General features: G+C 40.8%; 2 protein-coding genes across 21 annotated transcripts; both read left to right on the top strand.

Moving 5' to 3' along the window:
• The first annotated feature begins 41619 nt into the window (after nucleotides 1-41619).
• Nucleotides 41620-193089, top strand: PLEKHA5 (pleckstrin homology domain containing A5). 18 transcript variants are annotated; one of them, XM_088528415.1, is made up of 31 exons: nucleotides 41620-41768; nucleotides 41864-41940; nucleotides 44765-44822; nucleotides 129168-129251; nucleotides 130222-130342; nucleotides 135795-135899; nucleotides 137885-137957; nucleotides 142583-142683; nucleotides 143624-143739; nucleotides 149152-149619; nucleotides 153884-154152; nucleotides 154240-154349; nucleotides 155449-155532; nucleotides 158142-158261; nucleotides 158930-158983; nucleotides 165782-165862; nucleotides 172854-172916; nucleotides 174044-174124; nucleotides 174259-174408; nucleotides 175712-175813; nucleotides 176575-176686; nucleotides 176961-177007; nucleotides 177847-178035; nucleotides 178629-178746; nucleotides 182266-182381; nucleotides 183614-183823; nucleotides 186545-186691; nucleotides 187966-188093; nucleotides 188980-189125; nucleotides 190350-190434; nucleotides 192805-193089. In XM_088528415.1, the coding sequence occupies exons 1-31, from the start codon at nucleotides 41680-41682 to the stop codon at nucleotides 192821-192823; spliced, it is 3723 nt and encodes a 1240-aa protein (XP_088384541.1). In that variant the 5' UTR covers nucleotides 41620-41679; the 3' UTR covers nucleotides 192824-193089. The 18 variants fall into 18 exon arrangements, with proteins under 18 accessions (XP_088384541.1, XP_088384537.1, XP_088384538.1 ...); XM_088528411.1 differs by having other exon boundaries at nucleotides 153884-154349; XM_088528412.1 differs by having other exon boundaries at nucleotides 153884-154349; nucleotides 190350-190454.
• A 14671-nt stretch (nucleotides 193090-207760) lies between these two features.
• AEBP2 (AE binding protein 2) lies at nucleotides 207761-252789 on the top strand. Of its 3 annotated transcripts, XM_088528444.1 has the most exons (9): nucleotides 207761-208388; nucleotides 226234-226441; nucleotides 228352-228459; nucleotides 236183-236369; nucleotides 242752-242876; nucleotides 245221-245288; nucleotides 248938-249051; nucleotides 249314-249380; nucleotides 250692-252789. In XM_088528444.1, the coding sequence occupies exons 1-8, from the start codon at nucleotides 207775-207777 to the stop codon at nucleotides 249366-249368; spliced, it is 1479 nt and encodes a 492-aa protein (XP_088384570.1). In that variant the 5' UTR covers nucleotides 207761-207774; the 3' UTR covers nucleotides 249369-249380; nucleotides 250692-252789. The 3 variants fall into 3 exon arrangements, with proteins under 3 accessions (XP_088384570.1, XP_088384572.1, XP_088384571.1); XM_088528446.1 differs by lacking the exon at nucleotides 248938-249051; XM_088528445.1 differs by lacking the exon at nucleotides 249314-249380.
• Nucleotides 252790-285105: the final 32316 nt, after the last annotated feature.

Below are 285105 nucleotides of genomic sequence, written 5' to 3'. Positions count from 1 at the left end.
ACAACTTAAATTTAAATCTGTTTGTTCCACTGGTAGTGATTAGATCATACAAGAGATCATAGATTTGAACTATTTCCTATTTTTCATTTAATTTTTAATTTAAAAGTTAGGCTCTGACTTCTTAATTCATATCAAAATAGCTGAGTCAGGTATTTTAAAAATAATTTACAAACAATGTTTAAAAATAGGAAGACAAATCTCTAGCAGACCAAAACCCAATCTAATGCATTTGTTTTCTCAGTAGGGTCCTCCAAAATATCTACACTCATGAAAAGTTACAGTACTACTGCTCTGTGGAAAAAGCACTGCAGAATGTGAAATGTGATTATAAAGAGTAATCGTTTTCATGAATATCGAAGATGTTTGAACCTGAATTTCTGGCACATGTTAAGCAGCAACCTGTGTCAGGGAATGACTTTATGTTAAAAGGATAGCTATGTAATTAAATTAAATTAAGATCAGGTGACTGCTGCTTTTTCCTTTATCTTTCTGCTGAATTAGATGATATTTGCAAATATTCAAACTCAATAAAATACCTGGAGGAAAGGGTTCGTTACAAGCATGCTGCCTCTTGGATTAAAAAAAAGGAAAATCTCATTATGGCATGCCTGCACATTTTGTTTCTCTGACAGCCTTAGAAAATCTATTGCGAAATCCAGAAAGAGCAAGAACAAACTGCATTAATAATTGAAATGGAATTAACTGAATTTTCTAAGTGTCTTAGTAAAGTAGTTATTGCCACTGTCAACCTGAGCAGGAGACTGCCTTTATACACCGGTTCCGGTGGCTGAGTAGCAAAATGTGTTTTTCTTTCACACAAGTAAAGACTTGGTAGTTTTAAATTCTGTATTTCTTTGAGGCTAAGGACTCGAGTTACCGTCTAAGATAGTTTAGGAGTGTAAAGGGCAGCGTTTCACCAACAAGTTTAGCCTTCCTTGACCAGAAGCACAGGAACATCAATAAGCCACTGAGGTTGCCCGGTCTGGTTAAACTTGTTACCTTGACACAACCTGTCACTTACTTAGTGCAACAGGAAGCTCTCGAGGATCCATGACGGCTGGGGCAGTGCTCCAGCACCTACTGCCATCACCCTGATGTGGCCTTTGTTTTCTGGCGAGAAAAACTGGCAGTATGAGCTTTAACTTAAAATGAGAGAGCTTTGGGTTGCACTGTGAAGTAAGGAGCTGTACCACCTTTGGACACTTGTTTGAGATGGCAAAATAGCTGTCAGTACCTGTGTATGTCAGTGAAACAGTAATAACCCTCCAGTCACTGCCTCCATCTTGCACTTGAGCATTTGAAGGGAGAGGAAAGGCTTCGCTGTGACTTGCTACCAGGAATACTTCCTGTTATTAAAATTATTTTTTCAATAATTAATTGTCAGAATTCCTCCTAAATCTAATGTCATATTAGCTGAAGTGCCTCTGTGCTCCCATAGCCTAACTAGCTCCTGCAACACGATTAGGTAACAGACAGGGCCTTGAGTTGATCTTGTGTTATACCTGATGATTTCCATCTGCAAAATGAGGATGCAGTTAGATTTCAGTATGACTAAGGAACTTATCTATCTGATGCGTTGTTTCTAACTTCAGCAGATGTGCTAAAACTTTTTCTGACCTCACTAAGCAGTCTCACTGGCTCATTTTTATTTTGCTGGCTGCAACATTTAATGCATTTTTAACAGAGCTAGCTCTCCACTTTGTATAGCTTTGGCAAGTTGCAGCCACATGATATGGGCAACTGGTTGGTTCTAGAAAGAGAGGATGGAAAGAACAGGAGGAAAAATGTATTTAGACTTAATTAAGAGTCATTTGCACTTCAAAGTCAGGAATTTGAAAGTCAATTCACCTGTCATTTATCTGCAAAAACTGGGGGGTTTTCTGCACTGCTAGATTTTACTGACAGAATACATGGATGTCACAGGAAACCTGATGGAAACCTGACAGTAGGACACAATCCTGTTTGGCCATAGGTGGAAAAGGGACAGAAGTGAAAAGAAAAAAAGGACTAGAAAAGGAGAACAAACTCTTGCAAGAAGGTCTGAAAAAATGTTCAAGTCTTTATATGACACTGGGCTTTGTAAGCCATGAAGCTCATAGCAGACGCTGGGGTGGGCGAGTAGGCGCCAGGCAAGTGAAGACTGGAGGCAGTCATGTTTTTGGCTTGCTAGAAGTGAAAGCTTTTCAACTTTCATGCACCCAATTTCATGAAGAACAATTGGCACAATGTGTGTCTGCCCAAATAACTATGTTAGAGGGGGAATCACCTTTCAATACTCCAGGAGGTCCTTAAGACTTGTACAGAGGAAATGTGAAATCATTGATATTCACATTTACACCTGAAACTCCAACCCTAAAGATATTTCAGTGAGGACTGAAAAACTCTTGCAGATCTGCATAGCCTCTAAGAAGTGTTGGTAAGCATCCTAAAGCTCCAGTTCTAAAACCTGGAGAGCATCTCAGGTAACAGCTAGTAGGTAATTAGAAAGGTATCGAATCCTCAACACTAATCTAGGATTGCATTGGTATTTGTTGGGCTTGTTTTAGTTTTAGAAGTCTATCCTGGCATTAAGTCTTGCTCAACAACTGTTTGTTTGAAGAGGGTTATCCTAAGTGTTACATTTCCCTAGTGTTTTGAGGGCAAGGTGCAGCAGGGTGAAACAGGCAAACCCGTGTTATTCTACCTCCATGCAGGTAGCAAATCTAAATACTGAACACGTGCAAATTTTGAACGCGCCTGTGTTTTCAAAAATATCTCAGAAACAAGGTGGTAGTGCCTCTGCCAAGATGCTCGAGGCCAATGTGAGAGCTGGCATAGATAAACTTTAGGTGTTAGGGAGATTTCCTCTCTGGCAATCGTAAGCAGAGGAGTTATTTACTCCTCCTGCTTTGAACGAGCCCAAACAGAACTCTTGATCAGCAATGTAGAGTGCAGAAAGTGAAACCAAAATGTAGCCCTGTGCTTATTCAAGTGAAATTTTTATTATTTTCAATGTATTTCCTTATACAGACTTCACTGTAAGAAAACGGGCCAATGTGCAAGTACAGAACAACACTTGTGTCTTGGCTTCTAGTTCTGTGGCCTACATAAAGCAGAAATTTTTGGCAGCCGTCCAGGATATAAAACATAATGCAGTGCTCAGTATTCCATGTGCTGACCGGGGAAAACCTCTCGGAAACTCACACAACCACGTGCAGCAGTAAGAGCTTTTCAGAGCTGTTCTTTCAGGTTTGGCCAGCTTCATGCAAGTACTGAGCAGAACTACTGTGGAAATGCCTGGCCTTCCCGGAGGGCAGGAGTGCAGTATGTTTGCCCTAACCCTGATTAAAAGTCTGTCTGTAAGGTGCCGTGTGCCAGCGCCGAAGCCGGCGAGAGCCACACGTGGTTCTGCACAGCCAGCCTGTTCTGCTCTGTCTAGCACAAAACAGCCCCTTGAGCTGTGGACTGCCTGGGAAAGGGTCGTTTAAAGACAGTGTGGAAAAAAAATCAGGGTTTTTTTGTAGTTTAAGGGGCATCATTTTCTTTCTTGCCTTCATTACTCAATGTTATTTTACATTCCAGCATTAGGCATGTGCACAAGAAGCTGTCAAAGCAGCTCAGGAAATCATGAACTCACCTGCAAGGCAATTTTGTACATGCTTGCAGTAAATACTGGCGATGGATAATGAAAAAGAAGCAAATTAACAACAAAAGCATATCAGGGTGTGTGAAACGGGTATTGCAAGTATGAGTTTTAAGTGGACAATTAGGAGCATGGGGGAAAGACAACCCCCCCTGCAAAATGTGTATCCTGGGATTTATAGTTGCAGTGGCTGCCAACTGCAGGAATAAAAGTCCATTGTCTTATTTATTAGTATGAAGTCTTTCCTTGTTTTTGTGTTTGTTTTCCTATTCAGTGTGAAATAAGAGAGCTCAAATTATGACATTAAACAAAAGCCTTTGAAATGGCCTTGAAATCATAAGGATTCAACAGTGCACAGTGCATAATACATCTGCCAAGGTTTCTATTTTTACCTCTTCTAAGCTATTTTAATACCACTTCACTTGGTAAAGAAAACAGAGTGCCTTTTACTGTTAATGATACACTATTCTGCTCTTTTGATCTTTCTGTTTTGCTTTCTAATTACCTAAATGTCATGCAGGCCCGATAAATTGGATAAAGGGTATTGATTATGTCTCTGTTTTTGTAGTCAAACCATGGAGTCAATTAATCTGCATTGTATATTTAGGAAGATAATCGGTAAGAATTGAAAGGAAGGAGACAAAATTAAACTGGAGAGTGTTTCAGCAACTGAGTCCATATCTAGTAAATATTCATAAGCTTTTCATATGGTTTTCCTTCAAAATAGTGAGCACTGGAAATTATGAGAGACCTTGAGCAGCTGCTGATTTTGTGTTTCACCTGCCTTGCAGATCTGGCAGGTACTCAGTTTATCAAGCTTCCTGGCATTTTGTTGTTTATTAATAGAATAATAATAATAATAAACAATATTTGGCTCGTGGTTCTGTGACTTGGAGCCATCCATACGAATGTAGGTTATTCTTGAATGCAATTTGAGATAGAATGGGGTAGGGGGATGGTATAGGAAGAAATAGATACCCCTTCTTTACTCTCTGACCACCACGTGAGGGGGATAGGGTGTAACTAGGTCAGGCTGCTCGGGTAGCACCGCTGGTGCTTCACTGCTGCTCATGTACTGAGCCCACAGCCGAGTAGCAACAGTGCTCACGAGGACGTGCAAACACCCGGGTGTGGGGCAGCCCCACTCCTGGCCATGGGGAGACGTGCTGGCACGTGGGGAGGGCCATGGTGGAAACGTGTGGGTCAACCAGAGGTTTCCTCGCTGCCATTGCAGCCCCAGGGCTTGTCAAAGGGCACGTCAAAAAATGCACTTGGCTTCTGCCTTTTTCTTTGAAACCTTTGAAACCTACCTAACAGTAGCATTTGCTTCCTTTCCAAGAAACATGCCTATTAGTGTGTTAGTACATTTTTATTTCTCGGTTCACTCCCATGTTTTCTGATGCTCCCAAAATACTCTGAAGCAGTCCAAAATTCCTTAGTCCTGAAAGCAAAAATTTTGTATTTTCATGTATCGTCTCAAAAGGTGTATTGCCAGAGGCAAATGCCATTCTTTCTTAACTTTCAGCCTAAGACAGTTCTGAAGGAAATCTTCCTTCCGGTCTTAATTTCTTAAATACCGTGGTGTACTAGAAATGGTATTTGCTCCAAATAGATTCAAAAACCATAATATTTTTTCTTCGCTTAAGGGACTATATCTAGAATCCTTTTAAATATTAGCAAATTCTACATGTTGAAAGTATTGCATTTTCTAATTGAAAGCAAATGAAAAACAGCAGTAAAGGTCATTTTTTTCAGGTTTTGTTTAAGTAAATAGGTAAGAGGGAAAGGTCATTAGGAAATGGTGAAGTTTTGCTTGAAAATTACTTTCCTTTTCACAATTTGCAAAATGAAGCATAAACCTACAGCCCAATTCTGCTTTCATTCACATGAAGAACTGTGTAAGGGATTCCATGCCCCTCAGGAGGAACTAAATTGGATCCAAATTCAGAGTATAAAGAGCAGCACAAGTTTCACAGAATAGAATCATGGAAGAACTTCTGTAGGAAGCCAACAAAAAACTTTTGTTGGACCTCTGGAGATCTTCTACATCAACCTCTCTCTCAAAGCATGCCAGCTTTGAAGGTCTGGACCTTGGGGAGCTGAATTTTGAATATCTTCAAGGATGGATCTTCCACAGCCCCTCCTGGCCCCTGCACTTCACTCTTGTGCTGCCCTTATGGTCCCCACTCCCTAGAATAGGTAAGCTAAAATGATGATTACTTGGTTAGACTTCGTCAGCAACACAGTACTTACACATGCAAGACAGGGATAACAAACAGAACAAGCTGATAAACACTGGGTTGTAGAAGAGAATCATAGAATTATGGAATGCTTAAGGTGTGAAGAGACCCCTAGAGGGCGCCTAGTCCAACCCCCCTGCACACACAGGGTCACCTAGAGCACATGGCACAGGACTGCGTCCAAGCGGGTTTTGAAGATCTCCAGAGAAGGAGACTCCACAACCTCTCTGGGCAGCCTGTTCCAGGGCTCTGTCACCCTCACTGTTAAGAATTTTTCCCTAAGTTCCTGTGGAACTTTTGATGCTTCAGTTTCCAGCCATTTCCTCTAGTTCTGTCGGTGGCCACCACTGAAAAGAAGCCAGCACCATCCTCCTCACTGCCTCCCTTGAGGTACTTATAGACACTGTTCATGTCCCCTCTCAGCCTTCTCTTCTCCAAGATGAACAATAGAATCATAGAATGAATGAGAAAGAAGACCACTCTCTTTTGTCATATAGTGGCTTTTTTCTTCTATAAAATTTCCTTTTACCTTTGGACTATGTTAAATGTCATTAATTTCAAGAAAAAAAAAAGCCACATTCGTGCAAGAACTATTATTTGTTACTTCTTTCTGTGATTACAGCTTTCTAAATCATCCAAACAACTCAGTTTAAGTCACTATTGCAATCCCATTTTCAATGAGAGTAAGGATGGGAATGCTGAAGGGTGAGAGAGAGGCCTGAAGGGGCGAGCACTGGGTGCCAGAACACCTGTATTCTGTTTCTGCCTCCTTTGCCTTCTCTCTTGGGAGTTGCTTCATCTCTCTGTGCTTTTCACACCATTTCTTTCTGTCTAGGCCCTGGAACTGGCAGAAGATTGGAGATACTGCAAGATTGGAGATACGGCTGAACCCTGTCTTAACCACGTGTTCTCTCTAACACTGGTTCTACTCAATGCATTGGATGATGACAATGTCATGAGACCTCTCAAGGCTCTACTGTATGACCAATAATTAAAGGTAAAATTGAAAGATTTAATACTGATACTTCAAGAAAAGTCAGGTTCACTTCGTTCACGCACTCTGCATCCCTCCTACTTCAGTTAGGATTTTTGTCACATATGTTAAAGTTCATTAATCATCATATTTTGGGATCTTGGCAGGCAGGTTGAAAATAATCACAGAGGACATGGAGTTGTAGTTTCAAAAGATTAGTTCATTATACTTGGAGACTGCTATATAACTACCATACTTATTTTGTCTGACAACAGAAAAACAAGGAAAGCATTTAGAGCAGCTGTTTTTTTTCCCTCTTAATTCTTTCTGTTTAAACACAATTTCATTGTCACTCTGCTGTGGAGCAAGGCAGTCAAACACAAAAATATTGCCAATTGCAAAATCCAGATGTCATAAAAGCTTAACAAGCCATATTGGTTTCTTCAGTACATATACTTGCACATTAAAGTCAAGATACTGAAAGAAATTACTGTGTTGCCTCACTAATTGATGTTTATGGATGCTATAGATGTTTATAAAAAGAAAACATGTATTCTACACACATAAAATACAATAAAAAGTTAAAGAGAAAGAAAATATAGCAGAGAAAATGCAGCAAAGTAGAGGGGAAAAAAAAAAGTCCAAGATGAACTCTTCTCTCATGTGAGAACAAACAATTGCAGAACAATCCAGGCTTCTTCCTTAAAACAGACTGACACTCTTGATGTGGAGTTATGCAGAGGGTTACTTCTTCCACTACCGGTTTGGCTGGGTTCTGACTTACTAAATTCTGTCTCTAGGTTGTAGGGTATGTGAAATAAAAAGAATAATTAGTAAAGTAGGTCATAATGGTTGCAGCTATGAAGAGAAAGAGAGAAGCATAGGAAGAGTTTTAGGGCAAAAGCAAAGCTGAGCTTCAGGACTATTTTGTTTTGTTTATTTTTGGAGGGTGTAAAAACTGAATACAGATATTTTGTTCAAGTTCAGTATGCAGAGATGTCCACAAGGAGAGTTCTACCAGAATATCAAACACTCCTATGCAGTTGGTTCTACTTTTCCCCACCAGTCCCTGTGGACTATGATTCATCCTGATCACTGCTTAGTAACCAGTAAGTGATGCAATGTCATCAATGGACCCTCAAAAAAAGAGCCTTATCTAACCCACACAGCTCTAAAGGAAGTGCTGTGCAGAAAGGTGGGAAAATAGGATGGTTGCTCTGCCTTCCAGCAGATCTCCAGAGTTCCTAACAGGTTGGGAAGTGACAGCAGCATTTCAGAGCTGGACATTCAGCTTCAGCCTTGGCCTCTCTCTGCAGGAATTTGAAAGAGACTGTCCAGACTTTCCGTCCCATATTTTTTATCTAAAATCCATCCATTAAATCAAAATTTAAATCACACTTATTCCTCCCATCAGGGCTGTCCTGACTTCTAAGCTGCCTTTATTCCTTTTGCACAACAGTGTAATAAATGGAGATAATTGTGGCACGGGAACAGAGAGATGTTGGTATCTGTCAGATGTTGCGAGGATGTGAGAATCTTGTGTTCTTCTGGAAGTACGAACCCCTGTTTATCTCAAATTGTTGACAGACTTGTCTGTGGGAGAAAGGGCTGCCCCATTTAGCTACGTGAGGCTTTGGAATGCAAAATTTCATGGAAAAAAAAAGAAAAAAAAACTTTAACCCAGAATGAACTCAGCTATTGCAAACTTAGGAAAAGTCAGTTTTGAAGAGCATGATGTCATAGGGACATTTTTACCAGTCCACACCTTCATGTGGCACAGGCCTCAAATCAATGGAAGTATGCTGAGCATCTAGCTCACAATACTACATTCTGGTACATTACTCTTCCCAAAGAATTCCAAATTACTTTACAAACTATACACAGCTTGACTAACCGCTTAAAAGCAGACAAGCTCAACCAGAGTCAAAAGCTAGAAGAGGAAAAAGAGTTAGTGGCAAACTGAAGGTATGGCATCAGTGCCCAAAGATCAATTCACTTCTCTATGTAATGCTGGCAGGTTGTCTCTGCTTCCCATCTGAAGAAGGCCTGTAGTTGCACAACAATGTGATCCAAAAAACAGTGAGGAGGTGGCCACAGAAAGTGGTGATTAAAGTTTCTTTTCTATATACCTGAAAAAAAAGGAAATTTTTACTCAAATATTTTAAGGACAGAGGCCCTTAAAAAGTTCTTCTTGGTTTTCACAATTTCATATGAAAGGAAAATATATCAAGTAAACTGCATGAAGCTCAGTAGCTGCATCTCAGAATAATGAATGGCTCAGTGGATCTTGTGAGACTGGAAGCATCTGGGTGTTTTAAACATGATGACTACTAAACTCTCCCCTCTGGTAACTGAGTTAATGTTTCAATTGCAATTCAGTTAAAAAAAAAAAAAAAAGTCCTATTGGCATGACAAACTAGAGGAGTGTTGCCAGAATTGAAGAAAGGTCTTCCAAATATTTTTCAGGGACCAATAACGCACTACAGTGCTGTAATTTCATCTTTCAGTGTTACTGGACAGATCTCCCTTCCAAGGCTACTCGAGCAGCCACTCGAGACCAGAGGAGCCGCTCTGGCCTTTTCCCGCCTCTCGGTGCGTGACTAGGACGGCGGTTGTGTGAGGGCTGGAGCATCACTCTGTGTTCAGATGTGGGACTCCTGAAGCTGAGAAAACGGAAAGATAAAACAGCTGTCAACAAGAGCACTTCAGTAAACACACTATAGATTCTAGGTCTATGAAAGACTATGAAGGAGAAACGGCCTTGAGTAAAACCAGCTCCCGGTTTACTGAAAGGGAGGAAACAATTGAGAGCCTGAAATGTTGTTGTAACAGGGGGAACTTCTTTCACATCCATCTGTTGTGGCTTGGGGGGAAAAATCAGAATGCTGCCTGCACTCTCTGAGAGAAAATCAAGTTGTTTTCTAAGAGAGGAGAAAGGGCACTGTATTTCAAAGTTTTCATTTCCTACTGAACCAAATGTTGTATGGTCACAGTGCCTAGTGACTAGGCCCATGACTAGGCCTAACCCTGCTGGCCAAGTGGGCTTGTTTCCCCAGGTGGGCACTGAGGAACTGGATCCTGGTATTTGCAAAGCCTGCAGCGCTTACCATATTTTCTGAAAACACTAATTACAACCTTCTAGTTAAAATTAGAGATATGCTAATCCATTCTTTAGACATTAGCAGTTTCATGCAAATTAAGAACAGATTTCTGTGTCCTCAGTCGATCCTGGTTAGTTTCTGCACTTACTCTTCACACAGCCCATTTTCCCATCTCCTGCCAGCCACACCACAGCCTCTTAAAACCTAGGTCTGTCGTAGGCCACTCATCGCAGCTGGGTTCATCAGTAGCTCTGTGCACACCCCGACCACAGCAGGGAGCTCCACGGGTTGGCAGCTGTAATTTCTGGGGCACTTCTCATCCTTTGGATGTACCTCTTCATCATTTTATTATTGTTTCCTTTACTGGGGCGCCAATTTGTGATGATCTGAAATTCTGGGCTGGTGGCCAGTCCTCTAAGCTTCTCAACATTTGCTTGTCACCAGTGAAAACCTCAGGTTGCTGCTATGGGCAGGTGACAGGTTCTCCCTCCTTACCTAAGGTGGTAATCACGGCTCAGCAGCACAGCACATGCATGTAAATTGAGCTGATAGCTTGAAAATGTGCAGTGCTGTGGGGTCAGTGATACTGGCGTAACTCTTGCTTGAGTGACTTTATCCCTGACATTCTGTGAGCCACATGCTCTTTTATTATTTTTTTTTAAGTAAGTAACTGATTTTAAATGGCTTTACAAAGATCCTTGCTTAATGTCTATCTGCAAGGCTGCTTCATTATCATCTATAATATCCCACTTAATCATAATACTCGCATAAAAATGACAACAATTCTGCCTTCTTAGTATATCTGCTACAATGGAGAACATAAGTTTTGTGGAAATATAAATAATAGATTGTGGTAGGCACAGCTGTTCATAAATAAGAAGGTATATATATGGACCAATATGGTTTAGTCAGGCAAATTTGTCTTTCAGCCTGGCTTGCTGGATGATTCTGCAGGAATCGTTTTGTCACTTTTTGGCTCAGCTTTCAAATCTGAAATATAAACTGTTATGATCCTTAACTCTCTATGTAAATTAAATGCTTTGAGAAATAGGAATAAAAATCAGTGTAGAAAAGCTATAGAGAAGCTAATACATTTTCTTCTAGGCACCAATCTGCACTTGCAAGCAGCGGGTGAAGTTGTCTTTCTAAAAGTCTTTGGCCATCAGTGCAGTTTTGCAAGCCTGGGAACCTTGGGAACCTATGTGCGTTCCTGCTCACAGGAACAGCGTGTTTGTGCTGTGGCAAGACCTAAGCTGCTAAGCAATTCTGCTCATAGGGGTCCACAGAGTAAGAGACTCCATCTCACGGTTTTGGCTGTAGTGGTTCTGCAGGGCTAAGCAAAGCAGAAAACTTGACACAAAATATGAGAAGTTGGGATGATTCACAAAGTACAGGAGGAGTTTACAGGGTTCTCAGGATGAGAAGAGACCTGCTCTGCCTGAGGAAACCATTGGCTTCTACCAGCAGAGTATTTCTGCTAAACCTGTGTGTTAGAGAGCTGTTTCTTAAAATAGCAAAAGGCTTCAGTTAATTAAATGTTACCCAGTATCTGCATAATTTATATTTCATTTTGGCCAAATGTCATCTGAGAACCTCAAAATACCATGGCAGAGATGTGTGCTAAATTCTGCCTTCAATTTACACTTGGGCACATCCAAAGAAGTCTAACCGAGCACTGTGTGATGATTTGGCCTTGCTAAAGTCTTTTTACGTAGGAGATGAAATATTGCAAAGCCGAAGACCGTGTCCAAGGTCAGTGACACAATGTGAAGCAGAATTATCAAGAAACAGTGAGTTTTATTTGAGTGTACAAGACTCACTGAAAATGTAATTCTGCTCGAGTGACTCCTGTGTGGCCGCACAGGTGCAGCTTCCGTAGAGGTCGTAAAAGCCTTTCTAGGGACGCTGCTGAATCACGTCTTCTTGTCTGGGCCTCTTCTGTTTATACATCTGGGAAGGAGTGCCAGGTCTAGCCATAACCATCGCAGCTGTTCAAACCGAAACACGATGCTGTTACTGCTGCCATCAAGCACTGCAGGGTTTTTTTTTTCTATTATTCAGCGAACAGATATAATTCTCCTTTGAGGTTAACCACAAAAATGTTTTCTCTTAAGGAACAATACCTTCCAATGGGGATAGAAAAACAAAGTTAGAGGCAAATATTTACATATAATTCTATTAAAATAAATATTTTGCCTGTTTTAATATACTACTTAATTTCGAAGAGTATATAGCTTTTAAAATATCTTTAGAATCTGTATGACTCAGGAGAACAGCAACAGTGACTGCAGACGGGCTTTTTTTCTTTTTTATTTTCCTTGTATTCCAGTCCAGCCTTGGGTTATTCTCCTGCCAAGAGTTAGACAGCAAAGGACTTGGCACCAGATCTCACTAAGACTTTCACACATGCTTATGCACAATGAACAGTCCTATCAAAGTTAATAGGACTCCTTATATCGTATGAGGTTAAGCATATGTTAAGCCTTGAACAGATCAGGGACTGCATCAGCACTCATCAAAGGTGACTAAATACAGGAAAAATATTTAATTATGAATATTTAATAATAAGTTCACAAATAAAATCAACTTTCTTTTTCAGTGATGCAACCTCTTTTAAATCATCAATTGACTTATGTATAAATGAGTGAAATTAATTATTCAAAAATAAATGAATTCACAAGCATGCTAAGAAGGCATATTTGTAAGTAACTACCTGGTTTCTATCCACTCATTTACAAATCTCTAGGTATTTATCTTGGCGCTGAAATTAAACGTTCAAATTAGGAAGACCAGTTTTATGATTTTATTTTTTCAGAAAGAGGACAAATTTATTTGCACCTGGAAATCAAACATCCACCTGCAAAATGAACGACAGCAAAATATCCCAATAGGATCCTTTCGCTTAGCGGCCCTGGGGGACAGAGATTCCTCACTTTGCAACGCCTGATGCTTTTGGGTGCTGAACGTGTCGCCACAACCCATCCCTCTTTTCCGCAGTCTGCTCTTTGAGCTTAGTCACCAATTTCCTTTCCACACACCCTACTTTTCAGAAAGGGAGCAGAGCAGATGGCAGAGGCAATGCCGTCGGACTAAAACGTGTTGCAGGTGGAAGCTTCTGCAGGCCTCTTGTAGAAGCTATGCGTTTAATTACAAGTGAAAGCCCCGCACAGAGAATGTCTTGAGGAATCAAAGCAGATTTAAGTGACCTTTCTTCACTATACTATGTATTCTCTATAATGCCTATTCATTATGATCTCAGATGTCCCAGCTGCTTTGGTTAAACTTCTTCATAACGCATATGGGGACATAAACTTTTTCCTTCCTCATCAGCTTTGTCCCACAGGCCATCCAATCCCTCAGTATTGTCCAACTGGCTCTTGAATTTTGGAGCACTACAAGGAGGAAACCATGAGCACTGCTAGTGCCAGGGGCTGGAAAAGACCATGGTGATGATTTGGGTGCAGTCTCAAGCTGGGAACTCCTGTGTGTGGTGACCTGGCAGGGGCATGGCTGTGGTGCAGCTCAGGCAAGGACCAGGGCTTCATTTCTGGCATGAGAATGGGGAGTCCCCGGCTGGGCTTCCTCACAGCTCTTCCTCCCCCTGCTCTTCCTCCAGCGGCCTGCTCCAGGGTCACGGTTGCACTGTGTTGGCGCTGGCCTGGCAGGCGGCAGCCAAGCCCCTGGGCATGAGGGGAAGAGGTTGCCAAGCTTCTGCACCTCACCTAGGGCCCTCATGGCAAGCTCATTAAAAGACTTGGCAAGTCTCTTCTCTGAAATTCCAGTTTAATCTTTTCAGCTTTGCCTATTAAAGAGTCTTCTCCGAAAGGTCCGGAATACGGGGTGGCCAATGACTTGATGAGATTGTACCCGCTCTTCATTATCAGATGCTTTTGTACCTCTCACAACGAACCTGCAACTTCTGGGGAGCTCCTGCGGTACAGTGAGGAGGACAACGTCGCACCCTGAGTAAGTAAACTGCATGCGAGCCCTTTGTTTCACACCACTTCTTCAGCGTGTGAAGAAGGCCAACGGGAGCCCCCCGCGGTGGCACTTCACGAGAAGGGGCAGCCACCCTCCTGCCTAGCCAGGCCAAGGCTGCACGGCCAAGCTGGGAAGGAGGAAGTGCAGGGCTGCGGAGCAGCCGCCTCTCCCACGTGAATCCCGCCCCACTTGAGAGAAAAGCGGCATTTTCTGCAAACCTGACAGCAGCGTTGGTAAAGGTCATTCTTTGCAAAATAGCATAACGGCGGCTAAATAGCATACATGGAAGCAACAACAAAAGAATTACTGATACGGTGAGCATTGCAGCAAAAATAATTCTGAACCGGTACTTAAATGGTTGGTACTTGTTAGCATTTATTTAAATTTCTGTGGTTACTTAATATTTTGGAGAATAAGCTGTCATAAGGCTGTCCTCCCTTAACAGTGCATCAATTCAGAATAAAAACTGCTTATATATTCCAAAGCAATATCTTCATATCACTAATATGTTTCCAAATTTTAATCCTATCAAAAAAAGTGTTTTTTTTTTCTGTAATAACATTCTATTTTTATATGTTATGAATTAGAAAGGTCACATCCCAATTTAAAAAGAAAAAAAAAATCCATGCCTGAAGGGAAAAATGCTGGACTTTAGATGTAGTTTATTAGAAAACATTGTGCATTACTTGTCATAGGGAGTTAATCTTTAGCAAATTTGGGAGAGATGTGCCATCTCTTCTTACACTCTTTTTATTTGGCCACCAGATACTGCTGCCTCCATTTCTTATTGGAAAATTTAAAAAGTATTTTCTTGTCACTGCCGTTCTATTTTCTTCTCCTCCCCTGCTGAAAGGATCCATTTACTGAAGCTGAAGAAACAGAGCTTGCTCTTCTCAGCTACAAGTACAGGTACTAGCGCCAGCAGGAGAGAAGCAAGAGAAAAGCACTGCTGTTTAACGAGGGTGGGAAGGAAAGTTTGGAGGTAGCAAAGAACAGAAAGGAGGCTGTTTGACAAGCTTTTATCATCTAATAAATCTACGAGGAAGCTAAAAAATAGAGAGCAAAAAGGGGAAAAAAAAATATTTGTGGATGGACAAGGCCTTTCGGTGGACATAAGGATATGACTGGGACCAAGAAGAAAAAGAAACCGTAAACAAAGAGTGTGAGTGGCGACCTGAGGAGCACGAGGAGTACAGTGGTGATATTAGCAGCAGTGCATTAACGTCAGATCCTATAGAGTGCATTTAAGCTTAGTTCTTCTTTTTTTACAATTGTTTAACATTGATGTAACTCCACCGGCTTCACTCTGCCGCATCAGCTTGAGGAGCTGACTCTGATTAGAGTGGTGGGTTTTTTTTCCTTTTTTTTCCTTTTTTTTTCAGAAATAGGGTTTTCCTATTTCAAGTCATCGGATCTGCTAACATTTTGAGTTGGGTTTTAGCCAAGGAATTGAAGCCAGGAAGTGCAAAAGAGAATTTTACGAAAATTCTTGTATTTATAAAGTTGACATTTAGCGCTGGGACAGAGTGGGGCGAATCCCTACACTTACTGCCGTCCTGTTCATTTCATGCTAGTTTCTCAAGACTAATATAACAGAGACAGCAGAGTGTTATCTTTCTTATTCATATGTGTACAGAGACATTAACTCACCCCCACACATAACGACCAAATTATGCTCTCACTGACACTGGAGTAAAATTTTAATACTTCTGCTCGATCAAATGGAGGCAATCAGATTCCAGTAATTATAAAGGCAGTAGACTGTAGCCTATTGAATATATAAAAGTAGCAAATTAATGGCCTAACGAGTAACCAAGCAACAGAGGCAATATTGCCGTGAGAATCTTAGATTTAATATTCCCTGATCTTTTTCCCTGACTCTGTTTGCAGGCTTCAGGTGACATTACTGTAGGCCTTTGCCATGAAAGGTCCCGTGTCACTCTTGGCTTCTGCGATTTTCACGCTGGTCGGTGGTTTCTCACCAGGCCTCCTCCGGAAGCCCTTAGCCTTTATTTGTCTTAGCTGCCCAACAGAGCCGAGCTCCTTTCATGTCTTCACAGACACTGTGTTTGTGCTCCGTAGTGCAGTGTGAAGATACCCAAGGTAGCTTCTTCACAGAGCTAATTGCTCTGCGCAGAGCCCAGAGCCCTGGCCCCCTACCTAATCTGTCAGAAGCATCTCGAGGAGCTCAGCTTGCTTCAGCGCTGTGTGGCACGGACGTATTATCACTCTCCTAATGACCTTGGGCAAGCAGGGCGAAGGCCTTGGTTTGTGCTCCCAGAACCTTAGAGCTGTTTCGCTTCCTTACCAGAGCACAGCGGGGCGAAGCCGTGCGCCGCACCTCACCTCGGTGCGTGACTCGGTACCAGCGCCTGCCGCCCGCCCCCGGGCCTGCTGTGCCTCCCTGCAGCGCATCAGGTACGCGGGCGGGAGGAGGAAGGGGTTCTGCCTCCCTCATCCAGGCCAGCGGCCATTCACAGCTTTAGAAAGGCTGTGTACATTAAGAAGAGAGAGAAATTGGTAGGTTGTGAAAGGGCAAGAATGGAGAATAGCTTAATTAAATTAACCGAGGGAATATTTACCCTTCCCGTTTCTGAGATTTGCAATTCCATTGAATAGTCTCCCAGAGGAAGTCATGAAAAACTTATCACTGAGCCATTTTAAATGAGGTGGAATAGCTCTGCAGTGAACAACAGCGTGTGGGCTGTGCACTGGCTTGTGCTCCTTCCCTCGCTCTTTCCAATCAAGTGCTCTCCCTGTCTGTGTCTGTGGCATGAACTCTGGGATAATCCATATCAACACATTAATGCATTTGACTTTTAGAACCCATATAGATACCTATCCCAATTAAAACAATGAGATTACCAACAGGATTAATGTGCTATTGCCTGTCATTCTTCCATTTCCTGTGACCATACAATATAAATGTTGAAACTTTTGGGTCACACTTAAAAGCATTTCATGAGGTGGATTCCCTACACTCACACACTGATCTGTTGAAAGCTTTCCCCATGACCTTGCACATGACTAAATACTTCCTCTCTTGTCTAATCCCAGGGAACTTGAAGTAAAATAAGACTTCTATGGTTCCTATTATCTTACAGCACATCTTAGCACAGATATTCTTCAGCTCAAAAACAGGTATTTCAGAGGAGTTGGAAACATTGCACTGCCCCGGAGACAGGGGTCACCTGGGTATTCCCCAAATGGATCCTCCGTGGAAGGAATGAGAACAGCAACATCAATGGTAACCACTCCAGGTGCCTCGTTTGGCATTTCTGTGTCTTAACCAAACACAGGTTCTTGCATTCACTTCTAACCTTAGTTGTGCCCTGTTGTTTTGCTTCTAATACTTGGGACTGCGAGCATGGAGTAGCTTTTTCAAGTGTTTGTTCTCCCACCAGTGTGCTAGCTGAGATAAGTAACAAGGTCTAAACCCGTAGGTGTTGCATAGTACACAGAAATAGTCACCTCAGTCAAGCTGACGCTGTTCCAGCTCTGCAGCACGTTAGCTCACCATGGCAATTTGTTTACTTATTTCAAAATATCTTGATTCTTTAGCAGACAAACAATTAAAACTGAAATGACAAAGGAGGCTGTAAATGATACTTCTAGGTGGAAGGTGGTAGTTACTGGCCCTACTGAATTTTTTCCTACTATTTCAACTAGAGACAATATTATGCTTCACTTTCTATTGGAAAATTCTATGTAAAGTTTCCATGAAAAACATCTGCTGTATTCCACCCCAGCACTGGCAGAGGTTCAGAGATAGATTAAATCATTCATTCCGTAATGTATACATGCTAGGAAACTTGGTTTCCCTTCTGCCGAAGTTACTAATGACCTATTGAAACCCTCGTTTGATAAAAGTTGATCTCTAACTTTTTCCAGTGTGACTGCTGCTTACAAATACCCTACTTTTATCTTTCTCTACCTTTCGCACCTTCGGTGTAATCACTGCGTCTGAAAACCGGGCCATCAAAACTCCCCAACACAGCTCTAAACGTTTTTTTAATCTTGGCTTTTGATGATGATGAACTCTTCAGAACTCTTTGTTTTAGCACAGGGGCCTTATTATAATATAGACAAGGGTGATCCAGACCACAGCTGATGAGCTTCTACCATTTGCAGCTTGTAGCACCAGAGTGGCTCATTACAGCAAGGCTGCTATGCGGTGAAACCCTGGTGGTTCCCCGGGCAAGGAGGCCTGTTCACACCACTAACACTGCAGGTGTTTCACACATTTGAACTTGCAGGATAAAAGAGAACTTAAAATTAAAACATTGGTTTTGCAAGTGAGTATTGTTATTGCCTTTTTGCGGTGGTTAAACTGAGGTGTAAAGACCCCTCTCCAAGACAACATAGCTACCTGCCACCAGAAACAAAATCAAAACTCAAGACATCCTGTTCTCTGCTTATAACCGCTGGTAAAGAATTTTCAAGGGAACTTAAAGAACCTAAGCATCTAAGTCTTCATGACTATGTCCAGAGCATGGCACATTTTGTGCTCCTGGTCTGCCAATTGTCTCTTAAATTTTCCAGAGCACTGCAGTTGTCCCTGAGCCCATGTCTTGAACTGGAATCTTTTATATATTTCTGTATTTTCACTTAGACTCAGAAAGGAGTCTCCAAAACACGCAAGATTTTTGATACATTTCTCGTATTCATATCAATGTTCAGTTTTAAAGTTGGGCAACTAGGGTCCAACATTGAAAAACACATTAAGTTCTTAAACCAAAGATGAATTCATTCCATTATGTGTTTGTCTGAGTCTGGATTTCACATTATTAGAATGCTGATTTTCATGCCAAAGCATCTTGAGTTTCCAAGACATACAGAAGTATGTAAGTATTTGAAAATGTTTACATGCATACTTGAGCCTTGCACAATGGCTACCATTCTTGCACAAAGATCTCTCTTCTGTATACAAAAAATCAGTTACAGAAGACGACCATCATAAGTGGTAAATTATTAATATCTCTAGGCAAATTTTGTATCCGCTGTGTTTTGTTTGTTTGTGTTTCTTTTGCTGTAGAAATTGCCCCTTGCTTGGAGCTCACAGTGCTCCTAGTGGGTCTTATAGATTAGTGTGTTTGAGAAACTGAATAATTACTTCTTTCTTATGGTGATTCACATAGTTTTGTGGATGCTTCTACAGAATACACACACTAATATCTAGGGCTGCAGTTCTTCCATTGTATGGCATACAAGCAGATCATTGTGAAATAAAAGATCTATTTACAACCTTCATTACAGTAAAATCCTGTGTAAGATTCAAGAAATACACTTTATAAACCTATTATGGATAAAAAAAAATACACAGACTGTCAATGATGCCAGATAATGTTTCTCTAAACTACTAGTGATCTTCACAAGAGTCACCCACAAATGTGTCTTGAAAATGATGTCATGTACAAAGAAAAACAATGAAACCTGAATACCTTTATATAAGAAACCACAGAAGGACTAATTTGTACAATCTGACTGTTTTCAGGAATTTCTAAGTAACAGGGTTTATTAATCCACAAGATATGAGTAGTTAAGCTTTATCTGATATTTCACTGATAGTGACATTTACCTCTTAGTGTATCAATGTGAAAATTAGAGAAGGTTTCAGTTGAAAGAGAATTCTTTTAATCCTGCTTATATGTTTTTAATTAAAAACCTTAATGCAACACTGAAATGAAAATTATACCTTTCTAACCTGCTACAGATTAAATGAATACCAATCCAAATATAAAGGTATACATGATTATACCTCATTATATTTCCTATTTTAAAACATTCATACAAAATCCTTTTATATATACATACAAATTTACTAAATATTTCAAACAGTATCAGCTGTCTTATGCATACATCCCTGGTAACATATGCGGGACAAAAAAATGGGCACAGAATTCTTCTATTTTTTAAGGAGAGAGGAATAAGATTCATGCCCCAAACAGTAATGTGATTTCCCAGTAGAGGGATTTGCATCCAAACATCATGAATCCAGAAAACATCTGTAGAAACAAATGCTCTCTGTCTCTGATGACTCTGATATTTGGCACATGGACACGGTGCCGGTGATACAGATTACAATTTTAGTTCCAAGTGCTTCTTATGGCCAAAGCTGCCTCTGTCTACGTACCTAAGGCCACCTGCATCCCTAGAAATAAAAGACAGGAAAGAGAACACTATTATGGGGAAAAAGTCATTTTATGAAAGTCATGTGGCTATAGGATGATGTCTCACTGAGCATCATTCTTTGAAGGAACCAGATAATGGACCACATTGTATGGAAAAGTCATATCCATCTTTCCAGCAAGATGCGAGCTACTTGTGTTTTTAAAATTTCTCAGTTCAACAAGAAAATGGCATTTTGAGGAGAACTCCCACTTTGGAAACTGATCCATATTTCTCTGAAATCGGGGAGATATTCCACTGATTTAAACAGCCTTTGAATCAGGACCTCACTGAAGTAATTTGGAATATCTATCTATTAAACTTTAGATTTAGATCATGAATAGCTATATTAGAACAGCTCGAGCCTGCTGCAGAGTGGCTTAATGTCCTATTTTGCCTTATGTGTTCAATCAGTAGAAATTTATTTAAGAAAATTCTTTTTTTTCTTACAGCTATATATGTAAATGGAACCTGGCAGGAGAATATGATTCTTATGCCTGCCTTTTGCTTCCAGTGCGAACAGTAGCTGAGTAAAGTTGAAAAAGTCTGATTAGAATGAAGCCTCTGCAGCATGCAGCGTGAGGCTTTCAGTCACCAAAAATGAAAGTAATAAAAATCAGGACGTGAACACTCAGTGCGTCAGGCTTTGGGGAAATAATAGCTGTCTTTCAAATTACAAGGTTTCACAAAACCTGTTAGAGAGTGCACAGCAGCAGCCCACGTAACTCTGTTCTCATGGTAGAAAATCCAGAATACAATTGCACCAGCGGTGCTGCATGCAGGCTTCACAAATATTTGATTATATCTCCTCTAAGAGCCTGGCAAAATATAAATGAATATTTGGGAAGATGACTAATAGCTTAGCATAAATTATCCAAACAAGCCTTCCTAGATATTTGTGTAAATCCAGTCAAACGAACCCTCTCTATGTGTGTGCCTGCATATCTAAATCAGTGCATTTCCCTTCCTTTTATTTGCTTCATACAGGCCTAGAGACCCGTGTGCTGGACAAACATGAAGCAGGCCCTGCTTGAGCCGAACTATTACATAAGAATTATACAGAATACTACTTTATAATCTACAGTGTGTACAATTGCTGTACACGAAGCACTCCAGTGCAAGAGTTGTTTGCTCACCCTCAGACTTTTTTACCAGCTGGTCCCTTCAGCCAGCTTAACCCCCGTTACTTCACCACGTGCTTAACTGGGAGCCCATGTTTGCAGTGAAGCAGCGCACGGGGAGCGCGAGGCCTCCCAGCGCGCCGGTCTTGGCTGCAGCCCTCTCGCCGTGCTGGGAGACGAGGGGCAGCGGGAGGATCATAAAAGCAGCTCTGCTGGAAAAAAGCTGCAAAATGGCCTTACCTGGGGCCTCAAACCAGGAACCGTTGCTGTAATAATGCCAAGTGGAGGGAAAGTATCACCTCATCAACCTGATAGTATTTTACAGCCATTTGCATATGTGAAAGGCAATAATGAATTAAAGGTCCAAACCACAAAGTAGCAATAAGAGTAATAATAGACATTTATTTAGGATGCACTGGAGTGATAGAGAAAAAAATTACACTATATTTAGAGGGAGACTCTTTTTTTCCAGAAAACTTCTCACATTCACACTATCGTTACAGACACCCTCAAATTTTAACATGCATTCTGCTGAGCACGGGTAACTTCATAACACCCCAAGTTCGCCATCACTACCGGATGAATCCATTGTGGGTGGGCTAGGAGGGCACGAGTGCGAGGAGCGGGCGGACCCACGCGCGCCGAGTTGAACTCCAGCTCATCAGCCCGCCGGAGAGCCGCGGCCCTGGCGCGCATCCTGGCTCCGCGCGCAGGGACGGCAGCTCGTCGCCATGGTGGCTGCGGCGGCCTCGGCCCAGGCACCGCGGCGGCCTCGGCCCGGGCACCGTGGCGGCCTCGGCCCGGGCACCATGGCGGCGCTGTTCCGCGGGAGCAGCCCTGCGCGTGCGGCCTTCGCGAGGCCGCACCACGGGCAGCCGAGGTCTCCAGCTGAACCCGGGGCAGGCGTAATGTCGTACGGGCATGCGCTTACGGGTCGTTTGCATTCAGCAGTTACGGCAGTGCTCTGGAGAAGGGAAGATTCCAAATTAGCAGCCAGACTTGCAATATGCTTAAGCTCATCCAGTCTCTCCCTGCAATCCAGTCTCTACTTGCGTGGCTTTCGTCGCAAAGCACAGGGACGGTCCCAAGCTTGTCCTTCCTCGAGCTGCCTGCTGGCACTGGCCTGCATGTGGCTTCCACCCCTACGTTCCCCCTGCTATTTGCTCTGGCTCTTCATCCCCAAAACCCTCCGTGTACTCAGGTGAAAGGGCTCTCAGCTTCCACCTAGATGTGTAACTTCTGCTAACCAGACAGACCTCTTAGCGGGAAGTATTTACCCTGCTCCTAATGCAAACACGCCACAGTAGTGACAGCCTTTTCCAAGCTATTACCAGTCAACAAGCGTCACCCCCTCACTTGTCACACATGCCTAGTCTCAACGCAGAACCGCAGGTTTGCAGATTTTGCCATTCACTCAGTGAAGGGAAAGCAGCTGGTAGGGAGCCTGAGGGCTCCTCCAACCTGCACCAGCTGGCAGCGCTCCCGGAGGGAAGGGGCAGCAGCCAGGGACAAGCCTGGGGACGGTGCAGGGGAGGCGCTCGGGAGCTGTGACTGCAGACACCGGTTATGCACAAAACCAGTCCCAGATTCCTGCCAGAACCAGGCACTAGCAGAGGCCCTTGACTAACCTGAGAAGCACACAGTCTGGGAGAGGCCAGCGTATTGGGCAAGAAAGGTTTCACAATAGTACTTACTATTACTATTACTTACTACTGCTAGTAGGAACCTTGCCCTTGGTTCCAGGGCATTTACCTTTCTGTGGTCGTTGTTCCGCTACACTGCCAGTGCAAAGAGGGTCTGAATTTCTGATGTAATAAACATGGCAGAGAAAGAAACCCAAAAATGTTATTTCAGACCCTCTTTACATTTCATTAAGGAAGAAACTCGGGCGAGGAGAGCGCTGTTTATTTTCCTTTCTCGGCTGCCTTTGTAACGAGCAGGCCAGCAGAGCCAAGGCTGAGCTCTTGACTCACTCAGCACTGCTGGAAATTTCTGCTTACCTTGGTTTTCACCTAGGGCTAGTCTGATTAAAGCTTGGGTTAAAACCTGGCTGGAGACCTCAGGCTTGGCACAGTATGTTTTCTGGGAGCAAAGGGAATGAGTGAATGCACATTTACTGCTACAGGCAGTACTTGCATTCAATAATGATGCTGTGTCCTTACCCAGCATTATTCATTTGGGGCTCACAGAGCAGTAAATATTTGCAATAGTATATTTACTATGTTAAGTATGGTTATTAATTATTAGAATGTTTACAGATGCAAGCTGAGATAAAACACAGCTAAATGTCTTGTCAAAGCCATACAGCAAATGCTACATCTATGAATCCTTGAGAGAAGAGATGAGCTTAGCACTGACCTGTTTTTCACCTCTTCATGTTCTAGGCGCTTAGCCCTCTACATGGTATGACCCATACCATCTATCTGTGATTATTAACAGCAGCGGGAATTCAAACAAGCAAAGGAGGCTCAAAGGGCTCTTGCCCATGTACAAAACCAAAAATAGCAGAGCAGGCCACTGATGCAGGGGAATGCCAAAGGGAACCTGTCTTGCTCAACTGTGGTAATATTACAAAGCAATTTTCAGCTGGACTTTAAATACTGAACAGGTAATGCAGCGTTATCACAAAAATACCATGAATAAGTTTTGCTTTGTTTGTATTTTCTTTGCCTCTGTTTTTTCTAATCTGGCTACACATCTTAGGCCTTATGTACTTACACACAAAGTCCTTCTCGACACACAAAGAATTTATGCAATCTTCTTTGGCATAAGCAAACATGCATGAGAAAAGCTGCGGGTGTTATTCTGTACTACCCCACCTGTCTTCTGCACGTGAGTGGGAAATGGGAACAGTTAAGTTGTGGCAGCTAGGGATAGATGCTCCGTGTGAGGAAAAATTTGTATTTCTCCTGAAGCAAAGCACTTGTGCCTCCAGCAGAACAGTTTCTATGCTAGTCCAGCAATTGGCTCACATATGAAAAATCTGTTATGCATACTGTCAATGCAGTGATAGCTGATGGCATGAGAAGCAGGTAAAAAAAAAAGTTTAAATAGTTGTTAAATCAGTCAATAATGAAAAAAGTAGTGTAGGATGATAGGAGTGAGAACTACAAATTGTTGACGGTGTGCAGAAGGAAAAGGAAGGTGTATAGAAACGGGAAAAAAAGAAATATCAGTGCACTGGCCAAGAAAAAGAAATAAAAGGAGAATTTCCCCCCTCTTAAAGAACAGCTGGAGAGGACAGAGCTGCAGGCCATATTCCCCCTTTATTTTAACTTGTGCTTAACAGAGAGTCATTCACAAATAGGCAGCCCAGTTATATACGATCTTTAATAATCTTGCTCACATAAACATGTGCATTAAGCCAGAGGATTGATTGTAACTTGTTCCCAAGTATAACATGAGCCATTTGGCTCTGCATTCTGCAGTCAGACTTTGCAAGGGTGAAGACAGACTGGAATATTTTTCTTATTCTTAAATTATTACTGGCTAAAATGTCCTGAATACAGATTAGAACTACCTGATTATATTAACCTAGGGAAAAGAGTTGAATAAAAATCCATGAACGTATTTCAGGAAAATAGTCTTCATTAAAGAGTAAAATCACTCTCCCTTTCCCCCTCCCTTGAGTACTTATGTGCAGCACATATCTATGCTTTTCCTAACTGCACCTGGGTCTGACTGAATACTGTCTATTCTACTGGAAAGATTAGAAAGTCACCTAGGACTCATCTCCTAGGATAGCAATAAACCAGCCTTCCTGCCAGTCATAAACACATAACATGCCTGCATTTAATGTTTGCTCTTCTCCCTTTGAAATGCTAATTATCTCTATGTAATTTCTAATGTACTGAAACTCAGTTCATATTAACTTCAAGTAACCTGATTTAGATACAGTAGAGGACAGCCATTTATCTGCCTATTTTAAAGATCAAAGAAGCTTGTCCCTGAAATATGTCCCATAACATGCAAATGACCCTTAATGTCTCTAATTAGATTATAACTGGAGGGTGCTTTCTGATGCAGGAGAAAGGTGTTACTGTATCATAGGGTTAATAAACTCCAAGGATCCAATCTTCTCAGCACATGGACCGCAGTTCCCACTCCAGTCTTTGGCTTGTTGCAAAGACTAGAAATCTTGTTTTTTCAACATGTCCTCTTGAGCTCTTACTCTGACCTTGTGGAAGTGCTCGAGGAATGAAGGCTCTGTCATGTTTGGTGAATGAGTTACCATGGCCCTGTTGTGCCACATGTTCGAGAACCGCTCACAACAAGGTCTAGGGGCTCTATATACTTGCTGATGAGTAAGGAGTATAGCCACAAGCTTATTCTCCACTGCTGAAGCATTTTATACAGAGATAGAGGTAAACCATGGTGGTTACCTTATTTCAAAAGCCTAGTAGCATGAAACCTGTTTCCACTGTGAGCCAGCAAGGTGAGGTCAACAAAATGTCGTAAGCCTAAGAAAGACTCCATCTGGTATGTTTCACAGCCAAAATAAGACCTTTCTGTCTCCACTGCACTTTAAAGCAGGCAACAAAAATACAGACCAGTCATCGTGCACGAAAACACTTTAACTTGGAAAGCAAAAGCCTTAGTCACTTGATGCAAATATATGTATTTTAAAATAGAAAAGGTGTGGTTGCAGAGTGGACTAGCACTTACATTTCCAGAGGGCATATTGGAAACAGAGGGCATATAGGAGAAGCTGCTTGGTAAGCAGCAGGTGAGACTATAAGACTTCATGCAGAATATTTGCTAGAGAAGTAGCCTTTTCATTCCCATAAATCATTTGCTAACTGATCCTGATTTCTTCAAGTACATTTGTTATTGGTGTACTACAACATATATCTTTAAAGCAAGATTGCTAAGCAGCAAATATCATTATCAGTTATGTGCACTGGAAATGGGAGATGTGGCTGATCTTTCTCTGCTTATTTTATCAAAGTATTACAGTGTAAGGCTGCTGCTTTTTTTAACTTATGGTCTCATACTATTCCTCAGTACTCATTCTTATACATATTCAGTCCTTTCATTTGGGCACTTTGTGGTTAATAAATCTATACAAATATTTTTCAGTCATTCATGGGAACTAATCACTTAGATTTTCGGGAAAGAGCTAATGCTGAATATGCATGAGGTCACTTTTTGTTTTGCTGCACCATGATTGGATGGCACAAATATTTAAAAACAGCAGAGAAAGAATTTGCATCTAACAAACATTGAAAATTGCCTCTACTGAAAAAGAGTTGGGAAAAAATTAAAGAAACTTAAGATGTGACAGTTTTCAAGAATATTCAACTCCTGCTCACGAGTACTTAGATGATAAATAATGGGGCTGAACAAACAGTAAAATAACTCATGATTCTTATTCTTGAGGATGTTTAAAACTCACTTGCTTATTAAAATAAACTGCAATTTCAGAATGAGGTTGTACACTCAATGGGTTGTATTTTTCAAGCATGTTAGAACATTTGGTTTGCATGTTCAGCACAAATTTCTGAGACGAAAACATGCAGAACAGATTTGATAACTTCCACTGGCAGCCTATAGGTTTCATGCTGAAATCTTTGTTATGCAAATGCTAACAATCTTAGCTTGAGTGTTCAGATAGGCACCTGCATATTACTACAGTAGAGATGTTTGGTGCAAGATTTGACCATGGTTTATTTTTCTTTTGCTTTGATTTACTTTTTTTTTTTTTTTTTTTTTTGCTTCTAAGACTTTAATACCGTTTTTACAGCATTATCACTTGAATATTTGTAGGAACACGGTTCCAGTTCAGCAACCATCAGCTGAAATGTTTCAATTTACTGCAAGCCTGTAACAGGACAGTCGCTTCTGGTTCGGCGCAGCACAACTTCATTTCCTTCGACCTCTGCTTTGTAACATGGTACTTTTAAGGAAACATTCAAAAAATGGTCCAACAAAACGAGCCTGGGCACTAGGTGACAAGAAGGCGATTCCTCTGAGTGTGATGGAGGAGTCCCCACAGTCTGGGGGCTGGATAGGGGTTCTTTGACACAGCGCTGGTGTGTGGAGCCCGTGGGATACGCACAAGGATCTGGGTGCCGAGGTGCAGAGCGCTGTGCATGTTCTGAGCAGACTGATGATGGAGGGTGGCCACAGAGTCCCTAAACAAAGGAGAAATATCGAGTCCAGGAGTCGGAGCGAGAAGCCAAAGGTTTGTAGGTGAGAATTCCTGGAGAAGGAGTGAGAAGATGGCTGGGAATTAGAGAGTTGAAGTCTTTGAACACAGGTGTCCTAATCTTTGAGCTGCAATGGTCAGAGCGCAGCTCTCGCTAGACCTAAAACACACACACTGGACTGTCCTAAAAGGAAACTTTTTTCCATATGAGTCATGTTTTCACAAGGGTTGAGAACCCTTCTGAGTACAGTGTCACAAATGTGCAAGGAGCCTGAGGCAGATGGATGAAACCATGCCTGAACCCTGCATACAGATATGCAAAATGAAATAAAACCTTATAACTTTATGGAAATAAAGAAATGGATTTACGTGTAAAAATTCTAGGCCATTCTTCAACAACAGTAAATCTCTCACTGAAGGAACCTGGCACATTATTTCACCAATAAGTTAAACAGAAAATGTAGTCAAGTGGTGTCACATACTTTCAGTATTACAAGAACTGTTGGTCTAATCCCCCGTTCTAAAATGTGAATTTATAGCACTTAGCATGGGTGGTGTAAGTTACTGTAGGCCCAGTTTCACACTAAGCTGTTTGACTTTTTCCCATCCTAAAATCAATGCAATTTGTGTCACAATAAAAAAAAATACAGGGAAAGAGGAGGGCTAGGTTCCATATATATAAAAAACCAAAAAACAAAAACAGAATAAAATCTAGATAATTTTCGTTTTGCTCTTCTCTTAATGAGGTATGATTAATACTGTAAATTTTTCACCTAAATGACTTTCTAGGACTCCATTTGACTAGCATACATTATGCTATAAAAACCCTCACACTTGTGCTTCTAACAATACTTTAAAACTATTAGACCAAAGGTAGTTGAAAATAGCAAAGGCAGTACCTTTTTTCTCTAATATGTCAGAACTCTGGATTTATTATTTTGAGACTGGATTGCCCTTTGCTTTGAATTCAGAGAATATTGCTGAGATTATTTTCCTTCCAATAGCATCTACAGCCCCTAATGAGCCTGGGCCCTCTGTGACCTTACGTGCAGAGATAGTCCTCGTTATGGTTACTGCCTGGCTCCATTTATATAACTGGTCACGTGTGATGAAAATGAGACATTTGGGTTTTGTTGTCTGGACATTCACCCTGTCATTTCCCACTGGATTTCTTTGAACAAAATTGAGCAACTCCTTTTGCAGCAAGGAAGCCTGAATTTATTATCCTCTTTTTGTCACACTTATGTCCTGATGAAACATAAAGTGTTTGTAGTCTAAGGAGTTTGATGTCTTGTTTGTGAATAAACGACTTGTAAAGCCTTGATTTATTGGGAAAAAATGCCACATGCCCTAATGCTACCAAGTAGGGTCAGCGGCGTCTGTGTCAGGCAGCCCCACTGCATCGGCAGTCACGAGGAGCCGCGAGAGGCAACGTGGAGCTCTGAGAGGATCAGATGCTTCCTGAAGACAGACAGGGAATTTCATGGCTGCATCAAACAGGAAGCAGTTAAGTGTGCAGTATCAAAATGCTACACACTCTTCCCTAGAAACGTGATCTAGATCAGTTTAAGAACTCTTAAACTGCAGGTATTGGTTTAAAATTCATTAAATCAGTCTGTGTTAGAAGATGTTTGGATGCATAAGAGATCTGGCAGAGGTTCAGAAACCTGCCCTAGAGTGTCTAGTGGAAGTTCCCTGGCCGAGTCTCCGACCTGTTGAACCTGGTCACCAGTAGGTGGTTCTGGAGTTAGTAGCTGTCTGGGTGGGTCATGGAACCTGCAATTGAAGAGTGCAAAGAGGTAAAATCTGTTCTCATTGGCACTAAGAAGCTTGGTTCCCTCTGTAGTTTAGTGGGCTATGGTAAGTCCACTTTAGCTTTGATCTGCTGTGTTTCTACTCTTCATCCTGGTTCTTGGCAAGCCTGAGAATCAGGCAATTTATTTTGATAACTAAGTATGGACATACGAGTCTATCTGCAGATATCTATTTGCTTTGCTGATAAATCACTGCTAGGCATCTTCCTGCCAGCAACCCAAATACCATGAAAGGCTATGCTGAAAATTAAGAGCTTCTAGAAAAACTGGGCCTTTACAAATGCAAAATGTATTGCAATATTGATTCCCATTTCTTTATGGATGAGATTCTGCAAAAGTTGTTGCCCGTTCTGTATATTCAGAGATAACTGCAACATGTCCATTCTAGAAAAACAACTTTGTGGCCTAGTCTCTGCTGAAATCCATTAAGTGACTTGGCAGGGAGGGAAGTGAGGTTGTTTTCAGGATATTTATTTCACAGCTGTGAGGTAGAGGATGAGTCTGGGTGCTCAAGGCCATTTACCTGAATGCTGCATTTTTGTCCTGTATTTGTTTTGCTTGTGGACTCAGTAAGCACTGCTTTTCACTCCACAAGTGCTGTCCTTTCAGAAGTGCTTTGTCAGAGCCGGGGGGTCATTCCCAAGAGGAGAGCAGGGCTGGCAGCGGCTGGTTCCTGCCGTGCCACCCAGCACTGGGCAGCTTTCCGACAGCCTTTTGACTGCGCCTGTTTAACTGGCTAGAGGAAGGCAGCAGATGCTGAAACTGCTGTTGCTGTAAAGTCAGCAAAAGCCTTGGGTTTCTGTTTGTTTGGTTGTTTGTTTGTTTTCCTCATTCTAAGCTCTTTCTTGTTCTGCTATTGAGTAACTGGAGCACTGGACAAAACGCGTCCCTCACGCTGCTTTCCCTGGGATGTGTTCAGTTGGAAAAGAAATGTGCCAAGTTGCACTAACAGCATTTGTATTCTGGCTAAAAATGCATTTAATGATTTTGGATTCAGCAGTGACACGAAAGGCTTAAGAGGCATTTTTACAACAGAAACAGACCCTACCAAGTACTCAGTAAGCTTTCAAATGTCTGCGTCATTACTAGGACTTTCATTTCCACTGAGACATAATGTTGGGCTGGGTTTGTTTGTATGTTTGCAATGCTTGAAATATGTGACAGGCTTCTGGTTTTCCTCTTCATTTGTTCTTTCTTCTTGGACGCGGTTGTTAAACATTACAAAGATGCACCATTTTCTGGATTTGTTGATGCACATTGTGAAGGGGCCTTTTTTGGTTAGCTCCTTACATGCCTTGTATTACCTTCATTAAAGAGATTTCCTATAGATACTACTACCTATAACTGCACCTGGTAAAAACATATTTTAAAAAAATCTTGTAAATCTTAAGAGCCTATTTAGGAGTTACATATGTAAGAGTTTGAAACACTTCTGATTTCCTAGTTAGGATTCTCCAAAAGTTTTAGGTTTCTTTCCATACCAGGCATGGCTGTCTAGTTAGAGCTACATGTGGCTATATGCTGTGCTCTGTGTTCTCTGTAAACTTTACCAGTCAGATATTATGCTGGTAACCTGGTCTCCATCAAGCAGATTCTTTCCGAAGACTAGTCCAGGACTGAAGAAAAGCCTAAGGCATATGACTGTAAACACAGGATTATGCTGTAGTTAGCACAGATTCTCTTGCATGAAAGAATCTGCCAACAGCTTATTGTGTCACTTCTAAGAGCACTTTTCTGGAGTAGGATAACCTAGCAAATACCTGACCTGCTGAATGAGACAAGTACTGCTCCAGAAACATGTTTGTATTAAGTTTGGTGATACCTGTTCTCTGAGGCCTTTCCTGAAAAAAGTGCACAGCTGAGGCGCTCTGTCTTGGAAATAACCATAGTCAGTTGATGACCATAGTCATAGAATCATAGAATCGCAGAATGCTCAAGGTTGGAAGGGACCTCTAGAGATCATCCAGTCCAACCCCCCTGCACACGCAGGGTCACCTAGAGCACGTGGCACAGGACTGCGTCCAAGCGGGTTTGGAAGATCTCCAGAGAAGGAAACTCCACAACGTCTCTGGGCAGCCTGTTCCAGGGCTCTGTCACCCTCACTGTTAAGAAATTTTTCCTTAAGTTCCTGTGGAACTTTTGGTGCTTCAGTTTGTGGCCACTACCTCTAGTTCTGTCAGTGGCCACCACTGAAAAGAGACCAGCACCATCCTCTTCATTCCCTCCCTTGAGGTACTTATAGACACTGATCAGGTCCCCTCTCAGCCTTCTCTTCTCCAGGCTGAACAGGCCCAGCTCCCTCAGCCTCTCCTCATAGGGCAGATGTTCCAGGCCCCTAATCATCCTTGTGGCCCTGCGCTGGACTCTCTCCAAAAGCTCCACATCCCTCTTGTACTGTGGAGCCCAGAACTGGACACAATACTCCAGATGCGGCCTCACCAGGGCTGAGTAGATAGTCAGTTGATGCTGAAAAGCACTGAAGAATTACGACACCATAGGAAGTGGCAAATTATCTCAATCTTGTTTTGTTTGGTTTTGCTGATCCTGTGAAGACTTGGGAAATGCATTCATTTATAGATTACTGTCTGTGACCAGTGTAATAACCAAGCTCTCCTTCTACAGATAATTCTTTTATTCCTGGCAATCCCAGTAAAACTGTTTGATAATTTCTCAAATTATTCTTTGAAAATTTTCTTTCCTTCTTCTAGTTTCCTTCAAAACTTGCTATAAACACCTAATCCAGTATAATACAATATAGGAGTACTACCCACATGCAGAATCAGATCAGGTCTTTTCAGGTCTGTCACTCAGCTTTTTTATTTTTATTTTTTTTCCAGTGATATGTGCTCGAAAATTGGTTTTACCTTTCAGGCATTTACATCCGTTCTTGCATACTGTGGTTCTAGCCAGGAACCTAGGCACTGCCAATAAAGAGCTACCCATTCACTGAGTGAGGGCAGAATCTCATCCAGTCTTTTCAGATAAATGGCTGAAACTCTTGTCCTCTTTTGGCAATGACAACTCCTCTAGGATCAATTTCAATTCTTACCCATTTTGATCTATTCATGGTGTAATATGGTGTTGTCTCTCCCACTGCTGTTATCTCCTACCGGAACTGGAAGCCTCTTCTGATATCCGTTCTCTCTGGGTCATTTCTAACAGCTTCAAAACTGCTTCTGCAAAATGGTGCCTTTCTCCCATTTTGTCACCTTTGCTGGATGCAGTTTCTAACCTCTTTTATGGTATATTTTTATCTTTTATGGAGATGTTTTACTGTGAGAGCTTTACTTTCTAGGGTACTACTATTATTACTAGATTGGAATTGTGGCTTTTTCATTTCTCTCATATTTCTTTGGTTTGACTTTGTGAATTAGTTGCAATGTTGTCTCTTCTGCTGGTGGCATAAATAGTGTTGCTGCTTTTCACGATCTTTTCACTAGTGTCTAGTAGGACTAAAATGTAAGACACTGTTCCCTGAAATAGTTGAGCTGATAAAAGACCTCTTTTCTTGCCTCAATCTTGCACACAGCACTGAACAACTCCTGTTGAAAAAGCACCTTCTTTTTGCTAGCATCTGCCTTGCTTTCGTCTCAGTAGCCAAACCTTGTATACAGGGTGCTAGAAGTGCTAGAAAAAAAAATTAGGCTGTCAGGTGTCCCCTTTCCTCTGGAATCTTCCTCCTTTCCTGTGAAGAGACCCACAGACAGTAACAGCTGCGCCACCCCCGTTCCCTACCACAAATATTAGGACATTTACCTGATAATCTTGTGAATACAATTTAAAACGCCCACCGGGGCTTACGTAACCTTTCTCTCGCGTGGTGGCCACGTGACAGGGAGCTCCCCTGTTGCAGCTTGCTGCGAAACACCAGCAGCCTTCTGGGCCTTGGCAAACTGCTGCTGCCTGCTGTTTGCAATTGAGTCGCGTTGCCTCATGCTCCTCGGCTTTTGCAATCCTCTCCGCAGCTGCCTTTGTTATAGGAGCTATTCAAAAGCCTTTTCCCAAGTCCTTACTCAAGAATTCTGATTTTCTTGTGCTGTCACTTCCTATGGCTCTGGATTGCTGAATTTCTTTTGGAGTTCTCCACATTCTCGTAACATTCCTTCAGGTTTTTACCAACAGCTCCATCTCGATGAGATTTTCTTATGTTCGTACTGAGAACACAGATACTGAGAATAGTATCCAGCTTTTACTCACAGTGTTTTAAGAATAACAAAACACCGTTGCCAAGCCTTGAAAGGCTAATCTCTTCAGTTTTAGGCCTATCATATTCTTTCTGCCCCTTTCTAAAAGCTAAGATATAAAAAATAAAAAGTTAATGCTAGAGTTTCAAGTTCTTACTGGCTTGGTTGGTGGAAGGAAGGAGAGCACAAAGAAAGCAAAACAAATTGAATGCCTATTTGGAGAAATAAAGCTGCTGATCGGGACCTGCAGAAAAGCACAGGCTTCAGTATGGAAAATGAAAGATTTCAGCTCCAGAAAGAGCGAAGCAGAATGCCAGAAGTCAGCTGAAACAGAAGAGTTAGTTCCGAATAGAAAAAAGAATGGTGTCATATGGACATTAAAGATAGAAAACAAGTGAATTAAAAGTTTCAGGGAACCTGCTGCAGGAGACAAGAGTAATTGTTAAGTCAAACAAAATGAAGCTTTTTGTATTTAATACCAAATGACGGAGGAGGATTACAGTGAGTGAGTAATTAAATATTAAATATCATAAATAATAATAATATACTATAATAAATAAAATATTATCTGTATTGCAAATATACAGGAATCTGTTAAAATGGCTAGTAATTGCCAAGAAAGAAAGTTTAATTTCAGAAAACTGAAATTATAGGGATCAAAGGAAATCGCTGAACACCCTGGTTGAGTTAACCTTTGTGACAAGCTGGAAGAAGCAGAAATATCTTTGGGGAAAAAAACACAGGTGTCTTAACAGCAATACTTAGCCAGGGAGCCACAGACCTTGTGCGATCCGTGCGCTGCTTCCAGGGGTTCGTGCAGCTTAAAGCTGCTCTCAGTGAACGTGAGCCTGCTGCATGGGGCTGGGAAACGTTCTACACACCAGGGAAGGTCGGAAATCACTGCAATGACAACGTGGCTACGAATTACATGAGAAGAAGACACAACCTGTGGACCAGCAGCTGAGATTATGCAAGAAGTAAAGGGACAAATGACAGTGGAAAAACTGGTCCTTGCCTCTTCCATGGATCTGGCTGGAACTGAGGATCTGCTGACACCACAGTGTGCTCCAATACGGAAATTATTCCTAGTAATATTTAGTGGTAGCAGCTGATCCAGTAGAGCACAGATTTTAGTTTCTTCTTCACAAGTTCCTTCCTCTCTTGCATATTTATTTATTTTACATATATGTTACCATCTTGCTGTATTAGAGTCACTTTGTTATAATCTCTAACCCAGCATTTTCTTTAATTCAATGTAAAAGCCTTGCATGCTAGTACTAGCTAAAGTAAAAAATGAAGAAGGCACAGGGAAATTAAGAGCTACAAGTGTAATTGGCAAATATTATGGAGCAGAAGCTAAAAAAAAAAAACCTCATAGCTGATGGAATTCTCCTGGAATGCAGAAAATAGTTGGAGGATATTCAAGCAAAAAATAAAGAAAATAAAAAATAAAATTAAATACAAACTTCACTTTAGAATAGGAGATCAGACTACAGTAGAAGCCAAGAGAGCCAAAACTCAGAAACAAAGGCTAGTAGAAGAAGGTAATTTGTACTTAGAAAAGGCTATGAGGATTAACTTGGCTGCACACCAGAGCTAGATTTGATTAAAAGTTTTGAAAAGGAAGCCAGCTGATGCTGAAGATCCACACCACAAATGACAGAAACATGAAGAGGCAGAACAGATCTGAAGATTGAATGGAAAAGACTGAAAAATGTAATCAGAGAGAATTTGCAAGAAATAATGAAAGAGACTGATTGAAAGAAAACAGACTTAAGCTTTATTTCCCCTTTGTACAGTTATATTCATAAGCAGCAAAAACATTTCCCCATCCATCACTACAACTTTCTTTAAAAGAAATTAAGTGTGAATATTCTACAGGGGGGTTCTTTGTGGGAACTGTTCAAACAAAAATTACATTTTGGGTGGGATTTTTCCCACGAGAGCAGTTCACAGCACAGGGCTCCACGCTGTTGGCCATGGGCACCCGCTGTTGTCAGTGGAGGGCCAGTCCGTGGAGCATGCACAGGTCACGGCGTGACGCAGCTCGCTACGCGAAGGCATCCACACCAGAATGAGCTGAATACGTTACCAATAAGTTTTTGCACTTAAATTCCTGTGTAGCCCACCTAAGTAAAACACACCACGTGGAGAGTGAAACAGTCACTCTGTGGGTATAATGTAGCCCCCATGAAAAGGTACCAAGCATGAAAGGGGAGAACTCTGTCAGCAAAGGAGATGCCTAGCACACAAACCTCCCCCTGGAATCCATGGAGCTGAATCCATGGGGATAAACAGAAATGATGTGTGTAGCTGAAGCATTTAGCTGAACTACATGAAAATATAGAAAAGGAAGCATGGAATTCCTAGCAAATGGAACAGGTCAAAAAGACAGTGTTAAGATGATACAAGGTGAATGCTCTTAACAACATAATAAATGTCAGAACAGGTACCAGCTTGTATCTAAATATGCTTAAGGAAACTTCAGATCAATAAGTTAAGAGCTGGCCTAGATTCGTATGTAGATGTGGAAAAATTACAGGCTGAAAACAGACTGCTATTCTCATTATCATCCTATAGCATTATTAAAGAAAGACTGCTCCACTGGTAATCTTATGTCTAGTACATAGACTGGCATATGTATTATACCAACTGTGGTAATTACAGAAAATGATCCATGATTTGATTATGATGTCAAATGTCTTGCAAAAACAGTATCACTTAGAGCACAGCAAGCCCAGGCTATCCACCCTATAATGGTTTTGTGGAAGATGGCACTGAGACTAAAACAAAAGGGCCTACAAAAATCTCAAAGGTCTAACTTACTCTATCCTCAGAGGTCTAATTATTCTATCGTTTGGCATCACGTTGAAAAAAGACTGTCAACTACTGAAATGCTGCTTAATGGGGTGGATTAAAATACGATTTTTCATTATGTAGTTGCTAGTATTAAATGCAAAGATACTTCAAATTCTTAGCAACCCCATTAAAGTAAAACAAGTAGGAATGCACACTGTATGATGATAAAAATTGCCAAAGTGAATGTGCCTGCACAGCCCCATGGTTGAGCGTATCTTACGTATCTGCAAACCATGGGCAAACCTCCTGAGATATTCCACGGAAGCTTCTCCTTGCTCATTCAAGAGATTATTGAACAGTGGCCGCTCTTAGGAGCAACACAGGTCATCTGCTTCCTCCAAAAAACAGGGAGTTTCTGCATCTCCTAGAATCAAAACAGTAGAGGTGTCTGAGGAGGTGGAGGACAGAAGCAGTGAAAAGACCTGGGTGAAGAAAAGCAGATGCTAAAGTCTGATGAAAAGATGTGCAGAACAAAGGAGCCAGCAGAGAAGCACAGAATACATACATGTTGTGCTGTACATAATTTTCTTCTGGATGATTCATATTGTTCTTCGGAAAGTTCAATTGCAGATAATGGTCACCAGTAAGAGGACAAGTGGGATATTGAGGGCATTTCAGTTTTCTCACAAATTCTTTCCTTCTTTACATAAATCTACCTTTTTCAAGGAGCTGGGCAGCGAACACATGACAAAAGGAGTCGCTCAGTTCTACGCAAAGGTTACAGACAACTGTTGAGCTTGTCATGGTAAGCTGGGGTTCTTCCTAAACAAGAGGCTTGTGAAATTTGACAGAAAAGAATTAGAAAGCAAGGTTCCTGCAAATTGGCCCTTCATCTCAAGGCCTCAGGCTTTTTCTGAGATGTTTGGATATGATATGATCAGCAAATGACTGAGGCTCACTTGGGCCTTGAGGACTGAACCAGAAGCTTGTCATGCCGTATGTGACATGGGCAGCAAGGAAATTAAATCTTTGAAGCTCCAGAAGAACTATTCGTTGTTCACAATTGCATGAAATGGTCAATGATCATGCTCTGAAACGATGATGCTGGTTAGGAGGGTAACAAGCCCTTTTGCTTTTCTGATGTTGCCTACCGGGAGAGAAAAAAAAAATCATTCTCTGGCTTTGGGGTATGCTTGTACTAGTTTGATGGTATTTTTAAAAGAGATCTACCTCATGTATGGACTTACTGCCCCAAAGGAAACAAAACTTTGCACAACACAGCCTTACCTGGAAATCATTAATTGCAGCTAAAAAGAGTTTTAAAACTAGCAAAACTGCTTTTTATGGAAAGCACAGGCAGATTGCAAAACTGGAAAATAAATGGTTTATTTCTACTGCCTGAGTAAAAACAGGCTTTAGTTCTGGATCTCACAGACTGTGAAAATGCTCTGCTAGGAATTTCTCTTGCCGATGACAGGGAGGCTAATGACCCAGTGCTTGTTCAGTCAGGTTGAGGCTTTACATTAACGGAGACAGGAACTACTGTGCTGCTTGTACCAGTGACCCCTAGGAAAACTTGCAGTCTTCAGCGCTACCGGATGGGACCCCTGAACTCTTATCAAGCTCTTTATTTATAGCAAAGGAGAGGCAGAGAATTCTCCCAAAAGGAACAGTCAGCAGAGATAGGGTTTGGCAGCTTTTTCTTTTCCTTATTTCCTCTAACCTAGGCTAATTGATTCTTGCATCTCCACAAAGATACCCGAGCTCCAGAGAAGGTCAAGCGGCACATTTGTTTTCCTCCTGTCCCCGAGGAATGTGGGCTGAAAGGAGAGGCTGCGCTAGGTTCCCCGCCGCAAACTGCATCTCGCTATCAGGTGGCCTCAGGATGCGTTGGATGAGCTTACTGCTCTGAGGGAAATGAATGGAGATGTTTTGTGATTTATTTCCTACCAGATCAGCAAGCTTATCCTATTCCCCCGAGCTTTAATATCACCACGGTAGCAAACAACTCTCGCCGTTAGGGATGGGGCAAAAAGGAACCCACTCTTCAGAAGCAGCTGCCTCACCGCAATGTGCAACATAAAGCTGCCCTCGCAGTGCGGGTCTTTTCCTGCAGTGTTAAACTTTATACTGGCCTGCTCATTAATAGCAGAAAAAGCTTAAAGTCCCGGGCTCCCTGGAGTAACCTCTTCCCATTTGACTCACATGCAAGAGGACAGAGAGGCCTCCCTGGCGAAGATGGAGCTGCCGGCTGCGGATGCCCCCGGCTCTCCTGAACGCGGTGCTTGGCCCTGCGTTTGTCTCCTCGCGCGTTCCTTGTCACCTCACACCTGCTGGGAGAGGCGTGGGTGCCTTTCCGTGGGTCTGCTCCATGACCGCACTCCCAGTGGTGGCTTTTAATTAATCCTGGTTAAAGGGATTCATTACAATTTTTGTGGGCAGGGTTCATTTGCCTCTGGAATTTTGAATATTTTGACTTTGTATACATTATCCAGCTGACATGATTTTATTTTTTTTCAAGTTAACATCAATAACTTTGTGCTTTTATGTCTTCCCTGACCAGAAGGGAGTTGCTAGGAAATCTACTGTCCTGGAGAGGTGAAAAGAGAAGGAGAAAAAGTAGGTGGGAATCGAGAACCTTGGGGAAAAGCCCAGAGGAAGTGGGTTTTAATTTTATCCCAGGCTAATACTGGTGGGAGAGCTCTCCCCTTGTCCCCGCTGATACACAGAGCAACCACAACACGCTGCACCATCTCTTCTGAAAAAGTCCTCATCCCTTCTGAAAAAAACGAGGTGCTGGACAGATGGGAGCACCCAAATGGATTTCAGGAATCTTGTTCAACGATTAAATCAGATCAGATCAGAGCAGTTTCAAATGTGTTCTCTGCTGTTCATTTTTATAACAAAAGGAATGGTGTGAAAGGTAAAATATGTAATATTTTAAATAATATAAAGAGTTGCTATGGGTGCTTTTAAAAGAGAGTTTCATTTCTCTAAGGTGGAAGCGTAAGTGTGGCTTTTTAAAAATAATTTTCTCCAGCCCCCTCTTTAAAAAGCACTCAAGCGTTTATCTGCAGAAAAAATGTGCTTAGTGAATTTTGGGAAAACCTGATGAGTGATTTGTTTTTATCAAACTTTTGCACTAAGTTTGAAGCAAAAGTTTTAGCTATGAAGCCAGCAATAGTCTTCACAAGGAAGAAAACTGTTAATCCCAGTAGCACCAGCCTGCACAGATGATGTTTTCCCTCGTAATATTTGCAATTCATGAACTCCACTCCACAAAATGATAGAACTCAGGGCTCCCAGGAATCAATGTGAGTTCATGATGCAGGGCATCTTGCAGGATTAATTCTGGCAAACACAGTTGCAATGTGTCCACCATATGTTCCAAAACCACTAATGTCAGGTTTTATTCGATGACTGTTTAACATGAGATATGTAAGAGTCCTCGCACAATGGAGTGGAACCAAGAGTTTCCATCACTCCTGGGATGAGCTTTCTCTTCATGAGAGCAGCAAGTTGTGCACCTCCATGAAGCCTATTAATTCTGTTTGCAAAACACGACTTCAATGGGGAGAGGAGTCGCACCTACAGCCCTGTAGAATAGTCTCAGCTTTAGATCAGCTTATAGCCGGGAGCTAAAGCATTTTCCTGGAAGGAGTGACATAGATTTAAAAGCCCTTCATCCTTCAAGCTTAAGAGGTTTGCTTGGTTCCTGGTTATGGCAGAAACTAATTCCTTGTAATTCCTTGTTAGGTGTGGCCCGAATGCACCTAATTCACCAGGTCTCTGTGGGAGATCTCCATGGAGGAACATCTCGACTGAGAACTCCAGGAGGCTTTCATGTGTTTTGGGTATGACGCTCTTGGTTTTACCAAGATGGCAACAATTCTGAACACGCGCAAAACAAAGCGAGGCTGCGAGCAAACGTACTGGCAAAACGCAGCTGCCTAAGGAAGGAGTCTGGCCAAGCACGTGCCGGGATTAGGCAGGATTTGTGCGCCCGGATCGAGCTTCAAATGATCTTATGGCTCTGAGCCAACACGGGTCTCGCTGCGCTGTGTGTCCTTCCTTGCTACAGAAAATGGTTGCTGCGCGATGGGCGGTACGTGCTGCTCTCACGAGCTTCTGCTCCGGCTGCATCACGTGTGGAAGAAAGGCGCAGGGTGCAGCTACTCCGGGAGCCGAAGCACACGTGGTTTCTTTCCCCACAAGCTGCTGCAGGGCAGCTTTCCGCAGCCCTGCAGTGGAAGTTGTTACTCACTTCCACTCATCGTCTAAAGGCCCTCGCTCTTAGGAGGGAAGGGAACTGTTTATAGAGTAACTTGTGCTTTCTCCAGTGTGTCTTTTTCTGGTAGTCTATAAATCTCCGGTGCTGTCAGTGGTAAGTGAAGATGAAGAGCGCCGCTGGGCCGCGAGGAACTCTGCTCTTACCTCCAGTCACACGGAGACACTAAGATTTGCTCGTGTGCCCACGGCTTTCGTCTGGCCTTCACAACCGTGTTCCAAGGCTTTGCCCACCGGGCGCGCTGAGGACCAAGTCACACAGCAGCTTGTTCAGCTCTACTCCATATTTTTTTCGGAAGATGAGGACAAGAGGAGGGCAGTTGCTGTGCACAATCCTGACAGAATTGCAATTTTTTTTGTGTGTGGACATGAGGTTTGCTGACAGCCCTCCTGGCTTTACCCCTCACTTAGAAAGCGTATGTCCAGGGGCCGATTCCCTTAGGAAGATGGTGGCCACAACGGAATTTTAGTACTGTCTTTGTATAAATGCACACACAGATTATTCACGTGAATAAAACCCCACCATATCTTGCCATCTTTTCAAGCACAGGTACTCAGCTCAAGAAATGGGGTTGCTTATAGCAAGAAAAAAAGAAGAAGAAAAAAGAAACATGCCACCTCTTTCTTCTTGCTTCTGAGGACTACGTGTTCATACGAGAAACAAATTAAGAAAAAAAAGAATCCTGGAGCGGAGAGACCAGAAGAGTGCATACGCCCCCGGAGGAAATTCGACGAAAGTTTTAATTTCCTGTAGGAACGCGCGTCTTTAAAGACCCAACGGGAGTCTAACAGCCTCGGTGCCTCCCATTTGTACGTTTAAAACGCCGAGGTGTGCCCCGCATGGAGGCGCTTCCGCGGGGCAGGCAGGGCCCGCCGCCGCTCGGGAAGCGGATCCCGGGCTCCAGAAGTGCGGAGCTCGTTGCCCAGGAAGATTAAGTGTGTGATTAAGGGGTTGCGTTGTTTTTGCCTCTTTTTGTTGTTTTGGTGGCGCGACCGCTACGGCGCGACCCGGCGGCGCCCAGGGCCGCCCCCTCCCCGCGCGCCCCGCCCCAACGGCCGGCGCGCGCCCCCGCGGCGGGAGGGGCGGGAAGGGGGCGGGGCGGCCGCGCCCCCTCCCCCCGCCCCGAGGTGGTGGCGGCGTCGGGGACGCGCCCGCCGCGCGCGCGCCCGCGCCCCGCTCGCCCGCCGGCTGCGCGTGCCCGTCGCCTCCCGCTCGGCGCTCGCCGGCTGCGCGGGCGGCCATGGCGGAGCTGAGCGCGGAGCGGCTGCGGGCGCTGCCCGGCAGCTGGAGTTACGGCATCAGCCAGGGCGGCCGCGTCTTCTTCATCAAGTGAGTGCGGGGCCGCGGAGCGGGCCGGGCCGGGCGGGGTGGCGGCGGTGCCGGTGCCGTAGCCCGGCTGACTCGGTGCGTGTGTGTCCCCGCAGCGAGGAGGCGAAGAGCACGACGTGGCTGCACCCGCTCACCGGAGAGGCCGTGATCACCGGGCACCGCCGCAGCGCAGGTAAGAGCCGCGCCCGGGGGCAGCCCCGGCGGGAGCCCCTGGCCCGGCCCGGCTCGGCTCGGCTCGGCCCGGCCGCCGCCTCCTGCCCGCCCGGAGCCCCCTGGCGCCGGGGGGCAGCCCTGCGAGCCCGCCTGGCTCCTTCCCAGAATGATTTCCTGTCGTCCCCCCTTCCCCCTCTGTGCTGTGCAGCCTCCCCCCTTTATTTATTTATTTATTTGCTTATTTATTTATTCTTTGGCTCCCTTCTGGTTGCCTCGTGTCACCCCAGTAACGCGGCGCCGTTGCCACCCGAGAGCTCCCCGCTCTTCCCGCTGCGGGGTGTTGGTGCTCGCAGCATCCTTCCCCCGGACCGGCTCCGGACCGCGCACACGTCCCTGTTCCCTTCTCGGCGGGATGCGGATGGGAGCGCGGTAGGTGCGCTGGAAACGCACCGGCTGCCTCCGCTGCGCGCAGTCACCTAGAAACCCTCCCGCATCCCGGCGGAGAGCGTGGGTGGCTTCTCAAGTGACGGAGAGGGCTGGAAGAGGTAGGAGGAAAAGCGACCGAAACGTTAGGAATAACTTGGAGGAGGGTGAAATTGGGCTTCTTTGCTGCTGCCGTTGGTTCCCGCCTGGAGAAGTAGCAGCAGGAGGTGCTGGAGGAGGAGGAGGATTCAGAGCAGACGCTGGGGAGCCCCAGAGCTGGACTCGGGCTGCCGGAGCCGTGCGGCTGCGCGTGCCGCTGGGAGGTGGTGGAGCACAGTTAGAGCACAGTTGTTCCCGGCTGTGTAATCACGGGGAAACCTGCAAGTGACTACAGCCGGTTATTTGCTCTCTGCGTTCGGTTCATAATGTTTGCAAAGGAGTTGGAAAGTGTCTTCGGGAAAGCGGCGGCCACCCTCGCTCTGCGAGGGGAGGCTCGTTGGAGGAGTGTAGGTCTGTGGCCATCACAACTTTGCCGGCTTATCTGCAGTGAAGGGCCACAGCTTGTAAATCACTGAAGGCCAGGAAATACAACTACTGCTCGTTATCAGGCTCCTCTTTTCCCCAGGCTTTGTGCCCAGTCTTGTTGAGAAGCCGTCCTTCAGCGTCAGCGATAGGCACGAGGGCAGACGCGTGCAGGTGCTCTGCTTGCTGGGCACCGGCGTTAGCTGTGCGCTCGTTTTTCTTCGAAATCGCTATCAGTGGCTCTGCTGATGGATGGTTATTTCGCAGGAATTTCCTAAATGCCTTATTCGATCCTAGCACTAAGTGCCTTTGAGAGGAAATACAGTCGGTTGTGTCTGGAGGGTTTTTATATGGCACAGAAGGGTAGTTATCAGGTAAATTGAACTTAGCTCTGGACACTGAGTGAGGTATGACCTTATACATACTGATAATGACTCCCAGATATTGAAGCGTCTACAAAACAAACCTTTTTCTGTTTTTTTTTTTTTGTTTTGTTCTCTCATTCATGTGTACGTTAATGCACTTTCCTTTATACAGAGATATAATCAAACATATTAATTCTGGGGTTTATATCTTGTTTTGCTCTGACCAGTGTTTTGGAGCCTAGTCAAAATCTGTGTATATTAAGAGAATTTTGAATGAATGCTGCTTCTTTTGGATGTAGTACACTACCATAAGGCTCTTTATTTAATAAACTACTGTGAGTATTTACTGGCCTGTATAAAAAGCTTTGCCCTCCTTTGAGAATTGAAATTCTTTTTTTTTTTCCTTGAGATATTCAATCCTAGAAAGGTATTCTTTCTGCACACTTCACACAGTAGTCACAAATACCTCTGCTAGAGAGACTTCCTGTTTGCTGGACTTTGTACTGTGCCGTTATCAAAAAACACTTTTTTTTTTTTTTTCTTTTTTTTTTTCCCTCTCCTCCTTTTACGCAAGACAGGAGTGGAGTAAAAAAGACAGCCGAGCACAGAAGTAAACAAGAAAAATCACACAGTCCAGAGTTAGCTTTTTTTAAATTATTTTTACTTGGGAAATATATTTTTGTTTTCATGCTTAGGTGAGTAAGCCCTACATATGAACAACCGTTTTTATGAACTGGGACATGCTTTTAGAGGCAGTGATGTTTCCAGAGGTGCAAAGAGGTGTCCAACATCTTACATCTTCCTTTACTTCAGGAATTTGTTAATTGAAAAAAAAAAAAAAAAACCCAAGAAACACTGATTTCTTCCATAGAGTTTTTTTTTTTTTTTTTAATATGTGGACTCCTGACTTTTAAGACTGGTGGTACCCAGCAGAGAAGAGGAAAAGTGTATCCACTTCCTCCACAAGGTTTGCCTGGGGAATTATTTTCATACAAAACTGAAGAGAGCTGTAAACAGTTTGGGAACATTTCTAAGTCACATCAGTGGGGGAATTATGCTAATATGAAATAGCTTTGTGGTGTAGTTGGTATCATGCCTGTTAAGGTATCTGTGACTTGCATGTAATGCGAACTCAGTAAATTGCTTTTTGTTTAGATCTCTGTATCTATGGAGTAATTTAATGCTACTGAGGTTTGGAGCAGAAAGAACTGACGATGACTGTGATTTCTAATCACTGACCAGTGAAAGGAACATTATTAAATAGAGACACACTTAAAACCTTATTGTTATTATTATTATTTGAGAGGGATAAATTCAAGTCAAGTTTTCATCATGTTGTTTTTCTTAGATTACAGTGTTTAGGTTGAGAAAGTCTTGTGAGCCAGCTTGAAAATATTGATTAAAAGGGCTAGTTGTTTTCTATAGGTGTAAAAAGATGCACAGTATTTTAGCTGCCTTAGTATTAGAGAGTACACCAGGATGGATAGCATAATTTCAAAAGTTAATTGGAATGTTTTGTTGCTTGCTTTCCAGACTTACCCACAGGTTGGGAGGAAGCTTATACTTTTGAAGGAGCAAGATATTATGTAAAGTAAGTTAAGTTTTTTATCTGTTGCAATACTGTAATTTTAACTTTGTTGGAATGGTGCTGTAATCTTGAATATATTCCAAACTAAATGTGAATGTTGTACTATAAATCCAAAAGGAGTATGCAAGCTTTTTTAATAAATTCTGCACTGCTGAAACAATTTCTTAAGTTTTGATGTAAATACCTTAATTAAAAATACTTAAGGATTCAGAGTTCAGTCAAAGGAAACTTCTGCAGTGAGTGTAACCATCTATCGAAACTGCCTCTGCAAGTCAAGAAATATCTTGAGATTGTCTGTGTGTTTATATGACACTTGTTTATACAGTGCCATACTCTAAATGCTTTCAGAAAGGCAAGATCTTATTTTGTTACTAGGAAAAGAGTCCTAATTCAGCCGTATTCTCTAGTAATTATGTTTTATTTGATTAAAGCCAAAGAGAAGGTTTAATGTGGTTGTTAGTTTGCAGACTTCCTGTGTCAGTGTCTAGTATCGTTTTTTTGTGTGTGTGCGTGTATATATTTAATCTAGGTTTGTATTGTGTGTTGAGGAGTGCATCTGCTTTGGCAGGTTCTCTTTTTTTTTTTTTTTTTTTTTTGAATTAGATGCATATCAATAGAGCTCTTTTCTAGAAGGTGAGAGACCATGTTAGAGCTATACAAACTTCTTAAAAGTTGTTCATCTTGAAATGATCAGACCGCCCTTATCTGGAAAAAATTCAAGTGGTGCCTAGGTACTTGTTTAGTTGTTTATGCTTTTGCTTATTTAAGGACCTTTAACAAAATTACAGACCTTTTTTTGTTTTCCAAAGGCATTCAGCAACTTTTCCTTACTACACGGTGTGCTTGGTTTGCCATCTTTGAGTTAGTAGTGCCACCAGCGCGGGAGCTTCAGTGAGTGCAGGAGTAATAGAGCTTGTAGGCTGCTCGTAGGCATCCTTGTGTGTATGTCTTACCAACAGTCTTGGGCAAAAGGTGGCTAATCTGTTGAAGTTGTTGTGAGATGGGTATTATAGAAGTGTTTGCGTGGTGTGTTTTGCATAGCTTGGCAGATCTTCTCATACAGATATGATAGTGTTTGATCATAATTGTAAACAAACTTTAAGAAATAAGAACTAGAGGATAATGCTCTAAAAACGCAATCAGAACTGGTGCCTTGCTGTCTAGAAAGGGCGTTCTTGTTAAGAGACCCTGGTTTTGCAGATGCACACTGCCTTCTTTTAGCTTTGGTCATACAGTGCCGCTGTGACATGCCGTGAAAATTATACCGGTCTGTAGATGGGAACTACTAGGGATTTTGTCCCCACCTTTCTGTTCAGAAAGTTAAATACAGAAGAGGGAAAATTAAAAATATTTTTCTGTATATATAATACATGAGGGTGGGAGGAAAATCACTTGTATCATTGTGGATCAATCCAGTTATTGTAGAGTAAAACTACGAGTGATGTGTTGGCCGTAGTAACAGGAAAGCAGCAACTTCGATTTTCACTGAGGAATAAAAACCTATGTGTGGACAGCTCTTGTGGAGTGACAGAGGTGCTGAAAGCTTGTGCACGTTTTTGCCGAGTGGCAGCTCGTTTGTGTACTCTCATCCTCGTAAAATCTGGCATTCAAGATGCTGTCATAACTGTCAGGACATACATCTAGCCGATAGTTTTGCTGATAGTCAACACTAAGTAGCTCTGTTTATATTAAAAAGCGGTGCTGCATCTCTGAGAGCGTGTTGCACAAACAACGCTCCCCTGTGATTCGCCAGGCGTAGGAGGTCGGGAGGGAGGGTAATGTCAAGTCTACTGAAGGGTTCACGTGGTGTGACCCGTTTGGCATGCTTAGTTAAATACATGTTTGCTCCACAAATGCAGCCTCTCAGGCAGAGTTTGAACTTCTTCCCAATGAAGAAGCTTCTCCTTTTAAAGTGCCTACTAGTCAGCCCCAGCAGCACTAAGGGAGATGTGAGAGGGAGCGTAGACAGGGTGACAACACTGTAATTGGTATCTTCTGATGTTACGCAGTGTAACTCTAGGTGGTATTTTGGCTCTAATAATTGTAGTTGTCTGAGTCTAAACTAACTCTGTGTTCCCACATGGATGGGAAACAGCATGAGTTGTTGTGACTGGGTGACATGCAGATTTTTACCTGCAACCTGCCCACTTCAAGAATCTGACACTTTAAAATGAACTAAATACTAGTATTTGTTTTATTATCATGACTAGAGCACAGCAAAACTATGTTAAAACTAAAAGTGTTGAAAACTTGTTTGTGGTTTTGTCTCAAAGAAATAACTTATACCAGAGCATAAAGCAACTTATAAAAAACGAGGGAATGGATGTTAATGAAAGTCTATTGATGTGTTTAGCTATGCGAATACTTGGCCGTAGAATTTCCGTAATGTGCCCAGAAAGAGTTATACAAGAAGGATAGTCAGGTTTCCTGATCACATAAATAATTTCACCTAACTTCTGAGGCGCATCTTCAAATATGTGGGTTGAATAAAATTATTTAACACCCTTGCTTTATGGTAAGATCTTGTGCTAAAGTGTGTTTGAAAATAAAAAACCTTTTGAAAATGATTTTTATGGTTCTTTAATGATAGGGCTGTGCTGTTCCAAGTGGGTGCGTCGCCGAATCTATTACTGTGTTTTTTCTGGCTTTGATGTAGTAAACACTGTATAATCACATTGGGGTAATGTCGAGAAGATAATCGCCGTCTAAATCTAACATGCCTCCAATTGGCATTTCAAACAAATGAGTCGGGATACAGACTGCACTGAAATGTGATTATTTTTAAAGGACTCATATTTGCTGGGATGTGGATTTTTGCTTTCAGAATAAGTAAATAACAAATGGTGGTGATTTGTTTTACACATTTTTTTTCATGATAGTGAGTTTGTTCTGCCTTTAACAAGGAAATGTATTCTAAAGCAGCAGCAGGTGAAGAGTTATGATTCCATTGCATAACGAAGTTTTATTTTTGCATAAAGATGCATTAGTAAGTTGGTGGTGGTTAGGACTTTGGCCTTTCTCACATTTTTTTCCCTCTTTTTGATTTGTTAGATGAGTGATAGCACTTGGTAATGACTGCAAATCAAGAGGTTTCCCCCCCACCCCCAGAAACACAAAGGACAAAATGTGGGTCGTTGTTGCACTTCTGTTTTATTTTTCTTCTTAACCAACAGTTTCTCAACCATTGAATGTTAAGTATAGATTTATTTGAGTTACTAGCCAGTTATTTGTAAAAATAATATAACAGAATGCCTTAATATTTTGCATATGTTTTCATGAGAACTGGTCGCATATTTAAACTTCTTTGTCCCCATGAGAGGGAGAAAATCTGTTTACGTATCCTTAACATTAGAATTGGGCATAGATAGTTCTGCCCCATTCCTCAGTGGGAATGCTGTCATTAAATTTTCATATTCCTTTTATATTCATTTAACAACTAAACTTTTATCTTGAATACAGAATTTCTTCAATGTAGAGCAGTATGATTGTAGAATTAACAAGCTCAAATATGAGTTCTGATAATTATTTCATTGAGCTTCTTTGTCACTTGAATCTTGTGTTATATTGAGTAAAATAAGGTATGGGGAGAGTCATTTTGAAAATGATACCATTTCATGCTGAGAAATCAGAGATTTTCCTTTGAAGTGCCTAGAACATTTCTCATTGGGCTGCTTGTTCATGCGCAGCCTGTTGGGTACTTGTCGTCAGCTCTGAAAAGGGTTTTATACCAAGCAGATTTGATCAGAGTAGTAGTATGGGGGGGAAGTGTATAAGTTACTTGTAGGTGCCTAAGAAAATGGACCAAGAGACTGAGGGAGCTGGGCCAGTTCAGCCTGGAGGAGAGAAGGCTGAAAGGGGATCTAATCAATGTCTATAAGTACCTCAAGGGAGGGAGTGAGGAGGATGGTGCTGGCCTCTTTTCAGTAGTGGCCACTGACAGAACTAGAGGAAATGGCCACAAACTGAAGCACCAAAAGTTCCACAGGAACTTAAGGAAAAATTTCTTAACAGTGAGGGTGACAGAGCACTGGAACAGGCTGCCCAGAGAGGTTGTGGAGTCTCCTTCTCTGGAGATCTTCCAAACCCGCTTGGATGCAGTCCTGTGTCACGTGCTCTAGGTGACCCTGCGTGTGCAGGGGGGTTGGACTAGATGATCTCTAGAGGTCCCTTCCAACCCTAAGCATTCTATGATTCTGTGTGTTGCGATACTTATTAATAGAGAAGGTGTGAGTGTGGTGGTGAATTTTGGAGCTCTTGCCTATGAAGCTTAGATTTGATGCTTCTGGTTCCTTATGAAGTCTAATCATTAGCACTCAAAAAAAAACCCAGTATGTGTGATGTCTATAAAATTAACATAAATTTGTCGTTATGTGTATGTGCACATGTGCATGTGCATCTTTATATATGTTTAAAAAAGAAAAGCTTGCTGTTAGTTAGAGCTACCAGATTATCTAAACTCAGGTATTCGTTTGCCTTGCTCTGCCCTGCCTGATGTGCTGAATCTATTAGGATTTTTAGCATGTTTGTATTGATTTTTTTTTCTTAGACCAGGTTCATATTAACTAACTGATATGGTTTACTAAAGTTAAAAGTCAATGCAAGGATTCTAGTCTAGGAATTTTGCACCAGTATCAGTTGGCTTAATTTCTTAACTGTGTTGTAGTGCCGTCGTTTTTCAAATAGTACAAAAGCTGATTAAGTTTGCAAGGAAAATGCCCTGAAGAAATCATAAGAATTAAGAAGGTCAAAGCTGCACTTTAAGGTTTTGGGCTGAAGCTGAAATCCTGCAGCATCTATCTGAGCAATGTTTGCCCCTGGCTGACTGAAGAGGACGCTGGCAGACTCGAGACAGAGCTGAAGCGACTTCCCTGTTACCTTGACTCTCCAGTCAGTTCTGCATGCTTTCATGAAGGCTTTTTATCAAATACAGGTGTGCCTACTGTAGCTGGAACTTTGAAAGGAAAGAGAAATTTATTAGGCTGTTAAATGAGATAGTCTCATTCAGCCTTGAGTTTCTGTTGTTTATTAAAATAAACCTCTGCTGATAGGGATTCGGGTTTTGCTTGAACCTTTGTGCTTGTGTGCATTTTAAAGGTCCTCTCTCATTCATCTGAGAAGTTGTGTTAAAAGAAAGAAACCTGAAGATCTCCAGAAAAATTCAGCAAGGACTAGACATACTTGCAGAGAAGTCTTTCCTAGAAGGAAAAGGTTGGATTTGAAAAAATAAGAATAGCTCTGATTGATTGTCTTTCTCCAACAGAAGGAAGCAGTGGAGCTCCTACAAAACAAGTTGGTTTTGATTTCATATGGCATTTTATTTTATGAAAGTTAAGAAAGACTGAAGTTCATCGTTGGCCTTCATCAGGTTCTTTCTTTCCTGATGAGATGTCTCTAGATCAAATAGTGGCACGTGGGCAAATAGACAAAGTCTCACATAACTTTACAACAGACTAACCTGCTCCCTTTTGCTTTTAAAGTATGCACAGCTGTTTTGAAAAGAACTTCTTAGAAATACCACCAAATTTATTTTAACATTAACTTTTAATTCTGCTGAGTATTTGAAGAACCACAAATTCTTATGTGGCTTGAGCCTGTGCTGGGCAGTGCCTGCTCGCTTGGGGAGTGCTCTGCGCTGCATGGGGCTGCTCCCCTATGAAACACTCTCCTGTGCTGTAGTTGGACCTGCTGCTGCAGTTTTCTCAGCAGACAGGTTGGAATTGTGTTTCCTGAGAGAAGCACACATTCTCCACGGGAGAAAGGGGAATCCAAAGAGGTAGGAAGAAACCAAGAAGCTGCTGTTTGTTTGAGGATGGTGCTGGGGGGGGAGCTGTGCAAGGGACTGGCTATGCAAGAGGAGCCCAGCAGTGGCAGGGAAGGGAAGAAGGGTCATGATGCAGAAACTGGGGATGGACGTGCCCAGGTTATAGATACAGGGAGAAGTGGCTGATGGTCAGTGGAGGAGGAGAGGTGGTGCCTGTATCCAAGCAGCAGCTCGTGGCAGGATGAGATGGGATGAGATGGGATGGAGTGACTGGGTCTGCAAAACCCAGGGAGAAGTGTGTGAAGGTGGGATGTGCTGCAGAAAGAGCAGGAGTGGGGGGCAAACCATGGTGGCTGTGGAAAGTTAGGAGGAGGATTAGAGGGGGAGAATTAATTTCCTAGGAGCAATTTCTAGGACTTCCTAATTTCCTGGGAGGGAAATTTCTCCCAGAGGGAAGGGTGGCAAAGGTTCACCCTATAAAAACGTGTTTTCTGACTCGTGTGCAGGTCTGACAGGGCCTATTACCCCTGGCCTGTGCGCCTGTTTCAAAGTTAAGTTAGTCTGGCAGGTAGAATACCAAGGTGACGGTGAAAAATTACAGTGCTTATGAAGTTGCGTGGTAGCTGCTCCCAGTCGTCTCTTTCCTGAAGACTGTTTCTAAATTTGGGTAATGTCTTGAATGCTTCAGTCTCTAAACAAATTAGTAAGAACTGAGCAGTTCTAGATTCATAGTTTTGGAAGTGATAATACTCTTTTCATAACTTTGGCATTAATTGCAGAGAAAACTAGTATGTACTTAAAGATCCTAGTACTGTAAATTCTGTGGTCTTGCAGTTTTGGTGTCCACAATGTGTGAAGGGGGTGAAAAACAAAGAAAATGCTGATGGATCATAACTTGGCGTAGGTGGCTCTTGCAGTGCTGTACGAATATAGTGAGACCTTGTTCTCCTCCCACCTCCAGGAAAAATGTGTCTGAACTGATATGCTCCCCACATATCATTCTGGGGGCTTGTACCAGTGTTTCCTTCTCCTCTCCTGTCTGACTTTTTTAGATTCTTTTTCCCTTCCCCATCTTATTACCCACGTTCTTGCGCTACCTTGACTGAACTGGCAGGCAAAAGTCTCCTGAAATTTCCAACAGAAAAATATAGTTACGATTCAGTAAAACAGTTTATGTTGTATATTTTGCTTTTACTTAAAGGCACTGCGTGTGCGTTTTATTTTCCTGTGGTCTCTTAAGTGTTTGTATTGTGTTGGATCAAAACTGTGTTCTGTTGTGGTGCTGTGCAAAGCCTGTTTTTCCAGCATATGTTTATGTTATGCTGGCTCTTATGATAATGAATTACACTTTCATTAAACCTGAGATAGACTCTGGCTTGGCAGTTGAGAGCGGTCTTCAGTTTGCCTCGGTGTGAGCATCGGAGAGGGGAGAGCTCCTGGGGAGCTGCAGGCAAACACCAGAAGTGAAGCTGCCCAGCTCTGGCTGCTGGGATTTCTGCCAGCGGGTGTGCTTGCTGTGCTTCAGTAAGTAGATACCTAAATCTGAACACTTCGGCTGTCTCTCTTCTTCCTTTTCCTGCCCTTATCTTGAAGGTGGAAGATGGGTGTTCCTCACTGTTGGTTTTTCTTTTTCCAAGCCCTCGTGTCTGGTTGAGGGGAAAGTATCCTCTGACAGTGATGCTGGAAGGAGAAAGGTTTCAGCAGCAGCCACTTCGAAAAATGTAACAGTTTTCGAATAGGGAACTTGGTAGCATCGTTACCCTGGTAAAACTGTGAAAGATTCCCACTTCCCAGTGCTGGGTGGTTCAGGAAATTTTCACAGGTCTGCTCAAATTCTGATGTATGAAGTTGAGAACCAAACCAGTTTTGCCTTTACTGCAAGAGGAAGCGGATAAAAAAAGATTCATCTCTTCTTTTTAAACAGCTGATCTGAAGGAACTGCAGAATGGAGAAGTACTACCTACAGAGTAAAAAGTAGTCATTTGTTTAAAGATTGCAATTACTGTAAGTACCACCAAAAAAAAAAAGGTAAAAAGGTGTTTAGTGTTGCATTTCTTTTCTTTGCATCTGCATAGGTTAGGGATAGGTGTAGGGTAGGGATAGAGTAGGGTAATAAAATGCTTGCATATCCAGGGCACTTTTGAAGTTTCTCCATAGCTGTCTCCAGGGTGACTTAATAAGGGCAGTCATTTGTAGGGAAAAATATATTGCCAAGCAATCTATCCTTTAAAATTAGCTTCCTATTTCTTTGCTTCTAGAATCTATTACAAATCATGTTTAGCAGAAACAAATGCTTGAACTAATGTTGTGCTTTATTAACTGTAAACATTTTAATGTCAGACCAGATGAGAGGAATCATAGAAAACAAGGATGTTTGAAAGCAAAAATATGAAGTGAATATTTTGATTTAAAGTGCCATCTTCCACGTCTTTCAGGGAAGTCATTTTAATTCCAGTATCTTATGGAGTCTTCGCATGTTCTTTAAGGCTCAGTGAGTGGGGCCATGTAAGTTTATGCAAGTCCATGTGCCGTGGAATCAATGAGTTATACTACTAGTCAAATTATGTAATTTTATATTGTTTTCCTATTTTTTTATTTGTTTTAAACTCGGCAGACTAAGCAGCTGCTGACCAATATCCCATATTTTATCATTTTTGAGACTGTCTTTTGGCATGTATACAAACAGATGAGAACAACTTGACAGTTTTTCAATACCCCTCATTTACAGGAAGGGCAGAAAACCTGTTTTGAAATAAAATGTTGTAAGCAACAAAAATAAGCAAGTAGTGCTTTCAAATCCCTGGGGGAGAAAAAATAATTTTTGATTGGATGTTGAAAATGATGACCTAGGCAGCTTTTCTCTCTCTCCATCAAGAAAAGTAGCTACTGCTGTTAATTCTTTTTTTTTTTTCCTTTATCTATCTATCTATCTCTACACCCCTCCCCCCACACACGCAATGTCATTTTGTAAGACTACTTTCCTTTGTACCTTTCCATGTACAAAGAGAATTCTGTAGTTACATTTAAATCTTCTTGATCAAAACCTTTGCTAAAGATAGATATAGAAGGCCAAGAAAAAAGATTATACACAAAAATGCATGAGCCATCTCTGTCATAACATTAAATGCTTATTTAAAGAGTTAATTTTAATCAGAATAAAGATGCAAGTTAAACCTGGTTAGAAATCCCTATAATCTCTTCTAAGCTTCAATCTCTTTCATGGTAAAACCGTGAACTTTACCTCTTATGCTTGATGTGGGTGTTGGTTGTGATGTGGGTATCGGTTGTTGTGGGATCAAGTGCTCCTCATGTCTCTGAGGGGAGAGACGTAGAAACCTCCCTTTTACTGAGTGAGTGATCTGCTTTTGCAGAAAGAATGTATTGCTGCCTTTCCTTTTTTATTTTTACAGTTGGAAGAGCATTGACACTTGAACCAAGATATATGTGTATTTCTGGATTAACATCTAAAAATATCTGGGGTATGTGGATGTGTGTCTCACTATATTAAAGGTATTCTTGGATGTTCAGCAAACAGAAAAAATACTGGCTTGTGTGTCAAATGCTCATCCTTGGTCAGGTAGGCAGGAGGGATTCTTCTGCAATAATTTGGATTATTTGTGCCAAATGTGCTTGTTTGTGGAAGTCTTACCCGGTTTGTAGGGAAAGGTCTCCTGCTATCAACCTGAAGAGGAATATCTTGCTTATTAGATATGTATAATGGCTGCAACCAGGAGTGAAGCTTGTTCACCATAAGCTGCACAAGGCACACACTATAGTGTAAAGGGCTAGTACTTCTCTCAGGCTGTAAGACTGGCCTCTTTTCTTGCCAAGGATTTCTGTCACTGAGGAGTTTCTGTATTTTTTTTGTATTTTTTTGTGTTTTTTTCCTACCTAAGACTTGTTTGTTAAGGAGTGATGAGTGAGATCTGAGAGATTCTACCTGTTTTAATACAGATACCAGTCTTTTGTATTAGTAGCTTGTAGTCAGTTGAAAAAAATAGTTTCTTCTTTATGTGCAAGTAGCAACACAATAGTGCTGAGTCTTGAAAAATATATTCTGATACCTGCCATATGCTCTCTCTCCTTCTCCTGTCCCTCCTTTCCCTCAACTTCAAACAAAAATGCACTGACAGTGCTACAGTTGGCAAGTCTATTAAAGAAACTTTGCCTTGAAGTAAAGTAGAGATGAGACTAGAAGGGAGCAGAGCAGATCACTTTAACACTGTAGGGATAAGTGAACCAATTTCTATTACCAGTCCAGGCCTTGTATTCTCTCTTCTGCAGTTCATCTGTCTGACGATTCACTTTTTAAATGGAGACTGCATGTGGAAAATGCACTAAAACTCTCCCAGGTTAAGACTTCCGCTGGAGTGTTTGCCACACTGTTTTTTAAAAAAAATCTTTGGAAAAGCAGATAAACAGCAAAAACAAAAAAACCCTAAATCTGCTTAATAATCTAGCAGAGGACAATATGAAGTACATGGTAAAGAGCATAAAATATGAAGTCTTGGAATTATTTATTTGAGCGATACCCAGTAGTCTGGGTGAAATGACTTCTGTTTAAATATAAATGAAATGAAGAGATATCCTCTCGGCCCTCTCACTGCTAGTAGTGGTTTGAGTAGTTCACAGGAAGAACATGTTGTTTTTCATGCCTTTTTTACCTACTCTATATCCCGAATTTCTTGCGTTTCCACTTCATTTCTAAGGTATAGAAAGATTCCTAGACTTCAGGAAAAGACCAGACCTTTTCCTGAGGTGCTTTTCGTGCTTGCATTGGGAAGGCCTAGGAAGCTGAGATTTTGTAATTGGCCTCACTCTGCTGTGGCTTTTGTTAAGCGTCAGTGAGAGCACCAAACCTGTCTGACGAGAAATTCGGGATTTCTCTGCCTTCTGATTTTTTCACTTGGTGGCTTAAAACAACAAAAAGTCCTATCACATTCAACAGAGAGTTTACAAGTGCTTTAGCCTCTTTGTTATAATATTTTATTTAGGTGCCTGCTGCTTCCAAGCTTTTTTGAGCTCTAATATGTAAGTTAAGTGAAAATCTTTGTATTTTTGCAGGTGGGAAAGAACTATGTGAGGTGAGACAGAGATAGAAGATTTCTGTTGATGTAAGCAGTGATGTCCTGCTAGCTTGCAGGTGGGGTTTGTGTCTCAGAGCCCTGAAATGATTTGATCTTGGGCTACCTGAGAGATTGCACCTGGTTGAGGAGCTGGAATTACTGATGTTTTGCTTTTTAAGGGCGGTGGGGGGGAGGATCTTTTGCAATCCTGATTCATTAACCAGGGGTCCTCTCCCCACCCCCTTTGACTTTGAGATGGGATTTGCTAAACATTAAAGCAGGCAGAAGAGCACTCACTTTTTAATGAGGGTTTAAGATGTTTAAAGTTTAGGCATGTATTTTAATCAGCGTTAACTTTCACAAGAATAATTCATTTTCTGTGGTTTTTGTTACTTTATTTGTTCAAAAATTGCCTTGTGCAATTGTGAAATACGGTTATCAAAAGGTAAAGTAACTTCAGGCTTTTATCGAGCTTTTCAGTGAGGTAGAGAAAAGAATCTGGAGCGGAGTCAGCACTTGCATCTATACTACACAAGGCCAGGTGAAACTGCACAGGAGACTGTGTGGCTGGTAGTGTGCGCCTGTGAAGAACAAGCCTATCATTTTCACTTGATTGAAGTTGGGATAAGCACTTTAATAATAATAGGGAAATATTCGCTGTAATTTGCTGACTAGCTCTTGTATTCACATGTAATTTCTTTGCACAAGTAGGGACCTAAATGAGAGCTTAAAATGAATGGGGGGAGAGGGTTAATGCACTAGGAGTTGCCTTAATGGATGAATTTGACAGGTCTGTCTTATAACTGCAGTGGGAATGGGAGAGACCAGAGTTTATAGGTGTGCAGGCTTTTATTCTTGTTTTTCTCTTTTTACCCCTTCTCCTGTCCACATTTAATATAGCTAGGACCACTGCACCAGGAATTGGATGCAGGCAAAAGTGCAGTGTGCAGCTGTTAATTTCTTTAGAAAGGGTTAAATATTCCAAGCATCTGTTTTCCCTAATTTGAATTGAAATAATTTTGATCTGTAGTTCATAAGCCTCTGTATGCTACTAATCTGAAAAAAATAGGGACTTCTAGCAGGAGAATAAACGAACATGTCCAATTCTTGTCTTTTTTTTTTTTTTTTCTGCTGTTTGACCTTTTTCTATTCTTCCTTCTCCTTCTTTCATTTTTGTATATATGCCCTTCCCATTCCCCCTACTATTTTCACCATGGTTCTGCTTGCTTCTAGCACTGGTAGCTCCAGCAGTGCCAGACAGGATCTTCCCCAGTTGGACAGCATGCCAGATTTTCCTAAGGGGAATGTAAATACTGAGAGGTCAATTCAGTATCAAATGCCTGCAGCCTGAAATGAACCCCACAGGATCTTCTGCTGTTGAGTCAAAATTAGGGCTTGCTCATGATACAATATTAAATATTGAAAAGTCAAGACTTTCATGTGGCGTGCTTTCCAGAATCCCTTTTTTTTTTGTTGTTTAATTAAGCTCTTTTTTTTTTTTTCCCTAGACTGAAAGCTAAGGAGAATGAACACTTGGGACAGCTCACACTAATCACAGTAATTAGTAGAGGTGTTTAAAAACTCTCAGTATAGTGATGGATTATTTTACTTTTTTTGAAAAGGTTATAGCCCACAGAGGCTGCTGTATGTGCACACATTCTCACCTAAACCAGAGGTGATATTTAAGCAGTGAACAAATATGCTTTTGGTGCAGACAAAATCTTCAACCCATCTGCACACCTGGGTCCCCCCCACCGCTGGCCTTTTTCCCTCCCTTCCTTCCAAAGAAGGACTGTGGGGAGCAAGGTCTGTAATGAACTGGTTTAGTAGCCCCAAGGCAGATTGCTTGTTTGTGTCCTTGTCCTGTATTTTATGCAAACCTGCCCATTTCAGTCTCTTTGAAACCCTTTTGAAGGGGCTGTGTGCTACTTGTTTCCTCTAAGTCGGGAGTGCTGCATGACAGTGTGAATGGCTCATGTCTGCATGCTGTGGAGGACTCTGCTGCCCTTCTCCTGGTTGTGCAAGGAGAGAAAGTCTAGATTAGGACTGAATTTAAGATCTTTACCCTGTAGAGCTGTTGCTAGATTAACCTGGGTTAGGCGCCTATGTCTCTTGACCTGTTGCATCTCATGGCAGAACTTCTGCCATTAGTTCTGGCAGCAGAATCAATCTAAGGGATGAAACAAGTGCAGATACCCTGTCTGCTCTGCACAGCGTGAATGGGGAAGTAAGGGATGGGATCGTTCCGGATCCTTCCTGTTGGCTGGGCCGTGATGAGAGCGAGGCCTCTTTCACCGTTGCCACCCAGGCCTCCTCCGAGGTCCTGGTAATGGTGCTGGGAAAGCTCTCCATGAAACCATGACTTAGAGTTGAGGAATTTTTGCTCTCTTTATCGGGAAGCTGTTTTGTTTTTGGGAAAAGATAAATAGTGTTGTGGTCATACGATGCGTACAAACTGCTTTGCTAGGAACATTGCAAAAGGAACATTGTTGTGTTTTACCAATGCATCTGTGGTTTTGCGTGGGAGGCTTTCATGATACTCAGATGAAGAAATACTTGATTATTGAATGCCAAACTTTGATTATCTCAGTGGATTAGAGTGGATATGGAACATTTCTTGGAAACAGTTTTATTAAGACGTAGTTTTGGGCCGCTGAACTCTTTTTTTTTTTTTTTTTATGTATTTGAAGAATTTATTGGAGATCAATTTTAAGTGCTAGTCTCTCTAAAAATAAAGGCAGATGACTGTAAGGGCAACTCTTAAAGCAAGAGTTTAGAGCTTGGTGACTGTGAAATGGCAGCAGCATCTACCAGTTCTGTGCTCTCTCGTAACAAAATCAAGTTGTTTTCATTAGCTGAATCAGAAGAGCGCTGCTTCTTGTTGTTTTTGAAGTGGTCCAGTTCGAATTTCCATCTGATAGTGCTGGGAATTTCATCTGGGATCACAAAGCCAGGTGTGCGACCAGCTGCACAGAACTCGTGAGGTTAGCTTGCTTTAGTTTTTCTCTCAGTGCTTTGCAACACCGAGTGAATTTCTGGGACCTTAAAAGCAGAGAGTAAGGCCTGGATGCTGCAAATGCCAATACATGCGTAACTGCCCTGTATGGACCGACTCTGTTCTGGCTCCTGGAACTGCCTGAGTGAATGACATTATGTCTGTTCAACTCCTTGCACTGGCACTTTCTTTTTTTGTATTTGACTATTTCTGTATGCCAGTGTTTATTTTGGGAGTTATCCAGTGCCGTTGGCTAAGAAGTCTGCAGGAGAATGTAGATTTTTTTTTTTCTATGAGATAAAATATTGGGCTTTTTTTATTTATTTATTAGAAGATTCTTTTGACGTATGTAATGAATTGTCTTCATGAGGTGTGATGACTACACACAAATAGTTTCCCTTGCATTATTATGCTTCAAGCAATGCTGAGGCAATTAATATTTCATTTTAGGAGGAAATGATGCAGAACTGCTCTCACTTACAGTATAAGGAAGTTGCTTGGCTTTACTGTCTGTTGTGCAGCTCCATGCCTTTCCAAACAGTTTTTACTGCTGTGGAAGCAGAAAGGACACCTGGAGAGGTGCAACTGCAGTGCAGCCAGCTTCCCCCACATCCAACAAGGTGGCCACTAAATGTGACCTGGTGCTGGGAGTGCTATGGCCCTTGTAGTCTCTCCCCTCTGCAAATGACTGTCAGCCCTTAAATCTGTGTGCACGGGGTTCAGCTGGGCCTGTTTGGGATTTGAGTGTAATTATTTTAGTGTATTTTAAGTAGCAGATGCTCTGGTTTTTGAGTTCTGAGGAAGATCTGCTGCAATATTCAGAAATGGATGGGGGCAACTTGACACATGGGCTCCACGTGCGGGTACAACTTAGGCGTGTTTGGTTTTTGTCACTTTTAAGGACTTAATCCACAGTTAGAGGAGATGGTTAGTGTCCTTAGAAATAAATGGAGTTTATGGGAAAATTATTTTTCTTCATACACAATTTTTAAGCACAAATGAGTAATGATCTTTTTGTTTGTTTTTAAGTGGGGAGGAGGATTGTACTGAAAGCAGCTAATTGTTTCAAATCCTGATTGCAGCGTAGATAGTAAAACATTTTTCATCTGGGCAGCTACTGATGTATTGTCATGTAAAGGTTACAAGAATTTATATTGCTGTGAAAAAAAAAATCAGTGTTCTTTTCCCCACAAGCACTAGTTATGGTTCTAAAGTGAAATGTGAAGCTTTCTGCAAATGATCTTTGTAAGGAAAACATGATCAAGGGCCACTAAACTTTCTGGTCCTAGATTTTTTTTTAAGATAGGACAATTTATCTCATTGGTTTCAGCCCAAGTTAGGGACTGAAAGGGTAAAAGCAGAGGAAAAAAAAAAAAAAAAAAGACTTGGCTTAATTTTCTAGTATGACACATGCTTAGGACTCAAAAAGGAAAAAAAGAAAGGAGATGACCTCTCATCTCTTCTTTAGAAGGAAGTTGAGCTTTCATTCTTCTTAAGACCATGCTCTGTATTGTACAGAATATCATATGGAAATATTAGTTTTGGCCGCCTCTGCTGGTTTTGCTTTCTGAGCTATTTCTGGGTATGCTCAGTGTGCACGTGCTCTCTGTCCGCGCAGGCGCTCGCTCCCTCTTTCTCTTTATTTATTTATTCCATTCCCGGAGTTCTCTGGGCCACCAGAAGTGCTACTAAACCATTATTAGTCTGCAAGCTATACTTTAATATAAGTTGTAATATAGCAAAGTATTTAAATACCATCTGTGAATCTCTGAAGCTGCAATTTTGCTTTCAGTAATTGGCTGTGATCATCTCCCAGAGCTCCTGCTTTATGCTCTTGTGATGCACTTGTCGGTGCAGTAATGGCCAGATTAGTAATTGAGGGGGAAATAACTGGGAGAGCTGAGGAGGTGGAAGTCCTGGGAAGATTATGGTCTCTGCATATTAGCTGGTGCACATCAGCTGCGGTAAACAATCCAGTGAGTGATATTACTGTTGGTGAATGATGTCTCTAAATGAGCCAGGAGCTGAATGAGGAGCGAGTTTCCTTCTGAAAGGATGCATTTCTTCAGCATAAATACATTTCATGAAAAATAAAGTCTACAAGGAAGATTGCTTTGTACTTCTGCAAATACTCAGAAAAAGGATGGGCTTTTAGTCCCAGCAGCTGAGGAGAGAGTGGTTACTGCCCTATGTGAAGCCAGGGTAAGGATTTACATACAGTTACTGGTTTCTTAGGTTTAGAGGAAAAAGATGTCTTCAAGATCTGGCCTGTCTGGACAATAGATAGAACCAAATAATACGAGTTCTTCAAAAGTTTGTGTGTCTTTGTTACTGGTTTGGTGGGAGGTGATGTGGTTCCTGTTAAATACTTCACATTCTTCAGCTCTCCATTTGTATAAGCTTTTCTTATCAGTCTTGCAGTTAACCTGCTCGTCTACTTGTAGGAGATACTTGTACCACAAAAACAGATTGAGGATGAGTAGGTGAAGAGAAGCAAGATCAAGGCCCATTAAAATATTTTCTTACCTTGTGTAAATAGCTTAGCATTTAAAAAAAATATGATGAGGTTTGTATTGAGATTCTGTAGAGAATGCGTTTTAGTGAAGGGCTGTTTTCTTCTGTATCTGGTGTTTGTTTCCTCCCCCCCACCCCACCTTTTTTCCTTGGGAGGAAGGCCTTTCTCAAAGCAAAAATAAAAAATAAAAAAAACCAAACACATGCACATCAATATAGTGCTAATACTAATCCAAGGCTTTAGTTATTTTTTTCTTCAATTTTCAAATAGTGTTTTGAAAATTGGAGAGCTTTCTGTGCAAACTTTACCAGTGCTCACTACCCTTTTTTTTTTTTTTTTTTTTTTTTTAAGGTCAGGTTTGCTTCTTATTGCAGGTAGGAAAAAAAACTTGACTTCGTAGTAGCTAGCATCCCATGCTGAGTACTGAGCTCAGCAGTCACGCACAGTAAGGAGGGAGGTGTAGGTTCCATGTTGATTGAGGCTGACCTTCCAGGATTTCCATGCAGATCCTAATTGTTGTGAATAGTAGTACAGATTTTGTCAAGTGTCGCTCTTTCCCCAAAGCTGGTAAATGATAGCAGGTTTTTGGTTGTATCATGTGATTTGGATATGTGTGCAGGCAATCCGCAGCTGATAATTGCCATTTTATCACTTCAGTCTGAGGAGCCGGAGTCCTACGGTTGTAGTGATGCATTTCCACATGGTGGCTCGAGTTTTGGGGGTTTTTTTTCTTTTCCCCTTCTTTAAGCCAATATCTTAATTGAATCTTTCCCTTTTGTTAAAGAAAACTTAGGGCAAATGTCTGTTCATTAATTAATATTATAAAAGTTTCAGCAAGGGAGCTATGTATGTGTGTTTTAAAAAAGGAACTCGCTGTGCAATGATAGGGAAGAGTTCTCAGAGCAGTGATAGGGAAGCGCAGTGTTCCCAGTACAACGGTAGGGACGAGGAAGCAGAGTGTCTGTACGTAGGTACCCACCTTTTGGTTGCTCCCCAGTGTGTGGCCAGTGCTGTCCAAGCACATGCAATGATGATTTGTTTATTGTAGAGAATTCACGGTGGTTTTCACTCGCTACAGCTTGCCAGAGTCTCCTGTCAGCGCTAAAAGGCATCTAAGCCTTTCAGGAAAATGTGTGCTTAGAACATTTCAATGAGAATTTAAAAAGGAGGTGTTTCTTCTTGAGCCTTAGGGCTTTTTCTGTCACTATATCACTGCTTTTGATTGACCTTTTCAGACAAGGATTTCTGGCTCTATTTTTAACAAGTTTTCTCATTCGAAAGGCAACAGTACTTCTAAAACTTAATTGACATCTTTATGGTATTAAACTTATAAAGTGACAGAATTGCTTGCCCTCAGGATACAAGCAAATACAATCTCTTACTGATAAGACATACTGTGAATATCAATATCATTAAAGGAAAAAAAGAAGCTGTGGCCTTGATCCACAGTGTAGAGAGAGCAGACTTAAAACTAGACTGCGGTTGCAAAAGGCTGAATATCTGAAACACAGTCATTCCAGTTGAGCATGGCTTGCAATAAAAGCCTGCCTTAGTGACAAAATAGTACTGAAGCAATGGGAAAGGATAGAGCAGAACTCGAGAAGATGCTGGAAGTTTAACAAGGCTGATCAAAGATATGGAAACTCTCCTTTCAAGAATGCCTAAAATACTGCACTGAGCACTGAGCTGAAGAGTATGGAGGTCTGTAACATTATAAATGGCAGAAAGGAGGCGAGAAAGGAGCAGTTGTTTTCTCTACACCCCAGTACAAGTATGAGCAGTAGGAACTCCCAAACGCAGGAGCTGGCATGAGGTGCAAGGGGTAGTGCCTGTGAAAGCGTGTAGCAAGTGCACTGGGTGCGCTGTGGATCCTGTTTGCATTTGCCAGAGAAGTGTGCAGTCAGATCTTCTAACTGACCCAATTCATGCTCAAGAAAGACCTAATCATTAAATATTCTTTAATGATAGTTGATCAGAAGAATGTTGTTGTGTTACTTAGTGATACCAGTATGAGCGGTGGTGCAGATCCTTAGCAAGGGTCCACAGGGTGTGTATAACTGTTATCATGAAAGCTCTGTAGACCATGTGTGTGCACAAAACATTTCTGTGTGGAAAGACTCAATACTGTTCCTTGTAGTAATGCTTTGGTGTTAACTCGTTATGAAAGTAAATTCTGTAAACATGAAAATGCTACTGATCTATCTAAGTGTTACTGCACACAGAGATGTTACAGCATAACACGCAGAGTTTACAAGATCTATAGATACTGCCTGCTGGTTAACTGTTCACTTGAATTCGTGTAGCTGAGTTAATCACATTCTCTTAAAAGTGAGATGATACCTGGCAAGGAGACTCTAAATCTGAATTGATTGTTTTCTAGCTTATAGATGAAATGCAAGTGTTAAACTTCTACGTGCTTTCAGCACTCTTAAGTATTTTTAGAGCTGGTTAGAGATGAACTTTAGGTGATATAAACTAGGGGGATGTTTCAACAGTCTAATGGATGTACTGATTATTTCTTTGGAAAAATAAAAGTTAATATTCTCTTCCCTTCTCCTTTCCTTCCTAAAAGACATGACTGTTGTATCCAAGCATGTGCATGTTGAAGAATTATCCTCTTGAACTTAAAATCACAGTACTTGGATTAGGAAACAGGTGTCCTTTCATATTGTTACCTCAAGAAGCAAATTATTTGGGAATGTAACAAGTGGTATATGAATATAATAGAACTTTAATCATTGTTCTTACCACTTATTTCTCCCAAATTAATGATTTGATTTTAACTAGAGAAATTGTAGGAATTACATGGAGCAGGAAGCTGGAGTGAAGGTTTATTTGTTTTTGTTTTTCACCCAATCTCTAGCAATGTCAACTCTGAAAATAATTCTGTTTCCCTGCATACGGTTCATAGCAGATGTCAGAATTTTGCATTGCAAAATGCCTAGCTTTCATGAAGACCAAAAGGCAATGAGTGTCCTGACTACTGCTAATGCTGCGTCACTGTAATCCGTATACACAAGACTCTACATGGCCCTGGAGTACAAGAACTTGCTATTAGAAGAGCCTAAGTATGTAAGCTTTGTTTTTTTTGGAATCAATATTATCTTCTATTATTAAAGAAAAAAGCCTGTGTTCCTTTTCAGTTACTTTGAAGAATGGAAGTATGGATTTCCTGGATGACACAGGAACATTTTTTTGCTCTTTGACTAGCATTTGCTGGAACAGACACATGAACTGTCTCATTGGATAGGAATCTGTTCCCAATTTCAGATTCACTGAACATACCTCTGGAATATCTTAAAACAGCTCTCAATGCTATAGGGAGAACTGGGCTAGTAAAAACTCCGTTTGGATTCCCAGGCTAGAATTCATTTACATTTATTTATTTTGCATTTGTGTTGGGAGGAATAAATTTAGGAATCGGTCTAAAATATTACTGGAAACCCAAGTTCTTGTTTGTTCCAGTAAACTAGATATATAAGAGAACAGAGTAACAAAAATATTGAGAATTGCTAATTCATAAATTGGACATGTTCACTTTAGCTGTTCATCCCTGGGAATTCGGTTGTGTACTGCTCAGCTTGAATCCAATCAGGAATGCACCCAAGTTTTTAAAGGCATTTGACCACCTTTTGCATGATCTGCCTTTTTTTTTTTTTTTTTTTTTTGGAAGAGAAAAATAAGAAAATACAAATTTTGGGAATAACTGAGTAAAAGTCCAACCTTGTTGAAAAGGATTTGCCATGCTTTCCCAATTTTTTAGGCCCTTTTCATTTAGACTGTTTCATGACTACTTTTTTACCCCAGAAGATGTCAGTTGAAGTTTTGAAAAACAATAGAAAAATTGTTTGGCGGAGAAGTCGGCAGCTAGGATCTTGGCACAGCCTCCAGCTTTTGAAGCCAGGCTGCTGAGAGCAAAAACATAAGCCAGAAGTCTAAATGGAAAATGGTTTCACTTCAGAAGGACTACTACTTTCTGTGGAATTAGTACAGATTTCTTCTGCCTAAACGAAGAACACTTGAAGAATATTTATATATGAGAATAGACTCTGTTTTCTTTACAGGCTAATTAGCGGTTGTAATTACTTATGCCTGTGTTTTAAGCCATGTGATGGCACTTTCACGTTAAAAAATCATTAATTATTGGGATGTAGCTACATTTGTTTCACATTTTCACTCCCTACAAGAATGAGTTCGGCACATGCATAAAAAGCTAATGAAGTGGCACAGAGCAGCAAGCTGTCTTGTAGAGGGAAATGCAGAGGACTTTTCATATCTTTCTATAGTGTATTTAGTGTTTCTACTTTTGATACACTTTTGTAGTATATTTAGTGTTTCTGCATGTGTAAAGATTGACCTTTTCTTGAAGGATAAGAATTATTTCCGCCAGATATTAGTTTGTATGCAGTTTCATTGGAAGCTTTTAACAGTAATAAAAGCCCTCTTCATACTGGATTGGATTTGGAATTTAAAACTTAATGAGATGGTTAGAAGAACTCAAAAGTTGAAATTTCTAGTTTATTTGAATTTTGTACACTTTCTGTCTTTTTTTTCTTGCTTCTGTATTGGCATGGGTGTCCATGAAGCACTTGTTAATAAACCATTTGAAATGGAGCTGTGGAAGATTGAGTGCAACATCTTTTTTGGGATGTTAGGAAAAAACACATTGGTTTAGGCTTTGGCAGACAAGCTGAGAAGCTTTCTAAAGCAACTTTAGTTGAGTATCTGCTTTTAGTTATAAATCTACACTCCTTCCAACTTCTTACATGCTACGTAGTCTCTAAAATCTGAAGCCGTTCTATTATGTAAGTGCAAAAGGCCGAGCTAAGGCGTGATGGAGTGTGCCAGGTAGCGACGTACCCAGCTGGGTCGGAGAGCTTTCCGTGTGTGTGGGACTCGCTCCGCTAGAACAGAGACAGAGCAAGCGGCCTTAACCAGTGCTGACCAAGAGCAGCGCTCCGAGCACGTGCAGCCGGCGCGGGCGCAAGCTACGTCGTGTAGCTGCTGTTTGAGTTTGGTGCCTGCTGACACACAGTCATGAACTCTCAGGTCTGTAACCCTCAGCAACAGCTGTGTGCTGTGTATTGATTTGAGGAAGTGCACCTTTTTTTTTTTTTTTTTTTTTTTTTTTCCTCTTTTGCTCTTTAGATATATTTTCCTTAGACAATTGTATTGACTGTAAGAAAGTTGAAAAGCGATAGAGAAAAGAGAATCTCATTGAATTGAAGGTCCTGCTGTTACAACTTGTGCTAGTTGAATGTTTTGGTGGTCTGCAGTTGTTGCAGTGTTTGTTACAGTCAATGGTAGCTTAAGTTGTATTTCAAATACTGCTTAAAAATTAAATATAAGAGAGCCTCTTATGTTAGTTACTTAACATATGTGTTGATTTGGGAGAATTTTGTTTTTCCATTTTGCCCATCTCTTTATAACTGCTGCTTTGTTATGCCATTAGAGTAACTTCTTAATGTTAATTCTCATCTTTGTTTTTCTTGAAATAAACTAGTGGAGAAAGTCATAGATTGTGACTAACTCTTTTCCCACTGAGGTACTTGGACTTGCTTGTACGTTGATGACTTGTGTATAAGGAATATATGATATGATGTGGGATATGGTGTCTACTTGCTTGTTGACTTTGGAGGTGCGGGTTTTTTTTGAGTTGACGGGACCACAGACTTCTTTCAGTCTTTAGTTTGAGCAAGTGACACTTCCCAGTAGCCAATGCAGGTCACTTTGTACAAAAACAGAGCCTGGCCTGCGTGGGCCAAAGGGGCTTGTGTAGGTGCAGTTGCCATCCTGCAGCTCTTCCTTCTCTCTACCAGTTCCCCTCTTTGCATTGCATCCCCCACAGGGCACGGAAGGCCCTGTTTAACCTTGGAGCTGATGTCACCTGGGGAAGGTCAGCTGAGACATCTCCTTTGCACTGGAGGCTCTTGTGTTTATGTATAAGGAACTACTGACTTGTGTGGTACTGTCTTCGGTTTTGATCAGCAGCCAAAGGAAGGCCAGGCTAAAACGCTATCAATGGGAGGCAGACGGGAGAGGAACTTCTCTGCGTGTGACCATGTGCTTGTAATCCTCACCTAAGGAGGCTTCACACAAGTGAGACGGGTGATGGGTAAAAGGATCTGTATGAGAGATCTATTGCGGAAAGCCTCAGAAATTAACTCCTGTAGATATTAAAGAATCCCCTGGTCAGTCAAGTGTCCTTCTTGTGTGGATCCTCTGGAACCTGAATGGGATGTGTGGATGTTTTTTAAATCTCTAGCACACTTCTGCAGCCGTCCCAGCACAAGCTACAGCACTGCACAGCCCTGTCCTGTGTCCTGGTACATCCAGCCTGGTCACTGTCAGAGCTTGCAATTGAAAGCACCATAGGAGGAAGCTCCTCATCCTATGGAATAGGATACTGAGAAATGCTTAGCAGTTGAGTCTGAAACTTTTTAACTTAATCAAACCTGTTTTTTCTAGAAATATAATGAGATATAGTCATGATAGCAGTACCCTGCTGCTGTATGAAAGGCTTTGATCTTTTATCTAACTCTGCTGATGTCTTTGACAAGATTTCTTGATGTACAGTCAGTACACATGAGTAGTGGCAGTGAAATGTATTGCTGTCATCCTCCTGACTGCAGGAGTTTAGAGGGAGAAAGGAGCAGCAAATAAAATATGTGAAGGCTGCGAGGGATGAATGCATGGCAGGTGGTGAGACTTGGTGGGCCCAGCATGTAACTTGTGGGTGCTGAGCTTTTCCAAGGGATTACGGGCCTGCCAACACCGAAAGGTTAGTCTGGGTGCTTAATTTGTCTTCCAGAGTAACAACAAGTTTTTCATAAACAACTAACAAGTGTTATCCATCCTGTGTACAAAACTCTAGTACCTGTTTGATTTGACATCATGAAGTAGCAGCAAATGGTTTTGGAGCTTCTCCTATAGCTTCCATGGATTTCTTTTTGATGACTATATGATCAACGAGTAAAGCCTAGTCTCTGGGCATGTGGAAGACTGTGTGATACCTTCCCTTGCCCTCAGTCAAAAAGAACAACATTCCTGGGCAAAGGTACACATATTGTTTGAAGTTCGACAATATTGCAGCTATTCCAAATTAAAGCAGTGTTGACCATCAAAGTTAAAGTGAGTTTGATTTTTAAGATTATTAGTATGTTACACAACTCCTGTATGTGTGATCATAGCTTTTAGGTGGAGGTGCGGGTGATGTATTTATAGTTTACATCAATTTACAACAGCTAGTTTGGGACCTAGTCTTTGAAGTGGGATAGCTCTGTGTAGTCAAATAGGTAATGGTAGTAAAATGTTCCCTTTGCTGCCTGTGTCGCTCTGATTCAGTCACAGTGTCCCTTAAGGTTTTCACTGTTTTGCTTCACTTCTCCGTGAAACACATGAGTAATGCTGGGGTGGAGGACTCTTGGCAGTGAATTATCTTAATCTATAATGCGCAAGGGCTAGTGCGCCAGGAAAAAGTAAACATCCTTTTATATGCCACTACTTAGCAGGAGTGTGTTCTTCCTAGCTGAGCTATGAACTTTATGGGTGGTGTGGTCAACAGGAAAAACTTGTTTTAGGCCTCTGGGCAACTGTTGATGCAGTTGATGACTGCCGCAAAGCTGTTTTTTTAAAGAAAAAAAAATGAATTAGGCAAACTAATGATGGTGCTCCTCTTTGCTTCCCAAGGAAATAATGTGTTACTCTGATGTGAAAGGAGTGACTGCAAATGGGTCTGCTTTGTAAATAGACTTTGCATAAATGAGTTTTGCAGTTCTGCAGAGAAAAAAAACTTTAGCAAATTTGGTAGAGGAATATTATTATTATTTTGGAGTAAAGTACTAGGAAAAACTTTGTTGCGGGAAGTCGTTTTCTAACATGAAAAGGGGTACCCATTTTCCACAGTGGTACCCACCAGAAAAAAATGAAGTTAAATGGAATGTATAACATGAGGACAAAAAGTACAGAAGGAAAGCATGTGATTCAACATTGTGCTCATAAAATCATTCAGCTTAAAATACCTTGAGATTTGGGGGCTTTGTGGGGGTGTTTCAAGCAATAATATGATGTCTCTTGACATACGAATGTTTTTCTTCAAAAGAAACCAACTCACTCATGAGTTTGTGCTGATGTTATTGCCAGTACAAGTGATGTTCTGCCTTGGTGCCCAGCACATACCGCCAATAGCGACTTGTAGGCATCAGGCTGCTTCAGCCTCCTGAAGGTCTGGATGTGCCCGTGGCAATTAGAAGCTTCCCCTAGTACCCAAACAATCCTAAAGAACCACAGACTTTGTGGGGAGGGAGGATAAAGGAAAAGGTTTGGGAATGGCAGGTCTTCAAAATTGTACAGTGTATAACACGTCATATAGTATTATGCAACCGCGTGCGTGCATGCGGTGTGGTTTGCTACATATGAACCTGGTGCAACTTTGCAGCCTGCTTTAATGTTTGGGCTGGTATTGGGTGCTCTGCTCTATGTAGGGTTACCCTCTGTGTTTAATTGCCTTCTTAAACTGTTTTGCTTGGAGTCATTAGTAGAGAAGTGATCACTGACTGATCGTTACTGGTGAAATGATATTTGAACTTCTGAAATAATGAAGTTGCATGGCTGTCAAAAGTGCTAGGTAGCTCTGGACTACCTGAGTCAGTGTTCTGGGTAAGAAAATGCTTAAGGCGGAAGATACTTCCTTCAGAAAACCACATACAGGTTCAGAGGAACGGCGGGAGAGGGCTTTTCATAGCCTCAAGTAGCCAGATGTTTCCATTTCCCCCAAGTATCCCTAAAAAAGCGAAATGTGTTTTATGTCTGAGATCGCCTGACATCTTAACTAATTAGTTGCAGATCCTTATCAGCTTTTAATGGTAGTACCTTTTACATGTGAAGGTCCTGAAATGCCTGTAGTTTTTCCTTCTCGAAAACATCTTAAAGATACGATTTTTGGTTCTGCAGCAACCTCAAATGCTAAAAATATATTTTTAAATCCTTTTATTTTTAAGATGGCTTGATAGCCTGCTTTATACACGCTATATGTTATAAATGCAACTAACAGCTAATTTATCTTTCCATCTACTTTCAAAAGAATGTCTTAAAGCGTTCTGTCAGTCAAAAAGTAGTTTATAAATGAGACCAAAATATGAAGTTGGTGCCTGAATCAAAGTGTGCCTTGAGGGCAAGTGGAAGAGCTCACAGCCATGTGAAAAAAATCTTTCACGTGTTGTCCAGAGTCAGGATGGTCGCTGTTTGGCATTCCCAGCTGTGCCAAACAGCACTTGGTATCAAGGCTTCTTATGGAATACAAGAAAAGGAGAAACTGAGAGGTCACTTTCCTATAGATTTTTGGTGACTTTTACAACGACAAAATTTTCTTTTAAAAAATAGACTTTTTTGGTTTGTTACCTTGCCGTCCTGGTTACACCTTAAAAGGCCCTTTCCATACAGATGAGATTGTCAGATCATTGGCATCGAGCACTTAATTTGCATCCTTATTTTCCCTGCCCACTGGACGAGAAAACTTCCCCCTTTCATAGCCCTTTCCCTGGCCTGTAACCAGACCTGGTAAACAGGAAAAATATGGAACGAAAAGTGAATTGTGGCCGCTTTTGAGCTTTCATCAGTTTTACATAGGCTTCATTTGCAGGAAGAAAACACATCTTTGTGCAAAACTCTTGGAGCAAATTTGCTGCTGTAGATGGAAGCAGCCAAGAGAGGATGTAGACTAAAAGCAACTTTTTTTTTTTCCTTTTAATGTGTAATGATGATATTCAGCTAAAGTAACCACGATAAAGCAAAATATCCTGTCATTTGCTTGCCTTCAAGTCTTCTTGTAAGACAACATGATGTTTCCTAATTTATAAACAGCCTGGCTGCTGACATGTTTAAATTCAGCTTCCTGCAGAAGTGTGAATGGATTATTTTGTGTGTGGCTGGTTTATTTTTTTTTCCCACTTTTGTTTTGAGAACTGTAAAACTCCCATGCAGGTTTGGCCAGCTCCCTCTGTTGGAAACTTGGAGCATTTCTGTTCTGGGCTGGTACTGGAGGCCGAGGGTCCTTGGAATTGAAGCTCTATTTTCCTTGTGTGTCTCATGGATAGCTTGTTACCCCTAGGAAATTCAGCTCTGCAAGCCCCCTGCCATGCACCTATATGGGGCTCTGAGCCAAGCAGTTGGGAGCTGAAGTTTTCCGTCTCCTGCTGCTCTGTACTGGGTGTTCAGTTCATGAAATCTATCTGTAGCTGGCCTGAAGTATTTTAGAGCAAAACCAAAGCACATGGAAATATGTAGTGTGAATATGAGGTCATGGGCACTGTATCTTTTGCTCTGAAGATCTGCTCCTATTTGTCTCTTCTACTTGCTAGTAGTATAGAAGCCCGTTAAAAAGTGTTTTACAGTCTTTAAACTTTACACAGAGTTTTATAGTGTCCTTGTTCCTTGCTTAACGGTAAGAAATATATAGTGGTGCAGATAAAATAATAAAGTTCTGATGAGTTTCCTTGTGTAATTTCTTTCTTCTTTAAAAGTTTTCTTTGGATTGAGGTTGTTCGGGATTTAAAATATCTCATGAAGTTATGCACTATTAACTAATGAGTCTTTCTAATTTGTCTGTAATTCAGCTAACTTTTTCAGAAAATTCTTAGTTTTGAAACGGCAATGCCAGTCAAAACAACAGACTAGTGCTCCTTGATTTGTCAAACTTGTCGATGGGCAAAAAAAAAATGTTCTTTTTTTAATTCCCTGCCTGGTGGCTCATGGATGCCTGGTCAGCGAACCTGACATACATATTAAACACTTACTAACCAGAATCCGTAAATGCTACGTGGATTGTAACTGGATGTACTTGCTTTGTTTGAGTACTTAATGTAGAAATAGAAAAGTAATCCATTACCTTGAGTATACATAAGCGCATAAATATTGCATGCAAGTTTTAACTATAGCTTTTATAGCAAAAGCAGCAATTGTAGCACACTGAGCTGCAAAAAATATGAAATATGTAGGAAGTAGATTTTGTTTGTTGTGCCGATGTAAGTTGTTAAAATGTGTCATGTTTAAATATGAACTATTCTCACAAAAAATAACTTACATGAGAGATGCATTTAAGCAGAGATGCAAACACAGACTCTGGAACATCCCCAAGCCCCGTGGACTAATAGAAGGGAGAGCTGAATTATTGCAAGGCAGAAGTGGTCGATTCAGGGATGAAATGTGATCCTGGCACAAGTTACAGCCACCATAGTCACTGACACGAGTTTGTAGTGTCGTCTTAAGAGTTCTTTATGCCAAGGAGAATCGCACAGCTGAAGTGTGTTTGGGAGCACTGATGGGCTCCTTTGCCTTGCCCTATATGTGCCCTCGTGGCCAAGAAGGCCAATGGGATCCTGGGGTGCGTTAAGAAGAGCGTCTCCAGCAGGTCGAGGGAGGTGATCCTGTCCCTCTACTCAGCCCTAGTGAGGCCACATCTGGAGTATTGTGTCCAGTTCAGGGCTCCACAGTACAAGAGGGATGTGGAGCTGCTGGAGAGAGTCCAGCGCAGGGCCACAAGGATGATCAGGGGCCTGGAACATCTGCCCTAGGAGGAGAGGCTGAGGGAGCTGGGCCTGTTCAGCCTAGAGAAGAGAAGGCTGAGAGGGGACCTGATCAGTGTCTATAAGTACCTCAAGGGAGGAAGTGAAGATGATGGTGCTGGCCTCTTTTCAGTGGTGGCCACCAACAGAACTAGAGGTAATGGCCACAAACTGAAGCACCAAAAGTTCCACAGGAACTTAAATATTTTTTTTTTTTAACAGTGAGGGTTAACAGTGAGGATTTTTTAACAGTGAGGGTGACAGAGCACTGGAACAGGCTGCCCAGAGAGGTTGTGGAGTCTCCTTCTCTGGAGATCTTCAAAACCTGCTTGGCCGCAGTCCTGTGCCACGTGCTCCAGGTGACCCTGCGTGTGCAGTGGGTTGGACTAGATGATCTCTAGAGGTCCCTTCCAACCTTAAGCATTCTATGATTCTATGAAAACTTTTTTTTTTTTTTTTTAATGTCAAAGGGCTACCCAGCAAATACACGATGCCTCTTCTGAACAGTAGATAATTGAACCTATTTGTTCTTCTGCTTGAAACTTTCACTTTTGCTCGAGCAAGTAGCTCTGGTTGCAACTTGGACAGCACACAAGTGAAATACATCTAGAAGGAAACTACTACCATTGCATGATGGCCCAAATACTGCCTTTTCATCTTACCCTGTAGTACTGGGTGTTCTATACTTGAACTAAGTATTCTGTGCTGAAGTTGTCCCTTGACATTTTGGGTTTGGTAACTGCTTTAATGTGAGAACAGTACAATATTTCACATACAGCAGAAGTCCAAAAATAATAAAGTTCTAGCTTAAAAATAAGCTGTTTCACTAAATACTTGCTCAGTTACGTAATCACACGACCTGAGTCTAGGCTGCCCTGTTAAACCTGTGGATACTTGTCTGTGGTCATGTCTGCTCAGTAACAGGAAGAAACATTTTGGGTCCAGTGATACGAGCTTAAATGTGAAGAGTTCATTGGAGAGGGAGCTCTTACTTGTGCAGGCTGCTTAAATAACGTTTCCACACCAACATTTGCGGTGTTCCTGTAACCTGTTACGCCTGTGGGTATCCCTGCTAGGAGCTCCCCTGGGCTCGATGCCCTGCGGGATCCCAGCCCTGTGTCCCCTTCGTGTCCCAGCCTTGTGCGACAGCCCTGCCTGCTCCGGGGCCCCACGCGCAGCCCCGTGAAAGGCAGGGGCAGAAGGTCAGGTCAGTAGGGCTTTGTGACAGTAAGGGAGTAGTTTAGTAGGGGGAGGAAACCCCAGGATGTTAATTCTTTCTCCAATAAAACACAAATCCCAGCTTTTGTTAGCTTCTCTCGATTAGTGGAGTCGCGCACCTGAAAGTGTCCCGGCTGGCAGGACCGGCCTAGCTGTGCGTGTCTGCTGAGGGACCACCTCTGCTTTGTTATGGAGGTTCTGGACCGGCTATAAGCTTAAAATGTGTAGCAGCTTCGAGTTGCCGTGGTGCTTGAACTCTGAGTAATTTCCTTCGATATTAAAATGCTCCTTGGCTGCCGTCTTTGCTTTTAAGTAGTCACTATTAAGGAGATGGCTCCGGGGGGAAGTAATGAGAAACTATTCCCGAATGTCTAATGTGCCAGCCAGTGACACAGTGTCAGGAAAGGAATGCTCAGGATCCGTGGGTCTGTTTGGGCTCCGTTGGTTTTTGTTAATGCAGCGAAGGGCTTTGATGGCACCGCGTCCGTGCAGTGAGGCCCGGTGGGTCGCCGCCTCCTCAGCCCTGCGGAACGGATGGACTCTTCAAGAGACAAAGGTGGGATTAAGGAGGCTGCCAAAAACGCTGTTACACTGGATCAGTCGCACCCTTGGCCTTTCCCTGTGTGCAACTGGCCACTGCTTGGTCCAGTGTGCCTTCCTTTCTCCTTTGCAGGGCAGAATTACAGAAGTCCTTCTACCAACTATGTTGATAAATGTGTCACTTTAGTCCTGCGAGGGCCAGAAAATTCTGGGTCTGGCCAGATGTGCTCCTTTAGATGGACTTTAAGCTTCTTCCTGAAAGTTGCCATCTCGCCTGGATCATTTTCAGTGAGCGTGCGGATAACTCTTAGCCTTGGGTCCCCCGTGTGGAGCTGAGCTGAGCTGCACTGCGGCCCCTCGCGCTCCCGGCTCCAGCGCGCTGCCCGGCAGTGAGACAGCTTAGGCTGTGTTTGAGCAGAAGGAAACTGCTCTATTCCGAGTTCTAGCGCTTGCTAACCATTACGTGTTGTCCTCAGAAACAGGAGGGCTGGAAAAGCCTCTGGAGTGTTCCCTCTTAATGCTTAAATAGTAATAACTCAGAAGGGTAGTCTGGAAGTTGTCTGCAAATGAATTTGTACTGAATTTCCCTTAAATTTTTAATCCTCCTCATTTTTTTAACATCTCAACTGCACAGCATATAAATATTGCGACAAGAAGGAGGGGGAAAATGGCTCAATAAATGATCTTAGAAGGTCGCTGCCTTTATTTTTTGCCTTTCTGTATTTTCTGCTAAGAGGCCTTCTACTTTAAAGCAATTGCATTTAATTCCGAACAACCTGATGTAAAAATCTGACCCTCTCCTGTTGTCCCACTAGGATTGCAGCTAGCAGAGTCATGCGTGTGAGGAGCAGACTGACTAACGCTCCTTGCACAACCGTGGCTTGAGATCGCAGCGCCGGTGTCTCCCAAGAGCTTGCACCTTGTTTCTCAGAGTGATCAGTACAATGTAAACCAAATGTGACACTGACCTCCACATGGCCAAATCTAGACTTGATTTGTACCTCCATTTTTTTTTTTTTTACTGCCTGAAATGGACTGCTTGAGCTCAAGATATTTTTGCTGGGGAAAAAAATATATTCCTGCCTCTAAGAGAAGTCTTTGCCTCCATTTAGTTAGGGTTAATGCCCTTTCCAATTATTAGTGAACCGTCATTGCAGAAGTGAAACTGGTACAATTTGTATGAAATAAATATTCCCTCACAACTTTGGTTTTGAAAGTCATGATTATTCAGTCATATTCAGTGACATAGTCACTGAAAATGTAATGATTTGCTACTACCAGCTACATCATTTAGATGTTAAAAATGCTATTTGCTTGAACTTCAGACAGGACAATGATCTTGACGTTAAAAGGTGACCTTTTCATAGCGTGTCCCAGTGCTCAAAACCCGGTACCTGATGGGCAAAGTTGAAATAAAGTTGCATCTCTTTCCCTGGCCCTCTGTTCAGGAGGGCAATGGGTGCTTATTTACTCTTGCTAGAAAGCACATGCATTTCAGCAAGGTTTTACACAATCACCTTTCAAAAACTTGTGAGATTTTTTTTGAATAGCTGAAGTGCTGTAGATTATACATGACTGTCCAGGGGGAATTTTCTAATTAGTTGAGAACACACAATTTTATTGCCATATTTGCAACATTTAACACCTAATTGGTGGGTTTACTTAGTTGAAAATGATTTGGAAACATCATGAAAATAGCAGTAAGAACTGACAGCTGAAGAAAGCTTTTTAACCATGTCACGTTGCTGCACTCCGTGTAATTACAATCACTGTGTTTATGGTCTGCTTCTTGGTCCATTGCTCTACCAGTTCAGCAGCTTGAACCATGGACAAATTGCCTCACCTCAGACTGCAGGTACAAGTGTCTGCAGATTAGTCTTTGTCAGCAGTCAGTACAACCTAAGCAGCTTTTTGGTAATTAAGGCAGACATACCAAGCGCTGTGTCAAGCTTGGAAAGGTTGGCCTGCCAAAAAGTTCTGCTTGGACCTGCACATTGACAGCCCTCACACTAGTACTACAAGTGGGATACAGTCGTTTGAGTTAGGAATTCCTAAGGACTTAAGCCTGTAGCTTCAGTTACCTTGAAAGTTGTTTCAGAAACAATGTCTGGGCTGCCATTTTTAGTGTAACGATTCCTGGGTTGGCTTTAGCTGAGAGATTCCTGGTTGGCAAAGGCATTAGCTTACTTGCAGGAAGAAAGTCAGCCGCAGCAAAATAAGGCTTGACGTGTTTTCAGAGCTGCTCCCTTGATGCCTCAGTGCTTTGCTTGCACCTCAGAACTCCCTTTGCAATCTCCCTGGTGTTCCCTCTTCTCACTGCTTCACCTGTGTTATCTCAAGTACCATTCAAGCACAGCTCCCTCATTCCTTCATTACAGTCTGTAATTGGATTTTATTGCTTCCCGCACAATTTTAAATGGTTCTGTATTTTTTTAAGAAGATTGCTCTGTCTTTTGCAAAGCAGAACTGCAAATCAAATCAATTCATTCATGTAGTTTCTCTAGCTTGATACCAGATACTGCCAAAAAGTGCAGTTACTTGAGGAGCTTTTGATGTGAACTTCTCAGTTTATGTGCCTCCTCTTCCTGTTCATCAGCAAGCACCAAGGATGAGAGGTATAATCTAAAACCGTAGGACTTTTCAGCTGCTGCCAGAGTGAAACTACTTTAGGTGATAAACTTACTTCAAGAAATGTCAGCTAGTATGTTAAATCACATAAATTCACTACAGCAGCTGTCTAGAAACTGTAGATCTCAGTGTCTTAACACCTGTGACTGTAATATCCTTGTTAGATCAGGGATTCTTTACTAAAATGATTTTCAGCATTAAGTGCAGTATGAGATTGTGTTACTGCTTTAAAAAATGCCCTGAACCCTTCAGTTCGGGAGGTGATGGGTGTCTTCACGTGAGCGTCACAGTCACCATCGGCTTGGGGCTGCTCTGTGCTCTTTGCTCTTTAGATCCCTACAGCCTCTTGAGTAACTCTGTATTTAACAGAAGCAAAAGACAAAAATAAAACAAAAAACCTTTTCCCACGTTGCCTAAATGGGCTCAAATACACTTTTGAAATAAAAAATGATGCCTTGAAATAAAAAATGATGCCTATACAACTGTCTTCAAGTAGAATGAATCTAGTCATGGATTCATTCCAGGTAAAGAGGGGCTTTGTAGCTGACAAAGTCCACTAAAAAAGAAGTTTTGAAAGCTGCCCTAGTATCGGTAAATAGGGTGAGCCTGCAAAGGGAGCTAAAGGCTGACTATGGCTGGATTTAGAAATAGTTTTTAAACTAGTGGACAAGGAGTGGTATTCTTAACCTATGTGAATTGAGATGCCATTGGGATGTGCTCTAAGAAAGAAGCAACATTTAAAATGCAGTAGTATTTCATTCTATTTTTTTTATTTTATTTTGCTAGTATGAAGCTTGGAGATCATATGTATCTGCTTTTTAATTTCTAATATCTGGTTAGTTTTGAGAGGACTAAATATAAATGTAAAGGAAGCAAAGTAAGAGGAGACAAATTGATACATGAAGCAGAAGACTGGCATAGAAGGAGATATTTGGAGGAAAAAAGACAGTTGTAGATGCATGAAATGAGAAGGAACCTAAGAAGATAGTATTAAAAAAAAATTGGAACAAAATGGAAGAAAACAGATGACAGTTGACAGAGTAGGTGTTTTTTTTCTAAGGGAGGAGTAGGTATTTGGGGAGAGGAGAGACAGGCCTCTGTTTTAATTTCTTGTTCAGAAGTAGGCTAATAGATGCAGCAGATCTTTTCTCCCCTTGTTATTCTAGCTGATTAGTCTAGAAAAACAAAGCTCTTGGCCTGTTCTGTGGATACCAAGTAATTGGTGGGTTGGGTAAAAGTAGTTCCAAAGTGTTTTAATAGTTTACTTGAGACTGAGCTAATTGGTAGCTTGTCAGCTTCATTTTATTTAAGACCTCCTGTCTTTGTATCTTTGAGTTGGAGGCTCCACAGCAGTGATTTGGGAGGAAGGACGAAGACTGGCCACGCTTCCCGCGGCAGCCGCGTGGCGTCTCTCGGGGTGTCTCCAAATCATCTCCAGTTCATACCTTAATAAAGAGTGGGTTACATGTCCTAATATCTGCTGACTCACTTCTTTGGCCCCATGCTTCCTTGTTATGAATTTGGTCTCTCAACTTTTATTTATTAATTAATAGGAAATCTAGTAAGGAATTAATAGCAAATCCAAGCTTGCTACTGGTACAGTCTTGCACTCAGCTTATTCCTTTCCTTTTCCACTCATCACGCAATTCTTACATATTTTCTCACTCCTTCACTTCTCGGGCAAGAGAAGGACAGTGAAGTCTGCAGATGCAATGCATTGCTTAAAACATTTCAGTAGGACCATTTTATTGCTCTTTCTGGGTGACTTTTGAGCGTGCCTCCTTGCTGAAACCACCTTTCAGAACAACCTACATCTGAAATTGACCTTTCTGGTCGACCTCCGTTACCGGAGAGGTTCACATCTAGTGCAACTGGTGCTTAAGTCCCAGTAAAACCTTTGTCTTTTGAAGTGCTTTTGGCAGTGAAGGCTTCCTGGGTGCTTTGGGGTCTGTACTGTCGGATTTACGTGTCTTGTTTTGCTCACTCTTCATAAAGGAGCAAGCCTAAAAATGCAAGCATGTATAGGTAGCTACTTAAAGTACTGTTATAAGTAGCCAAGAAGTCTTCATTTAAGAAAATTACTGCAGCTGAGGGTGGAAGTTTCTGCTGTAAGGCAGTTGCTTGAAGCATGTGCTGGTGGTTTGTAGCTGATCCTGAGGACTGGGCCGCTTCTGTTTCTGTGTTTGGAATATACCTGTGTATTTATGCCTAGATATCAATCAACTGTGTAATATTTGAGGGCAGTGTCTGTTTAAATCTCGTGTGGTTTATAAAATTCTTTAAGATTTACTTTATAGGTACTTCTGTAAACTGGTTTTAAAATAAGACAGATGTAACATAACAAAAACACGGAACTTGTCCACAGAGCATCTGTATTAGTGGGGATTTTGGATTGTCCCCAGTGCAGTTTATTTGAGCAGGAGACTAAGTAACAGAATCAAAGTGAATTAGTTTCCTGCCATAGGGATGAGTGGATTTCAGAATATACACATTTCTGCTTTTTTCACTAGTCACCTCAAATATATTAAAAATGGCAAAAAGATGGAAAGTTTGTTTGCATACTTCTACATTTAAGGAAGAATAATCTGGTGGACAAAAACGGGATGGAGAAGGACTAAATTACAGTAGTACAAGAAGTCTGAATATATCGTAGATAACATGCGTATAAAATAAGTTTGTATGAAGGAGGATAGGTTGGAAAGCACATTGTGCTCTGCTCAGCAGGAGTTTGACTGCATCCAGTGAATGCAGCCTGACTTCTGTGTCTGATTTCCTCAGGCTGCAGAAACAGGTTGCGAGCCACTTGGAGAGTCTGCGAGGGAAGCCTGACCTGTGGGGAGAGATCACTTAGCCCACAGAGGAGAAGGCCAAAAGGAGCGTAACTCAAAATAGGCTAAAGGCTTCATTCAGCAAGGTGGAAGGGAATAATTGGTTTTCTGTGTCTGTGGTAGTTAAGAAACAGTGAACAGTTAAGAAGAAGGTTCCTAATAGTTTAATAAGCCTTGATGGGACTGACTAGAATGATGACCTGTATTTGTATTTGTTCATGATGTTAGCATACCTGCAAATTGTTGTTTTTATTCATTTATTTTCATGTAGTATGGTAGAATCATTAGAATATCTTGCTGTTGCCTGGTTTTGTTGGCTAAGAATACGTTGCATATGAACCTCATTGCACCCCCTTGTCAAATGAATGCTATTCTGAGCACCTGGTAAGCTTGCTAAACTATTGCTTCTGAGGGTATTTTATTATTATTATTATTATTATTATTATTATTATTATTATTATTATTATTTACTCTTTGCATTTTGAGTGATTTCTTTATAAATACATACTACTACTTGGATTTTTTTTTATCATGAAGTAAACTCCTATGTTACGTTGACCACTGTGATCTTGCTGTGAATACTGTCTGCTTTGTCTGTGTTCTATATTTCTTTATGTATCTGAACGCAAGTTGTTTGAAATAGAGAATTCTTCATTCTGTGCTTCTCTGTGAAATAACATACTCGTCCTCCTTGACTAATACACTTTATTTTTTATGTATGATGTGTAGTTTAAAATTCAAAATACTTGCTGTCCGGGACAAGAGAGAGGTCATGCAAGTAGAAGCTGCCCTGGTTTGGGAGCCTGCGTAGATCTGCCGGAGCAGCTGTGTTGCAGGGTGCGGGTTCAGCAGTTGTTAGGAGGGGAGCTGGTGTAATGCAACTTGCTGCATGACATGTTTAGGAGGCGGTTTAGCGCTGCGCGCTGAGGCAAGTGTTTTCAGCATCCTTTCGGGAGCTGAGTTTTGGATTTTCCTTTGTTCATCTGGTTACGTGGGTTTTATATGTTAATACTCCTTCTGCAGGGAAATTAATTTTTCGTCTTTTGGGTATTAAAGCTGTTTTTCCAATGAATACACGTGTAGCGCTAGCTGAGTACAAATGTAAGACGCTACCTGCGGAGCAACAGAGACTTCTTTTAGGCTCTTCGGTGCACGTTCCTACGCAAATTCTGTCTCTGTTGCTGCCAAGTTTGATAATGGGAAATGCAGTCAGTTCACCTGAATTATGCTGTATCCTTTCCATGATGTGATGTGGGGATATCAGCACCTAAGGAACCTCGATACCCACAAATCCATGGGCCCTGATGGGATGCACCCCAGAGTGCTGCGGGAGCTGGCAGATGCCATAGCTAAGCCGCTCTCCATCATCTTTGAAAGATCCTGGAGAACGGGGGAGGTGCCGGAAGACTGGAAGAAGGCCAATGTCACGCCAGTCTTCAAAAAAGGCAAGAAGGAGGACCCAGGCAACTACAGGCCAGTCAGCCTCACCTCCGTCCCCGGAAAAGCGATGAAACGGCTCATACTGCCGTTGTCTCCAGGCACATGGAGGACAAGAAGGTGCTCAAGAGTAGTCAGCATGAATTCACCAAGGGGAAATCTTGCCTGACTAACCTGATAGCCTTCTATGATGAAATGACCGGCTGGATAGACGAGGGGAGAGCGGTGGATGTCGTCTATCTCGACTTCACCAAGGCTTTTGACACCGTCCCTCACAACATCCTCCTGGACAAGCTCCAGAAGTGTGGGATAGATGAGTGCACAGTGAGGTGGATTAGGAACTGGCTGGATGGCAGGGCCCAGAGAGTGGTGATCAGCGGTGCAGAGTCTAGTTGGAGGCCTGTAGCTAGCGGGGTCCCCCAGGGGTCAGTCCTTGGTCCAGTCCTGTTCAATTTATTCATCAATGACCTGGATGAAGGCACGGAGTGCTCCCTCAGCAAGTTTGCTGATGACACGAAACTGGGAGGAGTAGCCGATACCCCAGAGGGCTGTGCTGCCATCCAGAGGGACCTGGACAGACTGGACAACTGGGCGGTGAAAAACCTCATGCAATTCAACAAGGCCAAGTGCAAGGTCCTGCACCTGGGGAGGAATAACCCCAGACACCAGTATAGGCTGGGGACTGACCTTCTGGAGAGCAGCTCTGCGGAGAAGGACCTGGGTGTCATGGTGGACACAAGTTGACCATGAGGCAGCAGTGTGCCCTCGTGGCCAAGAAGGCCAATGGGATCCTGGGCTGCATTAAGAAGAGCATCTCTAGCAGGTCGAGGGAGGTGATCCTGCCCCTCTACTCAGCCCTAGTGAGGCCGCATCTGGAGTATTGTGTCCAGTTCAGGGCTCCACAGTACAAGAGGGATGTGGAGTTGCTGGAGAGAGTCCAGCGCAGGGCCACAAGGATGATCAGGGGCCTGGAACATCTGCCCTATGAGGAGAGGCTGAGGGAGCTGGGCCTGTTCAGCCTGGAGAAGAGAAGGCTGAGAGGGGATCTAATCAGTGTATATAAGTACCTCAAGGGAGGGAGTGCAGAGGACAGTGATGGTCTCTTTTCAGTGGTGGCCACTGATAGGACTAGAGGAAATGGCCGGAAACTGAAACACCAAAAATTCCACAGGAACTTAAGGAAAAATTTCTTAACAGTGAGGGTGACAGAGCACTGGAACAGGCTGCCCAGAGAGGTTGTGGAGTCTCCTTCTCTGGAGATCTTCAAAACCCGCTTGGATGCAGTCCTGTGTCACGTGCTCTAGGTGTCCCTGCGTGTGCAGGAGGGTTGGACTAGATGATCTCTAGAGGTCCCTTCCAACCCTAAGCATTCTATGATTCTATGATTCTATGATATTATTCCATGCAATTTTAAAGCGCGTTTTGCACGTACACCACAGCTTTGCCTTCTTGGAAGGTCGCTTTGAAGCCTAAAGTGCTGCTAATATCTAATCCTCCCTGGAAAGGGCAGAAATACCCGATGTGGCAGTGATAGGGGCTTCCTGGCTGCTTGGCTAGCAACCCGCTGGCCTAGAGCGAGGTCCCTCTGCGCGGGGCAGGCCAAGGGTCTCCGTGCTGCAGAGAGCTCACCAGTGATGCCAGTGTCTCTGGCTCTCGGTTCTTCCCAACACCCTTTGTTTGCCCTTTGCTCTGCCACTCAGCTGATGCCTTTTGTGATCATGGGGCAGACCGTCAGATCTTTCCTGAGAGATAGCAGCTAATTTAGGCCAGATCTTTTTATCTGCCTCTTTCTTTTCCCTGTGAGAATGACTTGGCAGTTAATGTGCTCAGATCTGATTGCTATCTTATATTTCAGGCTCAGACCATTATAAATACTCTCTGCAACAATCTTCAGGCTGATTTTTGTCTGCCCTGTATAATTTGGTATCAGCTGCAAATAAGCTATTTGCATCCTTTATCAGATAGCTTATGAATATGCTGAGTACAATAGGTTCTTATATTTTACATCATTTGATGCCCATTAGTAACACATATAGATTCTGCTTTGTCTCATGGCAGTGTGGTTTCTATAAGAGATCTAAATGTAGGACCTTGTAAAAATCTGATTTTTGACTTTCTGGAGATAAGCCTATGGATCTGATTAGTGTGATTTGATTACAGTAGACTTGCGAGATGAGGCTTTCCTCTACGGAAATAGTCCCTTTGCAGTTTATCGTATATATTTATCGCACATATATATTCATGCATCTATCAATTGCATTCTTTATTAAAGCATCTGATAATTCACCCCATACAGAAGCCAAACTTGCAGCTCTGTACTTCTCAGAACACCTGTGGAGCATTTCCTAGCATCCAGGAGCACCATTTGTCATCTCCATTCTTCTGATCTGCTTAAGTGAGAGATCTAGATGACATATGTCATAGTGCCTTTTTTTCCCCTTTTCTCCTTAGAATTATTGAGTAAATGCCAATTTGATCTGGTGATTTTGTTGCAGTCAACTTATATCACCTCATTAAAATAAATCTTTTGTACTTTGCACTGGGCTTTGGGACAGCTGATGAGGTTCTTCTGCCTGTTGAGAAGAGCTCAGGCATTTTTATGGGCAAATTAGTTTCTCTGGTGTGTAAGCCTTGCCTAGCTCTTTTGCTCTAGTTTAATCTTTAAGTGCTGTCTTCTCATCTTGGTTTATCACCTCTTCAAATTCAGGAAGATTCTTGTTTGATTATTTGAGAAAAATTTACATTAGATGTAGTGCCACATTTTAAAGGAGAGTGTCCTGACGGGCCTAACATTTTTGTTTTCCTCCCAAGTTCACTTGTTTGGAAGATTTCTTTTCTTATGTGTTTTATTTATTGATTTTTGTGTCTTTTAGAATTACAACTGAACCTCAGCTAGGCTGCTCTGTTATACAGCAGCTCTTTTTCCGTGGCTTACTGTTAGCTGCAATGGAAAATTTTCTACTTTCTGATAGATGGCAGCATTTTCCTGTTCGGGAAAGCATTTTCCTCTTCTCATAGGAGTAGTACATAAAAGCAAAGGAGAAGACGGATGAGGCGTGTGCAGGCTTTCCTTTGAACTTGGGGTGAGGATTGCAAGGAAATGGTACCAAACACCGTGATGTGCCTTTCCCTTCTCTAAGTATCAGCACTGCTTATTATGAGTGCCTTGGATAATATGCAGCTCTGCTTTTCTGTGTTCTAGTTTTGTGGTGGTTACTTGGAGTAAGAGGGAAAACTAGCCTATTGCAGAATTCTGAATGTTACATATTTAAAAACAGATCAAGTTCAGTTCCGTTCAGACTAGGCTCAAAATGAAGGCTAGGTCCTAAATTTGAACATAATGTCTGAGATTTTTTTCTTCTAGCAAGAAATCCATCATTAACACTGCCTGGCTTAATTAATAGGAGAGATTATCCCGACTGTTTGAAGCAGATGGTGTTTGCAGTGTTTCTTCCCATTTTGGGGGGCTTTTTTTTCCTTTTCGTAAATCTTTTACGAGAATACGGTCAGTGTCCTGTCCAATTTTTCCTTTTCTATGCTTTGGTATAAGCTAAAAAGCAACCCATCCCCACTAGTGTGGGAGTAGGATTTGGAGGAATACTTAATGTGACACAAATGAGGGTGGCTTGTGGGCAGCAGACATGTCAAGTGTGGGAGAGAGCTGCACAGCTGCTTAACTTCTGCCTTGCTGTAAAGCAAGTGCACTTGGGGTCTCTGGGGAGCTGTGCTGGAGCCCACAGGGAAGGGGGAGTGACGGCACACGTTTAAGAATAGTTCCTTGCATTACCTAACTGCTGGTTTTTATCTCCAAATAAATGAAAAAAAACCTGTTAAAATATTTGCTTTTTACTCTCTTCCTGTTAACAAAAGCACTGTTTGCTGCCTGCCTTACCAAGAATCCCCGTACCTCTCCAGCGCATGTATGGGAAAACAAATGTCAAGTTGGCTTCTCAGATGGCCAGTTTGGTTAGCAGCGATCTGGCCTTTTACAAGTTGTGAGCCACATTTATTGGTAAGTCCATTCAGTCTGCTTGCTTATTGCCAGCAAGTCAGTGCTCTATCACTAGGTAGATCCGGTATGAGACTTGGAGGAGGAGAAGCACAGGGTGTTTTGGTGATGCCAATGTGCCTGGGGCTTGTCATCATTTTCGAATGTCCTCAGATCGGATCTCAGCAACACGTCGTGCCCAGGGTACGTCCCCTCACATCCCGTCTCTGGAGAACTGCCAAAAAGCAAGAATGCACAGGAGGGAAGAAGACTTGGAGCCGCTGTCGCCTGGCAGACCTGCATAGTTTATTACGTCTCTGCTGTCATTCCCTAGGCACAGAGCGAGACGCTTGGAAAGGGCTCCTAAGCTCCATGGTAAGGAGGGAAGGCAGACTGCTCTGTGCAGCAGGAAGCCCCAGCAGAACTCTTGTGAAGCAGAACTTGAGAATAAGAGATTTGTAAGTAAGTAACTGGGGGCAGAAACTTCTAAACGTTCTCATTTATGGCAGTGATGGAACTTGTCTTAAATGGGCTGCAGAAGCAGCAATGTTTTTTTAAATAAGCCTCTTAAATAACATGTGGAAAGCATTCCTAGCTTTTAATTCGTTTTCGGAGAAAGGAACTGATAGAACTATTAGTCTCCCATAAATATGGCATGCACGATTAGACACTGCTGTTAGCTTGTTAAATTAAACAAGTATCTTGTTGCCAAAAAGTGCCTTATTCCACCCCCTACCCTGTGTTTACTGAGCTTTTTAGAAAGCTGCTTTTATTTGTTAGAGCAATGTTTGATTATTTATAGTATCACATCCATCTGCTGTGATTTGAGAAACCCAGAGATAAAGGTTAAGACTAAATGCTTAAGTGACTGACTTTTCCTGGTAATAACGTCTGATTTTCTAATTTGGAAACTTGTTCTGAAACCTTAATGGATTCCTATTAATATCATACATTATTTTGTGAAATGTATGCAATTTCATTAGTATCTGCAGATACATTTGTAACTTTAAGCCCATGAAGATATGTGCTGCAGTCTTATATATCACGTAACATACATTTTTCATGTCACCATTTTACTTCTATAAAAAGTTAGGTGTAGAGAAGCTGTATTAATATCAAATGAAGGGGCAGGGCAGAGGACACAGCCGCTGTGGTAGCCAAGGCTTTGTGGATTCTCCCCAAACTCTCTTGAGGAATCAGTAGTTCACTGAATGGTAAAAGCATTAACCTTTGTAGAAGAGCTTTACAGTGCCTGGGCTGCAAATGTTACGTCATGTTGCTGTCCTAATGGCACTTTCGTACACCTAGCAAGTTCTTCAGGCCATAAATGGACCGTAAATCTCCATCCCAGCCTTGTGTAAAGGACCCTTAAATAGCTACGCACTAGCTCTCTGGCAACCTTGCTGCTCTTGCCACCCAATACAGGAAAAACATGTGAAGCTCAACTTAATATATGCAGATTATTTTATGTTTACAAGTTTTAATCTTATCAGAACCTAAGTATTTGGACAGGAGTTAGCCTTAAAAAAGTTATATTTGAGGATTAATACTTATTTTTGCATCAGTGCAATTGAAAACGTTGAAGGAAGTGGACATGTTGCAGACAAATGTGTCAGCATTAGTGTTTACTTTTGAGCATCTCTGACTGAGGCCTAAAAGAGCAGAAAGGCTAAGTCTTGTCTTTAAAATAAATATCTAGGTTTTAAAATTCCTATCCTGACAGAGTAAATGGGCTAATGATCCAACAATAACTTCCTCCTTGGGACCCAGCAGGGAACTGAAATGCCCATCAGTCAACTCACACCAGGCACTTTTCAAGCAGCTAAGAGCCCCAACCTGTTTGTCAAAACAGATTAAAAGGAAAAAAAAAATATTGTGTGCTGCAAAGTAGTGCTGAACAGTGAAAAGCAGGTGAGCAGAATGCATCCTTAGCTAAGAAAAACACCTTCGGCTTCCTATTCTTTAGTATGTAATGTTTGAAATGTGAAGTGATGATAATAACTTTCGAATGATGGTGAAATAATGGTGCTAAAAGATCTGTACTAAAATATCAGCGTGCATATAATTCAGATATTTGTGTTTCTACTAAGTTTTTTCAGTGTCTTTTCTGTGACTTTTCTAGATGACTCATTTAGATTCATTGGCAGTGCTAGATTATTGCCTAGGGAAATTTTGTTGATTTTTACCTCCTATTTTAAAACTACAAAAAATTGCAATTTTAAAGTGTGGGAAAAATATTCGCATTTAGAGTGAACTGTTTTAAAAAAATCCACTTAGAGAACTTTTTTTTGTTTAGTTCATGACAGAATTAATTTTTTTCATATTACTCCTGTAACTCGGATTAATTCAGTGCACGTATGATAAGAACCCGGGGAAGTATCCTGTCTCGGCTGATTTAGCGGCGCTTCCCGCAGCCCCCTGGCGTGAGTGCACCCCAAACGGCACGGTGGGCATGTTCACTGAAACGGCTCATGGAAAGCTTTTTTGTTGTCGTTTGTCTGTGTTATTTTGTCTGTGAAGTTTCCAATTCTAAGCAAGCAGCTGCTGTGGAAGCCAAGCTCCAGGTGCACGTGCTCAGTCCCGCGTAGGTGAGAAGAGTGCAAGGCTGGAGATGCTCAGATGTCCTCGTGTTTGGGGTGGATTTCCCGCCGCTGGTACCTGGCAGGTCGAAGGCATGCCGGGAGTAAGCACTGCTAATACACCTTTCTGTGACCAAATATTCCCGAGTCTTGCTTTTAGCTGGTGACTTAATGCTTCTGTGCTCTTTCAGGGCAGCTGGCATGCCTGGGCAATTGCGAGTGCAATAATGCTCTGATATAATAATTTCTAATATAAAATTGGAGCACTGTAGGCATAGCAAATTAGGGCTTGCTGTCACTAGACTATAAATATTAATTGTAATTAATATTGATTCATAATTACCACAGAAATACTAAATTTGTACTTAGAGCTTAAATAAGGTCATTGTCCCAAGGCTTTTCAAATATAATATACAGTTGGACTGTAGCACAGCATAGGATTTTATCTGAAAATGTATGGTGCTGCATAAAATATCTTTCTAATAGGCGTGAATTTGTGTCTTGCCTATTTATGCTCTTCACCTGGTGAGAGTGTGCCAGGTTTTGGCTAATGAAGATCCTGACATTTTTGACATTATTGACTTGCATTAATTCAATCTTTTACATGTATTTCTCTTGTTTTCTTTGAAATCTTGAGTCAGAAGTGACCAAAAGCTGCAAAACCTGGAAAAGCCTCAAACCCCTTTTTTAAAAAAGACACAAATATTTTTATCCTTGAAAATAAAGCATGATGTGGACTGTAATATCCACGGGAGAACTGTGCCGTGATTTGGTCTTTTACTCTGTGGAATAGAAAGCAGGGTCCGGGATCAGCTTGGTGTTCCAGGCCTCCTTGGGAAGGGCACATGCTGCTGTGGGCACCCCACATGTTCCCACTGGAATTCAGGGAGCCGCTGTGGGCAGGCGCAGGGCACTGTCCCCAGCTCTGCAACACCGGGTAGCTTCTGGAGGAGTTGCATCCTGGAGCATTAAGGCTTGAGTTTGGCTGTAATTCATATCCTGTGAAAGGCCTGCCTGGCTCTGTCTGTTCCAACGAGCCTGTGAGCGGAGATTTCTGTGGTGATCCGTGCAGGAAGATGTAGCAATTACTCTGCTGTCTGTCAGAGGCCGCTGGAAGCCGCTTCCAGGGAAGCCGGTTTCTGCCTGGCTGCTCTGCAGCGACAGGCACCAGCTGCCCTGCCCGTCACGTGGTCTCCTCTTCCCTTTCTGGACTAATTGAGTGGGAGGAAAATAATTTCCTGTGCTGCTTTTTATTTTTTTAAAGATAAAAGTAAGTCACTTGTAGGGAGTCCATCTCCAGTGTTTCCCTTCCCCTGTGGAATATACTATAAGCGTGTATAACCTTCATGCCAGTGTGAGGACATGTCATTTCTGAAGAGCAGTGTTTTAAGAAGACAGAAGTAACTTTGTAAGGTATTCTCAAAGTTTGCCGAATCGCCTCTAACCTCACTGTAGGATGTGGAATTGAAAAAAACCTTGCCTAGTCGCCCAAGTTTAATTATGGATTTTGTGTCAGTTTGATTTTTGGAGTCTTGCTTGTTTGGTAGCTCATCTTCTGTAGTTGTGTTTGAATGGTATCCCCTGTACAACTTGTGTGTGTGTGTGTGTGTGTATATATATAAATTTATTTTTGAAGGACTGGAAATACTGAAGCAGTAATAATACTTTCTCCCTGGGCTATTTAAAGGCACTTAACGTATTGCTCCCTCTGGTTTCTATTGAAGCACCCAGTCTTGTTTGTGTTGAGGAATATAAATCCCATTAGATGGACTTTAACAAAAGGCAGAGCCGTAACACGAAGGTTTTATCTGTGCCGGTTTTATTTTCGCTACTCTTTCGGTTAGATCCGCTTTGGGCAGATTTAAGTGCTCAGTGTCCGACAGCAGGAGTTCCTGGTGAGTTCCCGGTTCCCAGGATATGGTTGTCCAGGGATATTGAGTGGTAACCCAGCTCTAGGCACTCACATGCGGAACTCCCTAGCAAGGATTCCTCATCAAGCCTCTCATGGGAAACTATCACTACCCAGCAGTGCTGTTTGGGGAAGTTGATCTGTAGATCAGCTGCTGATCACTGTGATTTTAATTATCCTGTTTGCTGGATTAATCATCTTTCAGTGTCTGTGACTTCAGAATTACTTACCTGGCTCTTCTGGGTTCAAAATGCCGATTTTCAAGAAAACGGAGCAATTCAGGAATTCTGGCTTCTAAGCAAAGGTGTACTTGGAAAGAAGATGCTCTTATTTGGCAGGTGGTAGAAATCAGCCCCATACAAAAAGTTGGAGCATTCCCTATCCTGTTGAAAGGGGTTTTGAAGAAGCCAGTGGAATAGCAAAAGCTACCTGGAAAGAAACTAGCGAGTCTGAAGAAAAACTAGGTATGAAATTGCTGCTAATACCAATTCTACTGAACTGTTCTGTAGCTGCCAGAAAGCAACCGAATATGAGAGAGAAATGGTCTCTGCCAGTCTGACTCATCCTGTCTTCAAGGTTTCTGACAGTGTCTTGTTTTTCCCTTCTTCTCTTCTCTTCTTCCCCTTAAGAAAGGGTATATAAGGTCAGACCAAAGGCCTCAAGCTTTGTTCCTGTGCTCAGTGTCAGCAGCTCCATGTCAGGTAAATAAGTCAACCGGCTATTCAGGAACCGTCTTTTTCTGGATTAATTGTAAGTTTTGTAAATGTTTATATTTGATTATAAAAATGAAGTTACATCTCTGCAAAATGATTTTTTTTTACTTCTTTTTTCCATCAAAATAAAAAATAAACTTAATGGATACATGCATAATAATTTTTCCAAATAATTTTAAGAGCCTTACGAGCAGCTTCAGCTAGCTAGCCAGTAAGTTAGGTTGCAGGGAAAATTTAGGTCTTCTCCAAAAGGTGTCTCAGCAGTTTTAACTTCAGCTTTATTAGCTAATAAAAAGGACTCATGCTGTGTTGTGCTTATTAAATAAGGATTTGCAGAAAGACTGTTGGGCTCTCAGCACAAGAGCACTCTGAACTTTAATGGTTCTTACGTGGAAACTTGTGTTTGACTGCTTAATGTCACCTGTGTCTTCTAATGCATCTAAAACTGAAAGGTGATTAATGTGCTTTGATGCTAAATAAAATGAAGGATGCATTTCCAGCCAACCGAGTCTTCAGTGACGTCGGCCAAAACAACACCTCTCTTGGCACTGTACCATTTCTGCAGTATGGAAAACGTGCAGAAAATGTAATTGCTGTGGGCAGCAAGCATAGCGTTCGGGTTGTGCTCTGAGAAGTGAACTTATATTTGTATATGGAAACACTAGGTTTTTTTAATGGCTCTTCTAAAAATAAGTGTAAAATAAAGGAGATGGCACTAGTAAGGTGGACTATAGAGATTGTCAAGGATTTGCCTTAAAAGTAGAGCTCCTATCAAGAGTCTCTTCCTCCTACCTATCTTTTGGGCTTCTATAACTAATGACTATTTTCAAAATGAAAGCAATTTTTCTGAGAGACTAATGGAAGGGGAAACTCCGTCTGTTTTGAGCATAAGTTGTAGGCTCTTTATGGCTGTGCGTAGCTAGAACCTTTTGTCAGAGTAGGCAAATTCGTAACTTTGAGAAAGACCCGCTAATATAAATGTATACTAACGTGGAAAACAACATTAAGAATCTGAGCAGCACTGACATTTCTATATGTTCTGGCCCATTGTGTGGTATAATTTTCCAGATGAATAATCTCCAGTCATATATGACCAGCACACAGGCTGCTTTGTTTTAAGTTTTGGATTGAAAATGTAAGCGTGTTTACACTTGCTCAAGAGCGTGAGCACAAACTAACAGACTATTGTATCTGTAACATTTAGTATACTTATGTTTAGGAAGGAAATGGCAAGATAAACATACATGATAATGCCGAACTTACAGCACACCCCGTTTTACTGCATACCCAACTGACTGTGCAGTCCAATTGTGGGCACCTAAAGAGCTTGGGACAGTAAGAGTCAGGCCTACCCATAGAGATGGAATAGCTTAATAAGGAATAAAATACAGGTCTCTTCTGATGCAGGAAATATGTTTTGTGGATCTTTTTTTCCCCGTCATGTCATGTAACTGCCAAAAATTCTCCCATGTGAAGCCTTCAAGTGAAGAGACAACATCCAAGCAGGACATCCTTTGGAGAAGGTTCTTGGCTCAGATATTTTATTTTTCTCTCATCGGGTTGTACAGGCTCTCGGAGGTAGTTCCAGGTTTGTGTGTTGTGATTTTTAAGTTTTGCTGTACGTGTGTTGAGAATGCTAAGAGGGGTAAGAGGGTGGAGTAAGAGACTTGTTGCTTCACTGCATTTCTGGAGTTAACAGTTCTGATAAATTGTGAAAATCTACGTAGTTGAAAGAACAACAAACACCACAGAGACAACATTTTCCTATACTATTTTTGTGTCCTAATCCTGAGTTTGATGTTTGTTGTTTCCTAACATCTTTAGCCAGACAAAATGAGTATAAAAAGGTGCTCCTTTTTTCAAATATTTTTCTTCCTGGCTGTTTGAAGTTCCTTGAGTAATATTCAGCAGCTATTTAATATGCTTACAGTGTGGAAAGGAAGATATACCCGTTGGTATAGCACTTAAATATTAGGTGATTGGCACTCTGTAAATATGTAGCACAGACAAAGCTATGAATAGGTGCAAAGACGTAATGGTACTATGGAAATAAGAGAAAATGACTCATCTCTGAACTTTGCATATACAGAATTCTGCCCATGATAAATGTTTATTTCTTCCTGTGGTTCTCTAGAGCAAGGTATACACCCCTGTCATGGAACAAGTGGTGGTGGGGGTGAGTGACACAATGCACTTCACTTGTGGGAAAGAAATAGGAATAGGTTTTATTGGTAATGACAATGGTTTCATGAGATTCTATGGCAAGGTCACTTATTAGTTACTGCATGGAGGTTCAAGATACACACAGAATTACCAAGGACACCCTCCCGTTGGGTCACGAGGTTCAGATTGGACCCCCTTGCTTTCCAAACTCCTTCTGAGAGGAGTCTAGGTGCAGCTGGATCCAGTCCTAGTCCCAGACCTGGTCAGTGGTTTATCTCTAAGGGATTTGTGCACAGTTACAAAGTAAGGTTTACAAGTTCAGAAAGAGAAAGGCGCGCTATAGTCACTTACCACGAATCTGTAGTGGGAAGGATCTCTTAACCTCGAGGAGTATCCTTGAGAGGCGTCCCTGCTCAAGGGGACATCCCGGCGGGCAGCCCACTGCCCTGCAAGGAGAGCAAAATGGGCTCTTGGGCTGTCCCCATGTTTATAGGATAAGATGATTGACTGATAGTCATTCTTTCAATTCAGAAATGACTGTTGGCTGGTGTACTCACAGTTAGCCTTATCTCCCCATCAGGATAGGGCCATCAGGACTGTTATTGATGGTTAATGTCTGGGTGGGGGAAGAAATCAAGGAGGCAACTACCAGGATCAGATCATGTGGTAGTTACCAGCTGAACAGGGCTACGTGTGAGAAGTGAGGATGAGCTGGGGAAGGAGCATATCCGTCAGAACCCCGTCTTGGCTTTGCTTGAAAAACGTTCTTTCCATCTGAATAGGCCATCCGTCATAAAATAATCAGCTGAGAGTGAAGAGAAAATAATGAAGGAAAAGGATTTGGAATTGGTACGCATTTCTTCAAAACGTGCATGCAGGAAGAAGCTTTACGTTTCTGTGATCTCACGTTTTAGTGAGGCTTTTTGAGTTACTGCTTGGAGTAGGGCAAATTCAAGGAAGCTGCTTGTGTCATCATGCCAAAACTGAGAAGAGAGCGCTAAAAGAGACGCATATGAAATATGATTGTGGGATCATTTCTAGGTTGCCAGAAGCAAATTTAGATTCTGTCATGGAACTCAGCTGTATATAATTTACTGAAGAATTTATCATGTTTAGTAAAAACATGAGTTGTATAAGTCAAAGCTCTAATAAAATCCATATTAAGCCTAGTTATAAGCTTAAAACTGAATCATATTTCATTCTGAAATAGGGGGGAGTTTGCTGAGACTTAAAATTCAGTTAAACATAATACAGAGCACTGATCTTATTAAAATGAGCTGCTCTGCTGTCAGAACGGATGATCAAAATGTTTGCATGTGAACTGTTGCTAAGGAGCTTTTAGAAAGAAGCAAAGATGTTTTAAGTATTCACCACCTTATTTCTTGATTTAAAAAATAAATAAATAAACAAACAAAACAAAACTCCCATCTTGGGCTGTAATGTTTTCTAATTCTGTGCTGCAGAATGAATCTAATTCTCGTAATGTCTTTCTAGGGCTCATTGAACTTGGAATCTTTACATCAGCATATGGAGATCAGGCAGAGTATCGGTGTGCTGTGTGAGAGCAGGATTTTGTTTGGATATCAATATAGCAACTTTTGAGAAATGCTTCAGCTTCCACTTCTGTTTTTGCTGTTGTTGTTGTTGTTTTAATCTTATACCAGCTTTATCAGTTAACACGCAATTCGGAAGAATACTTCTGAAAATTTTTATGCAAGGTTTATTTTCCTAATTATGTATTCATCATTTTTCCTTGAAGAGGTGTTTAGTAATTTGCAAGTTGCAAAATTTCTTCTCACTTACTACAAAATATTTTATTTGCACTTGTGGATTTTGAAACTATTTTGGAGGAATACTTTCAAATGCAGTGAGAGGCTTTCCTTTCACAAATAGCATTTCGCATTGGTTAGTGAACCCAAAATACTTTGCCTTCATGTTTTCCATAGCATTTTTCAATTTCATCAATGTTCTTGTGTAGTTGCATTTTGTAGGTCATTAAGAGAATAAAATACAGATTCATCAAAAGGAGAGAATTTTCTTTCCCAAAGGATCTTCTGCCCTGAAACTTCCTGAACTCCTCTAGGAAGTTATCCAGATGTTGCCAGCATTTGAAAAACTGCAGGGAGGTTTTTTTTTTAACTTGAAAAATTGGGAGATATAATCTGCAAAAGCTAGGCTTCAGAGCAGACCATTTGAACTAGGAAACTGTTCTGCAGCTGTAAGGAAATTCATAATTTGTGCTCAGCATGATGAGATTTGGGGGAACAAAGAGTGTAACTGAACTGAAAGAATAGTGTTTGTTTCATTTTTTAATGGATTTTCATTTGGCTTCTGCTCTTTTACTTCTCTGTCTGGCAATTACAAACTAGTGATTAGCTACATTTAGATTTGTAGAATCGATCTGCCTCCAGTAGCAATTAGAGAAAAATTAGAAATCAAAGAGAATAGAGAGTGGAGTTGATTATGGGTCCTACGGGGATGAAAACTTTTCTTACTCAGAAGAAAATGAGTTGCCTTTTCTCATTTTGAGCAACTGAGAAAGCTCCGAGCGCGACAGCAGTTAGGCTAAAGGATGGAAGGTTAGAGGAGGAGGCTGAGGTAAGTCTAGGTGAACATATGAAATATAATAGTCATTTCCTCTGCCCTCAGAGAGATGAATGGCTGCTGGTCTCATTAGGTGGCAGGGAAATACTGAAACTCGGGTTGGAGAGCAGATTTTTCTTAGCCTAAGGGTAGGCTCGAGGATGTTGTCACCTGGTTTGACCTCCTAACAGGTTGTTCTGTTTTGTTTTAATGTGTATTGGTATAAGAAAGCTAAATACCAAGGCGGGATGTATAGAAAAGGAAATGGTAGTTAGGGTTATGTGGTTATAATTAATCTTTTTGCTGTGATGCAGTATTACCTCTGTGGCATCCAAAATGGGGCGCTTCAGGTGGCTCCTGCAGATGGAGTTTGGTCCTGGCGCAGCTCCATCGCGCATCCTCCTTCCTGGGTTTGTGCCTGGAAGGAATTTGTGAAGTCAAAGTACGAGCTATCGTTTTGTCTGCCTTTACAGGCAGAGGGCAAGGATGAATGTTAAACTAATTACCTTCGTAAATATTTTATGTTTTCCTGCCAGGAGGATTTTGCAACACGTGGCCCTGTAGCATGCAATAAATTCCTGACAGCTGTGATGAAAGGTGCAGATTCTCATACCCAATACTGCTGCTTTTTGAGACAGATAGCAAAGCCTCATTTTTCAAGTTGCAGATACCAATGAAACTCAAGCTTAATGTCTTGCTTGTCTCTCTACCATTGCACCAATCTCTCTCTGCTGGAGGATCTGCCGAGGATTTGGTCCATGCCTCCCAAGTGGCAGCGCTGATTCCAAAGTCATTTATATCCTCGTGGGCCCAGCTGTGGCAGCGCTCAGGAGCTGGGCTGCGTTGCCTTTCTACAGCCTCGCAGCCTGCCTGGCTGTGCTTCAAGCTTGAATGATAAGCAGGAAAGCACTTAAAAGAAAAAGTGCTTGCTGCCTGGGGCAGAGCTTTTGTCTGCCCAGGGGAGGGGAAGGATGTTGTGGAGCGTAAGAAATAAATGCAATGGCTGATAAACTGTCTTTTGCTTTATGAGGCTTTGTTTTGGTTTTAAAAGATGCATATACAATAAATATGGAAATAAGCCTGTGAGGCAGAAAAAACAAAACGTTGAAGACCTCTTCACTACATGTATCTGTCTCTGGGGGAATTAAAAGATGCTAATCTCTATAGGGAAGGGCTTAAATACCTGTTTTCCTTGACATACAATTTGTGCATATGAATGAAGCGCAGCTTTTGATATCAAAACAAGGAGTTTCAGTGGGAAAGGAAATTGTTTGATTATGTATAAAGAGATGTAAAGTGGAAGCAAAGTTCTTCTGAACATAATTCGATCTGCTTGTTGAGCAAGCTCTGGTCTCCCTTCATTTGCCCCTGCCTCCCCCTACCTACTTCTCTCCCCCACCCCCTAAAAAAAAGAAAAAGCTGATCTGAAATCACCAGAATAGGATAAATCTCAGAGTGGCTTGGAGAGCATTTACACAGCGTTGTTGTCTTTATCCAGTTTCTGGATTGTGCTGCTTAGTGTTCAAATCATACAGTGCCCCGCAAAGGTTTTCAGCCTGTTAGAGCGGCGCCAAGCGCCAGGTTACACTGGAGTGCACGACGGCCGTATTCAAGCCTTAGGATGCCTCGCAGGAGAACAGTGCAAATAACGATAGGTGCATCAATCCCGCTTTAATGACAGGAAAGAGCACAACCCATAGCCGGGTTGGGAATGAGGCCACGTCGTGCGGACAGGAAGCCCGAGCGAGGGGCCGCGCTGGCCCCGCGGCGCTCGCGGGCGGGCGCAGCCGGTGCCCGTCCCCGTCCCCGCTCCCGCGAGCGCCAGCGCTGGCGCCTCCCCAGCGCCCGTCTCTGCCTCCCGTCTCCAGCCTTCAGGCATCGCGGGCAAAACTCGGCTTCAGGCTCCTCTGCAAGTCACGGAGCCGCTTGGAAACATCCCTGCTGCTGCTCCCTTCCTGCTTGGCTTCCATACGGTAATTCTCATGTGCGTGCGGTAGATACTGCCCTTGCTGAGACAGGGTTGCTTTTCTTTAACAGGAATGCTAGGATGTTTAGTGCAAAAGCCTGTAAAAATGGGCATGTATATGTGTTGTTATTCTGATCAGAAGGTGATTAACTGTTCTGTATACAGCAACTGTCATGTAAAAGAACAGTGATTTCTGTCTCTGTGTTCTAAGTTGGTTTAAACTAGATTCTGTTTTGTGTATCTTGCATTTTAAAGGGAGCTGCTTTTGCAAAGGAGATTTTTATATAAGACAATGCTGAAAGATATTTACTGCACTTGGTCTCAATGCAAATTGCTAATAAGCGTAAGTTAATTATGATCATCGGTTCAATCTTGGTGATAGAAGTGCATGTATTAAGCAACTAAGAAATCAGAAATGACATCTCCTCGGTGCTCTGTTAAGACAGAATTTTTCGCAGAGCTCTTGGTAGCATGTAATAGGAATTTCTGAACAATTTTCTAGCACTGATACTAGCTAATAATGTGTACATGCTACTCAAAAATTACGTTTTAAGTAACTGTGTGAAGGCAGTGTTGAAAGTATTTGAAGTATTATCAAATCTTTTTTTTTTTTCTAAAGCTTACATTCCCCCAATAATACCTGCAGAATATGGCTTAAATTCTTCAAAGTATGTGCATTCAACCTGTAGAAAAAGTCTGTTAGTTATGCAAGTTGAAAATATGTGGTAGACTGCTCTTCCCTCCTGCTCTTCCCAAAATGCTGGTTCCCAATCAACCTTTCCTCTCATGAATAAAGATGATGCCAGATCAGCCTGGTATCTGGGCTTATGCGTAGTTTGAGGGTTTAGCTGTGACATGGAGCTACTGCCTAAAATACCGTTCATCACTGGACTGAGAGTGGAGGTGTTACACTTAGTATGTCATATATATATATATACATGTTTTTGTCAGTGTCTTGTGTTCTGCATAAAGCTGGAAGTGCAATGGGAAGAACTGCTTGTCATTAAACTCCATGGGCCTAAGGAGAGATCCTTGCTAAACATAACCCTGTTATGATTTGACAGACTTGGTCCCTAGTCAGAGAGAGCTCAATAAAACCCCAGGCTGTGTCTTTGCAGCCTTCCTGACGTTCCCTGTTGCAAGAGAGGCAGGGCTGAGACGAGCGGGTGCCAGTCCTGGGCTGGTGAAAAGCAGCTCTCGGCCTTCTGGTCCCGGGTCCTCGACAAAATTGCCACAAGTGACAGAAAGCTGGAGCATAATAAACTTAACTGAGGCTCTGCTGTGCAGAGGGTTCTTGGACCACATCAGGAAGCTTGTGCTTTGACAGCCAAAGTGAGACCAAAAATGCTGTTATCTGACAAATGATAAAAGCAAAAGACAACGAGGGTAACTTGTGTGGTCCAGTAGGTATTCCTGGGCTGATTCTTTAACTCCAAAGCACTTAATGTGTTTTAAACAATAGGTTTTTGATCTCTTAAATGTGTAGTTTTGTAAGAGTGGCACCTGAAGGTGTCATCCTCTCTGATTCTTAGAGACGTGCAAAGCATCAAGTCCAGCAGATTTCTTGTAGGAGAGCTTCCAGTTGAACAGCAAAGGCATCTTGTAGGAAGGCGCCAAGCAGATGAGACGGGCTCGGATCCATGGCTGAAGAGCAAGCACGAGGAATGGCCGTGGGAGAGGAAGCTGGGGAGAAGGGAAGGGTCCCACGGGCAGTGAGAGAGAGCAGCGCTCGGCCGGCCCGGCCGCCCTCGCGCGGCGCTGCGAGCGCCCCCGCTGCGCTGCCCTTCCGCACCGAGACTGCCCGAGCCCCGCGGAGACTCCGCTCACGTTTGGGCGCTTCGAAGTAACGTCTATGAAACGTCCTGCTCTGTAGATAGGCAGGAAACGCCGTTAGTTTCTCAGAAAGCAGAAATTTAAAGCATTAAACATAGTATTATAATAATAATATTTATCTTTTCCTTGCAATAAGGGCTGATTTTAGTTTTCCAAAAAGAGGAATTCCTGGGTCTGCTCAGCCTGAAGAGATGGCTGAGAGGAGACCTGATCGATGTCCATAAATACCTAAAGGAGGGTGTGAGGAGGATGGGGCCGGCTGCTTTTCAGTGGTGGCCACAGATAGGACTAGAGGAAGCGGCCGAGAACTGAAGCACCAAAAGTTCCACAGGAACTTAAGGAAAAATTTTTTAACAGTGAGGGTGACAGAGCCCTGGAACAGGCTGCCCAGAGACGTTGTTGGAGTCTCCTTCTCTGGAGATCTTCCAAACCCGCTTGGACGCAGTCCTGTGCCACGTGCTCTAGGTGTCCCTGCGTATGCAGGGGGGTTGGACTAGATGATCTCTAGAGGTCCCTTCCAACCTTAAGCATTCTATGATTCTATGATTCTAGTCATAAAGGGTAACTGAAGTTTTACAGGTATTCCTTCTCTTGTGTATCCCCATTTTCCTCACTGTAAGTCTGGTTTTGGTCTTGTGTAGGATGCAGAAAAAAAAATGTCCTCTATTAATGAACTCAGCTAATGGCCACTGTGCTTTAAGAGGTGAACTGGATGCCTCAGAAAACCTGACACCTGGGTTCCACCTTTTGCTTGGCTATAATTGTAGTCAGTGTTTTAATAAATTTCTTATGTGCCTATTGATGTGCATATATATGTGTGCATAAATATTCACATCAATATTATTGTATATTAGATGTTTATGATTATATTTAAGATGCAAGAGGAATAGCTGCTGGTCACTAAAGCTCCCTTTGAATGCACTTTAATTGCTCTGAATTGGAAAGTAAAATATAACACATTAGACATTTTTATTTGAAGAACATTGCCATTAAGTCATTTTGCTTGACGGTCATTAATAGAATCTGTTATAGATGAAATATTGTAATTTATAGTGAAATATATATATGCTCTTGCATTCTTATGGCTCCGCCTTATAGACCTACCCTTAAGATTTATTAAAAGACCTAAACTTTTGGAAGCATCCTCAGTGTGTGACAAGCAATTTAAAGTGTGTAATTCACCTTGTTTAGGATTTGTTGAAGAGGATGAAAAATCTACATCAATTTTCCAAGTGAATAAAAGCTTTCTGACTTCTGTGCTATTTTTTTTTTTCATTAAGGAATGGTATGCTCATGGGAATGTTGAACTGTTGGGGTGGTTTTAGTCATTTTGAGTGGTGTTCAGTTGCATAGCCACCAAATTTGTGGAAAGTGTTCCATTTGCACGAACATCTAGGGTATGCACCACTTCTGGAAAAGTGTCTGAATACACTTTTTGCTGCATAATAAAGATATTCTTACAGAATTAAAAAAAAAGAAGAAAAGAGGGGGAGGGAAGAGATGTGGAAGCTGGAGAAGCGAAGCCTTCCAGTGTGCATATCACTTAAATTGCCTCCCAGCTATTTTTTGAGCGATTAAAATATTCTGCACAGGGAAGGCTCAGTCTTTTTCCATTCAGGTTTAAATGAAAGGTTTTACTGTTGCTGACACTTGCGCACGCTCAGTTTGTGTGCCAGATGGAGAGCTGTGACAATTTTAGACTGAAGGTTATGTCTAAAAACCTTGTTGGCTTTCTGCAGCCAATTTTCTTGACCCATTTTAGATAGTGCGCTCCAATCTGATACTTCCGAGGGAAGGATGCCGCTTTTCAATAACTCATTTTATAGAGTGGAGGATGGAGTAGAGCTGGGTACCACAAGCATAAACTAAATTGGCCTTTTTTGTTTGCAAAGCAATACCCATTTAAACTAATTGGCTGTAATGAGTGCATTGGGCTTGAGATTTTATGTAATTCTTTCTGTATGTACGTAGTATGAGATGAGAAATGGTTTTATTAAAATGAAAACATAAAATGTTATAGGTTCCCTACAAGTTGCTTGTTCTTCTTATTTTATAGTAAATTGCCTTAACTTATTTTTATAAAAGCCTTCTCATTTCTAACTTTGTACCAGTAAGGAGGTGACTAAATCCCAGCTGAACAAGCTGAAAATTCTGTTTTTTTCAGTGAATTAAGGTTTAAAATGGGTATTTAGATAGTTCTGTAAATTCTGGCAGACTTTAGCTGAATGAATATGTATTGGGGAATGTAGCAATAAGCCCTTTGAAAATGATTTTATATAAAAAGAATATGGGGAATTTTACGTTTTCCCCAAAGAAGATGAAGAGTAAAACATTCCCTTTTGTAGGTCAGCAGTTCTTTGTGTAACAGCCAAAGAAGGGGATGGAGAAGGGAAAGGGGCAAGGGGGAAAGGTATGGGAATGTCTCTCATTTACCTGCATATTTTTAGGGATTTTTTTTTTTCCCACATGCTTTGGACATGTTGCAACGTGAGTAATGCAGACATCTATTACCTTATGCAATGTCTTCAGCTAAATGTAGATAGGAACTCCTCCCTGCCACAACCCCTGTATATTTTTTAAGAGGATCTGGGATATTATTTTCTGCCTGGAAGAATAATAACATTTGAAATATCATTAGGAAATTCAGTCTAATATATATTTCAGTTCTGTGATAGGAAGGCAGTGGCTTAATATTTAACATTTTAATGGCTTTGAGAAAACTAAAATTGTGTTGAGGGATCTTGAAACTAATTTGAATTTAATGGAAGCGTATATCACGCAGCAGTATGTCTGTTTTAAAGCTAATGGCAAGTTGGTGCTCTCCCAAAGCACTGCCATTGTGAAACGGGGAATGAAGAGTTAATTTTGGTGTATTTCAGCTCATATATATTCATGTATATCATATATTCATATATATCTTTTTTGTTAATCTGAAAGTCTTAAACCAAAAAGGGCTTCCTAGTAAAATGGAAGCGATGAATTCAGCTTCAGTATTAAAGGCTTCTCTGCACGTCTGTGTGCCTGTAGTTATGCTGAGAATGTTGCCTTTGTATTTTTTGTCTTTATAGATGGCTTTTGCACACTAATGTGTGCACATTTTTTCCAGGGAACTGCCTAAGCATCATAGTATAGCCGGCTAGTAGAGAATCCCCCATCTGCGTGAAAATTGAAGTATGGGCAATTAAATAAAAACTAGTAAATCAGTGAAAACATGGTTTTTGGTAGCAAAATAATAGTCTTAATGGAATGACCCTCGAGCTTAACTTTTAATTGTGCAAAATTTCCTATGGGGTCTTGTTAGAAACATCTTTCTAGGGCAAATTAAGTGCAACCTATAATTAAATTAAAAGAAGAAAAAGCTGTATTACACTGTGTTTTAAATTGTGCTAGTTCTTTCCTCACAAGCTGAGGTGTATGAAGATGATATTTAGCGCATGATAAGGGCTTTTGAGACAAAAGTGTTCTCCTAGGGCTTCAGAGAGGTGTGAAGGTTCTCAGAATTGTTACTTAAAAATCAAAAGGTCCAGAAGTTTACCTAATATGAAAAACTGTTTCCTTACTGGACAATCTAAGGGAATTTTTCTGTTCATTTTACATTTTTTTTTCTCTCTTAAAGGAGTGAGCCTGAAGTGCCAGGCCTCCCATATCCTCAGCGACAAAGAAACTGCTCAATTTAAACGGTGGCACTTTCTGTAATGGTAGGTCCTCACTCCATCCCAAGCCATCTAATACTTCTCTTTTCTATATAAGCAAAGTCAGATTTCTTTAGTATCTGTCATGTGAGACTGTCAAAATAAGTACTGTGGTGCCTTCTGTGAAAGCGTCTCCACACGCAGCGTGGTTAGATCCACAGTGCCTCTCCTGGGGAGACAACTCACGTCATCTTTCTGGTGAAATCTGTGTGTTGCTGAGGAGATCCCCTGTGGCGCTGCCAGCTTGTTAGGCAGCAGCTGCATGAGGGCTGAGGGGGAGAGGAGGAGGAGGAGGAGACAGGACTCGGAAAATAATCACGAGTGATAGGATATAGGCAGATGCTAAAATTATATCCTAGAGGTGATCTTGCTGAAACATCTGTAAGATGGCCATTGGTAGAAGTAGGAAAATGAGCAACTGAATGGCTTGCTTGGGCCCTTTGCAGGACTCCCGCTCGAGACCTTTCCTCACTGTTTTTTAAACGCAGTTACTTTTCTTTTGCAAACTGGTACCGATAGGTTTAGGCTGAATTTCATTTCCAGCTGCTTAAATGATCAGGGTAAGTTGATACTGCTCCCCCAGCCTTCCGTTGAAGCATTAGTAGCTCACAGTTTCCATTGCACTTAGTTGCTTTACTTGTAGAGCTTATTTTATGTCCTGGCATTACAAATTGGAAATGGAAACAGAGCATTTGCTCAGCCAAGGTCACACAGGAAGTCTAACGAAGCAGCAAGTAGAGCCGAAGGGCATATCCCAAATGTAATTAGCTGGGGTTTGTGACCGCTGAGCGAATGTCAATAAAATATCGGGCGTTGAAACTCAGCCTTACGGTCGTGAAAGTGCCCAGCTCTGCCAGGCCCCGGGGTAGGAAAAGCGAAATGGCCCAGGGGAATCCTGTGCTCACAGGACTTCAGCCTGTACCGTTGCATCGCACCTTCCAGAAACTCCAGGTCGCTTGTAGTCAGTCCTGGGACCGCAGCGTGGCACTGCCCTGTGCCGCTGGTGACGGCCCCTCGAGGCCCCGAGTTCTGGAGGAGGCTCAGGGGAGACCTCGTCGCTCGCTACAGCTACCTCACAGGGGGCTGCAGTGAGGCGGGGGTCGATCCCTTCTCCAGAATGACTACGGATAGGATAAGAGGAAATGGCCCCAAGTTGCACCTGGGGAGGTTCAGGTTACACACTTGGAAGAATTTCTACACGGCAAGAGTGGTGAAGCACTGGAACAGACTGCCCAGGGAAGTGGTGCAGTCACTGTCCCTGGCAGTGTTCAAGAACGCGGAGATGAGGCGCTCAAGGACATGGTTAGTGGGAGGGATGGGTATGGGCTTACGGTTAGACTCGATGATCTTGAAGGTTTTTTCCAACCGTAATGATTCTGTAAATCATGAGCTTGCGGTCCCAATTGCTCGCCTTATCCAGTTCTGTAGCACTTCGCATTGGAAGCATATAAGCAAATTGATATTTTGAGCCACTGGATAATGTTGATAATTTATTAAAATGTCTCAGTGTTGAAATCACATAAAAACCCTTAGGTTTTATTTAGCCAGAGATCTTAAAAATGCTAATTGAGTGAGACTTCAACAAGATAATAGCTGTTTAATTTCTTTGCTTCTCTGTTACAATAACGCAGTTATGGGGGGAAACAATGTGTCTTTTGACAGCTATGTTGAAGTGATATTTGGGATACTCTTGACTTACAATAATATTAATTATATTAAGTAATAATCAGTGAAGCCTTGCACCTCCTGATTGAGAAAGTAATTTGATCAGAAGGCAGTAAATTCTTCTGCTGACTTACTGATTCTGTTTATATCACAGTCCTCACTCCGGAGGCAGGAATTATAATTAACGCATTTTTATGGTTTACACTACTGACAAGCAAGTCTAGCATGTGATCCGTGTTAGGAACAGAACCCAAATACAAAGGAAAAGTTTATAACTACTAACTACGTGGTCTTTTAGTATGCCAGGTTACTTGTGCCTGCGAGGCTGAGGGCCACTGTTCCTTCTGTGAAAATACAAAATTTGGGTAGCGTTCACTTGGGCAGATTGGGTCATTTGAATTAATTCTACAAAGAGATGAAGTGATTTTCTATGTGTATTTTCATGTAATCACTGAAAAAAAAATTGTATGGGATTTACTGGTCAGAGATGGTGAATACTTAATACTCCGATTAATTTTTAAGATACCAAAATGATTACTGATTATAAGCACAGTTTTCCTGTCTGCTCCAGCTAATCCCACAGTTCAGTACCTTCACCTTTAGGAAATGAAGGAAAAGAAGGCTATTAGAACCACAGGCCAAGAACTTTTAAGTTGAGCATGCAGCAGAACTTCAGATTCTCAGAAAATAATGGAAGTTGTTTCTCTCCTTGTTAAAACAAGCAGGGCAGCACAGTTATTCTTGGAAATAACAGTAAAATACTGACCCAGAATTTATTGAAATTCAGTTGAAGACACATCTATTATATCTTATAGGACTACTTCAATGTATGAGATCATTTTTGTGTTTGTATAAACACTGCACGTTTCAGAAAAGGTTATATTAAATGCAGCATGTGGGCTGTTTTTATACCATGTTACAGAATTCTTTTTTTGCTAAACTGCTTTACAATATAAACTTACTAGAGGTTTTAATAAACTCTAAGCTGTGCTTTTCTATTATATGTTCGGTTTGGACCACTGAGACTGGTAATTGATTTTCTTAGAAAAGATATTTTAAATTTTGCATTAACGTTTTGGACCTTCGAAAGGGGGGTCCCGACCTCACTTCTGTGGGTGCAGAGGAGACCTTGAGGTGCTCCTCGCAGTACCCGAGGGTTTCTGGAGAGGTCCCAGGAGAGGTCGTGGCGTGGGGCGCTGGGGAAGGGGCCCCGGGAGGTCCCTGTCCACCCTCCTGCCCAGAGCGGGCTCAGCCTGGAGCTCCCGCTGGGCTCCCAGGGAAGCTCCAAGGCCGGAGACTGCGGGGCCTGAAACTGGTCTGAACTGTCTGTTGCCTCTCCCACCATGGTCCCACCATGGTCCACGGTGTGGAGCCTGGTTTCATCTTCCCAACGGTCCCTGTTTTCCCATGATTTCCTCGTGTCCGTGCGGTCCTCTCGGCTGCAGAACTTTCTTTGGCCTGTAGGTTTTAAGCAGGGCTGTGTCTTAACCAAAGCGGAGGTGCTTCCACGTACTTTGGTGTTAAGCAACAGACTCTGTGCCAAAGCGAAGCATCTACCAAGTGCTGCTGCTGACCAGCCTGCATCGCGCAAGCGTTTGCTTAGGAAACCCCTTCGCTAGGCCGGGCAGAAAATTTGGAAAGTTACCGTGTTAGTGTTACTGGATTAGCCCTTAAATGGACTAAATAGACTGCTACTAAGCAGCAGTCAGCCTTCTGGATGTCAGCTCTCCCACACTGAATTCAGATTTTTGAGGTTATTGCTCACTATTTTTATATGTATTTTATATATATGTGTTTATATTGAAAATTTTAAATAGAATATGCTAAGTGGCATATCAAATGCCACAAACATAAGCCACAATATTCGAATAATATAACTTTGCAGCTAAGTTTAGTACATTGTAAACTCGTACTTATATAAATAATTATTTACTATATCTGTGATATTTCCTCAAAGCTAGACTAAATAGCAGAGTTATTTTTAAAGGTATTTGTTTGGCTTAGCTTTCAGAAAATACAGTTTTTACTTCACATGCTTATTTTAAAATTTTTCGTTCCAGCTGAGAGTGAAGTATCCCTCAGATATTTCCATCAAAAAGAATAAGGGTAGATGCTTATCTACCCTTGGCGCTAGCAGCTTTCTTGTCTCATCACAAAGTGTTTTTTAAAACAGAAGATTGGTACTGATACTTTTATCAAAAGCATTTGTCCTCTTAAAGGACTTCGTTTTTTCTTTATCATTACCTGAGAAAATGCCTGTCAACTTTAGGATTATAGATTAATTTAAAACCTGCTTTCATTATCAGATATTTTGTACTTATCTGTTCTCATAACATTTTTGGCATAAACTGTGGCTTCAAGATGACTTGATTTAGACGTGTTTATTTTTCAATGTCGTTTTGTTTATCCTTCAGTTTCCGTTCTGAAGAACCTTCAAACCCTATGCTAGGTGAGGAAATAGGACTTATCAAGTGGGGTGTTTCTGGACTAATTTTTTTTTTGCCACTGGGGGGAGCAGAAGACTATTACAGATTTTAGGGAAGGGAGTAAGAACATTCATCTTCTGTATTGAAAGATTCATTTTTTTAGTGCTGAGCTGAGGGAGACTGAATCTTCATTGCTGACTTACTCTTAAAGTTTGTTTTATGCCAACTAAGTTATCAAATTTTGTGTTTTTTTTGTTTGTTTCTGTGTTTTTGAAAATAATTGGATTTTGTATTTATATATATTGTATATATATAAAAGCAAGCGCACATAAATACACATAAATAGTTATATATACAATCTCATATATATATATATGTTTGAGAGACTGCATCACTCAGATTGGCATACAGTGTGCTTTATTTAATAGAAAATGTTATAGCTGAGCAGAACATTCCTAAAAATAATAATAATACACAGATGGCTGTGCTGTAACAGAGATCTAAAAGATCCTTCTGGTCCTCCAGAAGTTGTGCTAAAAATACTCTTCAGAGTGCTCTTCCACGAAGAGCATTGGCAAGGAAGAGACAACTTCACTTTTGTGGTTTCTTTTAATTGCATAGTTTAAAATTAAGTATGTGTAGGGTACTAAAAATGTTCCTGCTAGTAATACTCCTACTGTGCATCTTTAACCTGTTCAAAATTTTGGGCCAGAACAAGACGTTCCAGTTGTAAGCCAAGACTGGCCTTCTCCTTTGGACAAAAACTTGTTCCTTCTGTTCTGCCAACAGCAAACAGTCAAAAATCCTGCTGGAGAACTCATTAATATACTTGTTCATGGTATATAAAGCTTGAACTAAGCAGAAGAACCTGAATATTAGAGCTTCTCATTGGTGCTTTCAGTCGCTGATTTACAGAAGTTTGTTACTCTTTCTGCCGTATCTTCCAGCCAGACAGTGTGTCCCGGGGCGTGCAGACACCGGGCAGTTGCAGATGGATCCGCTGGGTCTCCTGTTTTTCCACCTCTTCTATTGGCAGACATGAGCTGCCTCGGGCATCCCCTCCTTCCTCCCCTGCAGCCCTCCTGCATAGGAACATAACCATTTTTGGAGCAAAACATTGCTGAACTACTTCTTTCTAAAAAGTCTGTAATGTAGGCAATGTTTTACGCGTTATGTGTAATGATAAAACAAGCTTTGTGCTTCATGAGAGCCCAAGGTTTACATAGACCTCATCCATATTGCTGTGAACAACCAGGCATTTGGGACCTGTTGTTCAGCTCAGCTTAACTGTCGTTTAAAACTAACGTAGATCGCTGCATCTTGTCCACACTTGGTTGGTATCCACACCGTGCAGTCCGTAAGACTGTATTTTCTGATTCTCAAAAATCTTAATATTCTGCTTCTTCAAGAACTGCCGCAGCCTTGCTGAGAGGCTTCTGCTGTTTGATATTACGTGTTCATGGTTATAATTCCTTGTCTTCTGAAAGACACTTTCTTGGTCTAATGCAGTGAGCATCTTGCTGTTCGTTTTTTCCTGTCGAAGGAGATAGATACCGTGTTGCTGCTTAAGCCCTGTGAACATGTGAAGCCTGTTGAACCAGACCCGGAGCACCTGCTGGTGCCGAGCAAGCTGGCCCCGACACTGGGGATGGCTTCTCTGGGAGCAGCGGTCAGTGGTTTGAAGGCTTAAACTGATGGCTGGTGACAAGAACTGGTCCCAGGGGCTGGTAGTGGGGCTGGACATGCGTAAGCTGATCAGCAGTTGCTTTTGTTGCTTTAATTTAACTTGGACAGTGGCAGAGAATTCACCCTTAGCAAAGCCCGAGGTGACTCCAAACTTCGCAGGGAGAGACCTCAACGCGGGGGAGAAATGAGCCCCAGGAGGAGGCTGAAGTTCTGCTGGGCAAACGTGCCAGGGCGAGAATGACCAGACAGGGAGCAGCATCCCAGAAAATGGCCTATGCGTGCAGGAGGGCTGCAAACTGGAACATAAACCATGATCATGCCGCATCTGCAGCGGTGGTGAAGGCCAGCCCCATATTGGCAGCATTAGCAGTAGTGTAACCAGCAGGTCCAAGGAGGTGGTTGTTTCCCTCTGCTCATCCCTTCTGAGGCTCTCGGGTTCCAGTTTTAGTCCTGTGAGTAGGACAGACACACACCAACATGAGCAGGACCAGAATAAGGTCAGCCTGCCACTACCAGAAGGGACTTATGGAGAAGGCAGGGAGGTCTTTGCCAGAAGTGCCCAAAGGAAAGACACAAGGCAGTGGTCAGAGCTTGCACTGATGTACTCTCCAGTTGGCTAAAAAAAAAAACAGACAAAGTGGTCACGCATAGAGAGGCAGTGATGTCTTCATCCTTGAAGATTTTTGAAACTCACTGGGAAGGACCTCATGCAACCTCATCTGGTTTTGAATTTAGCTCTGCTTTGAGCTTGAGATTGTACTAGATGACCTTGAGCAGTCTTGTCCAGCTTACATTTTTGTATTAGTCTGATTTCTGTAGAAAACCTTTCCTGACTAAAGGTGTAGTATAACACAGCGCTTGTCTTATGGGCAGGCTGAAGATAGCCATTACGTTTATCAGCTGTAGTCTCACTAAAGCAGATGTGTAAAGACCTTAGCATGAGTGTAAAAACCTAAATGTGATGGGCAGATAGGCAAGGCCTGCATGTGGTCATCTTTACATATGTGTCTAGAGCAATTTTATTTCCTTCCTGCATGCTTAATGCAGTTATGTTGATAAAACTATACATCTCTCTGAGGGAAGAAAAAAGTAATTTTTTTCCTTACTTGAAAATTCCCTTTTCAGGGAAGATTTGCTGGATCAGTTTAGAGCTCTCTAGGGTAGTATGTTTCAGCAGTCACAAATTGTGACCAGTTGCACTATTCTGATTTAGATTATAGGATTAATTGAGATTTTTAGGATTCATTTTACCTACCTTACATTTTCCTGATACTGAATTCTTTGTCTAAGAATAAAATGCCTCAGCACAGTATGCTATCTCAGCTCACGGATTGTTCAGAGGTAGAGGGTTAATATTTTGTTTTTTCTTGGTATGAAGTAATGATTTTTCTTTTTGTTTTCTACTGAAGCAGAAAACTGGAAAACAGCAGCAAGATGGTTTAGTTAAAATATTTATTAATGAGTTTTTCCCTCATTCAGCCCTCATTTGAGGCCTAATGATAAACTACCATTTTGGGGTAGGAAATAACCTAGTTCTTTTCCCTTTCAGCTTTCTTGGTCCTGTTTGTCTTTTGTCTTCAAGCACCATGTGTTATTACTTTTAAATCTCACCCCGAAATTGGGGCTGGAGGTTATTAATGAAACTTAGATTCTACTGGAAATTGCACAGCTCTTGCAAAGAGTGGCCTTAATGCCTCGGAAGTAGCAGGGGATTAATTACATCTATAAAGCTTATCATATAACAAAAATAAATAAATAAATAAAGGGAAAAAGTCAACTTAATTTCAACCAGAAGATCGATTTTGTGCGTGCAGTATACAAGTGAGAGAACAAAGTATAGTCCTTGAAGGACTGGCCAGTTGCAATGTGACTCATAACTCCTTAATTTGCTGGCTGGTTTCTGGAATGCTTTTTGACTTCAAATCTCTTCTTTCAGACCTCTCCTGAGAACTGTGGAAACGCTTCTGCTCAGTTTTTGAACCTTTGACTTTTGCCCTTCTAACTGTGACAGATGGGTAAAATTGTTTTACAATACCTGACTTAAATGCAAGGTGAGCATTTGTGGATTTTGAAGCTACCCTCTCTGTCACAGAAAAGTAGTCATATAAACACTCCCATTAAGACAACCAGCATCATTTTAAAACTCTTTTTATAACTTGCTTTTTTGTACAATTTATGTGCTTTTGTTTTAGCTCTGAGTGTTGTGTACCTTTCCTGGGATATATCTATACAATCTTCTTTGTATATTGTAGTCCTGGAGCACTTCATACTGCTAAGCTGAATAAGGCATATGCCCACGTTCTCCCATAGAATGAACAGTAGTCATGCTGGTAAACTTATATTTTTGTTATAATTTAATGTAATAGATATTACTAATTAATTGGAATAGTCCCATGAAATAATTCATGAAAATATTTTGACTGCACTGTCTTTCAGCCTTTCTCAGGTTATTGACCCATGGTGGGAGGAGAGGGAGAAGGAAATGTGGCAACAGTTTCACTGGGAAGTGGAGACTTCTGCGTGTTTTACTTTGGAAGTAGTCAGGATACAGAGATCTTGAGTGAGACCCAGCTGGAAACATATGGGATACTGTCCTCAGTAACTGTTTTCAGTTGTCTGTCTTGTAACAGATACTATTGTTAGTTAAGGATATAATCTTACATTTACATCCTTGAATTTCGTTCCACTCTTACTGTTCCTTTTTGCTTATTCATTTCTTTCTGTACGAAGCTCATCTCTTTCTCGTAGTTTATCAAACATAATACATGTGTCTGTTGTCCTTTGGTTTTGTGTCAGACATCATTGACATCATCAACAGACATCGTTACTTTTCTTAAGTTACTAGTGTAAATACAGATTTCTGTTATCCAGAAATGAATTCTGGCAGTGTCCTTTATGTCAGTCAGTCCTGTTTCTGCATTTGGCGGCTTCTCTTGGGCCATTTTCTTCCCCCTCTCAATGGCAGTCTGTTTCCCTGCATTTTATTTCCATTAGTTCATGTTGCCTCTGAACTCCCGTGACTGATATTGTTCATGCTGAAAATTGAGATAGAATATTACTCAGTTTTTGGACCCCCTCTTGGCTAGCTCCCATTTCTAGCCGCATGCCAGTTCAATTTTTTTCTTTCCTTAGTGCTTCTAAGCACTTCAGGGCTTCTTCAGTGCTTAACTCAAGTTGCTACTTTTTTTACTTTGAAAGTCCAATACTCTGTTTCTGGTTAGCTCTTCTCCTTTCCTTAGAATTTCTCTTCTTCATGTTATGTTATTTTTAAAAAGTAGTTAATTGAATTTGGAACCTCTCTCTTTTTACAGACCTCAGATAATTTTACCAATTTTACTGCCAAAAATTTCAGACTTGTTCTGTCTTGAAGAGCTTGAGTGGTTCTCGCCTAGTTGCCTGAAGGCAGTATTTCCTGTATGTTGCCCCTAGCCAGATTAGCATGGTGTTGGTCCAGGACCCTTTAGTATCTGTGCACTGTTTTAAAAATGTGTGATATAAATTCAAAATCATTCAGGAAGGTAATCTTTGGCACTTCATGATTTTTATGTGGGAGATTACCTGTATACCTGCCCCCAGGTCTAACGCTGGGGTCTGTAGTAGAGCCTGGCCCTTCCTGTGACTGAAACTCTTCTGTAGGAGTGTGGGGGTGTTTTTTCCTTTTTAACTTTTATAAAAGTAGTTTTTTTTCCAAACATATATTTATTCATGCTGTTCATCTACTTTTCGTACTTTTAAAGTAGACTGGTTACTCTGCACTTCTGCATATACGTTTCCTTCACGAATGATCTCTGTTTGGATCATTCTTCTCTCTTCAGCGTTCTTCACAGTGCATCTAGTTTCATATCCTGCATTAGTAGTTTGGATGCTTCCGTTCTGGTACCGAAGTTCCTGGCCTTAGCATAGAGGGATTATTTTCCACTGGCTTTCATCCCATTCCCTAGGCTTTCATTTCCCGACAGCAGAAGCAACAAGTCTTCTGAGTTTCTCCAGCTTGACCCTGCAGCGCTCCCCCATGCTCCAAGTGACCGGGGCAAGCCCTTCTGCCTGCAGGGAAAGGGGAAGGTTGGAGAGGCAGCCGCTGGGGCGGGAGGAGGTGACTGTGCTGGGGACCACCGAGTGGAGCCGAGGGACCTGGAGGTGGATGAGGCAGAGCCCTTTTGGCAGCTCTGCCCGGTGGTGCCTGCCTTCCAGCGCACACCCCTCCTATGCCTTTCTGTCCTGAAGAGTGATGTGGGCTGTCCAGGGCTGTGTTGTGCAGTACGAGCCTGTTGCCTTCCTCTGTCCCTCTCGGGAAGGGTCATTCCCCTGTTTTATGAATACATGCACACCACATAAAAACTTTCTTCACGTTCAAGGTAAGTTGGAAGAACATATTGAGACAAAATAGCCAGCATCTGTTTTCTCAATTTCCCTGACTCTAATGTTTTGTCTAACCCATGACATACTGTTCAAAATCTTTACTCTTGGCTCCCGTTGAAATGTAATTCTGCTGTGGAAGAGGTTTTGTTTTCCAACATTTGGAAATGCTGATCGTAGGGGTGGATTGGAGTGAGTAATTGGGAGCTGCGGTGACATTGCAGAAGTACGTGACATCACCGGAGGCTCCGCTTGCTCCCGCGGCCAGCGTCCTGACAGCTCCGCTGCCTTTGCTCCGGGTCAGGCTTGTGCAGGGCTCACTGGGGAGCAGCCTCAGAGCAGCGGGGGAGAAGAAAGGTTTCACCTCACATCGTGGGGTGGTTTTGCTGTTGTTGTTTGCGTGTCAAGCTCTCAGTAAAGAATGAGCTTCCCTGGAGACTGGTGAGTAAATCACTCTTCTGGCATACATTTGAACTGCTTTCTTTAAGCATAAAGATTTTAATCCTTCTTTGGAAAAAACACTTCCTTGTATTTTTTTCTTTTTTTTTTTTGTTTTTAATCTGGTGTTCAGTAATTCACAATGCATGTGAAATAACACAGAGCATTTGTAAAATTCAAAATTAAGATTTTAAAGGGAAACCTAATTTTAGGTAGGTTTTAAGTGTTTACTGATTTATGACTTTCAGTGACTGTATAACTTTCAAGATTATTATTCAAATGTGCTAGTCTACAAGATTATGTGTCTAAGACATAGAATGTTGCAGGAATTTGAGCTTTTTTTTAATTAGCATGCAACACTGCACAGAAATACTCTTCAAATAGACAGCTGTAAGTTAATTTATCCTAGAGGTTTTAAGGCAATATAATAGTTTTAACAACATATTACAAATGTTATTTTGGGGACTGCGTGTGAGTGTAGGGGGGAACCAAATGGAAAAACAGATGCATTTTCAGTGAGTATATGTAAGTAGAATCTGCCAGGATGTATGTTTATTTCTATGTGAATGTCATACATACAGCCACAAAGCTTGTTAGCATTAAAAATACTTAGTTAAAAAACTACTTGTAATTTAAATTTTAAATGATTGCACCTCAATTTCTGCCTCATGGTAAGTGCAGAAGCAATTGAGTTTGCATCTGTTCTCTTCTCTAGCATTTGGATGGTTAACTCTTGAGTTCTGCAGCACTGCTACATTCAGAAATCTTGGCAGATTGCAGTTTGGAAAGAGGTTTTATTTTAATACTGATAATCTTCCATTTTATAGCTAGAAAAGTACAGCACAGCACAGCTATCTTCGCAACAGTATTTTGTGACAAAAGTCTAGGGTTTCACTGTGTTCCGTTTGGTTTCTGGTTTTTCTTCTTGAGGACAGCAAGTTGTGATGGGTGAATAGACCTAAAGACAGCTCAGCTGCTCGGAGAGTCTCGCAGCAGTGAAGCCGTTCCCAGTGAAAGCTACGTATTGATTTCCATCAGGAAATCACTTCCAGATTGGAATCTGCATGGTCTGAATCAGAGCTTGAGATAGCAAGGTGGATGTGGTAGGTTCGCGTTCACAGGGATAATTCCAGTAATGCAGAGACTGGTGATTTTTATGGCATAGTAGAGTGGTAGTATCATATTGCAGATACAGAAATGATATATTTATGGTAGATGTGATTATACAGATTACTATGAACATAAGTTTCCTGTAGCTCTGTTTCTTGGTGTAAATGGTTGCCTTTCAAAGCAGAACCAAAAGCAATGAGCTGTGGGAAATGATTTTTAAATTGCCTTCCGCACATACACATATTTTGTAATTAAAATTTCCAGAATTAATATTTAATTTCAGTGTGATATTCTTACCATGCCTACTTAATCTTTTTAAGCTTGATAAATCATTTTTATCACTGATTTTATCACTTTTTAAAATGTAATTTGGACTTAGCCCAAATATATTTTTGTAGGCAAATAGTCAGAAGCTCTGATAAGTCTTCCGAAATATTTAAAGTGTGTTGTGCTTTTTTGGTATGTTTATGGTATGTGTAAAACTTGAGTGTTGTATTGTGTGGGAAGAACAGCGAAGTTTTGCACAAAATAGACTTTATTTATTTATTTATTGATAGAATTCTAGGTTCTGAATGCCAAAAACAGTTATGGTCCTGTCTTGTTGACTACAATTTAGGTTGTGTGCATAAACTTCTAGTTTGTTGCTTGTCTTTATCAGAAGAGAACATAAAGCTATATTCTTAAATAAATCAGGGCAATTCTCTTAAGCAATTTCCATTAAAAGTCAGGGGAGAGAGGAGAGTGAGCGGATGAAATGAGAGGGGCTTTTCTAAAACATGGATGTAAGAGTACTTATTACAGATAGTTTAGCTTTTCCACATAATTGTTAACGTGAAACTCGCTGGTTTTGTGGTTAACTGAGTAGGGCCATAGTCTCTTATTAGCCTGAGTTAGTGTGGTGGTGGTTGGAATTTTCCAGTTACTTTTTCCTACCTCTAGCAATGACAGACTTGCTCATGATTTTCCTATCCTTTTGCAGGATTCGTTGTTTTTGGTTGTTGTTGTTCTGCCTTTTAAGGGGAAAAATTAACGCAATGCGCATTTGAGCAAAAGTTTATAGAGCTTGGGAAGTGTATCTAGACATGTGTGGATAACTAGGATGAGCTACATTAAGCATGTGTTGATGTATTTAGAGGGGCACACTGCCTGGCCAAGTGATTTTAAGGTACCTCTGTCTTTGCTTTTTTACTGAGCAAGTCGGAGCTCCCCTGCCCCCCCACCCCTGCCAAATATATTTCTTTTGCTTTTGAAACTACCATTTTATCCAAATTATAGTATCTCTAAATTGTGTGTTTCGAGTGCCTGGGATAAAAGCATGCTCAGCACTCTGCGCATTCAGTGTGGTCTGCATTTTTCTCTGTGGAAACAAATTAGATTATGAAAAGAGAAAAGGCTGGGAAACTACCTCAAATTTTTTAAAGTTTATAGTTCCTTACAGTTTGGCATTTGTATTTGGGAGCAGGGCCTGAGAATTGATATAGGTTTAAAACAAGGAGCTTTGATTCTTGACTATAAAATGCCTTTTGAATGTATTGATTGGTCTTAATGCTTTACTCTTTATGTTCTTTGTCTTCTAGAACTTTTTTGTTTTTTGCTAAGTAGTGAAAACTCGTATTTCGCTTTTTGGGCTTAGCATTAAATCCTTAAGTAACATTGCTGTGTACCAATATAAATCATTTTCTTGGGGCCAGAAATATCCATGTAAAGGAGAAAATACATTTTAGCTCTAAAACTGATTTGCAAACAGATGTTTTGTCTTGTGCATTTTCTACTCCTTAAAAATGCATGAAATTGGTTGAACTGTTCAGTTTGGATGTTTTTATCTCACAGTTACCTGTCATCTTTCCTGTTCTTAACTGAGGGTTGCTTGGCAGTTTAGGGAATATGTCTTTTAATTCTGTTTTAAAGAATTGCTGCTGATGATTCTAACAAAGATGCAACTTGCGCGTAACAGTAACGCAAACACTCGAGTAGAATCAGAAAGTCATTCTGAATGTTCTTACAGAAGGCCCTTCCTTGTTGGTTTTGGTTCTTCCGACGCGTGAGGGTTTCCGCGGCTCCGGCAGCCTGTGCGTGGGCAGAGCTCCTTCGGCCTCCCTGTCCCGGGTAGCAGCACACGCGGATGGGGCAGCCCCTGGGCACCTGGAAACTTCCCCCAGAGTGAGTGACTGCACTGGGACACCCTCTGTGGGAGAGCTACTCAAGTGGCATTTGGACTCGTATGCCAGACTTGCTCCCCTACCCTTTTTTCACCCAGAGTGATGTATGGTTATTGAATCCTCTCGTCTCCCTCCCGCCTCGGCCTCCTGTCTTTGAAATCCAGCGCGCCTGCTTTGGGGTACCGCAGTGCTGTCTTTGGTGAGACTCAAACGGGATAGAAGGAAAATTGCTGGCATTCATAAATAGCAGCTAATTCCAAGTGAAGACCTGCCTTATGGAGTGGCAGTTTTTAAAGCTGGCATTGTTTTATGATCTCTTAATGGCCATGGAATGGTTTATCCAAAATATCATACCAGAAGATTTTCAAAGGCTAGGTCTTCACATGGCACCTACTTTAACATCTTTCATTAAGGAGTAACATAAATGTATGTAAAGCTCTAGGCAAGAGCTGAATTAAAATACCTCCTCACTATGTTGATCAGAGCAGACGTGCATCATAAAATGCTACGAAGAGCATGGCCTGCAGTACTGCTTCTGTGATGGAGACTTGCTGCCTGCATCCGTGGGGGCCACAGCGGGAAGCTGAGTGTAAAATAAACAAACAGAGAACCGTGTTCTTTTTCTCCAGGAAAAGCAAGGAATATTTTCAGTGTCAGCTCAAAGCTTTCTTCACTCTCCTTATCAATAGTAAAATATTAATATGATTGTAAACATACAGAAAGTAGATTTATTTAAAGCAAACAAAATAACCCCCTGAAATCATCTTATTATAAAGAGGGGGTGTGCACACACATGTAGGCTGGATACCTGTAAAGGTGCTAGAACTTTGATGCTATGTTCAATTTCTGATACATTTATATATGTATAAAAATCATAATAAGTAATACATTTATTATGATGAATTTAGGGCTAGAAGGCACATCGCATGTAGAGTGTTTTTGGGTAGCTGGAGATCTTTATAGGTCTGAAATATATCTGGAGTTGCTAATTCTGGAAGGTGAGAGATACTCTAAAAAATCATTCTGTACAAATACTGTATAAAAGAGGCTTGGAATATGGCCTGGAGCCTGCTTTTCTTTAAGAATGTCTGTACTCTGGAAATAAAAAAAAATAAGGCAAAAACTTTTCATTTTTGGGTCTCTGAAAAATCACCGCTTCACAAATCTCTTCCTTATGTTAATGTTTGCTAGTGGTAAAACAAGAGATGAGTAATGCTCTGTATGGTAAACTGCAGTTAGTTTATCTTGTTGAATATGATTTACTAGTCCTTTAAAATTCTTTCTAAAGCCAGTTGCAATGCAGGAAAAACTAAAAGAAGTTCTTAAAGGAAGTTAGGAGAACATAAAATATTCCCACCAAAATAGAGAGGGTAATGTTAGATGTTACTTTTTTCCTTTTGTCAACTAAAAAGTCAGTGAAATGGCATGGACAATATGAACATGGATCTGTGTCCTCCAAGTGTCCCTCTGTCCCTGGCCTTTTCTCCAACAGCATTGAAACAAATCAATTTGTCATTTTTATGTAAATGGCGACTTCATGAAGGGAGAGTCTGCACCAGGACTTTTCTTCCTATCATTACAGTGTTAGGAATTTCTCGCACAGATGTGCAGCTCTAACATGAAAGCATGTTTGCCAGTTTGACACTGGGGGTGTAGTGGAGCCAACAACACTCGGCTGCCGTGGAAAGGGACAGATCCACCTCCTCACACGGCACCTTATGCCATGTGCCTGCAGGGAAGCTGTGCCGTGGGATGCGGGGCCTCCTCAGCTGCGTGACTTGGATGGATCGCTGTGGGGGTCTTGAGCACCAGCTGTAGCACAAGAGGCAACAGTGGAATGGTGTCGACTTTTTCCCGTTTCTTATTTATTTCTAGCTACTAGTCACGATTTCAGGGCAATTTTAAGGTACAGATGTGGCATCAGGAGCCAGCCTAAGCCAAAAGCGTAGACCTGCATGGAACCCACCAGCACAGAGGCTGCTGTTACTCGTGTGCAGTAAGCCAGGCACAAGCAGTCAGGAGCCCACATTGTGCTGCACAGAGGCTGAGCTGGAACCTGTGCCACTTCTGTCCTGGTCGCAGGTAAAGGGCTGTATTTGGTATAAAGCTGCCTCTGTTACGTTCATTTTGTGGCCTATGGTAGTGTGTGCTCTTCAGAAAATGCCATCTCTTGGGATAAAAACTCAAGAGGATGTCACTGATGCTGTTAGCCTGTGATACTCAATATGTGGATGAGCAGCCTACCAAAAGTTGGCCCAGAATGGCCTGCATATAGATGTAGAATGGCATGTTGCGCTTCCAGGAGCTGGGAGTCTCACGGCAGCTTGGGAAAAGCATCTGTGCAGGAAAGCTGCTCACAGCTCCTGGCTCCCACCAAGTTATGGACTTCATGCATGCTGCTGCTTTCCCCAGGTGTGAGAAAATCCTGACGAGGTTATCGGTTGCATCATGTCTGCTTCAAAAAAATACTGCCTACTGCCCTGGGGCGGTGGGGGCGGTGTGTGTTTTTTTTGTATTTGTGCAATTAACCTGTAATTGTTGGCGAAGGCATCCCACTGTGTCGTTCTTCGTAAGGGTGCGGGTTCCTGGGTCCAGAGCACTTCTTAATAAAAATGATGTGTTATTTCGGTTGTGTTGTGGGGTCAGGAGACTGCTGAGAGGGTCAGGATGTAAAGGTAGGGGATTTAATTGTAATATTATTCCCTTGCGGGTTTCCTGCATATCTATAAAATCTGCTGACAATTCATTTTTTAAATAAGCTATAGTCATTCCTCTGCATTTATGAAAGAAATGAGTCCAATCTGCAAAATGATCTGTGTAGGTGTTGAAAACAAAGATGAGGGGAGAGAGCCAAGAAATGATTTTTGTCAAGTGGAAATTTCAAAAGCACAGAGCCAATGGTTTGATTAGACAAAAGCAGCAGGCTTCAAAGTGATTGACAATCTGCATTTAAGCACTGAGTAGTGGGCATGAACTCTTAATCAGATGGAGTACTAAAATTTCATCTGATAAAATGAATAATGATATAGCCTATTAGCTAAATGACTTTTGAAATACCTGTTGGGGTACATTAAAGCACGTAAATAATTCTAATAAGTTTTCCCATGTCGTGCAAGCCAGAATGTTTTTTCTGTGGTTATTATATCGCATTCCTTTCTTTTGTTTATTTAAGAAAGCAAGGTATTTTGCACCTACAAAGAACATATATCATCCTTACCCTTCAGTTGTCCTGCTTCCTTGCCCAGCAATGAAAAATAACATTGCTGGAGACTTCATAAACTATTGCTGCTACTTCAGAAATTGGCCTAAACTGAGGTGCCAGTTTTTCTTAAGAAACTTGGCACTGAAATGGGAAAAAAGTAGAATAAAAACTGCTAACTTGCTACCTAAAGGAAACCAGATTAATTTTGTGTGTGAGTTGACGTGTCCCTTGTCTGTTTGCAGAGCTCCTATTGCTCCTGATCAGAGCTCGGGACGATCCAGGCTTTCTGGCAAAGGCGGGGATTGTAGCTGCGGCCTAATCCCATTAAATAACACGGAAGGTGGATTCAGCTCAATAAAGGGTTGTTCCTGGGTAATTGCTGACAGGTGTTCTTAACATTAACAGCATCAATTAGCCCCAGACGGTCACTTCTTCTGACAGTCAAAGTTGAACTCGCCAGAGGGGCGTAAGACCTGTCACAGCAGATCAGACTTTAGGCCTGTCGGCTCTGGCACTCACTCCCTGATAGTGGCTTGTGCAGACGTGCAGGAGGAGGAAGCTGTAAGAAAAATTAACACCATGTTGAAGTATGATGCTCTTGCAGCCTGCTGAATTTTTAGTGATATTTTTGAAGGTAATAAGATGAAGAATTGTATCGAACGAACAACTTGAAGGCAAAGAAAAAGGGAGGAAATGGGGCCTTTCTGCAGTTGAGCTGTTCTCTACTGCTCCGAGCTGTCATTGTGTCAAGGTTGCCCACAAGCTTGGTTGGTATCCACTCTTCTAGACTAAAATACACTTTTATTCTTTTCTCCATGACCTTCAATCTGCAATGTGAGCATGTGAGTGTTAACTGCAAGCAGATGAGCATTAAATATGTATGTTCCCAGGGAAAAAAAAAAAAAAAAGTTTTTAAAATTAAGTCAGTGTGTGGAGAAAGTACGAAATCTTTCCCGTCCTACTCATGACTTCAAGCAAACGCCGCCCCGTTTGTATTTGCTGCCAACATGTCAGATGGTTTCTGAACCATCTAAAGGAGCGGCTGCCGCTCCTCCCGAGGCCGAGAGGTTTTCCCGGCATAGGGGGCTCCGCAGCTGGGCACCGGCAGAGCCGGAGGAGCGGGGGCTGCTCGGGCTGCGCGCGCGGCCCGCGGCCAGGCCGGGCCCTCCCGTCCGTGCTGAGCCGCGCGCCTCGAGCAGGAGACGGCGAGGGGGGAGCTCGCGGCACGGCCGCCCCGGGGCCTGCGATCGGGGCGGCAGCCGTGGCTGGTCGTGCTGAGGGAACGATTCTCGCAAAGTTTCAGCGCGTACCTTTCCTGCACAGAATAAGGCCTTTTGTGGCGGGACGCCTGCAATACGGGGTTGGGCTGAATGCGCTGCGCTGTCTCAACGGGTGCACGAGCGGCCACCCCGGTGCCTCAGCTGCTTGTTCTGACAGGCAGCTGAAAGGAGGATTTCTAAAGGCCTCCCCGTAGAAAATGTGTTTACTCTGCAGCAATTTGCTCCCTCCACAGACCAAGGAAATGTTTAGCCAGGGCTAATGCATGTCATCAAACTCCATTGCAGCAAGTGTGGCTTGCTGTTGAAAGTTGGACAGTGTAATTGATAGAAGTGTGTTGTTATTTAATAAAAATGGCAGTTTTTACTGATACGGAGATGTGGAAGCATAGAAGCAAGCATGGAAGTCTTCTACTTGTCTGAACAGTGTTTCGCTGTTAAACTCCTACAGCCTGTTATGTTGATGGAGATAAAACTGGGATTTGCTTCATTGATAGCTAATACTAGGTTTCGTATCATCTTTAGAAAAAAAGATAAAGATAGTAATCGTAAGTAATAGCAGATGGTATAAGGGAAAGATATCCCTAGATATTTGGGACTGTCATAAGAAATAAGATACTACCTTTATTAATGCACATCAGATTTTGATTACTGATGTGCTTAGCTAGTTTTGTGAGGCAGCACAACATAATTTCACCAAATTTCTCTTCAAAGCCTGGCATTAAATCGGAAGCAACATTTTACTGAAATAAAAAATAAAGAGGAAAAAAAAGCGGTTATAACTCTGTAAAATTAGGCAGCTTTACTTCTCTTTACAATGCGACAGCACCAGTTTAATGGAGCAATTGAGTTGTGTTGTAACTCTTGTAATTATGCTTGAAACTGCCTTGTAAAGGATGTCCTAGCTATAACTAGACTGTTAAGACTAAACGAAACCCATTTAGGTTATATTATAAAAATTTTTATTACAAGATTTTTTTTTTAAATGAACAAGCATGAAAGATAACATTCACCCCATTTGATTTCAGATCAATTTGATACTGTGTTTCGGAAGTAGATTGTTTGAACTGTCTTCTGAAAGTGTTTTATTTCAAATTACCTTTGGAGATTGCTATGGGAGACCAGGATCAGAAAGTGGGGACCTTTGTTGTTCAAATTTAGGTTTTTATAATGGTTTCCTTGTGTTGTCGGCACAGAAGAATATGACTGAATCAAAAAATAGTAGAGAAGCTCAAAAACTACTGACCAGTTTGTTTGCCTTTCTCAGTGAAGAAACCTTCAATGTTTATAACAGCCATGATGCTGGAAGAGCTTTGGTTGCTTTACTCTGTTAAATATCCTACCCATTCTTCTGAATTTGCTGTATTGGTGAATCATCTTTCAAAGTGAATATCTGCAATCTGACAGTATGTTGACCATATTAACTGAAATGTTTAGTGCAGCAGCAACTTGATTATTAATTTTTATTTATTGCTTTTGTGGCATGGGGGAAAAAAATCCCCCGAATAGTGTGCTGTAAATAGTGAGAAATTTTAACAAATAGTCAAATATTCCCATTTGGAGAAGAGGAGCTACTGGCCTTGCTGGAGCAGTTTGTATCAGAAAGTGGTTCTGGCTTGAGGAAACTGAGGTGAGGAAATGCACATAGGATTAATTGTTCTTGTTAACAAATACACTCCTTTTGCTGAAAGAAGACTTTATTTTCTTTTTTTTTATAGAACCTCTGGTTACTGAATCTGTTGAGTTCCCTTTTTGAAGTGAAATGTGTGTGTGCAGGGAAACTGGATTAAGTGACGGGACAGTCAAGATTGACAGTGATTGCGACATGCAGGGAAGTGGTGGTCTGGTAGTCTGAAGCCCGATGGAATCTAGTGTTACTTTTCCTACTTTTTTTCCTACTTTTCCCATTTTCTTTTCCTGAAGGAACTGTTATTAGAGTAAGATCTTCCTGCAAAGTAACACTAGATTTTACATGGTAACTCAGAACGGAAGCTTAAATCAGAATGGCCTTTTAGAATTTTATTTCCTTAACTAACTCTTGTTAGTAGTGTGTTTCATTTATACTGTAATAAATCACACAGATCAAGGCTTGCAGAACCAGGCGTAGTAACACACATCGACAGAAGTTTTGGAGGTAACTTTCTGTCCAGTGAGCTCTGAAGAAAACGTTAAAGCATTTTAGCATTTGCTAAAATTTGTACAGCAAGTCAATGAAAAATGAAGCTTGGATTTGTGGGGGATGGCTGAGGAAATGGAGGTCTCTGAAGTAATTCCCAAGCCTGCAGCACGTGGGGCGATGCATTGCATGAAGCACGGTGATGCAGTGGTGATCATGCAGCCAAAGTGCATTTTTTCCCATGTAGGTTCAAGCCAGAGCTGTTTCTGGTTCCAAAAACCTTTAACGTCCTATGCATAAATAAATATCAATTAATAGCTTCTAATTAGCATCTCTCAGTGATACTCAGTGACTTCAGTTTGATAGTGTGAGTGGTCTCATATTAGCAGCAAAGAGATCGAGCTCGGCATAGCAGAAGAGCCGTTGGCTGTGGCGTTTTGTTCCCCTTCCCAACAGTCACCTTTGCCTCCTTTGCCCTCCGTGTCCCTCCGGGAGACGCCGCAGCGTCCCACCTGCGTGGGGGGAATGGGCTCTGGGCAGTGTTAGTCAGTGGGTCCCCGCTGCCCGTCTCCACCGGGAAGAGGCAGCACTGCCCAGACCGCAGCATCCAGTGCCCTTCTGGGCTGCCGGCCGCATCGTGCTCCTCCGCCTCCCATTTTTCCTTGGAAAACTCTGGGTAGATTTTCAAGGCAGACGTGGCGTTTTACTTCGGTTCACCGAGCCTTCCTAGGTGTTTAACCACTGAGGAGTGCATGGCTTTCAGCTGCCAAATTTGAGGCTTACGTTTGTGCTTAATTACATAACCTCTACAAAGAAAGATGCTGTTTTGTGTTGGAACGTTGCTGTTGCTGGAAGTAGTTCATGAGGGCGTATTAATTGCATCCAATTAGGTGACAAAAGGTCTTGTTTTTTTGCAATACTTTCACAGGAATATAAATTTGTGTTCAGGAGGTTCCCACTGAAGGAAAGTTTTGCAAATTCAGGGCAGTCGTGCTTGGTCTTTTGAGGAATAATGACTGAAAAGCTGGGCATGTGGGTACACGAAGTGCTTTGGTTTTTAGCAGCTTATATGATGATACATGGCTCTGTCAACGCTTTATATGCTTTTAAACTTCCTGTCTCTTTACACCCTCTTTTTTCAGACTTCCCAGTGTCAGAAGTTACCCTATCCGTGTGTTTTCCAGCGAAGCCGAGCAGTGTGGTTTCCATAGTTGCTGTTTAAAAACTTAATTGAAAAAAGGCCCATAACTGTTGGGTATGCCAGTAAGAACTGAAAAGTGCTTGCATGCGCTATTTATTGTACAATGTGGCATTGCAGATTTAGTAAAATAGGAGAGTTTGTACAACCACAGACCACATCCTCGCTAGCAGTTGTGTAGGGACTACATTTATTTAGATTTTTTCCAAACTAGGGCAACTTTTTATTAGATAACTGTAAGTTACAGCATTTTTTTTTCAATTAGAAATGAGGCATTCTTGCATTAGAAAGCAAATATATAAGGCAAAAATTGCTGATGTATTTTTTCCCCAGTTCAGAAATGAAATACTTCACAGAAGTTGAATAAAGCTGGGCCAGGCTTGTCCTATGTTTGTCCCTGGTTTCATCTCTTCTTTAAACGTCCATGCAAAACTTTAGCATACGTTTAGAGAAGACAACTTCCCTTTGAAATTCCTGCCTGGTGTCCTTACCTTTCCTTGTGATTTTTGTTCCTGTTTTGCAGTGAAGTATAGATGAGAAATGGGTAAAGTTGCTTTTCACATAAAATGTCTTCATGTCCTTCTGGGTGAGTTGGTGATTTATAGTGCTTGCCTAATGAAGATGAGATTGCCAGGCTGTGAATCTTGTCTGCCTCCCAACATTTATTCTCACCCGTTGCTCTTTGGCCACTGTTTTTCTGAAATGATGTCCCTCGGTGTCCGCTTGTCAAAAGGAACATTGGGATACTGAACTGGGAATACGGAGGTAGGGTGAGAGCGGTGTCCTGTCCCCTATTTTATTTGTATTCTTTCAGGGAAGCAGAACTCAGCCTTTCCTTTGATGGTCACGTAGAGAATGAGCAAATGAGAAGGCCTTAGCGTTTAGGAGCATATAAATAGAGTAAGCAAAGAAAGGGCCTAAGAGGAACTTTGAAGTGGCATCCAGTTTTAACTTCGGTGGGAGAAGGCAAATGTGCCTTTGCCAGGGCTGGCCCAGCTCAGTGTGGCCTTTATTCTTTTTCTTCTCCTCTCCTCTCCTCTCCGCTCCGCTCCGTTCCCCTCCCCTCCCCTCTCTTCCTCCTCTCCTCCCCTCCGCTCCCCTCCCAACAGGGATTTTAACCCAGCTTTACAGTGGAGGGACCCCAAACCAAGCATTCCCACCCTGATTCTTTGATCTTTCTTGACGACTTTCTCTTTTCCAGGGGAAGGATGATCTGACCCTGTGGTTTTGACTGTGTCCATCGTGATGTACAACTGTGCCACGTATCTGATGTCCCATTTCAACTGCTAGTGTCTGGGTTGATTGCCAATTAATAAAAAAATAGAATTCAAAATGGCAAAACCGGACAGAACTTTGAATTTGATGGTTTCATAGCAGTTTTGATCAGAGCAAAATATTGGCACACAGAATATTGGGGTTACCTTGCAGTTTTGCAGTCTTGTAAAATGCAAGATAAAGCTGAAAAAAAATCAGCAAAAACATTTGAAAGCATCTGCAAGCTATTAGCCCATAGGAAAGATGAGTATATGAGTCTCAGAAGACTGCAGTGGGAAGATAGGAGTATGTACTGTTCTGATTCCATTTATTCCTCAGTTACGTGCCTCGTATCAGGTTGCTCTGTCATTAATGGCTTGGCTTTACTTATTAATTCAAAGCTGAAATGCCGGAGCAGGAAAAGAACAAAACACGCTGTGCCTGAAGTCCTTGGCCCACAAGGCTGGTGCCTGTAGCCTTCTTGATGCTCTAGTGCTGCTCTAGTGTATGTGGAGTCGGTGGGATCACGCACAGCACGTGCTGCGTGCCCCTCTCATCGCTGCTCTTCTCCCTCCTTGTCCTGCGGATCTCAACCATCCTGGCTTTGAAAGGGGATTCTGGTCCTACCAGGGGACCCTCCCGGAATTGCGTAGAGGGTACTAAAAAATGCTTTTTGAAAAATCTGTTTGAAGGGTTTTTTAAAATCCGTGGCCATTTGGTCACTGATAAGATGCCAGTTGATTGTGAACTTACTGAGTAGATTAAGACTCTAACAAGGGTGTTTTTTTTTTTTTTTTTAAATGTTTCAGGCATTAGTGAGAAGAGGTGAAATAGTACTGTCACTTCAAGAGAGTCATTTCTAGGAGTGCCTAGAGGGATGGAAAGGAGAGCAGATGGGGAGGCAAACAACCTGAGTCAAATTCAAGGTTGTCGTGAACTTCTAACCTGAAAAAGATAATTCCTTGTGTTCAAAGGGCTTGTCTAGGTGCCAAAGCTTGCAATGTTCAGAGGAGTGAATTGGGAAGAAAAGTCTAAAAATTTATGAGAAAGAGGTTCAAATTATTCTGATAAATTGCTATCAGTTGTTGCACTGAGACAGCTAAAAATGGAAACTGCCCCTGAGCAATTTTAGTGGGTCGATGTTTTACTTTATTTTGTCTTATTTTATTTTTTAATTCTTTTATACTCGGTCACTGTCCAGGGTCACTGCAGGGATTAAGAACAGAATGTTACCTTGATAGATGCAAGAACTCTGATTTATTTTGTATTGAAATGCATATTCATAATGTCATCTTAGGCAGCTGTGCTGACTTCTGGAGCCCAACACCTCCCGGTGACAAATAACTAATGAGTAACAGTTCATGCCACAAACCAAGTCTGGAGAGTACGCTTGTGAATACTAATAAAACACGCAGGCAGTTTTCCCCCCTTTTGACTGTAGCATTTAACATACCAGGAATACAACCTAAGTATAGATGCTAAAATAGTAAGGGGCAGTTGTATCCTTTGGGACAAGGCCAGCAGTGTGTGTGTATAGGTACTCTGGTGTTACCAAGGACAGTCCAAAGAGAGAAGGAAGAGGAGCTCTGTTTTCCTATGTCTTGGACGCTGCCTCTCTGCCTAAGGAAGCAAATGAACACAGTGGCTTCCCGCTGCTGGGATCCAAATTACTCAGTCATTACAGCAGAGGAAAGTATAGACACGTAACCATGCAAAATTGGAGGTCTGAAGTGCAGACTGGAGCTTGTAAAAATTAAAGCTCTCTGGTATTAAGCAGAAAGCTTTCCGTTTTATTTGGACTGGGGTCTAATAATGATACGCGTTGTTATAAAGTAATATCCAAACATTAAGCTTGTGTGGGGACCCCGAAGGTTACTTTGTGCATAACTGAATGACTGCCTAAATGGAATGGCATGAAGGTTGTGAATGTGAAATGGTAGCGTTTAATGAACCTAGTCCTGGTCTGCAGATTAAGTTCAAAATAAATGCCTTCACCTGCTGTTGTGTGGGAGGGTTGTGAAAATAATTAGCAAGATCCTCTGCATCTTACACAGGATTTGGAGGAGTCTTGTCAAAATATGAGCTAAATTAACCTCAAAAATGCAGTATTTTGATGAGTAATGATAGAGTTTTCAAATGGAAGTGTTAAAATCTATTTATCCAGTTAAACATGCTTACAGCAGTCATACTTTTTAATAATACGAGTTGGGTTTTCAGTGATTGCTCGTAAGATCTCATTTGCATTGAAGCTCAAGAGAAAGAAAAGGTTGTCCTTCATCTTCCTCACCTTTTCTGTGCACAGTAACTATAAAAATATTGTAATGCTAGAAGAAAAGTATATCATGGCCCACAGAATTTCATGTCTGCACTGATATTTTTTGGCTTTTTATATATGATTAGACAAAACATCAGCTACACCTCTATACATCTTGACATTAGTTTGAATAGCAAGGAAAAAGTGTTTTGCCCCAAAATATTATGATATTTTTGGAAGGCCGACTCTATATATGATTTCAGATTGATTCAAAGCATTCTGACATAGGTTTGTGTCACTGCCTTCCTTCCTCTCTCCCCTTTTTTTCTCCTCCTCCTCTGTGTTTTCCCTTCGGGTTTTGTATGACCTCCGTTTTGGACCTCTGAGTGTCCCCGGTTCCCGTTGCGCAAAGCGGAGCCTCTGCCGCCTGCCCCAGCTCTGAGCAGCAGTGGTCTTGGAGCAACAGTCCCCGCGACTTAATTTTACATTTTGCGTGTCATTTTTATAACAGAAGCTTGTTTAGAAGCTAGACTTACAATTCTCTGACCCTTATGACTTAAAATTCCAGTAAACTGCTGCAGAAATAAGCGAAGTTCCACGAACTGGGTTATCTCGATGCTCTGGCAGTTCAGGTTTGGGCAGGTTTAACCAAAGGCCCTTCAGCCATGAGCATAGCTGGAAATGCCGTATTAGGCTTCTTGTGTGGAGGGAACTCGCAATTCGTCATGCTCTAAAATTGCCCGATGCTCGTGATCCAAAGGAATTTTCAGGAAACCAGGGGAATGTGGAGATGGCCGTGCTGAGCCCAAGCTGCCTCGGGAAGCTGGAGAGGTAGAAACTGTAGTGTTTGCAAGTGGAGCTGAGCTCCGGGGTTTGAAAGGCTCAAAAGAGGAGGCCACAAGGCAGTGAAGAAGTCACTGCCAGGGAGAAAATGGCTCTTCTGCCCCTCTTCTGATACCTTGCACCCAAGCAGGCTTTTCTCCTCCGTGTTTGTTCCCACCCCGAAGTATTTTGAGGGGTCTTTAATTGTTTGAACGATTCTTTTTATGAGTGTGTATATTTGTGTGGCTGGGTTATGAGAAGAGACATGGAGTTATGTACATGTCGTAATGAAATATTGGTGATTACCTTCGCTGGGATTCTGTGCTTGCACTGGATTTATGTAACTGAGTTGAAAAGTTCAATACCTAGTTGAACAATATCTATACAAGTTTCTTATTTCTCTTCCACAGTCATAATGAACGGAAAGTAACCTGCAAACATCCAGTAACGGGACAGCCATCGCAGGACAACTGTATTTTTGTTGTGAATGAGCAGTAAGTGACATCTGTTTAAGGCTATAAAATATGTATTTTTTTGGAGTGTGTTAGTATTGCAGTATGTTCCAGTGATTTCTAATTACAAAGTTTGCAACTTGCCCAAGTACCAACAAGGAGACCTTTTAATTATACAAAAGTGATACTTAGTACTAATTTTTAAGATAAAAAACCATAGCGCAAATTGATTATATAATAGAACTGCATTAAGTGGATTTCCATTTGTCACCTGGGTTATTCAGCTCTAGTTTTGGCAAATAGCCTTTTTTAAAAAAAAAAAAACAATCTAGTAAATTACCAACGAGGAATCTATTTTTGAATCCTGTAGGGAACATCAAGTTTATTTAATTTATATTGCTTTGCCTAGTACTCTTCTCATTTGGCTGCCTTCTTGGCTAGTCTAGGCACTTTCTAAATAGTGGGTAATGATTTGTCTTGCTATCTTAGCATTAATTTTATAGCGTAAACAGCAAATTCTTTCCCGAAAAAGATAAATGGTATGAGAAGTGTACAGTACTGACATCAGGATATTATATATGGCCAGGTATTGGGTGTCCTATTTCTCACCATCGCTGCAGCACCAGAAATAGTGGTTAAAGAAAGGCCTTGAGAGACTTGGAATATGAGAAACTGAACAAACATAAGTGCTTTCACAAGTGGGTCAAAGCCAAATGGGGTCTTTGAAGAATGTGTCTCACCATTTCTGCCTCGTGCTCATAACTGCCTTTTCCCCTCCCTTCAACCCCTTAGAATAATAGAGAATTCATCTGTGATAAATTTAAGTTTTCCTTTGCTGTATAATTTAATGGCCTTTTTAAATCACAGTGAAGGTACCTGTACAATGAAATGTGAACTGCTTAAAAATGGGAAAAGTAGGGCACAGTTCCTATTAGGCAACATCTAGGAATGCTTTTTAATAGCAATCTGCAGACACAGCATGTTCTAGTGCTATTACATATTCTATTTTCAGGACTGCTGCAGCTATGACATCTGAAGAAAAGAAAGAGCGACCAGTAAGCATGATATGTGAAGCTACTAACTATAATTTGACATCAGATTATGCTGCTCATCCCATGAGCCCTGTGGGCAGAGTAAGTCTTTGTGTCCAAATTAAATTAAAATATAAATAGTTACTCCATAAGGTACTAGAGTGCTATTCACAGAGAAACTTTGTTATTAGTACTCCATCTGAAAAGAGGGAAAGAAAAAACATACATCTGCCTTAGAGCATTTGGCTCCTTTCACGTTTAATTTGGAAACTCAAGTGTCTGAAATTATCACAGAAGCTGCAATTTTTGTCAGAGATCACGGATCGTGTGACTTTCACCTACTTAAATTGTTTACGGAACCTAAACTTCCCAAACAACCCAAACAAGTGTGTGTGTGAAACAGCAAAATTTTGAGCAACTACTCAGTCATCTGGGTATGCATCACTGTGGCAATTTCTAGATGTGCAAACAATTGAGCAGATTTCTTCAGGTAAAACAGAGAAAGAACCATAATTCTATGCAAGTGGTTAAAGGAAATATGGGTGTTCACCATGTGGTAGGGATTTAAGCAGCTACATCACGACTCGCATCCATTGGGCTGCAAGTAGAAGTGCTGAACTCCATTTCTTGGCTGTCCTAGCATCATCCTGTCCCCGTTTCTCCCTTTATCCAACTTCAGGGAAGGTAAAGGAATTCCCCGACATTTGTGCACATGATGGATTCAATAATATGTGCTTAAAGATGATGGGACTACACTGGTGAGAATATTGTGTGCATTTTTTACTTTCTGGAGAGCCTTCATAAAAGGAAAGGGCACTTACTACATAATTACGTATTTAACCTAAGTTCTGTCCTTATCACTCAGTTAGTCTTTTGAAAAAACTGGAACACTAAGTTGAAAGCTTTGGTCACTGATTAGGGACAAGAACCTTGTAATGTGTTCTACTTGGCAGATAACAAAAAAGCCTGGAGAAAAAAAAATATATATATAGGCATTGAAAACCTTAACTCTGACAAGTACAGCAGATTAATTCAGTCTGCAAGTGGTGTCTGCAGTTTGCTTAATTTTAGGAAATTTGGATTGAAATAATTTGTTTTCATGTTATAGATGAGCAACATTGTAAGCTTGCATCTGGAAAAAGCTGCTTTAGGAGTGTTTTTTGAAACTTTTTTTTGTTATTACAAGTGTCTCATTAGCAAGGCGGAATCCTTGACCTACATTTGAAACCCATTATTTAAGGAAAAAAATGCCCCTGGCCTTAATCTATCAATGTTGCTGGAAAAGAAACAGTCACAGGTGAATTGTAAACAGCAGCAAAATCCATACATAGTCTCAAGTTATGTTTAAGTCCATGGGAGGGAGACAGTTTAAAAAAATAAATAAATAAACTGTTAATTTCTTAGGCTTGTTATGATGATAGTGATTATGGTAGTAGTTATATAGAAAATGAGTTCTATAGAAACTCATTTTACAGAAAGACAGAACTGCCTAGGAAGCGCTTCCAAGTTAAATATAGAAATGAATTTCAATTTGGGAACACGTGTTTTACAAATATATTTTCATGGTCCTCTTTCAAACGAGCAGTTAAAAGACTGCCCTTCAGCATGTTTGTTTCATAGTGTTTTAGAAGGAAATTGAGATTGCTACAGGCTAATTATTGTAATTCCTTTACATTATTTGATTAATGATACTTTAGCTTCCTGTGGAAATTATTTAATTATATTTTAAAGATGCACAGGCTTTTGTGCTACTTTTCATCACTGCTAACCCTCATTCCAATTATTAAATACACTTAAAATATTAATGTGATTAATGTGACTATAGAGGCAATTATTGTTCATCAGTTTCAAATGTAAACTTATCTGGATTGCTGCTAAACCATTTTAATAGTGTTGTTTTCAGGAGGCAAATATTTGCAATGTAGAACCACAGTTAATATTAGTCAGCCTTGTTTTGGTGGCTCTTTAAGGCTAGCTTTGAATAATATCAGTTAAAAGATAACTGTTTAGGAATCGCTCGCAAGTTGTATCTGGATGCCCCAACTAATTCTCTTCTCTGCTTTTGTTGTTCACCTCCCCAACGGTAGAGCTTGAAATTCTTGTGTTGTCATGTTAAAATGTGAATAAATTACATGGAGGCTCTGTGTATTTCAGCATAAGAGAAGGAAGATTCTGGTGAGAAAAGTAAATTGGACTAGAACGGTGCTCCACAAGTTTGCCACACCTTTTATTTTTTTAGATAGTTCTGTTTGCAGAGAAAAGTCATGAAAACGTCTAATATTGGGAGATAATGAGGAATTGAGATACTAGGGTTTTTTTAGTATATTTCACACAGTTGACGGATGTGGAAATATGTCCTCGCTTTTCTTAATCCTAGCTGATCTAGAATAGGGATGACCCTTGGAGAAGATTTTTGTTTTGCCAGAAATACCACTTCGAGTCTGATGCTCCTGCCTGGAGAAGATGGGGTTTATGGAGAGCTGCAATAGTGGAAGGCACGGAAATTGCCTGCAAAATCAAGAAGGCAGCATCGTGTTGGTTTGTGGTCTTGGAAGATCAGCTAAGCCTTAAAGATGGGAAACATATTTTTAAGCATAGTTGAATATATGAGAACAAAAATGAGATTCCCTTTTTTTTAAACTTCATATGCAAAGAATTTCCTGCTTATCAGTAAGATTCCCAAGTGTGGTTTTTAAAATATAGAAATAATAAGTTTTGTGTTAATATAAGACCGTTTTGTAGATAAATTTACTAGTTCTGAAACTGGGAAAGAAATTTCGTTAAATTCTGTGTCACCTACCAACTAGACAGGGAGCAGCTCCCAGAGCAAAGAAGTGTGCAGCCCCAGGTGCTGCCTGATCTGCTGCCCGGAGTTCAAAACCCTGCTAGCCTTTATTTCCTCCAGGTAGGAGAAAGTGTGGATATCAGGGGCCGGATTTTGTATTTTCTTCTCAGTACCTGAGCTGTGCTGAATCCCACAGGCTCAGCTTTCAGAGGCATCACACAGCTGGGACTAGCTCAGAACAGGGGTCAGATGGCACCAAATTTGACTTTCTTTCCCTTCTTCAGAAGTTAGAGCTGTGCAGTATGTCCTATGGGGCTGTGCTTTCAGTGCCTTAGGGTGAAAAGTATTTGAACCCTTTCTTTTTTTCTTCTTTCCTTTTTTTCCTGTTTCCTCAGTTTGACATATATTAAAGATGTGCGTGTGAGGAAGCATAAGGTAGTCAGGGGATCCCAGGCATCATGAGAAGAGAGAAAGAGGAGAATATAATTTTACAAGTTTGAGGAGTGATAATTAGTTTATATATATATATATATACACACACACACTCCTCTGATATCCCAAAATCTTAAAATATTCATTGTCCTGAGGCTCAGAACTGCTTGTGAACAGATACTCTATTTATGCAGAGTGTGGTAAAATAATGGTATGAGTCAACTAACTAAAATTGGAAAACACTTGTGATGCTCTGCTCAGTTAGTGCAAGTTTGTGTTCGCCCTGGGTTACATGGGCTGTTCTGAGCTCGATGAATTTGGAGACAACCTGGTTTGCTATCAGACCTGCTGAAGAGAAATCAATTTAAGAGATCTGGATTTGTTAGCAGACTTGATCCTAATGCAGTTTGTGCTTTCAGAAGCATTCCCAAGACATTAACTGTTTTACAGAGACAGGAGATCTGAAACGCTCCTCAACCTTTTGCACCAAATGATAGAGCAGGTAGCAGTGCTATGAGTTGCTCATCAGTGTCTTGAAGCAGCTCCTGTGCCATGTGCCAGTATAGTGGCCATACAGTTAATCTTCCTGCTACAGATTCTCTGTATACTTTCTATTTTTTCTCTTTTACAGCTTCGTAATTTTAGCCATTCACATTTGGGAATGTTGCTCTGGAGCTCTCTCAATTCTATTAATTTATCTTGGTGTCTTACAAACCTCCATGCATTATGCAATGATACAGTATTCGAGGTGAAAGTGCTACAGATTTGAAATATTTTTCTCAATTGTTAGCTTTTTTTTTTTTTTTTTTCCCCAAACTGTGTTTGGATAAATTTTTGTATCTCCAAATGGGTTTATAAACACTCTATTCCTTCGTATCTCCCCCTAATCCTTTAGAAAGGAAAGAGGAAACAACTTTGCTTTTTGATACATGTTTGTCTTAAATCTACCACGCCATGAAAAGTTTTGTAACGTGTTTTTTTGTTCAACTTCTTAGACTTAGTGTCCTTCAGTTAAACGAGTAGTATTTCTGGCAAAAGCTGCCCATTATTTTGAATTCAGTTTCCAGTTTAGATTTTTTAAATCCGCACTGGAGTTCTCTCTGCAGCACGTGTAAAACTCAGCACAGTGCTGTGCTCCATGCTGAGAAAGTTTCCGCAGAGAAACCCCAGCACCCTAATTTTCAGCAAAACCTGATAGGGAGCCTATTTGTTTAGCCTTCCTCTTTGAGGATCTCATTTAGGAGCTTTGCATAACCTTATCATTAGTTAAATGCCTCTGTGGTGGCGAGGGCGACGCTGAAGCACAGGGCTGTATTGTCTGGATTAGAGGGGTGGATTTGGAGCAGAGCCGAGAACACAGTTTGAAAAACTTATTTTGAACGTCCCCTTTGCAGATTGGGATAGCGTCATTGCCACAGTACTTGGCCCCCGAGTCGCCACTTCTTACCGAAACTAAAAGAAAAATAAACGTTTCGCTATGTTAGTTGCACAGCAAACTTCCCAAACGTAAGCTGAAAAGAATGAAGTGTGAATGTCAAAGCACTGGAGCTTTCTGTAGGCCTCTTCCCACTTCTTTTGATTTCTGATGTGAAGGAGGAATGACATCCAAAATAGGTTATTTATGCAGTTTTTCTTAACTATCTGTGATCACTGCATAGCTATAAGGTTGTGAAAGGTACAGTCAAGAGCAGGAGTTAGCACTGGTATTACAGAGCAAAAGACTTCAAAGGAGATCCGAGAGCAAGCAGGTAAAATAATCAATATTTAAACCAAGCAAGATATGATAGAGGGAAAGGGCCTTGAGGAGAAAGAAAAGAAAAGGAAAAAAAAAAAGGTATGTGTTTTGGAAGGTGGGAGGCCCAGTAAGAAGTCTTGAATTGTACCTTGTGGAAATCCCAGCATGTTTGCAAGTAGGGCTTTGATGTAAGCAGGGAAGAGTAGAATTTTTCTGCCCAAATGATGAATTTTTTTTCCATAGTTAATATTGGCTCTACTAGTTTTAGTTCTCTTTTTACAGTTTGGCAGACTTTATACCTACTTTGTAAGAAGGTCAAATAATATATTTGTTTTTCTTCCTGATTTTAAAAAAAAGGTCTTTTTAAGTACTTGTCTGGGGAATTGTCTGTTAGAGTCCTACAGAGGAAAAAAAAAGAAATGCTGAAGTCATCAGAACCATTGTAATAATTACTTATCTAAATAAGGAATACAGTACCTATTCTGCAAACCTCCAGAGAGGCACATATAAGGGAAAGATCATGAAAGGAAATGTGTTACGATTTTTCTAAAGTCAACAAATATCGATGCGAAGTTTTCTTTAACCTGTTCGATTTAATTTAGACATCACGATCTTCAAAGAAGGTTCATAATTTTGGGAAGAGATCCAACTCAATAAAGAGGAATCCTAATGCACCCGTTGTCAGGCGGGGCTGGCTCTACAAGCAGGTACTCCCCACCCTCTTCCTTTTCTCCTTTTTTTTTTTCCTTTGTAAGATGTCTAATATGTTTAATGCATCAAGAAGAGTCACTTGTGCAAAATATAATGGTGGGAATATTAATGTGAAGCTATAAATCAGGAGGAATTGACACTTTTTTAAAAAACTAATTATAATTAGCTACTTACTGGATAACTCTCTGTTGAGTAATGACATTAGACAGTTACAGAGTGCTACATTAGTGTATCTGTTACCTCTACAAAATAGACAAAGAGCTTGAAAAATTAGGCAGATTCTGGTTGCGGCGTGATGAATTCCTCACTTCCATCTCACTTTTTATTCTGGGATGCTTTGCAATGAATTTCACACGTGTGGAAAGAAGTGAAAACAACTTAGTGGTTTGGTCTAAAGATTCTTGCTGTTATATATGTCTCCTGTTTCATGTCAAACCAATAGAGAAATATTCAAAATGCATAGTCATCACAAAAATCAGTTGAAAAATGTTACTCTTCTAAAGTATTTCATAGAATCATAGAATGCTTAAGGTTGGAAGGGACCTCTAGAGGTCATCTAGTCCAACCCCCCTGCACACAGAGAAGTTGTTAAAAACGTTATCACAGCTGAGAGGAAATAATGGTTATTACACTGGTAGGATTTGCTTTAAGGTAGGAAAGAATTTAAAAAGGGCAGCTGTGTAATTACTGTGTGCTTCTGTCTGCTGGGTCTAAACCAGGCAGAAAAGCCGTTCCTGGAGGGTGTCGCTGCCTCAGGCTTTGACAGTTGGCCGTGTAGCAACCTGTTGAATGGCAGGATAAACGCGGTGGAATGCAATAGTCTCCTTAAAAAAAAAATCTATCTAGTGAATTGAGAACCTTCTGTATACTGAAACGTTTGGGGTATTCTCAAACACTGAAGCTGGTTTTGTGAGGTCGGTGTCCTGGGGGCCGGGGTGCTGCGTTCTGCTCCGCTGCGGCGCCGGTGACCGCGGCAGGGAGGGGAGGGAGCCGCTTCCCGCTTTGTGCCTGCCTGCCCAGCTGTGAAACAGGAGCTGACTGCTATGGACAGCACTTGCAGGCTTCCGTAATGTGTGTTAAATCGCTCTGAAGTGCCCAGAAGTAAGGTGCTATGAAGTGCCCAGTTACCCTGTTTATGAAAACTTTGGCAGCAAAGGCGTTTCGAAACTTTTGGTGGATGCTTTTTCCTAGCTCCTGTTTGCTTTCCCCTTTATTCTCCCTCTTTCAGCTCTTCATCCCACCCCAAGAAGAGCAGAGCTTGAAATAAGAGGCTAAAAATTATGCTGCCTTTTCTCAAAAAAAAAAAAAAAATCTTTTAGTTGAGCCATAAGCAGAGTTGCAGATTTCATTATAGAATCTCTCCTCTTAGTTGTCACAAAAACCTATTCACTACAGGAATATTGATAATTCACACATACCTTTCTTCCTGGAGCAGATTAACATATTTATTAAATCCAAGCGTAGCAGGATGTGCACGCTGCAGTGCTTCAGCTTATTTACACTGCAGTGGTGGTGCCAGGCTTTCATTCTGAGCTATGCAGTGCAAATTGCTTATAAACATAAAAGAAAATGAAATTGCTTTAGGAGTAAACTTCATGTGAGGAAGAAATTTGCTTCAGATACACGAGTAGTAGCAGAGGATGAAGTTTAGCAGATAGTTTCCCCAGAAAGCAACAAAGAAGGATTTTTTTAAAGTTTCACCTACTCGATTTCTTTTAAAAAGTATATATAAAATGTAGTCTCCAGCTTGTTAAAAATCTGGCCTTCATTTAATTATTGAATTATACTAACTTCAGACCTCCAGGATAATCGTCTTGATGTTCAGTAACAGGTCTGTGTTGAGAAATCAGAGCTACTTAATATGTGGGCTTAGCCTTGAAAGTGAACAACTAACCCCAGCCACAGTTACACAGTTGACTTTCCAACCTATTTACTGTTAACAGCCCAGTAAGTTTTTGTTTGATGACTTTAACTGATACAGGACAGTACTGGAATGAAGCTGTGGAAGAAGCGGTGGTTTGTGCTCTCAGATCTGTGTCTCTTCTACTACAGAGGTAAGATTCATTCAGGGAAGGTTGGTTCATTTTACTGGAAGCAGAAAGAAAAAGGAAACTTAATTAAAATAAAGCCTGTAGTAACCCTGATACAACTGTATTTTTTAGTTTTTATTTTAATTTACAGCCTTCTAAAATGCATTTTGACCCTCAAATAGAGGATAAAAGAATCTGCTGCTTAACTTGATGAATAAAACAGTGATGCAGCTGTCCATATGCCGGCCTGGTGTATATATATATATCTTTTTCTCTTCCTTTCTTAATTAGCGATTTCACATAATTGCTTCCTGCCTTTCAGGCATGCTCAAAGGGCAGATCTCATTGCAGCAACCTCTTTAATACGTTTGTGTTCTGGGCCGTAGGTTTTTCACTACTACTGTTGTTACGAAGGTTTATAGGCCACGTTAAATCTGACTTCTTGGGCAAGTTAAGGGGAACAAGCAAGGGCTGGTGAAGGAGGAGTGAAACTCTGACTTCAGGCAGATAGCGAGGATATCCCTGCCTTTGGGAAACGTGTAGTAGCTGTTAGGGAGAACTTGTTAAGTGAAATGCTCTCCAGCTCCATATGAGTAAAAGTCTCTGCTCTACATGGAGAAAAAAATAAATCTGCCTCTGCATACCTTTATGTAGCTACATGAGACTTATCTTACTGGGGGAATTTAGCTGCTTATAATTCTAATCTGCAGATCAGTGTGGTAGAAAACTGATCTCTTCCCAGTGACACATGATTAACTGCAGTGCTCCTGAGAGGATAAACACATGGGATTTGTGCACATGGAAACTCACTCAGTCCTGAAACAAGTTGTACCAAAGTAATTGTTTGATGAGGGCTAAGAGCAAAATCTATGGAAGTCAACAGTAAAAGCCATCTGCAGCCTTATAAAGGATATAGGTAAGAACGGGTTTCAGTTTGGGATCAGAAACATTTGGATTGGTGTAAGTAAGTAAGCAAGCTGATGCTGATAATGCTGCAGGCAGCATCTGCTGAAAATAAAATGCTGTTCTGTTAAAAGTGCAGCTTGTCTCTACACTTACCAAGACAAATCGGGTCAGGAATCAGTCTTTTTAGATGTTTATAAATTCATCATTCCAAATCATTGGAATATAATCATTATTCTTCTTATTATATATATTTAGATATATAATATATATTATTATATAATTCTTTACCCTCAGAAAGTATGTTTTTGACTAAACCATTGCTGAGTCAAAACTGGGCTACAATTTCAGTCATGGAGACATTGGTTGTGCAGTAATTTTACTCTATTTAATTAAGGAGTTGTTTCATATTGTGTGGCTTCTCTTGGAGGATTTTCTTCTTTGAAACAAGTTTTTAAGGTTTCTCTTCCAAAGTAATCATTGCTTTAGAGTTAAGACTTAAACTGACCCAAGGAATTGCACATGAATCTCTCAAAAACAAAACAACCACCAAAATCAAATAAATTCTCCATCGTATTTTTTTTCCTGAGCTGTATTTTAAAGTGGGCCAAATAAGCTGAAATGTAAGAGAATAGTCTAAATTGTGTCCACATGATAAACTTAATGTTTATCTATTGTTCTCTTACTGGGAATCAGATAAAGCTGATAAATTGGAATTAAACACATGTACAGCAGTAAACTTAAAGGTGTTAGAAATGACTGTTAAAAACAGCAAGCCTCAATTATAATCCTGTGCTTTGGAGTTTGTGTCTTAGATGAATTCAATCTCATTCAGATGGTGAAAGGGGGGAGCAATGCACTTACTCTTAGGATGCTGTATTTCTGGTTGTCTGATCATCTAAAGAAGAAGAGGTCACTCAAACTTCTTGAACTTATACATTTGGAGTTGCAATGATAGCAGCTAAAGCCTAAATCTATTTTACAGATAAAATGAAAAAGGTTTTTCTTGTATTTTGCCCGTGCTTAGAGCTTACTGTTTATCCGTTTCACCAAGGGGTGTAAAATACTGCCTGCCTCCGTGTAAGGAGGTTATTGTTGCAACAAATAAAAGATTTTAGCACTAGAACAAAGATCTGCTGTTTTTCTCCTGATTATTCAAATACTGTATTCAAGCAAAGATGGGTACGGGGACAATGCAATGTGCGGATAAAAGCTAATCTTTTGGGAAACAGTTTTTTAAAAGCTGAAAGAGGAATGCAGCAGGATGCCTTAACAAAGAGCAGTGTCTTCCAGACATGCAGCTATACAATGGAAAATATTTAATGCTTTTATATAGCACTAGCGAGTGCGACTTACTTAGAACAAGAAAACTCAAAGCCTAGAAAAGAGGAAAATGTTTCCCAAACCCATAGTCCGCATAAAGTAAGAGACTCCAGATTTGTTACATATTCTGGGAGAAATATGGAGAAACAAATACTGTGTTTATCAGAGTCAATATTGGAGTGGGGAGGAGAGGTGGTTTCAAGCAAGCTTCTTAGCAGAGAGTTGAGTACCTGAAACTAAATCCAGCCCCTTTATTTCTTTGATATTTTTAAATCAAAATAACTTTTATAGTTACAGTTCTCCAAGTAGCTATCTAGTTAAGAAAGCCTAACTTTTACATGGAGCAAATAATGTGAGGCTAATGTACCTGAGAAGAGCTTTTCCTGGCTAAATAACTGCAATGAAAAATGTGGCCTTTCAGAATTCAATGGTGTGAACAAAAACCAGGGAAATCCACATTTGTGTTAGTCTTTTTGTGTATTTTTCTATAGCTGGTTTAACTGTAACAGTATTAATTTTCTGTGCTTGAAATTTTAGAATGTTTTTTCATGTTAATCATATAGATCCAGTCACTTATTGTGAGCAGTATCTTGAACTAAGAGTATTTGGAGCAATCTTTTAAATATTGGTTGTGAATAGAAGTTCTGTATTTGGACTGTAATTAAGATTGACTTTGTGAATTGCATCCAATTATCCCTTTATTAAAATCATAATTGGATTTAAAAGCTGGCTGTGACTTCCAATTAAAATACTAATTTGTAATTTTTATGTATCATTCTAAAATTTGTAAAACAATTTTCAGGGGAAATACTTCTTTTGTTGCAAATGATCTAAAACATATATTCTCACAAATGGAATGTAATTATTGATTGTGCACTGTTGGCAAAGAGAATAAAAACCATCTCGTGGCTTAATATGCCTGACATCAGTCAACAAGTGGAGACACATGCAAATTGTCTCCAGGGCCAGCAATCAGAAGCAGTGTGTTAAAATACTTCTGCTCTCGTAGCTATTGGTAATTTTTTAACTGAGTAGACAAAAGATAGCAGGTATTGCTCTTACTGCTGGATTAGAAGGTGGCCCCATCTTTCTGGTTTTGAAGTTGCCTACAGGTAAGCAGTGATCCACAGATAAACTGCAAGCGAAGCTATTCAGGGAAGCCATTTCCATTAAGCAGTGGATTCTGTAAGGTGGCTCACATAAGTGTCTATCTTGGGCACTTTCAGAGGGTTTTTTGTTGTTTTTTTTTTTCCTTTTTTTTAAATACGTGTCCATCTCAGGACAAGTATTCAGATCACCGGGATTTCACTAAGCTTCATAGGAGTGGCATTGGCTTTAGCTCCCTTCCATGTGCTGCTGGCAACAGGAAATCATGGACTCATCAGATTTATATAGAACATGCAGTATTTGCATATAGCCTATTGATTATTTGTTTTTTGTTTTCATATTTTAGATATTGGTAACCTTAATCAAAATCAAATAAACTTAAATGAATGATAAATTAGGACAGATGAGAACCAAAAATCTCCCCCCTTTTTGATAAATGTATTCCTATTTAATTCATAAAACAAAGAACTTAATTCTAAGGATAATACATAGAATATGGTCTATTTTGTTAGAAATATATATTTGAAAAGTAATGAAAACTTTCATATCCATTTTACTGTATTGACTGAATAAAGTGAGGAAAATTGACTCTTACAAACAAATTTCAGTAGAGGGCACCTTTTTGTGTCAGTGTCACCAGTGTCAGTGCACTGTGTATGTCTTCTGAGGTGTCATTACAGATTTCTGCAAATTTATCACCTTTCATGTTTCTCCATTAATCAAAATATCTCTGTAGAATCATAGAATCATAGAATCCTTAAGGCTGGAAGGGACCTCTAGAGATCTCCATTAAGAAATATTAGTGACTCCATAGTTGTTTATTTTAAGAAATGCAGTTGAATTTGGATTAAAAACTGATTTTTTCCACTGTAGTGACTTTATTTAGTGCGAGACTTCAGAGGAAAATTTTCAGTTTTGGGAGAGAAGAATATTTATTGTGGTTTCCCAGAGGAAACATTCAGAAAATCTTCCTTAGAGAGGTAGACCTCCTGTCATTTCCCAGCAAGTGCGAACTGTCCAAGTGTGAACCATGTCCAGAAAGGGCTCTGAAGGGGGCAGGATCAAATTCCCTCACAGCATGTGCTGTCATTGATGGATTTATGGAAGAGGATGGGCTAGTGACGTGATGACCTGTTCTGGTTTCTCTGGCACGATCCCTGGGGTGACCGTGCTCATCCCTGGCCGTGCACAGGTACCGGCAACACCCTTTTGGATACAGTCGTGTTGTGTTAAATACAAATTTCCAGGTAATAAGCGTCTGAATGAGAGTCTCATGCATCAAAATATTTCCCTAATCAAGCATTATGTATTTCTAGATGAGAAAGAAGAAGGAATACTGGGTAGCATACTTCTACCCAGTTTTCAGATATCTGTTCTTTCTCCTGAGGACCATATTAACCGCAAATACGCCTTTAAGGTGAGGAAGTCCAGTGTTTCAGTTTAATTTTATATCTGAAAGTACAATTGTGTAGTGATCGGAATGTGTTTGACTGAGTTTTCATGCAAAGTAGGGTTGGCAAACAACAACTGAGTTTTTTTTGCATAATACTGTATCAAAGGATTCTAGTGTTTAGTCAGGTGTAAGTACAAGCTTCACTATTAGAATAAGGAAAAGGGTGAATATTGTAGTATTGTTTATTACTAGCCTTGTAGTTGTAGTTCATGAGTCTGAAATAGTATTTGGTATTTTGGAATTGTAAAGTGCTTCGACAGCTAGATTTTCATTAATGAAGGTGTTGTAGTTATTTAGATATAATTTATATTTATATATAAGTAAAATGTGATTTTTAGTATCATTTAAATCACAGCATTACACAAATCATTACAAGGAATGTTTTATAGCTGATTTTAATCGTGTTATAAATCAGATGTTAAAAATAAATTACTAAATATTTTCTCCTGACCCATTTTGTTTGTTTGTTTGCTTTATGAGCTCCTTTTGGCTATGAGCTTCTTAATGCCTGTTAAACTGCGCATCACTTATTTACAGTGGTAAGTACAAGTTAAAATTTACTATACTGTTGAGACCGTGAAAATCTTTCCCAAACCTTCTTATTTATATTCATTTACATTAATGAATAGCCAGGATTTTTTTCTCTAAGAAATGTAAGGCGTTTTAATCAGGTGTATTAATGAAGAAGAAGCTATGATTGAAAATTACAATAAATTATTAAATGTAAATTCATTAAGAGGAATGTAATTGATGTACTTATTGAAATAGTTTTTTCCGATAACACTGTTTTCAGAAATCTTATTAAATAAAGAAACATAGAACAAGTAGACAGTAACATTATTTGCCTCTCTTCTTTTACAGAACCTTATATTTTTATTGCAATGACCATGTCATTTCCAATCAGGCAGCTCATCCAAACATGAGGACCTATTATTTCTGCACAGATACAGGGAAGGAAATGGAGTTGTGGATGAAAGCCATGACAGATGCAGCACTTGTGCAGACAGAGCCTGTGAAAAGGTAATGTGGATTGGCAAACCACTGGATCAGTGTATTTCTTTCTTGTATTTGATTTATTTGAATTATTTTACTGAGTTAAAATAAAATGTAAATCAGGCTGAAGTAACTCCTTCTTATGTTTAAGGACCCTAGCTAATTTAACAGTACCAGATAAAAGTTTGGCGTAGCAAAATCTGAGGTCTGTTCTGACTACAGGTGCCTCAAGAGCAAGGGGCTAGAATAAGTGAAACCCACCAGTTAATTTAGCCAGAGGCAACAAATCAAGTGAAGTGGGAAGTGCTGCCTGAAGGATGGTGGCTGGTGCTGGTGCTGGCTGCTGTCTCGAGGTCTGCTTTTGCAGTCCATTAGTTCCTGCTACACCGGTGGTAAATTATGAGAAATTTCAAGTCAAGCAGGTAGCAAAGAAGGAAAAGGTGCTGTTTTTGCAGAAAAGTAAGCACACAGAACTCACTCAATTTAAAAAGATTGCAACTTTCTATTCAATTACCTTGCTATATATCTAAATATACCAAGTTTTTCGTTTTTTGCATCAGACAGCACAGTGAAATAGACTAAGAGAAAAAACAATGTTCTCTGTACTAAATAAAAGATGTCAGCTTGTAGAAGGGATGAGTGGCAGGTCCAATTTTCATCATGAAATTGGATATGATTAGGTGTGGTTTCCTCTGAAGATATGATGTTAATCTCCTGTAATCTCCCTCCTCTTGTTTTAGGGAACGATACACCATGTGTGGAAAAGGTGAACAGAGAGTAAGCCAGGACACAAATAGGTGCTTCCTATTGACTTTAATTTCACCAATTTCACTTTAGTTTCTCTTTCACTTTAGAAGAGATTACACTTAAAATAATGACGTTACTTCAGCAGGATAAAAATCTCATCTAGGCTAGTTAATAATAAACCTCATTTGAAAAATCAGTGTTAAGTTGCACTATGAATGCATTGTGAATAGCTGAGGTACCTACAGAAGAAAAAAAGATTTTTGTTTAAAGTGGGTCTAATTTGGTTTAATCCTTTAATTTGCAAACCCTTAGACAAGTGATATGTAAGTGGGTCATGCTGAATTGATTTGAACCAGTGAATGGACCTTCATTTGTTTCAAAAGAAATTCATTTGTTATGTGCGATATTGTAAAGATTGAATGTTTGAAGAGGACATCTTTTCTTTACAGTGGAGGAGAGGAAAATTTTTAAAAACAATACATCTCCTTGACAGAACCCGCTTAGTAGGTCTTTTCGTAGTATCTCACAATAGACAATGTTCTACATAAGGTGCTTAGTAAATTTAAATATGTAAACAATTATTATAGAATTACTTGTGATATATATTCTAAATTTGATGTAAATAATCACTCTTTTACTGGGTTCATTAATACAGGGGTAGGGTCACGTTTACAACCTCATAGGATATCAAGGTATTTACAAAGTGCTGCCTGACTTCTTGTCCAGTTTTGCTGGATAGATTAGCTTCCTAGGCTGTGCTCCCACAAATGCTTAGCAGCAGTCAAGTGTAGCAGACAAGAATAGCACCTGTTTAGCACCAACCTTATTGTTTTAATTCCGGAAAAAAAAAAAAAACTAACAGGAAAAGAAAAGAACAAAACAAGAGCAACTCAGCCTCTTTGCAGGGTTTTAATATCCTTAAAATAATTGCTTAATAGAAGATACATTTCAACACCAGTGAAGTCTCCTAGACTTTCACGTCTGTTAGCTATAATGGAGAAAAAAATGACTCCGACATCCGTTTTTGAAGAATTCATCTTCTGGCTATCATTTTGGACCTTAAAATGAACCATTGAGCATAGTGTGATCTTATCCAGCAGAAATACTGCTTATTCCGTGTAAAAATCTGTTAAGTATTAAGCATTGTATTGCCTCATCTCTGAGTAACCTGGAGTTTGACATGTGGGTAGCTTACAAGATAAGTTGTTTTGGTTGAATCAGAAATTCATCTGGTGCCTTTTTTCTCAATTCTTTTTCTTCTAGAGTTTCCAATATGCTTTGACTACAGGTTTTCAGCGGACCACCTCTTTGAGAAATTATAGCTAGTGTTTTTAAGAGAAACTACTCCGTTAAAAGTATATGTAAATTACTGTAGAGCCAGTTGTACGTGCTTTTTGGTGTGAATTGCCCAATGATAAATCAGAGTATTTACAGAATAGTTCTTGAAATCGAGAACTTGAGAGACTTCTGTGGTGAGGATACTCTGAAAATCTTAACAATCTGTCAAGCTCTATTATTCAAATTTAAATAATTTCACTGATAGAATCTGTATCTTCATCTTTCTGAGGGTGAGAGTTGCTCAGAAAGAAAAAAGATAAGAATATTTAAACATTAAGTAGTTTTTTGCTGAGTAATCCATCAGCTATTTTCACTTTCCATATGTAAAGAGCCACATAATACAGAAATGAGGGATTGAGGTAGGAAAATTGAAATGTAACCATTTCTGTTAGAATAGATCTTGAAATATTATCAGCTTGAAATGGGAAACCTCCCTCTAATGTGTAAGAGGAAGGACAACTATTCTATATTTTGTCTCATGAACTTAACTGTAATTACTGCTTTCTAGGCCTTTTTATTTTGCCTAGATAATAGTTTGGAGTTTAATCATGTCCTGAGGGGACCTATCAAAATAATTAAACCTAAATACTTTAATCAGGCAGGAACTACTTAGGCTTATCACTCAAAGTATGATCTTAAGCAACCTCTGTAGATGAGCAAAACATTTTATTCATGCCGTGGTGTGTCCCTGCAGGCTGTCGTTGAGTTGTATTTATGCGTAGCTGTTGTTTCCTTGCGTTTGTAGAGGCTAGTATCCACCAAACTTGTGATTTACTGGTTCTACCCTGAATGCCGCCTGGTTTCTCTGTTCCCCCACGATTTCTCTGTCTTTTTCAGGGCAGCTGCGTGTGCTGCAGAGAAGTTGTTTCTCGGTGTTCTTGTTTCTAGAAGGGCTTGTCAGCCGAGTGGCATCCGCCGTGGGGGTCCTGCCAGCCTCGCTGTGCTCCCACGGAGCTGTTTTGCTTTTCTCATGCCGCTGCCTGGCTTCGTTGCATCACTGGTGATACAGCCTGTCTAATACAGTCTCATGCTGATGTTAGGAAAGGAGAACTTTTAGAATAGTTTATATATTTTAAACAGTTGAAAATACTGTTTTCCTTTACTGCTTATTCCTGGTTTGTTGATGAAGCCTATAAATTGCAGTCAGCATACGCTGAAGCCCATCTTTGTTCTGTGTTTGTTTCTTTTTTTTGTCTCCTCGCTCTCCCATCTTTAAAATACTGTGCAAGTCCTGGTGAAGGTGTCTGCAAGGGCATGGGTTTATATTTGTTACACTTACAAGCTAGTTTCTGGTAATTCTTTCCCATTTGCAATCTTTCTGTTGAATGAAATCTTTTGCAGACGCTGAGTTGCTTGAATTAATCCTTGGATTAAAGGAGAGCCCAGAAGTCTGTGTGTATATATATATATATATATATATATGTGTGTGTGTATATATATCAATCAATTTGGGTGTCAGTCATTCAGTCAGTGCACCATCAAACTGAAGGTCAAATAGAAATACTTGGCTCTGTTGTGTATACCACATGCCAGAGAAAGAAGTGATAGAGATCCTGTGGAAAAATAATTGTGCGATTTTTTTTTTAATTAAGATCTGCAGGGGGAAATGCAGTATTGTGGGTAGAACACTGGCTTCAGTCTTGAATTTGATACGAATCTGATGAATATCCGGAGAGAAACCCATGTCTCGCTTTGTAAAATGGCAACAGATTTTCTGTGTAAATCACTTATTTTACAAATACTATATATGTGTAGCGCTGTGTAGGGCATGTACATTAAAAAAAAATCCTGTGTGAAGGATGGTTTCCAAGATATTATTTATGTTCAAGTTCTAGAGTGGTGACTGGGATGTGAAATTTTTATTTTCTTGGTAGATAATTTGGAGAAATTCACGGGTTTTTTTATCCACTTTCTTTGAAAAATGCCTCTAGTATATGGTAAACCACTGCACGGTGTAGTGCATACTGTTGAGAAGTATCCTGAGTAGAAAAGTTTGGGTCTTCTTAAGAACATTCTTAAAGTCTTGGGAAAAAAAAAAAAAAACCAAACACACTTATAAAGTGCAGTAGGACACTAGCATAATAGTTCTTTGCTGATACCTGGGAATGATAGAAAAGATGATGTGCGGGTGGCAGTTCTGTCACGTGTCCTTCCTTCCTCTCCAGCAAAAGCCCCCATGAAAACTCAATTTTTTCCTTTTGTTTTTGCTTTCCTCTAGAAATTACTGTGGTCAGAAATACTGCCAGCTCCTTTCTATTGCCAGAATATATCATATGTATCTAACCTCTGTTCAAGGTGCTGTACGAGAAAACCTCTTGCTGATTTGTTTATGTGATAGCCTTTTACATATAGAGTTATAAAGAGAAATAATGCATTTGCCAAAAATAAAAAGGATGCAAAGCAGTTTGAGAACTTAATGTAACCTTAAAATGTATTGGATTTGTTCTTACTTTTGATTTATACAGATATGTAATCCTTAAAGAGCGTTATGTTTTCCTTTCTTCCTCATATGCCCAAATATGTTGATCAAAACATTTTAGGGGTTTTTTTTTTTTTGTGTGTGTGTGTGTGTGTGTTCTTGGGTCACCATCTGAACAGGATGTTCGGATCATGTCTCAGTTCTGGACAAGATGCAGCTTTTTGAAATCTCTAAACAGAGACTAATAGAACTACATACAGTGACTGCTCTAAAAATATGTACTTATTTCTGTGGTGCAGTTCCGCAGTCAGCAGCTATTTTCTTCTATAAAATTAGAGAAGCCACAGTTGTTTTCCACAAAGTGTAGAAGAGCCAAAGTGATAACATACCAGAGAAACCTAATTGATGCCAGTGGCCATGAGAAGTTGTTGTGGGTTTTGCCTTTTTTGTTTGTTTGTTTTGTTTGAAGGAACTCATTATAGGATAAATGCAGTAATTTTGTGAATCACAGGCTAGTCAGCAACATAATGTGCTTCCATTTTTGAAGACCGATTTAAAAACAGTCTGAATTTCAGGCTGTTGACATCTGGAAGCTTTGACTCTTGAAGAACCATTGAATTTTGTGTTCAAATATCCAGTTCTTTGGGAACGGAACATCTGCTTTTCTGGAGTCTGTCTTAATTTCCTCTTGCTGAAGAAAATTTTGAAAAAAAAATCTTATCTTAAACTTTTAATATAACAAAGAAATAGAGAAGCATAGCAAAACAATTGACATTGATTATTGTGAAAATGTGTCCAGGATTTGTCTCTGAAAGTGTTAGTTTAAAATACCTGAACATAGACTCGTGAAACAACCCTTAACACATAGGATTCACTTTATTTTTTTTCTACATGTGTTTTGTTGATGTTACAGCTTGTCATATGTTCCTTTCCAGAGTAGAGAAGCTAACCACTGAAAACACACCACCTCGAGAAACAAATAATATTTCCAACCACCGGGTGCTAATTAAGCCAGAGACACAAAATAACCAGAAAAACAAAGAAGTAAACAAAAGTGAAGAGAAGAAAGCTTTGGAAGCTGAAAAATACGGATTTCAGAAAGTTGGGCAAGACAAACCGTTAACAAAAATTAACAGCGTAAAGCTAAATCCTTTGGGGTCAGAATACAGGACCTTGCCCACCAGCACCGTTCAGGCTGGGCACTTCAGGCCAGTCCACTTGAACGGGTCTGAGCATAAAGCCCTCGGCGGGGTCCTGGCGGACGCGGGCGACGGAGGCCACCACAACGCAGCTCCCTCGCACGTGGAGTCGGAGCGAGTCATGCAGAGAACCAACTCGATGCTGCAGCTGGAACAGTGGATTAAAATACAAAGAGGAAAAGGGCAAGAAGAGGAAACCAGAGGGTAAGTACTACCTAATATTTTTTTCTTTTTTTTTTTGTAGCTAGGCTTTCTACTAAACAGCATGTACACCTGTATCCTGGCTTGCTCCTTTGTGCATTATCAATCTGTACCATGTAAATAGGTAGTTCACTACTCTTTGTAAGAAGCTCAGAGCAGCTCCATTAGAGTTTCCTATTTTATTAACATTGAGTGATTACTAATAGGATTTAATTTGTTAGTAACTTTAATAAATAAAATCCCTTTCAGATGCTAAAAGTTTCTCTATCTTAGCAGAGTGAAGGTGTCATCAATCCTACCATTTCTTCTCCTCCTAAAATCTGTTCTTGAAATTGCTCCACCTCTTTGTTTCATTTATAAGGTCTTGTAATAAAATTTCATGTAAAATTCTTCAAAGAATATTCTAAACAGCTTTTAATGCTTAAACAAGTTTTAGTAAAAGAGGGAGAGACTATTAGAAAGAATATTACCTTAGAGAAAGTTATTTAAGTTTCTATCTAACCTGGTGCTTAAACCTTTTTTTCCTGCTGGAAGAAAACATCTCCCAGTTCTAATATTGAATTCCAGTGCTTATTTATGAAGCTTTAATATGGCAGTGAATGATTGACAGCATTTAATCTACTGCTCATAGCACTTTTTTTGTTTGACAGAAGTGCAGAGACATTGCTTTCAGCCTAGCTTACAGACAGGCAGCCCTACTGGTCATATATAAAAGCTGATTCCATTAGTTAGAAGCGATGGGGATGGTGTCACAGGAGATGCTGTGAAAGTTGACATCTAGGGCCTTTGCTTGTAGGTTATTGGTAGAGCCGAGATTAAGACCTACTCAAGTTCACAAGAGCTGTTTTCCTGAAATACTAAAATAGGGGGATGGTGTTTATTTTGTTTCTTTGCAAACCTGAGGCAATTTACATTATTCTTCTTTAAGCTTGCCAGAATTTGCTGAAAGTTTTCCCATTGACTTTACTCCTTCATTAAATATAATTAGGAATTGTTAAAGTGTTGCTTCCTCAAGTGAATAGTTTGATCAAGTTCGTGTTTGCACTACAGCAAGCAGCTTCCACACTCTGACGTCTGTTTATTGTGTGTGCTTGGCTAACAGTGAAAGTTCTTTGCTGCAATTAGATGTTCTAAATTGGACTGTAAAACTTGCATCCAAACACTGGAGATGTGAATAGCTCTGCTGGTTTTCGTCTGTGCGCATTAAAACCTTAAGTCTTTATCCCTCTCCTCCCTTTCACTGTGGTGACTCTTACCACAACTCTGCTGCCTTGGTTGTATTTTGAAACACACTGATTTCGCTATGAGAATTGGAAATGCTATTAGCAATATATTATTATTCAGAAGTATTTTATTCTTGGCTATACAGAATATTTATGACTTAACTATGAATGGCGTGGTTTGCACAGGAAGTTTTCTTAGATCTTTGATTCCACAGAAAACTACCAAAGTAAAAGAGAAATTGTCCTTGTAGCATCTTCCTCACATTGATGTGTGGAGGTGGCATTGGAGAATTAAAGAGTATTTCTAATGTGTAATGGTGTCTCTAAAATATGGTTTCATTTACGTTTTAAATCTTGACTTGGTTCAGATTGCCAGGTTCCGGCTGGAGACAGAAGTCTAAGTAGAATTGAACTTGGTGACAGAGAGTAGAAAGAAGCTCCAGGTTAAAAGCTTAAGGTTTGGCGGGAAAGATATAAGATAGTTTTTAGTAAGAGCTGTTAAATTCATGACTTCTATTTTTGAGGAAAGTAGTCCTTGCTCGCTGCCCCAAAGCTGATTTCCAAAACTGTTCTCTCAGGCTCCTGCTGTGTTAGGGGAATTCTTGAGGACCAAATGCGATCCAGGTGATGTGTGAGGCTTAAAAACACAAACGAGAGATTAGGACTTTTAGGTATACTACAAGATTAAAAGACAGAGTTATAGTTACATAATTACTTACTAAGTAGCTGCTGCTCAGGATGGAGTGAAAAAGGTTTATGGAAAAAGTACTGTTCATTTAGAGCAACAGGTTCACTCCTTAGCACTTTGCAACTGCCTCAGAAATTAATGATCGCAACAAATATTTCAATTTTTCAAGCTCTTATCTGCTACTTCTGTGGAAAGGGACATCCCACTTTGCAAGAGCCACACGAGCAAGGGGAGCCTGCGCATCGCGTGCTTCCTAACCCACAAATACAGCGCTCCGCTGTAGTGTCCTTGTGCTGCTGAGTAGTTTGGCATCAGTGAGAGACGAGGAGATATCTTCATGCAGTTTCACTTGAGTGGTCTGTGACATGAAATGTTTTGGTGCGGTTGCACAGGGCCAAGTGCAATGCATTTGCAGAAATACTTTGCAGCCTGGTGTGCTCTGCATCGTTGTGACACTGACCATTTTGCAGTCAGAAGCTGTACCACCGTCGAGAGTTGAGTTTTGTGGGATTCAATTAGAATAAACTCTACAACTATCAACAGGCTGTTAGTGAATTTTCTATCAGACGATGTGAAATATTGATGATGTTGGCTTTCTACAGTTTTCATAGTCTAAAAGATGGAAACATCTTCGTAAGTGCTCTAGAACATGAAGAAATGCAAGGAGAATTTAAATTCCTCCCTGCGTATTGGGAACCTCACACAAAAAGCTTTCCTCTAAGTTGCCCAGGACTTTTAAAGAAGACAACAGGATTAGAATAACTACTAATTAATAAAATGGGAGCGGAACGTTAGTGAGAGAAGCATCCGACTACTGGGTTTCTTAATGAAAAACTCAAACTTCACCGGGGTCATTTCTAAATAGATAAAATAGTGTTTTGAAAGTCAGGAATTTAACCACAAAGTATCTTGGTTGTTTGATTTTTTTATAAGGAGATACAGAGTAAGCCTTGTATAATGATAATTGCTATTGATTAATAATTATCATTAACATGCTTATAAACACTTATTTGTAATTATATATTATATTGAATGTATTAAGATTATAAAATGTGTAATTAATACATTACAAATATATTATTTATATTATTTATCATCATTAGCATTATGATAAGGTCTTATAATTAATGACATGAAGAAATAGAGAGGTATTTAAGCAGATTTTAGTGAAGGAATAGGATGAAGAATCTATTTCCTTGTTTTTGGTCACAGACTTCCTTGCTGATTCGAAGCCCCAAAATGCAAATTTTCAGCGAAAGTAGCAAGTTTGCCCAGTCTATAAAACGGGGATAATACTTCATTAATTCAAGGAAAGCCTCAGAAACTGTAGTCAGATTCCGTCTTGGTAAAGCTCTAGAGCAGCTTTCATCTGCAGAATGTTCCAGGCGGTCATAATATGCAGCTTAACTCACTCTTTTCAGTGGAAGGTAGGTTCTGCCCTCAATTTCCATACTAGTTTTGGTGTAAGAATCCAGCACATGTCATTCTGCCTTACCCTGCCTTTGCCCTAGGTCATTCCTTTCAGGTCCTCGTAGCACTGAAGTCATTCCCGTGGCTGAGCTGACTTCATCTCCCCATGCCCTGCAGGTCTAGGGCTGCAGCTGCCATTAGCCTAATCAAGGTGCAGCTACAAGTTGCTGCCCTCTGATGGCCGAATCCATTTGAGATGAAGTCCAACTTGAGATGAAGTCCATTTTGAGATGAAGTTTTGTCTCCCTCACTGTGGAAAGTGTCCACCCTAGGTCCAGTAGCGAAAGGCATTAGGTGGCACTCATTGGGGTAGTTGAATGAGTCGCTGGCTATGAGCTATATAATTACCTCTGAAAAGACAAGAAATACTTGAACACGATGATATTTTGCTCTGGAAAATGCTGCTGCCTAGAAGTTGCCAAATGAGAAGTTGCTAAATGACTATAATGCATAGGGATTTTAATATGGCAAGAAATCAAAGCTTAAGGCTTGAAATTCTTACTTGATTTGAAAATCATCCAGAATATCATCCAAAGAAACACTTTGCTCTTTGTTTCATTTGAATAGCTGATATGAATTGGCTTGTCACTAGTGATTGAACAATATAATTTTATGGGACAATAATTGCTGTTTTTCCTTGGCGTGTTGTTACAAATACATAACTATTTGATGTGCACAGTAATTGCGTAAGATTTTCTAAAAGAAATAATAGGAGGCATTTTCCACTATGAAGTAAGAAAACATTGAACATTTAACTGTTGGAAACAGAAAGCAATTTTCAAAACTTTCAAAAATTTCATCTAGCCAGCCATAGACGCAAGATTTGATCTAAAATTGACACTGCTATACAATATACACCTAACAGAAAGGCACCTGTGTCTTTCAGGATAATCTCGTATCAGACGTTGCCGAGGAACATGCCGAGCCACCGCGCTCCGGTCGTGCCGCGGTACCCGGAGGGCTACCGGACGCTGCCCAGGAACAGCAAGGCGCGTCCCGAGAGCGTGTGCGGCGTGGCGGCGCCGGCGGCCTACGAGCGCGCCGCGGCGCCCGCCGAGGAGAAGCGCCGCTCCATGCGCGACGACACGATGTGGCAGCTCTACGAGTGGCAGCAGCGCCAGTTTTACAATAAGCAAACGACTCTTACGAGACACAGTACGTTAAGTAGTCCCAAAACTATGATTAATATTTCTGACCAAGCTATGCATTCGATTCCCACCTCACCTTCTCATGGTTCAATAGCTGGTTTCCAAGGATATTCCCCACAGCGGACCTATAGATCGGAAGTGTCTTCGCCAGTGCAAAGGGGAGATGTAACTATTGATCGCAGGCATAGGACGCATCATGCTAAGGTAATATATTGCTTTTAATATCAATATTTTTTAAATTGCTTTTAATATCAATATTTTTTAAATTGTATGGATTTTTATTACAAGTGTCTGATTTCTGTAAAAATTCAATTCTGTTCCACTGTAGTATATTTCATTGAAATGTAGATTAAATTACATCATGATGTTTTCATGGAGAAAGGCTTGCTTAAAAAAGAAATTTAAAAATTGTGCAATTTTCCTCATTTGTTTGATGAAAAGATGTTGTCCTAGTACTGTTGCCCATGCCATTGCCTTTCTCTTAAAGGGAGAAAAGGACACAGTAAATGTATTTTTCAGAGTAATTTGTGGATGTGCAGGCATCTCACTCCCTTGTATCATCTAAAGTGGATCTAAAGCAATAGGTTTTCTAGAATCAACTCTATAAAATGCTTCTAAATTTCATGAGGCTCTTTCTTCAATCTTTAGCTTAGGTGTCCTTATTCTGGTGAATGTCCAACCATGCAATAAGTTTAAAGATGGATCTTAAAGCAGTTTAAACATTTTAAAATTGTTTACCAGCTTTCTTTTTGAAAGTTTTTCAGACCTGTTTTGCTTTCTGGTGTATATATATATATATATATGGATTTTTCTTTTTGTAACTCTTTCTCTTCATTTGTTCACACTATTTACTTTGTCTTACTTACATAAACTCTTTCCTAAGAAGTGGGTAGCAGGAGACTGACTGTTTACAAACACTAGGGTCAATTTGACACTGGAAGACATCTCAGCTGTAAAGAGGCTATAGCAGTTTTCAGTGTGTTTTTTCCAAGTGGTTTTCAGTGTTAGTTTAAAAACTAAAATCGTCTTTTACAGGCTCTTATTGGTAGGGATATCTCTCATATCATTACGAGAGAGGGTCATTGATTAAATGAAAGTTGGTATATTTCTAAAACTTAGAGGTCAGCTACTCAAGATGAGTGTCCAGGCTAGTAGATCAGCAGACAGCATGACGAGCCAAAGCCATCACAAGTCAGAACAAATTTGTCGTGACAAGGAAACTTGACTTATTAAAAAAAAATGTAATATTCGTTGGTTCTTTAAATAACTATGGCTCATACTGTGCAATTTTGTTTTTATACAGCATGTCTTTGTGCCTGACAGAAGGTCAATGCCAGCAGCTCTGAGTTTGCAGCCTATTACTCCTCAGAGCCTCCAAGGCAAAACAGTGAGTTACATTTTTATTTGGTGCATTCAAATAAAATGTTTTCTTTCTTTCTTTTAAGAACAGTTCCTTAAATGTAAACAGACAGCACTGAAGTCTTATTCTTTTCAGAGCCCGCATTCAATACAGTCTTTATGTTAATTAGCAGAGTTTTTAAAAGCAAATTGGGAGATATTCTTTAGTTATGTTAATTCTGAGAATATTTTGTGGCAACTGAGTCACTAAGTTCAGATTTTCTTCCAGAAAGATGAACTTTTGTAATCAGTTTTAATACATTACAAAGGTTCAAGGGGGAAAGGGTGGAATCAAGAACAACGTTATTATTTCTCCAATACATTTAAAAAGAAAATCCTCAAACTAAACTATTTGGTTTTTGGAAGTCATGAGGCTGCTGTAACATCATTTGGAAAAATAATGTTCTTTTTGGCATCTCCCGTTTGTCTGTGATAGAATGAAAACTCTGAGGGTGTTTCCTCAAAGTAATCCTAGTGAACATTATCAGCCTCACTAGCTGGAACATGACTTGACAAAAGCAAAGGCATAGACCTAAATTTACTAGATTTTTATTAGATCTTGTTTCTGTAATTTTTCTCTGCCCAACTTCGATAACGGACAGTTAAGATCTTAAAGTACAGATTTAGGATCTTATTGTGGGTACCAGCTCCACAGTTAATCCTTCCACTGCCTAGACTGCTGTTTCTTGCACTTCCCAGCATGAATCTGTGGCAATTTCCACCTCTTCTCCCGGGATGACCTGTACAGCTGGCCCCTCATCTCGCACGCGGGCGGAAGGCATTTGCTGGGGCTTGTGGGCCAGTAGCCTCCTCGGGCTGCGGTGCCGGTGCCAGGCTGCTGAGAGGAGCAGGGCCCAAGGAGGCTGTGGGCTGTAGATACCAGTGGGTGTTGGAGCAGCCAGAGGAGGAAACCCGCAGGTAGCTCCTGTTGCCTGCAGCAGGTCCTAGAATGAGACCCATGCACAACACCTACAGCCACGTCCCAAATGTTAGCAAGTTATCCATCTCTAGGGAAGAGTAGGAATTACTGTTCAGTTGGCTTCTCCACAAAGAAAAAAAAAATCTTGCAAACATTTTATTGAAATACCATTAAAAATGTATTGCTAATGCATGAAAATCAGATAGTTGCAGGACATACTAAGAAAAGTTTTGGAAATACAACATGATTCTATAGTCTTGTTCAAATCTGCTTATCACAGTTGTTATAAAATGAACTTCGTTGTGCTTTGAGATGAGACTAATTTTCACCTTGAAAACCTTGGCCCTTCCTTTGGGAAAGAACTTGAACGTGTCCTGCATATCAGTCTAGATGCTTATTCATTCTGAAATTACAAATTTGAATTGAAGATGCTGAAAGAGTAATAAAAACAAGATTGCCCATTAGCCAGTTTGGCCTTGGTGTTTGGTTTCCATCAAAACAAATGGTTTTTGACAGCTGAAGCGATGTGGAAATCCCTTGCTCCCTCTTGTGGGCTAGTTTGATATAAGCTCACGCTAGTGCCAGTGCCCTGGTCATTCTCAGACACCTTTTTGCTCCTTATTCCAAATAACTGAGATTTATTTGTTTTTCAGTAACTTAACGTTCTTGCTCTCTGGGGTTTTCTTCTTTACTTTTTTGCTTTGGGGAAATTCTGTGGCCCTGGTAGAGAACAAGCTGGGGTGATATTTTTTTTAACACACAGAGCTTGCTAATTGTGGCAGTAAGTGAAACTGCTAGGTGAATATTTAACCACTTACAAGATTCACTTCTGGAGAAGTGTAAGAAACAGAAGCAAATAAGGAACATAACAAAAATATTAGTGAGATTGATGGTCTCTTCTTTCCTTAGAAGTGTTCCTGATAGAAGTGGATCCCAGAGAAAGTTCATGCAGATTTTTCCCGACTGAAATGAACTCTTCTCTGTGGAATTGCCTAGGAACTCCCCATTTGACTGTGAATTTTATTGAAATAATCATAGGCTTTAAATACCACTCCCTGTTCTTTCCTAAGACTATATTATGCATCTTTTCAAGTTGTAGAAGTGCATCCTAAATTAACTTTTACCCTCAAGCCTGTGGAAGGAGGGACTGAAAAGAATTTTTGTCGTGCTTGTGCCATTTTCTGATGTGAGAGGTGCTTGTTTGTGATGCAGTTTATCTTTTCTTTTTTTTTTTTTCCCTCACTGTTTTAGAAGCCTGCATTTTCTTTGGGGATGTTTTCAGATTCTTTCAACTGCTAGTAGTTGTCCATGTACAGATAATGATATCCTAAAGGTTGGAATATCTCTCCCTTCACTTAAGTCAGTATCATCAATTTGATACATGTGCCAGAAAAAAACAGATTTTCTCCTGCAAAATCCAAATTTTTTTGTGCTTTAAACAGAATATTCCAATCTTTATGGCATTTTACAGTATCATGTGTTTGAACAGTTAAACTTAAACCTTTGTTATATGTTTTTAAAATGGTCATTTTGGGGAAAACCACCGCATCTTTTGGCGTTTCGCCATAAATATCGGTTTCTGTACCATGGGGAAGATGCTAAGATTTTGATCGCGTGTTGCTCAGGATCCCGATTAACCTTTTTTCCACTCTTTGGCTTCTCACACTGCACTCCTTCAGCCAGAGGAGCTCACGCTGCTGCTAATAAAGCTGAGACGGCAGCAAGCCGAACTGAGTAGTATCCGGGAACACACACTAGCACAGCTCATGCAGCTAAAACTTGAGGCCAGCAGCCCAAAGGTCAGCTATAAAGCAATGTGTGTCATGTGCCATTCTCACTAACCTCTGGTCATTCATTAATCAAAGTTTGCATTGTGCCATTGGTGCGGAATTCTCCGAGGCCTGTGGGGGTGGATGGAATAACGTGGTTTCCTCCTGCGTGGGATGTTCTGCTGTTAACCCTTTGAGTTCTTAGCTCAAAGAAGCAGGAACGCTTCAAGGCGCAGTGCACTTACGGAGTTTTAAGTACAGTTACAGGCTTAACCTGTTTTTGCTTAAATAATAGTAGTGGTGGATAACAAGCTTAACTCTTTGTGTGTACTACCTCTTATCAGATGAAATTGTAATCCGTGGGCAAAAATTAGGGCATGATTAAAACACAGATTTATCAAAGGGTTTATAGTCATCTGTATAGTTATGTATAGAAATTCCAAATGGATGTACTGTATTCTATGTGTAAAAACAAAATCTAAAGCAACAGTGTATAGTATGGTTCATGGCAAACTTTCATCATCATTTCTGTTTCGGTGTCAAAACATGTTAGAAGTTCACAAGAAAAAAACAGGGGAAAGTAGAATTATGTATTTCTTAGTGAAATTGAAACATCACTGTCTAGTTTACATCTTTTAAAACTCTTTTCATGCATTCTGCACCTTCTGTCCTTTTTTCTTCTGCCTGCTGCCTGCTAGAGTGAGATTCTTTCACATCACCTTCAAAGGAATGCCATATATTTGGATCATCAGGTGGGATTTGCAACTTTTTTTGTATATTTATGTCTCCTAATGCTTTTTGCTTGCTTCTTTCAAGCTGTAAATATTTGGGGAGATGGATTTTTAGTGCCTTTTATGAATTTGGTTATTTAATATGTGTCTTTTTAAATAGCATAAAATATCTTAATTTGTTGCAAATTTGACATGTAGTGGAAAACATAAACTGAACTTAAACATTCTGTCAGAATACAGTAGCGATTCTCTAATTAATTTTTCTATTCTTCATGTCTTTCCTGTAATAAATCAACTAAAATTTCTGTAGCATTTTATTGCCCTTAACCAAAGTCATAACCTATTTCCAAACTAATATGACACACATGCAATTTATAGACAACAAGTACTTCTGCTAGCTTCAGTGCTCTGAATGAAGAAGAGTTAGCTATTTCTACAGGGCATAAAGTGAAAGGAAGATCAAACAGGATTTAAAAAAAAAAAAAATTCATAGCAAGGCTAATTACTTTTTTTTCCATTTACCCAGTTGTTTGTTAAATATTTAGATTTTACTTCTTCATAACTTCTGCTGATTTTAGAGTTTGGCTATAATTCTGTCTTTGACAGCATAATTTGTTGCCAACGGAATAATTATGTTATCACAGCTTTTTATGGCTTCGTTGCATGATCTAATGGGACTTGCTAGCAAGTTGCGTGTGAGAAAAGTTTTAAATTGAAAATATTTGATAATACATAGAGAAGACAAACACAGTGTTTAGAAGAAATAACAACTGGGTATCTGCTAGTTACAAATATGAACTGCTTAGTTTATTGAAATACTCCCTTTCCTAATGAAACTTTTCAGCATTATGCTCAGAACCACTACTTTTTAGAATTTTTATGGCCTATATATTACAGTGGTAAGCAGGATTTCAGGGAATTCAATTTAAAAAAATCTTGCTTCCAATGACTTTATCTTTCTGTGGTCACTTGGAAGCAAGATGTAAATTGTGACAAATCTAGTTAAGTGGTGATATATTCTGAAACTTCTTTGTCATGTTTAGTAGATTGCAGGAGGTTCAAAAACAGTAGGGGAAAATGTGTCTCCCTAATCTTTATTTTAGACCAGAATACATGAAACGAATCAACAGTTTTTGGTTTATAATGTTTTGGAGTGGGGGAATAATTCTGTCTTCAACAATGTATTTTATTGCAGGGAGGGAACAACAACTGTACCCATGAAATTTAAAACTGCCTAGCATGCTGGTGCTTGATCAGCCAAACTTGTTAGCATAATGTGTAGCATTAAACAGAGGAATGGTTTATATCATATGTGAAGTGGTAAAAAGGATGCTTTTCTTGCATCTGGTGTAATTTCTAAATGTAATCTGATAAATTCATACTAATTTAGGGAAGTGCACAAATCTTTTAAACTCACCTTAATCACCTCCACCAAAGGTGCAAGAAATTACTGCAGTTTTTACAATACGAAATCATTGTCAAGTCTAAAATGTATTTCCTTAACCATAAAAACATGGAAGAGAGCATAGGAATTTTCCCAGTTTGACTGATTTTTTTTTTTCTCTTTGCTTTATTATAAGACTGCCACATGCAATAAATAAATGCCTCTAGAGTCTTTAATTTGCTTTAAGTACCACTGCTTCTAGGGGTGGTTATTGCATTGATTTACCTTTATTAGTTTATCTATTATCAATTTTCACTTATTTTAGGAATGAAAAATCACAGGTTTCTTCTAGGCTAACTGAGGTGATGCCTCTTTGGTACAAGCATCTCTGATCAACTTACATAATGACTTACCCTCTTTGAGTATTAAATGCCCAATATGCTTAAATTAGGTACTTCCAGTCATGATTCATACGGAATCTCTGAAAAATAGTGTTAAAAACATCTTTACTTAGAGCATGTGGTGAAACTCCTGTCCTGTTATCTTTAACCCTCACCTTTCTGGTTGCAAAGAATTCAGTTCTGTGAATAATGACGACTAAGTTTTTACCAAGGTTGCATGGAAGAATATTGAGACAGGCAAAAGTGCAAGTGCAGAGGGAGTAACTTATATATAGTGTTGTAGTAAGGTGTTCTCTACTGGTCGGATGTTTTTCAGCAAAACTGAAGAATATCCTATAGCCTTTTTTCAAAACTATACTCTCTTTTGTGCAGTTATTTTCTTGAGATGCTTACAGATTCTTATATTACTCTTTCAGAAATTACGTAGTATGATTTCAGAATTTTTGTTGTTGTTGTTGGAGTTCAGAGATAGGGCAACAGAGACTGAAGAGACTGACGCACACATCCCTAGTCATATACTTTGGAAAGAATTTTTGTCCCACAATCTTCTTTTAAAGGGAGGTGTGAACCATTCTGGTCGCTGCTGTACTGGGAAGCCCAGCAGCGGTCCCAGCTCTCCAGCCGTAGCCTCCCCTATGCCGAGCAGGGTGGAGGGATCCCCTCTCACAACTTGCTGGCCACGCTCTGCCTAGTGTGCCCTGAGATGCCGTCGTGGTCAGCTTGTCCACCAGGAGCCGCAGGTCCAGGCTCCCAGCTTCCCGGTGCGCGGCCTTGCTCCTCCCCAGCGGCAGGACCTGGCGTTTCCTCCGCCGAGCTGCATGAGGGTCCTGCCGGGCCGGTTCTCCAGCCTGTTGAGGTCCCTCTCAATGGCAGCACAACCATCTGGTGCATCGGCCACTGCTCCCAGTTTGGAATCATCTGCAAACTGGCTTAAGGGTGCGTTAATTAAATGTAATCCCAGTCTCATGCATTATAAATTTTTATGGGTTCACTTATGTGTACTACTAAATCCAAGCCAGCAGACTCTTTTCTGTACTTTTTGAATGCATTTGCACACAATAATTAAAGTAGAAATAACCAGAAAGAGGACATAAAATTTCTTCAAATGAAAGTTAGATTTCAGCAGATACCTTTTTTTCCTCCATTGTAAATTAAACCATGACAAGAGGTCCTGCATGAATGTCTGTATGCTGTTATTACAGAGAATTCCAGCAAACTCATCTTTGAGCACCCTTCTGAACTGTAGGTTGATGGTAAACTTTTGCTTTTGACTGAAAACCCCTTTCCTAAGCTCAAGCTATTTTTGTAAAATTCTCTCTGCTTGTTGTCATAGTGATTTTAGTATGTTGCAGCTTGGTTTGACATAGTATAAATGCTACTCCATTTTTAGGGTTATTTTAGTCTTTTTTTCCTTTATTTATTTATTTTCCTGTTTATAAAATGGCTGTTGATGTGAATGATTTGGATGTTAGAGTCGTTCACGTACTTATTCCACTTCAGCTGGTGCTTGTACTTTGCACTTCCTTTAATTTTTTAGGACAGTACTTAAAAGTAGGCAGAACTTGAACAAATTCTCATCAAAAAAAGGAGTAAAGGTCCCACAGCCAGGATCCATGTACTTTGGTCCCGTTTTTGCTTTTTCATATCGTCTTCCTGAGACCCGGAAGGTGGTTCAAGGGAAAGGCAGCAAAAGAGAGGAGGCTGCAATAGTAGAAAGGGAGCTGGAAAGAGTTGGCAGACATCCTGTATTATACAGGATTTCTTGTACTTCAACCTAAGATCTTAGCAACATACAGAATATTGCTTTTTCTTGTATTTGTCAGATTATTGGGAAGAGAGAGAGGGAGCTACCCAGCCATCTCTGCTGTTCTTTCTGCGCCTTGGTGCTTTTTCCTTCAGCAGAGGAAGGAGAGATGCTCAAGAGCTGGGGCTGTGCGGGTGAAAGATGACTGCACCAGAGGCCCAGTAAAGAGAAGGCAGGAAGGACAAGTGCTTTTTCCTTCTTTGTTTTGGACAGAGGACCAGCAGGGGAAAAGCTTAGCCTGGTCCTCTTGCCACTGCTTACACCTTCAAGAAGCTGTGAGGAAATGAATAAAAGTGACAGTCTGAGCTCAGCCTTATGCCAACCATGACATGTGGTCTTATCTCTCCAGAGATGTCGAGTTTCGTGGTAGGGAGCCACTAGTCCGGCTGATCATTCCCACCAGGACAGTACGTGCTAAAGTGCCGTCTCCCCAGGATGTTAACGAGCATGGAAAAGAATTCAGGAAAACATAAGAAAAAACTCTCAGTAGCTTGGCTTTATGGTCCAAAAGGCAATGCTAGCTCATAAACAGGGTTCATATATATCTCCTGTTGAAGAGATCCCTTTTTTTTGTTGTTTCTAACTAGAAAATGCTTTTCTATGCTACATCAATAAGGATAAGAGCCAAGCCAGAGGATTGCTTTTGAGGACAGAACAGTTATTCACTAGAAGTAGAAAAGGATATGAACCAAGACGGATGGATTTTATTTGGTTTTATTGCTGCGTTGTTTTGTGCCATTAGGCAGTTCACATTTCAGTTTGCTTACATGTAGAGAGTAATTCTAATTTGTGGAGATCTCTTTTCAATTAGAGATACTCTATGAATGCCTTACTATTAGTTACATCATAGATTGCTGCACAATAAATAAGACCTTTAAAATTTTCTCCAAATAATAATAGCTTTTCTGACGTGATAGAAAAATGAAGCCGTGTTTCTGTATTCTTCTTCCTCTAACTAGGGAAAGCATTGACCAAATTAAACAGCACCCAACTTCAGCTTGGGGAGAAGTTTCGTGGTAACGATTTAGCAGCACAAACTAGATATATTCCTTACAACTGCTGTTGTAATCATCATAGCTCTGTTTTAATCTGCCTCTTCTTCAGGACACAACAACTTGTGTGTGCACTAACTTTAGTCATTAAAAATTGGACAGTATTTGAAAAAGTTCATTTCCTGAGGGGAGAAATGCTCAATATTTGTGATTATTGCAATGTCTCTTTGGTTGACATTGCTTTAGCAATAATCTGTTTCTCACTGTTTGACCCATAAGGGCTTAAGGAACTGGAACTTTGGTAGAAATGACTGGATAACTGGCCATTGCAGGCAGCATTAAATAAGCATGGTGAAATGCCAATGGTAAAGGTGTTGGGGAACGTCCCATACTGCAAAGCTGGATCCAGACAGAGGACAAAAGCTTATTTCAGAACAGCTCCTGAGAGAAGGCAGTTTGCTTTCTTTCTAATCTGGAAAAAAAGAACCTTTGAACAGTAAGTCAGAAAGAGGCAATTTGAAATATGGTTCAAAAAAGAAGAATTAGCAAGAGAGCCTGAAGCCTTTGAAATTCTCCTAATAAAGAAAATGTTTCTGAATCAGCATATTCCTAATAAAACATTTCAGCCTTAGAGTTATTTTTGTTTTAGAAATGTTTAAGACATTTGTAGTTTGGTAGCTTGGTTTTGAATCTTACTGCTGATCAGGTAAAAATCTCTGATATCACCCAGTTCATGCCTTTTTTTTTTTTTTTTCCTTTTCAGGCCAAATTTTAATGTAAAGGGAGAACAGCTTCTTGTATCAGTTCTAGTTTTTTGTTCACATTTTATTGTAGAGGATAGCGGATAGGAGGCTTTTGTTTTTGCGGGTATTTTTTTGTTGTTTGTTTATACCTTACATAAAGATCTTTGTAAGCTTACGCTCTTAAAATACAGTACTCTTCTTCTCAGATAATGGACTTTTCATCTGATCAGACCTTCTCTCTGTATAAAAACAACAGCAACAACAAAAAAGAACTATATCTACAACAGCAAAATAACGTTTCTCATTGGAGAAATAAGATATATTTTTTCCAAATGTACAAGTTAGGTTTAGAAAAAAAACAGAAGGTGGGGTGAGGCATCCCAGGATGACTTAAAAACTCAGACTTTCTGTAGCGTTTCAATCTCTGAGGCGAAACCAGGCTATGCAAATTCATGATTCCTACGTATATGCACACAGACAGAGTGAAAGATCATTAGTGTTCACCATACTGTCTTCCTGTGTAGTATTTGAAACTGGGATTGTTGAAGAGGTTAGAAGGATTTTTTTTTCAAGGAAAAAAAAAGAAAAAGAAAAGGAAAAGGAAGAAGAAAAGGAAAAATATTGCCTCTTGAAAAAAGGCTGGAACATCTAGAAGCTGGATTGGTGAAAGGTCTTTATGGATGTTAATCCAGCTCTCTACAACATTCTGTTGACTCCTAAAAACTTCTAAGTATTCCTTGTCTTCTGTTACAGAAGAATCCCAGACCATTTTCTCTGTGTACTAAGCTTTGTGTTTCTGAAATGCCAAATGTATGCAGCTTTTGCTGTAATGATCAAAGGAGCTGTTTTAATATTTGCACACATGGCAATAAATATAAATCATGATAGAAAATGCTTGACCTGCTTGGAAATGTAAACCAAATAGTTTACAGCAGTCTAGGGGGGTGGAGTGGAGGGTTAAATACAGTGACTAATGATTCAAAGTTCCTAAGTATATAAAACAATGCAGTATATAAAGGCATTTTGTGATACAAGAATATATGCCTAAACCTGGCTTCAATAATCAGAGGCTATGAATGCTTATATCTTTATAATATACACTGAGTTATTAAACTTGTATTTTAAAAGGCTTTCTGATAAAGGTTTAAATGTTCCCTATTGCATATTTCCTATACTGCTTTTCTTTTCAAAGTCTTGTAAAGCTAGGCTTATTCTAAGCATTCCTGTTTTTCAAAAGAGATAGGTTTGGTCAATGACCATTCTGTTGGTTTTGAGTATTTTTATGTGTTTTTATTTCATCTCTTTGACATTATTAAAGTTTTCATATGTTTAATATTACTGAATGATAGAATCTATAAAAAAGCATGGGATAAAATGTAATCTACTGCATTATTAGAAAAAAATTAAAGTAGAGGCTATATTTACAGTGTCGTCTTTCAAATCTAGCCATGCTGTAAACTGATGTTTGCTGTATGCTCCTCCTGATTTGAAATAGATGAAAGAGAATGAACCTTTAATCACCATGGTTCACACTATGATTGAGAACTCGGCGCTAAGACCGCAACTGTACCATCAAGTAAGGTCTTGGATAGTGAATGAAATTGCTTTATCATCTGCGAAAATTTTCCTTAGTGACAGTTTTGGTTGTTCCTCAGATTTATTCATAACATTGGTGTTTCTCTTATTTGCTTTGGAAAACCACGAGTCATCCATGCTTTATAAAATGCTGCAATATCGTTAGCATGGCTTTTGCTGCATTTTTGTTGTTGAGTATTGAGTGTACCCTTTTGAATAACCTTTTCTGTCTAGACTATTTAATTAGCTGATGTCTTATGCAGGTGTCGAGTAAATTCATGATCTTCCAATGAGCTTCCAACATTTGTTGTAGCATGACTCTATGCAATTAGTGTTCAAAGGTGCTTCTTTATTTGATGACTACAAAAGCATGTGAGTGGTGTTTACCTGGTCATTTCTGGCAATTTTGTTTCATTCTAGGAAGTGGATTTACAAGTTTTTGTTTGCACCTACCGAGCCTTTTAGCCACCGAAGAAAGAAAGGATCAAAATTACTTTGATCTGGGGACTGTAAATCCGCAAGGCAGTGTCTGTTAATAAAGTCACAGCAGACTTAAAATGCACACGGCAATGCACACGTGCAGACTATCTAGTGATGATTGCAAATGGCAAGACAGAAGAATTGGAAATATGAATGGAAATATTGCCTGTGAGTTGAGACCTGCGTTAACTTATGAGCATGGCCAATACGTACCTGTTGGCACTGCAGTGTCCTAGGGGCTGAAGAGTAGGGGTTGAACTGAGTAGTGTCATGTCAGAAAATGTTTTAAGAGGTTTCTAGCCATGACTGCAACAAAGATAGTGGTGTTATTTAAGTGACTATGTGAGGTGTGCAGATCTGGCTGGCGGTCAGAAGAGTATCTGACCCATTTCCTTCAGCCTGTGGTAATGACCTTGTGAGCCAATAAACAAAGGTGCATAGTTAGAAGAAAAAAAAAAGGGTATCTACTACATAAATTAATCACTAGTGATTAATGTTTTGACATGTTTCTAAAAATTGCTGCAGCTTAATTTCAAGTTTTATTGCACTGTAAGTCAGCTCCCTATTGCAGATATTTCTTGCTATCTGGAAAAGTTGCAAGAGTCACCTCTACTTTCCAAAGGAATTGAGTTGCGAGAGACTTTGCTGAAGCAATGATACGTAATAACTTAGTTCAGGAGCACTGATTTATGCCTTCAGGTGTAAGAATGGAGCTCTAATGTGAATCCTAAAGCCCCTATTTTGGACTGGAATGGGAGAGGTAGTGTGTCCTTAAACCCTGCTTGAACATTTTTGTTGTAGTTTGGGTATATATAAATATTCTTTAAAATGCCTAGCTTTTGTAAGTAGTTTTAAAAGTTAGTTAATTTTCTACATAGACATTATACAACAAGCAAGTCTTAATGTACGTACAATAAACAGCTTTAGGTGTGATGGAGTAAACTAGCTCAGATTTTAGTTTACATCTAGGTTCATTTGTATATAGCTGTGCCAGGGCTAGTCTACCCAGCTAGTTAGGGAGTACCAAGAAATCTGAGTTTTGTCATGATGAAGCTACGCTGCCAGCCAGGGTATCTCTACACAGCGCTGCTTTTACCTTGTACACATACCCACTCTTTCATCTTTGATGCTTAATTAGTGCCTTTTAAAAAGTTTTTGTCAAAAATGGTGAACTCTAAGGGTCACAAAGATCAAATACCTGTTTGCTACTGGAGATGCAGTCTCTTCAGGTCAGATTTTTTGTGATATTTGTGCAGGCTTGTGCAGAACCAGTGTTACATAAATCATAGAATAAATAACAAGGCCTTATGACTTCACTGAAGCTGAAATATCCTCTAAGAAATATTGCATTAACTGGCTTCCCAGAAGGATAAAAATATGCTCAATTTGCTGCTTAAATTGGCTTCTAAATTCTTCTTATGAAAAAATAACCTGTTTAAAATTGTGGCAACTTATTTAAAAAATTAAACATGCTATAATTTCTTACTTAGGTCAAATTTCTTTTAAGCACTCCTCTTTGATATCTTTAAGAAATTTAAACATCCAAAGTGGAAGAAGTATCTGTGTAAGCACTTCTAACTTGTTTTGGTGTCTGGATAAACTAGTTTATGATAATCATAACCACTTCTGCAGGAACAGAAATGTTCTTTCTTTGCTTCAGTTTATTCAGTTCAATGTTATAACTTAGCTCATTCAGAGTTAAGTGAGGGAAAGCAAGAAGAAGTTGTTTTCTTCTTCAGATGTGCGCAGTAGTGTAAGTAGTGTGTCCTAGTTAGCAAAAAAACTGACTCAGTGTAAACCTCATATTTAATTACAACTTTAAATGTTTTATTTCTTTGCAACGATTAACAATGCTTTCATAAAATAGAAAGTTTACTGTTCAAAATTCATTATTTAAGATATTTTTGTTTGTGATTTTTAAGTAATCACAGTGTTAAAATAATTCTTTAAATCTCTTCAACCTGTTCCACTCTGTTTTACAGACTGCTGTAAATGTACAGACAGAAACCAGACCATTGATTCTGTATGTACAGAAGATGTGTATAAACAAAAAAAAAATAGGCTGGGCTTTTGGGTTTGATTGTTTTGTTTCTTTATAATGCCAGGTGAAGAGTATTTATCTTTTTATCTGAAGGGAGATTTGTTGATTCAAAAATTTATTCTCAGTCCCTGCTACATATGAGTGGGTTTGAAGAATGGCGGAAGATGAAAGTTCAATTAAAGCAAACTAACATCTGTGTCTTATATTGAGCATTTGTTCTTAATACATTAAAAACTTGGTGTAAAATGGTCCTTTACAAATGGTATTTGGAATGATAAATCTGTTGCATTGTGCAAAATGCAATTTTTATGTCAAAAAAGTTGACAAGTTCATTCTATTTGGCCTCTGTACTGAACCAGCTAAATTGAAAGGAAAACCTCTAATTCTTCTAAGCAGTTGCTTACTGTGGGGTAAAAGCTCATTTGTACTGCTTCCTGGTGGTAAAAGTTCCTTTAAAACAAAAAAGCCTTTTGAAAACCTGACTTTAGGCTCCTCATGCTCCCCACAAATGTTTCATACGATCCTGTTTTAATTTCCTAAGTGCAGGCATCTTGCAGAGGTGCTCAGTGTGCTTTTGGGCTGTGAAATTTCCTGTCAAACTATATTTATTGAATTAGAATGGTTAGTGGGGATTTGAAAAAGGTATGTAAATGATGATGAAGTGATTCCTTCACTTAGAAGTTTTTAATACCTACTTTAATAACTTTAACCCCTCTTGTCTGGAGAGAGGTTTGCCTAATCTATCTTTATTTGGGAAGAAACTTCCCTGTAGGTGTCCACTGTGGTGGGTTAATACACTTCTGTGATTACTGGCTTTTGAAATAGATGGTGCATCTGTTGGTGGGTCTCTAATGAGGTCTAATTTCTAGGAAATTAAATTTAAAAATATGAATTGTTAAATTGAGCTCTGAGCAAGGATCTACAAAACATGAAGGTGCGTATTTTAATCCTAGGAACTGGCATACTAAGAGAAAATATTTCCAACATATGATGGAGGCAGAATTAAGACCACTTAATTCCATGGCTTTTCACATATAAGATAAAGATGTCACCCTTTCTGTACAGTTTGCCTTTCAAGAATGAAAGTTCTATTTTGGGCATACTGAAGTTGCTACTTCTCTTTTTGTGGCTTGACAGTGTATTGACAGTGATATGTGGAAGGCACACAGAGTCAAACTGGAAGTGATCTTGCCAAGTATTCCCCTGAATATCACTCAGGAAGAGGGCGAGTAAAAGTGAGTGTGAAAAAGGGGGAGTAAGCCTGAGGGTAAACAGGGGGAGTAGGCCTGAGGGTAAACGAGAGGAGGAGGCCTGAGAGTAAACAGAGGGAATAGGCTGGAGGGTAAACAGGAGGAGTAGGCCTGAGGGTAAACAGGGGGGAATGGGCCTGAGGGTAAACAGGGGGAGGAGGCCTGAGGGTAAACAAGGGTAAAGGAAGATGAGAAAGGCACGTTAGGAGTGATAAAATTATCAGAATTTCATAGTTTGTTTAAGTCTTAGAGTTTACAAAGAAACACCATTAATTTGCTTGACTTTTTTACAAAGTAAGCAAAAAAGTTTAGTAAACAAAAGTTTACAAAACTTTTCAATATTTTTGTGAAATATTACTGAAAGGATGTAGAGTTATGCAATCGGAAGGAAAAGATGTTCCTTGTTTAGGACATCTCCTGCAGTTTTTGAGAGCTGTTGTCCCTTTTTCTAGGCAAGGTCATTTCTGTCAATGCCATCCAGTTGTCTGTCTTCAGGGTCTGTCTAAACATGTTCTTTCTTGCTAGCAGGGCCCCACCCTGGTGCCTTCTCCTCCCTGTTTATTCCCTCTTGTCCTCCTCGCACTACTTTTTTGGTGTATTTTTCTCGATTCAGCTCTCTCATTTCATCAATGCGTGGAGCTCTAGGCGTTTATCTTAGAAAGGACATAGAGTGTGTAGGTCCACTCCAAAGTATTTGATTTTTCTTGTTTTAATTAGGTTTGAATTGTTTTAGGTATTTGCCACATTTGTCTTAAGCCATATTTTGATATGAAGGCACACAAAGTCAAACTGGAAGTGATCTTGCCATGTATTCCCCTGAATATCTACTGAGTGGGAGTAGGGTGAGAGTAAAGAGTGTTTTGAAGATCTTCCAAACCTGCCTAGATGCGACCCTGTGCCACATGCTCTAGGTGTCTCTGCTTGAGCGGCGGGGTTGGACCAGGTGATCTCCAGAGGTTCCTTCCTATCTCAACCGTTCTGTGATTCTGTGTTATTCTGTGATTTTACCCTGTTAGCAAAAATGGATTTTTTTAAATGTATATGAGTAGGAAAACATCAAGCAAAACTGTAGAAATCTGTTGCAAGCCCTGTGGATGGTTCAGTAGGTGGCACTCTTTCTCCAAAATTATTGGCCTGATCAAGTATTTTTAAGAACGACTTGGTGAAGGAGGCTTTTGTTGAGTGTTACAATAGCTCTCTAACTTGATCGCTGGAGCTCTTGTAATGCATTTCCAAGGTTATTAGATTGTTAACCTTACTTGTAATGTGTAATTGCATTTTGTCTACTGCAATTCTTTGTATAATCCTACCAAAATATACCCTTTCAATAACAATAGCATGCTACCCTTTTTGCCTTCAGCCGGTTTATAGGTGTGCTGTGCACAGAGAAACTGCTGCTTTGTCAGACGTAGATTAAGCATTTCATATAGTTTTGGAGTTTTTGTAAAGTAAACTGTTAGAGTAAATATGGTGAAGTAGAAGTGGCTCTCTAGCAGTGCCTGTTGTGGTAAACCAGTAGTACTGATAAAAGGAAGAAAATGGCAGCAATTTTAAAAATATGATAGTATTTTAATAAGAAGAGTTAACACATATATTCTTTGAAAAATGAGCTTTGGTTTTCAGAATACTTATATTCATTTAGGAGGTTGGCAGTGATATGGCTGCTGAATTGGCAAGCTGTTTTCAGGCCAGCTATAATTAAGGTTGAGCTGCTGAAAAAAAGAAATGGCTCACTTTCTAAAAAGTTACTGGCTTGAGAAAATTCCATTACCTTTCTTTTCTGGCATGTCATATAACATTTTGTAGCATGTCTTGGAAAGGTGCATTTATCTAGTGGCGGATAATCTTTTTCTTGTAAAATCTGTCTTCTGTGAAATGTAACTAGTTTTTGTCTAGAAGCAAAAGAGGTTTGGGTGAATTTATATTGACCATGTTTATGAGTGTTTTTTTAAAGAATATTTCCATTCTTCATTCTTTCTCTCATTAAGACAAAAACAACAGTTATTAAACACAATTCTACAATAGGGGTTTAAATACATGTCTTAAATGTAAAATTTATGACATCCATGAGGTGCAAAAGTGCTGTGGCTTTTTTCATATTTTGACACTCATTTTCATTAAGTGTCCATTTCAGAGAAAGTTACTGTGTGGTTTTAATACACTGTATGTACTTTTAAATTGTCACCAGGTGCATTTGCATGAGGTATGTGGACATAATGTCTTGAAATGAAACACTTAAGTGTTTTGAAGATTTATTGTATGTTTGGAATGCTTGTCTGGTTAACCCTTCCCTAGTCATTGTATTTATAAGTGTTCTTTAACATGGACTTACGTTCTTATAGTTGTTTCTTGTACTGTTCAGCCACAATAACATTATTACATGACATACGTATAGCAGCTAAGCATATATGCTGGGACTCATTGTACACATGTTTTTAATTAAATAGAATATGAAGCTTGACAGTTTTATGCAAATTCTTGCTCAACTTAATGTGAGGAACTTTATGCAGGGTAGTTCGACCTGGGCTGACTGGGATGAGCAGACGAGTTTGCTTAGGTCCGAGAAGAAGGACAGATGGACTTAAATTTGTGGCAGTTGTGGTAGTACTGTGAACTCTGGGGAAGGAGGAAATACATATGAAAAAATTAGTTTTTAAAAAAAGTATTTGGCAGTGCTTACTGGCTATATGTATTTAATGATACTTTTTACGCACATTCTGCATACTTAAGTCATTTTGTTCTGATTTTAGACTGGCATCAAAATATCCTCCTTGTAATATTATACTTGATGTTAGCGTACCCAGAATGACTAATTCCAAGTAGAATGAGTCCCTGTGCTTGAAATGCACATGCAAGAATGTACATAGCGGTGTGTAACAGTGTGTTCAGGTGTATTCGGGTTGCAATTTCATCTACTACGTAATCCATGTCTGAATTATCACAAGATAAACTGTGCACTTATAAAACGTTGGTTTGTTATAGAAACATAGCCAGATTGTGTTAAAATTTAGCTGATTTAACTGTTTACTGGCAGTCTGTTGTTTGACTTTCCATTTAGTTATCTTCATTAATATATTTTGGCTAAAAGTGTATTGCTTAATATGATGTCTGATAATCAAGCAAAAACTGTGTTTGCTGTGTTAGAAGTTATAAGCTGATCACAAGTGACATTTTCATAGTCCAATTAAGTTGTTTTATGGCGATGTTATTCTTCCTTATAGTTAACACAAGAGGAATGTAGGGGTACACTGTACAAATATAGAACTGAAGAGCTGGATATTGATGTAAGTATTTGTATTTATTTTTTATTGGAAATGTTGGTACTTACCTTTTTCTTTTGACAATACTTTCTCCCTTGACTTTTGGGTTTGAAGCACACTTTATGCAGGAGTTACCAACAGAAATTGCATTGTAAAATTGAGGAGCATAAGGTCTTATTTTGGCACATACTATTAATTATATATAAAAACACGAAAACTGTGTGTGCCATTTATCCAGGATTGCCTTGCTGTGCAAGCTTTATTCAAAGATCAAAAACTACTTTCTCAAGCACCTCAAAGTGGTAAATCAAATACCAGAACAGAATTGGCTTTGTTTCTGTATGATAAAAAGGTGGCGGTCAGGACACTTGTTGAGTAGCAGTATATCATAGGACATGAAATTTGTAACTAGTCTGTAAGTACCTGTGTAAGAACACAGTGACCCCAAGCATCAGTAGGGCTGATGCATCTCAGGGTTCCTCTGCAGGATGCTCAACAGCTCCTTAAGCTCAAGCTTTTTTCCCTTGCTAGTTCTTTGAGAAGATTTGTTTCTTTTATTTGTTCTATTAATATTTTGGATATGGACTAGAGGCTTCCTGAGGTCTCTTCCAACTTGAAGTTTTGTGTTACCCTAAAACACAGAGTAAATAAAAATGTCATTTTCATAGAAGCTACTGTACATCCTAAGTACGTGAACATCAGACACTCAGAAAAATCTGTGTTTTAACCATCAATAACAGTTCATCCTGCTTAAGGTGAAAGAGTAGTTAATGGAAGTTCAGTGGCATTGCAAATCAAAAGAAATTGTTTAATCCTCTGGAACGCTCTTACCAAAAGGGGGGTAGCACCTGAAATGAGCTATAGGAAAGACTGTGAATATTGGCAGTATTCTTTACCATAGTGATAACTAAACAATGTTTCATTATCAGTTATTGAATTGTAAATTTTTTTCTGTGATTTTGATCTAAATTATATTTAGATAGAAGATTTAGGCATAAGGCAACACTGATGCATTCAGAATTGTGGAATTCGTACTTTGTGGTAACAGCATTTCAAGTAGTCTTTTGTAATTCTGTGAGCAAGTTCTATTTTGTCTGTAGATTACCTTAAAAGCAAACCTCTAATTGCAATTGTTTTCTGTTGCATACTAGGCTAAGCTTAGCCGCTTATGCGAACAAGATAAAGTTGTACAAGCACTCGACGAGAAGCTTCAACAGCTACACAAGGAGAAAGTAGGACAATTGTATTTATTACCTAAAGTGGATGTTATTTTACATGCTTATAATCAGAACACTGATAACTGAAATAAAATGAAAATCAGCCCAATGATGCAGAACATTAAAAATAATTCTTTTTATTATAATAGTACACGCTTGAACAAGCTTTGCTATCAGCAAGTCAGGAGATAGAAATGAATGCAGATAACCCAGCAGCCATACAAAATGTAGTCTTACAGAGAGATGACTTGCAGAATGGACTACTTAGCACCTGTCGAGAAGTATCTCGCGCTACTGCAGTAAGTAATACGTTTTTGCCAGTAAAACTCAGTGAAGTGTTAAACAATTATCTTCGTGTTCGTATTCTTAATTAGGTTGTCTCTGGTGATTTTTCATTACGTTTCAACAAACCTCACTTGTCGTGCGCTTGCATGCATTTTTTTTGCAAAGGCAGCTGGAAAATAATCTTTTCAGCACATTCATCACAGACTGTCGTACGTTTTTCTTTTGCCAGGAATGAGCACATACTGACTTTAACTGCTGTGGTAATTTTCGTCTGTATAATACAGAAATTGCTTGGAGAGCAAGTGAATAATGCAAATAAGTTGTTAAATATGGCAAAAACTAGGCTTTATTGATATTTTATGTAACTTGTTTAAACAAAAGCAGCTACAGGATGAAAAGAAGGAAAGATTACAGTCTGTCTTTGTAGCAGGCCAGTGCACTTCAAAGATCTTTAAAGTCATGCGATTTCAAAACCTTAAAAAATGAGAGGAAGAGAGTCTCTGTTTCATCAAGAAGACAACGCAAAGAATTATCTTTGCCCACTTAAATCCATACCCAAAAGATATTTCTATGTCAAATTCCTTTGGCTTGTGGTGGTGAAACTGAAAGGAAGTCAGCCCTCAAGTGCTGTTTTCAATCTGTGTCTTAAATACATTGTGCAGGATTGGTTGAGGAAAATGAAAGCAGGGTAAAGAGAGACTACAAAATATACTTTTCCTCCTCAGCTTTTTAATTTATGCTGATTTAGTAAATTGCTTGATGCAGGCTTGAAAAGTGAGATGCTAGGGCTGATCTCAGAGCAGGTTTATTGTTGCGCCTCCTCCCATCTGGTGTTCATAGTTTCACATATGTAAAAGGATGGTATATTAGTAAGTCCTGGGCATTCACAGGCAGGTTTAGATGACTTACATTTGCTTTGCATAACACATGTTGCATGCACATGCACATGCTTTGCACTCACCGGAATGTGAGATGAGAGAAGCAAGTTTTCATCTACTACGGTGAGGCTTTGCCCCTGTGGAAAGAAAGCTTAGGACTCACATACCTGCCTGTAAAGGCTGAGTAAAATTTCACCCCTACCTCTCTTTTTGTTTGTAAAAGAAGACAGAATATTGTTTGGTTTAGTTTCATTGTTGTTGAAAAATGAAGTTGCTTAAACATAACATTCTCTAAAACATGTATTTATATATTGCTGGGGTCTATTTATAAATTACTTCCTGAAATTCTGTACTATTGGATGAAGAATGTATCCTTGTTTTGTTTTGTTTGTTTGCATTTGTTGAGTGTGCACATGCATTTCTTTGTCTATGCTCTTAGGAACTCGAAAGAGCTTGGAGGGAATATGATAAATTAGAGTATGATGTAACAGTAACGAGGAACCACATGCAGGAGCAGCTTGATCGACTCGGAGAAATTCAGGTGTGATATAGGTCTCGTCTTAAAGTACATTTAAATCACTTTAATTTTCAATGCTTTTGATTAAAGATCACGTAAAAGTGAAGAAGGGGGGCTTTTCATATATACCTTATAATCTTATGGCTCATGGCATACTATGGAGGATTGAGCAACTAATCTTAGTTCTGCATTTCAGTGAAGATCTTGTCACACAAGAAGCACATGTGAGCGTGTGCATTAAAGGCCATTTGCTCTGGGCATTGTGATTTTCCATGCATCTACGGAGGGGAAATTACAAGGAAGCCAAAGAGCTGTAAAATTTGTTTATGTTAGACACTTTGGCCCAAACCATGATGGACTGTGAGTGCAAATGGGTCCCTGGTTTGTGTGCCAGTGTGCAAACACCAACACCCCACCTCTTCATCCCCACCTCTTCATCCCCACCTCTTCGGGTGGGAAGGGATGAGTTCTTTCTTGAATGGTTTGTAGATCTCCTGTACAACGCCTGCTTGAGTTTTCTTTGGAAAGATTAGACCTAATTCTATTCTTAAGTGCAGTTTCAAGTAGCAAATTGCCGTTAATTTACCTGGTACATTGTGTTTTAGAAATGACTTAATCTTATAGTTGATGTTTCTGACAATGTTTGAATGTTGCCTGTCATGATCACACCTTATTTTCCTTCACTGGGAAAGGAAATGTCATGTTGTCTAGAGAAAGAGAAAGCTTCCCCCTCCTCAAACATAGTCTAAATTATAGCTCATACAGACTCTCTCTTTCCTTGGCAGACTGAGTCAGCAGGGATACAGCGTGCTCAACTTCAGAAGGAACTGTGGAGAATTCAGGATGTCATGGAGGGTTTGAGTAAACATAAACAACAAAGAAGCTCTTCAGAAGCAGGTAAACTAGGCGTTTTTATGCCTTAGGAGGTGGGGTTGGATTGTGTGTATTTTTAACAGATAAGCTTCCCATTTGCTTTTGAACGTTTGAAAAATTTTTGGTGGTACAGCTGCTGAGAACAAGAATACAATCAACTAATTTAAATTAATGTTTTGCATATTTGATAGCAACATGTAACCTGTTGCAACATGTGACCAGTAATATGCTAGCATGTTTTAAAAGCTATTGTAAACATTTTTTTTTCTTCTCTCCTGCTGCCCTTGCCACCACACAGGAATGATTGGATCAAGGACCTTTTCAGCTATTAAGTATAAAAATGAGGTATGATTTTAGCATATTTATTATTTTAGGATCGCCAAATTTCTGATATATGTATATGATAAAAATGAACATTCTTGTAGTTATTTTAAGGGTGTCTGAAATACGTATTCAATATGCTTACAGTAAAATATTGTATTATGGTTAGTTTTAAAGAGTAGTATCTCAGAGGGTAATTCTAAAACATTCTTTTGTTCTTTGTCCTTATATTCTCACTACTATGTTTCTTTTTTTTTTTTTTCCATTTCTCACCTTTTCCTCTCTTCAGACTCTAAAAAAATAACCCTGTTTTTTGGATTTGTTTTCTCCCCACCACCATTTTGTTGGGAAGATATCCATTGCTTTATATGTCTATTCAAATATGAAGCAGAACACAACAGCAGCCGAAACTGTGGGAGTTCTGAAATGTTCAATTCCTCTGAAAATCTGGCTGGAAATTTTAAAGGGACATTGTCATGTTTATCTAAACTGTATACAATATAGATCTGTCTTGCAAAGCTTTTTGAAAGTCTAATGTGTGTACAAATCTTTAAATAGATAATTGAATTTAATTTTAAAGATGATAATTCAGAGAATTCATACCTGACCATCAGAAAGTAAAATTGATAGAGCTGCAAAAGCTTAATAAGCTGAAGAGTGCAACAGTTGAAGCATTTCAGGCTAGATAGTAGCAATAACAAAAGTCATCTTGTTCTTTGTGTGTGTGTGTGTGTGTGACATTGTCCCTTTAATTCTGAAAACAAAAGTTGGTGTAGTTATGGTAATATATTTTTATTTTTAAGTTATAACTAATTGTAACAGGTGTGCACATCTAAATAAGGTGACTATTCTACAATCTTTAGGAAGAGGAAGTAGTGCCACCTCGTCCTCCACTCCCTCGGTCCTATGACTTTACAGAGCATCCTCCCATAATCCCCCCTCTGCCCAGTGATAGCAGCTCCTTGCTCTGTTATAGCAGGGGCCCAGTACATCTGCCAGAAGAAAAGAAGATTCACCAAGTTCAAGGATATCAGAGAAATGGATCTCACTGTGTAAGTGGCTTAAACCGCCACGTCGTTCTTGAAGCATTCCCCCTTCCTTTGCACAGTCACTATTTTTATTTTCTTGTTTTGCCATCTGGCTACTTCTGTGTTATGTTTTGACTTTTGTAAATTGAGTTTTATTTATAGCTCCATCATTTACTTTTGACATTTTCCTGTCATATATTCTGTCATCCGTAAAATGTCTTAAGACTTAAAGGCATGTGTTCTGTGTCTGAGTAAATTTCAGAAAAAAAACACACTTTTCTCACAAGTTCTTACAAACTCTAGACTCGGATTCCACATTTGTAGAAGCCTTGTACAAGTTTGGTTCCTAAAGATCAATTTGGTTCCTAAAGATCATTAGAAAAATCGTCCTTTCACTTTTTCCTGGCAAATTCTTTCTGCAGTTTCAGAAAGTCTCTTAACTGCGGTCGCTCAAATTAATTACAAAGGCATGCCACTGCAGCAGCACTTTAATGATGAAACATTGGCATAAAAAGAGAGAGCAAAGTCATCAGCAGAGTAACTATTTTGAGTCTTAAGACACAAACGCTTGTACAAAAATCCCGGTGTATTTACTCCCTAAACTTGTCATTCTGCAGGGTCCTGATTATAGACTTTATAAGAGTGAACCAGAGCTAACTACAGTAGCAGAAGTGGATGAGTCTAATGGTGAAGAAAAGGTGGAACAAATTTCAGAATCAGAATCCACAGCTAAAGGTTTGTCCTGGGCATGTTGTTTACAGCCTTTCAGAGTTTTTCACAAAGAATCAAAAGCTTTAACTGTTACAGAAGCTATATTGTCTTTCATACTTCTTGTGGCCTGTCCATTTCTTAATATGATGAAACAACTTCTGCAATAAAATAATGATTTAATTATATGACGAGAAAGATTTCAGTCAATTACAGCACAGAAAAATCAAACATTACACTCACCAACAACCCTGAAATCCTTATTGACACCATGTCTAATCTCATCACTCACATTCCCCACACACCATTCCCTGGAACAATTGCCCATTTTATGTCCTTGCCCTTGAACAATTATTCAGTTTTTGAATCAAGCTCCCAATGTTATGTCACTGGAACGTCCAAAAAGGCAGCACCGCAGAATTTTCAGGCTCTCATAGGGCAGGGAAACAATGTCTTTTTTTTTTTTTTTAATCTTGTAATTGTTGAATTGCCTTCTATCCTCTGATATAATAGGAATAATGATCATGACCTTGGAGTGTACAGACAATAAAGGTCTTTGCAATTGCTAAATGCTTCAGATTCTTCTCTTCAGCTCGCTTCTACAAAAGCTACTAATTGCTTGGTAGAGTCCTTTACCAGGAAGTGCTTCTCAATTCTGTTTGTTAAAACGCACAGAATAGTTTGTTAAAAGTGACGTTGGGAAAAGCAGTTGCAACTTCCAACAATTTAAGCACCAAGCAAAAAAAGTATTAAGAGTATTAAAGCAAAGTTACCCCTTTCCTTTCTGTAAGGGTTGATGTTTCCAGTGGCAACAAGATTGCTGCCTTCTGCTGTGATAGTGTGAAAAGGGGTGAGTCTGGTGCAGCGGTACCGTAGGAATGTGAGCCCAGAGCTGCGGTTGTGGTGAGGGTTGTGTGTGTGTGTGTATGTGTGGAGGGAGTTAAAGCCAAGGACAGCACAGCACATCCAAGACTGTTGGGGTGTAAAACACAGGGAATGGCTCTGACATAACACGTCCTTTTCATTAAGCTTGCACTTAACGAACACAAATGCTCCAAAATTCCTCCATTCAGATTCAGAATGGCATATGCTGAGATGTAATGGTCACGTAAGGTGGATATTAAATCTCTTTTAACCCGGTGGTGAAAGTTGCAAGGTTTAGCCTGAGATTTGCTAATCATCAGGCACGTTAATTGAGGCGGTTGCCTTTCTGATGACATACCTAAGATTTATTGACCTATAGTGGCCCAGGCTATTTATAGACATTTAGGATGAGAGGAAAAGTCACTGTAAAGGCCGCACAAGAAAGCCTTCTCTGGCTGAATAAAGCAAGCAGGTTTTTTTTAAGCACCCAGTCTGCTTTTTATCTTGCTCAGTGAAGAGAGGAGTGATTTTATTATGTCCATCTTTAACAAAACAGCCCTCAGTAAAGGGAAGCAATAATATAAATACTTCTGTATAATATAAATAGTATTTGCAGGGGAGAATAGTGGTAGCAAGTGGAGGGACGTTCTTTATCTTCTTTAAATAATAGACTGAAGTGGGTTTGTTGCAACTGTGTTTTATCATTTAGTCCACGCTTGGGGGAGCATGTGAATTATTTAGAAGGTTTTTTTTGCTCTCTGTATTTGCTTAATAGTAATACTAATCCCCAAACATCATGAAAAATATAGCCACTTGTCTGTTTGTTGTAGCACATGTGTCGCTGTAACAACAACTTCTGGTTTCAAAGAACCTCTTATGACATTCTGTCCTAACAATTTACAAGCTAGAAAGGAAAGAAACTCGCAGACAGCTCATCTCTCCAAAGTGTTTCTTTCCTGCTGTTTTAAGGAGTCATGCTGAAGCGACTCTCTAGTTTGCCAGTGCGGGTGCTTCTATGATTGAGTAAATTTCAAGAGAAGAGCAAGTGCTTTTCCAGCTCATTGTGTACTTCGCTGCGCGGCCACTTTCCATTTTTCTGCCTTCAGTCACTCTGCTGTCTGTTCCTTTCTAAATGCAAACAAAAAAGAGAAACATTTTAACAGAGCTGTGTAAGGTAACCCTGACTGCTCTCCCTAAACAGAGGAATATTTATGACCTGAATAGTACATAAAGGTGACACACAAGACGAATCGACTTCTGCTCAATGTTTTATCCTTTTGATGTGTAAAGGAGACCCAAACTGTTGTTTTACAGTTTTTGCTTTGAATGCTAAACTTGGCATTCAAATACCTCCACACTATTTTGTCAGCCCTACCAAATTATTTGGAGAAACAGTTAAGCTTTCACTGAGTCAATATATCCTCTGAAATCTGGGTGACCTATCCAGCAAAAATGAGGAGCAATAGTTTGTCTTTCAAAGCTCTTTTTTTAGGCAAAGGTAGACAGTTTTCTTCAATAGTTTGAATGCCTGCATGCATCAAGAAGCAGGAATGAAGCATGTGTTTTATTTATATGTGTGTGTGTGTGTGTGTGTGTATGCATGTCTCTATTTTTTGGGGAAGTTTAAGCTCACTGCAGTTTTCTAGCAGGTTAATTACCTTCCTTGCAAGGGTTCTTTAAGGAGTGAAGCTAAGGACAGATATTGCTACGAGATGTTGCATTGGGCAGAGAGGAAGGCCCGGGAGGTTGCAGCGATGCCGGCGCGGTGGAGCCCGCCTGCTGCAGTTGCCTGTCCCTGGGCCGAGCGAGCGCACGCTCCCGGCGGGAGCGCGTGGCCAGCCGGAGCGGAGCGGAGCAGGCAGCAGAGCCGCCCGGCAGCACGGGCAGGGACGGGGAGCGGAGCAGCCCGCTGCTGCTCCTGCCCGCGACCGCGCGGTCCCAGCTCGCCAGCCCCTCTCGTGTTCACAGACACGTCTGAGGACGGAGTTTCGCACGAAGATGGGCCAGAGAGCAGTAGTCAGGCGTAGCGCTGGGGCAGGCAAAGCGTGCTGGCCTTGCACACAACCAGCTGCTTTTATTCTCCCTCTCGTTTTCCCATGCGTTTCCTTCTCTGTCCGCCTCGAGCCGTCCCTTTCTGCGCCCTTGTTTCCTCACCAATAAGGAGCCCACACACAACGACTTCACTCGTCCCACTTTTGCTACGTCCCTACCCAAGATTTGGATTTCTCGTTTAGGAGAGCGTGGCCTTCTGTGCTGTTGCTGCTGTAATTACTTAGGCACCGCTGGCCAGGGGTGTTTTGCTTCCTGGAAAGTCTTCAGTCTCCCCCTCCAATTTTCTGTGAAGTTTGGCCGTCTCTCACATAACTCCCCCTTCACTGTGAAATGTAGCCGTCCCTCACCCTGCCACCTAGGACTTTTCTCAGTGTCATTGTTGTTTTTATGTCCAGTAATTTCTCCTATCATATGCAGTAGTTTCTTGTGTTCTCTTTGGTTAGCTGCCCCTCAAGCCAGAGGCTGGTTACCTACCTCCATACCTTAACATCTGTGATAGCTAGGCATGAGCACCCTTCTTGTCTTTTGGGAGAACAGTTTCCAGGGATAACAACTTAGAATTTTAGAAACAATAAGATCTTCTGGTGGTATTTTGTGTAGCATTTAGTATGCTGTTTTACTGTTTCACAGGCTCACATTTTCCTGTGGGAGTTGTACCGCCTCGAACCAAATCTCCAACTCCAGAATCTTCCACAATAGCTTCTTATGTCACTTTAAGGAAGAACAAGAAGATAGATTTAAGAACGGTAATTTAAAATAACTTTCAATCATTCATAGATCACAATGTGTTAATTTTATACATTCAATTTTACTTTAGAAAAAAGTATGTTTTTTTCTTTCTTTTTTAATTTCCTTTACATAAAACTCACAATATTAGGAGGTAAGATAAAGTACGATGTATTAATGGAGACAGCTGTAGCAAGATTGACAAAACTGTAAAGGTCATAAACTACACAGAGATTTCCTTGCACTCAAATGGGTTAAGAGCGAAAGAGTAATGAAAAATATACTAAGCAAGTGAGACCTGAAGTTCTAGCTCTTTTTTTTTGATAGTTACCACTATTATTTTTGCTATATTCAGTACAGCAGCAGTGAGCTCTTCTTCCCAGTGCTGTATTAGAAGAATGTAAAAATGTTAAAATTTTTAAAGGATTTATCTTTAGGTTTGGGGGCAATTTACTACTACTACTACTATAATAAATAATAGGTTTTATTTATAAATAATAGGTTTTATTTATATTACTGCAAAACAATTTGGGAAAAGAAAACTAAAGCAGACAGAAAGTAAGGATGCTGTGATCAGTATGTGAGCAATAACGGGATTTTCAATCATGAAGTCCCACGGTGTTCAAGTTGAATACAGGGTTAAAATGGCTGTAGTTCAGGCAAGAGGGGGACTTTTGCCAAAGCTGAAGCGCAAGCAGAAGCAGAAAGGTTGTAGGAAGAGTGGGAGAGGACAAGAAAAATAACAGGATGTTGACTGAAGAAAGAATACCACTTGTCACTCCCAATTAAGTGATGTCCAGCTGTAGCTCTTCTTAGAACAAAAAGAAAAAAAATAGAAGGGACCATCAGATCAACTGGTAGAAAAGGCACGGATCATTAAATTTTAATTATATTTGTCTCAGTTGAGTAACTTGTGTTTGACTGTGATATAACATTTGGTAAATTGTTTAAACTTGATAGGATGTGTCTCTCCATTCTCTTAGCATCCTTGGTAATGATGGCACTGTATATATATGTGTGTGTGCGTGTGTACAAATATATAGAGGGTTACTGATAAAGACTCCTTCCTTTTCTTCACAGTGTCAACATTCATTTATTAATCATGGGTTCATGTGCTTTCTTTGGATACATAGGAGATCTTTTCTTGCCAGCTATTTTTCTGCTTTTTAATAAATCATTAGGCGATCTTTTCTGATAAGTTGAACGTCTGAGAATCTTGCTTTTCTTTAAAAAAAGTGTTCTTCCATTTAAGGAGAGACCAAGAAGTGCAGTGGAGCAGTTGTGTCTTGCAGAAAGTACTCGGCCTCGAATGACTGTGGAGGAACAGATGGAAAGAATAAAAAGGCACCAACAAGCTTGCCTAAGAGAGAAGAGAAAAGGACCAAATCTTATTGGTGTTTCAGAGCAATCTCCTTCACTGAGCCTCTCTTTTGCCAGAGATAATCCTTTTAAGTTGACACAGGTGAGTACCAATTAGATTTGCAAAGAAAAGAAGTTTTATGAAGTTATTCCAAAGTTACATGGTATTATTTGTGCCCATTTGAGACTGTTTGTAAAGAAGAACAGTCATAATTCTGTACCAGGCACAAGAGAAAGGGACCTTCGTGTTTATACCTACTGGTAATGATTAATTCACCTTTCTTCAGGAAAATAAATAACATGTTAAATAGATGTTAAAATTACATCTGTTTGATTATGCATTGTGAGGTTTGTTAGCAGTTACTTATTTGTCAAATTTAACAAACAATATGAAATTACAAGCTTTGTCACTAAATACAGCGTCAGGGAGAATCACGAACCATTTGATGTATAAATCATGAAGATTTTCTGTCATGTACTATATGCAAACATCTGTAAAAATAATTTATAATCAGTTGTAGGTAAGTTGTATTTCCCCACCATAGCTCTTAAATGATGGTCTCTTTAGCTGTGATTTCAGAGCCCATAAGCTCATAAAAATAGACTCCTCACTTTCCTTTTCACTTGTGCTTAAACAGCTAGGGCAGAGCAGCACTTGTTAAATGTGTAAGGGTGGAGCAAGAGAGGAGGAGGAGGAGGGAGGAAATAATGGCTTGTTATTAACCAGGAAATACTGACTCAAATTCTTCTTTCAAAACAAAACAAAACAACCCCTTCAGGACGAAAACAGAGGTAGAGTCAACTTAACGCATGCATGCTACAGCCCCAGCCAGCTGCTTTGCAACAGCTGAGTTTATTAATGATTCATGTCTGCTTTTTCAAGAGTTTAATAGGGTTATCTTTTTATCTTCTGGCATACTTTGTGTCTCAGAGATCCCGCTGCTGATATTTTAGAGGAACATGGAAACGCCTCCTTTCATGTTTCACATTTGTTTTGACATCTGATTCTCCAAAAGCAGGGTAAACACACTGCACTGTTAATTTGGAAAATGCCAAATAAATTTCAGAATTTGTATTAATCTAACGCCTGCATGCTACACTGTCATCAGAGCTATGCAAAAGTTACTTTTCCTTCAATAAGGTTGGATCTGCTGGTGATAGAGAATTCGAGTTTCACCTTTGCATTGTGGTATCTCTATTTGAGAGGATGTCATGAACGCAGGGTGGCCGCTCCAAATATTTTTGTAAATATCGAGGCCTTCCTCATGAAAAGGAAGCGTAAAGCAAAGCTTTGCACAAGTTTCCTTTGGTACTCTTTGCACAGAAGAGTTTGAGCTTCACCACTTTCCTTAGGTACTGTTTCATACTTCGCAGTCAGGAAACTGATTTGTGTATTTATTTATTGTGCCTGGTGAGCAGGAATTCACTTCTCCTGTGGCAATCTCATATTCTTCTCGAGTGCTTTTTGGTAAAGGCCCCCAAAGTGAAGCTTTACGCTGTGTTGATACTTCTTGTTTTTAAAAGCAAAATTCCTATGCTTCTACCGATTTCACAAAGAAAAATAGTGAGATAGCATTAAGTACTGTAAGACTTTGCAGTTGGAGTTTTGTTAAGAAAAAAATAAGGGGATTTTATAAACACGCTTTATTATATAAAGGGGATACTAGTACCCTTGTAAGGGCTAATACTGATAGGATACTATTATCCCTTAGTTGTAGAAAAGAAATTAGTGTCATTTGTAAAGAATACTGATAGTGTTATCAGAATACTAAAGGAAGTTGGTTAACAACTGTTGTTGTTTGGGGCAAGGGTATGATACGGGTTCACACCTTATGTAGGAAAACAGAGCTCGATTTGCTGAACTGTCTAAAGTGGAATTTCCTCCTAAAAGAGGGCAGGCGCTGCCCTGGACAGGAGTTCAGCCCCAAGATCTGCTGCTCTCGTGGCTCCTCTACTTCTCCATCCCCGCGTTCAGTTTGACATGACCTATATGAAGGTCAGTTTGCTGTTCTGGCAACACAGTGTTTGCAGTTCAAATTCTAAAGACGTTTCTACCATCCTTCCTCAGAAAATGTATGTCTTTTTTTATGCTCTGTGCAGTGGCTTTTTTAATGGAATAAGTAATGCTGTGGTTTTAACATTGTTCCCTTATCCTCTGCTAGTATCAAATGTCTCTTTTTAAATTACACTAGAGTCCTGGAAGATACCCAAGATAGTTGGGGATCGTGCATGCATGTGTGCTATAAATTTTGCACCGTGGAAGTAGATTTTTATCGATCTTTTTTTTAATCAGGAAAAAAGGGTTTTATTAAACTCTCAGTGCTTATGAATTTCAATAAGAGAAGTACTAAACCTGGGTGTAACTGAGCTAAATATAAATGGAATTATAGAAGTTAAGAAAAGGCAATCAATAAAAAAGCTGGAACTTCTGGGGGGGATCTATAATAATCTTTCAAGAAGAAAAAGGTTAGGCAGCCTAAATGCAGATGTCACTGCACATGCTTTCCCAAAGGTATTTATGTCACTGCACATGCTTTCCCGAAGGTATTTATGCCACTATTGTAGTACATTGGGTAGTTTTGAAATGAACAAAAAAAAATAGGAAACTCAAAGACGGATTCTTAAAAATAATTTTATTTTTGCTTACTAGATTATGGTATGTTTTGCAACGAAATGACACTTTGAAAGTTTGAGATTAAATGCTTAAGGTGTCTTAATTTGTTTTCATGTTCAGAGAGGACAGTGTAAGCCTTAAGCCAGAACTGAGACTGTAATAACCACTTTTTTAAATAGTAACTTTCTGTATGTCAATTTTGTTCTGCAGAGTCGAAAAAAGGATGATGCTGTACCTGGTAACCTAGAGAGTGCCATTAAAGATAATTTGAAACAAAATAATGAAAGTCCGGGAGAAGAAATAGCACAACTAAAAGATGATGGAGCACAAGAATATAATTCAGATTTTACTACAGAGGTACTAAACTATGCTTAATTGAAGGGTTCATCAGTCAGTCTTACAGTAGATTTTTTTTTAAACACAGCAATTAAGTATGGGGATTTGAGCCATTTAATTTTGCTTGGAAGAATAAGATATATTTTTATGTGTAACAAATGTTTCGACATTTATAGTGCAAAATTCTTACCATTATTGTGCAACATATGTAGTGCAAAATTGCATCAGATGTGCCCATTGCTGAGAAAGCGATTTCTGTTAGTCGTGTAGTTAGAAGTCTTAAATTTAGTTTTATTTAACAGCAGCTCTTCGTGCCTTGGTTGCTGGGAAAACGACAGAAGGGCCTTTGAGAGCTGCTTCTCGGAAAGCCAGGATGCCGCTGAGGCCTCTTTAGCCCCGGCCCCGCAGTGCGGACGGGAGATCCCGATGCCTGTTGGCAGTCAGATTTCCACCGGCTCCGCGGTGGGGCTGGTGCACCAGGGTGCCTGGGCAGGGCCTGCAGCCCGAGCGGCTGCTCCTCGCGCGGATCCCCGGAGCGTCGGGCTCCGGGGCGCTCCGGGGATCCGGGACGTGGCGCTGGCTGGGAGCTGCAGGGCGCCCTGGCGCTGCTCCCGCATCGTCACGTCCTCCTGGCTATTACACGTTTTGTTTTAATTTGCTTAGGGAGGGTTTCTCCCCCTCTTTTTCTAGCTGTGTTCTTTCATTAATCTCCCTTTGCTCTTCCCTCATTTTCCGTTTCGCTTGCTTATTTAAGGCATGTTTCAAATGGATAGCGCTATAAAATTAGATGATTAACATTCATTATTCCTCATTGTTTTAAAAAACACTTTCTATTGGGAGCCTGTTGCTTTATGTTAAGTAATCAAGCCTTTTAAAGGAGTATTGCATGATCTGCTGCCATCAGTTGTGCCTAATCAGGCCCTTAAGAGCAGCATTCAAGCTCCTCAGTAATGTATCTGGCAGCTGGAATTGCTGCTGGCATCGTTAAGAAGGGGGTAGTAAGGGAAAATGCACAGGCTGCAATCTGAAGAGTTTGGATAAATTCTGGAAACTATTAGGCCAAATCCTGCTCATTGACTCGGGGATACGTTTCAGGATAGCAACTATCAACTGGAATGGTATTGATAAAAATTTCTTAAGTTATGTAATTCTGAGTTACTAAGTTTACATGATGGCAAAATTTGTCCATTAATAAAACTGTTTCCTGATACAGTGTTTCTTATCCACCACTTAGTGTGTGTTACCACTTAGTGTGTGTTACAGCTTTTTGTTTCATGATTTCATTTTTTTTATAGCTGACAAAAACTGAAGATCTTTTATCAGATGCATATGTTGTCTCTGACTCAAAAGAAGTGAATAATGAAGAGAAAGTAGAAAAGGAAAAGAAAAATAAATCGGAAGAAACACATGATGGTGATATAAGGTAAAAAATAAAACAAGATGTGAAGGGTCTATTTTAATCTTGCACATTGTATTTATTAGTTGAAAGCACCAAGCAGCTAATGAAATTCCATCATAAATAGTTATGAGGTATCTTTATATGTTTGGGGGATTTACTTGCAGAGAAATCCAGTGAAAAACTTAAGCCCTGTAAGGGTTCAGTAAGAGGGGATGAGTAAGTGGGAGGCGATGCTTATTTTCAAGTATTGCCCCAGTTATAGGCAGAATACGTTCATAATCCTTGCTTTGGAAGACAGAAGGTAATTAGTTATGTTAGCTGAAGTTTTGTATTTCTCTGTTATGAAAGCTTCAGCCAAGGTAGTAAACTTTCATAGCAAGTTCGTTCTTGCTGATTGTTAAGAAAACATCACATTTAAGAGCACATTTAAATGGCTTATTTTACACTTGGTGCTTTAACTTCTGCATCCCTGTTTCAAAAAAAAAAAAAAAAAAGAAAAAACAGCCAAATTGGAGGAATACTCTATGGCAGATAATCCTCGTTCATGATTCATAACTTTATAAGTCGCACAGCCTCTACAGTTGCATTATAAATCCTAAGTGAGTTCCTACATTTGGTCATAACTTTCTCACCGTTTCTCACACTTCAGTGAAAGAGGCATCCTGTTGTAGGAAACCGTGAGCACATGTGAGGGAAAGGAGATCGGTTAACAGTGCTTAGCTCTTTGAAGAGTCTCAGTTTGCAAGGCAGAAGGGTTTCCAAATATGTATTTGACTTACATTAGGCCAACTTCCAAGTAGCAAGGCTTTTCTATTAACAGAAGCAAGCTAAATTGTAACTCCTATACTTAGTGGTTAACACCTGAAATTAAGTTAGGGCGAGTTCTAAAAGCTGTGCTTTTTTTAATCAGCTTGCAGAATGTGACCACAGTTGCAAACCACAAACCTAAAACCCGTTCTGAAGAAAGTGAAATAGTCAGCATTCGAGAACAAGAAGGGCTTATTTCTTCATTTGAATTAGCAGCACAGTCTTCAAAAGGAAACCAGACAGCAGCAGGTATGGAAAAAGGGTTGACTGAAGCACAATCTACACGTTACATATGTAAATTTTTATTTCATTATGGTGATGTCTTTTGATGCACTGAAATCCTTGTGAATTGAAAAGTGCTGACTTAGTGGAGCTAGCAAATGTGTGTTTGGGCAACACAAAGTGAAAAATAGTTATCCAGTGGATAACTACAGAAATTCCAGTTTTCTGAGGTTTTATGTAGATCTTGTGGATACACTTAATTCAGGGATGAGACTATTGCCAGAATCAGAGTCAGTCTGTCGGTTTTGGTTGGAGCAAATCCTTCCTTGTGTGCTCCTTGTGCAGAACCACTTCTTAATCCTGGATATTTCCACACTGCTTACCTTTACCTCCTTGCTAATGGGCTGCTTCTGATGCCACCAAGACTGAAGACTCCTCAAGAGTTTCCAGTATATCCAGTAGTTTATGAACTAGCAAATAAAAGGCCACTGAATAGTGGTTTTCAGGAATAAGAAAACACATAGAGGCAGCAAACACTAGCTGACTGGTAATACACCTGGAGGTGCACAACTAGCCTGCAAGAACCAAAAGCTGGAGTAAAACAGACTTGGAATTTTTCAAGGATAGAAAAAGAAAGCACATGTTGGGGGAGGAGGCAATTTAAGGAGTTATTAGGGTATTTGGTGAGAGGAATGGTTGAGGAACCCAAATGCTGAAATACTAGATTTAGAAAGGTGACTTGGACCTTTGTAGTGCAGTCACCAATCCTTTCTGTGACTTGATAATCCATACTAGAACTTGTAAATACGTTTTATAATGTCAAGCAGAATATGAAATGCATAGTTAATTTGAGTTAGGGGTATAAATCTGGATCTAGAGTTATTCTGCGTACTTGAATTCTACATATTCTGTGAAAATGATTCCTTTCTTTCTAACGTAAATAATATGTTAGTTTTCATGTGTCCTGTTTTTGTTCCCCTGCAATGTTCTGTCACATGAGGTCTGCATGATGATCTTTCTTGGGAAGAGCTTGCGTTCTTCCCTGAATTGTGCTCATTGTGCTGTGGTTTTTCAAAAAGATCGCATTTTATGTCTTTACTTGTGTAACTTCCATTTGATTCTGCTTACATTTCTTATGATTTGAAATTGTGATTTTTCAAGCTTTATTATTATGTTTTGGAATTGTGACTTCAGGGTAACTTTTGCCTCCTGTAACTCTTTTTCTTATTTGTCTTGCTGTATGACTCACAGTGAAAAGTTTGCCTTCTTCACCAGAATCGTCACTGTCACCAGCTCCATCTGCACAACCACAGCTCACAGAAGGATCACATTTCATGTGTGTATAGTTACAGAGAAGTACGTCTTTTTTCCCTCCCCTCCTGCCTTATTCCTGCTGTTTTTCAGTGTATTTGTATTTGTTATCTCTCTGCAAAACATCTGTAGACAATATAACGCAAGGCAAAAAGGTATCTGCAGTGTTGAATACAGATTAACCATAAAATAAATGTATTGATCTGCTTGCAAGTAATGTATTTTGTATTCAGATATAAAGAGCAAAGACTAATCGGCTTATCAAGTACATTCCCCTCAAATGCCAGAATAATAGCACTTTGCTTAAATATATAAGAGACTTAAGCTGTTACAGAGCAGATGTGCAGTTAAGGTAGGAGCATCAGTGCTGAGGCGCAAGTGGCCCCTAATGCTCCAGGGGAGCTAGAGCTCTTGGTGGTGCAGAGTAGGGCATGGAATAAAGCTCCAGAAAATGTGTGGCTTTAAGACACAGATAAGGAGGGCATGAAAAAGGAGATGGGAAAGAGGGCGGAACAAGTGCAGCAATTACAGAAACATCTTTTCTTTCCATATGGAGATAGCCCTACACAGCTTCTCTTGCCTTTCCTTGCAAGATGTTTTCTTCCAGGGATCAAATTAAAAAGGCATGAGTTTGGCTAGATTTACATGTTCTTCCCTGTAGCGTTACTTACTTGAGGAATGGAAGTAGGAATATAAGTAAGCATATTGGTTTATGAAGGTGTTTACAGAAATTAATATGGCACAAACTGGAATGCTTTGGCATTTTACCAGCACTTGAGTCAACTTTGTTGTTGTTCTCAGGAAGGACCTGCTAAAATAAGCTTTCTACTAAAAGAATGAACTTTGTTTTAATGGTGATGTGAAATGGCATAGCTGATATAAATTAGGAAATACTTAAATCAAGAAGTTTTTGGTGATTTAGCATGGGAAGGACTAAACTGCATTTTCCCATATACTGTCCCAATCTACATTGCCCAGCTTTACTCTTTGCAAAATTATGCTTATTATGCTTCGTATATTCCTTTCGGGTATGAACTGTAGGCAGGAAACTATTGTTACTCTTTTTGTCCTTTTGCATCAAAAGGTTGCATTCAACACTGACACCTGTGTTGCTGGTTTCCTTAGGGTGTGTGTCTCGTGATTAGACTCAGTCTAAACTCTTCATGCTTTTATTCAGAAAGTGCTATTAGGGAAGAAGTCTTTAAAACTGATTAGGTAGACAATTCAGTGTTTTTATGGAAATACTGATCTGTATTAATGCGTTTTAATTTCACTGTATGAACACATTTTTGGCGCCTCTCATTTTTCACCGGGACGGAGGCGGCGCAGCCCGACGCAGCCGCAGGCCGGTGTGGGGCTGCAGGGCCCTCTGGCAGCCGCAGCTCCGCTGTCCCGCAGGGAGCAGCCCCGGGCGCTGCCCCGGTGGCACCGCCGTTCCCGGTGCCTGTCCTCGGCCGTGTCCCAGGCCGTGTCCCTCGGGCCCTGGTGTTGTGCTGTGCGCGGGCAGGCCGGGCTCGGCGCGGGCCCCCCGGCTCTGCCAGGGGCAGGACGGCTCCCGCGTGGCGGCAGAGCGCTTGGCTCCATCCCCTTCTTGCTAGACCCCATTTTTTGGGAGGCAGCTGGAAAATGTGCGGTAGATTTCCGAGGATCATGAGGTAATACCTATATTTAGCTTTCGCGGTCAGTTAGTAAAACGATACTCCTGGCATGAGGCCGGGAGGGTTTGGCACAGGAGATGGGTGGTGCAGGACACCCTAGGAGCAAGGAAAAGGCCGTTCACGCGGAGCCGCGTTCCCTGTCGCTGCCCCTACCCGGCAGGGGCAGCTCTGGGCGCGCGCGGCTGCCCGGGCTGCGTTTTAAGCCTTGCATTTGTGTGGAATAAAGGAGGGGATAAATAAACCTTGCACAGCCCCTGGATCCGAAGCCCAGGATTAGTTTTCCCTGTTCACGGCAGCCCTCCCGGCACCGAGCAGGATGCGGAGGGCTCTGCCGCCCGCCCGCCCCCTGCTCCCTCTGTGCCCCGGCAAAGGGCGCGCGGGGCAGCCGCTCGCGAAGCCACCGGGGCCCGGCTGTTCCCGAGCTCATGTGAGGCACACGAGGGTGTAGAACTCGGAGTCAGCGGGGGGGGTTGTACAAAAATGCATAAATTTTCCAAGAAAAAAAAAGTTTTATTTCTTGCTGTCAAAGTATTTTGATGGCCGTATTACTCATCAGAAATTATTTTCAAAACAGCATATTTTCTAAGATACTTTATAATTTATTATGTTCTACGCTGTTGATAACTATTGCTAGGGTGAGGTCAGAAATTCCTTGCCTTATGTAATCCCAGGAGTTACTTTATACAATATTCTGTTGTTCCTAAAATAGAGTAACTTAATCTATGTCTGTCTTTCAGCACTAACGGCTTCTGTTGAAACAATTCATGCCTGAGATGTATGGACCTGACCTATGGAAATGTGAGAAGATATTGTACAGTATATTTTAAATCTATGAAATTCATAGTTCTGATGCTTTTGGCCACAGAGCATCATTTTATCACTTCCTGGAAAATGTTTATTCCAAGAGAGCTTTAACTGGCCCATATGTACACTCAACAACCTTCAGATTGTTCTCCTGATACCAGCTTGCTGCTATGATTTCTGTGCACATAAAATAAAGGTTCTTTTTAATGTGCAGCCTACAGTCAGAACTTTATTTGATATTTTCTGGAATTTCCTGTTCTTTTAATTAGGGATCATACGAATTTGCTTTTTGCTTCCTTTAGATGCATAACAAATCAGTTAATTTTACATATCACCACTAAACCTTGTTTTACACTTTTTAACACTACGATGTATTGTTTTAACATTTATTTGTAAAAATTTTTATATATATAAATATATATAAACATATAGATATATTTAAAATGTGCCATTTTTATTATTGCTTGGTAAAGTATGTCCCGTTTCTGCTGTAACTTTCCCTTGGTCAGGTTGCAATGTCAGCGGTTACTGCCACATTTCTATCAACATTCACATTAATGTTAGAGCTTTTTTCTTTATTATTATTTTGAATCTTTTCTTTAAATGCAATGGAGTGCAGGTGTTTTGAGGTACGGGCTTTTCCTGCGGTGGCTTCGGGTGTGTGCAGCAATAAGCAGGTTTGCAGTGCAGTGCTTGGTCTGTGTACAGATGTATTAGGCTCAACGAGCGTGCGGGACACAACGAGCGCCTCTGATGTAAGTAGGAGAAGCTGCTTGTTATTGTCCCCGTGCAGATGTTCCTTCCTCACTTCTTTCCTGTGCTGTTAAATAAACGTCGCTGTTGTCAGCAGCTCCGCCGCGAGCGTTTGCCCAGGCAGCGGCCGCTGCTCCTCCCGTCTCGCCGGCACCGGAGCAGGGAGGGACTCGGAGCGGCTCCCGCTCCCCTCGGCCAGGATGGAGGCTGCAGCCCAGCCCGGGGGCCGCTCCAGCGGGAGCGCGTGGAGCCGCCGGGGCCGTCGTGTCCCTCGGGAAGGCCGTGGGCGCTCCTGCCGTTCGCCGGTGGCCGTGGGCGCTCCTGCCGTTCGCCGGCGGCCGCGGCCTCTCCCGCCGGGCGCCCCGAGGAGCCGGCGCTGCGGGCGCATGCAGGAGGCCCCGTGTGTGTTTGCACGTGCTGCGCGCCGCGCTGAGGTGGCCTGAGGAGAGACGGGTGAGGATTCCTGGAGGCTGGGACATCTGCGAAGCCTCTTCCGGAACCAAAAGGAAAACGGGGGATGATTTGTCAAGTGCCATCGTGCTACAGATGTTGCAGGCTTCGCTTTTCCATTGCGCACAGCTGTCTGAATTTGCCAGAGACTAAAGGGGCTTAGGAAAGAATGATGAAAAATGCAAAGATGTAAAGAGAAAGCTTTTGAGTCTGGGATATAAAGATAAGAAATCTCTTAAAGATTTAAGTAACTGCTGTGTGCTTCAGTGCACGTGTGTGCCGTAAGTGGTAAGGAGAGTTCCATAAGGAGAGTGCCAGCTCCTGGTGTGCCTTTTTTTTTCCATTAAATAAATCATGTCCCGTTAAAGTTAATCTGAAGGTACTGGCGTCTACATAATTCATGGTGCTTCTCCAGAGAGGAGAGCCCGCGTTTGACGCGCAGTTTGAAATCAGCTCTTCCTCGCTGCACCCCTGTGGAGTAGGAGGTTTTTGTTCTTCCTGCCCTTCTGTCCCTCACAGCTCCGCTCCCAGCTCTTCCCGGGGCGCTTCGCCACGCAGACATAAAGGGCATTTTTTGCTCTTCTTTGCAACGTCAGGAATTAGGAGACCTGGCGCTCTGGCCAGGCGGCCTTTCCTGCTTCCCTGCGGCGCTTCCCTCCGCACACCCGGAGCTGAGCGGGCGCAAGGAGCTCGGCCCTTACGGCTCGACGAGACCGCTGAAACACCTGGGGCCAAGCAAAGCAAACACCTCACACCCTCTTCTCTCCTTAACCCCAGCAGAGAGCTGCTCGGCTGACAAGCTTCGAAATCTCTCCCTGCCCTTGCTGTCAAGGAGAGATTTGCAGTCAGCTGAGGAAAGGATGACGGGTGGTTTTGGGGCGTTTACAGAACGTGTCTGTGTTTGTGGGAGCTGGCGGGTTGGGTGTTCCTGCAGAGCCGGTGCAGTTTGTACTGAGGCTGGGACAGAGGGAGGAGTTGTTGGGATTCTGCTGGGGTAATTGTTGGCGAAGGCGCCGAACAGATGAGCTGTGGGAATGTGGCAACACTCGCAGGCTGTAGTTTGGCCTCCTGTGGGCACTTGCAGCGAAGATTGGAAATTTCACTGGGTGCTCTATCTTTTGTTTCTTATGGAAAAAAAAAAGAGAGAAATATATATATATATCTATATATTGCTTTGTGTTATCACAGAGCATCTACTGTCTCTTACCTCATCAGAATAACTCATCCCAGTGGTCATGCTCCTGAGGTACAGAAATAACAGAGCTGGTACTGTCAGCTCTCAAACATCCACTTTATGTTTGTATCTAGGGTATTTTTATATTTCTGATTGATCGATCGCTTTATTGGCTATTGCACTGACACTTGTATATACAGAACGTGTGCTTTTTTTTTTTTTTTTTCCAAAAAGTAGAGTCCTTAGGAATAATGCAACACATTCTCTGCAGATGTTCATGCTCTTCAGAACCAATTACATCTATTTTTGTCTTTTGTTCACTATTTGCATTGTTCCGAGACTACTACAGAATGTGATCCTTAAGTCCCTTAATAAAGTGACATTACTCAGAAAGAAGTTATAGTTGGTGTCTTGGCAGTTTTTGTGCGTGCGCTGTTGCAGACCGGCTCGCAGAGAAAGAACTCGCCGGGCCGCTGAAGCCTGGGCCTCGTTTCTGTTACAGCTGCAAGCGGAGGGGGGGAAGGAACCTTATAAACAAACCTGCCGTAAAACCACTACCATAAGGGCTTATTCTCAGGCCATCAGAAAGAAATTAAAGGCAGTTTATTTTTATCTAAATCGCTTTATTGGACGGTCTGGTAAGGAACGACTAGCGACGCTGGTAGCTCGGCCGGAGGAAGAGCCAAGCGTGAAGGCTGCCGGGGCCTCGCGCTGCCCAGGGCTTCAGCGTTGGGGCTGGCGGGTTGCGCCGTGTCCTGCGCGTGTGAAGGAGCTCGGAGAAGCACCTTTAATCGGTGCCTGTGCTGGTCTTACCCCAGACTTGCCCTTGTATCGGAACAATGAGGTACTTCATTTTTCTAAACAAGACAAGCCAGAAATAAGGGGCATTCGGGTATCAGAAATAGGTTATCACGTCTACCCTGCGCTATATTTTTGTCCCTGTAATCCTGGGTTCTGCTCTACCTACTTCATGAAGTTATTCTAAGGGAGGCTCTTTTTATTTCATTTTAAATCCTCAGTTAAAATGTTATTTTCCATCTCTTAGAAAGTTGACATTTAAATGGCCTATGAACAAATTGCCCATACCTGGCATTAATAACATAACTGGAACAACAATTTAACTTTTTTAAGGATGCACGTGAAGATAACGAGGCAACATCTGGCCTTCATTTCTTCTAAAGAACACTATATATCCTCGCAGCTATATCCGTGCAGTGTTTAGCCTGTCCATATGGGAACACTGAAGAAGCAGCTACAAAATAAAACAGAATATGCTGGTGGCTGAAAGCAAATGTCTGGCCCAAAATGAAGGCTAAAAACAGCTGCTTTGTGAACTCGACATGCACAACTTGTTACCCAGCTATTCCAGATGTGTCAATATTGAAATGTTACCTTTGGAATGAAGCTTTTTGGGTGTTTTTTGTGTGATGTTTCTGCGCTCTTGTCATGCACCAAAGAAACCATTTAAGCTCCGTCTCAGTGTGTCCTAGGTGGCTGTTGCTGGGAAACTGCAACTCCTGCTTGCAACTGCGGGTAAGTAACTTCATTAGGGCGGCTGCTAATTGGGTCACGTGGCGGCGTCTGCACGCTCAACACAGCAAGGGATGAAAGAAAATGCTGGAAGAAAACGGTGCTCTTGCCAGGGGACTCCTGTAGAGTGTAACAGGGCAAAACCAGATGTGATCTCATTAACTTCTTTATTGCTGAAACCAAACCTGAAAGAAGGAATGAATTTTTTTGTCAAATTCTATCCAGATCCCTGCTCAATGGAAAAGGAATACTTCAAAGAACTGGAAACTAAAAATGGAAACGCCCTCTTCCTCTCTTGAAGGTGAAATCCCTTCTCTCACAAATTGCAGACCCTGCGGCTTGAAGCCCATGTGTGGAGCGGCGCAAGCTCCTGAACAGCGACAGACTTGGTCGCTGCTCCTTCCCAAACAGGCACAGCAGCATCACAGGGTGGTGGAGGTTGGAAGGGACCGCTAGAGATCATAAAATCTTCTGCATACCTTGTATGGAGAAGAAAAAAAAAATTGTATGGAGAAATGCATGGGAAAGAAAAACCAAAAATATGCAGCTCTCCTGAATAACACCAGAATTCAGCTCACCAATTTCTAGCTTCAGATGACAAAAATTTGCAAGGGCTCAGCAACTTTGAAAACTGAACCTCAAAGCATACCATGAGGCACCTAATTTTTGCAAGTAACTTACTGCAAATAACGTGGCGTGCAGGTCTCCTTTACTTTCAGCAGGTTTACCAGAACAAAGTTTTTTTTTTTTTTTTAAGTTATATTGCTAAAAATCAAATAATTGTTAGGTGCAAATAAATATGTAAGAACTTGATACAATTAACTTCAAGGTGATAGCAAAAGCCATCAAAATTCAAAAAAATCACCTTTTCACCATATGAATTTCTGTTCAATCTTGGCACTAATTATATATGTGCCTGCACTGTGTTTTGCACAACTTTTTTCTGATAAAATCCTCTTCACCAACAAGAATGTGTTTCAGATGCTTTAGCTTTAAAGGTAAGTGTGTTTTTTTGGGGGGATATTTTCATGTTCATCCATCAGTTTGGGAGGTTTGGTTTGATCTAGGCAGAAGTAAAGGCAGCTGAACTCTCTGATTCACGTCGTCTTTGCCGTGTTGGTGGGCGATGTCTGGATGCTGTTTCAGAGCCTTTACATATACAAGAGCTGTTACTTTACTAGGGCAAATGTGCCTATGGGTGAGGATTGGTTGGAAGTTGTCATTTCTTGCGCTAGGGATTGCCTGGAAACCTGGAGCTTTGGTGGGAAGAACCTCTGAGCAGAGCTTCTGTTGGAGTTTCTGAGCAGGCCATATCATCGTATCTACAATATTTGCAACTACTCTGTCTTGTACCTTATGTCCACAATAAAGTGCTGTATAAGGGCGAGGTGAGGTGCTGATCACTGTTACCAAGGTAGCAGCAAGAGTTAAAGGAGTTTAGTTTGTGCTAGTGAAGGGCAACTAGTTAATACTCAGATAAGTGCCAATACATTGGGAGAACGATGCTTGCTTGTATAATCTGATGGTTTTCAGCCATGGGAAAGCAGCCACTCTGAATGCAGCAGCTAGGTAAACTTTTTGACCAACGTAAGGCTATTCTGTCGCACACGACACGAAGCCCAGCGGAGCGGCTCCCCGTCCGTCTGCGCTCTCCGAACGCGGCGCGAGGAGCAGGAGCGACGGCGCCTCTGTGGCTCGGGCCCCCTGGGGCTCCCGTGGAGCCGGCAGCGCCACGGGCCCTTCCCCAAGGCTGGCTCCGGGCTTTATCCCACCGCCTTCCCAGCGCGGCGCGTGCCAGGCTGCAGCGAGGGTGTAAGGACGTGGTTTAGCAGGCAGGTGGACAAGGGCCTACAGTTGGACTCGATGATGCTGAAGGTCTTTTCCAACCACAACGACTCTGCGATCATTTCACCTTTGAGGAGAGTCCCAAAGCTTTGCAGTGCTTCGCGGCTGTTAATCCCTGGCGGCCTGAGAGTGCTCACAGCCTTTCGACGCCGATTGCTCTAAACTGCTACACAAGCGGGGATGCAGAGCAGGAGATCTGAGTTAAAACCTCGGCGCTCCAGACTTCCTAATCGGTTCCCAAAGCCCTGGATTCTGCAGCCCCGAATGCAGCGACGCGGCCTCGGCGGGACGGCCTCGTGCGTCGCTGGCACTGCCCGTTGAGGCCTCCCTCGGCCCTTCCCCGCCGCCGCTCCCGGCAGGCACGAGCTGCCTGCGCTGCAAACACAGCGCTGCTGCCGCTACCTGCTGGCACAGAGCAGCCGCCCCGGCTGCTGCGCCCTGGCCGCGCTGGGCAGCTGCGGCGGCGGGAGAGGCAGAACACCAGGGACAGCCGCGTCCCGGCCCAAGCTCGAGGGCTCGACCAGAGGGAGCCGCGAAGAGCAACGTCAGCCCCGCTGCTGCTGCTGCCACTGCCGCTGCTGCTGCTGCCGCTGCTGCCGCTGCCGCTGCTGCCGCTGCCCTCGCGCTCCGGTTCTCCTCCTTGTTCCTGCGCTTTTGTCCCCGCGGCCTGGCTACCATTGTGCGCTGGTTTGAAGGGATGAAAGCCAACGGTTGCTGATGGGTGACATGATAGCGCTTTGAGTGGGAATGCGGATTGGTTCCAACACCGAGCGATCCAGGAGCCCGGACAAAGCCAGGGAGGCGGCACAATAGGCTCAGACCCACGGCCTCTGGCAGAAGTGACTGGCAAAAGAAACACCGTGATGCACAAATACCCACATGTGCTTAAAAGGCCCCGATGTTAAAATAACCGGGATCGTCACAAATCTTGCGGTCTGGGAAACCGCCTAACTTGCAAGCAGTCCAGATGCAGAACAAACCGCAGCGGAGCTGTCATTTTAGCAATATTTAGTCTCATTCTGCTCTGGCTTTCTGGGAACCAGGGTGCTGAGCACGCGCGGGCAATCTGGGATTGCAAAGTTGTCTGAACTTCTTGCTGCCAGGCATTAACACGCACGCGCAGCAGCCCGAATGTAAATGATGCTATCTGAGGTGTTTTATGCCTGTTTTTCCAGGATAAGAAAGGAGATTATTTCATTGTGTGAACTAATTACCTGTGAAGAGAAATTAGAGCTTTTTTAATGTTAAGGCCAGGCTATGTTTTTGCTAAATTCCACACTCTGTGTTGCACTGCTGCACGCGTCGCATGCTCCATCCTTCCATCTAAACGAAAAAAGGAGGAGGTCCCTGGTGTGAGCTGGGGTTTCTTTGCAGGGCGGTAGCTGCGTTTCGGGGCCCTCCTCTGCCCGCGGAGTCCTGCGAGGAGCAGCGTTCGGGGAGCAACTCGCACTGCTCAAGGCTGCCCCTGCTCGCACCGCTCACACGGCAGCGGCAGAGAGGGCTCGTGCGAGACGCTCCCCTCTCGGGGCTGCTCCATCTCATCCCAAATTCAGCACGTTGCTCATTAATACTGTAATGAGGCAAGGGAGGAGGGGAGCGAGTGAGAAATGCTTCACGTTTTACTATGTGGATAATTTCAAAGGCAACATGTGTATTGTCACGCTTGCTCAAGCCTGATACAAAACGGGTTATTTAGGCTTGCACGTACATTTAGCGAGGAGCAGAAGTGGCTAAAGCAAGTTGGATGTAGTGGGTGCTCATGTACTGCAATGTTGCAAAGTGTGTTACCACAGCACTCTGCAGGTGGTGGGTTGAGATCACTCAGTGCAAAAAATAAGTGTGTGTATATATATATATATATATATATGAAAAATAAAATCCACCTTCTCCAATCTCATTATATTAGCATGAAAAAGAGCTCTGCGGGGTGTGCTAGCGTAACAGAACTGGACGAAGGCCAGAAGGATCTTTCCTGGGAGAAACAAGGCAGAGGTAGGTGCTTGTTCTTTGCAGAGTTCATACCCTGGTACCTCAGATGCCTCAATGACATTTGATGTACAATAAATGTACACTCCCTCCTTGTGCTTTTCATGCACCAGCACAGCCTAAATAATAGTTTTCTCAACACAGGATCCCTCAGTTTTATGTGGAAGATATGTCTGTAGACATGAATCATTATAAGATACTGTACATTTTTAAAATTAGATCTCTTTCATCTTGCTCTCAAGCACACTATAATAAAAATGTCTCCTGTGTTTTCTCGGCTTTAGAGAACTAAAGCCAATATTAACCAAGATGAAACAAAAGCTGCCAAGCCCAGCTAGAAATTCACCTGTGAAGATGATATTCTGTTAAACTATCCAGTTCAGTGTGACTTAAAGCCAAACCAAACGTGTCCCCGACGGCACGTGCTGGATCCCGGTCTCTGACCCTTCTCCATGTGCCTCCCATGCTGGGATTAGCCGGAGGCCCTCAGACCTCCGCGCCTCTTGGGCCACGTTTGATGCTCTGGTCCCGCTGCAGCCAGCAGGAATTTTGCCATTGACCCCGCAGCAATCAGCCGGATCGCGATGCCAGAAGAGCCTGGCAGGGCTCAGCTCGGGGGCTTTAACCCGCAGTGACGGTGGTTGTCCAAGCACCTTCCCTGCTCCTTCCTTGTTCACGCTGCGAGGGTTCCAGCCGCGCAGCGACCGCTGCCGCTTCTGCGCAGCAGAGCCCGCCGCGAGGAGCGCGTGGATGGTGCGCGAAGAGGGATCCGTTTTCGCTAAATTACAGCCGATTCCAGCTTCAGCGGGCAAGAGCCGGGGCCTGCAGAGCAGAACCAGGGTAGCGGGCAGGCAGGGAGCGCCCCGGCGCGGGGCCTCGGCCAAGGCCCTTGTCCCGTTCCGTGAGAGCCGCGCGCGGGAAGGAGCCGTTCCCGTCGGCGCGGCCGGGAGCAGGGAGGACGCTGCGCGGCTGCGGGCTGGGCCTGTGTTCTGTGGGCGCGACGGGTCCCAGGCGAGGGAGACTTGAAGAGTTACGAGCGGGAAAGCTCATGCTGGTGGCTCGGGAGATAAACACGCCACCCTTAATAAGCGTCTGTCGGTAGTGACTAACGACAAGAAAGCTGTCCTGCTGGTTTCGTGGTGGGTAAAGCAGTTCGGGTACGTTTGCGTGCGACTTCTGCTGCTCAGTCACCACCGCACTGAGGGAGAGACTCTTTGTTGATGCAAAGCTGAACTTTTCTGAAATTCACCAGCTTGATTGCTCGTGCTCAAGCCTACCGAATAATATCTTATGTTTATATACGACACTGCTGTACGTCTCCAGCTGTGTCGTACACATTCCACATGGCTTACATTTTTTTCCTGTAACATTAGTGGGGAGAGAAGAGGAACAAGAGCGAGAGCCCAGCTGCTGAGGCCTTGGGAAATCTGGAGTTTCAGATCCCCCTCCATTAACACACACACAAAAAAAAAAAAAAAAAAAAAAAAAAAGAAAACACCATACGTAGATTTCTGGCAATTTTCATGTAAACTTTATAAAACACTAATGTAAGAAAAGTTAAGTCTGTTCCATGAAACAAACCCATATTCTAGATATAACCACAAATTATTCAAGGGAAGTTTTAATGCGATCCTAAAAGAATGTGGAAAAGCTGCTGTATATTTGTACTCCTTCCAAGCCGTGATTTGTATTTAATTAGCATGCAATTCATTATTCATTTCTGTTTGGTTGTAATGGTTACGCACCGGTTTTGCAACATGCAAGATCTTGATTACTCTTCTGGTCTTGAAAAGAGCCTGTGAGTACAAAGAGAGACTCTGTAACTGACTTCACATCTACTTAAAAAAAAAAAATGATTTACAGACTAGCGTCCTCCTGTAGAATCGCCCCTTCTTTTGGGACACCCTACCCCGTTTTAACTGCAATGTTCTGCAGTAACCAAGCTGAAGAAAATAAATGGGGGTTCGAGTAGCGACCCTGTGTTTGTGGTTGGGTGCACACCTTCATTTAAAGCTGGAATCCATCTTTGTTTTGCATAAGAATGAAGAAAACATGCATTGCCCAAATTAACAGCATGTAAAGACTCTTTAATCTGGAAGCAAATATGTTAATTATCTTTGGTTAGAACTAATCCAAATTGCACATTTAAGAATGTTGATTCTTCTGAGACCCGAGAATGTTGGCCTTCCTTTATTGGAAAACAACAAATTGTGCCAAGCAAAATAATGTATACAAGGAAATACACAGCTCTTTGGCATGAGGAGAAAATGTCTCTCTGAAAATTTACATAGACATAATTGTCCAAATTGTAACATACTGGAAAAATACAGGTAATGTGCATGACAAGGAGATGCTCTATTTGCTTTTAGAGTATCACATGTATTATTCTTTTATCTATTAATATGGTTGCCTATTTAAATTTTCTAATGCAACATTTGGAAACCTCTCTGAATAGTTTCAAAGAAGACAGCATCTCATTTTTAGCCCACGCTTGTCCCAGCCTCTGGAACAGGCCAAAATATAAGGTGCAGGATGACAGCGTTAATACTCAGGTACACACAGCAGTACAAAAATATTGCAGGGCACTTGTGCTTTTGAGAAGCACTAGTAGCTCATCTTGCCTGCACAGCATCTATCTTAAATTCCATATATACTTTTTGTTTGCTTGTTGGTTTGTTTTTTTGCAAAAGCCTGTAAAGCCAGTAAATGAATGGCCCTCTATTTCATTGAACTTAAAGCTTTATAATATTTCCCTTGAAGGAATCCCCATGCTTTCTTGTTTTTCTTATTAGTTTTACTTCAGTATCATGTGCTGGCGAATTTAAGGTCAGTTATCGTATGCTTTAAGGAAGAGGTTTTACGTATTGGTAGCGTGTCAATTCCTCTTGGTGATATCACAGTTTCTGTGGAGCATGGGATTCCTCTTGCTAAGTGTGTTTATACACAACACGAAGATGCCTTGATCTCAGTGAGTTTGTGGGCTTTATGTTAATTATATGCAATATAGTTAATATTAGGACATCTTTCTGGATAACCTCTAGAACGACGGACAGGGTTTTCCATCTCTGACCCAGCTACTGGTTCTTTTTTGTAACCCTAGTAAATTTTACATTTCTCTGTTTCTTGTTTTTCCCTTTCGCCTTCCCCAGAGGCCCCTTGGCCCAGCCTGGCCGAGAGGCGACGCTTCCCACGGCCGCTGCCCGGCTCACAAGACCAAAGGCGCCTTCGGAAGGAGGAGAGTGTAAGGGGCGGATGAGCGGGCGCTGCAGGAGCCGGCCGGGTTCCCCATGCATTTCGGCTGGGCGAGAAGGGAGGGCTGGCTGCTCCCTGGAGGAATGGGAGCTGCAGCCTCTTCCCGGAGCCCTCGGATTTGGAAGGGGAGGGTGGGGCCGGGCCGAGGGAAGGCTGCAGCTCCCAGAGGCTGCCGGGCGGGCGGGTTGTTCCTGCGGGCCAGGTGAGTCACGAAGCGCAGGCAGCAGGAATTTCCTGCACCGCGCTGCAGACACGCACGCCGAGGCGGGAGGAGGAAGGAGCTCAGTGACCACGGGCTCGTGCCACGGAATTTCCCCAGGTATCCTAACAAGGCGGGGTGTCGCTTTTACTGTATCTCACGCCTACGGTATCTTTCTCTCTCTCGTTGTAGGCTTTTCTCACTGTTATGGGGCATTTTGTTTGCATGCTACTACTCCATAGAGTACTCTGATGCTGAGCAGCAGTAGGTACAAAGATTGCGTAACGAGTACCAGCGCCGAGCTGCTCCTGGTGATCTCACTGCAGCTCTGGAAAACCATCTGCCAAGCCGTGACACAGGAGAAGGGGGCAGCCCTTCTCCGGGGCGCGCTCAGCCTGGCGCTGCGGCCAGCGTCGGCCCCGCGCACGGGCGTCGCGACGGCCACGCGGCCGCTCCGCGACTCCCCGCGCGGCTCCGCTCCGTCCGCGGCTCCCGGGTGTTCGGCGTCTGACGCTTCTTGTTTGCGCTCGTGCTCGGGGAGCTTGGTTCTCCTTGGACACTCCACCATGAACGAGCCTTTGCTGCGTTATTTACTGACTTCTGTTCTCCTTTGTGCCTCGTTGAGGACAGATCAGTATTTCTCAACGTAAGTCCCTTGGCTTTGAAGTCTTGTCTCGGTTGCAAGGGACAACCTAACAGCAGCCCCCTTGCCCTGGGCTTTTATTAGACCTTTCAAATACAACTGATTTTGATGCTTTGGCAAGTTCTAGCCTCACGTGTTCTCAGTCAGACCTCTTCTTTCAGGACTGGAGCCACGGCTTGAAAAACTCCAGAAAGAGAGGAAAGAAAGGGAGGTTTGTCTCCGTTCAGCTGGATATATTGTCACAGAAAAGCCTCAGTAACAGGAGGGTCAAGTCATTGCTGCTGCTTGTTCAACTTTACTACTGCGCTAAAGGGCCGAGTCTGGACTGAGAATCTGGGGGTCTTGAAAAAGAGAGCAGGGCACGAAGAGATGATCGAAATTATTTCTTTGGTCACTACTACAGTACTAACCCCTTTGGTACTGACTCCTTGCTTAAATGCTCATGCTTTCCACTGGGCTATTCCAACCACCCCTCCTAGCAGCGACCTCCAGGCTGGTGTCCTGAGGAACCGGCATCTCGGCTGCTCTGCTTGGGAAAGTCAAAAGCAGGAGCTCTGTGTCAACCCCAACGCTTTTGGCATGCGAGCACAAGCAACCTTGGGGCACACGTGGCTTCAAGAAACCCAGAGAGATTTTAAAAAAAAAGAGTATAGAAAGGATATTGTGGAATGGTTTTGGACAGAGTACAGTCGAGTACCTGGAGTTCATTGAGATAAATAAATCCCCTCCCCTTTTCTCGTATTCACAGGTTGTGAAAGGCACTTTTTGTGCAGCTCCATTACACACTTCTTGGTGTAATGACCTGCTGCCTGTCTGATTCTGCCCCTCACTACTACTGACCTTTACAGAACTGAGGGAGGGAGGGGAATTCACGGGAATTAACATCAAGAAACACAGAACTGTTGCAGTTAGTGACTCGAAAGGGTTCTGCCCAGTTCTCCTCCTAACCTGGCACTTTCCGGGCAGCAGGCGAGTGCGAGCAGCGCCCGCACTACAGCGCACGGCGGGGACGGGGCGAGCTGCCCTTTCGGACTGCGCAAACGGGAGGTTTGGTGACGTTTCCAGCAGGGTTAGTAGGTCAGTGATTCGTAAGCTAAATATATTAACCGGGATTACAGCAGTCCTCATCTCGAACGTTGACTCTTGACTCATTTTAAGCATTCCTACCAGTTCCACTTTCTAGCTGAGTCTGGTTTACAGAAATCTGAACACACAGCGACTTTCTTTACTGCTGTTTTTAAAGAGCGTGCGTACACTCATCCGCAGGCTAAAGCCATCACCAGTTCGTCCTCAAGGATGAGTTCAGTGTCATGCCCCTTTGCTCCAATCCCGTGTTGCTCTTTCACCGTTGTGACATTTTACGCGGATGTTGCTACACTCTCGATTGCGGATGTCGCTGCTCACAACTGCCTCGCTGATGGGCTGGATACGACGTCCCGCGCGGCTAACGCGGGTCCCGGGAGCGCCCCTGCCGGAGCTGGGCGCTCCCTCCTGCTTGAATCTGGGATCTCCGGGCAGACGCACGCCAGGAACGCTTGCTGCAACTTGCTTCTTCCTATTGTGCAGCACGCACAGTGCTCTTCTGACCGAGCTGTGGTTCGGTGCTTTGTTGTTTGTTTTTAAACTAAACTACCACCACTTCTTAATTTTTTTTTTAATGTGGCAAGCTCTGTAAGAGCTGGGTAATGACTGACAAGATGTATATGACATCTAAAATTCATATGGAATGGTATGTTATGCATGCAATTATTCCTCTCATCCCTCCAAAAATCTGCCAGACTATTTAGTTTCATTTTTTTTTTCCTTCAGTTTCTACCTACTGTCCTGTTTGGCAGCAAATCCCCATCCTATCAGCTTTTCCTAATCAGTTCCATGTGACAATTTATTTCTTAATGCCTGCATCAACCTTCATCAAAAAACCTTCATCAAACAACCAATCAGGCTGGTCTGGCATCTGCCTTTAGTAAACGTTATCCCATTTTACGTTTATATTAAAACGCCTGTAAGTTTCACAGTTGTTCTGAAGTCTCTGTATATGCCAGTCCCCTGTCCCCACCTGTCCCCCCATCACTCACCTTTCCTTCTTAAACACATGCACCGCATGCTGTTACCAGGTGGCACAGGTCCAAACTTAACTAATTTAGTAATCTCTTCCCCCTCAAAATGAAACTTGCTGTCTTATCACAGAGATAATCCTGCTTCCCCAGTTCCAGAATATTTTTTTGTTTTACTTCCACTTTGAGGCAGTGATTGACATTTTCCAACATTAGTCACGTCGCTTTTGCCCCCAGAGCCAGCACTGAAAATGGAGGTTTGGGGCCATTTCGAGCGGGCTCCTCCGCTCTCCTCGCCCCGTGCAGCCGCCCTGCTTTCCCCGCGCCTTCCTGCCTTTCCTGAAAACCCTTTTCTGCCTCCTTTGTGCCCCGGCCGGGCCGGGCCGGGCCGTGACACCCCTCGCCGGCAGCGCCGCGTCCCCGCGGGTCCCCGCAGCGCTTTGCCGAGCAGCGCGGCCCCCGCCCCGCTTTTCCATGAGCTCCACGTTCCGCTTTCCACCCCCATTTCCTTCAGTCACTATTAGCCCCCTCAGGCCTGACTTCCCCACACACAGCCCCGCCGCTCCCCGCTTTTTTTTTTTTTTTTTTCTTTTGGGCACAAACGTCCCAAGTTTTCCTCCCCGCTGGGGCTCTCCCCCGCTGGGGCTGTTTTAGCAGACGGGGGCCGCAGCGGCGGGGCGGCTGAGCTAGGACACGGCTGCCCCTTCCCGCGCTCGTCCTGCGGGAAGGGAAAGGCCGGCGCGACCCGTTGGGAAGCGGCACGGGATTCCCGCCCCCGCGGCGGCCGTTACGGCCCCTCCCGCGCGCTTTTTGTCCCGGGGCGCGCTCCGTAGCGCGTGCGGCGGCGGGCGCCGAGGCCCCGCCCCTCTGCGGCGCGCGCGCGCGGGGTGGGGGCGGAGGGCAGCGCGGGCGCGCGCCCGGGACACGCGCGCGGGACTCACGCACGTCGCCGCCGCCCCCGCGCGCGCCCGCCCGGCCCCGCGCGCGTGCGCCCGCTCGCAGCGACTCGCAGGCGCCATGGCGGCCGCTCTGAGCGACATGGCGGAGCCGGAGGGGCTGCTGCTGCTTCCCGGCGAGGCTGCGGCCGCCGAGGAGGAGGCGGCGGTGGGGGCCGCCGCCGCCGCCGGGAGCGGCTCCTCGTCGCCGCCTTCGTGCTCCGCGGCGGCGGAGGCGGAGTCGCTGCTGCTGCTGAGCGGCGAGGCGGAGAGCATGTCGGAGCCGAGCCCGGAGAGCGCGAGCCAGGCCGGGGACGGCGAGGACGAGGACGAGGAGGAGGAGGAGGGCGGCGAGGAGGAGGAGAGCAGCCTGGTGGGCAGCAGCAGCAGCAGCACGAGCAGCGGCTGCTGCAGCGACGAGACCCGCTCGCTCAGCCCCGGCGGCAGCAGCGAGGCCGACGCCAAGGAGGAGCCCAAGGGCCCCCGGGGCAGCCAGGAGGACGGGCCGGGCCGCGGCGGCGGCAGCTCGTCGAGCAGCAGCAGCAGCGTGTCGAGCGGCGGCGACGAGGGCTACGGCACGGGCGGCGGCGGCAGCAGCGGCAGCAGCAGCTGCAGCGCCACGTCGGGGGGCCGCCGCGGCAGCCTCGAGATGTCCTCGGACGGGGAGCCGCTGAGCCGCATGGACTCGGAGGACAGGTCAGTGCCGCCGCCATGGCCCGCGGCCGCCGCGCGGCCCCGGGGCTCCCACCGCCGCTAACGGCCCAACCGCCCCGCCCAACGGCCGCAGGGCCCCCGCGCGCCATGGCCGCCGCGGCGCTCCCGGGCCAACTTGTGGCGGGGCCGCCGCCCTCGGCCCCCTCGGGCCGTGCCCCAAGGCCGGCCCCGCCGCGGGGAGCCACAAGCCGGAGCCCGGGTGGGGGCCGCGGCGGGGGCTCCGCTGCGGTGCCCCAACTGGCCTCAGCTAGCCCTGGTTTCTCCCTTGGGACCTGCTTTTGAAATATATATTTCTGTGCGTTTTTCCAAGCTGCGGGGGTTGTGTGGACGCTGTGTTTAGGGCAGGATGCAGCCCAAGCGCAAGGATGGGGTGTGCACTGCGGACTCTGTGCGAGTGTCTCCGTGCTGCAGGGAGAAGCAGAACCACCCTCGTTCCAAGCACGGTGGTTAAAAATAATAATTTAGCAAGATAAAAAGGTAGCCAGGCTTTCAATATTAAGCACGCACAAGAGACAAGTCCGTGCAGTATAAAGCATGGCAGGATACTCAAAACATAAAACTTTGTCATCTTTGGATGAATTCTGTAACAATAATTTCGCAAATTATTTGGATTTTGGGTCATCTTTTTTGTATCAAGGCTTTAGCTTAGTTCTTGTGGAAAAAATCCAGCTAAATTCTTGCACATGATTGAATTCTACCTTTCAGGTATTGTTTAGTCTACTGTGTTAAGAACTTCCCAGGATTGTGGTTAATGTAGTGGCTTTTTCAGATGTGTATGCACTGGTTGAATTGGACAGAAGATAGGGTACTGAAAATGTGCTACAGCCCTTTACTAGTTTGTCCGTCAGATAGGCTGGGAAATTAGCATACTACTTTTCAGTTCGGTGTAGCCAGAAAACAGCATTTCACTTCCCTGTTGGAATTACTGTTAAGTAAGAATTACAGTTTGCTTTAAATCAGATAGACTTTTTCTTAAGGCAGTTTCATCGTTAAGGTGTGAAGAATTGCATGTTTTGCTCCATATATTTATTTTCAGAATATGTTAGACTGAAACCCATCTAAGTACCTGTGTTTCAGAAGCGTGGCATCTGTAGATCTAACCTCAGATATTAAAAACAATATTGTGAGTCAGTTCCCCAAGACCATGTAACTGGTCTAAAAGTCTTAAGACTAGGAAAAAAAGCACCCGAACTTCATTCTTTGGTTTCCATCTGACTTCTGAGACTTCAGATTCACTGGCGTCACATTTTCTTTTCTTCATGCGTGGGCAAGATTAGAAAGTTTTTTTTTGTTTTGTCTTGTTTTTTTTTTTGGCTTTTTTTGGGTTTTTTTTTTTTTTTGTGTGTGTGTGTGTGTGTGTGTGAAAGCTGAGATTTTGTGTGAAATCACCTAAGTATGGGAGTAGGTTTCTGGAAAAATATAGGATATGTAGTGGAGTTTTAGGATAACCATTTGTTGTTTTCTCACTAATCTAAATCTAATCCTGATCTGTCCTGAGTCCGGATCAGTTGTGTGCTGAGCAAGTAACAGAATTGAATTGCAGGGGGTTTTCTGGTGATTGACCTGGTGTTACGTATTGCTTGTGTGCTTTGAAGCCGGTGTCCTATTTTATTTCTCTGTCGCTGGTTTTGTGTTTCTCTTGCTGTAGTGACACAGTTGTATCTGTGCGTGCACTCTTCATTGCTTCTTTGCAGCCCTATGAGCACAAGTGGACGTGCAGGAGCAGGACCCTTTGTGTTTATCTGTTTAAGGACTCTCCTTTCTTTTTAATCTTGGCGAAGTTTCATCTTGAGCTTCCTATCAGGAAGCATGGGGATGCTGAGAAGGCACTGTAATCCATAGGCACTTCCCTGTAGTTTCAAAGCCTGTTAGTTGAGTTGGGTGGGTAAAGACCAGTGCTAGTAAGGCTGCCCTTTGGTATCCTCATGACTGAAGAACATCATTCTGGGTGCATTCTGTTCATGGCAGACTGCATTCATACTTTTGCTACATGTAGCCCACCAAGTCCCTTGCTTGACCTACTGGTCCGAGTGCTTGCTGTGCCCTGGCAGCAAGTCCGGACATCTGTGCCTTCTGAGCGGTCAGCCAGCTAAGCAGTGTTGCAGAGGGCAGGGGCTGTGCAGAAACACTGCAGGGTATGAAAGGTGGCATGGCGTGACGTACCAGGGATGAGCTGGGAATAGTTCAGACTTACAGACAGAGGTGCAGGTTTATGATTAAATAATAAAATTCTTAAAGATTTAACCACAGATTTGGCATCTTTGTGTTAAAGTGTAAAATATGTGACTGTTGGAGAACGTTTTATCTGTTAAGTGCTGAGTTTTATTAAACAGTGTATTGCACAGTGTTTCATTATCTTTTTTTTTCTGAGTGAGGCTTGTTAATTTTTGCCTCCGTAGTCATAAACAACTTGGCCTCTGCTTGTCTCATGGTGTCCTACGTGCTGAGATTACCTGAGGGAGGGAAGAAAGAGAGCAGTAAACTGCACTAGCATGCTTGACTTGTGCAGTCCCAGGGTTAAGCAAGAGGAAGCTGGAAGAAGGGGAGACTTGGTAAAGAGTCTCCTGTTAAGCTGTAGGCAGGTTCGGTAACATTCAGATCGTGCCCTCAGGCTTGGGATTTTTTTTTTCCTCTTGTTTCCTCTTTATAAAATTTGAATAAATAAGAGGGTGTGGTGAGAGAGCCTGAATTCCATAAGTGATCAAATTCCTTTTTCTCTGTGAATGATCTTTATCGTTCTCTGCAATTAGCAAAGAATTACCCGTGTGATTTTTGAGTTAGGTGGCATGAAATGCAAAAATTACGCTGTTTGTGTTCGGATCATATGCAAGCTTTTTCTGTCTAGCTGCATTTATTTGAAAGCTTCCCTTCGTCTGCTGCTAATACTAATATTTGAATGGATTTTGAGGGTGTCTGCTGATTAAAAAAGATGGGCAGACTTTACTGTAGGAAATTTGTAAGTATTTAAAACAACAAAAGAAATGAACATAATGTTAAAAAATGATGACCTGAAATTTAAGGTGAATTTTAAGCAACTCATTCCATGCACATAAATTTGGATTTTATTTGAATTGATGTATTCTCCGAAAACGCTCTCAAAAAGCAAAAGTCAGTCTGGTGCCTAGGCTAACCAAGTGGCATTTGCAGTTTTGTATTAGTGTTCGGAGCAAAAACTCTGGAGTAATTACAGATCAGTGAGGTACCAATCTTAATAAAAAACAAAAAACCTGAAGTGATGATTCTTTTTCTAAGATCAAAACACAGGCCTAGCAGTGTTTGATTTAAATGGCTGTTGAGGGCAGAGCTCCAATAAAGCTATGTTTTTTTTCTGGGAGTTGTGCTAAGTTCCTTCTGCTATGCTACCTTGGCCTGCCTTTTATTCTGCCCAGGTCAGCTAGCTGTGGAGCAATAGGCCAAAATTAGGTTTAGTTACCCTGCCGAGATGTATTTGGGGCCAGGACAAAGCCGTGTGACTGCTGATAGTTTTCTGCTGCTTTTCCTGGGTCTCAGACATGTGTTGAATGAATAGATGGTGTTTTCCACTGTTTTCTGGAGCAGCTTCTGTTACTGCAATGCTGAGAAACATTTGAGATACTTCTAAAAGTAAAATAAATGGTTCAGTTAGTAATAAATACAGTAACTGACTTTAACCTCTTGTACCAAAGCTAGATTTAAGGTCATATGTGAATATGAGTGCAAATAGCTGATCTGAATGCAGGGAAGGTGGATGAGCAGCTCAGTGGTGCTTTATTGCTGAACTGCAATATTTACTTACAGCATTTTAACTGTTAGATTACTCGTCATTTAAATATTGTTTAACACTAAGTTTATTACGGCAGTGTATTTAAATTTAAAATAGTCTCGTTAGCAGATTTTGCCAGTGATTTAGAAAACAGTGGCAGACAATTGTAACAAATGGTTTCAGAAGTCAATTATTTTCAAAGTAGTACAGCTAAGGATGGTGTCCCATTCCTTCCCCCTCCCCCTTCCCTTGCGAATTTGTCTCGCGTCTTTGTCCCCTTTCCTCGAAGTCACCAGTTCCTCTTTCTTGTGCGCCCTTCTCTGACGGGGCAAAAAGCTCTGCAAAATGTGTTTCAGGTGAAGGTGTGCGTGAGCAGTTCTGCCCACTAGTACCGAAGTGCTCACTGACCCATCGGAAGGCCAAACATCACAGGTAGCTGTTGGACTTCTGCTGTAATCTTTCCTTCGGGCACAGCACTGATTTGTGCCTGCCTTTCCCATACACTGAATTTTTTTTTGTGAAACTGATAGGTTTTGAAGGTTTCTGCATTTTGAGCCTTTTTCACCTTACTGGAATTCATTGTGAATTCACACAGAATTATTAGGAGGCACTGACAATAGGAAATCATAAGCCTTGCTTGCTAAGAAAACTAATCTAAAAGTAATACTAAAGGAACTTTCAGCTATTGCAAACTCTTAGACTTACAAAATATTTCTCTAAAAGATATTTTGTCTCTGTGTAATAGGTGGGCGATTCTTCTCTCAGTCCTAAAACTACTAGCAATCTGAGAGAAGTTTTACCATTATGAACATTTTTATGAAGAAATTTTGTCAGGTCTGTTCATTTTATAGAATGAAATGAGACAGAGTGAAACTAGAAGGTCCAATGACGGGACACTTAAACTTGGCAAATGCAAAGTCTAAGCTTATCTTTATTTGAGCTCCTTGGAAATGGAGGCCTGCTTAGCCTTTATTTTTTATTTATTTATTTTTTTTTTATGATTTTTGCTTGTTTGTTTTTGCTTTGTCTTAAAGAAGAACTTGGTTCTTTAAAGGTCTGTATATTGTCCTTATTTGATCGTAGCTTTTAAACTTGTGGATTTACAGCAGAATCATTTTCCAGGCTGATTTGGCAGAAACCCATGAGTTATTAGAATAACAGTTAGGAAGGCAGAAGGGAAATCTGAAATGTGCTCAGGAAGGCAGGTGGTTCTAATACCTTTGTATCGTGTATCTATGTGACCGAGTTCCTCAGGCCACTTGCTACATAGTCTCACTTGTTCCCATCCAGGAAGTCAAGATGATTCGTTAGCACTTGTGCAAGGTGGTTATGTCCTCTTTGTCCTCTTTTTTTCTTTTTTTTTTTTTTTTTTTGGTGGGTGTGGGATATTAATGGGTCACAGTGCGCAATTGGCTGTGCAGGTGACTGCCTGGGATCCCAGCGTTCTGCTGAACATAACATTAACAGTGTTTCTGACTGCAGTTATTGTTACTGTAATTTTGCTTTCAAATTGCAAAATAAAATCCTTGCTTATATAATGGTTGTGTTGAGGCTGTTCTGGCACTGAAGAAAGTAGCTTTTGATGGGAAGACAAAATAGCCTAGATATCTTCCAAGGCTAATATATTTTTTGTCCTGTACTAAAGAAGTTAGTTAGAATAACTGAGTGGTTAACGTGAGGTCTCTTTGTGAACTAGAAGAAAAGAGCTTGGTCTTGTGAGCAGCAAGTTTCAAGTAAACTCCATAGAATTTGAGAAGTACTACTCAGTTTAGGGCATAAGTGGCAGTATTTGTGTTACTGGCATCCACACTGGTATTTCTGCAGTTCGTTAGTGAAGTTTGTGATGCTATTAAGACTTGTAACTTTTGTGTTTGGAGTATAATAGTGGGCAATTTCAGGGAATTTCCTAGGCATGAGTGGAAAGAACTGTGCCTTTTTTTTTTTTTTCACTTTCCATTTAAGTTAGAGTGGAACTTATATGAAGCCTTAACATTTGTTTGACAAAGATGTGTCATGCATTTCTGGAGTTGCTCATGAATCAAACTAACTTTTATTTATATATTTTTTTCAATTAAAGTATTTTCCAGCAGCCACTCCTTTTACTCAGGTGTACACATCTTTCCAATAGCTTCAATATGTAATCACAATAATAATTATTATTCAGTACTGTTAGTTTGGAGCATAGTGGTGGGGAAAGGGGCAGTGTGTGAGGGTAGCACAGAAGACAGCAATATGGGGTCACCCCTGCTGAACCCGCTGTGTTGAGGAGGTCACAGGCAACGTGTTGTCAGGTAGAAAAGTGGGGACATGGCATAGAAAGGAACAGACAGAGCCCTTGAGATGGGAATAGGCAATTCTGGGATGAAGGAAAGATGAGATATAGCTGGAAACCTTCTGGCGTGCTTGGGAATGAGCCATGCCTAGTAGCCTGGGAAAAAGTGACAGCTTATGAGCAAAGTGGAAAATTAGTCCCTGTCAGAAAGAAGCTAAGTAATCCGTAGGATTACTTAGGAATCCCCATGCAGGGAATCCTTGAAATAAGTGGGAAATCTCCGGCTAACTTGTGCATGTGGGGGGAAACAGAAGAGAGTAACGAACTTCTTTGTGCGAACAGCGAGTTTCTTTCCAGACTCCCTGTTGCTTCCAAAAAAAAAAAAAAAAAGTGCCATGACTTGCAGAAAAACAAAACTGGCCATTTTGGAAGATTGTTCAGGATAATTGAACTGTTTTGTTTTGTCATCTGTGTAACTAGGGCCTTTTTATAGCTTTGTATGCCTGATGTCTAGAGTTGTTCACGTTTAGAATAAGAGCATGTTCAAATAAATTTGGTTTAGAAGAATAGGTATAAATATTACCTTATTATTATACTTGCAAGTATAATAAAAATAAAACCTAATTAAAATAAATGTGCACCCTCTAACTGAAGATATTAATACGTTTGTTGTTTTTCTCCCCTCTTCATGGTACTAAAATACAAAAGTAGTGACCTGGAATTTGTTTTTCCAAGTCTAATTTTCCTGTCCATACAGTTCTGTTTAGGGTTTAAGATCTCAAGTGATCTTTGCTTAAACTTCTAGTCGCTGAAGGCATGAGGCTACTTAAGGCAAATGTGAAGATATTTGGTATAAAAGCAAAATATTTAATAGAGTCTTGAAAATAAAGTATTGTCACCATGATACATGGTATAACATGGTCTTACACAAATAAGTTGAGGATATTTGAATTCGGAGACTTAAAAAAAGATTACTGGCATGGGTAATGTTAGCCTTTATGAAATATACTTTGCCTATATAGGAATGTAACATGACCTCCATTTATTGTTAATCTTGTTCAACGTACATTGTTCAGGATAGTTTCTTGTACTAAAATGATACTCTTGTACCATTTGCCCTGTAAAATTGCAGCTAAGTCCTAAGTTTGATATTGCAGATTATTGTCCTGTAATCATAATTCAGATGCTTGCTAGTAAGTGTAGAAAAGATTTCAAATGTAAGTAGTCTTAAAAGCACAGAGAAAATACTTTCATTGTATATATAGCAAGTAGATTTTTTTTTCTTTTGAAATAAAACTCCTTTTGGAATGTCTAGTAGATTTCCTTAGCTTGACTTGAATGTCAAGCTGTATATTGGATAATTTCTAGAAGAAGTGGTTAATATAGTGTTTAGCAGAATGAGAAGCAGACCCTAATTACTGCCTTTTTATTAGGAACTGAGTCCATTAGTGTAGTTTTATGTTACTGGTTTCTCTGCATTTGATGCCTCATTGATACTCAAAGTAACAACTGTGCACTGAAGTATGAACAGGCAAAGTTCATAGAATGCTCTCCTGTGTTGCTTGTGTCTATTTCTGAAGTCAAACCTAATGTGACAGTAACTGAAATTGGAGCTTTTGGGTGGTCTCCTTTGTGTACAGTTTCTTTTGCCTTTTTTTTTTTTTTTTTTTTTAAGGTTTCACATTTAGTATGGAGAAGACATGTCTTGGGGCCAGGACAGTGGGACAACAATGTTGGCAGCTGGCAGAATTTGCTTGACATTGTGCCTGAGTATTTTTGACTTCCGTTGCTGACTAGAATTCAAATTGGTTATGATTTTCAGAATGAAAAGCACACTAAAAATGTAAAATGTGGCACTTCCTGAGCTATAGAAGGCTTTTTTTTTTCTTTTTTTTTTTTGCCTTAGTTAAGCTGTATTTGTAAAGGACATTGCTTTATAAGCAGACATTTAAAATTATGAACCACTTGTTGCTGTTCCCTAACTTTCCAAGGAGATAAATGAGGTTGAAAATAATATGGTTCCCAGAAATGAAAGACAGTTTTATTTATATCTGCAAGGCAGAGTCACTTACAGTTTCTTGATTTGTGTAATGCTTTTGCATATGTGGTCTTTCTTGCTGTCCTGTCACAAGACCTGGACATTTAACTCGCTGTACTCCTTGACTGTTCTTCTGTTATTTGGCATTCTACCTTTCTTTATCATATTATTGATTTCTGTGTGCTACAAACTGGGAGATAACCTGGTTTTGTGTTATGTAAATCTGTGAGCTGAAGCATTCTAGGGCTAACAACCTAGATAATCCAATAGGTAATTTGGGAGAGTGGAAACAGCTACAGAGAGGCGGTGATTCAGAACATGCTTTCTCGGTCTTGTTTTGTTTCCTGTGCATGTTTGTTATTTTAAGTTCCTTTGATTTCTCTCTTTTGAAGAGCTTTTCTAACTTCTTCCACTTTTATATCGTCAAACTGAAGTGTCTGTAGTGTTGCTCTGTTTTTCAAGGTATTTCTACCTAATCTAGAAATAGCTTATGTTAAAATAAGCTGCTGACTCAAAAGAAAATTCTAAACAACTCTTTAATGTTGTATGTCATGTTGTATGAAATTCTCTCTCCATGATTTCTTTAATTTTAATGTTGATTTCTTAGTAGCTGTATAACTGCATAGGTTTTTAATAAGGAGTTTTGCTTGCTTGTTTTTAAGATTGATTTTGGATAATTTCTTGAGTCTTGTTCATTTCGGGAAGCTTTTGTTAGTATAACTTAATTTAAAAAAAGAAAAAAAGCACAGGTGGAATTTCCAAAAAATGCCAGATAAATGCTGTTCAGAAGCAGAAGTGCTTTTAAGAGAATTGATGCCCATGCATTTCTCTAAATCCTGCCCTTTTTTCTTTCTCTGTAAGTTGACCTATAATCAACATGCTTTTTTACCTATTTAAAGGCATCAGGAGCATGAAAGCTTTTCTAGAAAATGCTGTAACTAACACCAAGCTTGCACTCCTATTTTCCTTTTTTCTTTCTTTTTTTTTTTTTTGATTGCTTTTTTAACTCTTCTTATAACATACGTCATCATTGCTTGTTTAATTTTTCTTCATTTTATTTTTTTACAAAGCAGCTTTGTTGACATCTGGAGTTTTTACCTGTTCTACTTTTTACTCCGTTGCCTTTGGAGAGCACTGAGTGAGTTGGGGTGGTCACTATAAGCAGCCTCTGTCAGGGGCTGCAGGAGGAGATGTGGTTAGAATGTGCTGCCTTCAGGATGTAGTGGTGGATTTTACTTCGTATAATTCAGGGCTGTTGAATTGGCCTTGTTACCTTTTTTTTCTTCTTTTAGACATTGCGTATTTTGGAGTCCGTTTCTTGTTTTAATGGTGGTTTATATGCATTTGTTGAATTTTTCTTACTGGTGGTAGATTTTCCTGAGTTCAGAAACATGATTATCTAAGTCATTATATGATTTTAGATAAAGCCTATTAAATTAAAAACAAAGGGTTTTCCTAGGAAAAATAGCTAATGAGCTGATGAGGAATTTAGGTAGCTGACGTTATTTTCTTTCTCCTGTGAAGATTCTGGATTACTTGCTAGATAAGTGGAAAAAAAAAGCCCTCTAGAAACTCCAAAACTTTATGGCATTTCTATGCCAGAGTCAGACTATGTGTATTAAAATAAGGGGAACTCTTTCTCTTGCAGAACAGAAATATTTCTGACTTGGGGAATTACTTGGTTATCATGGAAACTGAAGAGTAGAAGTATATATGTTACTAATATGGAAATAATACATCATAAAACACAACTGACCAGGTGTAGGGAGTGGAACAAGAAAGATCAGAGAAGTGTTAAAATTTTCCACTCTGTTGCTGGCTCGTTTTTTGTGTGCTCTCCGTTTTTCTTCAGATCTGTTTTAATCTCATTTTCAAATTGGCGTCATGGTCATTTGAAGAGCATAAGGCAAAGATTAATTTAAATCTGCTTCGGCAACTGTGAATCGTTGCCTTGAGCACTGCATTTTGTTGTATTTTGGTATGCTGTTGTTGAGGTTCGGATAGCAACATCATAAAGATGTTGGCATTAACATTTGCTTAATATTCATTGAAGGCCAGTGATGGTACAAAAATATATGAATTTATTCTTTCTCAGGATTTGTTTGGGAGCCAATTTAGTAATTTTTGGTGTCAGGTTAACTTTTGTCAAAGTCAGTTATAAAAAGTTTATTTGTTCCATTGAAATTGTTAGCTCTTAAAAACAATGTTAGTCCTGCTGTAGTGCTTAAAAGCTTTGGTCTGCACTTCTTATTCTTGAGTGGAACATAAAGTAGTAAATCAGATGATGCTTTTTGGAGAACATATAGTCACTTGCATGTTTGCAAGTGATGGAGATTTTTATCTAAAAAAGAAAGAAGTGATTTATTTTCTAGGAGAGAGGAAGGAGCTTCATATCACATGTGGAGATCAGGCTTGATAATTTTCAAGCATCCTAAGGATATTTGTTGTTTGATCATTGATGGTAAAAGCAAACTATAGGAAGTAGTTAGTGTAAATCACTTTGAACTTGAGATCCTCAAAAGCCCTAAAATTGTTAGATATTCTGTTATTTTGGAGCTCGTCCAGGAGCTCGTCCACAGGCCCTTATACTCCAGAATTCTGCTTCTCATCTTGAAAAGGAAGAGAATAATGGGAAACTTGTGAGGTTGAGATTCCTTTATATTCATAATAATGTATGTGTGTTCTATATGTATTCTTTATTCTTGACTTTTTCTAGCTAATTGGAAGTGCTTAAGTGCCCAGACTTGTCACTGAATGGATCCCTGGGCCTTTCCTTCCGCACAAACACCTCCTCCCCTCCCTTCACCTTTTAATTTTTGTTTTGTTTTTACTTGGCACCTGTTATTTAAATCACTGGGATTTGTGTTTTTTTGTGGGCTAGTGAAAACTATTAAAGAAAGAAAAGGTTAGTGTTTTTTTTATCATTAAACTATTCACATATTTTCAGTGAGGTTCATCACATTTGGATTCTTAAATGTTAATTATGCCTTTCATCTCGTCAGAGGCAATCTTCCATTTTATTTGATGTTTTATGACTTGATTTTCATTGTGTTTTACATGAAACTGTTCTTGAAGATTCTTCTATTGCCTTTAGCATATTCAGCATGCAGCTTCATGGCTACTCACTCATGTTGGATTTAACAACCCCGTTCCCTGAAAACTCTGCTGGTTTTTAATTTGTTGCATTCTAAGATGAGGTTATTTATTATGAGGTCTGTCAAAAATCATTTCCCTTGGTGTTAGCTGAAGTCAGCTGAGTCTCTTCCCACCTCCTGCCCATGCGGGGACTGGAAGCTGAGCGTTCTCAGTGGAGGTGCCGCAGCTCTGAGATGAGCTCCTGTTGATCAGGCTGAGCCAGTGCTTGCTGACCCTCAAGGGCACGGCGAAAGGCCCATCTGTTAGCTCTGGCTTTGCCTGAGGGAAGGTTACTTCAGTTAAAGTCTAGAGGGAGTGTGTTTAGCAGACATGAAAAATACAGTAGTAAATTGACTGGGCTTTTGTGTTTTGTATGGCGCCTGGCTCTGTTATTGCTTTCAAGTGGGCAGTTGCTAATGGGGGTTCATGGAAAGTTAAGAAATTGCACTGTTCTTTTGTATTTTTTGTTGTTGCTGTTTCTTCTAGACTCCTACTGTCTTCAGTTATGAAAAATTAAAAGGAAAAAAGATTTTGGGGAGGTCATCCCATTCATTAAATTGAATAGAAGGGATTACTCGAAGTAAAGAGGAAATCGATCTCCTTGGAGAGCTAAGTATGTGTCAGGAATGATGTGCAATACTCCATTTTCTTCAGTGCATTAAATCACAGGCTCATTATGTTTTCATTTGCATTTAACTGTACACAGCAATTAGTGACAAATGTGCATGTGGTAAGTTATGTGGTTTGGAATTTGTACGTTGTAAATTGGAAAGAATTTGGAATTTTTTTTATTTTATTCTCAGAGAACATTTTCATGTTTACATCATTCCAACAATGGCTTAATTTTGTTCAGATTATTAAAGGAAGAAAAAAATCCAGGGTTGACAATGCTTGAAGAACTTTTGTTCTTTATAAAATGAAAATAATGGTTTAGGAAGTGAAAATAATGGCTTATAACCACTGGTGACTTTTCAGCTGTTATCACTGATGTCTATCGGTTTTAAGATTATTTTTAAATACTGTTTGGACTGGATTCAACCAGCTAGATTGATCTGATTCAAGTGCACGTACAGATTGTGCAGATGCTAACCTTTAACATGCAAGTGATATTAAAAAAGATCTTAATCCCTCTGATTATGGAGATTTATTGTTTTATCTATGGGTAGAACGTAAAAAATCCTACCTCAAGCAGTGCTTTTGGGGTAGTGGTTCCTCTGTTTAAGCTTACATGAATTGTACTGCCTAATGAACAGGCTTTAAATGTCAGTACCATTTCCAAGCCTGTTCATCTTAGCAAAGGAAAAGCTAGAGGAGGAGGGAAAAAGGTCGGACTCCTGTGAGGAGATTCAGTGCTTCCAGTTCTACTTTGCTGCGTTTGGAGGACTCAGGGAAACGAGGTGTGTGCCTGTGATAAGGCATTTTATAGATTTGTGTCCTTCCTTTTGGCACAGTGATTTTTACTTCAGGCTGATGCTGGTGCTCAGATCAGGATGAAAATGGGGATAGCTGTAAGCTTGAAGTCTCTGTTGTGCTTGCTGCAACAGTTTTAAATTTTAGTAATTAGTCGGTCTTTTGAATGGGGATTTTAAAAACAGGGATTGTGTGAGCAGGCTCTCTCCAGCAGTGACTGTTTTTGATGCTCTATTGTTTGGGATGACCCCTGAGCTGAACCCTCCGAAACTCCAGTGTCTAGTGTTCTCCATCAGGCCATGGTCTATAGATCCGTTACAATGGCACCGGAGCCCGCTTGCGGCTTGGGAGCGAACCGGCCTGCCTGTCACCCGCGCCACGGGAAAGCCACAAGCGCTCACGGTGTGCTGGCCTCAGCCTGCCTCCAGAGGGGCAGGCAGGGCTTAGACACATCTCTGTGCAGGGGGAAAGCCCTTTCCTTTCCTTTTAAGGAGGAGAAATGCACTTTAGTTGACCTAACTAAAAATTTTGTGTTCATGTCAGTAGTTTTCCGGAACTTTGTTCCTTTTCCTCTCCTTTCATATGTATTACTAGTTTCTGTTTCACAGGCTTTGTGGATTGTGGGTGAGAAAGGGAAACAAAAGCACAATGATGTGCTTTCCATTACTACCTTTCCTTTGTTAAGGACCTTTTCCCTCTCTTTGATCATCCCAGGTAGATACCAAGTCAGATTTGACTGAAAAGTCCCGTTTAGAGGCAAAAGGTATGTGAACAGTGCCTGAGTACTCCAACGGGTTCACCTCCATTCTTTTGGTCAGGAAAAGATTCTAGTGGTTTAGAAAAACAGTGGGATGTGTGGACATATCTTGCCTCCGTATGTATCCTGCCTCATGCCCTTTTTGAAAACCCAAAGAACAAAAACGAAGTGGATGATTCAGCAGATCTAACAAACAGTGTTGCAAATAAGTCTTCACAGGGTTCGGCAGCAGCCACAGCTCTGACTGTAGAACTTGCCATCATCTTTCAGCTACATCTTGAAATGGCAGTTTAGTGGCAAGTGGCCTTCCAAGTCTCTGATGCTGTGTAGGCTATAAACTTATCTCCCCAGAGCTTCCTGATTTCTTTTGTCAGTGCATAGAATACTGGCAGAGAAAATGTGTACATGCTTGAGCTGTATAAAACGTTATGGTACAGATGAAAGATGTTTTCTGGTCTCACAGGGATTCTTTTCACAGCTCTCTCTTTCTGGATGTGCCAAAAGGCATTGAGTCTGAAAGACAGAAGATAATCATGGGTCGTCTTAGTGCTGCTTAGATCCTCGACCACCTAAAATACATGGCTGCTAGATGCACAGGGCATGGTCTTGGGCGCAGGTTGTATTAGCTGATCCTGAGCTAGCAGGTATTAGCTGATCCTGAGCTAGCAGGAGTTTGGACCAGATGATCAGCAGAGATCCCTTCCAACCTCAGCTCTTCAGGGATTCTGTGAAAATCACAAATTTAATTTTGCGTTTTTCTTTAAGGGATTGTTTCTAGTGAAGTACTGTGCCAGAGCAGCTCTTTGGGGGAAGTTACCAAGAGAAACAATTAGAAAATTGCACTCTGTTGTGTGAGTGCTGCCATTTTGCTTTAGAAGCATTTTAGCTCTGTCTTTATTAGGTCATCTGATAACAATATTGATCTGCTTTCTTCATATTTTACACAGTTGTTCAAACAAGGAGAAAGGAGGAGTTCCCTGTTAAATAAATAAATAACTCACCTATGTAAACTCAGCCAGATTTGACGCTTACATAGGGTTCATCCTGATTGAATGGATCAGGGAACCACGGCAAGGTGTAGCACTTTGTGCTCAGCTTCCAAGAAACATCATGTGCTTTTTTTTGTTGTTGTTTTAAGTGGTATGGCCTACTCTTTCTGTTCCTGTTTCTCTAACATTAAGTTTTGGTATAATGCATGAAACTCTAATCTGTCAGCCCTTATCAAACATTTAGACTCTTAGGACCAATTTGAGCAAACATTTCAACTATTAGAAACAAATCAAGCAGTCATTTAAACTATCGCAGCCAAATGAACTTTGTAAGTGTTACTGGTTTCTCAAGTCATTAATAAATTTATGCCTTTATATATCCATCTATAGTTAGAAATATGTCCTTTCTTGCACCAGCGTTACTATTTTCATCTCTTCCATATTTTCTTTTCCTGAAAACAATTTTTTTTCTGCGAGTGGACTAGCATATGGAAAATGTCTGACTTGTTTCTCAGACTATAAAATATTATTGACCTGTGACTTTGTACCCTAAAGTGATCAGGGTATGTTGCATTTGCTGTATGGAATAAACACTCATTTGCTACAGGTTGGTTGATTTTTAGGTTTTTAATCTTTGTTTAGAGAAATTAGTCATATCTCATGACTGTAAACTGAAGAAACACACACACATCCTTCACAAAACTTGTACTTGGTTATGGTTTCTAATTATCTTTTCACTTAAGACTAGGCCTTAAGAGAAGGGCACCCTTGAAAAGTTGGCTTATATTAAGCCTTATATATATATATAGCTTAAAAACCACTCTTAGTCTGTACTTATGGTCTAGAGCTCTATGCCTTTTATTTGAAAGTTGCCTTTTTCTCTTCTGAGGGCTCTTCTGAGAATGCTACCGGTGCTGTCAATGGCTATAGAAATAGGGACTGACAGTCAGTTGCTTGGATGTTTGAGTTCCTAATTAAAAAAAAAAAAACTTTTGGTATTTCTCAACCATAAGAAAGTTGGGATTATTTCTCCATTTGAAGTGAGCCGAGGCAGGGTCTGCAGGGCTTTGCTATTCTTGGTTATGCACCTTCCTGTCAGTACTGCTGAGCTGTATAACATTAATATGTTCAACACAAATGATGAGATTATGGGCCACATTGTATTTATACAAGAATGTACAATAAATACAATATTGTATTTATCGTAGTTCATTTAAAGCTTCTCTTCAACATAGATTTTGAGAAATGTTATCTTTTGATAAATCTGGTATGTGAGGTCAAATTAAATTATTTCTTCAGTTCCTCTTTTTCATCCCGTTGGTTGCCTTTGCGTTCATAACACAATTTTAAGTATGTTTCTTTCAGGAATGATTTTTGACTTGGGCATCACCTGAGAAATTGAGGGGTTGACAGTCCCCTAGCACCTCTGTTGTAGGCCTGGCTCCATGGAAAAATTGATATTGCTTGCGTTGTATTTTAGACTTAAAGCTATGTCTAGAAATGCTAGAGGGATCTTAAACTTCTTTTAAAGTAGTATGCAACTAGTAACTCTCTTGGGACTAGTAGCTTCAGCTCAGTGCTGGCTGCATTTTTTAGAAGTTTCTAATGAACACTGAAAACAGTCTTGGGGAAAGAAAGCAGTATTGAGCAAACTCACACTAGATCTACATACTGCTGTTGGGCACCTTTGCTTTATTTGGTAGTCACAGTTGGTGACTTTACATGTCAAGAAAGGAACAGAAATTACTTCCTGGAGGGGGAGAAAGGAGGGGAGGAGAGAGAAAGGGTGATAGAAAGATTAATAATATTCAGGGTATAGAAGAGGGAAGAAATTTAAAATATGGACACATGGAAAAACATTGTAAAGCAGGAAAAAGCCATTGTGACTTTTGCAGGGAGAAGTCTTGCCTTGCAAATGGTAGGATTTATATATATATATATACATATATATATATATATATTTAGTAGAAAAATAGGATATGGTACTTGCATGACATTTTAAAAGTTTGAATTTGGTGTACTTAAAAGTAAAATGTTGTCAAGGATTCTGAAACTAACAGGTATGAAGGAGAAAGATTATTTTTTGGATCAATCTTGAAAACAAAAGCCTAAGAATAATTGCTCAATTTTAATAATAGCAGGAGACAAGTTGATCAGAAGGGGATTTCAAAGGGATCAGATTTTGGAATATGATAGTTGGCATTTTCATAATGTTACCTTACTGGTAGCTCTCCCTCTTTCCGATCAGACTTCACTAATGATACCAACTTACCTGGAGCAGCCAAAGCTAAAACTTAACATGCAGAGTATCTCAGAGGGAATCTGCTATTGTGACTAAACCGTGAAATTTGATATTGATAAATCCAGAGGAATGTAGATAGCAGGTAAGGAAAACATTAAACAAGGCAAATGAGCAAAGAGATCCTGAAATCATCATAGATGTAAGGAAAAAAAATGATGGTTCAGTAGTGATTAAACAAAACAAGTAGTGTGAGAAACTTGTAGTAAAGTCTTTGAAAAGAAAAAACATACTAATAGTATCACATTTTGGGTAGCGATACACTTTTTGTTTCATCCACCTCAAAAGCTAGTAGAAAGAAGAATGGGTACATAACAAGCTTTCAGTCATGGTCAGAAGGCAGAATAGCACCCATCCTTGTAAAAGCAGGATAGGTTGGCACAGAAAAGAGATGCAAGAGACATGGAAAGAAAAAGGGCTGTTACTAAAGTATAAAATCATAAATGTTATGTGGAAGCGAATGGGACATTATTATTTTTTATTTCTCTAAAGTAATTTCATCGAGTATTCTTTGCGGTTTGCCCAGAATAATATTTAAAGAGAGCTATGTAAAAATTACTACCATGTACAGGCCTGTATTAGCAGAAGTGTAACAATCAAGTGAGTAGAAGGGATTCTTCCCCCTTGTACGCTTGCATCTGGATAACTGTGCCCAGTTTGAGCAATTTGCCTCCCTCTCAAGAAAAGCCACCAGAAAAAAACGAAGTTCCAAGACCCCCTGAAAGTGGGAGAACTTAGGAGAAATATGGGAGTGCCTTAAGTCTTCTGAGAACATTTTCTGCTGTGTCCTTTTTAAGGATTTGGCATTAATGGTGGATACTGGGCTAGATGCATCTCTGATCTGACCTGGTGTCAGATCCAGAATTTGTGTGTTACTGGAGAATGAAAACAATGAATGGCTGCTTGATATTGTTTAAAAATGATTGTTAATTGCAGGATAATTAATCTTATGGTAAACCAATGATGAAGAGAATTTTCCAGCTCTCCCTTTTGTTGGTTGTGTCCAGAATAAGTTATACTGCAGAGTTACAATAACTATTTCCTTACTGTAAATTTGTTGTAGTTCAGGCAATGAAACACTGAAAATAATGCTACATTTGCCTAGGATATTCTTTTTAACATGTCTGAATACATCTGAAGGAGAAACTGTGCACCAGATATGAACTTTCTCTCTTTGTGTTACAGCATAAGCAGCACTATTATGGATGTAGACAGCACAATTTCCAGTGGGCGTTCAACTCCAGTTATGATGAACGGACAAGGAGCTCCTACCTCCTCTACAAAAAGCATCGCCTATAACTGTTGTTGGGACCACTGCCATGCTTGCTTCAGCTCCAGCCCGGATTTGGCAGATCACATTCGCTCCATACATGTGGATGGTCAGCGAGGAGGGGTTGGTGTTGTTTTCTTTATCTTCTTTCTTCTTCCTTCCTTCGCAATACTCCATTCTGCAATGACAGGCACAATTTTTTGAAGTATCAGCACCTTATCTAGTTGTAATTTGGAATAAGCCTTCAGCAGCTTGGTACTGGCTGCTCAGCTGTTGTGTTTTACGTTGGCCTTTTGATTTGCTACCATGTGTTTTTTGGATTGAATGACTAAATCAGGCATGCAATGATTTCTTTTTAGTAAGTCATTTGAAGCTCTGATATTGTTAGAGGTGATAATCTCAGCATCCTGAAGCTGTTGGCATATCTGTAGGTGCTTATACTCGGCATTAATTTTCTTAAAATTGTTAGCATGCACGTTGCTGCATGTAAACTGAGGAAAAGTCACATCTTGATAATATTTCAAATGGAATCTCATTAGGGATAATATATATGTATAAACATAAATATCTAATAGGGCAGAGGTAAGATTGGTTATCTTGGGAGTTCAGACTGAAACAGCTCTGTTTGTAGCTCTTATGGAAGGTGTTTGAAAGTCAGACCTTCAACATACATTGCATCTGGTGTTTTTCTGAAGCATACATGATTGTGTATTTTAAGTTTTAATCTTCTCCCAGGTCAAGTGGTGCAGTTTCTGTTGGTTTCACAATATTAATGCTTCAAAACAGCTCCCAGTGATGTGGTTTCAGCTCTGTACTTGAACAAAAACAATCTCCCTGTGAAAGCCACCCAAATTCCCTTTGTCTAGAATATTTTTGAAGTAAACCAGCTTTGCAGTCTAACTTCATATTGAGCATTCAGTATCATAACACTGCATCCCTTTAATTTACTGGAGAGGTAATGTCAAATCTAGGGTAGTTATCTTGGACTTTTTGTCCTGCCACTTCCTTAGAAGTGAAGTGTTAGACCATTAACTTTTATGTGGAGTGTACAAGAGAACTAAGCAAAACATGCTTAATAAAATAGTGCAGATCTCATTTTGTCACTGAGACAGGCATGACTCAGTGCTTGTATTAGGTAATGTTTTTTAGTGTGATGGAACTTCCAGCTTTGATGACTGTTTGTTTTTAGTCTAAGCTTTGAGCAGAATCATCCAGCCAGTAAATCAACTTTTTTGTCTATCTGTGAGATCATTTTTTGTGGTTTTATTCATATATTTATAAAAATACTAATAGGATTCTGGATGAAAGAATTAAGTAGATGAGGTGTATCACATCCTCTTTTCAAAGGAGACAGTTGCTGGAAGCACCAAGCACCTCCTAGTTTCATATCACACGTATTTTATGTGTCCTGGTGGAGGTTTTTTTATTATTAATGCTGCTTTGTTTGTTCGTGTGTCAAAGTTCTTCAAATCGGTGCTTGGGAAGGGTTCTGACACTGGCTGTTTTATTTCAAGGACTTGTCTGCCACCTGCTGACGAGGCCTTTAAGTGGCGAGTTAGAAATACGGTGATTTTGGCTGGATTTCAGATGCTGCTCCTTTCTATTGCCTCTGTATTCAACACAGTGTAGAAAAACTGCTTATTGAGAACTTAAAAGCAGCAAGAGAAGCATCCTTGTATAGTAAAACTGATGTATACTTTTCAAGATACTGTTGAGATAACAGCTCATACCAAACCAGAAAGCCTAGGAAAGAGTTAGAGATTAAGGGTTAAAAAGATTGAAGAGTTGATGTTTTCTGCTGTATCTACAGTCAGTCCTGAGTGTGTTTATCTGGAGGAGCATCTGAATTTTCATATTTTGTACCAATGCCTTCCCCCCCTGCCCCTTGGTATTAGAAATGTTTAAAAGTCAATGGTTGTTGCCTCAAAATGTTTTGAATTACATCATATTATGAAAACAAACCTTTTTTTTAACCTGATCCTGAACAACTTTTTGCTATTCCATTATTTCTAAGCTAATCATGTTTTTACTAGGTGTTTGTTTGCTTATGGAAAGGTTGCAAAGTCTATAATACACCTTCAACAAGTCAAAGTTGGTTGCAGAGACATATGCTGACGCACAGTGGGGACAAACCTTTCAAGGTAAGGTTCATTATAAACTATGTCATCCTTTATTTTAAAAACGATAGCCCTTTTTTTCTTCCTCTATTAACTATAATGCCAATGCAGGAGGATCTACTAGAAGTTTCAAATGAGCTCAGCTTTGCTCTAGCAGTGGTAGTGTCCACAGAGCCTTTTTTTGTTGTCTTACAAACAGCTGAAGGTCCTATGGCTGCTCCTCCCTGTTCCGTTTACATTACAAGTGGTAGAGCAGCCTGAGAGAACTTCAGGCAGTGTTACTTCTGTATTTCTAGTTGAGCTGTTACATTGCAGCAATAAGATAGTTTGCCTTATGCTTTACATGTCCGTGTTAAAGGTGCACATTCTGTGCGTGGGTAAAAGCGATTTTGGTTAACAAGCCTCAGCTGAAACGGTGGCCGTGACTGTTTATGGTTAACCTCTCTGAAAATAATTGGGAAGTCAGGAATGCAGGACCTTTGAGCTGACTGTATTTCCTGCATAGTATTTCTAACTTTCTCTTTCTTTCTCCCCCTACTCTGTACCTGAAATTCTAGGTATAGTAGTGTTTATCATTCCCATATCCACCAATCCGTTACTAATGAGTTGCTTCATGCTCTTATGGAGACATTTGGGGCAGTTCATAGCTGTCAGTCCTGGATCACTTGATGGTAAGTCCCACCCATGCTACTTCAGACTGAAGTTCTCCTTCCATATAGGATTTGACAATCAATTAGGGGTTTTCTTAAATTTAGGTAGCATTTCATTCCTTTTCTTTTTCTTTTTTTTTTTTTACCCTTCCACACCCTAAAAAAAAAAGGAAAAAAAAAAAAAGAGGAGGGGGGGTGATTTAGAGACTGCTTCTCCACTTTTCTCTTTTTTTTTTTTTTTTTCTTCCCCCCCCCCCCTTTTTTTTTTTCCCCCCCTCAGGTAACATGTCCTGGTTTTCTGTTTTTCTATTTTAAAGAAGTTTAATTACTGGAAACATTTTTTTCTGATATAGTAACCTCTTCCAGGATTTAAGTCTTCTGCACAACTTGTCAGCTATGACAGAAAACAAAACTATGCCAAAAGGAGATTTATAAACACTGCTGTGCAAGTGAAACTTTTTTTCCCAGTGATGATTATACTATATTTTTCCATGCTTTTTTTTCTTCCCATTCCAAATTGCATAGTTTAGTCTGAAAATGTGTGTCAAGGGAAGACACTCTGCAGGTTCTCCTAGTGTTTGTTCACAAGCATGTGCTTCACATGCTCTTAGAAGCATAGCATAAGCATCAGAGATCCCTGAAAGCTGGAGAAATTGATTGTTACAGTAACTGATCTTATTGCATAGGGAAATCCCTGAATCAAATTAAAAAATGAGTCATCGGAGGAACTTGTCCCTTGTCTCCTCTTTGAATTGAACATTCTTTGTTCCTTAAAATGCAATGCTAAACTTATTTATTTATCAGATAAATCTTCCAGTAGTTTAGGCTGTAGGTTTGTAGGCTCATGTTCTTCTGGCTCAAAGTTGGTGATTCTTAATTGCTGCTTAAATGTCTGTTATTGGAGCGTTGCTCTGTGCAAATGAAGCATTTACCATGCCACAACTTTGAAGCCAATAGGCAAACTGCCAAAAGATGTGACTGTTCGGGCTACAGGGTTGTTCTAAAGAAAAGAAATATAACCTGTGAAAGAAGAGTTGAGAAGCAGTTACAGGTTCAACTGCAGCAACAGTGCTTTGAAAGAAGAGGGCATACCCCAGAAATAGCTCTAATACTTCTGAGTGCCAGAGTTCCCTAGGAAACTCGGCAAAAGCCGATATCCTGATCTTTTGGACTAGGCAGAGACCTAAAATTTCAAACCACTTCATCTAAAAGTAAGCATCTTGTATTAAATGTGCTTATTTTATCAGCCGACTTCCTGCAGTTTCCAGTGGTGGAAAGAATATATCACAGGCTAGGACTGCAGTATTTGAACATCATGACTCAATGTGTGTCACTTCAGCCTTTATTTCTACTGTCTTCAGGTCTCTGTTTTTATTTCTGTATTAATCTGGTTTGGGGGATTTTGAGGCTTTCTATTCTGTTCAAGATATTTTTAGGAAAGGCAAAGAATATTAGTTTGTAAAGGTATAAGAAAGCTGGGATTGTTGAATGTAGAAATTAATAAATATGCGGGAGGTTCTTGTATTCTTAAACCTCTTTATTAAAACTGAGGCACAAAGATATTTTATTAAACTGATAGTAAATAGGGGACTGTCTGAGGCTCAAAGCTCTTTCACAGCAAAATTAATCTGAAGGAGGTCTCCCTGTCCTGCCTCCCTCTACTCATAAATTGATCCATTTCTGTGGAGCTGCCCCTTTTGGGCTATGCTGTATTTTTGAAGCACGTGATGCCTTTTGATTTTAAACTGTGTCTTGTTGTGCATAAGCAACTGTGCTTTCCCACTGAAAGGTCTTCGTGGGTATAGCTGTCCTTTTCACGCATGCATGTACGTTTCATAACTGTATAGTTCACTTGCCACTGGAATGAACCCATTTCTAAGTTACAAAGGCAATTGCTTCCTGTTTTCACAAGTTTTCCTGTGCTCTCTCTTTGGGTGATTTAGGGACCCCCTCAAGGTTAATAATTTTTCTCTGCCACAGAAAAGGTGAATTTGCTTATGAATACTTATTTCTGAGCCCATTGATATGTTAGCTCTGTTTTTATATGGACCCATTTCCTAGTAGCGAGTCCAGCTCTTGTAAGAAGGAAACATTCCATAACTGATTCATCTGCTGATCCAAGGAATAAAAGGAGAGTCTAGATCTTTGAGCAGAGTTTAGGAGCCAGATTTCCCCTTAGCTCTTGTCACATTGCCCTTCCACTTGTGCCCTCCTACCGTTAAGTCTTGAGTACTAATGGCCTTGGACTTCAGGGAGCACAAATGGATAGTACAGTCAGTTGATGTTTATTTGTTGTTGTTTTGAGGCCATCATCGCTAAGTTTAGATTGCTTAGAAAAAAGCAGCTTTTCCTAGAGTTTCTAGCAATCTGTCCAAAAACAGGATTAAACAAGTTCATTCAGATAGAGTTCTCTGTAGTCAGAAATGATTCCTGCAAAGCAGTGTGCTTTTCTGGTCGCATTGTTTTTTTTAAGCACTGCTGCTTAGGTTTGGTTTTGTTGTCAAGCAGGGGAGGAAGAAGGAGAAAAAAAAAAGCTATTGCAGAACATGAGTTTACTCATGTTCATTTGCTTGCAGTTATGTATTTTTGAAGTTTTACTTCTCCTTTTAGTACCTAAAGTTTGTGCTGTGGGCAGTCTTCTCTTTCTTTGTAGCAGTTTGGTTCTAGCTATCCTTTATTTATTTATTTATTTATTTATTTTGGCCATTCTAGGCATTGGTTTAACATAAGGACTTTGTAATTATCTAAAGACACACTAAAGACATTTAGTATGTTTGCATATGATCTTTGCATCTAGAGTTGAGAGTTACAGAAACTTCTACTTTTCTTGATCTCTTATACAATTAATTTTGTACCTTTTTAGAAACTGGTGAAACACTGTGAAGTGTCATCAGCATTTAGCAGTGGTCCTTTCTAGAGTTCCACAGCTTAAAACGCTTCAGGTTTTGGACAATACAGGATGCAACTAGAGGAATAACTTGTTGAGTTAGAAAACTGATAGTTGGCCCCTTGAGCAAGAATTTCTCCTTCCTTCATTTAAGCATTTTTATTGTCCTAGACTGGCCTGTCATGAATAATAAATAGTTGAATAGTTAGTGTGCTCTGACACACCGCGTTTTTCAGCATGGTTCCTGGTATTCAGAAAGGTCTGAAGTCCTCTTAGCTGTGCCTCATGCTGAGACACCAAATAAACTCTTAAATATAGCCTGGTTAGCCAAATACAAACTGTTTTCCACAATGAAAGGGCAAATACTAAAGCAGAGTTGACTCAGAACTGAGGAAGATTTTCTGCAAAATAGCTTCGTATAAAAGATTTCTCCAAGTAGAAGATTCCATCTGCGCATGCTACCAGTTGCTATCATACAGTGAGTCCAGTGGGTATGTGCTTAATGCTTGAGATCAGTTTGAGATCAGGTTTTCTGAAACATTGGATGACAGTGTATAGATTTATCAGAGGTTTTATCCTCTTATCCTTTGTTTAAAAAAAAAAGTAGCAATAAAAATGAAATTTGTCACTCATTTTACTCTTCGTAACTGCCAGAATTCACTAAGGGAGAAGTGAACTTCACATGATTCTCAGTAGAGTAACATTTGTTGAAACCTAGAAAACAGCCAAGCAAATTCAGTCCTCATTCAGTTCATATCAATTACTATTTTGGCAGAATAGTTTCTATCCGTTAGAGCATTGCAGGTGCAGGTAGAAAAAGTAAAGGAATTCTGCGCCTGGACAGTCAGAACTGGAGTCAATAAGAAGGCTTATTCAGATGTCCAACATATTACTGTTGGGCATTTATTAATAGAAAAATTACACATTGAATATTCTAAAAAGGATATTTGATTATTTTTAATAGGAAAAAAAACCCTGTATTGCTAAATGATTTTTATATCCTGTTTGTTAAATTTGCTGGTCATTGCTGCCCTTTAATAATGGTGGGTATGGGTACACTGGAGAAATTAAACTTCTTACATGTTAACTTATTTTCTCTTGAAGTAACATATCCACCAATCCGGACCCAAACTATCATACTTTAAAAAAAAAATGCAAAATTTTGAAATTTTAAGTTTTGGGGAAAAACAAAGAGATTGGTTTGAAGTTGTGCACTTGAGTTGAGTTTGATTCATTAGAAGTCCTCTAGATCTGCATAATTATCTGGTGGGAAGCTGATTTGGTGTGACTTGCCGTCCCAAGATCCTGAAGTGACAGCCTGAACTGCTCCTTTATCTTTGGAGAGAAGAGACTTAACCCATTAGTAACGGATTGCTGGATATATTATTTTAGAGAAAAAATACAGAAAAACAGGTAAGATTTTTCTCCTCTTCTACTATTTCCTGTCCACTACAAAGGTATTCTCTATCTTCTTTAGTATGTCATGTGTTGATTATTTGACGATGTGACCAGGTGGTCTCAAACTACACAGTATCTGAATGCAAATGGGCTTTGCAAATATTTTATACTTTGCCTGCTTACTGTGAATAGGCTTCCTGGATAATTTCTGTTTGCAAGTTGTATCTATCAAGGATTTAAGAATACTGGCTTAGTACTTTTTGAAGAAAATTTGAGTAGAGCAGGAGAAGTAAGTACTAGCTATGGTAGAGGATCTATGGAATATGTGGCTGTGGCTTCTCTGTAAATGCCTAGGATAAAGTAGTTATAACACTGTGAGTCAAGCCACAAATCATATTATAAAATCATTTTTTTTCCCATCTAACAAGAAATACTGGAAACTAGAAACTGAAGGTTTTACATGTTTTTAGAGGTGTGCTTGACAACATTCATGTACTACTGCTTTTTGACATTATACTTGAATAACATTTTAATATTGTAGTTCAGGTCCTATACAAAGACTTTATTATTTTTTATTTCTGGCAGACATTGGCAAAACTGAAACTTAAATTTCATAGTGAGCTTGGTTGAACTTCAGGGTAATATTTTTCTTTGTGCTCAAACGTTTTTTTTGGTCTGTGCTCATAGGATTGGAAAGAGCTAGAAATTTAAGCCAGTGTCACCTTAGTGAAAGTTAACTTTTTGATTAAGTTTCGATTTAATTGCTTAGTTTAGTTTCAAGGAACTGTTTATTCTAAGACAGCTGGTTCAGGGACTTCAGACCTGGAGAATAAGAAATTGCTTAAGCAAAACAGGCAGCCATGTGTGTTTTATCTTTATCTGTGTTGATTGTGAGTGTGATTATATCTTTAGTAGAACAAAGTGTAAGCCTTGAACTTCTGTATGAGTTTAATATTGCATTGAAGTTACCGTAAACTAAATGAAATTGTGATTTTGAGTGTTGTTTTGAACTTGATAGATTTGATTTTGTAATTGATTTCATTATAAGTGTACAGTATTGCGATTTTTGAACTTGGGGAATTGCAGATCAAGATAGGTTTTCATTGAAATCTTCACAGCTCCTAGCATGCTTCACTGCTGCTGGCAAAGGAAGCTGGGGAGGAACAAGTACACAGTATATGGCAGGAACAACGTGCACTATGAGAAATCCTAAAGCTTTTTATAGACGATTGTGCCTTTCTAGTCAGATAAGTGCTTAGAAAACTTCCTTGAAGCTTACTGAAAAAATAAGAAAATGCAAATAAAAATGCTTAAAATGTCCTTCTGCTTTTAGCTTTTATTTTTTTGAAATCTATTTATTTCTAGTCGTAAAGCAAATATTATGTTCCGAGGGATGACACAGGATTGCTGTTACGGGCATTATATTCCCATGTTGTACGATCAGGCAAACCATTTAGTGGCTTTGAGGCAGAAATGGGCTGTTGGGCCCTTCTGCAGCTGCAGTGGAAAATAGCGCAGTTGTGTAGCAGAGACAAAGCGCTGAGTGGTGTTTCCCTGCTGCTTTCCTGCCTCTCAGTCAAACGTGCAGACCTGGGGTAAGCTTAAAATTTTTCCTTAGTCTGCAGAGAAAACTTAATGTTATGGACATAGTTGCAGCATTAGTTATTCCCAAAGTCATGCAGCAGCTGCTTGGTCATTGTGCTGTGAAGGGGGTGCTGGAGAGGAGCAACACAGATAAAAGCTGGGAAAGAGGGAAAGGAGGGATGAGCAGCACAGAGCTGGAGGAAGGAGAACTTCCAGATGGTTCAGAGTGATGCTGGTGGCTTTGCAACTGTCTAGTCTTGCCTACTGCGAAGAAAAAGGAGTCACTTGCATACACAATTTGTTGCAGTCTGTGGGGGACCAAATATCTTTTTATCGGTCTTAAAAATTCAGAGCAGAGCACAGGAGAAAAGTTTTGCCTCCCTCTCAAACTGTCATTTAAATTCTCATTCTCTAAATTAGATAATTGTAAATATAAACCAAATGCCGCTAAAAATATCAATAGTTACTGTAGTCGGTACTAACTTAGGGACATGTATCTTATCTTGAGATTTCTATATTTCCAACAAGATGATATTGCGTCTCTTCCTGTTTGAAAGAAAGAGGCTGTTCTCAAGAATAAAACATTTGCAAAGTAATAGCAGTGTTGCAAAATAAACTTACAACTGTGAGTAAGATTTGAACATCAATGACTTTAAAAGATTATCTTGAGATTCTTTTACTAACTTTTTAGCACATTTATAGAAAGCATTAAATTCAAAATTTTACGAATTTCATGTGGGTAAGGAGGTGTTTCTAATGGAGAAGTTTGCTTCTACTTTGTCACAAGAAGAGGAAGAGGGTAGGGAATGTTACTGTTATCAGATGCAGAAGGCTGGAGTGCTGCTCAGAAGTACAGAGTAACAAGTGCAATGTTTCCAAAGGCAAGGAGATGAAGTTGGTGAGGAGGAGGAGGAGAAAATTCTTGAGTTGGATTCGTTTTCTGTGAAGAATGCTATATTTCATGCTATACAGTGTTATACAGCATAGTTGGAGATGATTACACTGCTGGATAATGGTCATGAGGTAATACAAATTCGGATAGAAGTTTATTTGGGGTAATATTTCTGTATATCTTTTTTTAGAATTCTTTAGTCATTAAGAACTTACCTTCCTTTTAATGTGTTGGAGGTGAAGCAGGAAAAGGCAAGCTGAAAGATGTGACAAACTTATGTGAATTAGTGCCCCAAAACACAGTGGCACCATTTTTATTTATTCTTTTTCTCCTTAGTGTGTTGTTGGTGGGTGCAACGCCAGCTTTGCATCTCAGGGAGGACTTGCCCGTCACGTGCCCACACACTTCAGCCAGCAGAACTCTTCAAAAGTTACCAGCCAGCCAAAGGCCAAAGAGGAATCTCCATCTAAAGCTGGAATGAATAAAAGAAGAAAGCTAAAGAACAAAAGGCGACGATCATTACGTAAGTGTTCCCAGAAGCAGAATGTCTTCTAAGTTCTGTGGTGCTAGAACCTGCAAAACTTTTTATCATCTATATTCTGAGGTGTTGTTTTTGTTTTGTTTTACAATTTTCTTTGACCATGATATCTTTCCTCAAGCTGCCTGCACTTGGTAAGTTTTCACAGGAAAATGAGTTATTTTTGAAAAATATTTTCCAAGGAACAGAAGAATATACACATTTAAATACATAGGTTAAATATTTTTATAAGGTAATTGTTGTTCTTTTGAGCTTAAAGAGCTAGTTGAGAACTATTTATTAATTAATAAAATAAAGGTGTTTCTTTCATTGTGGTTGTTCTGTGGATGGAAAACCTTGTTTTTCTCCATGGATCCGGTGAGGTTTGCAGTCTGTAGCAGTACAGCACTGATGTCCGCTGTGATGGGAATAAAAAAACTCGAGATTCTGTGAGTGTTCGGGTGTTCCTTTTACAGGGCAAAGCACATATGTTCAGTTAAAAAAAAAAAAAAAAAACGGGTTGGGTTTCTGTGAGCAACAGCTCCAGTTTGGGCTTTAATGTTTCTTTTCACTTTAGGCATGAACTTTTGTATGGTCATTGGAGAATGTGCTGTTTAGCAATCATGACATCTGAACTTCAATGCAGTGGAAAAGGAATGTGGGTTCACGGAAATTAGAGATAATAGAAGCGCCTTGAGAATCACAACAATTCATTAGCTTTAATGACAGAATGACAGTTTTATCAGCATAGCCAAGATCTAATTTAAGACAGATTGGATTTGTTATTTTTAATCTTTCTCTGCACAATTGAAGTTCATTTGATTTTCCTTTTTTTTTTTTTTTTCTTTTTTTAACTGTGGTGAAGTATGATTTACTATTTAAAGTGAGGGTGGTTATCTCTTGTAAGCATGCTGTCAACAGTAGTAGTCATTTATTATATACCTTTTTATTCTACTTTGATACTTTTTTTTTTTTTTGATTCCTGTATTTTCCTAACATCAAGCTAATAAATGTGTCAAATTCATTTAGACATTTTTAGGTAAATAGTTAAAAATAATGGTTAGAAAACAAACTAGACAAGTGGTAGCAAATTCTTATGTTAGTTTGATAATTATTGATATAGATACAACCTTTGAGTAGTGAAGGGGTTATTTTCTGATTTTAAGCTGTTCTTGTGACATTTACATTTTACAGCACAGAGGTGTAAAAATCCCTTTTTTTTTTTTTTTCCAACATTTCAGTAGTTTAAGAAAGACTTTTTTTATTATTTACCTGCAACCTGTGATAATGTCAACATTATAGTATTGAATTGGGAAATGCATTTTTGTGTAAATATATATATAAAGTTATTAAATGAGCTCCAAGGCCCTTTATAGCCTGTCCTATCTACAGAAATGGAAGTGTGTTCATAGGAAGGCAATTGTTGAAGTCTCATCTCCTGACTGGTGCCAGGATTTTAGTGACTCTATTCTCCAGTTATTTCGTGGCAGTCCTTCTTACACCTTTCCCGGGGCAGAACTAAGCTTAAGGATAGGGAGCTGTGTTTCTCCTTCAGTGAAGAAATATAGTGACATATTATCCAGATGATACTGCAGCATTGGCTGTGTGTGCCAGTGGTCTTAACTGTTTATTCTAAATCACATGATTGCAATGCTTCTTATTTTAATACCTCATCTTAATTGTGTTTTAGCATCTGAACCGTATGAAGCAGTGGTCGATTTTCCACCTTGAACTCAATCAGGAAGTTTGGAAAGTTACAGTGTCTCCTAAAACTTGTTTATTTCATATTCCTCTCTCTTCCTAATGACATGGCCACTGGTCAGTTCAGTGCAGAAAGAGCTAGTTAAAGGCGTTAACTTCAGGCTTGCAATTTTTTTTTTCCTCTTTAAAATGATTAGATATTCTTAAATATATATGTGCATACAGAATGTAAGTAAATATTCTTAAAAAATATTAAGCACATCTCAAGTGTAAACCTAAAGGTGCCCTCTAATTTTGACATTGATTTAATACTTAAAAGCAAGTAGACAGCTCTTCTTTTCTGGAGTTGGACTTTGAGTGGGCATTCCTTTTCACTCTAGCAGTATAAACTAGGCAGGTGCAAGAAGAGGCTAATCAGGAGATGACTGTGTAGTAGCCTTTTAGTTCATCTTAGCCATGATGAGAAAGACTTACCTTGAAGTAGTTGCATGATTCAGTAGCATTTCAGACTGGCATTTTACTTATAATTGTTAACCTTATTGACTTACAAGTTTTGGATTGGAGTTTCAAACTTAAAACTTCAAATTATCTGCTTAAGATGCTCTAGTGGTAATACAAATATACCGTAGAATTTCTTCTGCAGATATGCACACAACCATCTTCATAGGGCAAGGGGAAAAATAGATGAAGAATTCTTGAATGAACCTTGAAATGACAGAAAATATAAAAATTAAATATTATGGAAATGCTGGAGACCTAAGTCCAGCACTTGCATGGTCTGCTGGCTTCATCAAGTGTTGAATAGAAAGGAAAATGAGAGCTGCTTGGTCTTTTTTTTTTTCTTTTCTTTTCTTTTCTTTGGTGGTCTTGCCTCGTGAGACCTGTCTTTAGTTTTGCCTTATGGCAAAAATCATCTCTAACTGATCTGGGAACTGACTACTATAGTGTATTTCTCCAGAGGGTATGTGACCCAGAAATGTATCCATTTGGTGTCTTCAGAAAATGCTAAATACTGATAGCTTTTCTTTTAAAACTGTGTGGATTGCTACTTGATTAGGTAAAGTTGGGAAAGGGCTGATGTGACTTTTTTTCTGTTTCTTGGTTTAGATTTTTACTATTGCTTATGTAAGTGTGTGAGTGTATAGATATGTACCTTTACAAGAAGAGGAGAGAGTAAGGGACCTTACCTAAGAAGGTAAAGTAACAGAATAACAACATTTTGACTCTAGAGCACATGAAGTTATGAACACAGATTAATACTTAGATTTTTAAAAAGCACCCAGGATGAGAGTTGTTTGGCTTATATTAACAACAGAACTTACCCTCTGTGACATGTCACACAAAAATGAGTTATGATAAGTAGTATCTTGCATCTAGCATCTATTTAATACTGAATGTGCAATCTGCCTAGGTCATTCAGAAAAATCACTTGGCAAAAAATTAAAATTTTGCCATAGGAAATTATTTTTATTCTGAAATTTTTTATTCTTTCTACATGCTCATAGTTGGATGTGACTGTATCTTTCTTTTCAAGTCACAAATGGCTTACTAAATATTTTTTTTGGCAGCCGTTTGTTAATACCTGCTACAATTGAAGTATCCTTATCTCTATAGTCTTAAAAGGTTTAAATTCAGCAAATTAATGAAGTTAATGTAGACTGTGTAGACTGATGTTTTCTATCTAAATGTTAACATTGTTTTGAGTAACAATATAAATACATAAATAAAAAAGGAAATAGTACTGGCTGTATGTGACAAGAACATGATCTTTTAACTTAAGCTATAAAGCAAATTCATATAGATTATTTTTTTTTCCGCTTTGTTAACACTTTGCTTTCTTAAATTGTCTTGCATTTCTTTCTTCCTGTCAGTAAACACTATGTGTGGTTTTATGCTTGGAAATTGGTACTTTTACGATAAATGAATATTTTGCTATAGACATCCTCACGACTGGCCACATTAGAGGTGTTATTGAGACTATGACTGATTTGTCAAATACGTTTTGATGTTACAGAATAATTCAGGATAACAGTAAGTAGCTTGCTTTCTCTTATGGACAGCCTCAAGTGCATTCTCTGTTCTATATAGTCTGGCATTTAGAGTGATAGAGCCAAACATCAAAGTGCATGTTTATATAATGGGCTGTGGTGTTGTTTCCTTTGAGGTAGCTTCAGAATTTTTGCAGGAACTAGAATTATATTTAAGTGTTGTCACTTGCTTTTCCCATTGCAAAGATGACTCTATGATTAACAGCCATGTTAATTAAATTTACTGTGCATATAAGACACCAAAAAGCTTGCCGTTCATGGAACTTATTAAGAAGGTACTAATTACACAAGACTTGGCATTTTATTTAGCAGGCTACTAGTCAGAATGTACTTTATTTATATAAATGGAAGTTGCATTAAGCAGGAAGGGAGACACCTTGCTCCAAAATTAATTTTGAGGGAGTGGATTTAAAATGCACAGAAAGAAGATAGAAGGTTAACACTGCATAAGGAGTAAGAAGTGCTCTTTGCACCCTTTAACTTCCTGTGCTGTTTCTTTTGCCTCTGTCAAGTGATACGTAATGGTGAATCCTGTCCAGATTTACTCTGTGAAGACAAAGGTGTAATTTGGGGGACTGCCTGTTCATATGTATAAAAGTATTGTATAGGCATTGGAGCAGGGCTCCACCCATGATCCTGATGATGCAACAAAAGAGAGAAAAAACTAAATCAGCATTTAGATTATTTGAGTGGTGAACTACAGAATTTTACATCAACGGAAATGATGAGATTTAGATAACAGCTTCTTGAGAGCGAGTAGAGATGGAAAGATACCTGTTGGAAGACACTGGGTTTTGGAAGTTTCATGCCTCGTGTCTGTTACTGATCAGGCTTTTAAGGTGATAAAACGCGGATGTGTTTGTCTTGGTGTATTACTGCTTACAAGCAAGTCCCTCTTTCCCACACTTTCTCCCCCAGTTTTTTTTAACTGCCTATGAAAAAAGAAAACTGGTAAGCCACATACCAAAACCCATAACCATACCCCTATCCTCATCCATAGATTAGGAATTTCAGTGTAAGGATGCTTGCATCCATGACCTTCTGCAGCGTGAGCTGTGTTTTGAGTTACCACGTACAGCCAGGCAACATTTCAGTGAGCTGATTGCCTAATTGGCAGTATCCAACTGGGAGAGAATAAGGACAGAGCGTAATGTACAGATGAAGGCTTAACAATAATTAGTCTCAGGAGTGTAGCAAATATTAGCTTTAAGTGGAACTTTGTAGGGTTTTTTGTAATAATAGATAGATAACTGTGGTACAAGGGCATGTAGAAGCTGTTTTTAATAAGGACAAAGCAATTCTGACTCACCTTTTCAGGTTATATGATAACATAATTGGTAATGTTGGAGATTCCTTTTTAAATTTTATTCTATCGTATACAGGATTACTGTCCTCATATAAAAAAAATAAAAACCAAAACAATAGTTTCATTCATGCACTTGTGTAATTCAGACTATATGGCGTATTAAAATTTCAGTGTTAAGTATTTCTAACAGAAGTATGTGATTGATAGACCTTTGTTGTACTCCAATTCAGATTTTAGTAATATTTATATTGTTCATAAAATGCTTAACTATTCAAGTCTCTTTCCGAAAAGAAAAGAACTTAGTACGTGGCGTTTACTGCTATCAGAGGGATATTAATTGCACTTTACTGAAACTTAAAAATTAAAACGTAGCATCTGACTCGGTGCTTCCTGGGTAGTAATTTAACTAAAAAAAAAGGGAATTGAGTGCCTGTATTTTTTAAAAAGTCTTTTTGTCTGTGTTTTTTCATTCTGTTTTTTTCTTTTTTTTTTTTTTTTTTTTTTTTTTTTTTTTTTTAATTCGATGATTCTTCATTACCCTTTGGGGATTGAAAACTTATAGATGGGTCGCTATTTTCCATGTGCTCATAATACTGATGACTTATATAATCCTTTGCTTTGTATTCCACTGCTGCAGCAAGCAATTTTGGTTCAGTGTCATTCAGATATCACTGTAGCATCCCAATATATACTTGAAACAGATTTTTTTTTCTTTTTTTTTATTTTAGTGATTATGGCTTATAGAAGGGCAGATTGTTTTTCAACACAGTTCACTTACAAGCTTTTGGTATAATTCTGCTTTTAACGTGTTGGAAGTATGCAGTGAATGTTTTAAAGTTCCTCATTATTTTCCCAAAGTTACAGCAGTAGCATACGGACTGTTGATTGTGCTCGTAAGGTTGACTTGACTAGTTAGGTTGAGAAATTTATGGGAACCTTCCTGGGCTTTTTTTTTTTTTTTTAACAGAATTCCCACTTGTTGTAAAGTTCTGGTTTTCTTGGTACTAAGAATTTTTAATGAAGTGGTTGTAATGGATGTTCCCAGAGGTATGCCGCAAAAATAATAAATTATTGACATTGAAGGTTATTTAAAAAAGAAAAAAAAAAGGCAAAAGAAATTCACTTGAAATTTCAAGGGAGACATTGAATTGTATTCTGTTTGGAGACAGTCCTTCCTGTCAGTTTAATTAATGTCTATAACTCTTTGCCAAGGTAGTCTTACTGTCATAATGATAAATGACTTGCTAATGACGCTTCAGACTTATGTGTAAGTGCTTGAAGGTGTTTGAATGCTTTCAATGTGTTCAGCACTAAGGATCTTTTCTTCTTCTAGCAAGACCACACGACTTCTTTGATGCACAAACACTGGATGCTATAAGACATCGAGCCATCTGCTTTAACCTCTCAGCACACATAGAAAGTTTAGGAAAAGGCCACAGTGTTGTATTTCATAGTACTGTGAGTATTACAATATGCGTTCTGTTTGTTACCTATGTGTCTTAACAAGCTAATCCTTCAAGTAGATTCCTGGGTTTTTTTTCTTACCAATGTAGATATTTAATCAGGAAAATTGTAATAATAGGTTCCTTTACATTGTTGTTTCACCTATTTCTAGTAATAAGCTGACTTTTTGAAAGTAGTGTTAGTAGTTCAAACATTTGAACTAAATAGCTTCACACATTTTTTGTCTGATACGTGTGGGATGCGTAGATACAGTTGTATCTTCTAAATAACAGTGCAATTCATTTGACATTTTTATTGCTGAGTCAACAGTGAGTCACTGCTAATTTAACAGGGAATACTTTGAGAGTAATAGAATAATTGAACATTTTAAGAAGTTGATTTGAAATTTGGGTTTGTACTTTCAGTTTAAAAGATGGAAGCCTGAATAAATGCGTTGTTGCTTTTGTTTTGTTTTGTTTTTTCTTTTTTTTTCTTTCCTCCTTTCTTTTTTAACCACCAAAATAATAGCGAATTGATAGGAGACAAGTACCAGGCGGAAAACAGATCACTGGTTTTGTTTCAATATCCATTTTTATTTAATTTAATTTTAGGTTAGATCTTTCACAAAATACCTTTGAATACGGAACTATTCTTTAGTATCTTAGATTTACAAATTTCAGCTTACCAGTTCTGTGTTTGGAATCTTAAAACTTTGCAACTCAGTAACTAGATAGTGAGAAGCCTACTAATTTCGTAGCGTGAAATATTTTGATTTCCCAGAAGAGGTCACTAGAATTCTACTTTGGATGTCTAAGGCAACTATGAGATGCATGCTTTTTGCACATAGCGAAATTCAAGTCTTTTGTTTCTAGAAACAGTGCATGTTACTTGAAGTTAAGGACCTGGCATTGTTCTACAGTATCTAGACAAATTTGAACAGGCTTCTCTATCAAAGATTGCTGGAAGAAATGTTTTTTTATTGCTGGGTAGTTGCAGGAGTCTATCATGACATCCTAGTGCAGCTTTCCTTCAGTTATCTTGGATAGCCTGATACAAAAAACAGATTTTGTCCCCTTGCCTTTCAGGACTGTCTCCCTGTGATTCATGAACATAGGTTAAAAGACAGATCCTAAAGCTGTGGTTGAGATTATAATCCTTCCTGTACACAAGCTGCCCCTTACTATACTTGGTTGTTTTATCCTTATTAGGCTCTTTCTATATCTTATGAGAACTTGGTTTAAAAGCTTTTGGTGAGGGGCTTCCAATTTTTTTTTTAAATTCAGTATCTCAGACACGTACTTCAGCCCTGATCATCTGAGCTACATCTTGGCAACTCAGAGATCACAAATCTGTCAGGCCTGAATAGTTTTCTATATGTATTGGTAATCTGACTGTTAAGTCTATGGACACTTCTGTCAGTTTATTTTTTGTTGGAGAGGTAAGGTAGTTGTAGATGCTCAAAGGACTGGAACATCTCTTGTATGAGGAAAAGCTGAGAGAGCTGGGCCTGTTTAGCCTGGAGAGGAGGAGGCTGAGGAGGATCTTGTCAGTGTGTGTAGGCACCTGAAGGGGAGGTGTGAAGAGGTTGAGACTCTTCTCAGGAGGGGCAACAGGCACAAGCTTAAACATAGGATGGTGCGCCTGAACATGAGGAAGAACATGACTGAGGGTGGCAGATCACTGGCACGGGTCTGCTGGTCTCCTGACCAGATCTGACACTTGACATGCCGTTCGTGTCACGACACTATAAGCAGGTGTACTCTTTGCAGTTTTAACTAGGGTGTCTGATTAAACAACCTTTGTGAGCCTCCAGGTTCTTCCAAGTACCTTTTGCCTCCTTGAGTGCTTTGGTTGAAGATGTTGAAAGGGAGTGAGTAGTGGTTACTTAGGAAGTTATACATGTGATGTTTCCAAATGTCAAAGTGTTTGTGAGACAAGATTTTCTTCTTCTGTCATATGGGAATTAAATGATTAACAGTCCCTGTGAAACAGCATGAATGTATTTTTTGTAGAAGGCGTTTGTGAACTTTGTTCAAGAATGTTTGCACTTCCAAGTTTTTAGAGTAACTACTCATAAAAGTTTTTAAAAGAATAAATATTTCATTCAGAATGTTTGCAAATATTTCCAGGAGCCATTTAGTGGACAAATATTAAAGGACAATTTAAATGAAAACATTAAAACTTGCTAAGAATGATTTAGTATTATATATATTCTGTCGATGTATAGAATTAATACAATTTTCAAGAGAGAACAATTTTTATTTTCTGGGTTTCCAGTTGAACATTAAGAACAACCATTATTTGATGGGGAAAAATGTGCAGATTTGGTTTTAATTACAATTTCTGTAATTCTTATCAGGTAATAGCTAAAAGAAAAGAAGATTCTGGAAAAATTAAACTCTTACTTCATTGGACACCAGAGGACATGTGAGTATATTGATAGCGATATCATATAGCATTTAAATGGGGAAGAATTTACAGCGGGGTAAATGTGCTATCCCTAAATTGGTATGTGTTCCTTTTAATGTTTAAGTTTAATAGCTTTTTTTAGTGGTTTAGAAATTAAAAAAAAAAAAAAGTAACCGTTTCCTACTTTCATTTGATTTTACTTTGGCTGCCAAGTCTGTAAACTCTTTCACTACCTGTTCAGGTAAACTTTAACCTGTATCTTGGCTGCATTTTGTCACTGTGGGTGTTAATAGCAAGATCTTCTAGTTACTGAATGGCGAATTCAGGTTGGTTTTGCTTGCCATATACATAAGGAAATCTATCACCCTTCCCTCCCTCTCCTAACTCCTCCCTCTCCTCCCTCCCGCCCTGATTCATCATGATTCTGAAATATTTTTAGGCACTGAGCTGTTAATGAACAGTATTTTAATCAAACCAGAAGAAACTTGACATAGGTGCCACTGTCCGAAAACTCCCACAGCTAGTGCTTTATAATAAGTGTCTGTCTCTTATTGCTGCCTCTTTAGCTCTCCCACTGATTCTCTTCCATCATGTGTGATTGCTTTAGCCTTGTTTTATCCAAGTTCTGCCCTGTCCCAAAAAGAATAGCTCTGTATGTACTGCAAGCTGAAGGTGTTGGCTTGGGACTTAGGCAGTAGTGAGTGTCAAATGCTTCCAAAATAAGTGATTTACTTCACTGAGTATAGCTGAGATCTTGCTTCTCTCTGACTCCTGAATAAGAAAAGAGTTTATATGCAAATAATAAGATCTTAATTATGTGGAAATTAGAATAAATTTTTGGTTTCCGCTTTGTTCTAACATTATTAGGAGAGCCAGTAGGAGAGTAGTTTAGCAAGTGTTGTGTGATCCATGTTTTCCACAAGTTTTAAGGGAATTAACTACTTTTTCTTCTAAAGGTAAGTAGAATTATAATAGATACTAATTTGGGGGTCTGTGCTCAGCCACTAAGATAAACAGCTACATAATTAGGAGATTCTAATTTGGTAGAACTCATAAGATATCTAAGGATATGTAAGTTTCAAGGAAAAAACACAGGATTTTTCTGCACAGAGAATAATTGCGCAAGATAATTATTTCATGGTTTGTTCAGTTATCCTTTAAAACTAGAGGAACTTTTGGATTCAGTGTTACCTTTTAAGTGATTGAGTGGGAAGGTGATACAAAGCCTTAGTGTAATAGAACTCTGATACCTTTTGCTCAGGTGAAGTGGCCTAAATCAGTAAGTTTTGTAGTGTCTTAAACTAGTCACGTGCAGTAGTGTGAACTCAGCGGTGTGAATCTATTGTAACATCCATCTGCAGAGGACCGAGGTGGCTGGTAAGTTATTGGCAGCAATGTTCAGCTTTTTGGTGAACTTTTAAAGTTACTTACTGCAAATTTTTAGTATTCTCTGAAAGTTTTTTTGTAAAAGATGCTGGGTTTTGCTGCCTTTTAGGATAGAATTATTTTGAGATTATTCTTACTAATATATTACAGACTGTTAATTGCATCTTAAAAGGCTTAAGCGAGAAACACTCTGGAAACACCAGAAGTAAATCGAACATGTCAAAGTACAATTTTTTTCCTAATATGAAGTCAGCTCAGTATTTTACTCATGCACATGATTGATGTAGGTCTGAATTGCTGCGTATTCGGTAGATTCCTTTTCTCGTCTGTTTTCATGCTTTTCATTCCTTTTTCATCATCATTGGAGCTAAAATCAGCAGCTCTGCTGCAGCTCTCCTGCATCGTGACTCATGTCGTCCATCCCTCTTGGGGTGAGGGTGCTCGCACTTCAGGAGAGTTGAATGCCCTTGTGATGGTTATTTTCCATTGTGCTGAGCTGTTCATTGCTCTTTCAGATGGAGTGATAGTGATTCAGTTTTTTCTATTTCGAGTCATTTTGAGAAACTGTTAAACTACTGCAAGTTTTCTGTAGATTAAATGCTTTAGGAAAAGAAGATACCAATGCAGAGAACAACTTCCTTCATATGAGGGCAAGAAATAACTTTTTAAAGTGTTTTGGAGCAGATTTTTTTTTTCCCAAGTACTGAATTGTTGTTTTTCTGTGAAGGATTTTCTGCTCTGTTGTTTGTTTTTGCATCTTCAACATGTAACTCCACTTATTCCAAATTATTTTCAAAATTTTGTGCCTAGTATAATTTCTGAAAAAGATGATTTCCACATTAAGAAAACTCTTATGGATAATTTTTTGACCTTTAATAATTCATATCAAACTTCAGTGAAATCATAGATTGTCTGCATTTTTGTTTGTTTGTTTTGTTTTTTGGGTGGTTGTGGCTTTTTAAACCTCATCCACACTTGCATTAAAAGGAGAAATAATACTCTTGGAGAAGTTTCCTTTTCTCTTTCATTACATTTTTGGGGAGGCTTAACCAAAAATTCGAATTTGAGCTGCAGCTGACTTTTGTTGTTGAAGAATAGACTGTGTCAGTTTTATTTTTAACTTTAAAAAATTGCAGATTGCTTTGTTCAGAAAATACTGCCTCATTTAGACAATTTTGAAAAATTTTAGATACCTCAATACCTCAATTTGAAACTTGTTTCAAAAAATGATCCCTTTAAACTACAAATTAAAACCTTTTTTTCTTTTTCTTTTCTTTTTTTTTTTTTTCCTCCTACTTGGGAGAGTTTTTGGCTTGTAGGTCATTTTATAAGGTCAAAATCACACTTGTTTTTCCATTAGTGGAAAGGAAAATGGATCATATGTTTGCTTTGCACAGCCTTGATCAGTGCCTGCCCTTGGAAAGAGGGAAGCAGCAGCTTCTCGTAAAGGCTTTCACCACCTCTGCCCAGTGCCCTTTTAACAGTGTGTCACTAGTGTCAAGGTGTTGACCGTCAGAGAACCGTAAAAAAAGTAAATGATTTTCGTAGAAGCGGTAGCGGTGAGATAGGCCGCTCTGAAGTAGACGTTACTTCAGGTGTTTAAGAACTGTGGGCTGGTGGGCACTAGCGCTAGCCCTGCTCTCCAGGCCCCACTGCAAGTGGTGCCAAAATGGCCTTTCTCTTTAATGGGGAACGGCAGAGTTTCATTCAGCCTCACAATGAGAAGCGGCGTAACCAAAACGCTGTCATTCATGGGAGTTTCCACAGGCAGTGACTGAGCAATTAACTTCAGCAAAGTCGGATCATTCTGACACTGAGCACGTAAAACTTTGGATGTACAGAGCAAGCAGATTATTGCAGCCTAATGTTCAGGGCGGGGGCATTACAGCCTTCACTCACCTCTTCTTCGGCACTTCGATAGCATCAAACAATTTTGCGGCCAGTTTTTCAAAGATGTATTTCTTCCTACTGCTCATTCTCACATTAAGCCGTTAAAATTGAGAATGTAATGCAATTAGCACTGTATTTTTGGTTTAGTACTTTCTGGGATAACTTTAATTCTGTTTAGTATCTCTTTCTCACTGTGAACTTGAAAGGCTTTGAAGTATAAATGTGTAAAGATTGGCTGTCCCTTTCCTCGCTCCTGTGAAGATGCTTTTTAACCATGAAATGTGGAGATTGTGTTTAAAAACTTCGTATGTACTAGTTTGCCACGTTATTTTATGGTAAGAAAAAGGGTTGATCTTTTTTGAATATTTTTATTTTATTTATTTATTCATAGTCTGCCTGATGTGTGGGTAAATGAAAGTGAGCGACATCAATTAAAAACTAAAGTAGTTCATTTATCAAAACTACCAAAAGATACTGCCTTGCTTCTGGACCCAAACATATACAGGTAACATGCTAATTTTGAAACTTTCTTTATTTAAATCCAGGCTTAAGCCTCACTTAACTTTTTGACGTTGGAAAATCAGGTTTGTTAATACATTATACATCACAACAGGGAGCCTTGATTCTGTCAGCGTCCAGTAGTTAAGTTCTGAGGTCTTAAGTCATTTCAGAGTTACTTAACTTCTTGAACTGAACTCTAGTTGCTGAGAAACGGGGAATGTGTGTATTTACCAAGTGTATTTTACTTTTTTGTGCTTGGTGTACAGAAATTCTAGTAAAGGAGGTACATACAGTGGAATCCTGAAAGATCACTTCTGTTAAGATCACATACTGGTTTGTATACCAATTTTTTTAAAGTCCAAATTATCTTTACATATTTTGTATTCAGCTGTAATACATGCAGTATTACTTTGAAATCTGTACTTGTATACAAGTACTGTGATTTTTTTAATACAAGATTCGGTAGCGGGGGGACAGCACATGTCACATGTCTTTACATGCCTTCACATTCGTGTTTTTAGGATTTCAGATTGGCTTCTAATCCATCTCGTTTCTAGTAATCTCCTGATTTTTTTTTCCTGCCTCTGTATTAGTGTTCTCAAGTAATTGTCAGTACCCACAGTTCTGTGTGTGTACAGATCTTAAAGGTAATCTGAAATGCTTCCTTCAATTTAATTTTTTGAAGGTCTGAAGATGTTAACAGAATGCAATTATAGACTTATTTTTAATTGCGCAAAAATTGAGGGGGATTTATTTTTTTTTTCTTTTTGCCATGACTCTGGTTCACAGTTGTTCATGTATTTCTTCCTAACATCTGATGACCTAGTGTCACAGAATACTAATTTGAGGTCTTGGTATGCAATAAGCCTTTCAGGTCACCTTTTAATATCCAGTGTATTTCACTAAATTAATAATAAAAAATGTTTTAAAATATGAAAATGAATCATTATGCTAAATGTGCTGCTGTCTTTATAAATGCAAGTGTTTCAAACACTTACGTTAGTATGAATCATTGATGTGAACAGTAATTCATTAAAAGATTGGAAGGAAATTGGATCATGTAATTTTAACACTGTTTAAACACGGTGGCTAATTTAAAACCTAATTTGTAGATATTAATTGTCTTTATATTGATTATCTTTGCAGATTTTGCTCAATCGCTTTTATTTGAAAATGATAAAATCTTTTTTTAAATAAAAATATAATGATTTGGGGGATGAAATCATTGGGGAAATATGAGCGAACCCTCCTTCCTCTACAAATAAAATTATCTTCACCTTAATTGATGATTCACATAGTTGATTAAGATTTTTAGAAGTATAGATCAGTTTGTGATGAAAAAGTTCTAGAATCAGCTGTACATGAGGTCAAAGAAAAAAAGGTGAACACCAAAACTTGCTTTAGTGAAAAAGTGGCTCAGGGAATTCAGATACAACTCTTGATGTTACGATAAAACGATGACTCCAGTAGAAAGTCTGAAAGAACTAGTTATTGTCTGTAGTGTATGCTGATTTGGGATCACCTGAAATGGCTTTCCATTTTAATTAAATCAGATTGTGTATAATCGTGATTTCATAAGAGTTTAGCTGACCCATGTGTTTGTTTCGGGGTCTTTATGGAAAACTGTTCTTTCTTCTTTTACAGAACAATGCCCCAGAAGAGATTGAAGAGGTAAAAACCAAGCAAGTGGGGACACCTGCAGTCTTAGTCACTGACAATGGATTTAGAAACAAAGTTGCACATTAGTCAAATCCCATCCTTTTTTCTTTTTTCTTTTTTTTTTAATTTCTTCTTAGATAAATATTTATGCTTAGTGTAAACATTCTGTGAATGAAGTTGATGCTTCCGTGGAATATATTAATATATTACTGTATATCCACATTTTCATGGAATGGTACAGTGGGAGACTGAGCAAACACTCTTCTGGCAACTTAGTGGAACAACTAAAAGGCTTTGCATGCTTGCTTCTTTAAGCTGCTTTTTTCTTTAGTGAATACAATAGGTTATATTTGATGAAAAGAAAAAGTAACCATCACCATTTACTCCCAATTCCCACAAGAACTGTTAAGAAGCTATTAGGTTTCTTGTCAATGTTACCGAACTCTAACACGTGGCAGACAGCAGAACAGCTACCAAGGGGATTATCTTGCTGCCCTTTCAGTATGGTGGATAGTAATCATTTGTCATTTGTAACCTCGTGTCCTTTTGCAAATCTCTAAGATATGTTGAATTATAATGTTGAAACAAATGTTGATGGAATGCTTGTCTTTTCCAGTCAACTATGAATACATATAGTACGGTTTAAAGATGTTAAGAGTGTTGCAGTATGTCGGACCCCTATTTCAGCAGTAGTATAGTATGTTAATGCGATCTACTTTGTGTGATCTGTATCAATGGATGGTTTTTGAAAAACCTCTACTTAAGCAGTTAGTGTTATTGGTGTTTTATTTTACTTTTTTTGACCCTCTAGAGTCCCCATTCACTTGTAAAGTATACTTTTTTTATTTGGTCTAATGTTTTCTAGATGTAAAGAAAATGGTATTTTTTAAAAAAAAAAGATCTAGAAATTCAATCCTTTATGCACCAAAGTTGGCTTTGAAAAGGAAAGTAAAATCACTTTCTTGCTTAATAAGCAAGAAGCCATGGATTTTTTTAACTGACAAATAGAGATGCGTCTAACCTGTTAGTCTTTGTATGGAGACAAAAATGTTGCATATAGATAATAGGACATCGCTTGTAAATATTTCAGCAGATTTGTAATATATTTTTATATCATGAAATGTACTGTAGATGTTTTTCTAGAGCATGAAAGTTAAAATGTATATATTATGGTAGAAATAATATTGAAGGATATTGTAATTCACTAGTGCTGCCAGAAGAATTGTTTAAAAAAGCACCTTCCTTAACAATAAAAAACCTTCTTTTACATACCTAAGGGACTATATACTACTGTTAATATCTGTTGTAAGAACAAAAATGCATTGAACATCCTTCCCAGAAATCTTAGAGGGATGAATAGTACCCATAATTAATTCATGGCACTCCTTTCTAATAGTGAACATTAGTTTTTTCCTTGATCTTGGAAGGAACTAATATGTAAAATTTGTATGGATATATGCAGTCAAACTGCAGAATTAGTCCTCCTTATTGGGGAGGAATTTACTACAGTGAATCTAATAACCAGCAGTTTTTACACTAAATTTTTATTAAATAGAATAAAACTTAGAAGTAACCCTTTGGTTGCAGAAGTGAGCATATCCTAATATAATACAAATGCGTTCTGCATTGGTACTGACACGAGAGCTTTGCTTAGCTCCAATGGGTTAAAATGTTACTTATATACAAGGAAAAAAAAATCTTATCAAACGAAATGAAGTGCAGATTAAAAGCACCACTAATATAAGATGTTCTGGAATGGTTGTTTAATAAGGGTATTATTCATAAAATATGTAGTGATGTGACTTTATTTTTGAAAAAAAAATGCAGTGTTTTTTGTTTTGTTTTGTTTTTTGCTTGAGCACTTCACCTACTGCTTTTTCTGTACCTATAAAGTAATCCGCAATCTTTGTTTCTTTTTTGAATTTGTTATAAAATTGCCAAATAGAAGTGTTTCAGATATAGTTTGTATTTGTATTTTTTTAATTTTATTGCTTCATGAGTTTCTTGTAAGTCATTTATAATTGACAGATGATTGTAGACCTTGCCTGAGTATTTTTTCTAATAAAACAAAGCAAACAACCTCCTATTAGCTTCAAAATTGTAAGATTTCAATTAAGTGTTCAAAAGCAAATATTAAAAAAGCCACTATCTCTTTATTTCCTCTGCCTATAATGAAATGCTTGCCTTTCTATAATTGGGAGTCCATGGATTCAAGACATACATTGTTCATGCAAACTGTGCCATTTTTTCCCTTGGGTTTGAAAAAAAAAAATACTGTGTTCTCATGATACAACCTCTGTCTTGGAAGGAAAAATCAATTTAAAATCAAATCACTTGGGAACAGATGGATAAATTAGAATTCAATTAAGTTTTCACTAGCAGTCAAAAGGTAAGTTTTTTTTTTTCTTTCAGTTTGAAGGAAGTTATCCAAGTGAATATCATTTATGCGTAGGTTGTTTGTATTGTAGGTATTAGGCAAAGCTATCAAGTAATTATGTTTCAAGTGACAATCATTTATCACTAAAGTTATGCTGTGATTATTTTGAGGGAATTTTTGTGTGAATTCCAATTTCGATAGAAAACTGAATGTACACAATTGGCATAGAATTCCAGGAAGTTTGTCACTTTTGCCTGACTTTTTTTCCCCCTTTTTTCCTTATTGTTACTGTTAAAAAGTGGTCTGAGGTTACTGTTTTTCCAAGTTTGGGATAGCTTTAGGTTCTCCCTTTCTGGATTTACATACATTATATGGCAGAGAAGTTTGTATCTGTATTTCTTAATAAGTTATTCTGAAGTGTCTTTTCCAAATATCCACAGAGTGGATTCCCTCCTAGCTGGATTTTTTTACAAAGTGCTACCACAATAAATCTACTGTTACGTTACTCTTCCTTACAGGCTAGTTACAAAATAGCTTAATAAATAACTGTATAAACATCAGAAAATACAGAATCTCTGAGTGAAAAAATACGAAGTATGGAGTAATGAGAAGGTCCTGAAACAACCTGAATTGGAACCATCTTTTTAACGTTGTCAAACTCAGTTTAAATATGTACTGAAGTGTTCTTAACAAAAGGAAAGGAAGAGAGGCAAATGTGGAAGCAAAACGAAGGCCAAAAGAAAAGGCAGTGCTGCTAAAACACGTCAGGGAATTAGTGCCCTGCCCAACTTGTTCCTCCCGTCTCCTCGCAGAGGCCCTTCGGGAGGGGATGGACTAGGCCCGAGCGCGGTGGCCGGTGGGCGGTTACAGGCTGGGCCGCTGCCGCAGAGCCAGCTGAGCGCGAGCCAGCAGCCCCGCACGGAGAGGAGAGAGTTTCCCCTGCGGGGCAGTCGTTAGGCCACCTCTAGAAGAGGGCTTCTGGTTTGGGAGCCCCCAGGACAAGGAAGGGTCTTCCAAACTTGAGTGAATCCAGCAGCAGGCCGCTAAGGGAGGGGGTCAGGGGATTGGAGTCTGCGGTCTGTGAGGAGAGGCTGAGGCAGCTGGTTAAGTTCAGCCTGGGAGACCTCGCAGCTTCCTTCCAGCACCGAAGGTACTTTCAGGAGGGTAGAGCCAGGCTCCTTGGGGTCACGAAGCTGGAAGGTAAAAATCAGTGGACAACATGAAGCGGGAGATTTTTTTCCTTTGTGAGGACAGTCAGGTGTTGCAAGAGATTCCTCCAGGAGGTGGTGACATCCCTGGCTTCGGAGGTTTTCCAGGCCCAGGCAAAGCCTTGCGCAAGCCGGTCCATTTGATTGTTTCCATCACAAACTGAGGTCCTTGCTGACTGAATTACTCGGTTGTGATGTGGTTCTGAACCCAGTTGGGTTTCTCTCCCAGCCCGCCTTAGCCAGACAGTTTAGGTTATTATAGCAAGTTGTTCATAGTGATGATGGGTGCACTTGTTTGAATACTTAACAGCTGTGGCAGCAGTTTGGGCCTGGGGTTTTAGTCTGCATTTGTCTTGCCATACAATATGCTTAAACTGCTCTGGCTGAGCCTGAGCCTGGTAAGCTGAACTGAACCTCTGTACTCGCACACTGCCGTGTGCCACTTTGCTGGACTTGCTTTCCTTTGGTCAAAGCAGGGCAATCCATAACGTCGGGAGGCCCGCAGCAAGCGGAAGATGGGAGCTAATCCTTTGTGCTGGGAATAGAGCTTCTGCTTGTAATACATTTGCCCTCTCCCTGGTGATTTTTGGGGTTGTAATCTGGGTTTGAGGGACATATGTTTGAACTTGCAGCAGTGAGAAAAGAAATTATTCTAGGTGAACTATGTCTTCAGTTCCTCAATCATGACATTTGTAACTCACCCAAATATTTGCTAAACATATGGGTTCTAATTTACTGATGTTCCTTCTTTTTTCAAGGTAGGCACTGATGCTTTCAGAAGGTGGGTCAGAAAAGTGCATGAAATGTCTTCTCGTAAACCCTTAGGTAACAGCAGTTTCAGAAGTTTCAAGTGTTGTGTCTTTATCTTTTGAGACACTTTTAAAAAGCAAGCACTGAATCTACCTCTTGGAAAGTTACTCAGATACCAGTACCCAAAATCACTAGTCTTTTTGGAGTAGTTTGCCCTGAGTGTCACCATTTTCTGAGGCTGAGTAACAGGGTTTTTCATGAGGGGCTTCTGGGCAATGAAGGACATCTCTGCCTTTTGCTTAACAGTATGGAAATTCTGTTCTGGGACCAGTTGTTGTCCTTTGGGCACAGCCTACAGCTGACTGAGACTGCATCTTGTTCTGTCTAATAAGCTTCAAGGACAAAGCATAAACACATGGGTTATTTTCTAATATGTACATTACATATAGGTACTTTCTCTCAAGTTGCTATGACTCTCACTTTGGCCCAGTTTTGGTATACAGTTGACAGTTTACCCTGTCTAATGAAAATGACACAGCCTCACTCCAACCGGGGGATACGGGAACTTCATCGCTTTGTGATCTAGGATAGAGTCCCAAAAGGGATTTGTGGAGTGTCTGGTTATTAGTAACACACCTGGATTGTATGGACAAAAATGAATCTGGTCATTGCACTAGGTATTTATGGCATCCACTACACACTATTTTCATTTGCCTCAATGTCATTGCCAAGCCAGGCCTTTAATGTGTCTTTTCCATCCATGTTATGTCTAAGCTTACTCAGCTCAGACAATTTACCAAGTATGGCTAGTGCCTTATTAACTTTAGAAGGATTTTATTATGGATATTTTTCTTGTCTCAGTTAAAGGCTGAAACTCAGGTTGGGAAATCAGGGAGTGGGGCAGGATGTTGCTTATAATTCGTTTAAGGCAAACTGTCCAATGTAGGCACTGAAAATAAGTAGCTCAATATGTTTTATTTACATACTTATATTTATAAAATATTTACATATTTTGAAGGCCAAAAATCAGTAAATGTGCTGCTTTTGGTCAAAATATTGGAATGTAGAATTAAAGATTACCCTTAAGAAACGAAAGACATCTTAGATGCTTAATTTTAAACACCACTTTGCGTAGTGAATATGAGGCACTTGTGGGCGCTCCTTATTTTTTCTTCCTTGGTGTCATACTCTCTCCTAGAGCATGGAGAATACATCAGTTACCTTAAAGCAGTGTTTATTGCAGAGCAGACGTGTGCACAGAGCCAGTGCAGTTGGAAGCCCGAGTACTTGCCTGGCAGTTGCCTGCAGCTGGATTCTTCCTTTTCAAAGGACAGATGTGGAAGCACGAAAGGGCGGCGGGGAGGCCCCGCTGCCAGCGAGCGGGTGACCGTGCGGGTCCTTGCCAGAACCGCTCCTCGCGGCGCTGGGCGCCGCTGCTCCACGTGCCGCCCCGGCGGCGCCGGCCACACGCACTCGCTGCCCGACACCGGTCTCTGGCTGGATTTTACAGCACCAAAAGGCCAATAAGAGGTACAAGGATTTGTAATGGTCTTGTGCTCAGGTATTAGAAGTATTTTCTATGGGAGCACTGGTCCCGAAACATGGTGCTGCTGTATGTGGAGGAAACAAACCAGAATTTTACTTTCCACCCTCTTGTAGATAGATGAACATCCACTGCAATTCCTCATCCATGGCTGCTGTTGGATTCTGCTGTGATTCAGACTAAGCGTGGGCCTGCTGTGTGCTGCTGCCTTCAGGAGCAGCCCTCTCCATGGGATTTCATTAGATCTTTTGGAAGCACAGTGAGGATCTGGTCATTCACCACATACTGCAGGAAGGATGTTCCTGGAAGCCTGAACAAGTATATATATATATTCTTTTCTCATTGACTAGCTAGCGATAGCCTTTAAAATTCTGCCCTCAGCTACTCGTTTTATGTATGCTGTAAAAATTTCTAAGGCTTGGTTTGGGAGTGGATTCCTTCGTTTGGTAGTTGCATTTGTTGCTCAGAAGTGAGTAACTGCAGGCAAGAGTGCAAACCAAAAGCTGTAACTCTGCTAATGCTGTATCTGAGCAATCCCTGACAGACTCTACAAAACTGCCCGCTGTAGTTTCCAATGCGTTGTTTTCACATGCATTTATCTCCTTGAAGTCTTGCCCTGGTGGTGGTTTTGGTGGTTGGTGACTGTATTTGTTACCATTCTGGGAATGGATCTTGTAATTTAACTACTGCCACATGCATTAGCAGTCAGCAGTAGTAGCTGATTTCAGTGATAGGTAGATTCGTGGTTTTACAAAGATATTTTAAGCTGAAAAAATGTAGTTGTCAGGAAATGCAACCATACGCCGTGCTGTCTGCATAAAATACAAATGAAGCTTCTGTCCCACCCTGCTGTCCTCCCAGATCCTAGGACCACACATGTTACAGAACGTGATTACCTTGGGTGTGAAATTTTGATAAAAGCTTCAAACATTTCATAGCTTTCTATAACCAAAAGGTGGCAGCAACCTACTATGCTAAAAGGGTGCACATCTAATGTATGGCACTTAGTAGTGCTATTGCTTGGGGTGCTTGCTTGCTTTTCTGAGCCAGCTTCCTTCCATGTCATTTATTGTCTTGATTCCGGAGGGTTTAGAGCCCAACTCCTACCTTTGTCTTACTGATTGGTTTGTGTCTCGCAGATTGCAGATGAGGGTAAGAACCCTCCTTCCCTCCAGTGGAGCTGAAAGTGAAGTGGAAGTGAAAATACTTTAAAGGAATGTGTCATTTTATCAAAACAAAACAACAACAACAACAAAAAAACAGGCATTATCAAGTTCTTTAAAATTGGCTGATTATGGTAATTAACTTTCTTACTCATTACATTTTCTTTCCCAGTAATGCCTAAAACTGCCCTTTAAACTGTGATTGTATTCCTAAAAGGACATGACAGGAAGAGTATTTATAAATTCTCTATTTATTGCAGTATGTTGCATATCAAATATATTTGTTTAGCCAATCAGATCAGTAGTTCCCCTCAAGTAAAAATTGATATTTTCAGCATGGATTTGGAGAGAGAGAGAAAAAAGCTTTCTGAAATTTCTTGCAAAACTTCATATTGGAATTAACCTTAGGAAATTAGATAACAGTGCTGGTAAAATGCAATATACAGCAGAATCAGGGCATTTTTTTCTGTGTTTGAACAGTCTTTTCAAAAGAGGGGGAAAAAAAAAAAGTAGTCAGCTGGCGTTTAGAATCACCAAGCAAGCTGAAAGCAGTATGTGGGGATTAAAGGCTAAGACGTGGTGCTTGGTGCTGTTTCGCATGCTGAAGCTTCCCTTTTCCGCTCTTTCCTTCTTCAGGTTACTCTAAGGAGAATCATTTGCTAGATTAGGATACAGCAAAACAAACTCACCAAAGCAAACTCACCAAAACCAAACCAGTTTTCGGTGCTGTCCCTTTGCTTGCATGGGAACCTTCCCAGCCCTGTCCTTGTTGCTGGTCTGTCCTAGCCAGAGGCACAGGTGCCCTCAGGGCCCTCCAGCAGGAACACCGACCTGATGGCAGCCCCAAGACACAAGAAACTTCCTACCAGACGGGGCTTCTCTCAATGGCATCTTCTGTTTGAGAAGTGGGGCTACAGCTGGTTTGCTTTCTGCTTTATTTTTCCACTAATGCGAGGTTATCTACTATGGCTTTTGACGCTCCAAAATACTGTTGTGCAGCTACTGTTTTGTAGTAACTACTTAGACAACCGTTGTCCTCTAGTAAATGAAAGATGATACAAGGTAGTTTCATTCCCACCAAGAGAGGTCGAACGTTTTAAGTTGGCATCTTGGAAATGATCCTGCATAGCCAGATGTGGGGGGAAAAATAGCACCAGCCGTGCTGGGATCCTAAATGGGACCAACACCAGCGAGGAAGACCCGGACCTGGGCCTTCTTCCTACCAGTCACCTTCTGGCTCCTGCCCTCTTTTTCTTCTTACAGCAGTTGCCTGGGAAACAACCAACTACCATCATCCTCTGTAGCTTCCTAGGGATTTTTTTTTAACAGAGCCACATCTTTTCCTCCCTCGCCTTGCCATGACAGCTGTGTTCTCTCTCCCAGAAAGTTTCAAGGACGCCGTATTTGTGCGGAGTCTCGGGACGTCTGCAGACTCGAGTAGAGATCAGTAAGTCACGTACACCTGGGTCACGCTCTCTAGTTTTTAGTCACAACTGTGGAGACTGAAAATGTGTGGGCAGATTAATGACAAATAAAAGTATAACGAGAAGGTGACCTCGTGCCTTAAATCTCACTCTTGCTCTGTCAAGGCTTTGCAAGGAGGCGACACAATGATGCTTTCTTGCCCATTGTATTCCTTTGGTTCTATATATTCACTTCTTCATTTGATGGCGAGTAGACCCGAGTTCATTTCCTTTTTGGCAAACCTCTCGGCCACATTAGAATTGGAGCCAAATCCAGTGTTGTTTTTCAACACTGTAGGCATCCAAAATGGGTGCAAACTACTGCCAAAGCAGAAGTATAAAATTCCTGTACTTGCCATATTCTGGAAGGCAGTGGATGATTAAGTGAATAAAAGGGGGCGGGGGGCAGCGGGGAAGGGGAGAAGGACAGTGGTAAATAAGTCATGGTTGAAGTCAAGATTTGGATGCTTTTTGAAGCATCCTGTTGGTGAAATCAACTTTTTCTCTGCTATCTTGGCCATGTAAAATCAGCTTGTACCACGTAAGCTGTTTTCTAATGACGCAGGTAGTGATTTTCAGTCACTGTGTGTTAGCAAGTCACTCCTCAGAAGTTACAGAACTTGGATTATCTTTTGGTTAGAATCACTTATATTAGTTAGTTTTTTGTTTGTGTTTTGCAGTCTGGGATGGTGGTGGGTAGGGTTTTGCAGCTTATTGCTTGGAATTGCTGGCCTGTTGAAGAGAGGTTCAAGCTCTCACAGCACTTGGGAAACCTCTCTCTTTAGGCTACAAACTAGTTTTTGGTATATCTTTTTTGAGCAGTGTCACCACTTGTTTTTTGAAGTTTATTTCATTCCAAGCAGTGCCTCAGCATGAGGTCAGTGAGGAGAAATGATTGCTTGGGCAGGTTTTATCTTAGCAATGGTTAATTTATCACTTCTGTAAACAAAAGATAATCTGGGCTCTGCATTCTTTTATATTGCAATGTGTTAAACCTCAGTGTTGCCAAAGAGTAGAGATGGGCAAGATATTTTGCAGTCCTATGTAGAACAAAAGTGCCAAGTGCTTATCCCACTTTTATTGCAGATGGATGAGGTGATCCATTTCTATCTGCCATAATTAAGGCTTATGAATGAGCTGACTAAATATATAACCTGTGATCTGCACTTCATGGTGGTTTTGCATATAACAAGGGAGGACATTCTAGTTATTAATGTTAAAGATGATGCATTTTTAAGTGTGATGGGATGTTCTAAAAAACAGATATCAATACCCTCCTGCTTTCTTGCTTATCCTTCCTTCCTCTTTTGCCCTGTGAGGATTGGTTTGCCTCTGCTTGGGGGCTTCTTTTGCTGCTTTATCCCCAGAGAATCTCCCTTGCCCCATGTTTCGAGGAAAAACGTGACAAATGGGTGAGCGATTCCGTGTGTGAGCACACGCTTTAGTGAGCGGCGAGCAGAACGGGGGTGGCTTCTACCCCAGCCACGTCCGGCTGCAGCTGAGCTCGGCAGCCGCCTCGGCAGGGCGGGAGATCTGCCGCCTTCCAGGGCAGGACGAGCCCTGAGGGACACGCGCTGGCCGGCAGGTGGAAGCTGTGGCCGGAGATGGGGGCATCCCGCTCCCACCGTCATCCCGCCAGATCGAGCGAAAGCCTCGCTTGGGTCCTGAGACCAGCGTCGGAGAGCAAAAGGGAGGGAAGGTGGCAGGGAGGGAGGGAAAGGCAGGAGTGCACGAATGTGCCCGTTATAACCTCCCTACCCGTTGCTGCTTGAAACATTAACGTTGTTAGTTAACAAGGGATGTAAAAATGAATGCGTCCCCGAGCATCCCAAGTTTCTTTTCCAGTGTTGCATTTCAGCACTTGTCCATGCACTATGAAATCAAATCAGAAAGGGTCACTTCTCTTAAACTGTAATACCAAAATTCTGTTATAAGCAGTACTGAAATACTGCACAGATGGGATAAAATAGATTTTTCTGTGGCAAATTTATTGATGCAAAACTGGTCTCAGAATAAAACTGAGACCCAACCCTTTGTTCAGCAGGCAAGATGAGGCCTGCATCTCATAATGTTTATTTCTATTTTATTGGTTGGTATGCATAGGGCTTTTTCACCTGATTTTCTAAAAGGTTTTGATCTAAGGAAATAATTAATTCTAAGCATTGCAAAAGGAAGGGGACAATTTTTGTTTACTCACTCAAACCAGTTTTATCAATGAGTGGCCAGTGTCACTCAAGGACAGAAGTATGAACTACATCTGTGTTATGTGAGACTAGCTGTTCAGGGTGACGTAGCTGACACTGCTTGGTGAAAATTAAAGCGCAGTTACGCGAGTACTTGCTTGGTGAGTGGCCGTATTGGTGGCCTCTGGCAGGGAGGGAGGGACAGAGCTTTTCTGCTGGCACTTGTTGCAGAGGAATTTGCCCAAGGGCTTCCCCTGGCAGGGGAAGTGCCCCTCTTGCAGCTGCTCTTCTGCAGTGGTGTCAGGCTGGTTTCTTTACTCAAGAGCATGTCAGAAAGGGCAGCGAGCCAGGCTGCAGTCACTGGGGTGACTTTATGTTGTTATGCACGTTTAGCTTGTGCCTGGGGTATTGTCCTGCTAAAACTTCCTTGTTCAGAGGGGCTCTTGGTTTTCTCAGTGTAAAAACAGCTCACAGTTCAAGCGTACTCAGTCCCGTAATACCTGGTGCCTTCGAGTCCAGATGCATTAAGTCTTTTAAAAATGCTTAGAGAGCTAAGGGGGCAGGAGGCACACGAGAAAAGGGCTAGAGCCTGAAAGTAGCCATAGGTGGGTGCAGCAATTTTCAAGAAGTCGTCTCTATCATCACTGGGGAAAGGGGAATACAGAGCTGTATTAAAATGGCAGTCAATATCCCTACCCATGTTTCTGCCCCTTGTGCCACCCTCTTCTCCCTCCTGGGTCAGGGGACTCTGAGTTACCTTTGAATGAACTTTTGGTTTCTGGCATCAGCAGCCTTTTTGCTGCATTCCTGATCTGTTTTAAGACCCTTAGATAAATGACCCCAAATGACTGCAGCCTCCTGGACCTGGCCCCTATTATTAGCAAGGTTCCATGAGAAAGGCAGGGGCTGCGGCAGTAAGCGGCTATTTCGGTAAGCACAAGTTATCGGGAAGTCCTGTTTTAGCAGCACTGGGTACAGCGTGTCTAGGACCGCTGCTCGAGCTCGCTCTACTCGCATTGCTCAATGCGCTAATACTGCTTTAACACTGTTTTCACTGCCAGCTGCCTTTGGGCTGACTATACAAAAGGAAAAACTCGTAGGTTTTCTTCAGCGCAGGCAGTTTTCCAGCCCGGAGGTAGCAGTGGATCTCCTCGTCCTTTCCTGACGTGTGGGTATGAGTGAGTGTGTGTGAATGAAAGGCAGCAGGCCCCAAGCGCACGAGTAGAGGGGCGCTCAGGGAGGAGCAGCAGCTGCGTATGATGTAGCGATAAAATATGAGGCGCTGGAAGTCCCACCTGCCTGTGGAGTAAGACCAAACCACAAGGTCAGCTAAGGTTTGAAACCAGGCTGCAGAACAGCTACTACAGAAAATATGCTTATAAATGCCATTACTTCAGCGACAAATGTGAACACCTGCACCAAAGGGTATGTCCTTCCTAGGAATGTCCTTTCCTTGATTATAATAGAGAGATATATGCAAGTGTGCACGTAAGAGCACATGGGAAAAAACATGTATGTTCTTATAGAGGCGATACAACTCTTAAGGCCTAAGCTGTGGATCAGAAAACCCCAAATTCCACTTTCTGCCTCTGTGAGAATTTGTGTTAGTACCCAAATCAGTCCAATTGCTCTGCTGTAGCACTCCACATTGCTGCTGCGTTCTCATTTTTCTTGTTGTAGGTAAATGGAATGAAGGATGACTCCTAAAACCCAACTTATTACCAGTGGTTTAGTGGCTTTGTTGATGTTTCTTGGTGTTGGTGTTTCTTATTATATTTTGAATTTCTTTCTTTTGGCTATATCCACAAAGTCTTCTTACTTTAAACACCGCAATAGTTTGTGCCCTGGAACCTCTTTCCTGTTCCTGAAGGAAACAGGAAACTGGAACAGGATCTGCTATTCGAAATACACCTTCAGAATCTTCAAATTCACAGCACATCTTCCTTTTCGACTTTGCTCGAGATTTTGGTGAGCCTCATCAGTAACACGTTGCTCTGCCCGTCTCACCTGCGTGCCAGGTGGGGTGGTTGTGTCCGTGGCAAAAGTACGTGAGCAGGGAGCTGGCTGAGCGACGCCGTCGCTGTCCATGAGCAAGGGCAGGAGCTTCCTTTGCTTAGCTGGACCCGCAGCGCTGCCTCCTGCAGCGAAGGAGCTGCCCTCTGCCACCCACGGGCTGGCAAACCAGAGCGCCCGTGGGAGGTCGTGAGGAAGCTGCAGCCTAGGGAGCTCGGAGTAGTGTGAGTGGACTGCATGGCCTTGACGGAAACTCTTCACAGAATATTATGCAACAACTTAATTTGGCCTGCTTTGGACTTCTGTGTGCCCTCTGCTTCGATTTGGGTCTCTTGCCCTGCGTGCGCATTTGAAAGATCAGGTATTCAGCAAAATCTCTGTCCCCTTTCAACTGCCTGTCTCCTGTGTGAAGGAAGGAGGCTGCAGAATGGGTAGGCTGGATGAGCGTGCAGGTGCAGTAATCAGGAGTGCACGGGGTTTCTGCAGGTCCTTCCTGTGTTGGGCAGTTTGCTTTATGAAAGAAAGCAGGCCCTGTAACCAGTCACTCTGTTGCAGACAGAATGTGAAATCCTGTGTAGAGGCTATTATATGAAACAGGCAAAAGGCGCGATTTGCTCTAGTTGGACTTTTTTGCTCAATTGTCTTTTAAGTTTCAAGCTGAAGTGAGAGTGTCTGTTTTCACGTACCATGCCTCAGTAAAAAATACATTATATATTATTTACAACTTGATGTCAGGTGTCATTTAGTATACTACTGGGATTTCCAAAACAAAGCTAAAAATCATGAAACCAGCTAACATGTAAAGCTGTCTGCTGTAAAGCTCTCTCTTAAGCTTCATTTTGCAAGAGAAGGTTGTCACTGGAGTAGACAGCAAAATAGTCTATATACTGTATATATGTTCTACATGTGCATATGCATAGTTTATATATATTCTACAAATGTAATACTATAAATCTTCATATCCTGTGTGCAGGATGTCTATATTCTGCTTATCAGTATCTCTTCAACATTTTGGTTTATAACAATGTACAGAAATGGATACAATGTTAGAAAAATCAATGAAAGCACTTAAATTTCTCGCAAAATTAAGACTGTGGCTGCACAGGAAAAGCAAATCCATGTATGTTTGATTTTTCTTTCATATTCCTCCTATTATGAAGAGCATTGGGAGGTTGGGGTTTTTATTATGACATTTTTAGGCGAATGTCCTAAGAACTGCTGGCTGTGAGGACATGTCTTTCTGTAGGTGCCATGAAATTAACTGGAGGGTAACAGGGTAATGTGGTGTTTTCAGAGATGCTCTGCAGCTGCCTAAAGCATCTTGTGTGAGGACCTCGTTTAGTTTGGCTGGCCATCGTTTTCTATCTCTGTGCCGCTGCATTTGGGAGAGCTACAAGCTGGAACTGTGTGACATCCTAGAGACAGGGTGCATGGGTCAGAGTTCCCGTTTCCCTGATTTTTCTATGGTAAGTATGAAAGTGTAAAGTCCTTGTCTATGAGGAGAAGTTACATGCTTTTAAATTAAGGAGATGGCTTGGGGTAGAAAGTGCGCGCTTTGACTGGGACCAAAAATATTTTTATAATTAGAGATTAAATTTATTCCAGTCCAAGGAGTTTGCAGGCAAAGTCGTGATTTTGCTAGTAAAACCCATGTGGTCGGAAGCCCTAGCAGCCAAATTGTATGCAGCTCCATTGGTGACTTTCTGTATAAGCTGTTGAGTGGTCTAACTTTACCTGCAGTTGACAAGCTTGTAACCAGGTATTTTAGGTATGTTTGGAGGAGAGCAGCAGGACAAACGTCCTTGTTATGTGCCTCAGACCTCATCTGAAACAGTCTTGGGATGGGCCAGTGCCTAGAGAGCACATGGATCATCAGGGAAACGTGTAATCACTGGAGAGCAAGTTCATACATGCATGGAAGGTGAGGTGGAAGCGAGATCCATCGGGATTCTCTCTCCGGTACCTTACAAGATTGATTAGCTGGAAACAACATTTAGCGATCAATAGACAGGGTTGCGTTTGAATTGGCCGTGTGGGTGAGAGCCTGTGTAACTCATCAGCAATCCGATAGTATCCAGTGTAACAGAGACTGCTCAAATAACAGGGAAGTTTTATGCAACCATGAGGCCTACTGCAGTAAACACCAAAATCAACCCCTGACCATTAGCTCAATTTTTTTCCTATGTACTTTGTTAGTGGGATTTGAGCCTATAGGCCTACAATGTTAAGCTCCCTAATTCTAACTAGGGGGATGTTACTTGCCTTTCTTTTTTTATTTATTTTTATAGATCCAAATTACAGGTGAGACAGCAGCAGGGGACTGGATATCACCACTCCTTTGTTCTAGGCCTTGGGAAGAGTCTCTGGTCTGGTTACTCATAAGGATTATGTATGACACAGTCAAGCCCTCGGAGCGTGAGCATTCGTTCCTATGTGACATAGTAAACTTTGAATTTGCACTGTCATATTGCAAGCGTAGACTCTCAGGTGAACTGCAAGCGCTTGTTCAAATACCTGTGACTGAGAAACGCAAAGTCCTAACTGCAGCCTGAGGATAGAGTAAAAGAAAGAAATCACTCCAGGTGATTTTGGCTCTTCCTCTCAGCAAAAGTATTTTTCTGGAAAGAAAATGGTGTGTGACACACAAAATCTGAATTTAGTGAGACAGGGGACAAGACACTTTTCCTGCCAGTATTATTCTAGACTTGGTCATTTAAAACAAAAGAGAGATAAAAGAATCAAAATGCACTGGGATATGGGAAAGCCAAACCAAACAAATTTTTTATGTCTTTATTTTTTCTCCCTCCCTCTTTTCCGAGCATTTAACTATCTCTTACACTTGCCTATGTTGTGTTTCTTTTTCCTATCTTTTTGCAACACCAGCGAGTTTTCACAAGCATGAGTTAGTGTTTTCCACCATCATAGAGGCAAGGCTGTTTTATGAATTGGACCACCCAAGTGTGGACTCTTAGGTTGAATAAGCTGGTGTGGGAGGTCTGGGTTTGCTGCTTTATTTATTTATTTCTAGCTCTAGAGGTGAGTGCAGTTCCCAGGAGATTGCCAAGGCTCTGTGGAATGGGGAGTTTATTCCAATTCACCTCCAGCTAATGGACGCAAGCCCAAGAGCTTCAGTTGCTTTGGATCCAACTGTGACTCCAGCTGTTTTTCCTTCAGTCCAGGAAATTTTTCAAAGCAGCTCTATGACAATGGTACCCCTGTTCCATTCTAACGGGACATGCCAATTGTTCCATTCTTGAGATGCACAAAAGAGGCTTTTCAAGCAAAGCGGTTCTTCAAGCACAGGGCAGCGGCTCCATGGGTAGGTGTCCGTGAGGCCCCTCTGGAGGAGCACTGCAGCTTCCGGAGCGAGGCCCACGTGGGTGCCCTGGGTATCCGTGCACTTCGGAGGGTCTGTCACCTTGCGGAGTTCGTGCCTGGTTCTCTTGGCATGGAAGCTGGAGAGAGTGTCTGCTTGCTACTGCTTGTTTCATTGTCAGACTTCTTATGAAATTATTATTTTTTCCTCTTTCTGAACTCCAGGTGCTCCAAAAAACAGGAAAAATACTTTATATACCACTGACTATAGGGTGGCCTGGACAAACCTACCCAAGTTAAACTCTGTTCATCCTGTTCATCACTGCCTTAGTCACAGGAGGCATCTCTCCTGTCTCAGGGAAGGAAGCATCCCTGACAAGCTGTCAATTTGATCAGTTCCTAACCTGGACCAGAATTTGAGGTGTGAGGCTCAAAGTGACATGTCTGCAAGCAATGACATTTCTCCAAGACATGAAATATCAGAAGAGAGATTCAACTACATGTTATGAGATCTCCCTATGAATCACCTCCCCAGCTCATGAGCAGTTTGCACACTAGTTTTCTTCTGCAAGAAGAAAGTCTTACATTTCTGTTTGTGTTACCACAGTCCCTAGGAAGAGAGACTTGTTTGCAAAAATGCTCTAAAAACCAGTGGTTCCAAATGTGGCTACAGAGAGCAATTCAGGTGTCTAAATATAGTCCTCTAATACTGCTTTCAAAATGGCAAGATATTTGCATAGGGCTGGCAGAAACAGTAGCCTGCAGGACACCCTTCCCTTTCTGCAGACCAAGTGAGGCACTTCAGGATGTCTAGAATGTCATTAGACACCTGAATTTAAATACTCCGCTGTTAGTGCCTGGGATGTAAAACATAATAAAAGATGGCTGACGCTCTGCTAGGTGCAGAGCTCTTCACTAGTGTGATAAATGAGATGCTTCCTTCATTTGAGAACTTGAGGGCAATATTGCAAGTGCTGGTTCCATACTGTGAAGTATGGGTGTCAAGGAAGACGCAGAACAATGTGTTTTACTGATAGTTTTCTTCCTGTAGTTTTCCAAGTAAGGAATGGCTACCCAAGACTCTTCTTTTGTCTCTCTGTATTTAGCTTCTTTCCAAAGGGAACAGGTTTAATGTGCGATGATTGAGAAGCCCATCAAGGTCCTGCAGAATTGCTACGGAAATTTTATCGGTTCTCCTACCATTGCATGCAAGAAAAGTTTCAGAAAATTGTTCTAACCTACCCTCTCCTACCTTCTGAAAGACTCTAGTCGCTTTCTCTCCCCTTTTTAAAGGGGGCCTGCTCAAAACGGACTCTTCTGCTTCATTTCAGAGGAAGAAGTTCCACAGAAGGGGCTTAGGTGTGTCTATGTGTGTGTATGTATGGGCAATTGAAAACACAGAGGTAGGACAGTACCTTCATCATCATGTCCCATATCCTCAGGATTGGTTTATGTTTTTATTTTTCAGCCCTGCACTTGCAGGAAATACCTGTCCTTCTGTATTGACACAGCTGAGACTTACTGGAGACTAAAAGTATTACAACATATGTCCATCTATCTAGGTAGAAGGCAATTAGCATTAGCTAGCACAGTGGGGAACTAAATGAGCCTCAACTTTATTTACTTTGTGTTCTCAGCCTTTTTGTGTCTCAGGCTGTGTCCAGATTCTGAAGAAGACACATCTCATGTGTTGCAGCTCCTTCTCTATTCCTTCGCTCAAATATCCTTCCAAAAGAACCTAGGAGGTGGGCAAGGGCAGGGAGCAGAAATAATGCAGGTTTGGATTTTGAGTTCCTCAAAAATCAGTAGGACTTGAAAATTTGCACAGACTTTAGAGTTAGGAAAAGTTCTCCAGAACCCATGGCTTAGAAATATCCACAAGAATCTACAATAAATCAGCATTTAGTGTGAATTAATGTTCAAAACAGCAAAAATACGCTGGCTAAATATTTTAGGAACTTAATGTTCCTGATGACTTAAAACTCACTCCATTAGGCTCAAATGACATTTGTGACTGGCTTCTGCAAAGGACTGGTATTGGACACACACAGGCTGGTTAAGCAAAGCAGCTGTGTGTTGTGGGGCAATTTACACTATCACGTTAGCTGCTAAATCTGGAGTACAGGACTCCCATCTCTATTCGGCTGACGCAGGATTCCTTGCTCACCAGTGACCTGCAGTAGGATCTATGCTAACTCCTCACTGATAGAGGTAGACATTACAGTAAATTGTGATAACTTGAGGGGTATCTGCTGTGGAGCTTAGAACCTGCCTTGTTTTTGCTTTTGGATTTTCAGGTACTGTGAGCTCAACTTCCAGAAGAGTCATGTTTATTGCATCCTCGTGCGCCCCCCCATGATGGTCCAAGGTTTTCAAGAGATTCTTAAGATTCCAAGTTTCCCACTGGAGAAGTACAAACATCAATGGTGTGATATGTGTCTCCAAGAGCTATGGTTACTGGTAAGCTAAGTGATCTTCTATACTCTACAGACACCTTCATGGAATAATTTTATATCTTGATTTCAAAGTACTGGAGTTCAAAGACAATAGTAACTTTTTACGGGGCCTGTATGATTTTACTGACTTTTACAACTGGCAAAGCTGATGTTACCCTATTTCTCAGAAGTATCTGGGATCACTGTCTTAACATTGAGAGTAGACACCAGCTGAGTTAGAAACCAGCAACATCTGAAAGTACAGAAAGCAGGAAAGTGATAAAATGGAAGTAAATGTCAAGGGCTCGATCCATTTTAGTGTGGGAGGGGAGCCAATTTCAAAGTGAGTTCTGTTTGGTGAGCTAAGTGCTTACAGGATCGGGTCTTAAGCCGTACACGAGCATGTGCAAGTTTGGAAGAGGCGTGGATTTTAAGCTCTTTGCTTCCAGAGCCAACGGGTGTTGTGTGCTCCAGCTACTGATGCAAGTGTTACATGGGAAATACTGCCAGCAACACTTAAGGCGAGTACCTAGACCTGCAGCGTGTGAGGCAGAACAAACATCCCCTTTCTCCAAGCAAAACATATCAATCAATTTAAACTTTTTTTTCTATGAACTATCCTTTTTCTTCAGATAATACTTCCACCCATTGCTCAGAGCAGCAATAGTGGCTGGAGGCATAGTGGCTATATAGTGCAATAGCTGTAGCAAACAGCAGTGTCTTCATGACAGCCTGGAGAGCAAAGGAGGTGGCAGCTGGGACCCTGTGTTGATTCTTGGGAGGCCTCATGGCTGTTTTGGGCTGTCACAGGGTTGTCTTTACTGTCTGGGTGTTTGGAGCTGCGAGGTGCTCTCAGCAGTGCCTGCATCTCCTCTTTCCTTGCCTGAGGTGCTGGTTACTTGTGATTCTGAGTGAAGAAGTGGCTGCCGGTCACACCTCAGCCTTAACAGCATCATCTGCTTCCAACCACTAGAGTATGACCCAGATCAATGTTGCTTATTTCAACTCTTTCTGTCCCCTGTGTTCCTCCTGTGAATTACACTCTCATCCTGTCAAACTTAGGGAATCAGCAATGTTCATCTCCTGTCAGGATCAAGCCCTTGCTTTCTGACTTGAAAGCTCTGTTTCCCCCTCAACACTTTCTAGACCAGTGGGGATGACAGTTGTTTACTGCTGTGTGCTATTTTGAGTGGCCTCTGTGTTGGCAAGAGCTCTGGATTAGACCCTCTTGGAGCCTGCATGTACTGCACCTGCTGGTTTGTAGGTGCCAGGATGACTCTTTGGACAGAAGCAAATTTCTCCTTGGGGGATATATTCTCTGGCAATAATATCTGCAGTTAATCAACCTCCTCACCCTATGGTTACAGGGGGTGAGTATTTGGCAGCAGGCTGTTTTACACGCCCCTGGATTTCAGCACTGACCCTGTAAATTACTGGGAGCTTACAGCACTTTGGGATCAAGTTGTTATTGTCTAGCTGGATACGCTAATTTAATTTCTTTCTTTTGGTACTTGGCTTTTAATCAGTTGCAATAATTGATGTGTAGGTGACTGTTTTAAAAGTCTGTATTAAAATAAATAGATGTTTTAAATTACCTATTATCTTGTACAAAATGAAACTATTTGCCCCATCCCATGTTTACCTTAGAGACTTGCTGCAAACAACAGATTCAAGCATGAGCTTAATAAAAGGAATGTCCAAAGGACAGGCGTGTAAGCACGGAAAGCAGGAGAATGCAACAGCCTCTTTTCAGCATCTGTCAGAAAGCAGGAGATATTTGCAAAATTTCCATTTCACTGCATGGTCAGTGCAGGCCTTTCCTTGCATGGTAGCATCTTTATGTCATCCAGAAGGGCATTAGGTGTTTCAGTCAACACTCGATCATGTCCTCGCTCCTGATCTCCCAAAATGCCTACTTTGAAGGCAGAAAAGGTATGCTTTTTCATGCAGAATGAGAAAAGTTAGAGCTTAACATCTGGGGAACAGAAGCTCAAACTCAGCTCAAACTCAGATTTTATCTGGGGTCACAAAAATTTAGCATTGGCCCTGTGTAAACGCTCTTGCATTGTTTTAATTATGTGTCCTTATATGTCTTCTAGAGGACCCGAAAGAAGCTGCAATCTCCTGGCATAAATCTATTTGAATGTGTGGAGCCTTAGGTGGACTATTCTTTTCTTGTATGTGCAGCACAGAGTGGAAAAGAACTGCCAACTAGCAGGGTCTGTGTTTCTCAAGCACTAAATGAAGAAATAAATAACGAGCTCCAGTTTCAGTGGGAGAGGATTACCTAGTGGCTAGAGCAATCATTGTATTAATCTGAGATATTTTAAAACAAAAAAAAAACAAGAAACAACCAACCAAAAAAATACCAGTGCTTGGTACCAGAAAGACAAGATGGTAGTGGCATTTTCAGAGTTGCATCTTAGATAATACCTTATCTTTGCTTATGACTATATAGCCTAAGGATCTATGTATTTGCAGGCATCCATGCTCAAAGCAGTCAAAGCAGAAGCTAATGATATCCTTGAATTTTTCAGTCAAATTTCAAAGCTACTGGCTTTGAAGAGGAAGAGAAACTCTGTTTTCAGGCTAATCTGGGTGAGTCCTTTGGAAACTCACCTATAAAATCCTGCTGCACCTCACCAAAGAAGGGCTATAGGGAGTCCCATCAGTAAAGAAAGGAGTAGCGAAGCAGCCTTTCCAAGCACAGCTTGGGTAATAACCTAGGATAAAAACCCCTAGGATAAGCTAGGATTAAAAAAATAATAATAAAAATAAATAAATAAATAAAAAACAGAGAGGAAGAGCTTGGGTAAAGGCTACTTAAATGGCTTATCTAGCTGAAATTATTGTTTTCCAGGAAAAACAACGCAATGGAGGCTTCATAATTCCAGGGCCGTGATCTGCTTGCAGCAGGTCGGCCGCTTACATGGCACGATGCTCCGTTCCACCTGTGAATAAACCAGCTGCCCCCGCCCAGCAGGGGCCGCCCCGAGCCGGAGAGAGCCAGTTCCAACCGGCCGCGGGCGGAGCTGCCTGCCCCGTGGCGGGCGAATCAAAGGCTGTGATTGGCCCGTTCGAAGCAGGAGGCCGGTATGGGTGTGGCAGGCTGGAGGCGCCCCTGCTGGGCGAGGATGAGGCAGCCCACGGGCTACGGTGTGGGATGGTGGTTAAATTATAATATAAATTAAAGATAATTTATATTCTCTGTAACCTCCTTCCAGTCACGGTTTGAAAGGGGTTAGTGTACACGCTCTGGTGTATTACGGTGACCTGCCTGTGTGTTAAATGGTGATGCTAAATTGTGTTGCTGTGTGTTAAATTGTGCTGCTCCTAGGCCACTGTATTTGGTACTGCCTTGGTACTGGTACTTGCCTGTGGCATTTCTCCAGGATCTGGAAAACACAGATGGCTTGAAAGGAGAACCCCTTGGGCGGAATCATCAAAAACTCTTGTTTGAAGGATTCAGATGTACCTTAGTGGATTTTTGTGTGTGCAACACTGTATTTCACTTTACTTAAAGTTGAGCTGCAGCTATAGGGTGTTTTGCATCCTGTTGAGAGTTTCCTTTGAAAGGGAGGATATTGCTAACCATAGATAAATATCTGAAATAATGTTTATTTGTTTAGGAGAAAGAGTCTTTAAGGCTGTAGAAGGAAGCATTCGAGGCTTTGCAATCTAATATTGTTCTCTGTCTTGTTTTCTACTCTTCCTTCCCACTGTTAAGTATGAGGTATGCTGCAGGCATTGCCACATGTTTCTGGGTTTGCCTGGTAGAAGAAAGATTAAACTTGCAGCCTCCCAAATCACTAGTTTGCCTTGTATCTCAGCACAGCTGAGATATCCACTGAATAATTCTACTAGTAATGGATTTTCATTTCATGAGCTTGAAAGCTATCCAGAAGTGGTTCATATGAATAACTGGTGCAAACAACAGAAGCGTATATAGGACTTTCATTCCTAACCAATATTATTTTCTCTGTATTACTTTTATATGTTTCAGGGGAAGGGATCTGGTTATATGACATGCTAAGCTTTTAGATGAAGTAAAGGTTTATGGTGTTGTCATGGTATTGGGTTAGTAGCTAGGAAATGAGACTAAACAAGATCAAGTTGTAATAAAAGAAATGGAAATGTCTTCAACTGCTGAGGGCTAGCTGTCCTTCGGCATTTTTCCTGCCTATAGCCAAAGCTGGCCTTTCAGTGTATCAATGTGACTGAGAAATTTTAAACTCCTGTAGCCGGACACCATCTGTGTTTTCAAAGTAGATTACCTCTCTCCTCTGCAAATATTGGTTTTACTCTTGCCTATAGGAATAGGGGAACTTTACAAGAGTTTTGGATTTGCCTAGCTCTGTTGCATTTGAATTCAACAGGAATTGTACATAGGATGGCTGTCATTCTACTATAATCAAAGCCTGGCATTACTGCAGTACGTGGAAAACACCTGAAAGTATTCCTTGGGACACACAAAGCTTAAGATGTGTGTAAATCTGTGGAGTAACCTCACTGAAAATTGAGTTACAGTGCATATTTCACTGCTTATGGCTGGGCTTTTAGCTTTCTGATTGTAGTTCCCCTGTGATTTTAAGAACAGCTTTCCTCAGAGCTGCTCAATGAGATCCATGACCATTGTTTATATCTCTTGCGAATCTTCCTGGCCTGTGTGTGTTTTTATTTATGCTGAAGCAGAGTGAGCATGTTACCTAATTACTTAGATACAAATAATGTTTTATTTTAAATTGTGCGAGACAGAATTTTGTATGAATGTATTCTTATGTGGCTTGTTTAATGAGAGAGAAAAACAGGGACACCTGGTAAGCAAGCTTTTAAAAACGGATTAAATTCACGCATCTCCTAAAAAACAAACAAACAAAAAATCATTTCAGTGCTTCAGGGGATTCTATATGTGCATATTTAAATAAGAAACAGTGACACTAAAGTCAGGAAAAGTGTATGAGTTCCACAGTGATGTTGCCTGCTGCACTGTCTTGATTTTTTATGATGTACGCTTGAAACCATTAGGTGAGAATATACTGCGAGAAAAGAAATCGAGAGCACTGTTGTGAACTCATAAATCTGTCCAGATGACATCGATGATGATGATGTGTTTTCTTCATTTTAGTCTGAATCACTCATTAAATTACATAGTGCTTGTAGAAGAAACAGTTCTCTGCCTTCAAACTATGTCTACTTCCTGAAGGATAAACAGCTCATGAACTATGACTAGGGCAGAGAATTGCAGAACAAGAGATGGAAATGCATGTCCAGCATGACTAGTGCACAAGACAGACGGTAGCGACAGGGAAGTATCACTTAAGCTCAAAACCATGAACTGAGATTGAAGAATGATTGGGGCTGGGGTAGAGATGGGTGTTTATGATGTGTTATTTCAGTAACAGGATGGCAGCTGAGAATCCCAGTAATAGCCAGGTCTTTTGAGAGTTCCCCCAAAAGAGATTTAAGCTCATCTCTGTCATGCCATGGGACAAAGTCTACAAATATCTCCCCACTCCCCATCCCCCAATTCCTATATCTGAATGAATTGTCATTCATATATCATTCATATACGGTTACAAAACTGTAGAGAGTAGACCAGCTAAAAAAAGAAAGAGAGGTATGAATGGATCAAGTAGTTACATACTGCATTAAAAAAATACAAAAGTTGATTCAGCCACAGGGAAGAAGAGAGCAATGAACTGTAGATTTTGCACGGTTGCTTAGTTTGCTGTTCACAGAAAATTGCACGGTTACCCGAGCAAATGCCACATCAGATGAATCATCCCTGATGTATATGACATCTCCTTTAGCAAAGCACACGTGCAAGCTTCAGTCACATGGGCTAGGTCTCGCAGATATGTGTGTGCAGTTGGCCTAGCTTCAGCCAAGTACAATACTGATGCTTATTGCAACATGAGTTGCAGTGCTGCAAAGCTGTATTAACCCCTCTCCCTGCTCCAAAGTTTTGTACAGAGGTACAAAAGGAGATAGGCTTATTTATTGCATCTTATCTTCCTCCCACTCCTCTCTCTTCCTATAGTCCAATTTTCTATAACATCTTTTTTTTCAGAGACTATCCTTGGTTAGCAGATTATAAAATGCTTAGAGTGCTTAGATGAACCTGCTCACATGGGTATTTTCATCCCTGTGTTTCATTCGCTGTTCTCCCAAGTCACTTTAGGTTCTTTGTGCCTTGCTCCCTAATGAGTTGGATTGCCTCTCAGGCATGAACATAGTTATCCCTGTTTTTACAAGGATAATAGACATTCTCCACCCCCAAATGTATTTTAATCTATTTTTGCCTCAGACATGACATAGAATATATCTCATCTATAAATATTTTATTCCAGTTTTTCTTAGACTCTTTTCCAAAGCACCTAATTCACTTAGAGTGACTTTTTTTTTTTTTTCCAGGTGTGATGAAGACCTGGAATCTCTGCAGCTTTCTGAGTGATTTGTTAGAGTTAACTACTAGATTCCCCCAGCACTCTCTTATCTCAGCCTTGAGCCTCTAGAGGTATGAACTTAGATCTCTTCCTAGGGGCAGTTTTCCTTTCTCATATCAATAACCTCACATTTGCTAGGACCCGGCTCCTGCACACTCGCGGGCTAGAGAGCAGTGGCAGGCCAGCGCTTGCAGAGAGCAGCATACCTGGTGGTAGGTCTCTTCCTCACAGTTAGCTTGGGTATGAGCCCAAGGTGGCACTTCAGCACTCACCCCCAAGTGTGAGCGTTCATATTGTGATCATCTGTCGGCTTCTTGGAGGTATTCATTTGTTTGTTGAGTGAATTCCTGTTGTGCACAGGAGACTAAAAAGGGTTCTGCGACCCTGAGTGTTGGTGTGCTCCCATCATCTAGCCCATATTCTTTGGAAAGAGAATGGTAAGACTTTGATTATCAGAGTTTGTTTTGTACCTACAACAACTGAAGCAGGTACAAAGTGGAAAAGAGCCGTATGTGTGAGCAGTGTGCGCTGTAAAGGGTGTGGTGAAGAAAATGTGTAGGAATGTTCTGGGCTTCCCAGTGCAAGAGGAATGTGGGTCTACTGGAGAGAGTCCAGCGCAGGGCTACTAGGATGATCAGGGGCCTGGAACATCTGCCCAATGAGGAAAGATGGAGAGAGCTGGACCTGTTCAGCCTGAAGAAGAGCAGGCTGAGAGGGGACCTGGTCAGTGTATATAAATACCTCAAGGGAGGGAGTGAGGAGGAGGGGGCTGGCCTCTTTTTGGTGATGGCCAGCAATAGGACAAGAGGAAATGGCCACAAACTGAAGCATCAAAAGTTGCACAGGAACTTAAGGAAAAAAATTTTAACAGTGAGGGTGACAGAGCCCTGGAACAGGCTGCCCAGAGAGGTTGTGGAGTCTCCTTCTCTGGAGATCTTCCAAACCCGCTTGGACGCAGTCCTGTGCCACGTGCTCTAGGTGACCCTGTGTGTGCAGGGGGGTTGGACTGGATAATCTCTAAAGGTACCTTCCAACCTTAAAGAATTCTATGATTCTATGTGGCATTACAGTACCTTTCCTGATGTGTTTGGCAAGTGTTACACTCAAACTTGCTTTTGGTCATGGGAAAGCAGAGTGAAAGCAAGGTTTCGTCTTGTGATCAAATCCTCTGATCACCTTTGTAACAAAAGACCATGTTAAGTGGACTCAGCGTGAACTGAGAAAGCAGAAGAAGCTGCCACCTCTTGCATCTCAAAGTGCACTGACTACAGCGACTCTTCTGAAAAGAACTATCAGCTCTCACCTGACTAAGCAGAATTTAAAGCAATGAAATGGAGGCAAAATGTTGATCTCTCCCACAATTCAGTATATCAGTGGGAAAATTAATTCTGTTCAGATCTAAATTTTTTCCTTTGCCGTGCTGGTGTTGCATGTAGGGTGAAAATGCTAACAGTAGCACAAGTGTTGGTTTATTTTCCAGTGTTTGATTTCACAGTGAGTTAAGTCTCTTAGTTTTCTGTCCTGTAAAACTGTGCCTCAGATTTGTTCCTCCACACGTGAACTGCCAGCTCTGATGCATGAGAGCTGGAGCTACCCGACTCATTTCAAACCTGGATGGTCCTGAACCTTACATCAGCAATAGTTAAGTGCTGCTAAGGGTCTTCTTACACTGTTGACTCACAAATGAAGTTGTTCTTGTTACTGCTCTCTAAATGATGTAGTTCCTCATTAAGTCAATTCCAGCAAATTCTTTATATTATTTTGTTGACATTGATGCTCAGTTTAAACATACCAGATTCAAGATAGCAGTGAGCAGACTTATAAATGCAGAGCAACAGTAATGAATAGAATCTAATATCACAGCAAAAGATCAGGTTCTGTGCTTCCAGTTCAAAAATATATATGTTTTTGCTTCTGAATCTGTGGAAATACTCACTAGGTTAAAGCATGAAGCAGGCGTAATGACAGAGCAAAACCACAAGCTGACTGTATGAAAAGGTGTGAAGCAGATCGTCTTCGAGGGACCTTCTGTCAGTTGGCTTGCTTAGATTAAACTTACCTGCAATGGAACTGACAAGTTGCACTGATAATTTTGCACCCTTGTGCAACAGTAACAAAAACAGTTCAGCCATCAGTGAGCAATTCTGTGAGCCTGTAGGAAGTAGAAACTGAAAAATCCGAACAGCCCCTTTTCTTCCTTTCTGTCTCCTGGGCCACCAAAAAAAAAAAAAAGAAAAAAAAAAAAAAAAAAGAAATGCAGGGGGAGGTGCAGGTGGGGCGCAGAAGTTCTGCTGTCTTTCAGTAGCTTTTTAACCTGGTCCTGTGAGCAGAAGCTGTTTGGTCACTATACCAGTCTGCTGAAAGTGAACTTCCATGATAGCTGCTGTTCCCTCTCTCTTCCTCTTTCCCAGCCCTTTGAATAAGCACAATATGCTTCATAGGCAGGGGATTATTCTGGGTATTAATCATGTGTTTGGTCCTTTTCCTTGGCTGTGGACCCCACAGTCAGTAAACTACAGATTCTGGAGCATAGTCTTCCCATCCTTTTCAAAAAAAAAAAAAAATAATAATAATAAAAAACCCAACCAAACAAACAAACAAAAAAAACCCACTCAGCCACCTGACTATAGAAACTGAGTAGATAGACTAGATAAATCAGATAAATCCTTAAATCCAGATGTAGCTGGAGAGCAAGAACATGGGATTAGCAAAGGAATTTCTTGAGTCTATAGATGTTTTACTCCAGAAAGTTCTAGAAATCTTAATAGAACTTGAAAAATGACAAATGGACCTGAACGCTCTCCCTTCTGACCTCATCCTTCCTGAGCCTGGGGCTTGGTTTGGCTTCGTTATGCCTGGCAGCCGGCCTCTCATGTAGGCTCTGCTGGTGGTCTGGGCCTGTGCTCAGGAAAGCAGTCATTTCTTGAAAATAGCCTTTGCCATTTGCAACATTTTAGCTGCTGAAGCTCCTGACCCAGCCTTACCCAACTTTTCATTACAAAGTTATTCCGATCAAAAGCACTACTTTAATTGAATGTAGGTCCAGTGAAGAAGGCTCATTAAATGTTGATGATCTTAGTAATTCTCCTCCGGTTAGTTCTTTTCCAGGAATCCCAGGACACACATGGTGTCAGAATTGGCTGATATTGTCAAACATAAACCAGTCTTCAGCTAAAACTGGATATCTCAGTCTACTGTGTTGCTTAAAGTGCAGAGTGAAGGCTATAATTATGAGATTCATAAAGCAACAGGCAATTACAATTTGACATAGATAAAAACTTTTTTTGGTGCAAAGCATTTAACGTGTGAGCATTTCGATGTGCCTAAGCCTGAGATGTATAAGAATTTCTGTCTTTTATGAAAAGGAAAGCTTCTGAATGCTCCATGCACTTCTGAAAATGGGGCTTAAGCTTAGCTTTCTGAGTCACTCCCTTGCTTTATAAACATTATGTGCTTCTGAAAAGAGCTTTTGGAAAAGGAAAAAAGTCACTAACTCATCAAAAACTTGTCTGTAATCTCAGGTCAGATATATCCCACCTGAGAAAACTATAAAGAAAAACATCAATTCTGTTATTTACAGGGTATTAATTGAATATACCATCAAGATTTGATAAGTTGCTTATTTTGTTAATTAAAAAGTGCAAGAACATTGTGTGTAAATATTTTGAAATCTTACAAGTCAATAATATCTAAGTAGATCAATGTATATGCAGTGTATCAATATGCCATTAGCTTTGCTTTGTAAATGGCCTATGGAAGAGGAAAGAGTAATTCTGCCCAGGGAATTTCAAGAAAAGTAGTAAAATCTCTTTGGCAGAAAATAAAGATCTTGACATTGACCTTGACATCTTGACCTTGAAGTAGTTTTAACCTACCTCTGCTATGGAAAAGTAGGGGAGGAAAAGATGCTTTCTTTTGAAGAAAAGGTTGAAAATAAGGAAGGTAGGGTAGGATTTAAGCTTTTTGTGTGTGTGATTGTCAAGATAAATTTCAAGGGAACAGTTTGGAGTGTAGATACCTTATGTTTAGGAGCATGTCCTCTAGGTCTATCCTACCTGAGAGCTTTAAGAGCTGAGTTGTCCAATTACACTTCTGTTCTTTCTCGTGCTGCCATGTGTAGTCACTTTGGTGGGTCCCTGGTGTGTTGTGCCATTTAGATATTTTTTTAGTGAGTTTTTGTAGTCATAATGATTAGCTGTGAAAGAGGGGCTAAGAGGAAGTACGTGAATAAAATGGCTGTTGAAGCTGGAGCTGCTGGGGAAGATGATGATCAGAAGATAATATAGCAGGTTCAGAAAGTATTTAGTGGAAAGTCTGCATTGGTTAAAATATTTGTCAGTAGTACACAAGGAAAGGTTTCGCTGAAGAGAAAAAGTATACAAGCAATGAGCAGCAGCACATTCAGGTTGTGCTATGTACAACCACTGTCTCCAGGGCATTGACAAAGTGGAGCCATCTGGCATCATGAAAAAAGACAGTCAACTGATAAAGGAAGGAAAACTGCAGCTGAAGACCTGGTAACTGTAAAGATGATGGATGAATGGCAGAATAAGTGATAAGGTTACTGACTTAAGTGACACATTGAGCCAGGAAAAGACTGTGGATAAATGGATAATAAGCACTACAACCTAAATAGGCACTACCAATGAGAAAATATAGCAAATATTGATGAGATACTATACCATTTTCTTGAGAAGAATTTGGGAAAGATTTTAACTCTGCAATGAAGGTGAAGGTACCAGCCTGGAAGATCACAATTTGACCAGATTTTCTTTGTAAGAATCTCTGTAACGGTCATCAGAAAGGGTCTCAAATGGTAGATGAGGAGAAAGCCTCTTATATACTCACAAATTTTGTTTAGAAGCTCCCGTCATAACCCGCTGAGGAACACTCTGAAGAATGATGATATTCCAAGAAAACTAACTACAGCACAAAGGTCTGATACTATTCTTAACTATAAACTTGAACAATTGATCCATTATAGATGTTAGCATGAAACTTGCATTCTTTCACTTCTGGTAAATAGCAGTCACTGATTCCGCTATGAGAAAATTTGCAAATATATATGCTGAGTCATTGCCTGCTTTGATACATGTGTGCTAGAATAATTAGGTGTTGTAGATTACGGAGCTCAGCCAAGAAAAAGTAAGCACAAGAAAATCCGTCCAAGAAAGAGGGAGCTGGACATTATTTTTTGGGAAAAAAAACAACAACAAAACACTCTACAAATAAATTTAATTAAAAATCTCAATCTGGATTCTAGTTTAAAAGAGAAAGAAAGAAATTAATTCAATTTACATACCTTGGCAGTCATATTCACATGAAAACAACTTCAGAAGCTGCCTAAGAATGGGCTACATTTGGCAGCTTTGGATTTGTTGTTGGGAAACAGGCAATTTAAAGATTACGCTATGAATCTTTGACATTCCATTTTAATATGTGCATTTGAAAGTGGTACATCATCTAAAAGAACAGAAGGAGATCTAAACACTTTGAAATGCTACAGTAAATTTCTAATAAACACAAGAATTGAGTAAATGTCAACCACCTCAACTTTGAAGAAGCTATTGAGAAAAGATGTTGGAAAAAATGGGTCCTCTGTTGAGAAAAATGCCTGCTTGAGTACTTAATTGAGTAATTGGAGAATTATGCAAAAGTAACTATAAATCTAGAATTCTCTCAGTGATGCTATTTGGAAAAAGAAAAGAAATGCTATTCTACAGAGCATAAAAAGAAAGGCTCAGTGCAGATGGATGCTCATGTTCACGTACAGTAATATCCAGAACATTGGAGTTTAACAACAGCAATCATATAATAATCAAATTTACTGCAGTTGTTGACGTATTAAAAACACATACCCCTAATGATATATCAAAGGTACGTGGAATAGAATTTTGTTACTTTAAGGTAAGGAATATTAAATGTGTAAATAGAAGCTGTCTCTGTGGTTTAAAAAATACCTGTTGCGTGTAATAAAACACATTAGCAGTCACTTGTAAACACTTTCAGTGCCTCAGAGTAAAATACGGTAGGAGAATAAAACTGTATTAGAAAATCTGGAGTGCTGTGGAAGGGAACTTCTTGAAAAAACTCCAGGTTAGTCCCTTTCTGTCAGTGAGATCTCAGTTCTCTTTGAGCCATGACTGATAAGAACAGCATCACTTATCCATACCTACACCTGTGCTAATGCTAGCTAGAGGTAGAAAGAATAATGTATTTTAGACGGGGACTGTTTTGCCCCTGTATATAGGAGGAGATAGCAGGTTCATCACAAAGATCGGCTCATTTCTTGATAGAAGGAATAAGTCTTTTTTTTTTTTTTTTTTTTTTTTTTTTTTAAGATCCCTGTTGTTAATGTCAAAGACAGCACATGTAGTGCTTCCCACCTTTAGCAATTGTGCTTGCTTTCATTCCAGATTGCCATCTCACTATTCTGAATAGCTTTCTTCTGTTCATCACGCCACTGCTCTGGAATGTATTTCTTACCCAAGCTATGTACCTCTGTCATCCTTTATTACTCTTACTACTTAAGGAGTTTGGATTCAAATAGTTGTCAGTGATGGAACAATATATGTTAATACATTGCCTTTTTTATTATTATTTTTTTTGGAGCTGTGATTAAATATATGCACATTTACATATACAGCTCTGTGTGTTCCTGGAGAACTACTTTCAGATTCTCTCGTTCTTCAGCAAAGCTCTTCTCTTTATTACCATAAACATCAGAAAAAGGATTACTTCACTTCTGCCTCAGAGCACAGGAGTCCTTCCCTTTTCTCACACTCCTCTCTCCCAGCAAATGGCTCAGATTCCAGAAAAGCGCCCCAGAATTGGAGCAAGGACTCATAGGAATGTCCCTTCCCCTGTGACTCAGTAGCACTGGCTGTGCTGTCACCTCCTCTCAGCTCCTCAGCTGCCCTGTTCAGGGTTAGCCCACAAAGCAGCAATGGCTGCTCTTTCCAAAGAACAGCTCTTCTGTTTTGAAGGACTCATTATTCTCATACAACCGGGCTTCTCAAACACCAGCTATCTGACAGAGCAGAGATCAGAGGAAAATGAACTCCAGCAGAACAACATCCCGTCCCGCCTTCGCTATCCTCATCTTCTCCTGGCTTCTACAGAGGAGTTTAAAATTTTCCAGAATTTAATGAAGTACATGGCAGAATTCTTAGGCATTCTCTAGAAAACTACCCAAGAAAAACAGCAAAACTTTTGAAAACACTGCCCTTGTCAACACAAGCAGTTTAGCCATGCCCATCTGGCATACACCTGTATAGACCTCTGCACTGTCCAAAACAAGCAGATGGAAGACAGCAAGCTCCTGCTAAAGCCTTTTAGCATGTTTTTTTTTTTTCCTGTGTCTGACTGCAGCGGAGCAGGGAATCAAGCACATGATCCACCTTAGGACAGTCCCTGGATAAGAGACCTCCTTGAAGCTTTTCTTCTGAAAGTGTTTATCCTGCAATTTTTAATGGCAGTGATTGGTTATGCGATATTGTTCTGTTAGACTTTCTGCCTATATAAGTTACTAAACAAACTAAACTAGCTACAGTTCCATACAATTAAGGTGACATTGACCACAGCTGGCACTGCAGCACATCCAGTGTCAACTTCTGTGGCCACATGGACATCATGATTTCTGTGCTCTGAAGGGCTTAGAGTGTTCCATGTAAAAGCTGAGGGCATCTGTCTGAGATCGTCTTCATCAGGGGCGTACATGATGCCTTCCACATCCTAACATGCCCTTGGGCAAGTTCTGAGGGGTCTGTTTCATCACTCATTAATAAATACTTGTGACAACAAACATATTTCAATGTAGTACTGTCCTGCCACCCATCACCAAATTTTACAAAGTTAACATGGTGGAATTAAAATTGGTGCTTTAGATGGGACTTTTGGCAGGTAGTAGGTTGGCTAACAAATCTACTAGCTCTGCTGACAAATGCTAGGGACGTTTTACGCTGCTTTTGCATGCTATGTGCTTTGGCCTCTAAGAAAGTTTAGCATAAAATTGTGTCAGATCAATAGCTCTTTGCTTTCATAAACATACTAGGTACATCTGTACAGTTTTGTATCATTCCAACCCTATTTATCCTTTTTTATTTTTTTAAGGGATTCTTTTTACAGGAGGAGATTAGTCCTCTGCGTTTGAGATTGGTGAATGATGTACTCTGAGGTTTGGAACTAATTCCTGATGCTTTCCAATTTCAAAGAAGCAAAAGGAGTGGAGATACAAGCTTGACCTCTGGTGTTAGTGATTTCAGCAGTCATATCCCTTATGTTTCTGTTAGGGATATATCCCTTCCATATCCTTTTTCCTTGTTATACTTTGTGGATCTCAATGATTCAAGCTGCCTGCTTTCCTCTTCTGTTGCAGTTAATAATCCTCAGTGACCTGGTTTCCTCAGAGGGAAAACTCATTTGAACTGCTATGAAATTCAAGATGTGTGAGACACTTGGGAACCTTGTTTGTACATATGTTTGTCTCAAAGCCTTGAATCCCACAACTGGCATGCAGGATTTCCCTCTTCCTTCATTATGGATTTCTTGGTCAAACACTGGCAGAGAATGCCATAAAAGTGCAAGAAATTAGAGAGGTCTGTCTTGGTCCCTTCTTTCTTCATTCTGCTCCAAGACATTTCTGTTTCTTTGCATGTGTCTATTTATTAGCAGGATTTTGTTTATGAGAGTCTTAAAGAATTAGTCATCAGGGTCTCGTGTGTAAAGAGGAATTCCCAGATTCCTTCCAGAGGAGCCCGCACGCTTGGGAATGGCTTCCTCTTTTTCTGGACCATGACTGATGTACAGACTTGACTCTGAGAATCCTAAGAAAAGAAGTCTGAGATTGCTCTGTTGTGAGATAGGTAGTCCTGGTATTTTTATCTGCTGACATTAGCAAAATGATCAATTGCTTCATGTATTCTACCAGATACTGACTTCCAGAATGATAACCAACTCGTGTGCCTAGTCTACTGATTCCTTCTTGTAGCAAATTAAGTTTTGCTCGACTGAAAGTCCAATGAGAGACCAACTTCAGAGCAAACTATATTGATTTTATTTGAATGACATTTGTTTACAAATACAATTTCCTTTACCTAAACAGTTCAGACCTCTATGATGATCTTTTTCTTTTTCCTTCCCTTGAAGCAACATGCTCTTTTCAAAATCTCCATTAAAGCCTGCAGAACAGCAATATCCTGAAAAATATCTTACCACATTCTTGGCCTTTTTGCAGAGCTTCTTATCATGGTTATACAAATCAGCATGCAGAAAACAAGGTAAGAAATCCTAATTTTCTGTCCTTAAGCTCCTACCATCCCATTATGTAAAGCTCTTACATTGTGTGATGAGGGCTGTTCTGCATAAAAATACAAAGAAGTTGTTTGGGGTTTTTGTTTTGTTTTGTTTTTCAAGACATTTTGGGCTAGAGAGAGATAGTAATTAACATCTACAAAGAGATTGTCCAAATTCCATCAGAGACTTCTGTTGTATAGCTGGAAGAA

Source organism: Tinamus guttatus, unplaced genomic scaffold, assembly GCF_059628265.1.
Source record: "Tinamus guttatus ecotype Peru unplaced genomic scaffold, ASM5962826v1 Tinamus_guttatus_pri_ptg000308l, whole genome shotgun sequence".
NCBI classification, from domain to species: Eukaryota; Metazoa; Chordata; class Aves; order Tinamiformes; family Tinamidae; genus Tinamus; species Tinamus guttatus.
The sequence above is the reverse complement of the archived record's forward strand: the minus strand, read 5'-3'. Positions and strand labels throughout refer to the sequence as shown.

Bases quoted from the DNA above. Each gene is read 5' to 3' on its own strand.
- PLEKHA5 (XM_088528411.1), top strand. From the start codon at position 41,680: ATGGCGGAGCTGAGCGCGGAGCGGCTGCGGGCGCTGCCCGGCAGCTGG. The intron at 158,262-158,929 runs GTCAGCTATAAA...GCTGCCTGCTAG, and splicing joins TTGAGGCCAGCAGCCCAAAG to AGTGAGATTCTTTCACATCA. The intron at 186,692-187,965 runs GTACTAAACTAT...TTTTTTTTATAG, and splicing joins ATTCAGATTTTACTACAGAG to CTGACAAAAACTGAAGATCT.
- AEBP2 (XM_088528444.1), top strand. From the start codon at position 207,775: ATGGCGGCCGCTCTGAGCGACATGGCGGAGCCGGAGGGGCTGCTGCTG. The intron at 208,389-226,233 runs GTCAGTGCCGCC...TTTGTGTTACAG, and splicing joins CGCATGGACTCGGAGGACAG to CATAAGCAGCACTATTATGG. The intron at 242,877-245,220 runs GTGAGTATTACA...AATTCTTATCAG, and splicing joins GTGTTGTATTTCATAGTACT to GTAATAGCTAAAAGAAAAGA.